Source organism: Mytilus californianus, unplaced genomic scaffold, assembly GCF_021869535.1.
Source record: "Mytilus californianus isolate M0D057914Y unplaced genomic scaffold, xbMytCali1.0.p SCAF_8, whole genome shotgun sequence".
Taxonomy (NCBI): Eukaryota; Metazoa; Mollusca; class Bivalvia; order Mytilida; family Mytilidae; genus Mytilus; species Mytilus californianus.
In genome coordinates this window covers 17,507,643-17,769,306 of record NW_026262734.1, presented here as the reverse complement: position 1 = coordinate 17,769,306, position 261,664 = coordinate 17,507,643, and the positions used below count along the sequence as shown (strand labels likewise).

General features: G+C 32.6%; 7 protein-coding genes and 2 long non-coding RNA genes across 26 annotated transcripts; 8 read left to right on the top strand and 1 right to left on the bottom strand.

Moving 5' to 3' along the window:
• Nucleotides 1-43,446: 43,446 nt before the first annotated feature.
• Nucleotides 43,447-82,082, top strand: LOC127713086 (CD320 antigen-like). 7 transcript variants are annotated; one of them, XM_052219688.1, is made up of 6 exons: nucleotides 43,447-43,601; nucleotides 70,662-70,748; nucleotides 74,416-74,526; nucleotides 76,191-77,399; nucleotides 80,316-80,409; nucleotides 81,800-82,082. In XM_052219688.1, exons 4-6 carry the CDS (start codon nucleotides 76,379-76,381, stop codon nucleotides 81,942-81,944), a joined length of 1,260 nt encoding a protein of 419 aa, XP_052075648.1. In that variant the 5' UTR covers nucleotides 43,447-43,601; nucleotides 70,662-70,748; nucleotides 74,416-74,526; nucleotides 76,191-76,378; the 3' UTR covers nucleotides 81,945-82,082. The 7 variants fall into 7 exon arrangements, with proteins under 7 accessions (XP_052075648.1, XP_052075651.1, XP_052075645.1 ...); XM_052219687.1 differs by lacking the exon at nucleotides 43,447-43,601 and adding an exon at nucleotides 45,642-45,687; XM_052219686.1 differs by lacking the exon at nucleotides 43,447-43,601 and adding an exon at nucleotides 56,583-56,751.
• LOC127713085 (uncharacterized) lies at nucleotides 56,863-69,517 on the bottom strand. Of its 3 annotated transcripts, XR_007987455.1 has the most exons (4): nucleotides 68,103-69,517; nucleotides 66,357-67,508; nucleotides 57,557-61,567; nucleotides 56,863-56,962 (listed from the first exon to the last, which is right to left on the bottom strand). XR_007987455.1 is itself a non-coding variant. In XM_052219681.1 (3 exons), the coding sequence occupies exons 2-3, from the start codon at nucleotides 67,372-67,374 to the stop codon at nucleotides 59,172-59,174; spliced, it is 3,414 nt and encodes a 1,137-aa protein (XP_052075641.1). In that variant the 5' UTR covers nucleotides 67,375-67,508; nucleotides 68,103-69,517; the 3' UTR covers nucleotides 56,969-59,171. The 3 variants fall into 3 exon arrangements, 2 of the variants coding, with proteins under 2 accessions (XP_052075641.1, XP_052075644.1); XM_052219681.1 differs by lacking the exon at nucleotides 56,863-56,962 and having other exon boundaries at nucleotides 56,969-61,567; XM_052219684.1 differs by lacking the exon at nucleotides 56,863-56,962 and having other exon boundaries at nucleotides 61,427-67,508.
• A 38,765-nt stretch (nucleotides 82,083-120,847) lies between the features above and the next one.
• On the top strand, nucleotides 120,848-125,726 carry LOC127711652 (uncharacterized). 2 transcript variants are annotated; one of them, XR_007986835.1, is made up of 5 exons: nucleotides 120,848-120,926; nucleotides 122,883-122,995; nucleotides 123,166-123,453; nucleotides 124,049-124,139; nucleotides 125,443-125,726. It is a non-coding gene; the product is annotated as an uncharacterized LOC127711652 (long non-coding RNA). The 2 variants fall into 2 exon arrangements; XR_007986834.1 differs by having other exon boundaries at nucleotides 122,878-122,995.
• A 21,326-nt stretch (nucleotides 125,727-147,052) lies between these two features.
• On the top strand, nucleotides 147,053-257,918 carry LOC127712680 (low-density lipoprotein receptor-related protein 2-like). Of its 9 annotated transcripts, none has more exons than XM_052219275.1 (6): nucleotides 147,053-147,183; nucleotides 148,955-149,046; nucleotides 151,219-151,333; nucleotides 253,162-253,473; nucleotides 255,334-255,434; nucleotides 256,095-257,918. In XM_052219275.1, exons 2-6 carry the CDS (start codon nucleotides 148,993-148,995, stop codon nucleotides 256,137-256,139), a joined length of 627 nt encoding a protein of 208 aa, XP_052075235.1. In that variant the 5' UTR covers nucleotides 147,053-147,183; nucleotides 148,955-148,992; the 3' UTR covers nucleotides 256,140-257,918. The 9 variants fall into 9 exon arrangements, 6 of the variants coding, with proteins under 6 accessions (XP_052075235.1, XP_052075234.1, XP_052075230.1 ...); XR_007987241.1 differs by having other exon boundaries at nucleotides 147,060-147,187; nucleotides 148,955-149,050; nucleotides 151,223-151,333; nucleotides 255,946-257,918; XR_007987240.1 differs by having other exon boundaries at nucleotides 147,061-147,183; nucleotides 148,955-149,050; nucleotides 151,223-151,333; nucleotides 255,946-257,918.
• LOC127712682 (uncharacterized) lies at nucleotides 153,567-156,448 on the top strand. The gene is made up of 3 exons (XR_007987243.1): nucleotides 153,567-153,586; nucleotides 155,240-155,301; nucleotides 156,130-156,448. It is a non-coding gene; the product is annotated as an uncharacterized LOC127712682 (long non-coding RNA).
• LOC127712677 (uncharacterized) lies at nucleotides 162,640-172,271 on the top strand. Its single transcript, XM_052219266.1, has 5 exons — nucleotides 162,640-162,812; nucleotides 164,164-165,198; nucleotides 166,833-166,926; nucleotides 171,555-171,619; nucleotides 171,849-172,271. The coding sequence occupies exons 1-4, from the start codon at nucleotides 162,656-162,658 to the stop codon at nucleotides 171,586-171,588; spliced, it is 1,320 nt and encodes a 439-aa protein (XP_052075226.1). The 5' UTR covers nucleotides 162,640-162,655; the 3' UTR covers nucleotides 171,589-171,619; nucleotides 171,849-172,271.
• Nucleotides 174,950-182,804, top strand: LOC127712678 (uncharacterized). Its single transcript, XM_052219267.1, has 5 exons — nucleotides 174,950-176,035; nucleotides 178,183-178,297; nucleotides 178,683-179,198; nucleotides 179,938-180,025; nucleotides 182,087-182,804. Exons 1-5 carry the CDS (start codon nucleotides 175,970-175,972, stop codon nucleotides 182,154-182,156), a joined length of 855 nt encoding a protein of 284 aa, XP_052075227.1. The 5' UTR covers nucleotides 174,950-175,969; the 3' UTR covers nucleotides 182,157-182,804.
• LOC127712681 (uncharacterized) lies at nucleotides 188,984-201,499 on the top strand. Its single transcript, XM_052219276.1, has 6 exons — nucleotides 188,984-189,097; nucleotides 192,990-193,074; nucleotides 196,899-197,013; nucleotides 198,419-198,718; nucleotides 200,076-200,136; nucleotides 201,212-201,499. The coding sequence occupies exons 2-6, from the start codon at nucleotides 193,021-193,023 to the stop codon at nucleotides 201,231-201,233; spliced, it is 552 nt and encodes a 183-aa protein (XP_052075236.1). The 5' UTR covers nucleotides 188,984-189,097; nucleotides 192,990-193,020; the 3' UTR covers nucleotides 201,234-201,499.
• Nucleotides 220,004-238,079, top strand: LOC127712679 (uncharacterized). The gene is made up of 7 exons (XM_052219268.1): nucleotides 220,004-220,145; nucleotides 222,553-222,612; nucleotides 227,476-227,596; nucleotides 228,356-228,865; nucleotides 229,466-229,538; nucleotides 230,382-230,441; nucleotides 237,583-238,079. The coding sequence occupies exons 1-7, from the start codon at nucleotides 220,143-220,145 to the stop codon at nucleotides 237,602-237,604; spliced, it is 849 nt and encodes a 282-aa protein (XP_052075228.1). The 5' UTR covers nucleotides 220,004-220,142; the 3' UTR covers nucleotides 237,605-238,079.
• Nucleotides 257,919-261,664: the final 3,746 nt, after the last annotated feature.

Below are 261,664 nucleotides of genomic sequence, written 5' to 3'. Positions count from 1 at the left end.
TATTTTCAAAAAAAGTTGGAGAGTCCCCATTTGGACTATAAATTGCCACAAGAGACATGGAGCAAGAGCTAAAATATGCCTTATACTCTCATTCATGTACCCACTGACTTTCTCTATCTTTAGTAAAATGTGCTCCTGTTAATATAATTGTATCATATTTCTTCCTATATCTTGAAAAAAAATCTCTTCTTTTAACCTTCTTTTACAGACCCCTACAGTTAAGAGCACCTATTTTCAAACTAGTCATTTATCTGAAATGTTCAATAGATGGTTTTTATGTATTTCTATCCAACAGTCAGACCTTTTCAAAAATATTTTATGATGGTTTGTTATCCTTGATTTTTTTAACAAACTAAGAAATAAATAATATCATACCTTTAGACATCTGTAAAAATATATAGAGTATATAAGATAACACTAGGCTTGGTAGCAATTCAGAATTTTTAATATTATATGTCCACCCCATTTGAATTCCCTTCCTTTTCAATCCCCCTTTTCGGGTCATACTAAATAGTTACCAAATTTGCATTTCATGAATTAGTTGTTTAAATTTTTTGAATTGTTTAGTCCTGGTCCTGATATGATGAAAAATTTTAAAACAGATCTTCAAACAAATCATTTTCACCTCATAAACTGTAGAAAACTTTAACCAAAAACTACACACAATTCCCCTGAATCCTAAATAATGTGGGGTACTACATGGCACAAAACTTTCCTTATAGTTAATGTGCAAAGTGTACAAACAACATAAGCTCCAAGGAGCCTTTGAAATACATATAACTAAAAAATGCATTGAAGATAAAATAATTCATGTAAAACATGTACATTGTAGGTTTTAAGTACTATATGGAAAATAACATTTTATCGACAAAATCTCTGTATCAAGCAACATCTGGAAATTCTATTTGTAGTACTTATCTTTTTTATTGTATAAATTTGCGTTTTATCCATAAACAACATAAGATGTAAATCTAATAGTGCAAGGGAGAGGAACCTCAGAGGAAAACATATAGCATTGTGTTGATTGGCTGATTTACAAAGAGGCACAACAGGTATTGTGAATAATCTTTGCCAGTTTAATTAATTAAATCCAGTCGCATTAAAGTAGAAACATTCCAAAAAATATAAAGGTAAAATTCTGAAATGAAAAGATTCATGTCTCTGTGTTGTATTCACAGCTTACAATAAGCGTAAGGGTAAAGTCTATACTTTTATATTTGATTGTTTTTCTTGTTTGTATGTCGAATTGAATTGTCTGTTTGTTTGAGTACAATGTGTTATATCTAGAACCCTGAATTAGTTATAAATTCAATGTTGTTGATTTATGTAATTTTTTACATAATGTACACAATTTTTAAAACAATGGGAAACCCTCTCGTTCGATTGTTATTTTTATACACCATTGTGTTCAGCATGTGCGTGTAACTTAAACTTAAGCGCATGTTAGAGCTCAATCTTTTTGCATCCTTTCTATCTTTTTAAATCCATTTCAAAACATCAACTATTGGTGCATTTATTCGAGAAAGAATGCGACGAATGTACACTTCAAGTTTATTTGGAGACTATTTACTAAGTATGTTATTCAAAAAGTCTGTGCAAGGCATTTACTTATTTACATAATGCACAGCTTTTTCGCCCTATTCCAGGTAAAAAGTCTAATGCTACGTTTCCCGGTGAGAGGAAAAACGTTCGATTTTTATGAAACGGACAGTTCAACCATATCCTTCAATGGAACGATTGCTATGGATGGAAAAACCCGTGTGTTGGTCATTTCGAGGAGGAAGAACATACGATGTTTATCAGATCATTGAGGATTTCTTTTCAGGTTAATATAGGTTTTTATTTATTATTAGACATGCATTCACACACAGGCACACACAATCACACTAACTGGAAAGGAACCACAAACTTCAAACAAATAGGTAAAAGGTGCGTCGACAGGGAACGCATCACCAGTCATCGTACTTATTCTTGTTATGTCTTGAAGCAAGTGGTTAGAACAAAGTATGTGACACAATAGGTTATGATAACATTTAGGTTTTCCTACTGTGATACTGTGTCGTTGAATTCCTAGACATAAGATAGCGTCCTCTCAGCATAACTAGTAATATACATAAAGAGCATTTGTTTCGGAATAAAAGAAATAATGAATATATTTGTAACAAGTACTATCTTTAAAAAAATATATGGGACGCATACAGGAGTGAGCATAGAGTTTAAACAAACCAGAAATCTTTATCAGGTTTTTTTTTATCATACATTAAAAAAATGCACACAATTTGACGGCAAAAGGCTGACGATTCTGAAAGTTGAGTATATGCGCTTTTCTCTAAAGAATTAAAATATATACTGCATAGTACTTAACTAAATTATATATATATAATAAGTATTTTCAGAAATAAAGAAGTACCTACAGCTCTGAAATAGACATACATATAATATATTAGTAGGTTACAATCGGTAATGAATAACAAACTTGAAGCAGTTTAGAACCACGAAGAAATATCAATTATAACTATATGTCAAGCACAACTTAGACAATTAAAGTTACAACCTATTTCGGTGTGTATAGTCGGGGACGGACGTGAATAGCCTAATAAACTCTCAATGTCTTATGGATATTTGGGTCCTTTAGTTGCTGTCTCAATGAAGAATTCTACACATTTCCTTTTTTTTAATATCTATATATTTAGGGTCGTCTTTTTCTTTACTGTTTGGGTTTTAGCCGATATTTATTAAAATAATTTTCATAAAAAAAGTTTCTAAACTAAAAACACTAAGCCATCATGTCCATGTTGTTATTAGATTGTTAACGGGGTTTTAACCCGGTTGAATATAGCTCCCATGTTTTCATATATGTGTATATTCTTGACTTTTCTGATCATTTATAGGTCTGAGAGTACGTATTAAAAGAAAATTGTGCATCGAAGGCAGACATTCGGTACTTTTTTTCAAGGAAATTATATCTACGTATCCGCTTTGCTTTTTCAGGACATCCCAATTATTGGGACAGTCATATTAACATATTATGTCGGTTTGTGTTGCTCACCACATATTGTTAATATACGGAACTATAAACAACTGTCATACAAGTGGGAAGCTTTAAGCAAGCAATACAACCAGGTTTTTACCGTATCTTTTGTAGGACATTCTGGTACTCGGTCAAGTAAGACCAAACAAATGAAGTAAAATCAAGCTTACAATCAGTGCAATTAGGTGACAAAAATTAAATGTTTTAAGATGAATTTGTCGTTTATAGAAACATAAATCAATTATTTTTCCCCAAAATTGCACCGATTGTAATATAAGTTTCATCTGTTCACAAACTGAATATAACCATTTATATACAAAAGAAAGAAAAAATAAGAAAAAATAAAAAAAAGGTCACAGCAATTTTTTATATCAAATTATCCGGATGTCTTTTAAAACCACCAAGAACCAAATGATAAAACAGCCATCAACAATGGTAAGTTGTCCGGCTCTGGCTACATTTTTTGTACTGTTTGATCTATAAGCTCTTAAATTTTTAATAAGTTTTGGATTTTCAACTTTTTTGGCCACGAGTGTTACTGAAAAGAAATGTATTCACTAAATGAGCATTTGGTTAAGAAGCAGAAAATCATCTAAACCATATCTATTCTTTTGCCGTGTTTTTTTTTTTCTATAGAATCGAAGATTTTTGAATCTGTCGCTGTAATCGACTCACCAAATTATATCTATTAATGTTTCATTTGTGTGCTTAATTTTATAAATTTCAATTGGCTTATTTACTGATTTCTGTTCACAAATTTAATTAATTTATACACTTATTTTCATTGTTTGTTACTGGGAATCTAACTCCCTCCTTGAGGTCTGAAATATGTTATTGGTATCAATCACATCGATGAAACATCTCGGTTCCCAATTTTTTGATATCAAAATGTTTATTGTATATAAATATATCAATATGATATATCATTATCATTGTGATAATTGCGTGCCTTGTAAAGATTTCATTTTTATACGAAGGAAATTTGTTGTTTTAATTTTTATATTCATCCAAAATTCATATGAATATCAATTTATATTGAAGTATAATGCACTGCCGTGAGGTTTAGATAAATGTAGAGTTTGGAGAATTTTTTTAAACCGTAAGTTCGATTCCTTGTCTTCGCTTTTTGGGTCGTACTCTTTTCTGTTTTTTTTTTTTGGTTCGAATTTAGCTCACCTAAACAACAGGACCATGCGAGCTATTGCCATCGCTTTGCGTCCGTCGTCTTCATCGTAAACCTTTTACAAAAATCTTCTACGAAACTACTGCACCAAACATAAACTGAATAATCCTTTTGGGTATCTAGTTTTAAGATTGTGCTTTTTGTTCCTGCCAATCATCCAAAATGACAGCCATTGCTAGGCACAGAGCATACGGATAAAATGAATCGATTGTCTGAAATGAACCAGTCCATTCTCAAAAAGGCACAAAAAACATGAAAAAATTGCGAAATTTTAAAAAGTGTGCATAATTATTGCTAGCAGACTTGTGATCTATAAAACAAAGTGACTTTTCCTCATACGATTATGCTGTAAGCTATACACACCTTTCAGTGCTTACATACTACCCACCACCTTGTTTGTTTTAATATTTTGATCAATTATTTACTTATTTTTATTCATTTTCCAATGTATAGTTTAAAAGTCTTAACTTGACACTTGATTATGTGCACTCGGGTAGCAATGGGGGATAATGTTCTTGATCACAAACTGAAATCAATAGGGACACCAGTACGAATCCCGTCCAAGGACGGTTGATTTATATAATATTGAATAACATAACTTATCCGTACGTTTAACTGTTGTGTTACGTTCTTTTTGGCATATGTAGAGATGATGAAAATTCTCTATAGGTTGCATTTCTGTAAATAAAGACAATTCAATTTCCCATAGGAACTCCTTTTATTATGAAGTTTCGCAAAAAACTATATCCTAGAATGGAAAGTTCATATGCACAACTATTTTTTTCAAAGGTTAAAACATAGGGCTGTACAGCATATTTTCTACATTTATATGCCTCGACCTTCTAAGAGATTAAACTTATACTACAATTATGTTCTACCCTTCCCTTCACGATGGTCTTCCTCAGAATTTAATTTGGCCGCTATTCGTGTGTATCTGTACTGGTAAAATTCTAAAGTTGATTCTCTATGCGATGAGACATGGATATCATATCTGGGAACCAGTAGGTAAACAAAACAAAATATCTACGAATATTAGGTGTCTCTCCAAAAATGGCAAAAATGCTCAGAATTGTAAGATTAATATCATTCCTGTTTGCACCAAAATTATCAGATGTCTTCTTATAGGAGTTATTGCCCTTTAATGAAAATGACTTATTTTCAAGCTTTTTCTTATTATCTCGAAAAACATAATAGACAGGTAGAAAATAAATACAGCATAAATGATCAACAAAAAAGATTACCAAAAATGCCATTATTAATATGTATCCAATTTCACCGATCACAACGCCCAACTGCAAAATTATTGGAATTGTTTTGGAATATGATAAAATACAAGTTACATTTACAAGTAATTTATTGTACCATTTTTACGAAAAGGTGGGAGGAGTGGTGATATGTTTTTTCTCTTGATTCAAGTAACAAATACTTAGCGGAGACGCTTCAACGTAAATATCAACCTTTCATGATAGCTAGCAAGATAACAAGAAACAGGACGATATATACATTTCTGTCAAGCGGCATACTGCCCGTATTTAAAAAAGAAATAATCCTAAATAATAGTCATGCACCCAAAAACCAAGCAAAATCATTGATGGACGAAAAGTCATGACCACAATAACAAAGACAAAGAGATTTACAAAAACCTACAAAACATTTAAGGACAGATTTAGGAACAAAAACAACAATGACATCAGAAACATGTTTCTTGTTCTTTTCTATTCCCTGTATAGACACATTATTTTAGTGATTATACTCAACATTTATCTTATTTTGTAGAATTCGAGAAACAGGCGAGTTCTTTTGTTTTTAGACAGTCTATGATGAAACAGTAAGACCCATAACGTTTAAAATTTACAATTGGCGTACGTTCAAGCTCATGTTTTCCTTCCCTCGAAAGTACTGGGGCATTATACTTCCTGGTCTATGCCTTAGTCAGTCCCTTCCATATACGTTAAAGTGGATAATGGTCAATAAACTTGATACTTAGTACACGTGTTTATTATAATGTGAACTTTTAAATGTGTATGCCTATAGCGGTTTCGAACCTAATAGCACGGTTCACTAAACATAGAAATGGGATATTTAAAAATAAGTACATTCTCATGTAAATTTTTTGTTAGGGTTGTTTATCACTAAGGTGTGGTCATATCAACTTGCAAAGTAGTACACATGTTCAATGTGAGGTGAAGTATTCTTTACAAATTGCAATTTTATAGTTCAACATATTTTGTATTTAGCAGGATTACAGCAGCTTCTGCATATGGAGCCTGTGTCATAAATGACCACGGTCGTAACCAAGATCCTGTCCTCTGTTCATCGATTGTAACATCACCAAAATAGCATTATCATCGATTTTGTACTTTCCATGAGCAATATGACTAGCGGTGCCGGATCTGCCCCGGTTTTTTGTGGTGTCCTTGTAGCTCAGTCTTTAATTTCAATGTGGTGTTTTGTTGACATTGATTGTCTTTTCGTCGTCGTCCGTTTTTGGTATAGCGTTGTCAGTTTCGTAAAAAATTCTGTTTCAGTCAGTAAATATAATATTGAAAAGAGAACAATAGTAAATCTAAAGAAGATAATCGGCTGTAATTTACAAACAATCAGTTTCAAATATTTTGTTCGTAATAAATACAATATTTGTCAGATATATAGCGCTTACAGTGAAAATTGTCCAGTCTTTAATTTAAACTATTCATCAATGAACAAAAAATTCTTAATTTAACTACAACCAGGAAAGTAGAATATTGTTGTACTGCTTAGGATAGTTGCTTCCTCAGTTTAGAATAATATAGTACTGCAACTGACCTCGAAAAAGACGCTTAGTTAACGAGTTTAATGTTCCGGAATAACACACGGCTAAAAAATGTTTTAAATGATAGAATTATATCTATATTTTAATTTCTGTCTGGTCGTAAAAAGTTTCTTTGGTCACATTTTTGTATTTTAGCCCTTTAATGGGGCACCACTCAATTTACGGTTTTGGGTAGTCACCTTAAAATCCAAAAACAAAAAGTTTTTGGTAAATTTCCGGCTCTTTTCGTAAATATTTTCGATGCACATATCATCAAGGATCATCGGAATGATAGAGACATAAATATAATACCATCCCCGAGTAAAACTTTCAAACTTAAAGTTAGCAGTTTTATAGATGGAAATTTAACGCATTTTTCTTTGAAAACTAGAAAACATATGATTCAAAAACAGTATTTGACATTTGAGAGGACAAAATATATTATTGCGATACTGCATGCAAATTTTGTTGGGCAAATTCCAATTAATTTTGTCAAAAACTCAAAAATAAAAACATCATTTATACCTTTTTTTATTACGGAAATTTCATATCCGTCAATCAGCTCCATCATTTATTTTTTTCTTCACAATGTATTTGATAGTTTCGATGTGATGATGTACATTTTCTTGGATAAGTTAATTAATTTGGAGTTTTTGAAGTGTGATTTGATTATATATAGTAGTTCTTTCGTGTATTTTCTGTAAATAAGTTATATTTTTGTTAATAGAATTTTGACTTTTTATAAAAGTTAACCAAATCCTTCGGATAAGATGCTTTTCCGGATAATGACTAGTTGTGGAAGTCCTTAAAAGTTTACTCATACAAGTCCCAAAAGGTGAAGGCTTGATAGTGTGTGGAAAAAATGCATTGTCAAAGTTCAACCTCAGAGCAACTAATATGCATGCAAGCGGTCTAGAACAAAAGTACTATTGAAGTTTCGCAGAGATTTGGTGTGTGACAAGGTGATGTTACAACTAACTTCTCTTGATCGTCTGCTTTCTTTGGACGAAAGAGTTGTGAATCATTAGTGATGTTATAAGACTTACACCAGAAGGCAAAATTGTAGCGTCTTCAAATTATAACAACAGAAAGCCAAATATGTGATCAATCTGATCCACATGCATGTATCCTCACAACCTGACACTTTTATACGATCTCGCGCTCAGTTTCCTCCTTGTAGTTTGGATATGAAAACATGTTTTTTTTTGTGTAAAAGCTAAACTTTTAAAAAGTACCGAAAACAACACAAAATTGAGTCGCCTGAACGTTTTGACAGTCTTTTGAGGTGTGCTTATGTGAGTAATCATATATCCATGGTAAAGATAATCGCGAGTACAGATTTATTTTCGAATGCAGTTTACCTTTCAGCATGCATTACCAAGTACTTATTGAAGTCAACACCTGTGCAAACAGGTATAACAGTTACTGAAGAATTAGAATATGAACTTGCTTTCAATTCATTGATAACGATTGTTAATGATGATATTATGTTCATCCAGAAAAAGGCCTTTCTCCTGTAGCACATCCTCGACATATACCGATTACTTTTACCCAAGAATGTCTTTGATGCTTACCCAACTGCCAAACTCCAGAACAAACTACTAAGTAACTAGTTATTATGACACCTTACAATTCAGACACAGCGGGGACAAGGAATTTCAAATATATAGTTTAGCTCTGAGCTCACTATAGGGGATGCCATATCTGCTGCAGAAAAAAATGAAGTTTATCTTAAGACTTCAAGAATTACACCAAGATGTGTCTGTAGATATCAAAGATACATTAAAAGAGGAACAATTACTTCACTCTGCCGCTAGCTCTCTAAGGAGCTCTGTCCTAGTCGGGTCCTTCCATGGAAAAGATGCCCGCATGTATGGCTATTACAAAATCAATCGTTTTTGTAGCAAAATCAACATTCGCCTCATTACATTTGGGATTGACCGTGCAGTTATATAATGAATATGGGAATATGGGTCACAAACATTGATAGAAACTTTGTCCTTTTGTGTTTCCTATGCAGAGGTAAGACTATACCTGACAAGCATTGCCATGCATGAGTTTGACCGAATCAAGACGGTATTTACGCTCTAAATGGCATTGTTTCAAAACACCAAGGGGAGTGTTTGATACCAATGGATGCTGACAATATAGGCCTCAACACGGAGTCAATTGATAGTAAGGAACGTTTCATTCCATGGCACGAGCAAACTTTCAGGTTTGTCATTCCACAATTGATTCCAGTTTGCGTCAGAAAGTGAAGAGAGGTCAAGATAACTCTTTTCAACTGACTGACAGTGCATCATCGTTGGCGACTGTTTCATTATACCAAAGGTAAGAGAGGTCCTGTTCGCGTTCCGAATGCTTTCAAAAACATTTCAAATTGTGCTGAAATAATTGAAAACACATCAGAGATTCCTTTGGAAATTTTGTGGTCCATGTCAAAATATATCGGAAATTTTCATGTTTAGTCAGAAACTTTTGACCATCAATTTATTCCATTTTAGACCGGATATAGCAAATCTTTCTGACTTCAGGGTTAGATTTTTGGCCTGGAAGACAAAACAGGATAAACCCCAACATTTTTCAAGGGACACATGACATCAGATTACTTACAAGATTATCTTTGTACTTGCAAAGTTAAATCTTTGTGCTCAAAAGCTGTGTTTGCTTTGAACAAACTCTGTCCTGCACCGAACTTGTTTGTGTCAAGAAAGGGAAGTATGTTATAATGCTAATACGCGTACTGAATCCGCATACGATGACGAAGATATTGATTCATATCCCTATTTAATGAAGACTAGAGCTATTGCATGTAGCTTTAAAAAGACAAGTTATATAAGGGTCTTGACAGATTTTAAATTACAACATTAGCAAATTGGCATTACATTGTATTTTCCATTACTTCCATAAAAAATTGATGAGTCTACACTTTTTTACCAGGATAATCCCACTAAGATGTTCATGCACCAAACCGAGTTTGTTTAACCAACCGCTAAATTAATGCAAGTCACACTTATGATTTTTTTTAAAACCTCGCATTCGCCTCGGTTGACTATGATATTTTTGGTGTTATAACTGATATGTCCGGACTTTGCAAATACACAGTATATATGTATAAATAGATACTAATTTTCCCAAATTTACACAACCTTTTAGATGCAAAATTAAAAACACTGTTTCATCGCTTGAATTTTGTTTTTTTTCAAAGATAGAAAAAATATTGAAATAATTTGATAAACTGTTGTTTTATAGTTCAGAAAATAATTCTATAATATACTGTAGTGAAAAATTATAAGCAGTAGGAAAGTTAATGGATGTGAAAAGGTCAAGGCCACTTCTACTTTTGCTATGTCAGAAATGGAAAAAAATCAGAAGGATCCAGATCAACGCCATTTTCTAATGGCAGCTCTTCAAATAAATAGTCAAATTTGTCGTTTTAACATACTTCGCAGCATATGCTTATAATTGAATCGTTTTTGTAGCATTCTAATGAATAAATATAAGAAAATTTCTCATTTTTGTCCTTGTGGTTGAAATATTGATATTTTTAGGCCTGACCTTTGACCCAAATTTCACAAAAATGTGACCACTCTGGATTTTTACGACCAAACTTTTCTTATTGTACACGTTTTCCTCTTTCCATCGATATATAATTTAGGTGTGTGTTCTTCCGGAACATTAAAGTTTTAAAAAATGAACTCTGGTTGCAGTACTAATATATTAGACAGCTTTGAAGAAATATGACGGCAATGTGCATTTAAAAAAAAAGATATTCTTGTAAGAAATTTGTTTAAAGGTAAAAGGGACGACTTTGAAATTTGTGAAATCTGTGCATTTCCAGCCAATAGCTCTTTCGTAACTGTGGGAAAGTACTCGATCCGTATACTACTACCTTTAACATTTGGTCTTTTATCTTTGGAAGTAGTTGGGTTTAAATAGTCTGTGGTTAGCTTTGTCCTGACAATAAAAGCAATTGTCTAATATCTTGAAAACTATATAGATATAGCACATCTGACCAGAGCAAAAATGCCAAGAATGTGACGATCTATCTTTTGTTTCTCACAAAATTGATGAAATAATTAAAGATTTAGAAAAAAATAATGAAAAGTATTCCAGGAAAACAAAACTTAAAACAAAAACCAAGAAATTGAAAAAAGAACATTGCATTAACAAAAATTTTCCCTTCACACACCTAGTAGTAAGTAAGAAAAGTGATACTTTTTTTATATCTTACATCTCGAATATCCACCAACATGAGTGCAACTTTCAATGAATCTTAATGTTATCTTAAAAACTGATTTTAAACAAATAATTAATGAATGTATCATTATTCATTTTGTTATCTGCTTTGCTTTTATTAAATTTTGGTTCTTTTACCAGGAAGATGGTATCAACTACATGTGTATTTCACTTCGTATTTTCAATGAGTACGTCGACCCATTGTTTTTTTTTTTTAAATTTTATTGACTATAATGTTTGCAATATTTGATAGTTTTTATTGTAGAAAGTTGATCAGGTGGTAAGTTGTTAGCTTGTAGGGAAAACCTATTTTGTAAAACTAAATGTCAACACATAATAAAACATATCAAAATAGACTTATAATAGTTAAGGACAAAGCAATAAACGAAAAAACAAATATGACACCAACCACCCTTTATTGATATCAGACTTGTTAATGTTTTTTCTGTGAATCACAGTGTATGGTAAAACTCAGTAAAGATCCGTCTACATTAAATTCATATACTAAATAAGTTCAACACTCTTTGTTACTTTGACGATAGGTCTGATCTAAATAATCACGAAAATCTCTAATTTAACTGCGAAAATATATATTACTGACATCATTCTGTATTTGTCTATCAGAAGTGGAAATACATACAGTATGTTGATACACTTTATTGCCGAAACGTGCACAAATGTTGTTCAAGAGAACTTTTATAGCTTAAATCATCTCACCACAGTTCCAGTTAGTACGTTTAGCATGTTTACCTTTTTCATTAGACCATGCAAACCTTAAATGAAATTCAGAAAATAAATCTGCAATCAGATTTTGCAAAGGACCATTTAATCAAATTAGAAAACTTCTGGAAGATACAAAAATGTAAGATTGTATAGAGCGTCGAAAAGGTTTTTTTTTTGTAAGATTTACAATCATCAAATTTACATTTTTACAGCAAATTAAGTCTTTCCGCCTTTTTGATATGAGGTCTTTTGGCAAAAAGCAGAAAGTTTAGTTCTTTATTTTGAGCTTTTCGTGATATCACAACTCCTCCGAAACCTTAAAGTTATAGACATTTCTAGTGTAGTTATCAGTTACGAATTGACGCAACGCAAATATACATTGGGGTCGAAGTGGTCTTGTGACTTCGTATGTTCTGTTATTTCGTTGTTTTCCTCTTATAGTTGATGTGTTTCCCTCGGTTTGAGTTTGTAACCCGGATTTGTTTTCTCTCAATCGATTTATGACTTTTGAACAGCGGTATACTACTGTTGCCTTTATTTATAGGATTTTCCCTAGATATGCAAAATAAGCTACTTGGTATGATAATTTTATATTTCAGACCTGGGATCTTCATATTTGAGATCCATGATCTTTGACCTTTATATTGCTGTCAAGGTCTATTAAATCTTTAAAAGAAAAAAAGATACCAAAGTGATATTTAAACTTATAAGTCGAAACGAAACTGACAACGCCATGGCAAAAAAGAAAATGACCAAAAGTAAGGGGAATAGTATTCAAAACACAACATAGAAAACTAACGACGGAAAAACACGAAACCCACCAAAAAACGGGGGTGATCGCATATGCTCCTGAAGAAAAAGCTCCGCATATGACACCCGTCGTGTAACTCCTATGTGGAGCAGGATCTGCTTACCCTTCCGGAGCACCTGAGATCACCCCAAGTTTTTGGTGGGGTTCGTGTTGCTTAGTCTATGGTTTTCTATGTTGTGTCATCTGTACTATTATTTGTCTGTTTGTATTTTTATTTTTGGCCATGGCGTTGTCAGTTTGTTTTCGATCTATGAGTTTGACTGTCCCTCTGGTATCTTTCGTCCCTCTTTTATAACCACTGGGTCGATGTCTCTGCTGATGGACATTTTGTCCCCTAGGACATCATATGCCCAGTAGCAAAATTGCATGAATTTACGAAGATCCTACAGGATACTGGCTCGGACGTCGCCCAGTATAAAAAGGTCCGAAACAGACGTCACCATGGACACGGTGTCGTCTGATAAGGCAGGTGTCCCCTCATCACCAGACATTACAAATATCACAAACATGACTCATTCAGATCACCATACTAGTGACAATAGCAATAGTACACATACACTCCCATGTTCAGTTCTCCTTAAAGACATTTTGGATTTTGATGACTCTGAACAACACTGTCTCATTTCGAAATGTGGAACTAATGGCTGCAAAACTTGTGAAATTTTAATAACAGACGCTCAATTCACTAGCAATTTAACTAAAAAGTCTTACTTTACTAGAAGTTACGACGATCTGAATTGTAAATCTATAAATGTCGTCTACGGATTAGAGTGTAACCTTTGTGGATTGGTTTACGTCGGTGAAACGAAAGGAAGGCTAAACAAACGTATGTGCGGCCATAGATCAGATATCAACCTCAATGCAAACGACATTCTGTACCAGCATTTTAATCAGCCTTATCATTCCGTCGTTTCTATGACAGTTCGTATAATCGAAAAAATATACTACAAGACTAACAATCCTCAACTTGCAACGCCTCTCCGTAGACAAAAAGAGGACTACTGGATTCGACAATTGGGAACTCCGACACCATATGGTTGCAATGACAAAATTGATGGTATAGGTATTCTTTCTAGTCCTTCCTGTAGCTCGGTGAATGTAATGAATATTTTCAACTCTACTCCTCGACGTAGACGCAGTCATGGTCATCGTCAATATACATCACCTACTTTGCATGATGTCTCTATTAATGACTTGCTGCCATTTATACAAAAGCCGTTAGGCATTCATCACATTCGCACGAAACTGTATTCATTACCCCTTTCAAAACTTCATTCTCTGTTTAATTTATGTTTAGAAACCACTGTTACAAACCCCTATTCAAACCAATACAAACTTACAGCTATCATTTCGGATATTGCAAGTCACAGACTTTTCAAACCAGTTCGCATTGGAAAAGATGAAAAAGAGAAAAGATCTTTTCTTAAACTTTCCTTTGCCATCAAAGGTCTCGATGGCGTCAACTTAGGCAATATTCTTCATCATAAATTAGTTCAGTAGAAAATACCACCTTATTTTAAAGATCAGTCTGTACCAATAATTTCTTATATCTATACCAAACCAATTGCAACTAAAATTTTCAATTACAAACATGTTTTGCAGGATCTCAACATTGACGACTTCAAGTCTAAACCTGCTGATTGCACATATAATCCGGCTGGCCACGTTATTACCGGAGACCTCAACATTGTCAATAACACTTCCCTGCGAAATTTGTTATCCAAAGGTCCGAAATACCGTGAGCCTAAATCCATCAATTGGAAATACAACTTCAAAATACTGATGGATTCAGTCGAGGATTATGCCAGGCAATGGGCTAAACGCGAGAAAGAAGACGTAGATACTCTTTCCGAATGGATTAAGGTTGTGAGCTCGTTGATACAAATCCGAATTAAGAAACTAAATGGGCATATCAATACCCACGCTACGTCAATTTTTAAAGACCCAAATGTTGCAAAACACTTGTCCTACCTCCATGACAAATATGTTGTTGTCCCCGCAGATACAGCCACAAACAACATCGTTTTTGTGTGTAAATATCATTACATAGACTGCTTGCTAAATGAATTAGGTATTGACAATTCACTTGGAAACTCAACATATACCCTCACGACACTTACCAAAGAGGAAATCCTGGATAATCATAGGTCTGTTCTATGTTCCTTTGGAATTTCAACCAAAGAAGATGAAGAACTGGATCTTCCATCACTGTATTGGATAACTAAACTACATAAGTGTCCTTACAAACAACGGTATATTGCTGGGTCTTCCAAGTGCTCCACGAAACCTCTTTCTAAATTATTAACATCTATTTTATCAGCAATCAAAGCCGGGCTCCAAAGTTATTGTGAAACTGCCTATTCTAGAGGTGGCGTGAATCAGATGTGGATACTAAAAAATTCCAAAGATCTTTTAGAGTACATACAATCTAAGACTCTCTCATCTTGCAATAGTATTAAAACATTTGACTTTTCTACACTTTACACAAGTATTCCCCATTCCAAACTAAAAGACAAATTGAAAGAGTTGGTATTACTTTGTTTCATTAAAAAGAATGGCGAACGTAGATTCAAGTATCTTGTCTTGGAGAGGGATAAATCCTACTTTGTAAAGAATAACTCTGATTCAAACAAAAAATTCTCTGAAACTGACATTATCAAGATGCTTGATTTCTTGATTGACAACATATTTGTTACGTTTGGAGGACGTGTTTTTCAACAAACTGTCGGAATTCCAATGGGAACCAATTGTGCCCCTCTTCTTGCCGACTTGTTTCTTTATAATTATGAGGCTGACTTCATACAGGAACTTCTTAGGAAGAAAGATAAGAAGTAAGCAATATCCTTTAACTCTACGTTCCGCTATATAGATGATGTTCTCTCACTAAATAATACAAAATTTGGTGACTATGTTGAACGAATCTATCCCATCGAACTAAGGATAAAGGATACTACAGATACAGTTAAGTCTGCCTCATATCTTGACTTACATCTAGAAATTGACAATGAGGGTCGGTTGAAAACAAAACTTTACAACAAAAGAGATGATTTCAGCTTCCCAATTGTGAACTTTCCATTTCTATGTAGCAACATTCAAGCAGCGCCTGCATACGGAGTATATATCTCCCAATTGATACGATATTCCCGGGCTTGTGTTTCCTATCATGATTTCCTTGATAGAGGATTGCTGCTCACAAGGAAGCTATTAAACCAAGAGTTCCAAATGGTGAAGTTGAAGACATCCCTTCGTAAATTTTACGGACGCCATCACGAGTTGGTTGACCGTTATGGAATAACCGTTTCACAGATGATATCGGATATGTTCCTTATGTTGTAACTACAATACCCTCCCTTTTCACGAATGTGACTTACCGAATTAGACTATTTACCGGATTTGTAATAACATAAGCAACACGACGGGTGCCACATGTGAAGCAGGATCTGCTTACCCTTCCGGAGCACCTGAGATCATCCCCAGTTTTTGGTGGGGTTCGTGTTGTTTAGTCTTTGGTTTTCTATGTTGTGTCATCTGTACTATTATTTGTCTGTTTGTCTTTTTATTTTTGGCCATGGCGTTGTCAGTTTGTTTTCGATCTATGAGTTTGACTGTCCCTCTGGTATCTTTCGTCCCTCTTCTATAAAAGATGTTGATACGTTATATCAAGACGATGTGATAAAGCATCACGCAATAGCGGATTTGTAATTGACTCTTTATCTAACCCTAAGACATAACCAAATTCATAAACCATCATTTATTTAAATTTTCTTACCTAGGGAAAATAACCGAGTGTTAAATTAGATATTGAAACAACAAGGATTGACAAGACTGTTACCAGTTTAAACATTATATTCATTAAAAAAAAATAGGAAACAAAAAGAACAACACTAAAGCAAAAGCAACACGAACCCCTATAAACATGTTAAAACAAAACTAGAGAACCTTTCCTCTCACTTAATACTGGTACACGATAAAGCCATAGATCTTATATGTTAGGTTGAAAGACATATAACCTTGAAAAGTTCATCCGGAATTGTCATTGTTTATACTGAAATAGCCATCTTTAATTTATTTAATGTAAAATACATCGGAACCTCACATTTTGTAGAATCAGTAATAAGTCATAAGAACGAGAATTACCATTTTTAACCGAAAATAGCAAATTAAATGAAAAGTCGTTACAAACTATACATTTTTCAAATTAGTGTAATGTAAGCTGTCATAAGACACCGGAAGTGTCATTTGTATTCCGGGTAAAGGATTTATCCCTCCCTTAGACAAGATACTTTAGGAAACAAAGCAGTACCAACTCTTTCAATTAGTTTGGAATGGGGAATACTTTTGTAAAGTGTAGAAAAGTAAAATGTCTTAATACTATTGCAAGACGAAAGAGTCTTAGATTGTATGTACTCTAAAAGATCTTTGATATTTTTTAGTATCCACATCTGATTCACGCCACCTCAAGAATAGGTGGTTTCACAATAACTTTGAAGCCCTGCTTTGATTTCTTATAAAATTGATGTTAATAATTAGAAAGAGGTTTCGTGGAGCACTTGGAAGACCCAGCAATATAACGTTTTTTTTTTGTAAGGACACTTATGTTGTTTAGGTATCCAATACAGTGATGGAAGATCCAGTTTTTCATCTTTGGTTGAAATGCCAAAGGAACATAGAATAGCCCTATGATGATCAAGGATTTCCTCTTGGGTAAGTGTCGTGGGGGTATATGTTGAGTTTCCAAGTGAATTGTCAATACCTAATTTATTTATCAAGCAGTTTATGTAATGTGATTTACACACAAAAACGATATTGTTTGGGGCTTTATAGGAGGGGACAGCAACATATTTGTCATAGAGGTAGGACAAGTGTTTTCCAACATTTGGGTCTTTAAAGCTTGATGAAGCATGGGTATTCATAGACCCACTCTGTTTTTAGTTCTGATTTGTAGCAACGACCTCACAGCCTTAATCTATTCGGAAAGAGTATCTACATCTTCTTACTCACGTTAAGCCCATTACCTGGCATAATCTTCGACTGAATTCATTAGTATTTTGAAGTTGTGTTTCCAATTGATGGATTTAGGCTCACGATATTTCGGGCCTTTGGAAAACTTTTTTTCGAAGAGAAGTGCTATTGACAATGTTTAGATGTTTAGGTCACCAGTAATAACGTGGCAAGCCGCATTATATATGAATGGGGAACTAGCACAGGAGCAATCAGGAGGTTTAGACTTGAAGTAGTCAATATTGAGAACCTGCATGACGTGTTTGTAATTGAAAATTTGTGTTGATATTGGTTTGGAATAGGTATAAGAAATGATAAGTTCAAACTGATCTTTCAAATAGGGGGTATTTTAGAGTGAACTGATTTATGATGAAGGATATTGCCCAAGTTAATGGCATCGAGACCTTTATTGGCATAGGAAAGGTAAGAAAGGATCTTTTCTCCTTTTCATCCTTTCCGCTGCAAACTGGTTTGAAAAGTCTGTGACTTGCAATATCCGATATGATAGCTGTAAGTTTGTATTGGTTTAAATAGGGGTTTGTAACAGTGGTTTCCAAACATAAGTTGTATAGAGAATGAAGTTTTTAAAGGGGAAATGAATAACGCTTCGTGCGAATGTGATGAATACCTAACGGCTTTTATATATTAGGCAGCAGGCTATTAATAGCGACATCATGGATAGTATGTGATGTATAATGACGATGACCATGACTGCGTCAACTTCGAGGAGTAGAGTTGAAAATGTTCATCACATTCACCGAGCTACAGGAAGGACTAGATAGAATGCATATACCATCAATTTTGTCATTGCAACCATATGGTGTCGGGTGCCCAATTGTCGAATCCAGTAGTCTACTTTTTGTCAATGGAGAGGTGTTGCAAGATAAGGATTTTTAGATCTGTGGTATACTTTTTCGATGATGCGAACTTGCATAGAAAGGATTGAATGATCAGGCTGGTTTTAATGCTGATAAACAATGTCGCTTGCATTGTTGTTTATGTCTGATCTATGGCCGTACATACGTTTATTTAGCTTCCCTTTCGTTTCACCGACATATAACCAGTCCGCAAAGATTTAAAAAAAACTGTGTACGTTCGACCTAAAACGAAGTATTGGCTAGGCACTTGTTGATAACACGAAGACAACAGTCTGGTGAGACACTCGACTAGTTTCTACAAGAGCTAAAAGTATTGGCAAAGGATTGTTATTTTCAACCAGTTACGACCGATAAATACAGGGAAGAATACTTAAGGGACGCCTTTATAAATGGATTATGCTCACAAATTATTCGACAGCGTTTGTTGGAAAAATACAACTCTTGATCTCAAGACAATGTTCGTTAAGGCACGGACATAAGGTCTAGCTCAACGCAGTAATGAAATGTATGTTCAGCTATAATCTGTAACAGCCGCGATTGGACAAAAACCAGACAAAATTGACTCACATAGTACAACAAATCAACAATCAGTTAAAGACAAGATTACCTTAGCTGCTGTACAACAACCCAGAAGTAAACAAAAGTGCTTCTTTTGTGGGAATAATGCTCATGCAAGACTTTTTTCCGGCAAAGGATGCCACTTGTGATTATTGTGGTAAGAAAGGATATTTTTCGAAAGTGTGTTAATCTAGTAAAACCATTACTGGAACATCTGCCTTGTGTACTACTATATAAGCCACCGTGACTGCTGCATCTCCGTAATGTATAAAGAAGGTAGTAATAAATGTGCGTGTAAATGATCGTCCGTGCAAAACCTTGATAGACACAGGTAGTTCAGAAAGTTTCATTGACAGACAATTTGCTCAATTAATGTCAGTAACTATAAATGACTCTACTGGAATTGTATCGATGGCATACAGTGCTCTCAGTAGTTCTCCGATGGACATTTCTATCCGAATATGCAGCTGCCTGTCCTGAACAAACTCTGTTGTGACATTATCTTAGGACAGGGCTTCATGAAAAGACACGATAGTATCAACATAAGTTTCGGTAGAAGCAGACCAGCCGTAGAAATTAAGGACTCAAATACTAGTGCAGTTTGTGGTCTAGCTGATTCAACTGTTGATCCCCGGAATTATTTTCCAACTTGACAAGTGAATGTCGACCTATTGCTACAAAATCAAGGAAGTAGATAGAGAATTAATAGAAAAAGAGACATTTAGATTGCTTACCGAGGGTATAACTGAGTTCGTCACCATTGAGGGCTCAAGTTTTAGTAATTTCAAATGAAAAGCACAAGAAAAGACTAGTAATCGATTATTCTCAAACTATAAACAGATATACTGAACTTGATGCTTATCCGTTTCCTAACATAAATCAGATGGTTTCATATATCACCAAATATAAGGTTTATAGTACACTTGATTTATGTAGAGCCTATCATCAAATTCCGTTACGAGAACATGAAAGAAGTAAACGGCTTTTGAAGCAAATTGTCGTTTGTAACAGTTTTGACGAGTCCCACTTGGCTTTACGAATAGAGTTGCTTGTTTTCAAAGGGTCATTGACTGTTTAGTTGCTGAAAACAAACTAGAAGCAGTATTTGTGTATATCGATAATATCACAATAGGAGGAATGGATCAAAACGAACATGATGAAAATTTACGTAGATGTCTTGATGTTCCGGACCAACAATGAGAATACACGTATATATTCGGTCGAAACAGTCGATCTACTTGGATATACCATCAGTCAAGGCGTTTTACAACCTGACCCTGATCGAATAAAGCCGCTAAGGGAACTCCCTGTTCCCCAAAGTACCAAATTGGTCAAAAGAGCCGTATGAATGTTTTTATATTATAGTCAATGGATTCCAAGATTTTCAGACAAAATCAAACTTTTGGCTAAAGCTACATCTTTTTCGTTCGCTTTTGATGATCTGAAATCCGATCTTGAAAACACAAGCATAAAAGTAATTGGTGAAGCTTTTCCTTTTGTCGTAGAAACTGATTCCTCGGATTCTGCTGTAGCCGGAAGTCTCAATCAGGGCGGAGGGCCGTTTGCTTTCTTTAAATGCTTATGAATTAGGACACTCGCCTGTAGAAAAGAATGCATGTGCGTGTGACTAACTATGATCCTCTTGTTGAGAAAGTAGATCTTTCGGAAGCCAATCCATATTATGCACATGTTAAATTGTCTGATGGACGCGAAACTACTGTATAAATCCGACATTTAGCGCCAACAGGACAACAAATAATCAATGACAATCTTGATCATTCAGTTTTGAACGATAGAACCACGGACAGCGATGAATGCGTGTATTCTGATATTGAAACTACAACACAGGAAGTTGCCACCAACATAGACAACCCTATTAAAACGTCTCCTGGTGTTAGACGGTCTACACGTGAAATTGAGAAACCATATAGATATGGATTTGACGATTAACTGAGATTTTGTCTCTAACTATTAGTTGAATTTTTGTGGGGGTGAATGCTGTATATTATGTTTAATTTGGTTTTGTGGTAGTTAGTTATTTGTAATAGACATTGTAACAGTTTCCTTCCCTTTTCTTTGTAGACTTCTGTAATCGAACATGATAGTTTCGATTTTAGTTGATGAATAAAACATTTATCTACTTATGAACTCTTTTGAATCAATATAACTACATAACAGTACAGATCTGAGAGTTGTATATCATTTATCAAATTGAATAAGAAATACGGAATTTTTTTTTAAAGCATCGACTGCTGTAAACGATGATGATTGAGACGGGTTTTGACATATCGGCGTTGCCAGATGTTACTTTGACGTTTTGACTACAGCTGCCTGTTGACGCAAATGCTGTTTAAGTTGTTGGCCATCAAGAGGTTTTGCGACATGATGTGGAGGGATGTGATGACACGTTACTGTATGCTGTCATAATCATCGACAATGCTGCGTATACATTGGCATAAACCAAACCAGACGCAATTTTTGCTGTACACATATCTTTTAACATAAACTCAGTAAAGACTTCAATCTCTGGACGTTTCAAATTAGTAGACAACGAGACTAAATCAAGTACAGTGCTTCAACAGAACAGAACACACAGTTTGGAGTTGGATTCTTTAATATAAATTAAAACAAATGATCATTTCTCGGAAAGAAGAGAATCTAACTCATTACTTGAACTGGCACAACCTAGAAAACGAGACTAAATCAAGTACATTGCTTGAACAGAACAGAACACAAAGTTTTGAGTTGGAGTTTTTAATATAAATAAAAACAATTGATCATTTCTCGGAAAGGAGAGAATCTAACTCAATTCTTTAACTGGCACAACCTAAACCTATATAAAAAAATATTTGAGTAAAATGGAAGCTAAATTTTAGAAATATGAATACAGAAAATTTTGAATTACGTCATTGATATTCTCATCAATCATACAAGAATAAATAAAAAATGAATGCCAAACGCGAGTTTCGTCAAGACTCATCAGTGAAGCATGAATCAGAAAATATAAAATGACCAAATAAAGCACGAAGAGCATTGAGGACTCACGATTCCGAAAGGTTTTGTCAAATTCAGTAATATATTTCTAGGGTAGAAAATCCCTAGTTTTTCGATGACCTTATCAATGATAATGTATGTTAACACGGAAGTGTTTCATTAAACAGCAACCAATTAACAAAAATAACCAAAATAAATCTACGTATTTCATTTACCCTTACATTTGTTTTTAAATGATCGCCACTGATGAGGCGGGTGTAAACCAAACGCTCGCCTGGATGGCCAAACATAACCTTGGTATCGTCAATGATTTTTTTCTTTCTAGAATCTTTCGGACAACGTTAATTTAAGTCTTCAAATACGTTCTATATGTGCCTGTTCCAAGTCAGGAGCCTGTAATTCTGTGATTGGCATTGGTTGCTGTCTGTTCAAAATAAAATTCTTGTTTTGTCATGAATTATGCCGTTTTGTTAGTTCTTTTGAATTATTTTTATTCACTCATGTCGTGCTTTTATTAGTTGCTTTATGGAATGAGGTTGGCTCATTGTTTAAGGCGAGACGGTGATCCCCTCCGGTGGATCAAATAGTCAACATTCAAAGTATTAATGGGCTAAGTAGTGTCCGTATTGGCGGATCTCTTTGTTTTACTTTAGATGTAACAGATGTTTTTTCCCAGATTATTCGTGTGGCTATGTTGAGTATAACATCAATGTATTTTTCTAGAAATTCAACACTTAATCGACAAATTGTATTCCAAATAACATCTGCAAATTTTGTTTTAAAAAATATACTTGTTCAAATTTGAATATATCTGCATAAACAAAACATGATGCAATTGTTCAGTACAAGAAAGAGGGGCTTTAGAGGAAAACAACCAATAAATGTTTCGATTAGCTGATATACAAAGAGGTATAAAACGGTATTTTGATTGATTAAACCCATTTTCATCCACTGCATCAGGTGTTTTTAAAGGAGAATAATTCTTAGAAATATAGGAAAATAGAAAATGAAAATTTCAGTGGTATTGTTAAGCGTTGTTGTTGTGTTGGAAGCTCACTATTATGATAAAGGTAATGTCTATAAGTTACAATACCTTATTGTCTTGTTTTATATCAAATAAATATAGCTGTTTGTAACAGAATCGACAATTGACTTTTTAATTAAAGACGGTTATTGATGCAGCTTTAAAACAAAAAATGTACCGGTACTATGGTACATCTTTTTGTTCTGATACACCATTGTCTTTACAATGATATACACAATAACATGGAATAAATAGCAAAGATATGAATATATATATATAGAATATGAATACAACATGAATTCAATTTACAAATATAACTTGAAAGATTCAGCAAGGAGAACACACACAGGAACTAATTAAAGGTGCTGCACGACTACTTCAATTTTGATATTTTATATAATTATTTATGATTACCAAATCAACAAAAAAAAAAATTCCTAATATTGAATAATAAATTTTATTCACAACAAAATGCTCAATGGGTGCATGTCCAAAATTTCTATCTGTTTGTTGATTATATGGCGCTGTGCATCTATTTCTTCCTGTTTTAACTTTCATTTGTCTTTTTTCAAAACGTTAGAAATAAACTATGGTTATATATATTTGATTTAAGAAAAAAGGTGTAATGAATGTTGATATGACATGCATTATTTTCTATACAATTTTAATAATCTATAACATGAAACTCTTTTTGTATACTATTCGTCCTGTATCAGTTAAGACGCCTAGTTGTCAGTTCCCATGTCCATGGAGAGGAAAAACCTTCGATTTGTGGGAATTTGGGAAATCAAGACCATCGATCAATGCAAAGTTTTCAAAGGATGGAAGAACAGTGAAGTGGTCATTTGGTAAAACATCGGAGTGCTATCAGATATTAGATGGATTTCTAGTGTTAAGGTAAATACTAAGGTCGTGTGCCACATAAAAGGATTAATGAAATCAAACCAAACGTTAATGTAGGAGTTTATAAAGTCTGAACGACAAACTTCATACAGATCCTCAATTTCAGGTCCTCAATTCTCTTTAACATAGATATAAACTTCTTTATTTGGCTATCTAACGTTTTTTGTTCGAGCGTCACTGATGAGTCTTTCGTCGAGGAAAAACGAGTAAACTATACGCTTGATATTTTGATAAGTGTGTTATATATAACATATGTATATAGGTACACGTTTATACGTTAATATTTCATTTTATATAAGGAAAAATAAGCGGTTAATAATCTATGCAATGAGTTTAATATGAATTACAATTTAGTTTTCCTTTTTTATCATTAGAAATGAATTTAAAAAAATGATAACCATATGAACAATGGAATTATATGACTTTAAACATATAAACGCCCTACATGTATGTATAACTGTTTATAGTTGGGAAATAGATGAATTTAAAGCTAATATTGGGAGTAAAATCTGTGGCAATGAGGTCGATTCTCCAATTTCCTTTAATATTTGTTTCTTTTTCTTTTCGTTTTGGGGTTTTTATTTTTATAAGTTTTGCACATGAATAGAACGTTTTCTTTTGTTTATTTGTTTTCAGAGGAATTTATTTCGTTTCTAAGTTTTATTTAAATATTGATTCTTAAATTACTATGATTGTAATCCGAGGTGTAACTTCAATCGTATTCCTCCAAATATATTCAGTAACATATCTATACTTGGTCATTTGTACGAATATGCATGTTTTGGTTAATAAATCAAATTACGAAAGTTGAAATACAGTAGACCAAAAGTGTTTTCAAGTACTCATTACTTTTTCTTGCCGACTTGTTTGTTTATTATTATGAGGCTGACTTCATACAGGAACTTCTTAGGAAGAAAGATAAGAAGTTAGTAATATCCTTTAACTTTACGTTCCGCTATATAGATGATGTTCTCTCACTAATTTATACAGAATTTGGTGAATATGTTGAACGAATCTATCCCATCGAACTAGAGATAAAGGATACTATAGATACAGTTAAGTCTGCCTCATATCTTGACTTACATCTAGAAATTGACAATGAGAGTCGGTTGAAAAAAAAATTTTACGACAAAAGAGATGATTTCAGCTTCCCAATTGTGAACTTTCCATTTCTATGTAGCAACATTCCAGCGGCGCCTGCATACGAAGTATATATCTCCAAACTGATACGATATTCCCGGGCTTGTATTTCCTATCATGATTTCCTTGATAGAGGATTGCTGATCACAAGGAAGCTATTAAACCAAGAGTTCCAAATGGTGAAGTTGAAATCATCCCTTCGTAAATTTTACGGACGCCATCACGAGTTGGTTGACCTTTTTGGAATAACCGTTTCACAGATGATATCGGATATGTTCCTTATGTCGTAACTACAATACCCTTCCCTTTTCACGAATGTGACCTACCAAATTAGACTATTTACCGGATTTGTAATAAGCAACACGACGGGTGCCACATGTGGAGTAGTATCTGCTTACCCTTCCGGAGCACCACCTGAGATCACCCCCAGTTTTTGGTGGGGTTCGTGTTGCTTAGTCGTTAGTTTTCTATGTTGTGTCATCTATACTATTATTTGTCTGTTTGTTTGTTTATTTTTGGTCATGGGGTTGTCAGTTTGTTTTCGATCTATGAGTTTGACTGTCCCTCTGGTATTTTTCGTCCCTCCTTTTTGTAAATATGTTTTCAGGATTTAAATCTACTACTACGTATATATAATTTTTATGAATGATTTTTGGAAGTGCCTCAATTAAGATTTAAATTGTGGTTAATTAAGTTCCCCGATAATGGTGGGCTATAATTAAAAATAGGACTGTAATCATGCGCCATTTGATTTTTAAATAAAATTCATAATGGATAAACATTGACACGTAATACAAATATCAATAGCCCTCAAGGCTCATGATATCTTTTACGAATAACGCTTATCCATTATATCTCCTTTGTTTACCAGCAATTAAGAACGTACAGTGTATGTTTCTATGTGTTTTAAACATGTTATAGTCAAGAAAACTTTTCAAATGACATCTAACGCCTACTAATATATTAGTCAATGTAAGAAAAACACATCAAAGATACCAGAAAAGCTTTGACAAACAATCTTTCTCTTAAAAAACCACTACAGCTATCAATCAGATAAAGCCCTCCAGTTTCTTCGGAAAATGCCTGTACCAAGTCAGGAATAAATAAAATGTTTTTCTTTATTTTCCCTTTCGAAATTTACGGTAGAGTTTGGTATTTTTTGTATTACTTTTTTTTGGCATACCGAATTGTCTCTAATGAATAGAGTTTTGGTTAGACTGTCATTTAAAAACGTGAAAATTCGTAATGAAAGAAATTCATAACCAATATGGCAAGTATTGTATATATTTATGGCAACCGAAACGGAGTGGAAAAGCATTGGCAACCAAAATTATATGCCAAATTTAGCTAATTAAATCTATGGCAAAGGGTAATTTTGCCCCAAAAAAAACAATCTTTTGTTAACGAAAATGACCATATCACATGTACCAGTACAGCAGTGTTGACTACTTGCCTGGTGGTACTGTCGGTCAGGATAATTTGAACGCTAAATTAAGTGAGAAATTGTGGTCGATGGAGTTAGCATTTTGTTTTTGTTACATAACATACGATTCCATCGTATGACACTAATAATCGCTATGTATAGAAATAAATAACTAGATCTAATTTCCGGTTCTGGTTCTGCTTTATATTTGGTCCTTTTAATCTTATAGGCTCTTGGACGTCTATATTAAATTTTGGATTTTCAAATATTGTAGCCTTCGTCATCACTGAGATAAAAAAAATAGCATAAAGGAAAGAAACAAATTACACAAATTACTAAAGACGAAAAGTTCAACACAAGCCTAACTTTGAGCAGTATTTTTTTATACACTGTTTTATTGTATTCCCGATATAGACCTGCAGATGTAAAAATGGTGTATCAAGTCATTATAATTAAATTTTCTCTTCCTATGTAGATTTAAAGGAGAGGACAACTGGTTTTGTACAAAGGTAATCTTTGACAAAACCAAAAGGCCAACGACGTTTAAAATTCACAATGGATGTAAGTTTAAGAACATTTGTCGCACAAAATAAATACATGTATTTCGGTAATGATTATATATACGTCAATAAGACAGCAACACAACGACAAAATATCCAAAAGATACATGTAAGAATAAAACAATATAAGTCTTAATACTGAAGATTCATGATCATTCACGCGCTACCGATTTTTCTTGGATTTCGAGAGTATAGAAATTTGAATGTTCAATGAAATACAAATGTTTTATAGGTTTGTTTGTACACTTTTGCAAACCACGAAATCACATAGTCACGAAGAACAATGATTTCTTCATCCCGGAAATTGCATCTACAGTAGACAGGTTTCTACGTTATAAGTCTTTATAATAATTGATAAAGTAACCTAAACTAAACCTCGATTCTCCAAATAACAAAAAAAAAATATTACGACTACTGACAGGGTTACTAACTTATGGAGAGGCTAAACTAGAGTTACCATGTCTAAAATAATTATAATAACTACATTGTAATCGCGACTGAACACAACCTATTTTCTCAATTGAAGTGTTTCATATTTTTCATATGACTTATAAAAATGAAACAAAAAGATTGACTTTTCATAAATTTAATGGTAAGGTATCCTTATAAGGTCTACGATAAAAATTAAGTAATATGACGATAAAGTGTCTGTATTTATTTCATTGTAGTAATAGGAGATTTTGTAGGTAAAAGGGACGCATTTAAAATTTGTGAAGTCTGTGCATATCCAGGCGATAATTTTTTCACAGCTGTAGGTAAGTACATGAATCGTGTACTTTTGAATATTGCATTATGTGGAATAGGAAGCCATGTCATGATGTTCGACAATTGGATTAGACTTTATATCTTACGATTTAAGTTATAAGATTTTAGGATCATTACTTGATATCGGAGGTCAATTTAATGTGTTTAGCTTTGAGAGCTGTTAGATTGACATGACTCTGAATCTATAATTATAATATATTATTGTCACATTAACCTATTATGTCTGTTTGGGTTGCTCACCAAAGTTCGCCAATATAACGGAACTATAGACAACTTTTTAAACCACCATTTTCTTCAGAAATTGCCTATACAAAGTCAGAATTATGACAGTTGTTGTTTACTTGTTCTGTTGATTGATAGCGTTTGATTTTGTCAGTTTTTTATGGTCTTTCCTTTTCTTAATTTGACTTGAAGTTCGGTATTTTTTGTTATAATTTTTTTTCACAACTGTCATTCACGAATGCATGTACCACATCTGAACTATGACAGTAAATCGTCCATAGTTTGCACTATTCTTTTCGCAAGAATATATAGATTATATTTTATGTCTTAAAGTATGGTGCATGTTTAATTCACTTATCCTAACACCGAAAGTTAGAACAATAAATTAAACCTCGATAAGTTATAGATGATGCATATTTTACGGTTTTTTTATCGAATAACACACCGAAGGGTGTCAGGATTTATCAAATGAAAGACTGACCATAGGGTTGATAACTGTGGTATAGAAGTGTGATCATCCGAGCCTCTCTTGTCCCGGCAGTGAAACCTATGTTAAAGGAACGTCCGTTCGTAGGAATTGCGGAATATGTAAATACGCGGCTATAACCGGTCAAACGTGGGACGTTACATTTTTCACGACGATTTGGTGAACATTTGGTACAATTTTATATGTATATGCGTGGTTAAACGATATTTGTATATCTATTTGACTTAACAGTTGTCCGATATGTTTGCGCCACATCTAAAATGAACCAGTATGCAGAATTTCGTTCGAAAATAAATACCATAACAAAAATATTAAACTGGACTTAAAGTAAATACCGATCAACCATTGGATTGATTTTTAGGATAATTTATCTTCTGAATTGTATACAAAAATTCCATATGAAATCTCTGTAGCAGAACTCATGCTCATGATTCCTGCACTACATGTATATACGATTGAGGGAAAATAAAAATATTTTTTGTATTTTCTTAGAATAACTTTGTCCTTTTGTTTTTCATTCTCTGTTTGAGGAAGTTTAAGGATTTTAATGAAATATTTGTGAATCAGCTGTCGCATTTACACATCAATGTTCAAATAAAAATGTACCATTAACAATTACGAAAGAATACATGGTAGTACACAAAACTAAGGGAATCTTATAAACTTATAGAACAAATAAAAATCAGTGAGACCGGATGCCTTGACAGGGTAAAAAAGAGACAAAAGATACCAAAGGGACATTCAAACTCAAAAGTCAAAAATAAACTGACAACGTCATGGCTAAAAAAGAAAAAGACCAAGAGACAAACAACAGTACACAAAACACAACATAGAAAACTAAAGACTGAGCAAGACAAACCCAACCAAAAAGTTGGGGCGATCTAAGGTGCTCCGGAATGGTACTCGGTAAGCGGCTTCAATAATCTATAGAAAGAATGAAGTTATTCCTAATAAATATCAATCTAAAAATGTGTTGTTATTTTTCCTTTAATTTTAACTTTCTTGGAGGAATTCATATGTATCGCGCATGAATATATCAAAGTGTAATAAACATATATTTACAAACAGTACGAAAAGTCAGCAACATCCCGAAGAGTAAACCTATGAAGAATTTTCTAACAGACCTATCATATTCATGTTTTTGTGCAAAACTAATCATATAAGAATTATTTATTGATAAACATCTGTAATATGTATATTTACAGTTTTAAATTGAACCACATGAAAATATTTTTGGATAATTCGTCAGAAATGTTTTTAATTTTTCCTTTATATAATGAGAAATGGAAATTGCAATACATTCTATCAACAAGCTAAATAGATAGATGGTCGTGCTGTCATTTGACTTTAAATTGTAAAACATAATAGTTTATGTTTCTACCATTTCTAGAACTTTTTTCCTGATTTTTATCATGAACAGTACCGGATTCATAAGACGTTATAATTATTGCCTTTTAATTAGTGATTAGAATGCTATCATCTTCCCTGAATGTTACGAAGCTTTTATCAGAAGAGATTTGAACTCGGCAATTTGTTTTTATCATTATCATAATATGCGACATTACAGAAAATTTAAATTTCAAAATCTGACTTGTTAGTCGTTTTCATACCCATCTTATATACATATATATAAAGGGAGGCTCATTCGAGGATAGTTCTACAATATAGGTTTGAGACAATGCATTTACTTAGCAATACTCTCCCGAAATTAAAAAGAAAAATTACCTTTAATTCAACTGCGATCCTTAACCCAATGTAATCCTCAAGCTAATATTCGAGAAAGCACATTTAAAGGTCAACATACGGTCATCAGCATTAAACATTAGACAATGGTCTCACACAGGAATGATAATTTGATTGGAATCAAGGCAAATAAATTTTGACTTGGATGGAGAGTTGTCTCATTGGCACTTATACCACATCTTCTTATATCTACTAAATGCTTTAATATTTTGATGTGGATAACTTTAAAAGTACTCATTTAAAAGTCAATACCTCAGATATGGAGGATATATCTCTAAGTATATCGTTTGGCTTAAAATATATTTAAAAATATATATCTATTGGTATACATTGTTACACCATGCCAAGGTTCTCCGTGTACGTTTTTAAACATTGTAATCAGTTTGATGTTGAGCACTTAATATCCGATACATGATTTTTTTGTTGTAGCTCGTGGATCACGCAGTAAGTTTCTTAATTGTAGGGAATAAGTTTTTGGTAAAAAATATTTATATGCAAATTACAAACCCCCCTGCTAAGAAAACCCAGTTAAAACATAGTAGAAAGGGAGGCTCTGGGGACCTAGAAACACTCATATGTCAAATTATATATTGTTTGGGGATCATTTTTTTGTGTTTACAGTTTTTAGATAGCTATTTCAGTTTTCGGAATAAAAGGACAAAAAATATTAACAAATCGACGATTGAATCATTCAAACTGGATTCGCTCTTGCAATTGGTAATCAACAAATACCTACATAATTTTTCATGAACTGAGAGGTTGCCACACTCGTTTTATATTCTATTTCTGTATTTTACTTGGAACCCTATGATTCATGGGTATCGCGCTTGAATATATCAAAGTAAAATGGGCATATGTTACATAAATTGTTTTAGCAACATCGTCTATAGAAGTGTAAACCTAAAAAAGAAAAAAAAACCAGCCATATCGATTTATTTGTAGATATGCAAATGATATGCGAACTGCAATACTTTAACTGATGGCCATATCTGTGAGTATATAGTTTGGCCTTAAAAAGAATGAAAGATAAATATCTATTGATATACATGTTATAATGTGATACAATCGATCATCATGACCACGCCAAGGTTCTCCATGGAAGTTTTAATATTTTATTTCATTGTGCACTTATCATCAGATATATAATTTTTGTTTTGTTTTAGGATATGGATACCTACGCCGTAAGTTGTCTAACAGTAATGGGAATACTTTTTTGGTGAACAAATAGTATTAAGCAAATTTAATTTCAACGTCTCCACTGCAAAAGAGTCAAGCCTAAAACATAGTGGAAAAAGAGGCTCTTCAGACCCGAAATAACTCAACTGTGAATATTAAATCTTGCATTGCTGGTCATTTTTGCTTTTTATAGTTTTTACAGATCTATAACTGGAATAAAAGACAAAAGATTTAAAATTAGTCACATATCTATGATTGAATGACGCATACAGATCATAGTAATGGGTACATTTCAAACCAACACTGCAATGTTCAATTGAAGTGCATATATTCAATATTATTTTCGGCAAGAATCCCTCCCATAAAAATATAAAACTATAAAATACGATATCATTTTTAATTTTAGGGAGCGTATTAGGTTGTTTTCGATAGATTGTAGTATTCAAAACGTAAACATAGAGATTCAGATTAAAACATTTCAAACACCTGGAGGAAAACCTTTTTATGCAGGAATGTTATTATTGTATTGAACAAACTAAACAAAATGAGTCATATTCAATTCAATAAAATGCAGTCATCTTGCATTCCAAGTACTAAGGTTATTGTCCAAAGTTATTGTAAAATCAATATTTGAATAAATCTATCTAACCGATTTTATTTGCGTTGAAAACATATATGATGAATCCTGGTAAACTCATAAATAGCAAAAGCTAATACCGTGCCATTGTTATATAACAGTTTTTGTCTGGTAGGATATTATTCCACATTAACTCATGTGCTGGCCACCATGTTGATTGATTGATCAGCAATTTCTCATAATTCCACACTAAAAGAACCATATAATAAACTGTTTGTCGTTGTTGGTTAAAGTTGTTTTAAGCTTGCAGAAAAGTGACTGCTGTTTGCGTAACCTGTCTCAGGAACATGGGTACAAAGTTGTACTTGAGCATTACACGAAAAAAACTGTTTTAATTGTTTAGAAAATACATCTAGTGATTTAAACAAAGTTATTTGCTTTTCAATCAAAAATGATGAATTTTGAAACGTCAATGTTAACGGCTGAAAAGGAGGTCAACAATACTATTGTTAAGGAAATGTTAAATCATGTACATTGCAGCTAATTTGAACTGACATTTTAAAATAAATATTACAAATTACTTGCTGGCTTATCCTTTTTTTTTTTGTTAATTCAAAATACTCCAAGCATTTTCAAATTCTTATTTCCGGTTATCAATAAACATATAATATTCAGGATATAGGTAAATGAAACAACAACCAAAGAAAAACAATATATGGTATTTAGGAATTTTAAGGCGTCAAACACTTACTCCAGTTTAGACAAGCGCTGAAAAATAAAATACAGGACTACCATTAACATCAACATATTTTCAAAACTTATTTTGAGTGAATGCACCGAGGCTATATTTAAAATGAAACTGAACAAGGTCTTAGGTTTGGATGGACTAAATGTCGAGTTTTATAAGAAAAAAATACGAAGAAATCAAAGATTTGATAGTACCAGTTTTAATGATTGCTTTTAAAAAGGTGAATTAACCAACTCCCGAAATGTCGGAGTTATGTTTCTTTTGTGTAAAAAAATTTATTCCCTTTCCCTTGATAACTATAGACCTATCACATTATTTAATCACAACGTTGAATTATTAGCCTGCTTTAGCACAAAGATTAAAATCAGTACTTCCCCAGATCGTTCATTCTGATCAAAATGGTTACATCAAAAATTGATGCAGTGGATTCGATCAGACAAATTCAAGACATCATTGATCACTCCTCTGAAAAATTCAATGTATAGTCGCGTCAAGTTAAATAGTACCCGGGTTTTTTTTATCAAACATAATTTAAGTATCAATCGCGTTCATTCGAGATGACGTTTTTCACATACCGGTTTATAAAACGTTTTCATAAACATATTGAATTGTTAATAGTACAGGTGCAATGCAAAGTAATGAATTTGTAAAAAATAAAAGAAAAAAAATACAGCTACGTGGCTTGAATCTCAACTGTGGACAACTACCACCTGACAATTAGTCACTCTTTTGTCTTTAAAAGGCCCAACAACCAACTTGTCTTAGTAGTTCGTACTCCGTTAAGTAGTATTTCATTGTTTTTTGTATGTCGGTAAATTTGAGTTCTATGATATTTAGTCGGCCCGTCCACTCTTTGTATCCGCAACGAATGCAAAAATTTCGATTTCATTTTAATTGAAACTCAAGACCACCTTAAGTAGCGTATTGCATTTTCATTATAAGTTATTTGATGATAGCAAATGTTGAAATTGATAAAAATGAGAAGGCGTGTTTTATCATAAGTAGTTAAATTTGGTTGTTTCGTGCACCTTTTATGATTATTTGTATCTATTTTTGAGGTCTGCAAAGCAAACCTACTAGAGGAAAGGTATGGTTGATTGTTTAAGCTATGCTATTTGGTTTTTTTTATGTTTCATTAAATCTAATTGCAGCGCCCAGGCAAACACGAAAATTTGGATGTAATGTGCCAAAAGGCTGTAAATGTTGCAGACTACCTCAGTGTGGACGATGTAGAAAATGTAAAGCCAACGGAAATATACCAATTCCTTGTTCCTAAACTTGAAGCTTCTACAACGATGAAAGCAAAGATGAAACACGTATAAGATTATAAGGAAACAATAATAAAGTTTACGTGTTTGTATTATTTATTCTTCAAAAAAAAACGTTCATGATTGGCTTGGATAAAATGTTGTAAAAAAGACTTAGGTATGGACAATGTACATGAAAAATCAACGTATACCCCCACGACACATACCCAGGTGGAAATCTCCGATAACACATTGATAATCATACATTGTAGGTCTGTTCTGTGTTTCTTTTGAATTTAAACCAAAGATAAAATACAGGATCTTTACTGTTTTGGTTACCTAAATAACAGTCCTTACAAACGAACAACTTTATATTGCTGGGTTGTCTTATTATTCCACTAAACATCTTTCTAATTTTCAATATCACTTTTAACACAATAAAAGCCGGGCTTTGTAGTTTTGTTACCTATATCCAATCTAGAGGATGTGTGAATCAGATGTAGATACTTAAAATTTCAGGAGATCTGTTTGAGTACATACAATCTAAGTATATTTCCTTTCTCAATAGTTTTAAACCATTCGAATATTTTACCCTTTACTCAAGTATTCCAGCATTCCAGATTTAAGGAAAATTGAAAGAATTGGTTGTACTTTGTTTCTTAGATAAGAATAACCAACATGGATACAAGTATATTGTTTAAGGTAGGGATAAATCGTACTTCGTAAAAAAAACCAACTTGGATTACAACAAAAAATTCACCGAAGCAGAAATTATAAAGATGCTTGATTTCTTGATCGACAACATATTTGTTACGTTTTGAGAACGTATTTTTCAACTAACTATTGACATTCCCATGTAAACCAGCTGTGCTCCTCTTCATGCTGGCTTGTTCCTTTAAACATAATAGGCTGACTTCAATCAGGAGGTTCTTAGGAAGAATGAAAGGAAGCTAGCATTACCCTTTAACTTCATGTTCCTCTATATACATGATCTCATTTCACTAAATAAGTGAAAGCTACGTTTAGTGACTATCTATGTTGAACGCGTCAATCTAAAAGATCTTGAAATAAAGGATACAATTAAAGGATTCAACAGATACAGTTAAGTCTGCATCATATCTTGAACTACAGCTGGACATGGACAATGAGGGTCTGTTCAGAAAAAGACTTACGACTAAAGAATGATTGCAGCTTCCCTATTGTGAACTTTTCATTTCTACGTAGCAACATTCCAGCAGCGCGTGCATATTGAATATATATCTTGCAGTTTATACAAAACCCCAAGAGCATGCTTTCCTAACATGTTTTCTTTGATAGAGGATTGCTGCTTCCAAAGAAGCCTTTGAACCATGAATTGTTGAAGTTGAAATCAAACTTATCGAAACTGTTATATGTGACGTCAACCATCACGAGTTAGCTGACCGTTATAGAATATCTGTTTCACAGATGACGACGAATATGTTCAAATTTTCGTAATCATAATCCCGTCTTCTTTTCCTTGAATGTGAACTACCGAATTAAAGTTATCAACGGATTTGTACTTTCATGGGCAACACAACGGGTGAAACATTTGGAGCAGTGTCTGCTTACCCTTCCTGTGTATTGTGTACTGTTGTTTGTCTTTTCGTCGTTGTATTTGTTAGTTGTTAGTCATGGTGTTGTCAGTTTGTTTTCGAATTATGAGTTTGGATGTTCCTTTGATATATTTTGCCTATCTTTTAAAACTATTCTCATGACGTAAACAATTTGACAAAGTGAAACGTATGAAGAATCAATATCAATCATTTTATAATCGGTGTATACATGAGACAGTATACAAAACACAAGATTGAAAACTAAAGACTGAACAACACGAACCCCACCAGAACATGTAATCAACTATCTATATGATTGGTATTGATTCTTCTGATACGCAACCTTTATCGTCAAGTTATATCATTCAACGGGAACATCAAGTTTTATTCCACGTTCCGATTTCCGTCGTTTCATTACATTTTGCCTCAATGGTAACTAACTACTTCAATAATCAGATGGTCTGCTGATTCTGATCATCTTTCAGCAATGTTGCTATCTCATACAAACTGGCCAGCAAAAGAAAAAAGCCGAAACAGCAACCCTCTGCCGAAATTGATACATCAAGGCGACTTTTTGGATTCAAATATTGAGTCGGCTTGAGGTATTATGTAAAAAGGTCAAAGGAGGCGTCGACATAATACACTCATTAGCTAACTTTTAATTAAGTTTCTAAGTCAAGACTCTATATGACATCCAATCACTCACTGTTCCCATAATAATTGTTTGATAATAGTTGTGTCCAAGACGTTGCTGAATGTCTAGTTTTTAATGCATATTGGTGTTTTAAATTGAACAGAGAACAAAGTGAGAAGTAAAATCAAATAAATAGGAATTTAAGGTAGCACAATACAAAGATTTTTTTACTTCCAATCTCCAACCTTTAAAATGCTGTTACTTTCTTTAGACTGCATATAAATTAATAAAAGAGGTATATATAGATAGATAAAAGATTAATCTTTTAAATGAAGGCAATATTTTTGTTATGCAATCATTATGTAATCAATTATTATGCAATTAATGGCAAAATCTTGGTCAGTTCACTTGAATGAATTTAGCTCTTTCATCTCTATAACTATACAGGAAATTTAAACGAAATCTTAATCAACACAGCAGGAGCTACAAAAGGGTGTCTCAAATTATCGCTATCATATTCCATTCTCTCATAAATCTCTAATTAGTGTAAACATCCTTACCACATAAAAGTAGATAATATTTGATTAGGTGTAAAATTTGATCTATACATTCTATCCAAAATCTGAGACACTCTTTTGTAGATAATGGCTCTAGGAACAACATATAATAAAATCAACCCTCTCGGGATAACCATGAAGAAGCTAATTTCAATTGAAAGTGGAAATTTCTTGTAAAATTTTGTATACACAGTTAACATTATAATTAATAACATAATTGTTGTATAATACTTACATTGCATTGATTTGAAAGAGTAATCTGTTAGCTATCCATAAATACCAATTTTATAAATTTTCAAGCATTATAAAGAAAGTTACAGCATTTTAAAACTGGGGAATAGGAGGTATAAAATCTTTGTATTGTGTTACCTTAAGTAGGTGATTGTCGACAAATGGTTAAAATCAGAAAAAGTATTTTTACCGCAAAGTTAAACATTATCAATACATGACATGAATCATTCTGTGTCGTAAAAAAGTAACACTTTATTCAAAAGGATGAACCCAAAAAAACTCACTACGATGTCCAAAACGTCACTGATAATGATTGTCCTTAAATTGCTGCTCAACCACATTCATATACTATCTTAAGCACCGAACTAATAACAGAAAGCGCTGACAGTTCTAAAACTATTCTGTGAATTTGGATTTGTAAATATTCGTATTTATAAACAAAAAAACAAAAAAACAAGTATTGCATTTTGCATTGGTAATACTTCGAAATATGCATTCAATATCAGCAGTTCCGGAATGATACGGTTTTATCATGTGTATCAAGTATGGTGGAACCTTTGCATTTCGTGTCCCTTGAATCCTACTTACGGTCGTCTGATATGTTCAATTAAAACACAACTTTATTGTATTGTCAGATACATGTATATACATTTGTTTTCTGCTCTTTGGTCGGGTTGTTGTCTCTTTGACACATTGCCCGTATCCATTCTCAATTTTATATTCATTGTATTTATGTTTTTGATAAGATAATTAATCCTTTGATTATAATGATAATGACTTCATATATAAATTGCAAGTAAAGTAAGGCGACAGTAGTTAACTGATATTAAAATCGCATTAATCAATGAAAAAAAAAAGACAAATCATGATACAAACAAAAACTAAGGGCATCGCATTAACCCAAAAGGTATCGACAAGGTAAAACTCATCTAAGGTAAGTGTCTCCTGCTATGCATGCATCTATCGTTATGCGAATTCATACTCGTTCAAAATATAACAAATGAGAATAGGAGACACGTGGCTAGCGATTGCATTGTGACACGAATGGCCCTTCATACTAAGAGCATGACCGAATAGCTTTGATCCTTTTAGAAAAAAGTGTCCAGTTTCGGTTCATCTGCCTTGCACTTTACCCATTTTATTGCGTAGTCATCCGCTGGAGTCATCAGTTTACTGTAGTTCTTTTCCGGGTGATTGGCTGTGGGTTCGATATGTTGGGGCCTTTTCTAAAAGCTCTCGAATTTCTTCATTGTTAACGATGCCAATGTCTTCAGTACTAACGTGACCAGAAGGACTTCATCTGCGTGATGACGAGAAACAAGAGTAATTGGGAAGTTTGGATTTTACACAATTTGGGTAAAGATATTTTATACCCTCTTGTTGTTAAAAATCTTTGCAATGGGTTTGGTGTAGTTATATAAAATAGCAGGTGTAGTCAAATTTTTTGGAGTACTGTGGATTCATTTATTTTTATGGGTACTTATTTCCGTGGATTGAGGAAAAATTGTGTTTTCGTGGATATTTTTTTTTCGTGATTTTGTGAAAATCTGCATAAAACCTTTTTATAAAATATATACATTGTTAAACTTTCAGATTCGTGATTCATGTTAACCCATGAAATCCACGAAAACTGGTATCACAGGACTGTCAAATAAAAAAATCACAGTAATCAACGATAGTTTTATGCAGATTTTGAACATATTGCTGCGCTTACTTAAGTCTTTCTGCTCCAAATCCACTTTCATATACGGGATTAAATATATTCACTCTGTCCCGTTGAACACCCTTGATGTAAAATCTTGAGCTGAAATGAATGAGAGAACACAATGATTGTGTCATTCTGGTACTGCTGACACATAAATGAAATTGCGCTCCGGTCAATACTATATCGTAAGGCAATTGCTTTGTGAAATGCGCAGGTCTCAGCGTTAGATTCAGTAATAACAGTATGTCATGGATGTAAACACAAGAATGCATATAATCACACGTAATCTGCTTTTTCATAATCGTAGAACGTGCTATCAAAAAAACAACATATATTGCATGTATACATTCGTGGTACATGTTAACCCATGAAATCCACGAAAACTGGTATCAGAGGACTGTATAATAAAAAAAATATCACAGTGAACAGCATATTTTGAACATATAGCTCATAGTGATGGCTTCTAAACCATTATTTGTGAATTCTAAAATTAAAAGAAACTACTTTGTGTACGTTTCTCGTCTTTATTAGACGTTGTTTGTGTTGTCGTCTCGGGGGATGCGCTAACTTAAGTCATTCGACTCCAAATCCACTTTCACTTTCATATATATATATACATGTAAACGTGTATATCGTTGCAATTTTGTATTAGAAATAACAAGTTATGAACATATCGTTTAAATGTTTCAATAGAGTTCAAATTGCATGTACTGCATATATTTATTTGAAAAGGATAAAAAGATTTATCATTTTTATTTCAAAGGTTTGAAAACAAAAATCCATATATTGTACAGTTTAGAATGCTGAGTTTTCTTTTAGTGAGTAAAAGCTGGTGAAAATGCCAATAATATTCGATGCCTTAAATACACAGCTTTCCACGTAGTGGAATTAATTAACAGATAAGCTGGATAAAGAAAAGTGGAAACTATGATTCCTTCAAGATGTTTTACTTTTTGTTCGCTTGGTTGCTTTCATCTTGATGTTTACCTAACACCTCCATTTACTCATACAGTCAAAACGGTCTCGATATTCAGTTTTGACAACAACAACAAAAAACAGAAAATAATTAAAAATAACATGTTTATAAAACACTCCTAACGTTAGACTTGATTGAATGTATGTTTGTTTAGAGTTCAATTGTTTACTATATCTAGTGTCGTTTATTATTAACATTTTAAGCATACCAGGATAATTTTCGAACTTGTCTTTCTATACGTATTTTATCTTCAAGGAGAATATACCAATGGCAGTTTTTCTCTGGGCAATTTCTTTTAATGTAGAAAATACCAGTGGGGGTCTTTCTCGGCGCATTTTGTATTCAAGGGAGAAAATACCAGTGGGAAATTAAAAAAAAAAACGTAGATGGAAGAGCAACAGATAACATCAGGACTAAAAAGAAAATGATCAACAGACAAATAACAGTCAGCAAAACATTGTATAAAAGATTTTATATTGAACAAACGTAAACCTTATCAAGTTCTCAGAGTGTTTCGAAGGGTTCGCAGTTCAACTGAAAGGTAGACCTTCGTTGTGTTGATTGTTTCCGTTCATAAGTCAGGGGCGGATACAGGCGGTCCCCGGGGGCTTGGCGGGCGTGCGCCTCCCCCCCCCCCTAAAATTTGCAAAGCATGGGTTTCGAAGTATAAAGTATCTAAAGAGACGACGAAAATTAAAGTCGTCGCATTCCATCCGTTTTAACATTCAAATTGTATTATAAACAGTAAGTTTAACAGAACCAACGTGAATTGATTACTCATCAACTGAACTACGGTTTATTTAAGTTCTATAGATATTATATACTTCAAAGGAATGTGTCAAACGTGGTGATGCGTTTGATGACAAGTATTAGAGGCTTTTGGCAGTTAAGTAAAAACAATTGCTAGATTGTATTTACGGTTTTTATAAACAATTTCTTTGATAATCGAAGTTTCAAAACATCCCTAACTCACTTTCCCACGAAGTAGGTGAATGTGCCCTACCTGCGGTTGGGTTGGTTATTTCATCACGGCACAGCCAAGAAAACAGTCCAGGTAAGATCCATTCTTAATGAAAGATAGAAATACTGTTTCAAGCGAAAGGTTAGTTTATTAATTTGTATCATTATTTAATATATCTGTGTCTATATATATATTTCTCACTTGCAACCTAAAATTTTGCCGAAGTATGCATAAACGACCAAGGCCCCCGACCCGTACTACCGTATTACTTGGGATCCCAAGAAAATAAACATAACTTCATAAAAGCATCTAATTCTGATTTAAGTGGTTTGCGGCGAAAATAGTATATATAAAGTCTGGCACGACCTCCGAAAATTAAAAAATTAAAAACTCATTATGAATCCCTTAGGGCGTAAGTTAGGGATGTTAGGAGATCGTTGTTGGTTTTTCCAAGTTTGTAGGATACCTTGCCATCTTACCGCAGAGGCTCTTCGCGGAAACAAGGACATTGTTTTATCTCTGTCCGTTCATTCGTCAGTCAGTCACTTGATATTTGGTCCGGAGGATCCGCTAGGAGTCCGGTATTGCATTTGCAAGCATACATATCTATTACATCATTACTTCATTTCCCCCCGAATATATTCAATTAACTAATATGAATGTTACACAAGTTTTCTCATCAACCATTGAATAACATTCACTTGATTTTTTTTTATATGGAGGATCAGCTTGTGTACTCCGGATTGTGGTCTGTCTCTATTCTACTTGTCTTACGTCCCGTTTTCTGGTAAATATATGGGGTTAGTCTCAATGAATAGAAGCTCACAGATTTCTTGTTAATTAGTTTATGGTGATTGTAGATTGTTGTCAGAGGTGGATTTAGGCGATTTTAGTTTGAAACTTTAATTTCTCGCTAATTTTACCACAAAATATTTTCGCTTGGCGAGATATTTACATTGCATACACTCTAGAAGAATATTTCGATAATTTTACCTCAAAAATTTTGGTTTGCGCCCCCCCCCCCCCCCCCCCCCCCCCCCAAACCTAAAAACATGGATCCGCCCCTCGCCCCTGTAAGTTGTATTCGTTAATGTCAGACACGAGCGATAGAGGACGTGATTGTGGCTACAACATGGTGAACATATCCTTCTTCATCTAGAAAACATATATTCAATGGTTGTCAAACGATTGTTATATATTTTGTATGCAATACCTGCACCCAAATAGTGAGTTATTTCGGAAGGGCATACCCATTTACATGTCGTTGGTAAATATTTGTCATTTGTGTTATGAAAACAAAATGTTAGTAAATGTGTTAAAACAAAGACAATGTGTATAGTTCAAAACAAAAACTGTTTGTCATGTGCAATAACACATTAAATATATCCATTAATTGCCAACATATTAATGAAAGTCACTGTGAAAAACTCCTTTATATATTTGTTGACGCAACCCTGTCTTGGTATGATCATATTAGTCATATTATCAAAAGAGCTAATTCTCCATTAGCGTTATGAAAAAAAATCAAGAAATACTTGAATCATAATGCACGAATTTTATTTTACAATGTTTATATTTTTCCACATTTGGATTACTGTTGTTCAGTGTATGAAAATTTTAATTGGCAGTTTACTAAAATTGAGAAAGATAGGGTAGTTTGAATTATTTTAAACGAACACAATATTCGTAAACCATCTATTGAACTATTTAAGGAATCTGGAATTATTCCCGTTACTAAGAGAATACTTTACCACAAGTCATTCTTAATGTATAAATCAAAACATGAACTGGCATCAACATATATATCAAACCTTAGTGTGCCTACAAATAGTAAACAATCATACAATACTCGACTTTCATCATCAGATAGTTTTATTGTTCCTAAATCAAATATGGAATTATACAAATCAAGTTTTTTCTTTTAGTTTCCATAAATGTGGAATTCACTATCCAGTAAAATTAAAAAATCAAAAACTGTATCTGCATTCAAAAACTCTTCCAAGTCATTTTATTTTTAACAAAGTTTATAAGTTTAACGACAATGTATACTATAGGTGTATTATTTTTGTTATATTTTTGTATATATACATCGATTGTTTATATGTGTGTAATAGTAGATTGATTATGTTTTATTCATGTACATTGTAGTTAATGTTTAATATTGTATGTAGAGAGCCTTATTGAAAATTGGTTTAATCCAAATGAGCTACTCTCTTTAAATATTATTATTATTATTATTATTATTATTGTGTACAACATAATCAATTTTATTAGCATTCAGTACAATGTAAAACTTGTATATGGTCTAAAGTACCGTCGACAAGGTTCTCAAAACATGTAGAACGTACGAAAGTCCCATCTTGGTCCCCATGATTCAGCAAAGTGTCAACATGTACAATTTTAAAACATATCATAATTGCAGAAACATAATAATACATTGTACACTGTTTTGACAAAGAATTTTAAATGTGTTTATACATTTCCACTTCAATTGCGCATTTAACAGGCGATTTATAAATTTTTTCTGCGACTTACAATTTTATTTTTAATTTGATAGTAGGCTGAAAACGTTATAAGAAAAAGGATACTTGCATTTTGAATTATTTTCGTAATTATAATAAGAAATCCTTAATTATATACACATGTATGTAGAGAACATTTTTATTTGATTTGGTATATGTAACAGGATATAATATGATGTCTAACGATTTCGTTGCATTTGGTTTCCCAGTAGTTAAGGTATGTGATATTTTTCCTTTTTTTCTGTTAACAAGAGTATAAATGTTATCAGTATAGATACATTGTAACGTGGTGTACTATGGCAAGCCGTTCTCGTCAAAACTATGTTTAAACCATTTTTTCGAGAAAAAAAATACACACTAAGAATTAAAAAAAATCACACTGAGATTTAAGAACCTTAAATAACACACTGAGAAATTGAAATTACACACTGAGAAATCGAAATTACACACTGAGATTTTATAATTACACACTGAGATATAAAAATATGAAAAACACACACTGAGAATTTAAAATTACACACTGAGATTTTAAAAAGACACACTGAGATGAAATAAATTGAAAAACACACACTGAGAATTGTTCATTACACAATGAGATTTCAAAAATACACACTGAGATTAATATGCAAATTACTAATGAATATTCATGAGATGAATAATTCAACAGATTAATATCTTGGTCTCCCGAACTCTTGTCATTATAATGAAATGCGGTTCCTACAACCAACATTCGTGATAAATTTCAAGACTTAACAACTTGTTTTGCTAACTCATATTCATAAGTTTGTTGCCTATAATTCGGATTACTACTAACAGTATATCTGGATTTTTTGCTTAAAACCGTTTAAGCATGGTCCCTTTTCAAAAGTCTTTCAACTGTTACCCTGATTTCGCACGAGGTAATCTTTTATATTTTTGTTACGTTTATATGCTATAATAGGCACTTGGGGAAAAAATCACTCAGTCTGCATTGTTTGTATTTTTGCAGATTGTTCATACGTTTTCTTATAATTTTAATAAAGTTTTTCACCATTTGGTTATATTTTGTAATGAGAGTAAGTGGGTATTTTTCTTGTTCTATTGGTCTTTAATAAAGTAGTTTTTCTATTAGTTGTATTTTTAATGTTTTATTTAAACATTTAGTGCCAAATTGAAGGACTAACGAGTTATGTCCCCTGGTTGTTTTAAGCTTGTAATAGATTCAGATTAAGTATGCTAATTAGATGTGTGCGCATAAAAAGTGCGCACAAATCTCAGTGTGTAATTTTAAATTCTCAGTGTGTAATTTCAAATTCTCAGTGTGTGTTTTTCAGTTCATTTCATCTCAGTGTGTCTTTTTGAAATCTCATTGTGTTATTTTCAATTATCAGTGTGTAATTTTCAATTCTCAGTGTGTGTTTTTCATTTTTTATAATCTCAGTGCGTTTTTATGAAATCTCAGTGTGTAATTTTTAATTGTCAGTGTGTGGTTTTGGGGTTTTTTAATCTCAGTGTGTTTTTTTTTAATTCTCAGTGTGTAAATTTTTCGAAAAATGGTTTAAACATACTAGTTTTGACGAGAACGGCTTGCCATAGTGTACCTTAATTTTTCTGTAATTGTCGCTGTATTTTTATTTCACCGTTATGTCATTAAAAGTAATTTAACATCCTACATATAAAATACTTTGTCCTGCTTTCATATGGAAGTAACCATAACAACATTGCGTAGACTAGACATACCTCGTCAGGGTAACGCCATCAGAGGTATACATATGTGTACTTTGTACTTTGAAATTGTTGTTAGTATCAAATTGTGTGGTGTATCGTTGAATTAATGTTTCTTGTTACTAATTGAATATAGGTGGGATAAACGTTACTGAGACATAATCCAAACAGAATACCAACCCACAAAACAAAACTATATTGTAGACTTATATGTGACTGTTTATAGCTTATTACAGATTGTTTGAGACCGTAGGCTTATTCTCCATCATGTTATTTTTAAGTAAATGTGTGAATTAAGTTTGCCCTACCACCATGTGATACCACCATGTGATAACTAAATGTGACTAATATTGAACGTTATAAACTTGAAAGCAATTCCCGATTCATTGACCTTCATATAACAAATATAAATATCCCAAGAATCGCGTTTTACTAAAACAAAATGTAGTCTAAACAATACAAATGTTACGTAATACGAATGCAGTGAAATTAATGACCCAGAGATTAAAAGATGATATTGTAAAATGTTATCTGTATAAACAACTGTCAATTAGTGCATATTATTGTGTGTATTTAAGGAATGGCTATTATAACATCAGGTAAAACACATTTTGATAAATTTACTTACTTTTCGATCTATTATCAATTACAAAATATTGAAATTGTGAAAGAATAAATATATCGTAATTTCTTAAAATTTTTACCAGTAATCATAAACAAGATTTCTGTTGTCTATTGTGTGTAATACCTGAACATAATGTCGGTAGCGGGAAACAAATTTCAAATAAATATCTCGTTACTTTTGCAAATTACTAACGAATATATAAGAGAGTACTCTTCTAATTTACACTTGAAACTGTACCGAACTTACATAGACTTAATATACAATTACATCATTTTAAATGTTGCACTGATTTCAAGTGCTTTGTAATTGACATGAATCAAGCATCACTGGAGAGACATTAATTGTTGGAATGCCCATCTTGTAGAGTACACTTGGTACAATCAATGTTATTACTACCGTTGGGTCGATACTCTGCTGGTGGGCTGATAATAAGCTAGGATATCACCTTCCAAGTAGCCAGTATTACGGTACAGGCATGAAAATACATATATTGTTCTATCAACATTTTCTGTTATAAAAATTTTGAATTATTTCAAATAAATGAAAGTGTCTTTCTCGTGAAAAGTTCCAATTTCTTGCCCGGGGCCCGGGTTAAACTTTCTGATTATGGTCCTTTGTGGTACTACAACCTCTTTACCGTGTGCACTAGTCTTTCGATTTCAAAATTGTTTGTCTTCAAGCAGCACTAAAAAATATTAAAAGAAAAGTGAAAGATAGCACGGGATACTCGTAAACTAGCTGACGAAAGATAGCACGGGATACTCGTTAACTAGCTGACGAAAGATAGCACGGGATACTCGTTAACTAGCTGACGAAAGATAGCACGGGATACTCGTAAACTAACTGACGAAAGATAGCACGGGATACTCGTAAACTAGCTGACGAAAGATAGCACGGGATACTCGTAAATTTACTAAGCAGACGAAAGATAGCACGGGATACTTGTTAACTAGCTGACGAAAGATAGCACGGGATACTCGTTAACTAGCTGACGAAATATAGCACGGGATACTCGTAAACTAGCTGACGAAATATAGCACGGGATACTCGTAAACTAACTGACAATGCCATGGCAAACAACGTAAAATGACGAAAAGACCAACAGTATAAAAAACATAGAAAACTTAAGACTGAGAAACACGAACCCAACTTAAAACCGGGGTTGATCTCAAGTGCTCCGGAAGGATAGGCAGATTCTGCTCCACATGTGGCACCTGTCGTGTTACTTATGTATATACAAGCCCAGTGATAAGTCTAATTCAGTCGTTCAGTTTCATGGAAAAGAAGACGGGATTGTGGAAACGACCATTGGAAACATATCCGTCGTCATCTGTGAAACAGATATACCTTAACGGTCAACCAACTCGTAATGGCGTCCGTAACATTTTCGAAATGATGATTTCAGCTTCACTATTTGAAACTCTTGGTTTAATAGCTTCCTTGTAAGCAGATACATACACAATATACAGGCGCAGTTCGAATGTTCCTACATGTACATAGAAATGACAAGATCACAATTGGGAAGCTGAAATCATTTGTTCGTAAAGTTGTGTTCTCAATCGATCCTCATTGCCATGTTAACGTTCTATATATAATTGTCGAAATGAGCATCTGGTGCAGATAAAATTTGTACTTAAATTGTAGCGACTATGCTTATTCAACTAGAGGCAATTTTTTTCAGTTAATACTTCTGAAATTTATATGTTTTAAGGTTATAACATTTTCTTTATCAAAGCTCATGAAAAAAGAGACACAATTTACCTTCTGTGGTAGTGTGTAATTAGAAGTGAATACTTCTTAATTATAAGAGCATATCGGTTTTTATAATATAAAAATAATGTAGCTCTGGTTGAACATAATTTTAGGCTGAATATCTTATGGTTTATTAATGAATTTCAACACATTTCGCCTTTGTTATAATGCTTTACATACATCTGGTTGTACTTGTAGTCCGTGCATGAATCAAACTACATGTAATAGAGAAGGTTATTTCGCATATGTTATTATAAGAACCGTAAACAATATCAATATCTAATGCCAACGCATCTAAATATTTATAATTATCCCATTCTTATTCCGAAACTTTGACCATCTCTTGAATGCTTACCCTAAGGAATCTCGATTTTACTCTTCATAACATTAGAAAGAAACTCTAGTAGTAAGTTTAAGGGTCATTTAAGAAAAAAATATATCGAAATTTGAAATTTCGAAATTGAATAAAAGTTACTAGATGAGCTAATCAAAACAAACAGTCGTACTTCTTAATAAACATAATAAAAAATGCAATCTTAAAAAAATCTCACAAGAATATATTAAAACAGTTATGGACAGGTGATACAATGTTTGGTCTTTGTCGATTTGATGGGTTTTGTCCTTTTCAACTGATTGTTAAATTTGTTCGTGTGTTGTGCTATTTCACCACACTCCCTGGGAAATGGGAGGGTTGAGTGCTAACACACATTCTTATCTCTGACACATTCTTTATAGTTCTGTCCCAAGTCAGAAGCGTGTTACAGCGGTTATTGTTGGTTGCTGTCTGTAATTATCGTTTTTCATTTATTGTTATTTAGCATAAACCACGTTTTTTTTTGTCTTTTGCATTGTTTCACATTTGTTTATACCGGTTTCTTTTATGGTTTCCTAAACAGTAGGGTTTTGCTCAATGTTGAGGACCATACATCATATTCCTTTAGTCTCTGGTGGTATTTGTAGTATTAGCAATGACACCACATCTCCCTGTGTTTCTATTTAAACATCAAATTTGATTATATCCATACTAAAGTAAATACCGAGATGGTGTACTTAGCTTACCTAGTAAAGAAGAGATTTTGACTAGTACATTTGTTTCTTTACTAGTCTTTCTAGTTGAAATTACCAGGCATTCTAATTAAAATTATTGGTCTTTCTAGTTATTTAACTTGATTCCAAATAAGTTTTACAAGAATGGCTAGTAATCCCAGTTAGTTTACTTATTTACCTAGTAAAGTCTACTATATATATAAGTATTTCTTTGTGACTGTGCAGTTTTGATTACTTGACAACGAGACGCATATCACAATACATGCAAAGTGGGGAAAAGTAGTTTCCATAGGAAATGTTATTCCTCTTTGAACACCTGATCTAACTCCTAGTTTGGACATAATTCGTATTTTATAAATATAGTATCAACTACTTAATGCTTATGTATGTCTTTTCTGAGTATGTTGGCAAACTTATCTTGTCACTTAAAACTTTATTCTCATATCTGTATAACATTTGTTGGATTTGAATGTATTTTAATCCTTTTTGGCAGTTTCACAGATGATATCGGATATGTTCCTTATGTCGTAACTACAATACCCTCCCTTTTCACGAATGTGACTTACCGAATTAGACTATTTACCGGATTTGTAATAACATAAGCAACACGACGGGTGCCACATGTGGAGCAGGATCTGCTTACCCGTCCGGAGCACCTGAGATCACCCCCAGTTTTTGGTGGGGTTCGTGTTGCTTAGTCTTTGGTTTTCTATGTTGTGTCATCTGTACTATTATTTGTCTGTTTGTCTTTTTATTTTTGGCCATGGCGTTGTCAGTTCGTTTTCGATCTATGAGTTTGACTGTCCCCCTGGTATCTTTCGTCCCTCTTTTATGAAGGTTTCTTCTTCCTATTACTCGTCCTAAAAATGTATGAAATATTTGCCACTGGAAGCTAAGTAACTAAAAATCAATCAATCTTCCTTTTAAAAATCATACGTGTACTTTGAGGTTTTGAAATTATGTCATTTTTCTTAACGATAAATTAGATTATTTTTCTTCTATAAATGAATCAAACTGCAATAATATAATGTTAAATCAAAACAAATTATGATTTCATATTTAAAAAAAAGAAAAAAAAAAAAAAGTTAATGTTTTTCTAGTAGCTGAATTATGTACCAAATCTCTGCTTATTTACGGTAACATACTCTGAAATATACTCTTCATAAAACAAATGTAGATTGATTTCTGTTACAAGGACAACTCTTCACAAAGTCTTCCCTTTATCTTATGTTATATGAGTACGACGTAACGTTTTTTCTGATAAAATAGTGATATGCTTTTATGAAAAACTTTTCCAATGCGATACTTTTTTTCATAGGAAAAAAAAAACATACGATAATATGGCATAATATATTCAAACAAAGTACATACGTCGACAATAATTCATGACAGGTTCGATGGTACAGGAAAAATATCACTGAAATTTCGAGTTTCTAATAGATGATTTACGTACACGATAAACCATTTATACGCTTATAAAGAAGAAGACACGATGTTAAATATCCCCTGCGTGTCAATCAATTTTGGGTTTTCAAATCAATATTGCACAGTATTTACCACCTTCCAACTCCCGCTGAAAAAAAATACCTGATTAGTGTCAGTCTAGAATGATAAAGTGTTGACACAGATATATGTATCATCTGTCATGTCTATATGTTATTTTATTAGTTAAATGCATTGTTTTTAAATTTAAATGAAAATACTTTATCATGCATTTAGTATGCAAAACATTCAAAGTCAATGAAACATGACTGAAGTTAAAGGGTCAAATAATGTCCCTGGAAATGCAATATGATAATGTTATTACAACTGCATACCATACATAATTGACCTGCTGTTAATGGTTCTCCTTAAACTGACCTAAATAAAAACTTTAACTGTTAGCGATGCAAAACTTCCGCAGTCAATGAACAATCGTTCAGGGGGCGAAGCTGTATAATCTTCATAAAGATATACCAATGATAATGCAATTGCATACCAATTCAAATATCCATTGACTCATCGTATAGTGGTCCCCCTTTTTAAAAACTTACCTTATCACAAAGTTAAAAAAAGAAAAGTTGACGCCGCCGACGCCACTGGACACAGCACCCCTCCATTACTTCGTAGCAAAGGGACAAAAAATATCTATACTAACATATTTTCGCCGTCTTATATCTGGAAAATATATATTTGATGTAATGTTTTTGAAATTTTATCGAATTATGCCTGAAGGCCACGAACTGCATTCGAAAGGTTTAAATGTGGAAAGTAAGAACATAATTTTGTAGTTGTACTAGGAAACGTCTTTCTTTACCATAACTTAAAGTAAGTTTTATTTTCCAGCGATTATCTATTTGACATGCCCGAAAACTCGTGTTTAGAATTATGATATTATCTAAACACATTTCTAAGTAAACACATTAAATGTACACACGTCTTGAATATAAACACTTTTAAATGTGTTTTGAATTAAAAGATTTTAGGACTAAAACACTACTGTCTAAGCTATATATGATCCTAAACACTTTCTTCAATCTACACATGTAACGAAATTAAACATGTTAAAAAAGTGTGCAAACAATGTACACAAATGTATTTGAAATAGCAGTACAATTTTTTATTTCAAGAACATAAACGTTTGCTATTACTTTGATATTGAGCATGTTTCATGACTTAATTTTCGTTTATATTCAAATGATCAAGAAATCTTACTTTGTTGCTCGTTTAACTGGTCCCTTTGACTTTTTTCCCTCAACACTCACCAATGTAAGTAGTTTACTTTTCTAATGATTAAATGATAAAACTGTTGCATGTCAGTATAATTCAGCTAATTTTTGTGTAGTTGTGGTAAATCATATAACTTTTTAGACAATTTCATTATATTTTTTTTATCAATTCAGGATATTTTGCTTCCTATGCGCGTCTGTTTTAATATTTCCTACTTTATATACAGTATTATAATTTGTACCTGCATCTCACAATAAAATGTATGCATGTTTGTGCAAAATTGAGATAGTTCATATGTTTATCTGAACCGTAAACATGCTTTTTTCATTCTTTATTTTTGTTTATTTTTTAAATATTTCACATTTTTAAATTTAAAAATTTGTGTTTATCAAGTTATTGTTCATTTTACTTTTTATTCATGTTATGTTCTTGTCAACCAAAATTATATCAATTACCGTTAGGTAAAAATAAATTATTCAACTGCCCCAAAACGCGTAAGCCAGAACCGACCGTGCAAGACCCTCTTTGGTAGTCAAGGTCGTTAAAAACCCCTCTTGTCGTCGTAAACATGCTTAAATGTTATATATATATAGTAATATTGTGAAATATTAACAAAATTATTTCGTTTTAACATATTGTTTACGTGTACTTGTCCCAAGCCTGCCAATTCAGTATTCAGTCCGAGCATGGAAGTATTATATAAATACTTCTATGGTCCAAGCATGTACAAAACTGAACAAGCTAAAAATCGAACCTTTATAAGAGTCGTCACTTTCTATATATACAATGAGTAAAACATATTACTTCAAAATGATCCATGTCGTTATGTTGATAATCACATACTAAACATAGGGCGAAGTTTCTGGGTTTAGATAGGTATATCAATATGATTCAAATATCTGTAGATATTGTTGAAAATATATTGAATATCAAGTTGTTTCGTTGTGTCTTATGAGAAAAGTTTAGCACTAAGATGAGATATAGAACTGTAGAGAAATAAATATGCGTGTAGATACAAATTAATATATCCATTGCGTTGAACAAGCTCAGGTTATTTTATCATCAAACAAAATCTTGAAAGGAACATAGAAAAAACAAGAAACCTGATAATCAAAGTAACTGATAAACACATTAAGTTGGTATTAAATCAAGATGTATTTTTTGTCATTTTTATACAGCGGCCTGGCGATACGTTTACATTTCATCTCAATACAAATTATAATTCTGTCAGGATTTGTTTTATAATCGTTACAATAACATTTGAGACATATTGACAAGTTTTTCCGATTATCTGCCTTAGTTTGTGACGCGACTCCTAGGCGTCGTCGTAGTACTTAGCAATCGGCATTACAACCGTGAAAAAAATATAAACTGGCAAGATATACATCTATTGCCCAAACCGCGTATAATTAAATGTAAACACAAGAATGTGAAGTCGTAATTGACCTCGGCAAAATTATAAGTGCTATAAATAATAAAGTAATTGGATAAGGATTATAAGTGTATTGCAGGCCAGGTGTCGTGTCCTTAAAATGTTATTGTATTTGATACGTTACACGTAAAACATAATAAATATACGAATACTAATCCCAGATTACATATCGATTATAATCATTTGGTAATCATAATATTGATTATTATAACGCATACATGAACAGAAATAAATAGTCTTGCCCGGTCGAATGTGATATATCAGAAAAACCAGGCGCAATTTTATCAAATCATAGAAATTGCTGTGGTCAGTCCTAAAATTTAACAATCCTCTAATCCGACGGTCCCACAGAGACGCGAGTTTTGTGCTTTTGGTTCGACTTACGTATAATGCTCAAAATTGAGTGACGTTTTCGTATTACTTTGTTTTAGAAGTGTCATTTAGTGTTTTGTCAACTCCCTTCCCAACCACCCCAAAACAGAGGTCTCATAGATTTTCATCCTTAATCTGTATTAGACTCTTATAAAAGTCCCCGATGTATATGATACCGTGAAATACAGTATTACAGTATAAAATGAGGATGTATATCGGTTAGTAACGTATAAAGAAAATAAAGTGAATATATAGTATAAGCACACAGGCCTACATATGTAGACCATTAAGACGAGGCTTATAGGGAAATGCCCTTAATAGTTAGTTTTGCTTGGATTTGTCTATGGATGCAGCTGTTTGTAAAACCTTCAAGTTTTTCAGCAAGAACTGCACCAGGAATAAAATATTTTACAAGCCTTACTTTTCGAAGTATGAAGCGCCGTCCCAAATAACCAAATATCAAACAAAGTGTTAACCTCATCAGTACAATCGAGCAACTTACAGCTGATCTGCAATATCGTAGTTGAAAATTAAATTGTGTAGTAATTCCACTAAAGTAAAGAAAACTTAGTTACATAAGTATACAATAAGGCGTCACTGTCATTCATAATATTTCTTTACCGGCTGACGTGGTTTCCCCTTTTATTTAATTTTGAACTCCTTACTCCTCTGTTAACAATATTTTTGTCTGAGTTAATGTTGTCGGAATGTCTGTCCATTTTGCAGCATAAAGCAAAAGTTCGTCTCTCCATACTGGGTTGATTTGCTTGCAATTATAACTACATGTAGCCTCGGGGTAGTTTCCATTGTTATTAGCTTCATTTATGGTTAAACTAGTCTACATTTAACCGCTTCCACTACAAATGTTGTCTAGTTTGCCCCCCCCCCCCCACTTTTTCAAAATCCTGGATCCGCTTCTGATGTGTGGATCTTCTATACAAAAGAAGAAGATGCACTGTAGTCATCGGATTAATTTTCATAGATTAATTTAAGTTTTTAACAGTCGTTTTACAACGTGTCAACATTCGTCTGCCAGTGTTATTTTACTTTCATAACAAGTTTTATTAAAAAAAAAAAGATTGTGTGCAGTGTCGCATCATCCAGAAAAAAATGTTTTGACCATAAAAAACCCTGTTTATGTATAGTTTTTTCCTGTTTATACGGCTTTGATCCACTCAAGTTTGTTGGCTCGTCAGAAAGCATAAAATGAGACGCATATGGAACTAAACGAGGGCAGTCATTCTGCAACTCGTTGTGTAATATTTCACATATTGATTTTTTCCACATTTGAAGATTTTTACGATTATTTGTACAACTATTAACTGCACAAGAAATGCCTCCACGTTTTTATAACTTTTGGAAGTATCCATAGTAAAATAAATCAGAAAATGAAAGAAATACAAATGTAAACAGAAAATCGATAATGTTTTGATCAATACACGTGCGTTATTTTTCACGGTTGTAATGGCGGATCGGTCACGTGAGAGGTAAATGGATACGCCCATATTTTCTAGGTCAATTACAGATAAAGCGGGTAATAAATATTCGAAGCAGGATATCATCTGAAATATCGCATCTAGATTTTAAAAGTCACTGGACGTTTAGTAACCAACAATCAATTAATCAATCGTTTACCGATAATAATATTATTATCAAAAATATTAAAACAAAAATGAAAACAATATAGTTTTTCATTCATAGTAATCGGTCATGTATAACATTGTTGGGCTAAATTTGAGACGAATTACATATATAATATATATAATATACATGGTGTTAGCCCTGTATAACCATGTGTTATCCGATGGACAATGTTTGTCATAAAGTTGTCACATGTTTAGACGTGAATAATAAAATCAAATTTGATGTGGCGGCATGGTAATTAACATTATCATCCTTTACGACAGACAAAATAGCTGATCTGATAGGTACACCATCTACTTGCCACTATACATCATGTACTGTGTTACAACCCTAGATAAAGCCGACGAGGAAAGGCATTACATCGACCACCGAAAGCTATATTTTTATGTAGCCTAGGTGGTTTCGCGGTCTAGGTCGCTGGACACGTGCAGGCGGTGTTGCATCAATGTCACGGCCGCAAGGGTTCGAATCCCGATGAGGGAAGAACAAAAATTTGCTAATGCAAATTTGAAGATCTTACATTGTTGGGCTAAATTTGAGACGATTTATATATATATATATATAAATGTACACCCAGTCTGATGTACTTTGTAGTATATATATATGTAATATACAAAAATATGTTCTGTAGTACATGTACATGTATTACATTGATATATGTACAGCCACATTGTTTCCATCTTTATAAACAAGTACAAAATAGAAGAGTACCGATGTCGTTGGATTGATGTTTAACGTCCAGTAGCAAATATTACATGCATATGAATACACGTTAAAGCTGAGCCGAATTTTGAACGTTCTATTTGATAATGTAACAGTCCCAAGGAAAGCATGTCACCCTTATCGGTGGATTATTTTGACTCCTAGCCGAACAGTCTTTGCTCCTACTCCTAAAGGTAGCATGTTTAGCAGAGAAGTATCATGTACCAATTTTTGAGATATATGGTTTGACACTGCAGGCGTTCGAACAAACGACTTCGCGAATTCTACGCTTGCAATGTGCAAAAGAGTGTAGATGGCAAACTTTCTTGATACAACATATTATTTTTGTACAAACAAGATTGAAAGTGTAAAATATCCGTATATCGTTATCGAGATAAAAAAAAACATCCACTCTGAACCGGTTTTAGAGCCCGTTTTCAATTTACATTGCGGCTTGAATGTTTGCTCCGTACGGGTAGTGAATGCCCCACTCTTCTAATATCTTATTAAATCTTCTAAGCAAGCATATCTGCTATCTTTTAAATTGAAAACATTTTTTGTTTGATTCTTTAGACTTTTTTTTAGACTTTCTGATCTGAAACTTTTTTGTATGTTTTTGAGTTTATCAAACTTAAGCATCGAACCTTCGCAAATGTACCTGTTAAAGGATATTTAATGTTATTCTAGAATCACGTGCCGTGCGCACCCAAATATATATCGTATTGTATTCTCCAATATAAAAGATTTGAAGTTTTGAGTAGTAATCTTGCCGCTGTTCAGTTGTATTCAACAGTAAGCATGAACATATTGAATTTAACGTAGTTTCTATTATGCGGCACTGAATCATTTTGCTACATGTAACATACTAAATGCTATTATAAACATATTTTTCCGTTGGTTTTCCTGTTTGAATGGTTTTACACTAGTCAATTTTGGGGCCCTTTATAGCTTGCTGTTCGGTGTGAGCCAAGGCTCCGTGTTGAAGGCCGTACTTTGACCTCAGACTTTGACCTATAATGGTTTACTTTTACAAATTGTGACTTGGATGGAGAGTTGTCTCATTGGCACTCATACCACATCTTCTAATATCTATATATTTGATACGTGTGTATGACGGATAACATCATGTTTTAGGTATTTTTCTTTATGCTACTCTTAACAGAAAAAAAGCTTACATTTACTATCAACGAAAAACCTCCTACGTTAAATTAATGCACTGAATCCGCGATAAACCGTATTTCGTCATTGAAGTTTACTATCCTTCAGACAAACAAAAGTCCACACGGTCTTGTACTGGACAGGTGTGCATGTTTAATATATTATGATAAATATCTGATTCATGAATGTATTTGTGGAATGATATTTGGAATAACACAACAGGTAATACACCTTACCTTATTTGAAAACGTGTCTTCCACAAATGACTGATGATGTATTTGAATCTATGAGAAATTCAATTTAAACTGAATTATGTCTTAACTTTTAAAACCTATGTGAACGAGGTTTTGGGTGCTTTCTGGGGGTAATGACAACTGAATGTAGTGATGATGTTCTTGTTTGTATGTTTGCTGATGTTCTGCTGCTTGCGAGACTGTAATGAAAACAAGCTTTTAAGAATACAACTTTATTCAGTGCTGGTTGGAATGAAACTGTTATACAATACATAATATTCAACATATAAACATACATAACATCATATATAAGCGTCTTGTCTTTAATTAACCAATCATCAGTTACCCCACTGTAACATAATAAAAACACCCCAAAACATGTTCACTTTAATCAAGAAGGGGGAAAACTAGCTCACGTAATCTATTATTAGAATAATGGTGCCTGGATGTTATGGAGTGCTTAGATAAAACATATGAGCAATGTCTCTTTTCAAAACAATTAACCAGACTTTAAAACACACAATAAATTGTAATAAAATCAATAGGGCAAACTATTTAATGACATTGCCTTGTGAAATAATTAAAATAAAAGGAACTTGCTATATACATGTTCTTTAAACTAGAATCACAAAGGGTTATCTAATGTCCCAAAGTTAATCATGTCTGAACACCCCCCTTTTCCCTTAATTTTCATTTATCACTAAATTTACACATAATAGAATATAATCATTTGATGTATGCAATTTGCCATAACATATGGACTTGAAATAATAATAGTTTTCTCTTTGTTATACCTGGAAATGCCTGATATGTGCACAATTCAACATCTTTGTTTTTGTTGCGAAGAATGCGAATTCAAATAATGGGAGATAATTCAATATGCTACAACCAAAGACCAAAAAGGTAAACATACACTATAACGTGCCATGATTCAATTAACTGAGTATAGTTATGAAACTAATACAGACAAAGAAAATAGAGTCTCGATATGTGTCGCACAGACATTACAAAAGAAAGCGTAATATATCAATTAAACAAATTAACGTATTTACATTGGTCATAACTTTAATGCGTAATACTTCTAATGAATGAGTAAAACTCTTTTCTGGAACGCGTCTATTAATTTCTCAAAATTAATAACATCTATAAAAACAATGAACGTATTTACAAAAATCAAACTAGACTGACTCGACACTTTTGAAAGTGTTTATTCACTTTGCACACCATGGACGCTTGGGAAAGTTAATTCTTTGACGATCAAAGCTAACACATAAAAATATTAACTTGGACAATGACTCTTTAAAATATATACAAAACATTTCAACTTCAAACTTAAGACCTTTTTGATTTAGAGTACAAAAATATATAGTCTGACAATGACTCGACATTTAAGTATTAAAATGTAAAAACATGTAAACTGACTAAGAATGATGAGGCTTCATCTGAGACCTAAACCAGAAAAGACATTTGAACACTTCAACGAATGGACACCAAGACTTTGTAACTTGACCAAACATTTGAATTAAACAAAGGATTAATTCAACTATAAAAATGCTCAATTAATGATTTTGAATCTAAGTAACTTTGTATTTGAATAAACTAAAATATCCTATGAAAAATACTAAAAAATATTGAACACTCACCTGTAATGAAAACAAGCTTTTAAGAATACAACTTTATTCAGTGCTGGTTGGAATGAAACTGACCAACACTGACGCTTATTAACAAAGTTTCCTGCTTAGTTTTCAGGTGAGGTTCGACAAGGTTTACTTTGAAAGCTAACAAAAGGTTTAATTAAAAAATATCCTTTAGCTGGCCCCATGTCATATAGGGGGACGCTAACAAAAATATCACCTTAACTTTTCTTGACATAAAACGGATTATTGAGATTCGTAAATAAGTAAATGACCCAAGATTACATAATATCACTTTGTCCAGATAAAACTTATTTATATCTATTGTCCTGTGTCTTTAGATAAATTGCTAAAGATTATAAAAGTTAATTTCCGTGGCTAATAGTATTAAGTAATGAGATAATATAATTTACTTTAAATTATACTGATTCATAAATATTGTATAACAGATTTTCATACTAAAAAGTTCATATATAAAACATAATAATTTGAAACAAATATACAAATTTCTTTAAATTATTAAAGTTAGAATGCAGCTGTTGAGGCATGAAGTTGCACTTAAATTTTCACTGTCACATATTTCCCACCCGGTCGAAAATTTCTTCGACCCCGAAGAAAAATAAAATTGTAGATAAATCCAAAATTAAAAATAATTATTTTCCCCTTTTTGTAAGAAAGACATTTTACACAAGCTATTTTGAGAGTTTACCATAAGTCATGAAAAATACAAAAAGGCATTGTTCTGTTGCATACAGGATTAAATAAATTATATTTCCTATTTCAATATCATAAAATGGTTGTGATGCGTGAGCAAAATATGGCAAAAGAATGGTGTGTTTAATATTTTTCGTATTTTTCTCGCAGTGTATGGGTTGATTGAAATGTATTTAGGTAGTGGGATTTCGTGTTTTGTATTGGTCCCACGAATACAAAAATCATGCCAGTCTGCATGTAACCTTGTAATGAAAAATCCAGAAATTCTCATGTTGGTAATAGTATCTGGTACCTTTATGTCCCAATCTGTAGGACAAAGTGATAACTTGACTATTGGTATGGTGATGCGTGATAATCCATTTGTGATTTCGAGAACGACTTTTGTATGATTGTTGTTTGTAGACCTTTTGTAAAAATAGACTGTAAAAATTGTTAATGTGGTTGTAGTTATTATGGATAATATAACAAAAGGCCATGGATTGCACTGAGTGTTAAAAATGTTTTCAATGGTACTTGGAGTTGTAGTTTTTGAAATTTGTTTGTAAATAAATGTTGGAATTATTGACGCAATAGAGGTACTTTGTGCCTGTGGAATCTTTTGTAAAAGAAGTACTGTGGCTGTGAGGATGCGAACTTTGTTGACAAGTGTGAAGCATACGATTGCTAAAATGGATGACAGACCCAATGCTGCAATAGCAAGAATTGTACTGAGATCAAGCCATGAATTGTCTACTGTAATTTTACCATCAAGAAGGGGTTCAGACAGTGACGTAAATACTGTACGTTCTTTTTGTGTTGCCTTTGCAATTCTTTTTAAACTGAGGTGTAAAATCTTATCCTGTGCCAAAATGTTTGAAAATGTGTGGTTAAAAATATGTATTTTCGGAATGTCTATATTTATGGGTTTAGTAAAAACAGTATCTCCTAAAATAGAATTGTATGTTTCGTGTGAAAAGAAATGTTGAATAAGTGCAAGATTCACTGGATGTAATACAGTAATAGTGTCTGTATTATTTTGACAATGTTCTATTTTTTTCGGAACAAAAATTGAGTCAGTAGATAATGAACATCTGCATGGAATGTGAATAAAGCAAAAATGACAGCCTTTCACAATGCTGTGTTTGTTTTGACACTCAAATGCGAGTGTGTTTGTTTTATAAACTAAAAGTGTGTTATCAAAAATTTGTTCGATTGAAGGTTGTATTGTGTTTAACAGAAATCTAAAATCACATTGTTTGTGAATATCTGATTTTGAGTTGAAATATAATGACGATATACAATTAGTTTTGACAGCTGATACTAGAGGTAAACTATGAGAACAATATAATGTGTTTGTTCCAGAACAAGATCTCAACTTATCAAAAGACAGTGATGCATAATATTGATTATTATGTGTAACGACAAAATATTCTGGTAAATCTAATATCTGGGTTGCATGGGTACTTGTAACATTTACAGGAACTGGATATGAAGTTATCTTGTATAAATACAGTGGAAAAGCAAAAGTAGATATAGGAAACTTTAAGGTTAAATACAAAGTTGAATGTTTTCTGGCAAACAACATGCTACATTCTGAGTAATAATATGCAGGATCTGAGTTTAGAAGATAAAAACCTTTAAACTTGTCACTAAGAATAAGTTTAATGTGCTTAATAGCATTATTAAGTATATAGGGTGAAATAAGAAAGGGGGATAATTTGCCTTTCACCATTTCATGAATTCCAATGTTCAATTCCTCTAAATATTTTGTAATTACAGAACTATCATTCATTTGATCAATAAACAGGTTGGATAACTTAAGACTAACGTCTTCAAAGTGAGCAACAAATTTTGCAGTTTCAAAAGTTACATTTTGGATGCTGTCATAATTTTTCTGAATACCACGCATCATGTTACTGAAACGACTGTCAGTATTTGTCATGAATGATGATAACTCTTCATCATGGTGTGACATTGCTTTTGCGAACTTATTGTTTCTTTCAGCCAATATATTGATATGTCTTGCTAGCTTTTGGACATCTTTTACTGTAGCTGTTCCAAATAAAGAACGAGAAATAGATCCTATAAAATCAAAAAGCCCTCTTTTGCTTCTACTCTGGGAACGGGTATCTAAGTTGAAATCTGCTTTCTTAACTAATCTATGAATAACATCTATAGTGTTATTAATATTTGCTGTGACTCCTGTTCGGACAGCTGATAGCTGTGAAATTACTTGATTGAGAATATGACAATTTTGATGCACTATATCACATCTTGGGAACTGGACTGACGATATCTTGTGTGGAAGAGGTATCTCAAAAGTGTGAAGCCAATTTTCACTACCGAAAACAATGTTTGCTTCCTTAGCAAAAGTTACTCCATAGTTGATGCGGTGCATCTGTACTTCTCCATCTGCATTTACGGCATATATGCCAACCAAGAGAATCCATGAAAAAACTGTGGCATAACTCAAAGCACCTAAAGAAAACAAAGAAAGAATGTAAAGAGATGTGTAGTGTGAGTCGGTTAAGGGAGAGCTCTTCCCTCGTAGCACTATTTACATGAGAAACCTCATAATTTTGACAAACACCACACAGAAACAAAAGATTGAAGAATATCTAGAGTAGATGAGTCTAAATTATGCCAAGTCCATGTGTAGATAATTAGGGTGCATTAGAGAAATACAATTTTACTATGGAGTATTATCATTTTATATGAATTTATCATATGCATGTATTTTGAAAATACAATCGAATTGAAAGAACTGAACAATTTTGGCTATAATGAACTCAATGGATGAGTTGACTGACCTAGAAGTCTGACTTTAACATGACTATCTAAACTGTTGGGTCCTGTAGACCAGCGTCCCTAATGGACCTTTTTCTTCTTTTACCTCCTTGAGTTTTGGTCGCCAGGAACTGACGAACTAATTGAATGGGAAGATTCTGTTCTGGTTCCCATGTTTTTTCCTTGAAACCAACCCACTTGACTAAGAACTGAGGTTCACCCTTGTACTTTCTACGTTGTAGAAGTTTTTCAATGTCATAAAATTGTTTTGAATTGTCTTCAACTGGTTCATCACTATCTTGTATATTGGTTTGACTATTTTGACTTGGATCTGGATTGGGCTCTGGTTCTTGAAAATTTGGTTGATCTGTTCTTCGGGGGTCTGGGCGGGGTTCATCTGGGGGAGGAGCGTTTTGATCTGGGCGATGATCTGGGGGAATGTATTTCTTCAATCTGTTTGAATTTATCATGCTTTTTAACAGCTTATTGTCTTCACAACGACGCAACTTGAATGTGTGGTGAGGTCCTTTTGCAACTATGTAGAAAGGACCATCGTTTTTCCTATGAAGCTTAGAAGATAGGCCAACTGGAACTTTTGGATTGTGAATAAGGACAAGGTCCTGTATTTCAAACTGTGGCAATGCAGTATTCTTGTCATAATGTGACTTTTGCCTCTCCTGTGAGTATTGAAGATTGTCAGTTGCACATCTTTTGGCTATCTTCAGACAATCAAGAATATTTTCAATGTGGAACTTCAGGTTTTTGTTTAAGTCAGTTTTTGGAAGAAGAGTAGTGTCTACTGGTAAGTTCATTTCTTTGCCAAAGAGTAAGTGATAAGGAGAAAATTCTGAGGATGCTGAAGGAGACATTCGAAAAGCCATGAGTATTCCAGGAAGAAGTTCAGCCCAATTTGACTGATTTTCATCTACGATAGTTTTCAAGCATTGAATAACTGTTTTGTTGGTGCGTTCAGCGACAGAATTTGTCTGTGGATGGTAAGAACTTGTGAAATAGTGTTTCACATTGTAAATTTGTGTAACCGCTGCCACAAGCTTACTCATGAACCCTTGACCACGATCTGAGACCAAACTAGAACAACTTCCATAACGAGAGAATATTTCTTTGTGAAGAACTTCTGCAATGTCTGCAGCAGTTTCTGACCTAACTGGAAAGGCCTCTGTCCATTTACTAAAAGCACAAACCACAATAAGGATATATTTATGACCCAATTTTGTCTCTTTGAAGGGACCAATTAGATCAATGTGCCATCGTGAAAAAGTGTCCAGAATAGGCATGGGAGTTAAAGGAACTCTTTTAGCATGAGCATGTGGCTTTGCTCTCTGACAGGAATCACAACCACGAATGAAATCTGCGACTGCTTGATACATTCCAGGAAAGAAGTACTTTTGTTTGATAGCAAGATAAGTTCTGTCAAAGCCAAAGTGTCCCAACTCATGATAAGATTTAAGAAGGTCATTTCGAAACTGACGAGGACAAGCAAGTTGTCTAACAAAGATATCTTTTTTTCTACCTCTTGTTCTTGGTTGATAGAAATGGAACAAGATACCATCTAGCAAGGCATATTGACTAGCTTCTAAGAAAACTTTTGTTGCCAACTTTTTATCTTCTGGAAGGACACCTGTTTCAAGATAAGCATAAATGTGTTTGAAATCGTGACATTCCTTTTGGGATTCACCAACATTCTCTGGTATAACTTCAGTAATTTGTTCTGGGTGTTTTTCATTAGTGCTTGGAACTGGTTGTTCTGTGCCATTGCCAGTGGTGATTTCCATGATAGTTGGGGTTGGTGAATTACAAGAATTGTACAGAAAAGTTACTTGTAAATGTTCATTTGTTTCTTGTTCAACTGAAACTAGGTTTACATCTACAGAGGGGATAGCGTCTTCAGGCTCTAAAGAGGACTGAGAAACAGAGTATTCTCTTCTAGACAGACCATCAGCATTTCCATTTTTATTGCCTTCCCGATAACAGATATCAAAACTATAACCTTGCAATAGAACTGACCATCTTGCTAAACGACCTGTTGACTGCTTGATAGAACTTAACCACTTGAGTGAATGGTGATCAGTATAGACTTTGAAATGACTGTTTGCCAAGTAAACATGATAGGTCTTGATTCCTTCAAGAACAGCAAGACATTCCAATTCACTAATTGGCCAGGCCTTTTCACCTTCAGACAAAGAACGACCTCCATATGCAATCACTCTTTCTCGACCTTCAGAGTCCAATTGACCTAATATGTAAGCAATAGCTGAGCCGCTGGCATCAGTAGTGAGAATAAATGGTCTTGACATATTAGGATAAGCCAATATAGGTGATGAGCAGAGAGATTGTTTGAGTTGGTCAAATGCCTTTTGGCACTTTTCTGACCATTCAAATGGAACATCTTTTCTGAGGAGTCTATTTAGTGGAGTTGCAATGTGACTATACCCTTTTATGAACTTCCTGTAATAGTTTGTTAGGCCAAGAAAGGACCGAACATTCTTTTCAGTTTTCGGGACAGGAAATGACTCCACAGCTTCTACTTTGGAAATATCTGCCTGAACTCCTTTTTTTGAAATCTTATGACCAAGATAGATCACCTCGGGACGAGCAAAAAGACATTTGCTGGGCTTGAGAGTAAGACCTGCAGAAATGAGCCTATCAAAAACCAACTGGAGATGTTTCAAATGTTCCTCAAAGGACTTGCTAAATATCAAAATGTCGTCTACATAAACAAGGGCAATTTTGTAGTTTAGGTTTCTTAGAACCTGAGTCAACAAGTGTTGAAAAGAGGATGGGGCTGAAGCCAAACCAAATGGTAAACGTTTCCACTGATATACTCCACTAGGGGTGACAAAGGCTGCTTTATGTGCTGTTTCAGGGTCAAGGCCACATTGCCAATATCCTGACAAGAGGTCCAGCGTACTAAAAATGTTGGCGTCTGCTTGGCCAATTGCATCAAATACATCTTCTAGCCGTGGTAACGGAAAAAATTTTGGGCGACTGATCTTATTTACGGCTCTATAGTCTACGCAGAACCTTAATTCCCCTGATTTCTTTTTACACATGACCACTGGGCTTTGCCATTCACTATCTGACTCTTCTATAATACCATACTCTAACATTTGATCAATCTGTCTATTCATATCTGCCAAAACCTGTGGTGACTGTCTATAAAAGCGCTTTTTGATTGGCAAGGCATTACCTGTATCTATGACATGGTTATACAGGTGGGTATGACCTAATTCACTTAAATCCTTGGCAAAAACTTGACGATTTCTATTGAGAAAGCATTTCAAAAGTTGCTTTTGTTCCGAACTAAGGTCAGCATTATTTAAGTCAAAGTCTAAATACTCTTCTTCACATTTCTCATTTTGTGTTGGTATTTTGGGTGGGGACTGGTTACAAGAAGTGGACATTGGTAGTACCATTTCAGGTTGCACTGCAGACACAGAAGCAACTACATAATTGGCAGGAAGATAAATTGCATCTTTAGTAGGGTTCATGACTCTAAGAATAGACTTGTTTGTTTCATATAGGGAAACACAACATTTTGCTCCTGCAAGTGACTTTTCTGGAAGAGAAGGCAAGGGTTCTAAAAGAGCAACCTGATTTCGCACATTTGAGATAGTAACAGGTATGTCAGCCTGGTGAAAAGGTGGAATTGTTGTTCCACTAACAGTTCTAGCCAGCCCTGAATTCAACTCTAGAGTATTGATTGTGTTGTTTTCTTTGTCAGGAAAGAAAACAGATCCAACTGAATTCAAAATATCTACCTTGTTGGGATGAAGAAAGTCATTGCCTAGTAATATATTCTGCTGTACATTTTCAAAAACATAAAAATCATTCCAATAAGAATTATTGCCAATGACTAAAGGAAGAGATATCACACCTAAAATAGGAAGGACATTACCACCAACTCCCATAGCATCTTTTAAGTTTGAATTTTGTAACTTATCTTTGCCTATTCCCAAGAAGTTAAGTAAGTTTTTAGAACAACAGCTTATAGCTGCCCCAGTGTCAACTAAGCAACTTATACTTTTGCCGTAAACTTCAATTTGAATTTTATTTACGTTTAAAGTTACTAATTGAAAAACTCCTGGAGTTTTCTTCTTCTTCACTCTTAAACTTGTTGACTTTTTAGGAATAGGGGAGTTGTTTGTATGTCTCTTGGCATGTCCCTTCTTTTCCCCTGAGAAATGCCTACCCAATTTCTGGATAGGCGCGTATCCCTAACCTCTGTAATTTTGTGTGTAGTTGTTGTGAGATTGTTGGTTTTGATTGTTCATATGACCTTGATTAAAGTTTGATCCTCTTTGTTGAAAGTTTTGTTGTGGTCTTCTATACCTGTTATTTTGATTTTGTTGTTTTTTTCTTTCGTTTTGCTCACACACCTCTTTGTAGTGACCTATATTATCACAACTAAAACATCTAACATTGTATGCAGGACATTGCCTTCTTGTACGACATGACTTACCGCAACCTCTGCATGGCACTTGTGAGAACTGTCTTTCTTCTCTGTTATCCCTGTTTGGAGTTAAAGCCATAACTTCTTGCCTAACAACTGTCTTCATTGAATCTATAAAAGAAGAAAGTAAAGAATTAATGTCATTAGAGCTGGAAGCAGTTGCAGGATTCTCTGTTGTTGCTGGTACCTGTGGTACATTGTTACTTTTTGTCGACGGTATGCTGTGGTTATGGCATTCTGTCACATTTATAGCTATGTCTATGGCTTGCCTTAATTCATTATATGTTTTTGGGTCACTTTGAGTCACTGATGCCTTTAAATGTGGAAGAAGTCCATTTAAGGCAAGTTCAACAATTGTGCTCTCTCCTAATTCGGTATTCATAGCAAGTCTTTGAACTCTTGTTAAGTAATCATTACCATTTTCTCCAGGTAACTGTTGTAGTTTGTATATTAATTTATTTGATTTGTTGTTTGAAAATCTAAGCAAGAATGCTGCTTTAAGTGTTGCCATATCATTTCTGACTTCTGGAGCAAGTGATTGAAGCCAAATCTTAGCTTGTCCATCAAAATTGAATGCTAGCGAAGCAAGTGCTCTATCGTCTTGTAAATTGTGGTATATTTTGAAAGATTCAAATAAATACCACCATTCTACAGGTATGTTGTTAAATTCATCATAGAATTTCGGAAGGGAAACACCTCCAGATGCCATTATATCTAAATCAGTATTTGTTTCTATATTGTTTATAAGATTTTCTGGTTCTATGTTATCGTTAACAGCTACTATTGGTTGATTATTTAGAATTTCATCCTGTTGAACATGTACTATTACATCAATATTATCTGGTGAATCTAGATTAATTAAATTTTGTTCATCGGATTCATTGCCTGAATTGCTTATCAAACCTATATGATTTGGCTCGTCTTCTGTTGGTGCTGTATCTTCACTAGTGGCTGCAAATGACCTTGTATTTGGGTAGAAGTTCAAAGGCGTTGATCCTTTCTTCTTTGAGTCTGCACTCCCTGGCATCAGTAGAGACGGGAAATTTCAGGGCTCCACCAAGCTGTGAACGAGGTTTTGGGTGCTTTCTGGGGGTAATGACAACTGAATGTAGTGATGATGTTCTTGTTTGTATGTTTGCTGATGTTCTGCTGCTTGCGAGACTGTAATGAAAACAAGCTTTTAAGAATACAACTTTATTCAGTGCTGGTTGGAATGAAACTGTTATACAATACATAATATTCAACATATAAACATACATAACATCATATATAAGCGTCTTGTCTTTAATTAACCAATCATCAGTTACCCCACTGTAACATAATAAAAACACCCCAAAACATGTTCACTTTAATCAAGAAGGGGGAAAACTAGCTCACGTAATCTATTATTAGAATAATGGTGCCTGGATGTTATGGAGTGCTTAGATAAAACATATGAGCAATGTCTCTTTTCAAAACAATTAACCAGACTTTAAAACACACAATAAATTGTAATAAAATCAATAGGGCAAACTATTTAATGACATTGCCTTGTGAAATAATTAAAATAAAAGGAACTTGCTATATACATGTTCTTTAAACTAGAATCACAAAGGGTTATCTAATGTCCCAAAGTTAATCATGTCTGAACACCCCCCTTTTCCCTTAATTTTCATTTATCACTAAATTTACACATAATAGAATATAATCATTTGATGTATGCAATTTGCCATAACATATGGACTTGAAATAATAATAGTTTTCTCTTTGTTATACCTGGAAATGCCTGATATGTGCACAATTCAACATCTTTGTTTTTGTTGCGAAGAATGCGAATTCAAATAATGGGAGATAATTCAATATGCTACAACCAAAGACCAAAAAGGTAAACATACACTATAACGTGCCATGATTCAATTAACTGAGTATAGTTATGAAACTAATACAGACAAAGAAAATAGAGTCTCGATATGTGTCGCACAGACATTACAAAAGAAAGCGTAATATATCAATTAAACAAATTAACGTATTTACATTGGTCATAACTTTAATGCGTAATACTTCTAATGAATGAGTAAAACTCTTTTCTGGAACGCGTCTATTAATTTCTCAAAATTAATAACATCTATAAAAACAATGAACGTATTTACAAAAATCAAACTAGACTGACTCGACACTTTTGAAAGTGTTTATTCACTTTGCACACCATGGACGCTTGGGAAAGTTAATTCTTTGACGATCAAAGCTAACACATAAAAATATTAACTTGGACAATGACTCTTTAAAATATATACAAAACATTTCAACTTCAAACTTAAGACCTTTTTGATTTAGAGTACAAAAATATATAGTCTGACAATGACTCGACATTTAAGTATTAAAATGTAAAAACATGTAAACTGACTAAGAATGATGAGGCTTCATCTGAGACCTAAACCAGAAAAGACATTTGAACACTTCAACGAATGGACACCAAGACTTTGTAACTTGACCAAACATTTGAATTAAACAAAGGATTAATTCAACTATAAAAATGCTCAATTAATGATTTTGAATCTAAGTAACTTTGTATTTGAATAAACTAAAATATCCTATGAAAAATACTAAAAAATATTGAACACTCACCTGTAATGAAAACAAGCTTTTAAGAATACAACTTTATTCAGTGCTGGTTGGAATGAAACTGACCAACACTGACGCTTATTAACAAAGTTTCCTGCTTAGTTTTCAGGTGAGGTTCGACAAGGTTTACTTTGAAAGCTAACAAAAGGTTTAATTAAAAAATATCCTTTAGCTGGCCCCATGTCATATAGGGGGACGCTAACAAAAATATCACCTTAACTTTTCTTGACATAAAACGGATTATTGAGATTCGTAAATAAGTAAATGACCCAAGATTACATAATATCACTTTGTCCAGATAAAACTTATTTATATCTATTGTCCTGTGTCTTTAGATAAATTGCTAAAGATTATAAAAGTTAATTTCCGTGGCTAATAGTATTAAGTAATGAGATAATATAATTTACTTTAAATTATACTGATTCATAAATATTGTATAACAGATTTTCATACTAAAAAGTTCATATATAAAACATAATAATTTGAAACAAATATACAAATTTCTTTAAATTATTAAAGTTAGAATGCAGCTGTTGAGGCATGAAGTTGCACTTAAATTTTCACTGTCACACCTAGACAAAACCTTGTATCATGTCGGATTATAAACGTGATTTAGATGTGCGTAGATTTCATTTATTCGTAAGTATCTGTTTTATAATAGTTTAATGATTACCGTAATGTATGATCACACTAAAAGGTATTTACTGTATTGTGGTAGGAAACTAATTTTTTTTTTTTTTAAATTAGTTGAAAAATTCAACCTTTTAAAAATGAACGTAAAATGCTTTTTAACTTTGTTGTTATTGAAAATTCGTGACTTGCAATGCAATTAAGTAGTTTCAATCTTATTTAATAGTTGGCAAATATATTTATTAAGTTCTATATCCTATAGTTTTTACATGTATATAGGAAACTGAAGGTAAAACAGTGAACAGTTTTGAGTGATGATGTATAAAGACATTTCACAACCACAAAAAAAAATCAAATAAATTTCTAGAACACTGGATGACGAATTGTGCAGAGGAAAAAATACATTTTTTTTATGTTCTCTGACTTTCATTGCCTTTGCTTGGCACACATGTTTATTATAATCTTATCCGCTAATTAGACGAGTTTCACTTGTACTTTCACATGTTAAATTCAGTAATAGAATTAATTATAGTTTATTTTATCTGAAATATGCATCAAATATGTTAATATGAACATGCTTCAACATTTAATGATCACAGCTCTAAATGTTTCCAGCATCTCAAAATTCAAGACGTAAAGTATTCCACTTACATCTGTACTGACCGCATTTAAATAAACATGCATTTCTTAATTCACATCGGTTATGTTGTATATACATGATATTATTATGTATGTTATTTTAAGTGGTACCATTAAGACCTTGAAATGTCAAATTCTAACCCCGATTTCAACTCTCAATTCATGTAACCAAGGTCACCAAACTATAGAGCAAAACATTTAACATTCTTCTGTCTTTCAATTCTACGAAAAATAAATGAGGTATAAGCGTTATCAAACACGTTAACGAGAATTAGATAGAACCATACATATTACCTACATGAAGAGCTGTCATGTTGCTGAGCGATTTTGATCTTGGTGATATGGATGTTTTATTCTTTTAAGATAGAATTAATATTTGAAAAAAAAAGTGTTTTTGTTATTTTCTAAAAGAAAAACCGGAGTATTGTTGAACTTTTATTTTAGGAGTTAAGACGTTAACGATCAGAGTTCATGAAGGAAAGACAGATATTCCACTTCTGTGTTTTTGTATTTACAACTACTGAATACCTAGTAAGTAAAATACATACTTTCCTCATATAGATCACTGATCTTCAAATAGAAATGCAATGTTTTTTTACAGTTGTAAGACACACAGCATTATCACGATTAAGCGTAAACGAGACAAACATGTAAAGTTATAGCTTAACATTTCAAAATAACAACGAGGATGAGATTGACCTTAACCGTAAAGCGGAAAATGCTCCTCCCCCTTTTCTATAATGTTAGCGACAAACGAAAAAAAAAAATATCACTAACAGGCATGTGGGGTTCCCGATTCCAACCGTCCATTATGTATCAATAGTTTAACAAGCATGCCGGGTACCCAATTCCCACTGTCCATTATGTATCAATAGTTTAACAGGCATGTCGGGTACCCAATTCCCACCGTCTATTCTGTATCAATAGTTTAACAGGCATGTCGGGTACCCAATTCTTACCGTCCATTATGTATCAATAGTTTAACAGGCATGTCAGATACCCTCTTAATACCGTCCATTATGTATCAGTAGTTTAAAAGGCATGTCGGGTACCCAATTCCCGCCGTCCATTATGTATCAATAGTTTAAAAGGCATATCGGGTATCCAATTCCCGCCGTCCATTATGTATCAATAGTTTAACAGGCATGTCGGGTACCCAATTCCTCCGTCCATTATGTATCAATAGTTTAACAGGCATGTCGGGTACCCAATTCTTACCGTCCATTATGTATCAATAGTTTAACAGGCATTTCGGGTACCCAATTCCTACCGTCCATTATGTATCAATAGTTTAAAAGGCATATCGGGTATCCAATTCCCGCCGTCCATTATGTATCAATAGTTTAAAAGGCATGTCGGGTACCCAATTCCCGCCGTCCATTATGTATCAATAGTTTAACAGGCATGTCGGGTACCCAATTCTTACCGTCCATTATGTATCAATAGTTTAACAGGCATGTCGGGTACCCAATTCCTACCGTCCATAATGTATCAATAGTTTAAAAGGCATGTCGGGTACTCAATTCCCCCGTCCATTATGTATCAATAGTTTAAAAGGCATGTCGGGTACCCAATTCCCGCCGTCCATTATGTATCAATAGTTACAGTTTTTGACTAATCCTTATGTTTTTGTGAATGTTTAAATAGATATAAGAAGATGTGGTATGAGTGCCAATGGGACAACTCTCCATCCAAGTCACATTGTAAAAGTAAACTATAAATGCATGAATACTCACAGTACAGTTTAATGTATAATCATTATTTGTTCTTTTTCGGTAATGACTGTTATACATGTATTATCAGTTGAAATTAACAAGCTGTTAAATACAGTGTATGTTTTGAAATACCAGATGAAACGTAGAAATAGTTACATTTGTAAATGTAAACAGGACTTTGTTCTTTTTTTTTTTTTAAAAAGTACTATTGAAAAAAATTAACATCGACAGATCTGAATATTTTAATTTGACTGCATCATGGCTTCCTTTACATGTACTAAATAAAAGAAAAAGATAGGACCACATTTCTGCTGTATTTCTTTCAATCGCAGGGTAAAAATCCGAAAGTTGTTGTTTTGATACAATATCGCAAATGTTAGATAAAAATCTAATGTAATTGCGTTAATGACAAATCATAATGCATTTTTAATTGTTGTTACCTGTTCGAAAATACTTTGATCACTTCATAGCATGCACATGAAGCTATCATACTGTAATTGAGGACTTTTTGAAAATGACCCTGGCGTGAAATAAATTCAGGAGAAATTGGCCTTACAATGTACAACTGTGTTATTGAATGTGGAGAGTTATTTAATATTACGAACTGTATGCCTTAGGTAAACACCTGTGAAAACCGACAAAAATGTTTTAATCAGAACAGTTTTATCACTTGCATTTTTTTTTTTTGCTTGAAAGGCAAACTTTTGAAACAGTATAATGATTGCATCTATGTGTATAAAAATCTCTATTTATATTTACGATAGAATGATATCTGCAGAACCATCTGGTGTCTTTAGCATGGTGTGAATTAATAGTTAGCATGGTTAATGTATATTGTTTACTGTTTAATTCAAAACTGGATGCGGTTCACTGTGGTTCATAAACAAACTTATTCTTTATTTTCCTTTATATTTTGCCGTTAGTAAACGTGAATTTTTCAGTTACTAATATTGACTGCGTGAATCAAGCCTTTTTACGCAGTTTAAGAGGAATCTTTATTTCTCTTTTCGAACAAATCCGACTTGTTAATCTTGTCTGTTGTATGAGGTCAATAGTTCAAGTGTCGCAGATTCTCGGGTCAAGTGTCGCAGATTCTCGGGTCACGTATCGCAGATTCCCACATAGCGATACAGTTTATTAGGATAACACACATAGTTGGAAGTGTTAATGCGCTTTATGTCCATACAATTTTTACGATCATATTACAACGACACAGACATGCGTTGCAGTTACTATTTGGTTCGCTTTTTGTTTCTCTTAGTCTTCCATAGGTAGATCACAAGGTAAAAGTACGCTTGCAGATATTGCACTTAGTGCGGACACATTTTTTCTGACTGGCAGCTGACCAGTCTTTGAACGTACTCTTAAAAACTACGTGCTTTCCTGAAAAATGCAAACACTTGTTTAATCTTTAGTCATGCTTGGGATTGAATCAAACACATCCCGTTTTTTTCACAACGAGTACACGTACTTAGGCTTGAATGCAGTTAAATCAGTATGGATACTATAGTATGACTAACATATTCTTAGACAACTACATTTTAAAGTTTTGTAACTATTTTCACATAAGTAAATAAGTGTATATACAAATTACCGTCTTTTGCAAAAACAAACAATTTTTCACACAAAGACATGCAAGACAAAATATTACATATTCTATCTAACTAGATGCAATTTTAAGATGATGCAACACATACGGGAACCATAACAAATATATGTTATACATGTAATTATGAAAATAAGAAGATCTGGTATGATTGCCAATGAGACAACTTTACTCTTCACTAGAGACCAAATGACGTAGAAGTTAACAGGTATAGGTCACCGTATGGCCTTCAACAAACGTGAAAAACTTTTCAAGCAGGTATCAACACAACAATTTGTTTTACCGGGATTTTTTTTGTACAAGCATTATTCAAGATATTATTTATTCATCCACTCTAAAAATGGTTTAAGTTTGAAATACATTCTCCAACACACCGTTTGTTTGATTTTCGTGTTCTAGCGCAAAACATGTTTTTTTTTTTTTCGTTTAATACACACGTGTTCATGGTCTAAACATATTATGCTGCAGAAGACTTAGTGTTTAGGTCTTTAATCGTGGTTAGATGTTACTGTCTCTTTGTACTATTCCTATCCATGTAATATATATACTTGTGGTATTCAAAGTAAAACGAATGCCTATAGAAACAGTTAAGTAAAGATTGCATTTGCTTTGTGTATACTCAAATTTGAAGAATTAACTGGATGTGCATGTCCATTGGCATCAGACACATCTATAGAGTTAACATACATATGAAATCTACCTTGTTCAAGATTATATACGTTTCTGATTTGAACAGAATACGTAAACTGGTAAGATCTAAACACATTAGAAATGTGCTCAAATTATAAAAACCATTTCTACAGTGTAAGTAAACATTTATATCTCACGCATTATCTTCAAACTAAATATTTGTTTTTGAGATTTTCTATATTGACAGTTGAATCATGTGATGCTGACCAGTTCCAGTGTACCAATGGGCAGTGTATTCCAGCCAGAGCCAGATGCGACGATAACTTTGAATGTTCGGATTATTCTGATGAACTTAACTGTAAATATATATTTTATGAATTCAATCGCCCGCCACAAAAGTCGTTCTAAATCAACAACATCTTCGAGTCTACAGATAAAATGTTTAGAATAGTTTTATAAATAGTAAATCAGATATCAGCAATATTTCCCATATGTACCACGTGTCGCCTGTGTTGTGAAGGTTACAAGAGCGCAATTATTCGTAATTCATTTTCCATAGGGTACCAGTGGTGTTCCGTATTTTATTTCTCAAAGACTACACACACCAGGAAAAAACGAGTAGCAGTTCCTGTTACTAGAAATGCCAGTGTTGCATAACAACCAAAAAAATATATATGGTCATGCGGCAAAAATTGACTTAAAATACAGTTGAAAAAAATCGTCTATTTTTTTTTCGCTTAATGAACAAGGCATATTTTTAATGGCTCCGACGTGCAGAAATGGGAGATATTTTCTATTCTTTGTAAAATGTGAATTTGATTTTCTGGATTTTTTAAACCTAATTGGATAAGCTTTCGATTAAAAGTAATTCCAATCCTGTATCATCCAATCGGAAGCCGTACAGGATTCTATTCTGAGTACCATCTTGGGGTAAAATGTAAACACATAATTGCGCTCTTCTAACCTGAATCTTTAGTGTTCATTCTTCAGCTTCCATTCAAAGTCGATGATGATTAAATGTTCATGTCACATACACGAATTGCGCTTATTATAATTATATGCTTAAAAATTTCTATCTTCTCAAATGTGTCTTCACTGGTAAGTCAAGAGTTTCATGAATAGAACAATCATTTTACTAAAACTGCTTTTTTTCTAGAAAAAAGTAGCTAATATTCATGTGCTACTATTTAATCCGATAACTATTGTAGGTAAAGAGGCATGCTATCTATACGTTAAGGAATCCTTACAACAACTCCATGAGGAATTCGTTGCAAGGCAAAATTTTATCTCGTATCCAACATATCCGCGTATTCAATGGCAGACCAAAATGTCTGCCCTTAATCTTAATTAGGAAACATTGCAGAAACTACATTTTATATAAACTGTAAATTTGTTTCATCTTTATATGCATGAAATATTTTCCACAAAAACAAACAACCAATCATGTGTTAGCACTTACAAAAGCTTACCAACGATACCAGGCTATTAATGTAGGTCGCCAGACATGTTTAGTGTGACCCATCAAAACATTTGTCAGGCCAAATCAATTACGAAATTAAAGGGCATTGAACAAAAAATTTTCAAAACAATGTTTGCCAACCCTAGCTTAAGCTATTTATGCCTTGTGACTTTCGTTAGTTTTCCAGTTTGAATTGTTTTACGCTAGTCATTTTGGGGCCCTTTATAGCTTGCTGTTCGGTGTGAGCCAATGCTCCGTGTTGAAGGCCATACTCTGACCTATAATGGTTTACTTTTACAAATTGTGACTTGGATGGAGAGTTGTCTCATTGGCACTCATACCACATCTTCTTATATCTATTAATTAAGTTGTGAAGTCATTTGGGTTTCGAGAGAACTTGATCAAGACTATTCAAAAGACACTTGTTGTTCGCACTGCAGTCCGAATTAAACGTTTATGTTATGTTTTCAATCATTCAATATGTGCAATATTTTGCATCCATCTAAAAACTACAATGTTAACAAATACATGTTAGAGTACATATTATTTCATACTAATTACAGGCGAATTTGTTCAACCTTGTCCCGAAGGACTCTATCGATGTGAAGCAGGAAAATGTGTTGATAATAAAGCTAAATGTCCTTCATCAGTGTCTGCTGTGCTGTCACGATCATCTGTTTTGGATGCTCTACTAGCTTCAACGGTCACAACATATATACCTAGTCAAATATTGAATCATCAGTCAACACAAATGCTTACATCTACCGACGTATATGAAAAACTATATTCGTCATCTTTTATATTTGAATCAATCAATTATCCATCAAGTTTGAAGCAAACAACTCAATTGACTGATTCATTTTCAACCTATATCACTACAACAATAACTAGCCATACTGCAAGTAGAATGTATTCTTATTTGGAGCTTTATGCAACACAATCCACAGCATTTACGTTACCTCCAGAATCAGATGTACGGCCCAGTAAACGTCTGACGTCATTAATATCTTTGTCAACTTTGCAACCAACAACCACTTTTAGCCAGTTATCAGATATCATATCATCAAATATAGACAAACAAACAACTATACAAACTCATATCAAGTCGAACTTTATAGCTTCTTCGATGGATATCTCTGCTAGCAAAACTGTGCATTTTGAAGCCTCTGAACTTGATATAACAACAAATAGTCACTTTCTCCTGTTTGTTAATTCCTCAACAATGTTCTCGTCTAAACCTTTGCAGTCAGTAACCTCAACGCCTGTAATGTATACATCAACAATGGTACCACCAAAATCATTTCTCCATGCTTCAGAAGATATTTCGTTGATCCCGGCAGCGGAACCAAGTTTACATACTTCATTGTATACGACATTAGCGGCAAACAAATTTTCATCAAGGGACGTAAAATCCATTTTAGTTTCCTTGACAACATTTGAACAGTACAGAACATCGACATTAAAAGATCTGTTTGAGAGTACACCAAGCAGTACAGAACATCCAACAATATCAGTTCATGCTTCAGAAGATATTTCGTGGATCCCGGCAGCGGAACCAAGTTTACATACTTTATTGTATACGACATTAGCGGCAAACAAATTTTCATCAAGGGACGTAAAATTCATTTTAGTTTCCTTGACAACATCTGAGCAGTACAGAACATCGACATTAAAAGATCTGTTTGAGAGTACATCAAGCAGTACAGAACATCCAACAATAAAAACAACCCCTTCATTTGAAATTACCATTCCGGAAGATAAAAAACATAATGGTAAGTGCATATACTTTTTAAACAAAAAGACGATACTTATCCCTTATGAGATTTTAGCTGTCTTCAGAACACAGGAAAAATAGGCAACATCAGCCCACGCAAAAATAGGCGTTGGTCTCAGGTGCTTGCCTCTTGCCTTTTTGAACTATCGTTTGCCTTGTACTTGCTCTTTTTATTAATTTTTTACGATAACTTAAGTGTGCTGAAAAAAAAATGAATACAAAAATACTGTTTACTTTTCCATAAATTGAGGAGTCATTTAGCACAATATCTGAGGATGGAAGCTGAATAATGTCTTTGATGACAGTTGCTTGGAAAAGCAACAAATACATATATAAAGACACAACTCTATTTTGATATAAATTAGGTGATTGGGTATGATTACAAATGAGACCAAAGTGTGTATGACGAATTTTAGAAATGTGATATCAAAACATTTGAGGAAAAATTGTTCGAAAACTATTGTTAAAAAGGTATCCTGAACAACTATTGATATAAAAATGAGAAGATGTGGTATGATTGCGAAAGAGACAACTAGCTATCCACCAGAGACCAAATGGCGTGGATGTAAGAAACTTTAGGTCACCGTACGACCATTAACAGTGTGCGAATATCGTACCTTATAGTAAAATATAATGGACCCCGGCATGACAAAATGTGAAACATCTAATACGAGACACCAAGGATATAATTATGAACAACAGTGATGATACCGACTTGGACCATTAACCCCCTTACCACAGAAAGTGGTACAACAGAACAACAGAAGAACACACTGTGAAATAAGCAGCAAATGTAGCTATCCTTCTACTTCAAGTGATCGATATTAAAAAGAACACGTGCTTAGTTATGTCATTTACATGTTCCTTATTCTGACCACGAATCCTAAAAACAAGGAAATTTGAAAAGAAAATTAAACATAATTGAAATGCGTATATAAATATTAAAATTTAGGACAAAAAAAAAACCGCATAAAGTCAAACAACAGTCAACACAACACTACACAGAAAAATAAAGATCTAGCAAAACAAATCTCACCAACAGTCAACACAACACTACACAGAAAAATGAAGATCTAGCAATACAAACCTCACCAACAATCAACACAACACTACACAGAAAACTAAAGATCTAGCAGAACAAACCTCACCAACAGTCAACACAACACTACACAGAAAAATAAAGATCTAGCAAAACAAACTTCACCAATAGTCAACACAACACTACACAGAAAAATAAAGATCTAGCAAAACAAATTTCACCAATAGTCAACACAACACTAAACAGAAAAAAAAAGATCTAGTTAAACAAACCTCACCAACAGTCAACACAACACTACACAGAAAAAAAAAAGATCTAGTTAAACAAACCTCATCAACAGTCAACACAACACTACACAGAAAAATAAAGATCTAGCAAAACAAACCTCCCCAACGGTCAACACAACACTACACAGAAAAATAAAGATCTAGCAAAACAAACCTCACCAACAGTCAACAAAACACTACAAAGAAAACTAAAGATCTAGCATAACGAACCTCATCAATAGTCAACACAACACTACACAGAAAACTAAAGATCTAGCAAAACAAACCTCACCAACAGTCAACCCAACACTACACAGAAAACTAAAGATCTAACAAAACAAACCTCACTAACAGTCAACACAACACTACACAGAAAAATAAAGATCTAGCAAAACAAACCTCACCAACTGTCAACACAACACTACACAGAAAAATAAAGATGTAGCAAAACTAGCCTCACCAACAGTCAACACAAGACTACACAGAAAAATAAAGATCTAGTAAAACAAACCTCACCAACAGTCAACACAACACTACACAGAAAAATAAAGATCTAGCAAAACAAACCTCACCAACAGTCAACACAACACTACACAGAAAAATAAAAATATAGCAAAACAAACCAAAACCATTGAATGCACTAAACCACCCGTTATTATTAAGTAATGATTTGATTTTGGAGCATAAAGACAAATGTTCTAATATTGACTTATAGGCACAATAAATTTTGTCCTTTGTTTACTTGTTGGTGATTAACACTACTTTCCTTTACCATGGGGATATCTAGGCGAGCAGTTTTAATTGTCCTACTCTTAGAAACTAGCGACATTCGGCAGGAAATCTTGCGATCTTTGTCGATTAAGATTTGAAAGAAACTTATCCGCTAGGTTCCAATAATATTGATATACAACATTACATCGAACAATCAAGATATGGGTTAGCTTTCATTAAACATAACGGTTACTGACGTTATACTTTTAAAGATATATCTCCAGCACTGGGTCGATACCTCTGCTGGTGGATTTTCGGTTACGAGGGTATCATCAGCTCAGTATGCTTTATAAAAAACCTTTTAAAACTGTCCGTTAATAAATTTTGAAATTATAAGAAACTAATTTCTGTGTCATTTGGTCTCTTGTGGAGAGTTGTCTCATTGGCAATCATACCACATCTTCTTTTTTATATATAAGGTTTCAACTCCCACAGGCAAAGTTGACCTTAGTTTGATTTGGCTATTTTTTTAGGTCCTTTTTGGTCATACAGCTCTTCAACTGTTCCGCTTCTTATACATCCTTTGCTTTCAAATAATCGGCTTTGAGCGTTCCTGATGAAGGTAAATCCTGGAAAGAGCTTCGGACGCAAGAAATTAATAATGTGTTGTTTGCATTTTATGAAAAGAAAATTTTATAAAACTCTTCCTTTCTGTCGGGTTTATAATTGCTTAATAAGTTTTTTTAGTCTAAATGATTAAATTCTGACTCAAACATTCAGTGTAATGTATCAAACTGGTAAAGTAAGTTTACCTAATTGATTTTAAAACTTGATTTTCATAGAAATTATTTACATTTAAGTCTACATTTTATTTCCAACAGTTTTGTTTGCATTTCAGATACAGCCTTTCCTTATTGGGTTATTGCCATCATAGTTGTCATTATTTTGATTGCCATGACGACTTTGTATATACTATATAGGCATTACGTCAGGTAAGATGCAACATTCAGATTTTATTGGTATAATCACATAATAAGTATTACATGTTAATGCGAAAGTTTTGTGACAAAATTAACAAGGTATTTTTGTACCCATACACTTGGGATCACATGTCCTTTGTTGGTTGTCATGACGTTTGTTAAACAAGTAATGGTTTTAACAATAGAAGACACTACACGTATTTATCAAAAAAAGTACGAGCCAAATGTTGGTGTATTATGCATCCTTTAAAAATTAGTTGCAGGTCATTCTCGATGACATTTAATGTACACACCCTATAGTAAGACCACGGAGTCCTTAAATAAGCGATAACGGCTACATCTTGATTAAGGATCTGTCTGTGGTTAAAGATTTTTAGTTATCAACAACTTTGTCAAAACAAATTTTAACCCTATAACGGTTCAAACGATACAAACTACACTTACCAAATTTTCTTTTTACTTTTCCGTTACGTACTAACAAATGTACTACATGTGGTTAGAACATTGACTGATTTTTAAAAAAATCAATTATTAACTGAATATTGCCAGTTAACAGAGTATATGTTTTCATACTTTATCGTATTTTACTGATAGATGTAGTAATGGGTTTTGCTTATTTTCTAAGACCGTACGGCAACCTATGCTTGTCGTATCATTTTTTCGTATCCCACTCCGTGCAGTGTGATACGAGAGTATCTCGTCATGCGGGAAATAGATAAGAGATCACAACAATAAGATAAAACTGTTAATTTTTGGCTTGAATCATACACAGTTCCCTTATGGTTGTAGCATATTATTATTTTTTTCGAATGATTTACTTGCTTTGTTATCGTGTAATACTTACAAATCATAAATACAATAAAAATGGTTTCAGTTAAATAGACCAGACCACCCCAGCAAAATCAAATGTGCATTGAATATAAATATTTAAATAATATAACATATAAATAGAATAATAATGATTAATGTTTAATTTCGATCAATGTACCAACATGATGCATGCTCTGAAAAAAAAAAAGAAAATGATATAGATTCAACAAGATGCAAACATACTCTAAATATAAACATTTGGTATGAATTACTGAAGGCTTGATATATTGAGTTGGTGTAGGTTATTTTAAACCCATGATAGAATTAATCGTAATACAATTATTGAATAGTTTTGAAAGAGATTTTATCATCACTTTTTTCGATCCATGTGTCGGCGGTTTTTTGTGAAGAAAGCATAATTGTATACTGGTAATATATTCTTCATTTGGATATATGATCAAATAAGTAAAATTAATTTTCCTTAGGTATATCAAATATGCAAATGTTTTAAATCTAATGCGATAAATAAATCATTAAACATATCAGTCCATGAACACATATTCAATGTAAAATTTATTTATTTACTTTTTAGGAAAAGAACAAGGAAAAAAGAATTTGGCAGTATAACCAGTATGGATATGGTTCACCCCGACATTGTACCAAAGAAAACAAAACCTAAATATAATGGAGGAATCATTGAAACTTCGTCTTTCAACACATTACAACATTACCATTGATCTCTATCAGCTAGTATTATAAATTATCACGTGCCAAATCATTAAATTTTGTTGACATTAAAATAAAATTCGTTACCAAATACATGTAAAATGAGCTGAACAATATTGATGTTTACACATTAAATTGTTTTACTCTTATATCAGTGGTTTCAGTTAAATATTAATAACACTTCTTTTTTTCCTTTTTCCATTTCCAGTCTGATTTTACTTCTGTAACAATAATATCATGAAAAAGTCGTACATTACACAGCTTCACAACAGTTTTACATTAACTGAGGTACTTAGGCTAATTTGAATTGTGATGTGTCGTTTTTTCGTCTGACCGAAATGAATCAGGTAGAGTTGAGTACCTAAATAATTAAGTTTAAGTTTTACTGGGTGTGAATTTGCATTGCGGGTGATCCATGCATAGCAGTAGTCGATTACTATGTCGACGCACCATGTCTCACTCATTTCTAGAATTCATGCAATTCCCTCAGTTTCTGTTTTTAACCGTATTTGTCTCTTCCTAATAGATTTACCACGATAAACTTCTGTTGCCGTAATTTATACCTCATTTTAGGGTTGATGTCAGTGTTTTCTTCCTTCAAACAATTCATGTTGACTTAGAGTTTTTTTTTTTTCTTTTCTTTTAAAAAATCTGCATTTAAGTGACCGCATCAGTCAAAAATGACAGCCCTGGCCTCAGCGACATATTTCAGTTTTGTCATTTATTTGCTGTCACTGACAGCAGAAAAGTGCAAAACTGCAAAACATGCGTCACTGATGTCAGGACAGGATTTTTATACTTATAGTAATCTTTATGTTGTACTGTTACACCACTTTCTCAGGTAAGGGGGGCGGGGGTAGTGTTTGGCGCCAGCAAACCTTTTTAATCCCGCCACATTCTGTATGTGCCTGTTTGAAGTCAGAAGCCTGTAATTCAGTGGTTGTCGTTTGTTGCTGTATATAATGTATTTTTCTCTTATTGTTTTGTACATAAAACAGGCCGTTAGTTTTCTCGTTTAAATGTATTCCTTTTTCATTTTGGGGCCTTTTATAGCTTACTGTGCTGTATGGGTTTTGCTCATTGTTGAAAGCCGTACGGTGATCTGTCATTGTTAACCTCTTTGTAATTTGGTGTCTAGTCTGATTGGCAAACATATCAGATCTTCTTATTTTTGTATTGATTCATGCCATTAATCACAGTGTGTGGCAAAGGTCAATAAAGATATGTTTTTATTTCAGTTGATAGAAAAAGATAATAAAACTTATAATTAACTTGATGTGTTTTTTTGTTTTTTTTATATAATCAAAAAATCTCTGTTTATACCTCATAAATTTACCTTATGGCACTTACTGTAACTCAATCAAATATGAAAGACTGATTGCATTTTTTTTGTATTTTTGTTTCATTTTTTGATAACTAAATGTTTACAAAATGTTATTGAAATTATTCGAAACGCTATTGTTTGTCTCACACAAGACATATATTCCCTCAGCCTAATTTGGCAGGTTTTGAGAATTATTGATATTTAGTGGTCTGAGCGTGATTTATGTTTAACTGGAAGCATATTAGTTGCGGCATTTTCTAAGAATAAACCACACTTAGCCATGATTAAATTCTAAAATATATCATAGATACTTATATATAGTTTACAAGTTTTACTATAATAGCTTTAGAAATGTCAGTATATTCTTTGTATGGTGATGTTGTATACGAGTATGTACATGTATAAAGAGCTAGAATATTAATGATAGATCAATGCATGCCTTAGCTTATTGGCATTTAAACAAAATTACTGGGAAAGATTATCAATTCAAATTATGAAGAAATCGTATAGAGCGCCACAACTGTCTTATGTGGAACTCTGATATTAAGTTATGTTGTTTTATTATTACTTGGTGATATTTTGTCTTTACATAATATGGTTTTGACATTACGTAATGATGTTCTGATATGACTCAATATGGAATAGTCATTACTTAATGATATTTCGATATTACACGATATGGTTTCGTATTGACTTGATATAGTTTTGTCATTACTTAATATGGTTTTGTCAAACTCGATGTGGTTTCGCCATTATTTAATGTGGTTATGTCATTAGGCAATGTGATTTTAACATTACTTGATGTGTATGCGACTTAACGTAATGTAGTTGTTTCATTACATGATGTGGTTTTGTCATTTCGCAATGATGATTTGCCAATTCTTTAAATGGCTTTAACATTACGTAATGATGTTTCAAAATTTGACGATTTTACACTACATGATGTGTTTGTTTCAGTATTTGATGTGGTCCTGTCATTCTTTGATGTGGTTATCACATTACTTGATGAGGTAAAACCACGTGACCAATTCGGAAAAACTAGTTCTATTTTTAAATAGATTTCTATGTTTTATGTGCCTTGGATGAGTGTGGCCATCCATCGAGTTAGAGTTCAAATTAAAGTTCGGGTTACGGTTCGAGTTAAATTTTTAGTTAGTTTTCGATTTCGAGTTAGAATTCAAGCCATTATTAGAATTAAAGTTCTAGTAAGAATTGAGTTCCGAGTTGAACTTCGAGTTTGAGTCACCTTTTGAGGTAGAGTTCGAGTTAGACTCGAATTTGAGTCTCATTTAGATTAACATTTCGAGTTATCTAATATAAGTTCGTATTAAAATTTTCTATCGCGGATCAAGGGCTTTTGCTCGGGCTTCCGAAAAGAGGGCTCAGGGGTATGCGTACAAAAGATAAACAATGTTACAGTATACAAAATACAACATAGAAATTGAAATAAAGTTAAATGTGGTGTGATTGCCAATGAGACAAATATCCACCAGAGTTTAAATGCAGTGGATGTAAACAATCATAGGCAACCGTACAGCCTTCAACACACCGTATAGTCGGCTACAAAAGGACACCACGTGAAATTGTGAAACAATTCAAACGAGAAAACTAACGGTCTAATTTATAACTAAAGAATCTACGAAAAACAAATATGACACACATGAAACAACGACGACCATTGAACTACAGGCTCCTGACTTGGGGCAGGCACATAAAGAAAGTGCACGTGGTGGAGTTTAACATGTATGTGAGCGCTAAACCCTTACCTAACCTGGGACTGTAGTGTAACAGCACAACATAAGAAAAAAATGTAAAATACAGGTACTATAAATCCATCGGGAGTGATCTCGGGTGCTCCGGAAGGGTAAACAGATTCTGCTCAACGTGTGGCACCCGTCGAGTTATTCGTGAAAGTACAAACCCAGTGATTTGGTTTTATTTGGTAGTTTACCTTCCAGGAAAAGATGACGGAATTGTGGTTACGACAACTGGAACATATCCGTCGTCACTTGTGAAACAGATATTCCAAAAAGTTTGTTTTTTCAATTAGTGCGAGGTATATCAGAGAATGCAATTTATAAAAATAAAAGATTGATAGTCGTATATGTTCAAATGATCATACACGCTAAAACAAAATCAGAGAATTCTTAATTTATAGAATTGATGCTTTGTCGCTTAGTCCGATCCCCCCATTTCCCTGTAACTTTAGTGTGAGTTGATTTAAAGTGTCTCATTTGTTGACAATAAAATACAAGTCTTTTAATTTATGTCGAGCTTGATACATTAATGTAGCGGCAGTGATTCACAGCAAACCTATATTCCGTCGTCGGTAGTGGCGTCGGCGTCTTTATCATTTAGGTCGTTAGGTTTCTCGTTTGAATTGTTTTTACATTTTTCATTTTGGGACTTTTTGAAGCTAACTATGTGGTATAGGTTTTGCTCATTGTTGAAGACCATACAGTCACATATAGATGTTAACTTCTACGTCATTTGGTATGTGGTTGAGAGTTGTCTCATTGGCAATCATACCACGTTTTCTTATTTTTATATAAGGTTTACCAATTGTGGCAGGAAGAAGTAAGACAAAAGATGAGGAGCAATATCATCAGATAGTGAAGGAGGCAGATGAAGACCTCTGTGTACCTAATACAACACCTGAGGTACCAGTGGTATGTCCTCCAAAATCTTTTCCTTGTTTTATTTGTCAACTCCCCATGAGACATCTTTATAGGCATGTAAATAGGTTTCATCTTCCTTGGTATATGGCTCCTGAATCTGCTTGTTTTTATTGTAAACAACAGTTTGCTCAAATTACAATGTTGAAAGCACCATATTAACAATGTACATCCAGATGTTGAGAGTGATGCAAAGTTTGGCCCAGACAAATATCAGATGTGGATACAGCTTCGTCATGGTCTGTTGAGGGAATTAGCCAGAATACTGGAAGTGTCATATCGAGATGGATTAATAAATTTTGTTTGAATTTCCCATTGCAATTAAATGTACGGAGCATCCGAAAATTTGAAATTTAGAACAGAGGAAATTTTGATTGCTGATATCTTCTGCCAGATTAATAACTTATCCAAATTCAACTTTTACATTTTCGACAACTTTGGCCAAACATACTTAAATTCATTACTACATTGGAAAATTCTAAAAATAATCATCAGTAAATTAACTGCAGAACAACAGGATTGGGTATAAACTTTCGAAGAACAAAAAGATTGCTTTGGGTTACCTATAGGATGCCTGTCAACCAAATTAACTGGACCACTGATGGCTGTCGATGCCAATTTTCATCTCGACCAACTCATGGTAAAAACCGGATTAACTGGTATCCATGAGTTGGATGATATGGGTACATCTGACCTCTTCAAGACCAAATTGTCGCTATTGATTGCCACCTACTGCAACCCCCAAGATTTCCAACATCATCAGAAAGATCAGAGATCAGGAAGGATCATAGGATCAGACTCTCTTTTGGAATCCACCCACGAATTGTGAATTCAAATTCTACCACAGCTTTAGACATGTTCTTCAAAAATTTACCTTCCATTTTGGCATCTTCAAAAACTGTATCAGAAGAGAATATGGCTTGGATACTACAGATAGACCAAATTCTCAAAACTTCCAGAAGCAAATTACATATTTCGAAAGGCAACTACATTTAGCAGTGCACAAACTTTCCAGTCGTTATCCACAGCAGAGGAGATAACAACCTCAATCTCTCAATTTTAACCTCCATGGTCAATAACCTACTTAAAAATCACAAAATTCATTGGCATTGTTTCACAGGGAAAGAACAAATTTTTGAATCCGCATCTTCACATTTTTTCGAACATTGTATTTGGCGTTACACCATTCATCTTTACTGACAAATATCCCTCCATCAAACAGTTCATCTGCAACAAAGGAATCAACAGAATATTTTTAGAATCTGATGCTCCATATATCCGCTACAAGGAACAACTTACCAACCCATACACTGCCATCTTTGTAGCTCATGAAATTTCAAGATTATTAATTATTACTGATACCTGTTGAAGAAGTTTTGGCCACTACTACAAAAAATGCTCAAATGTTTTATGGTTGTTAAGGGGGAGGGGTTGGCAGTAATTTTTGGCAGTAATTTTTATATTTTCTTTTCATAATTTCACAGTGATTGGTAGTTTTAAACAAAATTTGTAATGTTTGTAAATAATTTATATTTGATTAAATAGTGTCAAATTGATGCACCCCCTTATTCTCCAGCCTTTTACAGCTAACCGGATAAACTGGTTTGTAATTGGTTTAATATATTTGTATATATGTTACTACTTTTAATTGTCCAAAAATTTGCTCATGACGAACAAACCAAGATCATTTGGGTTTTCCTCTAGAACACGGGGAGGAGTGTAGTGCCGTTGGGTGATTGATACACCGCTTTAGTGGTTCTCCAATATAGGAGGAATATGATATCTGAAACCTGGAACTAGACAAGCCTAACCTCGCTCTCTATATGATGAGAAAACTGATAGAAGGAACAGACCAAAAACAAGGAACCAGCCAGGAACAAGACAGAACCTCACTTCTATTCCAAGCTTCAAACAAGACACTTCGCTTTCGTCAAAGACTGCAGAGTTGTGTTATTAAGCTTAGTTATTCTAGGCGAACTATAGATATTCAGGTAATAATTGCATTACACGCCCAACCACAATCGCTACAATATGCTTGTGAGTGACTTGGTCCAGTGTATACACCAACAAATTCATTTAAAATGCGTTTAAACCTTATAATTCTTGAAAATTGGATATAAGGAATTTGATTTCTCCATTCATAACTTCTATCACACGTAAATTATAAATATTTGCGGCATTGAATTGACCTTGCGCATGATTATATTTTTTGGTAAAAAAAATACTCTATGAAATTTGCTATCTGAAAAAATAAACTAATTAAAATGTCTTATTTTCTTTCAAATAACTGTTTTGTGTTGATTATTTAATTTGACGATGAACGCGAAATGAAATTAAATATTTTTAACGTCGAGCCGGTTTTTGTTATTATCGCCGCCATCTTGTTAACATTGGTCAACGTCGTCTATCGAAAAATAAACAACGTCAAGATCTATTACCGTAAGCCCTATCGACCAATCATATTAACGTATAACCTAATATGCAAATTATATGCAAATTATTATTCATATATATTTTCCCCTTTTCAATATATACGTATATACATATATACACACAATAATTAGAAATACAAAGGACGATCCAAGAAAAGTATGACATTTTTAGACAAGAAAGGCATAAAACATGTCGAACAAGCAAACCTTTAACAAACAATTGATGGTGAACAGTGACAACTTAAAACATGTCAAAAAATGAATACACAAACAAACGAAACAGTTTAAATTGGTAAAAACTAGATTTTCTACAATAGCATTATCAAACTAAAACGTTTTAACTTAAGTAAGAAATTAAAGCTTTATATAAAATATAATGAAGCAATAGCCTAATTGCAATCAAAATTCATGTGAATGATTAAATGCAAACAATGAATAAAGAGAGAAATTTACTAAACCTGTTACCCAATACGGTTGCTGCTAATGTTATGTATTTGTTAATGTTAGAGTTATCAACATTGCAGTTCTTTTGTTTTCAATTTTATCGTAGAAACATAATTTCAAAGAAAGAACCACTTCTTAAAGTGATAACATTTTACATTTGACCTCATAGAAATTCATTTAATCCCACCATTTTTAATCATATGCATTACGTACAATAGTTAACTAGTTAAGGATGTAAGCTTCACATTTATCATATAAAGATTTGTAGATGACATAGTTGCAAGCATTTCCGTTTGAAATAATGACAAAGGAACTTCGTAGCAGCCGTTTTCAATACCAAACCGTGAATAGGTTTAATATTAGAATTCCTTTCTTTTAAGTGATAAAAATATGAAATCATTTATCATACTCTTTTCAGTCAGATATAAATACGATTTTAATCATCCTTAAACAAACGATATCATAAGATGGGTAAACAAACATATTTTCATACAAGTGGAAAATATATCGTATTAGGCATGTGTTATTTTATATAAGTAATCTGTTTGAATAAAGTATGGTTAATATACAGACGAACAATCAAAACGAAGAAAGAAGAAGAAAATGCAAAATAAGATAAAACAAAGGACAGTATACATGACACTACACACGACACAAAAGGCTGAGCTACATGAAATAGTTGGTTGAATTTAAGGCATTTTCATAAAACATTAACAGTTAATAACATGTATAATACATCGTGTCACCAATCAGTTGCAAAGGAGAAGTTTTGGATAAGTATGGGCTTAGTTGGAATTTGAAAGAATAGGTAAGTTGGACGGGAGTATGACGATCATCTGAATCGCATAACAATGTCATCTGCATATTTATCTTTTGAACGGTCATGTGAATCAGGCTGTAGTCAGTAAAACGTTAGATCAAATGACCCTAAAACAAATTTATTTGGATTCTTAAGATATTGTCGCTATTAGGGACATCGTGATTGAAAATAAAAGCCATGGCATATCATATTGACTGGAACGTATATATTTTCGCTTGTTTACAAAAAACAAATATGACCGACATGAACCAACGACAACCATTGATCTACAGGTTCCCGACTTGGGACATGCACATAAAGAATGTGGCAGGATTAAAAAAAAAATGTTTTAAGGACGCGTATGGAACTTTGTTATCAAGAAGAATTCGTAGTTTGCTTTCGTCAAGGTTTCTAAAAAATGATGGAATGAAGTACTGATAAAAATTGATATCAGACAGTACTTACCGTTTGTTATTTCATACCCAGTAAGAGTCTGCAATCATCTCATATACCCTAGTGCTCTTTGGATAAAGAAAACAACCTTAACTTGTGGGTCTTCTTTTTAACTTGATCTTATCTTTTAATTTGACATATATGGGTGAATATAAACTAAAACATATATTACACTCTAGGATTTCACATTTTCAATTATAACCTGTATATTTCTCAGCAGTTACATGCACTTAGCCCAATCGTATGACATGTGCCAATCTCAATTGATACTTCACTCTTGTATATGTTCTCTCTGGACATATTTTATTTACGGATGCTGTTCCAACAGATATATGATGTAGAACGACCAAAATCGAGCTGCATTAGTTTTCATCGGAAACCATCACAAATATATTGACAGAAACGTTGTCTCAACTTAAAAGCGACATTTCGTCCTGGTCTTAGATCTTAATATTAAACTTTAGAAACAACACGTTATAATTCCATAAAAATAATATGTATGTTTGTACTGTTAATTTACAGATTTTGTACTGGTAATTTACATATTATGTTTTGTTCATAATTGTGAGATTCAAATGGCTAGTAAGGCATGTATATATGGCGACGCTTACTATCTCGAACAATCCAGTCGCGCTCCTTTTGGGATTATTGTACTTCTCGCGGTTTTTTTACAGGGACTTGTATTTCTTAAAAGATTGATGAGATTCAATCAGCGGAAAACTACTGGCTTGTCTGATTTACAGTAACTTACTCTTTTACCTGCTGAATCCCGTTTAAGTCCATAACAGCAATTTTAGGCTGCAAGAACCGATTTTTATTAAATCAATATTGACCTTGTAACACGATGCATAACCTTTACAAGTAGATATGTTTACCTGTAAAGCAATATTATTGCGAATTTTGTACATAAACTTTACCCGAAATGTGAAGACATTTACATATTACGTTATGTTAAGAGCTAATCTCGGTCTATTTCTGAAATTAATTCTAACATAACTTTTGATTTTTTAACCCTGTATACCAACATTCCCCATGCGAAATTATAAAATTGTTTTGAATAAACATTGAACGACAAAATTTCTTCTTATGGGACGTTTACATTTTCTGACGTCAGACACGCGAAGCAATGAATGTGGTTTTTAATATGATAGATGCTTTTGTGCTTTTTTGTAAATGATTGTTTGTTTTGATGTTGTAACACAGTGATGACTGTTGTACCCATATTTTGACTATTTTATTTATTATGTCTGTTTTGTTCACGCATCGTTGTAAATATAACGGAATTTGATGAGACTGTCGTACAAGTTAGAGGTTGAGCGCTATAAAACCAGGTTCAATCCACCATTTTCTACATAGGAAATGCCTGTACCAAGTCAGGAATATGACAGTTGTGGTCCCTTCGTTTGGTGTGTTGGAGCTCTTGACTTTGCCACTTGATTAGGATTTATATCTAGAAACTGACTGAGGGTCGGTTGAAAACAAAACTTTACGACAAAAGAGATGATTTCAGCTTCCAAATAGTGAAGCATTGGGAAGCTGAAATCATCATTTCGTAAATTTTACCGACGCCATCACGAGTTGGTTGACCGTTATGGAATATCTGTTATATAGATGATATTAGATATGCTCCTTATGTCGTAACTGTAATCCCGTTCCCTTTTCCCGAATGTGACCTACCGAATTAGACTTTTTACCTTTATTTGTGACATTTTTACCTATTGTGTATGTTTGTTTTGTTCACGCATCATTGTCAATATTATTAAATTTGATGCGACTGTCGTACAAGTGAGAGGTTTAGCGCTATAAAACCAGGTTCAATCCACCATTTTCTACATCTGAAAATGCCTGTACCAAGTCAGGAATATAACAGTTGTTGTCCATTCGTTTGATGTGTTTTGTCATTTGATTTTGCCATGTGATTAGGGACTTTCCGATTGAATTTTCCTCGAAGTTCAGTATTTTTGTATTTTTACTTTTTTTTTTCAATATGATCATATTCTTTTTTTTTTTTTTTAATTGAAATTGTTTTTTTTAAATAATGTTACTTAACTTTGCAGGAAATCCAACATATCATTGACAAAGAGTATACACACCATAATATTCACCTCATAGCAATTACTCCGGTAATTTACAAAAAGAAGCATTCAATTCTTAATTTAAAAGTGAAACCTCTGACAGAATGATTATGCATTTGAATTTATAAATAAAAATGAAGTGCAAGTTTCTATTAGACAAATAACAATAAATATTACTTTTGGTATTTATCTAATAAATAAACAGGACAATGAAGTTTATCACAATCATTCTTAAAAATGTTCATTCTGTGAACATGTCTGCTTCCCCGGTTTGTGATGGAATTGTCATCTACAGAAACCTCGCGAACATTAACGTTTTTGAAAGGAGGAACAGTTATCGAATGTAATTTCTATCATGTCCAATTATTTAAATCATAGGTAAAAACGTTGTCTTGTGTTTTGGGCGGACAGGACCCCTTCAGCCAGGTTATAGAAGGAAACTTTGATATGCAGTCATCTTGCTGATGTAGAAGTCATTAAAAAATTTAATATCCCTCGTTGGACATTTGTTAAGAAATTTTGCAGCATGCAATTCAACGGTACACCAAATATGCAGATGTGTCTTTTTATAAGCTAGAAATTCTATAACCCCATATTTTTGTTCACTGTATGATCTTATTCAATTGACTCAGTGCTAAAAAGCAACTGACCAACGTGATTATGTACGTTGAACCATAGCTTATCATTAAGCATCATAAACATCATGGAAAGTGGGCGGTACATAATGATCAATGGAGTGGATAGTAAATAATTCATGTTTTATTGAAAGGAGGAACAGTTATCGAATAAATTTGCTATGTCCAATTATTTAAATCACAGCGGTAAAAAAGTTGTTTTATGTTTTGGGCGGACAGGACCCTTTCGGCCAGGTTATAGAAGGAAACGTTGATATGCAGTCATTTTGCTGATGTAAAAGTCATTAACTAATTAAATTTCCCTCGTTTGACATTTGTAAAGAAATTTTGCAACATGCAGTTCAACGATACACCAAACATGCAGATGTGTCTTTTTATAAGTAAGAAATTCTATATCCCCATATTTTTGTTCACTGTATGATCTTATTTAATTGACTCAGTGCTAAAAAGCAACTGACCAACGTGATTATGTACGTAGACCTTTAACTAATCATTTAGCACCATAACATCAATATATATTTATAGTTCCAGGCTTTTGTGCATATCCATGCAGTATGCAGAATCGAGTTTATAATTTTGACGTGATAGGAACTTAAACTAGTTTTTACCCAACTGTATCCTCCTGGACACCTAACGCAAATTGTAACATTAGTAAATGGCACGGAGCCAAGTACTTTCAAATGTATGTACAGAAGTGGACCATTTTATGTTCTTGGATATGAAAAACTAATTGATTGAGCACGAATATACAAATTGATTGATATAGTTTTAAAGCCTACCGATTACACGTGTTGTATATTATTCGATTTTGCTAGTGATACACATTTAGGCGAGTGACATTTTTCAGAAAGACGCTTAGTAACGACTTTAATGCACCCACCTAACATACGGCTATATTGTATATCATTCGAAAGCTTATTACCTGTACTTTCTATTTTGCCCGGTCGTCAATAATTCGTACGGTGCAATTTTCAAGGTTAAAGGTCAAACATGAATATTCCAAAATTTTGCTAGAATTAAACAAAATGCCCTTTTATGGTACCTGTATGATATTTTTCATCTAAACATTGTCTGAATCTTATAAAACAAAATACCATAATTCCAAATTAAATGCAAACTAAAATGTTAATTGCGCAATATTTACATAAAATTGCATTTCTTAAAAAAACTTCCAAAAATGATAAAATTGCACTAAAAGCTAAATAATTCTTCAGGTATCAATATCTATATGTCAAAAATATAACTAATTTATTGTTTATAGGCCGAGAGAATTTTTGCATCATTTTAAACTTAATTAATATGATATAGGTCTAGATGCAGCCTTCTAATGAAACTTTGCAGTTGCCCTATAAAAACACCATCTTCAAATATGAATCATTTGGCTTTTCTTTGGCTAGATAATATAGTAAATATCGGAAGAAAATGATGAACCATATTTGAATAGGTGTAATGAAAGTGCTCTAATGAATAAACAAGGTATATATAGTAGAAATGTGTTTCCGATGTCGAAAGACGAAGTTTATTCTCGATCAATATTCAAACAAATACTGTTCGCACAATGCGCCTTTTCGATCACTTTTAAATGTTAGCTCATTATTACATATGTTATTAGTTGTTTTACTAAATATGACAGAAAATTAATATTGTGAAAGATTGATTATATTCTTACTGAGTAAATGCATTTACCACAGGTGTAATGTAGTGTTCGCACATTTCGGTATAGTGTTTTAAAGAGTGTAGTTGTTTGTCCGACTTTTTGCTTTGTTCATGTGTTATCTGTTTTTTGAAATTGAAAACCAGCTAGATCAGATATCGATGTGTATAAACCTTGCGGCCCTACGTCGGTTTTTCTTTAAAGTGCACATATGGAGATTTTACATGAAGGGATTTTTTTCATGATAAAAAAATAGTTAAATAATAAGCAAATCAAATGTACCATTACATCTCATAATCTTACCTTAACACAATCTAATTACTATATGGATCTCTGATTTCGTTATCCTCATTTGATAACATGCGAGTTGCAACAGATCTGAATTTTAAACAGATTGTTTTAACCCATGTTATTTACACTTATGCATATCACTTGGTATGTTTTGTTTCACGCCAACTAATATCACTTATTATTGATATGAAACCTATGCACGAAAAGTTATGACTATAGTTTTAGACTCCCTCATTCTTATATATGCCAATGTATAAGCAATGCATTACAGATGATCTACTAAAAAGTAAAATGACAAAAATACCGTACTTCAAGGGAAATTCATAACTGAAAGTCCTTTATAAAATGGCAAAATTAAAAGCTTAAACACATATAACGGAAATGGAAAGTAACTGCCATATTCCTTACTTGATACTACATTTTCTTTCGTATGAATTGCTGCATTAAACTTGGCTTAATAACAAGCAAAACCTATCACTTGTATGAAACGGCGCTCTTGTTTTCTGATGTCTTAAATGAGAATATTCTGTGGTACAGTTACAATTAGATTTAAATGCAAAACCATAGGCAATTGAATTCAGAATAAAATTGGTTTAAATGCATATTTATATATCAGTTTTTATTAAGAAAATTTACTTGCAACATGTAATTGTAGTAATTTACAACATCTACATCAAAACTGCTTTGTTTGATTAGAGGTTGCCTACTTTAACAAAAGGCCATTGATGATGATTGGTTGAATTTTTGTATGACACATACACAGTAATTTCGTCATTCATACTAATAAATATAATTAAAGTATGATTGACGGGGATTGTCAGCTTTCTGCTGAAGGTCTCTCAGAGCACTCCGACTTTCTCCTCCAATAATAACTGATCGCCACAAACATGTAATTATGATGAAGATACATGATGTCTGGAGTTGGCATGTCAGTAATACTGCTGTAGTCCTTTGTTAATTTGTGTATCACCGTCATTTTGCTAATTTCATCAGTTACCTATTCTGACATCGGACTCGGACTTCTTTTTAACTGATTTTACTGTGCGTATTGATGTGTGTTTGTTTAGTCTGCATTTGCGAGAGGTAAAGAGGATGGTTGAGATCTTACAAAACATGTTTAACCCCTCCGCATTTTTGCGCCTGTCCTAGGTCAGGAGCCTCTGGCCTTTGTTAATCTTAATATCTTTCACTAAACTAGTACACATTTATGTTCGGGGGCCAGCTGAAGCCTGATTCCGGGTACATGATTTTTTCGCTGTGTTGGAGACCCATTGGTGGCCTTGGTCTGTTTTCTGCTTTTTTGTCGAGTTGTTGTCTCGTTAACACATTCCCCATTTCCATTCTCAATTTGATTTAGTAGCCCGTTGTGCCGAAAGTGGAGTTAAACTACAATCATTCATCTTTACACTACAGTGTAATATGTTAACTACTAGTACTCAGGAAGTGAAAGTGTACTTATAGTGAACTGCTAGATTTTTCAAATAAAAAAATTAGATTTGCAGTATGTGTCAATTTACATGTATTTCAAGAAATTAATTAGCTTTAAAAGATTGGTACATACAAATTTTGTTAACATAGAACAGCAAAAAAGCTATCTTTTTGAAGATGATGGTATTTTGGGCAACTGCACGAGTTGTTATAATTGGCTGTTTAATTATCATTAAAGGTAATTGTAGTAATTTGATGATGTCAAAAACTTCCTAAGCACTAAATAGAATATGTTATTTGGTTCTATCGTGAATTACAAATGAATAACAGACAAAAATTTTGGTTTCAACGCAATTTTATCATTTTTGCTGGAATTTCTGGAAAACGGCGCTATTTATTAAAAATACCTAAAAATGATTGGGGTATGTTATTGATGCAAAATATCACACAATGAAACACACTATGCAATGACTATGTATATCAGAGGTGGACGTCGCAAAGAAATAAAGAAAAGTGTTAAGTTCTCAGGGTTGTAGAATAGTTCTACAAACATATTATCTGATAATTACGTAAATCCTCTGTTTTGCAGTCATTAATGCCTAGAAAAAATGTTTGTTACTCGTATCTTTACTATGTGTGCAGTTTTAATTACACAGTTTTCATCAATCAAATATTAGTTTACCTCTTCAATGTATATTACATATAAGTGAGAAAACACCATTGATATGCATGTTTGGTAGGACATAAGCATTACCTTTATTACACTTGGTTGTGATAATTCTTCACCATATCAAAGTAATGACAAATGGTGATTTATTAGTGAGACAACTATCTATAAAACAAAAGGGAATTCCGAAAAACAACCCTTAAATATACAGTATTCAGCTCTCGGCTAAAACCATCATTTATAGCCAGTGAAAAATAACCTGAGTATGACCAAATTAACATTAATTCGTATGAACAAATACACAGTGGTTCTATGCATACAAAAATGGAAAACAAAACAATGTGCAAAAGAAAACAAACAAATCATACACTGGATACTTCTAAGAAGTAAACTCACAAAAATACTGAACTCCGTTGAAAATTCAAAACGGAAAGTCCCTAATCAAATGGCAAAATCAAAAGCTCAAACACATCTAACGAATGGACAACAACTGTCATATTCCTGTACTAAGTATCTTTTTTTTGGTTTTGGGATGTACAAGTACCCGTTCAAGTCTACTTTATGTTTTTGTTAGATGTATTTCTTTTTCTATCCATCTGATTAGTTAAGCATTTTTCAACTGATTTTTATTGTGTGTTCCTATATTGTACTGTTACACCACTGTCCCAGGTTACGGGGAGGGTGAGTTCTCACAAACATGTTTTATCCCGACACATTCTTTATGTGCCTGTCCCAAGTCTGGAGCCTGTTGTTTAGTGGTTGTCGTTGATTCATGTCTGTCATATTTGTTTTTCGTAATCTGTTTTGTTATAAATTAGGCCGTGAGTTTTCTCAATTGAATTGTTTCATATTTTTCATGTCGGGGCCTTTCATAGCCGACTATACAGTATGGGATTTTCACATTGTTCTAGACCGGTCGTACGGTTGCCTTTATTTGCTTACATCTCCTTCATTTGGACTTTGGTGGATAGTTGTCGCATTGGCAATCATACCACATAGTCTTATTTATATATATATATATATATATATGCCTTCGGGTTTATATGATCCGTTTATCCTATTTCGACTCTTCAAAATTCAAGAGTCTATCCTAAATTGAGGTAAATTATATGGTCTTCCAAATACCGTTCCGATTCCTAACATCACTGAAGAGACATTAATTGTCGAAATCCGGATATGGTGTACAAATTTTTGCACCTCATGTTTACGGTATACCATCTTTTCCGCAAGTTTATTGTTTTCTGTTTAGTATTATGTTAATAATAAAGATCCATTTTGTTACATCTTGTGATCCGTTTATTTGACAATCGCCAATGGCAGTCAGCAGGGTTTAAGAACATCCGTTGTCAGACCTGTTAGTCAAATGCGTTCTGTTTAAATATACTTTTTCACTTTTTGGTCTTTTGGAAAACGTTGTTTGTGCTGTATTTAGACCCCTCTACCAAGAAATTTGTTTTGCATGCACACGTATAAAAATTGCGGTTTTTATCCAATGCAATCATAGGTTTGATCGTTGTTTTCAATTTAGACTTATTTATATTTTTTCGTTTGGGCTTGTATTACATTTGCCTTCGGGTTTATATGATCCGTTCATTCTATTTCGACTCTTCAAAATTCAAGAGTCTATCCTAAATTGAGGTAAATTATATGGTCTTCCAAATACCGTTTCGATTCCTAACATCACTGAAGAGACATTAATTGTCGAAATCCGAATATGGTGTACAAATTTTTGCATCTCATGTTGCGGTATACCATCTTTTCCGCAAGTTTATTGTTTTCTGTTTGGTATTAAATTTATAATAAAGATCCATTTTGTTACATCTTGTGATCAGTTTATTTTGGCAATCTCCAATGGCAGTGAGCAGGGTTTAAGAACATCCGTTGTTAGACCTGTTAGTCAAATGCGTTTTGTTTAAATATACTTTTTCACTTTTTTGGTCTTTTGGAAAATGTTATTTGTGCTGTATTTAGACCCCTCTACCAAGAAATTTGTTATGCATGCACACGTATAAAAATTGCTGTTTTTATCCAACGCAATCATAGGTTTGATCGTTGTTTTCAATTTAGACTTAATTATATTTTTTCGTTTGGGCTTGTATTGTATTTGCCTTCTGGTTTATATGATCCGTTCATCCTATTTCGACTCTTCAAACCTGTTGCGGTATACCATCTTTTCAGCAAGTTTATTGTTATCTGTTTGGTATTAAATTAATAATAAAGATCCATTTTGTTACATCTTGTGATCCGTTTATTTGGCAATCGCCAATGGCAGTCAGCAGGGTTTAAGAACTCCGTTGTTCTACATGTTAGTCAAATGAATCAGGTTTGGTGATCTATGTTATTAATATGGAGTTTGCTTTTGATACAATTTTTGTTTGAGCTTAAATGTCAAAATGAATGTATACGGCGAACATTACGGGAAAAGAAAAGAGCAACTAAGTAACAAACAATTTGAAAAAAGGACCTTTTTTAAAAATTTCATTTTACTCTCAGCGTCACACGCCTACCTGCCAACTATTTGTGAAGTGTGCATTGGTATTGATTATGTTAAAAAAGGAGAGTCACCTTGGAGTCGGTAATTTTTTATTCAATTCATTGCGGATTTTTATTTTTTGTGGTGCCAAATGTTGTATAAAGAAAACCTTTTTATTGAATGGATACTTGATTTTGTCAATCTGCCGAAGTTTGTTTTTAAGCTTTTATGGAATGCATATACCTCATTGAACATGTAAATTCGTAGTTCATCTTTATCATGAAAATCCACGAAATTGGTACCCACTGAATAATTATGTTTTTTTTTTGTAAATTAAAATCTATGAAACAAAATAACATTAACCTTTACAGGAAGAGAGGAAAGACAATTTCTAACCGTTCAACTCTTGAACTTCGTTAGTATATGGATCTACCTTTTTGGCTTGAGCGTCAATAATTAGCGTGGGTGCATGAATCACGCTTGTATAGATTTATTTTGAAAAGCCTTTTTAAATTTATTCAAACATTTATTGTTTTGGAGGGAGAGATTTTTTCTATTCTCGATTTTATCAGCTGCTTCATGTAGTATGTTTGTCTGATATTAGGCTTCTTTACACGTGTATTGTGATAAGGAATTATCGCAGTGAATTTACAATACATATTAGCCAATGCAACAACAACAACATGAATTTAATGTATACAACCATTATGCGTTAACTGCTGTAAATACAACGCAGCAGTTTCACTTGTGCAAACAAAGCTATATACTTATTCTCCTACAAAACGTTATCTGAAATATATTATTGTCTAGAGCAATATGAAAACGATAGAAATTATCGTTTTTTTAAATACAGAGTAAATAAAAAATGTAGTGAAAGAAGCAAATCAAATATATTCTTGTAATATTTATTGTATAAAATCATATTGTGTTTTTGTGTCGCTTAAATATTTATTTATAAGAAAAAAGTAAAATCACAAAAATACTGAACTCCGAGGAAAATTCAAAACGGAAAGTCCCTAATCAAATGGATGGCAAAATCAAAAGCTCAAACACATCAAACGAATGGACAACAACTGTCATATTCCTGACTAGGTACAGACATTTTCTTATGTAGAAAATGGTGTATTAAACCTGGATTTATAGCTAGATAAACTTCTCACTTGTATGACAGTCGAATAAAATTCAGAATAAAATAAAAAGAAAGCTGAGATAGAAACATATTATTTTTGTTTTCAGATGTAGAAAAAACTGGTAAGAATATCTGTATAAATAACAATGTTACGCATTCACATTTTTTTTATAAATTCACAAATGAAAATTCGAATTTTCTATAGTACACATTGTCAAGCAGTTTAGTTAAACAGAAATTAGATATCCAGCAACCTAATTTTGTAATGGGATTCGTAAAATAAATTATCACATGAAATCCCATGATTATTAATTTTGATTGATGCATTCAAACAAAAGAACATTGAAATATTAAGATATTCTGGTGGCAGTCTACTTTTTGGAGACAACTGAGGTCTTATAAAGGCTCTTTCATTCACTAACATGATTAATTCCATTCACATCTTGATTTCCTTTTCATAGAGATTACATGAATTATATAATCATGAACAATAAATTAATAAACTAATAACAGAAAAAAACATGATAAACTTATGAACAATACGTAATATTTACATATAAATGAAAATTCTAATATACACTATACGTTGGGTTGTCGATATATCTGTTTCTATGTCATCAATTAAATGAATAAAAAGCTCAAATGTTAATCCTTATTAAAAAAAAGTATGCGGAAAAAATCATCTTATGTTTTATATGAAAAAAAACAAACATGTTTGTCTTAATTGCAATGGAATACGTATTCTGAGACCTTGAGCAATTCTTATGGTAATAATGTTTTGACCATTTCTAATGCAAAGTTGTCAAATAAATGGTATTACGGTGTTTTCTTCGGTTGTATTCAAAATAGTGTTTTGATAGTTTTCGAACAATTGTACATGTTGTATTGGCTGTTTCATTCTGTATCATTCTTTTATTTAGGTTGCCAAATAGGTAAGTGTAAAATAAACTGTCATACTTTCTATAACCAATTTACATGTCTATGATTATATTATACAAGTATGCAGTATATAGTGTGCCAGAATAGTGGATTCTGAAAGGATAATCAACGAGTGGCGTTAGTCTGAATCTACTTCTACTTATAAATCTGTTCGTGTAAAACATTATGTATCCTATTATAATTTTACTTTCGACTGATAGTATTTGTTCATGAATGTTTGCAAAATGGGACCATCCATATCGTTCACGTTTATATTAAGGCATTCGACAGTGAGATAATATTAATGACTTTATATTATATTCATTTTGATCATTATGCTACTGTTCGTATATACAGTTAAAGTTGTTAGACACATGTACTAATATTTTACTATGATTCCGCCAATGTAATACGTTTTCAACAACGATTTGGAGTGGCATACAGTAGCTTGTTCGCTCTAACAAAAACCCAACGTGATATTTGTCGAAAATGAGCATTTAATATAGAATGATAATATCCCTCTAGAGAAAAAAATTACAAAATACAATCGAAAACAAATTGTATTAAAAACAAACAAATCGGAATTATACATTTTAACAATATGGTAAAACCTTGCATATTACTAGACAATAATTGTGATTGGCTCATCTGATATAGTTACAGCTGAAAAGCTATCTGTGAGTCCGTGTTTTGCTGATGCAACATCATCATGTATATATCATCGTCGTTTACCACAACGATATATAATTTCTGTTAAACTACAGCTTTATGCCAAACAGTAGATTTTTAGGCATCACATCTCAGTTTTTCCTTGTAGCTATTTTCAGATTGTCGTAACTGATTGTTGACGTAAAAGTGCTTTCGCAACAATATGATACTTTTTTTAGCAACGTCGCGAAAACAACGTGAAAATTGCACTGTTTTATTACCTGACCCTGCTTATGTATCGGAGACTAACGTAACTATTATTTGCGGAATTGTATTAACTACAAATAGACATTAGAACAAATCATTTTAGTCGCAGACAATTCCATCCATGTCTGCAGAATTCCCAATCTGACTTTAAATACGTTCACTTCATGAAAGGACTTTTGATATTTTTAATAAATATCGTTTCAGTTCAAGTGCCTGGTAAGAACATGTCTCACTTTATAACTAAGTTTTTTTTCTAAAACCTCTTAAACTATCATGGAGTAGGACAAAATTTAAACAGATATCGGATTACGATAAGATAAGATAATATGTGTGTAATATCAGTTTGTTTCTAGTTTGCCTAAAGAGAAAACAGCATTCGATTCGCCGCCTTAAATATAAATACGGAAATACCGTTTACGTTTTAAAATGATACATCATTAATTCGTTTAATTCTGCATTTCCATATGATAAGACATTCACATTTAAGTTTGCAATTCAATATGCAAATAATGCAGGTCAGTAATGTAAACATGACACAAAGAACAGATTCAACTTTGCATTTCATTTTCTGTGAATTCTGTTTAAATGTGTTTTATAAATTTTTGTTCATTTTAAGAATTGAAGTGTAATATACCAGCGATATGTCCAGTAACACAACCAGGACATATTCAGTGCAAGGGATGTGATTATTAAGGCGATGGACTTTGTTGTTCTTAATTATTTAAATGTGAAAAAACGAACATTACCATTGAGTAGATATCTAAGTCGTTAGATAGGTAAAGACAGAGTAAGTAATTATTTGAGAATGCGTAACAGAGCTATTTGTAAGCATTATAAAGCAAAAAGCAAAAATATAAAAAAAAATAAAGTTCTCAGTATTAGCAAGTATTTATAACATGGGGAGCGATGTGAGAAATGATATGGAAACTTACTAATTAGAACGCTATTGTTAATTTCCGTATGTGACGCATAGCAAGGGTGCCGTAAAAAAAAAACAGAGATTCTTTTTATCAATCACGGGGTTCACGAAGACGTGTTAACGCTAATGCGTGTCGGACAATGCCATTATTTATTTCACGTACTAATAAATCGTTGTAATTCATGTCAATAAAAATATATACTTCAATGAATTCACGAATGGCTGATTGATATCATGTGTCTGTTGATCAATTAACGACCGTCATATTTACTTGATCTTGGATACTAAGATACCAGAATAGTCAGCTGACATGTGAATTGACCGATGTTGTACTATTCCCGACTTGGCTCTCTTAATTTGAACGAAGGGTGATGCACGCACAACAGGAGACGTTTTACTTCGATACATTAAAAAAAGGATCAAGTGCTGTACATATGGTTAAAAGAATATTTGAAAACTCTCCAATAGAGACCAAACGACGTGAGCTGGTTCCTTTTTCACTTTTTTAAAGGGAAACAAAAACTCGGGAGGCTTTTTTCAAATCTCGACAGCTACTATTCTTATTTCATGACATGTATTAGTACAATGAAAAGATAACTAAATTTTGAATAAAACAAACAAAATGACTATTCGGAGTTCTTATTTTTAGATTGTAAATTATAATATAATTTACAATCTCAAATAAAAAAAAATGCTAATTGATACTTGTAGATATGTTTACTTAAAAAAATAGAAATTTCAAGGACGAATGTTTTTGCAAGAGTATACTATCGGCATAAAAGTTAGTCCCGGGATAAGCGTAACACATACGATGACATTCAAAGTCTTTATATGTCTCTTCACACGATTTAACATTATATGGTTTTTCTTTGATTTATTATCATTAAATATAGCTAAAGATTTGCAGTAATTTATATGCAGTTCTTTACACAAGGCTTATTAATATAGCTATTAAGATTTTTACGATTTCATAAATGTGGGAATAGATTATATCATAGATGGGTTTATACATCTATGGTTATATATTTTAAACTCTCAAGTTAATCAGTTCGGGTATTATAAGTAAACACAAGAGATATTGTACCAAATGTGATCTTCTTATGTATTTAAGATAATCATTCTGCTTTGAAAAACCTTCAAACTTCACGAAATGGTTTAGAACACAAGAAAATAGATAGATTCATTTGAGCGGAATGCATATGGTATCTTTGATGAGATTTAAAAAATTAGCATTTAAATAAATCTGTGAGTGTGTAAAAAGTTAGAATGTTTGTATAGATTAAAAAAAAAGTCAAGAGTTCAGTTATTTTGAGAATACAATCATGGATTAATTTATAATGATACAAACAAAGTAATTGTTTGAGTTATATCACATGGCACAGATATACATAAATACACACGGGGAATTTACTTTTTTTTTATTATTATTTTGCTATTTGATTGCAGCTATTCCGTGACCTTCACTCATCTTTTTGATATCAAGCAAATACAATATACATGTAGACTCTTTATAAAAAACAAGATATCAACTATTTTAATGTATGTATGTACTTAGTGTCTAACACACTCTATCAAGTGAGTTCGATTTGAGAATATTAGTCAAAAGAAAAAAATGAACTATTCAGTAGAACAGAGACTGACATACTGGAATTTGGTAGAAGCTAGAAAGTTCATACTACACGACGTGTTTCTCGTTTTATATTTCATACTGCGATTGGTAGGGAATTTAATAGTGTTGATTGTGTATAAATTAAGACTGAAAAAAACTGAAGGCAAGTACTTTATACCAGTTTTAGCATTTTTTTATATGTTTGTCTGCATTTTAAAAGCACCATTAGACCTATGGAAAAATGTACTGCCTGTTAAATTTACATATACTATTACCTGTCACATTATGATGTTTGGGTTTTCGTCAATATTTCTTCTGGCAGTCATAACCCTGCAGCGGTATCTGAAAATATGTCGACCATTTGCATCTCAACTTGCTCTGAAATGGAGACGTATATCACTGCTTTTTATATTTGTTTTGTCAGTTACCGTGTCTGCTCCGTTTATTATCTGGAGCGACCAATTGCGCATTCCAAACATTCCATTGAATGTGACAGGACATATTTGTGGCATCAACACAATGAAAGTTGATCAGAACTCCGATCAAACTTATATATTTTATCCATCTTTTATCATCGTTGGTGTTATGCTGGAGCTAATCATTTTAAATTTGTTGATTGGGAGAAAAATGATAATTGCAAGTAAAATATTCACTGTGGTGAATAATGTTATGAGGATGAGAACCACAAACGCACAATTGTCGGCATCAAGAAACAACTTGGGCACAAGTTTCGGCAACATCAATTCTGTGAGTATGTCATTAGCTGAAACTGACCTGGAAATTACTAACAATGAAAATATGTCTACTAATTGTGACGTCACTGAACGACAGATTAATACGTCCATATCTGATAAACGTATTTCTGCAGCTGAACGCTTTTCATTGATGATTATAGTTATTAACGTAGTATTCATTCTTTGTTATATTCCTCGGTTAGTTTTACTCTTCTCGCTTTTCTTTATCGCAATTTCTGGATCCAAAGAACGGAGGATGAGGTGATTATGTTTACGTTTATTGAACAAATGATCATTGTAAACAACATTGTAAATCCTTTTGTGTATGGAATGTTTGACAGAAAATTTAGAGCTGAGGCGAAAACTTTGATATGCACATGTTGTAAATTTAGAAATAACTGAATTTTCAGCATTGATTAAAAATGCAATTACATGACCTTTCATTGAAAACAATAATCTTCATATTTTAAGTGGAATCAGAAACGTAAGGAAAATCGTTCACAATTATACATGTATTCCAAATGATTTCGCAGTGTCACAAAAAAAAATAAGGAGGTTGTGTAAAACATGTTTTAATGAACTAGGCTACTTCTCTTTGAGATTTTCCCACATATAGAAATTAAAGTGTGTGATCTGGATTTATTTCAGTTCATTCGATTTATGACTATTGAACAGCGGTATACTGCTATTGCCTTTCTTTACGGACGCCACAAGTTATTTATCTGTTATTGAATACCTATTTTACAGATGACAACGGTAATGTTCCAATTGTAGTAACCACTATACCATCTTTTTTCCCTCGAATGGGACATACCAACTGTTTGAAAAATGGACCAGAATATCGTCCGCTATCTGAAATAGATTTGAAAAAGTGTCGTCTGGTCATTCGCTATATCGTCGTATTGTAAAAATTGGTGTAGAAAGGAAAATCTTACTTGAATAAATGTATATATGTTGTAGATATTCGAATATAACATTATGAAAATGATTTAGAAATAAATAAAATAATATAAAATAGTACACACTACGCTTATTTCTAGAATAATAAACAAGCTATGAGTACTTGCAAAGCGATTTGTGTTTGTAACGGCCGATCAAGCAGCCATTAACGTGGTTGTATGATGTAAATACTACGCGGAATTTCTTAAGAATGGAATTTTAAATTCTTCCACATTCAGGTCAGTAAGCTCCACAGAGTGTCAAATAGTAAACAGTCATATCATAACTACATTATTGCTTAATTAGATATAAGAAGATGTGGTATGAGTGCCAATGAGACAACTCTCCATCCAAATTACAATTTGTAATTGTAAACACTTATAGGTAGGTCAAAGAACGGTCTTCAACACGGACCCTTGACTAACATCGAACAGCAAGCTCATAAATCGACTGGTGTAAAACGATTTAAACGGGAATTCCAACGGTTTAATCTATCTGAAAATCAAGAAACGAGAAATATTTATGAACCAAATCGACAAACGACAACCACTTAACATCATGTTCCGGACAGGTGCAAACAAATGCAGAGGGTTTAAACGTTTTAATAGGTACCAACTTTTCTAGATTAGCATCTTATCTTCGAAATCAATAAGAAAGACAAACAAAAGTAAACAACGGAAATTGAGGTCATAGCATCAACTCAAAACGAAGCGAGACCGAATGCGTCGACGTGGAAATTCCAATTTAAAACAGTTTTAGTATATATATTTGTTTACTTTTTATATTGCTTCTGAGTGTAAATCCAGGAAATTGGTTCGGATGCCAACATTTTAAGAAAGCGTTCTCATTATCTTTAAGCACTGATTACACCTGTTCAATAAAGATAGCTTATACCCTACCTAAGTATTCAAATGAAGTTATATGGTTATCTTGGTGGATTTCCCAAATTGTTTCAACTATTATTCGTGTCATATTTATGCAGTGATAGTAGTTATAGCTCACCTGAGACAAAATACAATTTTAATCTTCGAAAAGGTAAGATTTTTCTGTTTAATAAAGTATGAGTATTGCTATGCATAGCGACAATATTATTTATAGTTGGTTTCGATTTATGACAGGCGCTAGCTAATGCATACACATATAACCTTTGTCTTATTTATTTTAATTTATTACGCGTTTTGTGCAATAAAATAAGATAATAAAACGGCACTTTCCCCATTCTTTTATATATTTTGTACAAGAGAATTTTCGCTTGTTGGGTTTACACAACTTACAAAGTATATTGCATTAAAAGTGTACGATATGATCCATTGTGTTATTTATAAAATAGGAGAAAAATACAAAGTTCTTCAATCCGTTCTTAATTATTCTAAACGTGTTGATAAATAAAATAATGATATTATTTCAACACTTTACTAACGATATGTGAAATGACGTGTCATTGTTATGTGAAAACTTTATAGAGCTGGTAAGTGTAGTCTGTATTATCCAAAAACCTAAAATTTCATAGTTAACATTAAAGTTCTATGCAGCGAATTCTGCCATTTACTGGGAATCTATTTATGATGCTCAAAGTTCAAATAAAAGTCACTTTTCTCAACAGCAAACAAGTTAACATCATCAGTCACATCTGTATTACCACTGTCACCGACAAAAACCTGAAAAATAAATACAAAAGAACAGTATCTCGTACAAAAAAAGGAGTGGGAGGGCGGGTTTTCAATTTTACCGCTACCGAAATTTAAACAGCTTGCTTGCTGCGATGAAATTCTGTAAAGGACTAAATTACGTCACAGAATATAACGTCACTCATGTTAGGTAAATCTAAAACATGAAACACAATCCGTCAGTGGCCCCAGCGATAACTGAATTTAAGTCTATTTACTTAAATTCCATTATCTCAGATGGTGCCATTAAAACAAAATACATATATGGTTTGGCGATATCTGGCCACAGCTTTTATTCATAATATAGATTCATATGATATATATATATATATATAGATAGATAGATAGATGTATATGTATATGTAGATAGATATATGGTTGGTTACCCGAAGATAATATGGCAACCTTGCAGATAGATAGATAGATATATATGAAAATGTAAAGATGCACCGTGGGATACACTGGTGCTTTAAATTTAGAAAACACCGTGGGATACACAAGTGTAGTCTGTATTATCCAAAAACCTAAAATTTCATAGTTAACATTAAGATTCTATGCAGCGAATTCTGCCACATTGACGGAGGAAAACAGAGACTCTGTCAACCGCCATAAAAAGGGCGGTTCGCTGCAAAGCTGTGAACCAGATAACTATAGATAGATAGATAGATATTTTATTTGAAGTACAACTTGGTACATATATATGTTAAATAATCAATATGGTGTTTTGTGAACAACTGTTTAAAAACATATTTACCTACACAGATAAAAATACTAACCAAAACTACACCAAACCATAAGATAGTTGATTGTATTTGTATATCATAAAATATAGTATATTATAGTATATCATCAAATAAATATTCAAGATGTTTAACAATTCATTTCATAAGCATGTTGGTTAAGGGTGACAAGTGAGAACCATCAAGTTGAAAAATTTCAGATCTGATCGAAAATCATGATATTGTAAGTAGCAACCCTGGCAGCTAATTATAAAGGCAATAATATAGTTGTATACTGTAAATTCAGAAATTATTGCGTGCATTTATTATTGCGATTTTGTTATTTTAGACTAAAATGCGATTTTAGTTTTTTGCGATACTGAGAACAATCCTGTTTAATTCATATAAAAAATTTCAAAATGCGAGTTTAAATGATTGCGATTATTACCCTGTCGCATTTTTCGCAATAATAAAAACATCGCAATAGTTTCTGAATTTACAGTATTCTAGATCTATAGCAACACAAGTCCATGCTTTGCAATAACCTGGTCAAATTTGAGACCATACTACTTAAGAATTGATGAACCGCATAATCCATCTGATCATGTTCTTCATCCCATTGTGCAAAAATCCAACTCTAGAACTACCTGTGTCATTACCTGCTACATGTATTATTAAGAAATATGGTGGATCCTCATAGTTTCATTGTTCTGAGTTAACTTTTAACATGCTTGACAATCATGCCACCACAAAGATTCATTTCAATGCCTAGACCTAAGTCAACCCCATCTGGAGGATGTCGGTCTGCTACAAAAACATACTTACTATTGAGGATTCTACTATCCAAACATTATAGCTATATAGGATCTCCTACAATTCTTGTACGGTAATTAGCTACATGGCAGTATATGTACATATGTAATACCAATACAATTTAAAGCATAATTAATCGAGAAAAATAATAATTCTTCTGTAACCCCTGTATTAAGTTGTCAGCATTGGATCTCCGACCCTTTAATAATCCTCAAACACAATTGAAAAGACAGCTTCAAACAAACTGCATTCATACCAAGTTTAACCAACACAAGATAAGGAAATATTTTCTAGACTTCAGCATGACTCTGGTTAAGGTAAATGTAAATCATTGTCCTTAGCCCTGGAGTGTTTAATACCTCCTTAAAAACTGTCGAACCTCAAATTTTTTTTTGACACATCTGTTAAATTTTCCTAAAAAATATCCAAAGCTAGTAAATTAGTAATGTCACAATTTTATTGAGAGAGATACAAAATGTACAAGTAAGCAATACCTCAACAATTCATAGAGAGAGTAAGGAAATGTATTCATTAAAACAATTACAGATCTGAACTCATGAAAAAAAAATCTATATGTACTAGGTGCTATGGAACTTACAATTAAACGGTTACTAAAGGTCTGAACTAACAGTAATAAATTCCCGTGGGGTTATTGCAGGAAAAACATCTGCAGTTGGGACCAAGCATCTGAAGCGATCCACCTAAAAACCAGAAATGGCTTCAGCCATAAGAAAAATTTGTACCAGATCAGTGATAATGAATGTCATACTAAACTCCGAAATATATGAACTAAAATAAAAACTCATACAAGGCTAACAAAGGCCAGAGGCTCCAGACTTGGAACAGGCACTAAAATGCAGAGGGGTTAAATTAAACAAGCTTTTTAAAATCTCAACCCAATGAAGAATAAACAAACACACAGCAATACACACAGTAAAAATCACACAGAAGTCCGAGTCCAATAACAGAAAAGGTAACAAAACAAACAAAACAAAAATTGAAAATGACAATATTGCATAAACAACAAAGGACTACAAACAGTTACTGACATGCCAGCTCCAAACCTTATTTTAACTGTTCGAAAGATTATGTCTTCATTATATGAAATATCTAGCACCATCCCTCCATTGGGGGTTTAGAATCATACCATCATAAAATATATGAGAGGAACATAACCCGTATCATACCAGCAACTGGTTTAAGAATGAATGAGTTTATGTCCGATGCAAAGACTGTGCAAGTTAATCAATATTAAAGCCAAAAATGCCAATTTTTTTTTTTTTTTTTTTTTTTTTTTTTGCAGGCAACAGTTTTCCTTCTTCATAAGTTTGCTTTAATGTTTAGTTAGCTTTTGAGGTAAACCTGACATTTTGTGCATTGTAAAGAATATTACCATAAAAGATTGGATGGGAAATACCTGAATGTGTAAGATGTCTATGTTGAAGTGAATTTCTTATAATGTAATAAACTGCCCATAAAACAAGACAAGAATAACTGGATCAACTCAGGCAAATGCAATTTTTAAAGAATGACTATGAGGACCTGTATACTAGAGTCTAAATCCATGTAAGAAGAAACAAACATTTAGTATAACAGCAGCAACCACTCTCTGTCTCGTCTTGGGTTTGAACTAGGTTGCCCAAATGAAAACTTATTTCCATTTGAGGTCTAGGTGACCTGAAACTTGGATTATCATAAGAAGGCCTAGATTATGCAAAGTAAACATGGTAAATGCTCCTGTTAGGACAACCGACAAGTTATAATAGGATGACCTGCATCACACAAAAATACAACAACAAAAAAAACCAAAAAAAAACAACAACAAAAAACAAACAAGCTGCTTAACAACATCTAGGTACCCACGTAATTAAAAGCATAACATTTCAAATTAGTCCCAGTGTTCATGTTAACTGAAGTTCAACCTGTACTATAATTTTCATTAATAAATTTCAACCATAATTTGGAATCAACTGTAGCCTAGGAACCAGTAGGGCCAATGGTTTTATGTAAATGAAATTGCTCGTCATAATGCTTCCAGCCTAAATTAACAAAGCTTGGCACCTAAACGTACAGCGTATGATACTCATATGCTTGAGCAACTCCTAGAATCTTCCAGGATGAAGATTACAATAAATTCTAGTATATATATTAATTAAAGCTGTTGTCGACACCTAAATACTAAAGATTCTTAACTGGTTTTGAGCAGACTGCAAGACAACCTGTAAATAATTACTTAATTTGTACTAGTTTTGCTAATATTACATGTACATAGATATAGGAAGATGTGGTATGAGTGCCAATGAGACAACTCTCCATCCAATAACAATTTATAAAAGTAAACCATTATAGGTCAAGGTACGGCCTTCAACGCGGAGCCGTGGCTCACACCGAACAACAAACTATATAGGGCCCCAAAATTACTAGTGTAAAACCATTCAAACCATACATACATGTATATATCCTCGCTTACTGCGTCTGACACAATTTACACAAAACTCTCTAATAGTCTCATTTTAAAAGTTGTTTACAAGATAAAACCATTTTGGCCCCTATTTTCCCTTAAATATATAAAAAAATTAAAATAAAAAATAATAAAAATTTCCCACACAGCTGAGACTGGTTGATAGGGTTTGGGCAAACAGAAATATTTGCAGTCTGTTCTAAAATAGTGATCAATAAGTATTTACTTCTATAAATTTGTCCTTTATATTTTTGGTACTTTATTGCAATATCTGTATTCATGCAGTACATGCATATCTGATTTGGAATATTCAGATTATTATCAAGATAAATAATATTATATTAGTAAATAGTGTTCTGCATTACAAATCATATGATAATATACAAAACAACATTTAAAAGTTTCACATGTAATATATTTATATATATATAATTATAATAACAATATATAATTGTAACCTTATAATTAAGAATTGTTTCTTATTTCTAACGAATGATGCGGCATCCCATATAAAAATAACACATTCAGGAATATTTTGTGGATTTAAGTTTAGAAACTGAGAAATAATCATTACACAAATCTACATCTAAACCATAAGATTGGAAAAAAGTTGCCTTATATCTTTATACATATGTTTGTTATTTGTTAGAATCACATGTACACATAGGGGTTTAACTTAAAAGTAATATTCTGTTTTTGTAAATCTGACGATTACCTGGTAAAATATCAATAGGTACATACTGATGCAGAGCTCTGGGGGTTTGCATAAATGACGTCTGATGATGATCCGATGTACAAATGTATGTGACCTAAAGGAGTTGAGTTAGTGGCGTGATGAGTCGTGAATCCCGTCCAGTCTGGTGACCCATCTGTAAAAACTGTGCACGTCATTGTCTGATTGTTGTCTATGTCTCTGGTCCAATTGTTACAACCCTTGTGGTGTTCTGTAGCCAAGCAAGGTCGCACTTTTTGCTTTCTAACTGATCTTCCCAACATGTGCTACAACTCAACAAAAGGTAAATATTAGTTCCACCATGCTACATATCATTGACATAACAAAATCAAATGACTGTACAAAGAAACAATAACAATAAAAATATTATGTATACTCATAGTTGTGTCTTATGATAGTTACAATAATTTAAAAAAAAATAATTTAAAATTAGTATATATTATTATGAATTCTTAAATCCACAGTCAGTTGATAGTGACATAGTGTAATATTTGTATATAATTATGTTATTACAATAATTCAAGCTGTGGCCTGTTGATGACATTATGTCTAAATTTGTGATTTATCTGAACTACTCATACCAATCGACCTAGTCTAGGCTAGAGAGTAGTAGCAACTATACATGTCACTGTGATGAGTGATGTTGACAGACTCGACACTGACAGTTTTCAGTAACAAGTGTGTAGGTACACGCAAAATTTATAGCAGGATATCTACATATAATGATATATGTATGCTTAACTCCACCAGCAAGCTAACATTTAGACATGACGATTTTTGGCTACTGCTTGTAACTCCGTGCAGGGTCTCTGTGCAAGATTTCCAAGTTTTTGTTTATTTGTATCGAAAGTTAAACTTCCGGTTACGAACCTGGGTCCTTTCGTCCCAAAGGGTACGTCCCTTTGCACCTTTGTACGTCCATATCCTTTCATGGAATATTTGCTGTATATCAATATGTGCTATGAAAGATCTAGGTACACATTCCCGATTTATACCCTTTTAAGGAAAATTTAATGATAATTCGGGAGTTCATCAGATAACGCCTGCCCCATAACACATAAACACTATATATATACTGGATGGTCTGTTAGTGTTACAGCGCAAATACAGTTTGTTAAGCTAAACCATAGGCACTAGACGATCTGTCAATATACTCAATTTCAATAGTAATAAGATATGGACAAAAAGCAATATTAAAAAAAAAATATTAAACTCGTCGTCATATATATATATGAGTTTCCATTGTTTTGTGAAAGCCTTTGATTAAACCTACAAAAAGATCCAAATTGTAGATCACTGTGTGAACATTTCAGATTTACATAGATGCCAAATTTATATTTTCAAAAGATTCATACGACAAGTCAAACATATAATTTATATGACAGACTTACATGTAAGTCATAAGAAAATCGGGTGCTTTCTATTCTATTCTTCATATGGTGTTTAATTACTTATTATAATAACTAACGCACCTTCTCATTTTTTTAAGTAAAATATAATTCATTTTAATCGAGAGAGGAAATTAAAATAAAATTGATCTGGTATATGTCGCTACAATCACATAATTTCTTTTTAAAATAAAAACGAAATATGCCTAGTTTGTTTCCACAATTACATATAGTAAACACAAATTACTTATACTATGCACAACTAAAATCAAACAGCTAATAAATCCTAGACAGTACACACACTTTATAAAACAAATGCGTATATTTCTCCTTCCAGATAAACGGAGAATGCAATAATCCCTAGATTTGTGACGACAGAAAACATCTGTATCTGCTTTAGCAATACTTATTTCACATTGTACATCAGTAATTTATACTAAATGACTAATATAACAAAGAAGTTGAAGTTTCAAAAATTATTTATCATTATTGTTTCTGTGTTACCGAACAGTTAATTGAAATCGCTCATATATCTATTATTTCAATTTCCACATGTTTTTAGTAAAAAATCCATAAAATAATTAAAACAGGTGAATGCAATGCACGTTGAAATCAGAATAAAGATGGAATATACGAGTGTATTGAGAATGTACAGATATTCAAATCGTATGCGGTTAAACACATATATTTGGCCTTTTTAGATCTTTTGATTCCGGTGTCTTTGATGAATCTTTTGTAGATGAAACTCGCTTCTGGCGTGAACTATGTTAAGGATGTACACCTCTGAGAAGCCAAAAATTTCTAGAATTAAACTTTTTTCTTAATCTGATTTTTGGGTTTAAATGACTGTAAAAAAAACTGGTGAAGAAAAAATCAATTGGTGGTGCACTTCTTTTTTGCTACGGCCCTTTGAAAGTACTCAATTTTGATGATTTTCCCATTTTTCCTCAATTTGTACCCATTTTTGGGCTATTTCGTGAAAAAAAATCACAGTTCCACAATTGAACTTTTTTTCATACTTTCAATAAAGATGAAGTGGACCAATCTGAATAAATTTAGATTAAAAGGTAAGTGTTAATATAAGAAAGATTAATCATATTTTGACGCTTTTTCATGTCAAATTTACTATGCTGTCAATTTTGTCAATTTTTGATTTTTCTCTATTTTAAGAACAAAATGCATATTATTTCAACTTCTTTGTTATAAATGATTGAAAAAATATATATCAAAGAAATTGGAAAAGAAAAAAAGTTATATGGGAGGTACATGTACATGTTTTTGGTAAAATATTTCTTGTACCCCTCATCCATTTTCTAAAAACTTTTGCTAAAATGACTGACTTGATTGTTAATAAAATTTGAAAAAAAATTATTACTCAAAAACTACTTATTGTAAATACACAATTTTTTCACAGAGTTAACTTTGATTATAACATTTTTAAAATTAATTGATATTTTCCATGTATATCACATGTTTTGGAAATAATTCAAGAACGAGATTTCAACGACACTGAAACGTCAGAAGAATACATCCTTAAGATAGGTATTTATTATATGTTTATTGACAACAACTGGGTAGATGCAAAGGTGCTCCGGAAGGGTAAGCAGATCCTGCTCCACATCTGGCACCCGTCTTGTTGCTCATGTTATTACAAACCCGGTAAAAAGTCTAATTCGGTAGGTCATATTCGTGAAAAGAGAGCAGCAACCCTCTATCAACGAAATCATGATAGGAAATACAAGCCTGGGAATATTGTATCAATTGAAAGATATATACTCCGTATGAAGGCGCTGCTGGAATGTTGCTACATAGAAATGGAAAGTTCACAATTGGGAAGCTGAAATCATCTCTTTTGCTGTAAAGTTTTGTTTTCAACCGACCTTCATTGTCAATTTCTAGATGTTAGTCAAGATATAAGGCAGATTTAGCTGTATCTGTTGTATTCTTTATATCTAGTTCGTTGAGATAGATGCGTTCAACAAAGTCACCAAATTTTAAATTATTTAGTGAGAGAAAATCATCTTTATAGCGACAATAAAGTTAAAGGATATTGCTAACTTCTTATCTTTCTACCTAAGAAGTTCCTGTATGAAGTCAGCCTCATAATAATAAAGGAACAAGTCTGCTAAAGTGGGGTACAATTGGTTCCAAATGGATTGCCAACATATAATTACAGAAATATTCTCTTAGTCTTGTTTCTATTATATCTAAATACCAAAATATCATTACTCCTGAAACTTTATACTAGACACCTTATTTTATGTATATTTCACATTACTAATTATCCTCCGCACCTTTCAACACTCAGTGATTTAGTTAAATGAATTTTTGCTGTCATCAAATTTATATCTATATTGTTGTTGATTCTAGTTTTTCGAAGATAAGTATTTGCGAACTTTAATTTCACTTGAAAAACAGATTTGATCCATTTTGTTTTCTGTTATATAATTATACGCTTATGCCACAACTATCTACAAGAGACCAAATGTCACAGAAACTAACAATAATAGGTCACGGCCTTCAACAATTAGCAAAGTCAATACCGCATAGACAGATATAAACGACCCTGAACGACAAATGAATAATAATTTAAACGAGAAAACTAACAGCCTGATTTATGAACAAAATAATAAACGAATAATCAAATAAGTTACAGAGCAACACATGATAACGACTGCATTACTGACAATGAATAAGCATCTACATAACGTGGTAGGGTTAAACTCGTTTGAAGTCGCCAGCCCTCACCCTAATAGATGGGGGATACTTATTCATCCCCAAATCAAAAAGACACTTACGATGCTGAGTGTACTCGTAGTTACTGATTGCTAGTTAAAGGCCAATAATAACAAATGAAAAAATCATGTATCTAAGACTATGCATTTTATTGTTGTTTTTTTTCCCCGACCATTGCAAGAAATTGGGTCTACAGTTACTGCCAAAAAACCTTTTCGAAGTATTGTCACCGATATAATGTATTTGACGTGATAGTTTCATATCTTGTTTGTTATATGAATTGAGATTATATATTACAATGGTATAAGATCTAGTTTTACTTTTTCGTTGTTTTCTTTTCAGTTTATCGTAATTTAAAAAGTTTTGCTATATCGTAATGTAAAAGATATACACTGTTCATGTACAAATGTTCTATCATGCAACATCGCATGTTTGGAATTAAACTAAATAAGTTTAACCACTATATACAAGTTTGTGCCTATGTCAAGTCGAATAAGGACCTCCACTGGTGGTTTTCTTTTATATATATATATATATATATTATGATTGTAAAGATAATTGCTACTGTTTAAACTCTCCTATATCATGTATATTTATTGTGTATTCAAACGAATGACGAATTTCAGAAAGTATATTTTAAATATGACATGTCTACTTTTATCTTATATTTTTTGGTTAAATACCTGTAGGGAAAGTCCATTTTAAAAATATATATAGATATGTGTTATAATGTTGTGTGTTTCTTAATTAAGAATACAATATATTTGCTTTCGTACAGCGAGTTGCGAAGATATCCTTTACAAGTTTCATTTTGAGAAATTCACCCACAATTGTAAGTAGTTTGTTTCAATTTCACTGATACCTTTCTTTAAGATAACCATAGTAAATTCAAATACGTAAAGAAACTTTAAAATGACTGCATCAAAATCCGTTGAGTCGATTTTTCAAATTTCTATGTTATTGAAATTTACATCAGCGTGCTAAGAATAATTAGTTTAAGTCAGATGTATGTAGTGTTTATTCATGTGTTTATTGTAAGAAAATTATTGGAATTAGAATGATCATGTGTCTAATGCTTTTATCGTTTTGAACAGTAAACACGAATACGGGATTTGTTTTACTTCGATGCTCCTAGTTATTTTATCATACGAGTTGGGTCCAATGGACAATTTATGGGAATATGAATGGAGATATTTATTTTGAACGCCCAGCGGCAAAAATAAAATGCATATCAGAACGATTTAATGGAACACTTCTCCTTACTTAACGCTAAGATGGTTTATTCACTTGATTGTTCACTTGAATATTAATAAGGTAATACACTACGAGAAGAAAGTCAACCTGAGAGATCAACATATTAACTAAAACAGACAAGACAAAATAATAACGACCAGCATATACTTTTACCCCTAAATGCCACTGATTTGAACGAGAAACAGAATACATAAATGGTAAAGTCGTTGATTAAACACAAATAGATTAATCAAACCTACGACCGGCTCAGCTCGTGCAAGCACCGAGTACTTGTACAGAATATGAGCATTTTTTTATGTGTGAAATAGATTATCTGAAACACACTTGTGTGATTTTCGTAACGTGTAAACAAAAGAAAGTATATTGATTTTAATTTGCCTAGCAACTCTGGTATTATCTTTTATTTCCTGAAGAACCTATTTTAAACATTTTTTTCGTGCATAGGACATACCCATTGGTTAATGTTACAGAGAATTCCTGTCTAATTGACATTTTTTGAAAAGTACTTTAATGGTCTTTTTTGACACTACTTTATTAATAGATTCGACATACGTTTTTCCTAACAAGGTTAAGCGGTGTTGTATAAAATTAATAGGAACAAAGCATTTTTGATTATATCTAAACTAAATGTTTAAAAGTTCAGGTAAAGTCATGTGTTTAACTGTAAATGTATTGTGATAAACAACTATTCATTATTGTTGAAAATATTATTTATTAATAGAAGATGTAATATTCATAAAATATGAAAATCAGGAGCCTGTTATGCATTCGTTGTCATGTGTTGTCATGTGTTGTCATGTGTTGCTGTATATCACAGTTTTCATGTTTGAACAATTAATATCACCAGCCCAGTAGTCACATCGGTGTTGACATGAATATCAATTATACGGTCATTTACTGTTTGCAAAAGTATGAAATATTCGAAATACTAAGGATGTTATTATCCCATGCATAGATAACCTTAGCCGTATTTGGCACAACTTTTTGGAATTTTTGGTCATCAATGCTCTTCATATTTGTACTTGTTTGGTTTTCTAACTTCTTTGATCTGCGCGTCACTGATTGAGTCTTATGAAGACGAAGCGCGCGTCTGACGTATTAAATTATAAGCCTGGTACCTTTGATAACTAATTATAATTTTTCTTTTATGTCTTTTAAACTTTAATATGCAGTTTTGGTTTTACTTATCACTAAATCCGTACGGTGATCTGAAGTTGTTTAATCTCTGCATCATTTGCTCTCTGGCAGAGAATTGTTTCATTGGCAATCATACCACATCTTTTTTTTCATTTTTAAACACAAGTGGATAACAGGAATTGACAAAATTATCACACAATACAATAGACCACACCAATAACTAACACACGACTCCTCGGATAGTTTTATATTTATTGTGCATTTACGAATTTGTTTGAACTTGAATTTATACATTTTAAAAAATAGGAAATGTGATGTCTATGCGGAGTTTACTACTTACTTTTAAACACTTGTACAACATTGTATAATAACGTAACTTAAAACATTCAAAATAACAACCAACCAAGAAGATCCTTTATTGTTGATTTTAAAGAAAATGAAATCAAAACTTTTTTTAATTTCTAATCAATATTTTGAAGATGAAATGAACAACTTTCACCCTTTTATAAACATAAAAACATATTCGTGTATAAATAATCAACCACGTGCAGTCATAATTTCGTAAATGAAAAAAAAAAAACTTGAGTAAACGGAACAAATAGATACAGACTTTGGTAAATTAAGGAAATAGCAGTATACCGCTGGTCCATAGTCATAATTCGATTTAACTGAAACTAATCCGGGTTACAAACCAATGCAAAACTGAGAGAAACACATCAACTATAAGAGGAAACAAAACTGGAAAACAGAAACACTGAATCGCTACAAAATCAAATGCCAACATACATAGAAACGGACTTTGCGATAACAACTGCCATATTCCTGACTTGGTACATGACTTTTTAAGAAAAAACAGTGAATTGAACCTTGTTTTATAGCTAGCCAAAACACTCGCTTATATGGCAATCTTAAACATACCACTAAAATGACAACATTACGTGACAGGAATACAGTACAAATAAATTCAAGAACACTCAGGACAGAGGAATAGATAAATAAATAATAGGATAGTACATTTCAACATGTGAACCTAAGAATAACAACGAACACCTAAAATTAGTTTACAAGAGATCACAAATACAGCACTATGGAATTATGAACTGTTCGTTACACGAATGTATCAACGCCAAAAAAAGTGACATCACAGATTATATTCTAAACATAGAATATAATAGAGTGTTTTTACTTTATCGTGTTAATTACTTTTAAAGTTCAGAGTGTTAATATTGCTTACTGACTTAAGACTTTGTATCCAATTTATTTTCTACATTTGTTTTTAATTTAGGTGAATTGTATGAGAAGTTTCAATACTAGTTTAGTATGGCGTTCATTATCACTGAACTAGTATATATATTTGTTTAGGGGCCAGCTGAAGGACGCCTCCGGGTGCGGAAATTTCTCGCTGCATTGAAGACCTGTTGGTGACCTTCTGCTGTTGTCTGTTCTATGGTCGGGTTGTTGTCTCTTTGACACATTCCCCATTTCCATTCTCAATTTTATAGTATATAAAACAAAGAGATGAAGAAAATTATAATAATGAAGGTGGCATTCTTTTTCATCTTTAATATACATGTAAGTACATAAAGTATATTAAAAGACGAAATAAGCAACAAATTATAGATTCTTAATACACTCCTGTGTCAAAACTGTCCATAGTCAGTGACCGAATTAGAGGTTGTCACTGTTTTACTTGTCAACAATATTTCATTTTTTTTTAATTTGAATACAATTTCAACAAATGCACCGAAGTGTTAAATATCAACATACCTTTTTTGTATCTCATTTTAGATATTTGCTACAGTAATTTCTCTCCCAAATACAGTTAAAAAGAAGGGAGAATGGTTAGCTCGTGACATCTGATATGAGAATCCTTTACGATGTTGTCTTGCTTTTATCCATTTCTATTTTTACTTGATTTTATGTTTGATCAGCAGTCTGCTCATTGTACACGGAAAACGTTCGTCGATCTTTTCCTTACATCTATTGAAGCGAATAATTTTATTTTTGGATTGAGGATTGCGCATTTTGAGTTGTTGTGTGCTAGCATCTTTATAGATCTGCCGTGTAGCAACTTCCTGTTTGCCGAATGTTTGAAATTTTATTCCACTCGTTATACAAGGATAACTTAATCATCCCCAGTTTTTGGTGGGGTTTGTGTTGCTTAGTCTTTAGTTTTCTATGTTGTGTCATCTGTACTATTATTTGTCTGTTTGTCTTTTTATTTTTGGCCGTGGCGTTGTCAGTTTGTTTTCGATCGGTGAGTTTGACTGTCCCTCTGGTATCTTTCGTCCCTCTTTTAGATGTGTTAATACCTGAAAATACAATCACAAAAAATGCTCTATACTTTTTTTTTAATTTAGGATTTTTTTTGCCTGCCATAGTAACAACTACAATACACAATGTACTCAACCTTTACTAATAACAACTACAATTAAGCATACGGTCTTCAATAATAAGCAAATTTAATACAGCATAGTGCTATTAAAGGCACAGAATACAAAATAGAGAGATAACATAAGAGCAAACTATAAAAAATACTGTTGGAAATGGCATTATATACAATATCGACAAACACATATAAAGATGAGAAAACGAAAACGACACAACTTACCCATAAAATAGCTGCAAATACATCTATCAAATGTCCATTCTAAACGATGTGTGGACGGATTTTTTCATGCACTCCTGACAAGGGTGGGTGTTTTTTTAGCCTCATTTTTGATTTTTATCCATCTTTTTATTATAAAAATTTAATCTACTGACAATAATGTATTCGGGTATATTTTTTTCAAAATCCTAACAAATTAGGGATCTGTCCATTCATCTTTTGGCTTTAAGTTCTAATTGACAATGAAACGAGTATGCTGTTGTTGTTCATACGCCTTTATTTGGATAACAATTGTTGGTGTACTAATAATTTCAAACAAGAACAAATAGTTTCTTTCATTTTTCTGCAGTGTCATCGTTATTTTAGGAAACAAAAAAAGTAACCCCTTTTGTAATGGTTTTGCTTTTACGTGTTCTGCTATGAAGTATATCAGTATTACTGATGCAGAGATGAGATAAGGTTTCTTCCTGGAATCATTTTATTGCACTTTCCTTTATGTGCCGTTCGGTATTACACTAATCCAGATTGAAATTGGGAGGTTTAACATCTTCAAACCAATTTTAACCTGCCATTTATTCATGAAATTAAAACATATGATAGGCAACTTTATCAGTGGCTGTTTTATTTTACATTGCATTTGATTGTTCTTCCTGACATGGTAAATAATTGGTTGTTAAAATTATATCGACTCTGCTATATGTGTGCATGCACGATGTGTTTATACGGAGGGCGATTTAAAGCACAACATGGCTTTTGTTTTATTGTGTCATTTGGTTTTGGTTTCCTTTACTGTTACCCTCTTATTTCATTAATACTAATAAATAAATGTGAAAACAAAATAACTATCAGGTTCGTTTATTAGCTGTTTGTTTACGTAGTAAAACTTGCATATATATCTCTTGTTTTTGTCCGAAGTATAGAGTAGAATCATGTGCTACAGACCAGTTTCAATGTGAAAATGGGGAATGTATTCCTAGTGCGAAAAGATGCGACGATAATTTTGATTGTGGAGACCGGTCTGATGAAAAAAACTGTAAGTACAATGAATCTAACTAGTATGTGTGATATGCTGCAATTACGGTCTTACATATTAATATATTATTCAAGGAACATACCAAAATTCAACCCTTTAACACAATTATTGCATTCAGTGATCTTTATTATACACAAAAAATATCTTGACTGTTTAAATGAACATTTTAGGTTCTGAGGTAAACCAGTGTCCGGAAGGCTTGCACAAATGTTTTAACGGACAATGTGTTGTCGACTTGAACCTATGTCCAACATCAACTTTAATTCAAACTTAAATATCATCCACACATACATCTCCGTTACAATCATCTTCCTTGTTTACGTCAACATCATTTGGCATTGTGGCTACAACATTGTTGTCTGAAAGTTCAGTTATAGAAACAACCAGAGCATCGGTGGAATCTATTACTCCTATAACTGAAGATCACATTCCTGACACAGAAAATGGTTATAATTTAAGTAAGTTTGTACATACAGTTTTTAGTTTATGTCAAATTGAGGTCATCTATCTTCTGTTTATTTTTTTTTTCTATTTTTCTGTTAGTTAACCCTTTTGAGAGGTTTTGGATGTGGGTCCGTCATTTCTGTAATCTTTAATTTTATTTCCGTAATTTTTTAGGTTCTCTTTATATTTTTTGTGAATCATTCTCTATTTACTTTAATTTGGAATCCCATTATTCTCGTTCTCTCTTGTTTTGCCTAGTTTTGTTAAACATATTACAAACAAATATTTGATGCGTTTCCCTCAGTTTTAGTTTGTAACCCGGATTTGTTTTTTTCTCAATCGATTTATGAATTTTGAACAGCGGTATACTACTGTTGCCTTTATAAATAAAATTAAGTCTGCAGCACTCTTAGATAAGTGCATTGTTTATTAACTTTTTACAACTGCATTGAGAACAGTGTTGATAATACAATCTTTTGATGAGACCATTAGATATGATGGTCGTTTTTGTCCTTATAGATTGTGACACGTTCAGGAAGAAAACGATACATTATCTCTCAAAACCCAACAACCCGCAAACATACGTTTACTTCAACATATTTTTTTCAGATTATTTATGGCTTCTTCTATTGGTGCCAGTTATTGGCATCATCATCGGTGGTATTGTGTACTGGTATAGAAACCGGGAACGACGAATGAGGTAATCAATGCTATTCAAATTCATAAAAGTGACCAAATTTTAAGTTTAAAATAAAAAAAAAAATGTGCTCAAAACAAAAAAGATTAAACACAAGAAAAACATACTGGTAAAGACTTCTCCACAATAAAATGTACTACAAATTGAATGTGAGAATGCAATATATGACAATAAAACATAAATACTACTGAGCTATACTGCAAAAAGGAAAGGGGGCGAAGAAAGAGCAACAGAGATTAGAATGATGATGATAATGATGATGATGTTCGTTTTACTGTTGTTGATTTTATACTACGAGGAATCGTTTTGATCTCTTTAAAAAAAAATTATAAATTGTTCAACAATTTGCAAATTTTGATCATAGGGAAGATTTTTCTTTTCCACAAACCAATAGTAAGTCCAAATTGCAGCCTTCGGGATGCCAACTGAGACTATAAAACAGAATAGCCCTTTAATTTACATAGAAAGGAAAATCAGAGAAACAAATTGTGCATTTTCTCTATATTCAAACCACATGTACATGTCGGATAAAATATAATATTGGCTCTAAGCAAGTCACAATCCAATAAGAATGCCAAACATCTCAATTGAGTTCAGGTAACATTAAACTTTCTATGACTATAAAAGTAATGTTGAGATTGATTCTCATTTCGAATGTCGTGGTTTTTTATTTCTACATTGAGTTTTGAAAATGAGTCTACATTTTGAACTGAGTATTCCAAAGTTTAACTGTGGAGGTGATAAATGGTTGGAAAGTCAGTGTCAGCCTGCAAAATGGTAAAATAGAATATTGTTTATTTCGCGAGGGATATTGTGTTATATCTTGAATTTTAGGTAACACAAGGCTACATAAATATTGAGCTGCATTTTTATTATGAATTTTATAAAACAATTGTAGTTTTCTTCTTTTTCTTAGTTCCACTAAAATTTCACAACCAACTTCTTTATTGACAGTCTTAGAATGTGTGACAACAAGTAACATGTTACAATTCGTGAAGCTATAATTTAAAGATGATCTCATTTAGTTGCTTACCGTTTTCCGCAATGAAACATTTTCTAACTTAGCTATACCACAAAAGTATGATTATAGAAAAAAAGTTATAGCAAAGGTTTAATTGGGTAATATATTTCGGCATTTCTTATTTCCAAAAGTTTTTTTTTTTTTTTTATTTTATTCGTAGGGTCGTGTACATCTAATTTTAATCATCAATACCAAATAATATTAATGAACATCACATGCGCAATATATCTGATTTGTCTTGACAAACAGTTGTTTTCACTTTAAAATCATCCTTTCATTTTACAGAAAACGAAAAGATAAATACAAAGTCAAACAAAAAGTATAAAAAAGCAGGAAATGCAGCAGGAATACAATGATTGAATATGAAACTTTGAACTCTACTGTATCAGATTAATTACCTTAGTCGAATACATCGTTTCTTCCAGGTGAAATTCAGGATTGACATATAAGGAGGAAAATGTAGACACTATAGACACTATACACTCTAGGTTTTATCCTGAAAGTTGTATGCTAGGTCAGGATCTGTTATCAAAATTGTTCTTTGATCAATTGAATCAAGTTTCTATGAATATAAATAAAAAACAAATATTTCTTCCAAAAGGTTTATTAAAATTTTACTTGACTCATCATCTTCCATATCTTTCGAAATTTCGAAATTTAGCTGAAAACCTTTTGTTCTCATAATACATTGTATATAATATATATTATATAAAAGACGATGGCGTATGATGGCAATGAGACAGCTTTCCACAAAAGACCAAATGACTAAAAAATTATCATGTATAGGTCATCGTACGGCCTTCAACAATGAGCAAATCCCATCCTGCATAGTCAACTATTAAACAACTATTAAAGGCCCGAAATGACAAATGTTTAACAATTCAAACGAAAAAACTAAGAGCCTAATTGGTGTACAATTAATAAAGGAAAAACAAGTATGTAACATAGCAACAGACGACAACACCGAATTACAGGCTCATGACTTGAAACAGGAGCATACATAATGTGGCGGTGTAAAACATGTTAGTGGACGCCCAACCCTCCCCTTATCCTGTGACAGTGGTGCAAAAGAACAGAACAAGAACTGTACAAAAAGACGCATTTGATCAACAGCAACCTCTGAATTATATGCTCCTGACTTAGGACAGGCACATATAGAATGTGGCAGGGTTAAACATGTTAGCGGGTGCCCAACCCCTCTCCTAACCATGGACTGCGGTGTAACAGTACACATAAGAACAAACTATAAAAACCAGTAGAAAAAGGCTGAACTCATCAGATAAATACAATTACAAGTATATCTAACAGAGTGGACTCGGGTGGGTACTTGTACAACCCACCAACAAAAAGACTCTGAGTACAGATGAAAGTTAAATTAACAATAGGGAACAAAACATCGTCTGAGCGTACTCGCAGTTGCTGACAGCTAGTTCAATAACAGATTATTAAAAATCATGCATCTCAGACTACAGTATCAATCAGTACACATCCAACATCCAATAGATTTAGTGTAAAGACGCCATAAATAGTCAGAGAAAAACAAGTCCTTGTGCAATGCCAAGATACAGTTATCTACAGATTGTATATTCATGAATGTGCATATGTATATAACAAAAATATTAAGTGTGCTTTTAATTTACTGATAACAATATCAATATTAGTACCAATAAAAAAAAAAGTTAAAAATCTAATTACAGTGTTGAATTGGTAACCTTTTCGAATTAGTTTATTTAAAGGTTCGATAAGTTTACCCCGATCGTTTCTAAATTTTCGGCCTCGGTAAACAACATCTCCGTTAATGAGGATGTGCAGTCCCGTTTAGAATAAGTGTTCGACAAAACTTCAAAACCATATCTTTATATCGATGAAAGATTTAAAAAAAAGGTTTAAAGTAATTTGGGGTACGTAATTCCTGACTTTATTATTTACCAGTAATACATAGCTTAAGTTTAGTAAACTCCAAAAAGTCACAACAGATACGGGCATAGTGAACGAGTTGTGATATATAAAAACTGAAAGATGGTGCCAACGGAACATCCTCTTGCAAAAAAGGAAATATTGAACCAGATCCGCCTTTCGACAACCAAAGTCTCTTTCGTGATAATACTTTTAAAGTTGAAGATCTGGTCAAACTAAAATGACTAAAAAGGAAATAAGAAATTCCTGGACAAAAATTGAGGTATTGATAGGAAGACACATTCATTGTTTAAATAGAAAAATTTTGGACGCATATTTTTGTATTTCGTTTTCATGTATTTCTATTTTGATTCTTTTGATTCACCGTGTATCTGAAAAACATCATACACTTGTGTGTGAATTTTATTTTATGTAAAAGTATGTGCACCTTTCGGCTTTTTTTACTAGAAGGTAATTGCTACGTTTAAACCGTTCGATATTGATTTTTGATTCATGCTTTGTTTTCCTTGAAGTAAGTTTTGAATAGCAGTGATCTATATTTATTTTATAGTTAAATGCAAGTTGGGAAATTCCAGTTGTAAGTTAGTATACTACAAAATTTAAGTTATTTTGCGTGTTTCGCATATTTTATTCAACAACTTTCCTTTCGAGAAGTTTTGCCAAAAGAAACAAGTATTTTGTTTCAGTTTTTCTGCTCATGTTTCCAAAGGTTAGCAGAGTAATTTCAAATAATAATTATACATACAACAGCGTTTTAATTTTTCTAATTAGTTCAGAAATTATATAAACTTAGATGACGTAATGTAACATTTTATATTTATGACACCTGTTTACGTAAACTTTATTTGCAGTGTTAATTGATTATCATAGTGAATGGAAACGAAAGAATTCAGTGGTCATGTATCGATCTTCAAGGGTTTTATATCACTTGATAGAATGCAAATGTTGTTGACGTTGTTACCAGCCACAAGATAAAAGTAGTCTTAGCATGAAAAATTTTTTGTAAGTAAATTTTTTATTTTTTTGAATTGACAATGCTTGTTTGGAATAGCTCTCTTTTTGGTTTGAAATTGCTTAGATGCATATGCAGAAATAGAACCGAATGTATTGATTGAGATGTTATACATAACACTTAAAATTGTTAATGGAAATTAATTTGAGTAACTAGTGACAGTAAATGCTGCTGCTAAAAAATAAAACTGTATAAACATCTATTCATTAGATTACTCCATTAATACTGAGAAAGATAGTTTGTGTATACCTGTATATAGAAAGAAGTCGTTACTCAGTGGGATAAAACAACTTTTGTCTAAACTATTTGTCTTTTTGAACGATATGATATGTTTTAACTCAATGAATGATGTTACATAATTTGATTAAAGTTGTGCTTTTTGTGCGTCTTCTCCGAAAAGAATATCCTACAGGGTTGAGTCGTCTGAGTAATATAATAAATACGAATAAATGGTTTGGTTTTGAACGTCCAACGCCAAACATAACATGCATAGCAGGCGAGTAAAATAATAATGTGATATACATATGAACATTAAATCTTACTTACGCGACAAGCTACGTTAGATCACTGGTATTTACTTGACTTTCAGCTGTCAAGGCAAAGCCTCGAGGAGGTACTTGTAAAGGATATAAGCGTTCTCAATGAGTGTAAACTGAACGATCTTATACACAACTGGTTAGAGTGTTCTTGATATACTTTAAATAGCATAGCAACTGTGCTGTAAGCTATAATTTTATTAAGGTAAATAAAGGCAACAGTAGTATACCGCTGTTCGAAATTCATAAATCGATTGAGAAAAAAAAAAACAAATCCGGGTTACAATCTATATATAGCTAAAACTGAGGGAAACACATCAAATATAAGAGGAGAACTACGACACAACAGAAACACAACATTAAAATGTAACACACACAGAAACGAACTATAATATAACAATGGCCATTTTCCTGACTTGGTACAGAACATTTTAAGAACAAAATGGTGGGTTGAACCTGATTTTGTGGCAAGCCAAACCTCCCGCTTTTATGGCAATGTTAAATATAACATTAAAATGACAACATTACATGAAAGGACTACAATACAAATAAATGGGAGAACATATAGGACAGAGAAACATACAAATAATCGCTAACAAAAGGTACCAGGTTTAAAATTAAATACGCAAGACGCGCGTTTCGTCCACACAAGACTAACCAGTGACGCTCAGATCAAAAGAGTTTGAAAGCCAAAACAAGTACAAAGCTGAAGAGCATTGAGGACCAAAACTTCCAAAAAGTTGCGCCTAACACGGCCAGGGTTTTCTGCCTGGGACAAGAACATCCTTATTATTTAGAATAATTCATACTTTTGCAAACAGTGAATTTATAAAAAAATGACTATATAATAGATATACATGATAACACCGAAGTGGTGACTAACTACAGAATAAAAACGGATACATAAAACAACATAAACCAGCACATAAAAATTCACAGCCGAGTAAGCCAAAGAGATCAACGCAAAATAAAAAGGTGACGTCACATTTGAATTTCTGAAATTTCCCCAAAATAGGATAGAATCAGGATAGAATTTAAGATTTGGTTTAAAACACTCATATAACATTTATTAATAACAATGAAAATTACAATACTAATTAATATAAAATGTGGTAGTAATTAGATAATTAATAGTATTATCTAGCTATGTCGGTGTTTCTTCTAAATCAAACTGTAAACCAGATATTTGGTATAAATTTAGTTGACCCAAACTAAAATCTAATTAATGAACTGGGTGATTAATTATCTTTACCATAACACACGAATACAACAGAAAAAAATAAGATTTACAACTACAAACGATAAGACATTTGACAAAATCCGATGAGAATAACAAATATAACATCAAAACTAAATACATGAATTTTGGATAGAAAAGTACCGTGACACATCTCATAGCAATGCGAATTCACACTCAGCAAAACAGTCACAATCGGGGATAAGTCACGTTCGGTAATTAAAAGATCAGACGACGTTATGTCAAACCACAATCTAACACGTGGTAAAAATGTCCTTAGTTAGTTTGGACAAAGACACATCATATGGATCGACCAATTCGTGATGGTGTCCGTAAAATTTACGGAGTGTCATTTTTAATCTGTCCTCCTCATAACTTTGTTGGAGCAGTTTCTGCGTTAGGAGCACACTCCTGTATATGAAGTCCGTATAGTGTGAACATGCACGAGCATACCGTATCAACTGAGATATGTAAACACCATACGAAGGGGCAGAGGGTATGTTACTGCTGAGAAATGGGAAATTGATAATTGGGAAGTTGAAATCGTCCCGTTTATCATAGATTTTCGTGTGAAGTCATCCATCTGTGTCAATATTGAGGAAAAGATCAAGGTATGAAACAGTCCTTCTAATACATACCAAGTGAATATCTTAACAGAGATAAGATGTACATATTAGTACATGAGTAAACTCTTCGAAAAACAAGATAGAGGTTTTTTTATTATTTATTGTTTGGTAATTCAGCTAAACGTTTTCATTAAACAAATTTAAGGTATAAGGTTAAAAGAGAAAGGTAACAAGGTAAAAAGGTATCAGGAATTTCATCACAACGAAACCATTAAAGGTGAAGTTTATATCATGTGTTTCTTGTTTACCTGTAAATGTATTGCTATTTTAAAATAGTCAGGTTTGTTAGAAATAATCAACTATCATAAAAAAAATATAAATACAAAAGCTTGTATCTAAGTAATAGTACTTTGTTGATGTGTACCATGTTTGTGTTTCGTTTATTATTTCAGATTATGGATTCTGTCGTTACGATTTCTTGTTTGAACTGTTTTACATTTATTTTTCGGGACCTTTTATAGCTACCTATGCGGTATGTGTTTTGCTCATGGAAGTCCATACGATGACCTGTAGTTGTTTAACTTCTATATCATTTGCTCCCTGGCGGAGAGCTGTCTTATTGGCGATCAATTCACATCTTATTTATTTTCATTTCAAAGAAGATAACACGAATCGAGAAACTATCACACAATACAACAGAACACACCAACCCCAAACAAACGAATCCTCGTATTGTTTTATATACTAGTCAACAAAAGTAACGAATCGCAGGTTTGAACTCCAATTTATCATGAAATATGATAAATAGGAAAAACTGTTAATAATTAAACGCATCATAGATACCAGGATTGAAATTTTATAAATTATCGAGTTAAAAAATATTGTTTACAAAGCAAATGTGTATGATTAAAAGAATTTGACCAAATTGGAAAGGGAGAAAATATCGTGATATTGAACAAAAATCGGCATAAAATTTCGGAAATAGGAATGAAGTATTCAAATATCTTTTATAGTATTCTTTTATTTATCTTTATTAATATTACTTTTACTGTTAAGTCTGTTTTTTTTTAGATATCCATTTGACGTGACTCTGTGCTTATGTATCCCGTCATATTTTGAGCGACAAAATTATTTACTTTTACTGTTGAGTCTGTTTTTTGTGATATACATTTGACCTGACTGTGTACTTATGTATATCGTCATACTTTGTACCACATATTTATTTTATTTTATTTATTAATATTACTTTTACTGTTAAGTCTGTTTTTTGTTATATCCATTTTACGTGACTCTGTATTTATGTATCCCCTCATACTTTGAACGACAAAATTATTTTATGTCTACCTGTACGAATTTCAAACGCGCAATTTTACGTTGTCAATATAATGGAATTTGATGCGACTGTCATACAAGTGAGAGGTTTAGCTAGCTATAAAACCAGGTTCAATCCACCATTTTCTACATAAGAAAATGCCTGTACCAAGTCAGGAATATGACAGTTGTTATCTATTCGTTTAATGTGTTTGTTTTTTTTTTATTTTGCCATTTGATTGGGGACTTTCCTTTTTGAATTTTCCTCGGAGTTCAGTATTTTTGTGATTTTACTTTTTATCTGCAAAGGCATCCAAAATTTATCAAACCATGTTTAAGTTTTACGTATTAAGTTCTCATATCGACTTCTGAATTTTTGGGTGCAAACGCGATTTTTTAGAAAACAAAATTTCAAAACAAAAATTGGCATAATTGCCTTAAATCAATGGTTTTGATAAGAAAATAACTCTCTGTAAATATTAAAACAATTGGGCAACTATTTATCTAAGGTGTATCCAATTTCATTTCATATTGAGAATTCATTGCCTTCTTTTTTTTCTTTTGTTGACTAGTAAATCTATTTTGCTTTTACGAATTGGTTTGTAATGGTATTCAAATAGATGCTAATGTTTGTCCAGCCGGAGTTTACTCCCGATTTTTAAACACATGTATAGAATGCATCAGTTATGTACCTATACATACCGAATTTTAACAAACATTCAAAATAGCAACCCAGCAAGAAGGACCTTTATATTATAAGTTAACGATAAATGAAATTAGACCATTTTTCTAATCAATATTTGAACTGTAAAAGAAAAGAAAATATGTGCGCCTTTTACCTTTATATATATATATATATATACAATATATTCTGTATCAACCTTAAAACATGCTATTATTGTTTAAGAAATGAAAACATCGATACTTTCGTGGTGTCGATCTAGTTGTGTGACCGACAATGCGTTGTTCTGTTCTGCTGTTTTTATGTTCTGCCCTAAATTGTTTTACGTGTTTGTTTTTATTCGGTGGTTAGTCAGCACTTCGGTGTTGACATGAATATCAATTATATGGTCATTTTTATAAATTTACTGTTTGCAAAAGTATGAATTATTCTAAATACTAAGGATTTTCTTATCTCAAGCAAAGATAACCTTAGCCGTTTTTAGCACAACTTTTTGGAATTTTGGGTCATCAATGCTCTTTAATTTTATACTTGTTTGGCTTTCTGACTATTTTGATGTGAGCTTCACTGATGAGTTTTATATAGATGAAACGCGCGTCTGGCGTATTAAAATATAAGCCTGGTACCTTTGATAATTATTAGCATGTCGAAATGTACTATTGTATTGTTTATTTGTGTATTTCTCTGTCCTGAATGTTCTTGCATTTATTTGTACTGTAGTTCTGCCATGTAATGTTGTCATTTTAATGTTATATTTAGCATTGCCATAAAAGCGCAAGGTTTGGCTAGCCACAAAAACAAGATTCAACCCACCATTTTTTTCTGTACCAAGTCAGGAAAATGGCAGTTGGTATCTTATAGTTCGTGTCTGCGTGTTACATTGGCATTTGCTTTTTTGTTGCACTTTGGTGTTTCTGTTGTATTATTGTTTTCCTCTTATAGTTGATGTGTTCCCTCGGTTTTAGTTTGTAACCCGGATTTGCTTTCTCTCAAATCATTTATGAATTTCGAACAGCAGTATACTACTGTTGCCTTTTTTAAAAATTGTTAACAGACTTAAGACTTGGTAGCCAATTCGAAGTCTCGGTGGCCGAGTGGTCTAAGTAGTTACTACTGTAATCCTGTAACCACTAGCCAGCTGTCAACACTGAGGTTGTGAGTTCGAATCCCCCTCGTACGGATGCACTCAACTCCAATCTTAATTGACTAGGATTGTCAGTTTTCCTATCGAAGGTCGATAGTTTTCTCCAGGCACTGCGGCTTCCTCCACCAATAAAAACTGACCGCCACGAAATAACCTAAATGCGGAGCTTAACAATGGCGTTAAAACACCAAAAATCAAATCAAATCAAATAGTAGCCAATTCATGGGCTACTAGTAAACAAAATGTAGAATATTCAATTTCAGTATTGCTTATTTTTACTTTTTTGAATTTTAGGAGAATTATATAAGAGGGTTCAGTAAACAAAAGAGTAATGAAGAAGACTGTTATAATTTCATTTACATTCTTAGTCATCTTTGATATACGTGTAAATACACGAGGTGCATTAAGATAAAGTTAGTAACCAAATTTTAATTATAGACTCTCAAAACACCCTTTTGTCAAAACCTTATTATCTAAAAGAGGGGCGAAAGATACTAGAAGGACAGCCAAACTAAATATACCTAAAGATCTAATCAGAGGTTGTTATTCTTTTACTTGACCACAATTTAAGTTTTGCTAATTCGAATAATATTTATCAAAATGGACTTCCGTGTTTGATATAAACATACATTTTGTTTCTCGTTTTTTTTATAGATTCTCTTTCAAATGAGTAAATTTAAAAAATGACAATTAACAATGAACTAGACATCTCATATTAACCATTTTCCATCCTTAAATATCCCATATTGAACCCTTTATGATAGGTCTAGAAGGCTCTTTCATGATGTTGTCTTGCTTGTATCTATTTTCAATTTTTCCTGATTTTATGTTTCGTCTGCAGTTTAATCATGTTGAGCTGTAGTGTGTTGCTATGGTTTATATCTGCCATGCAACCACATCCTATATGCTAATACATGTTCTGTAACAACACTCATTGTAAACAGGAAATGGTGGTCAACCTGTTTTTTTGCGTCTAAGGAAACGAATACTTTTCTATTTGATCTGTATATTTTTTCATTGTTCTATGATACTGTTTGTATTGTTGTCTTTCATTTTTGCTAAATTGTGCTTTGTCTATATGCATTTTTGTGTTTCGTTGATACATATGACGTGGCTCTGTATTTATACATTCCGTCATTATGTAATTGTGCTATTGTAAAATTTTGTATTGTTGTCTTTCATTTTTGCTAATGTGCTTCTTAGTTACACATTCATTTGGTTTTATAATGATTAAGATTATAACACAATGTTGACTGCTTTACCGCTATTTTTTGACATTTTTACCTATTATGTCTGTTTGTTTTGTTCACACATCGTTGTCAATATAATTGAATTTTATGCGACCGTCATACAAATGTGAGGTTTAGCTAGCTATAAAACCTGGTTTAATCCACCTTTTTCTGCATATGAAAATGCCTGTACCAAGTCAGGAAAATGACAGTTGTTATCCGTTCGTTTGATGTGTTTGAGCTTTTGATTTTGTCATTTGATTAGGGACTTTTCGTTTTGAATTTTCCTCGGAGTTTAGTATTTTTGTGATTTTACTTTTTGCGAATGAAGAGTGGTTGTGTGTTATCAGCTTCATAGTTCCCTGTGAAGCCAATTAGTGTTTGCCAATAGACTATTTTCCTATTACCGACTTTTGACTCCAGAGTTTATCTTTTTGGACAGGTAAACCTCACTCTAGTTAGACACCATGGTACTCGGTCAACAAAGAGCAACGTAAAGAGGTAAAATCAAGCTCTTAATCCGAATTTTTTGGAGGAAATAAACTTTTTTATGTTTTTATCATACGATAAAATAATCGAAAAACAGTAAACCCCCACACCCTCCCCCCACCCCCCACCCAACCCATTCCCCCTCTCCCCCGAAGTTCACAGATTTTATGATTGGTTTTACTTCTTTTGGTTACTCTTACTTGACAGAGTACCAGGATGTCTAACCACAGATAAAGTTGAAAATGTCAAAACATTTTATAATCTGGAGTCAAAAGTTGGTATTATGAAAACAGATTATTGCTATAGTTTTACAACACTCATTGTACAAGGACAATTTGAATGTGTTCATAGCTTAGCATAACATCTCTGCTTGATACTTCACTTCTATTTATAAATATTTATAAAATTAAGAATATTGGAAAGGGCTTGACATATCATATTGCAAGAAATTACAAAAATAGTAAGCAAAAAGAAAACGACGCAACTTACCTATAAATTAAAAACAAAATTGTTCAGAGAACAATTGTAGGTCTTTCCACCCGTATAGATCTATTTTGATATGAAAATAGTAAAATTCGGTTTAAAATGTCATTTTTAGCGTCAAATGATAGCTTATTGTACGCTGATTCCCAAAATATATGGTTTCTATACACATTTTTTTAAATAAGGGAGATAATTTGTAAATTTAACGGACGCCATCACGAGTTGGTTGACCGTTATGGAATAACCGTTTCACAGATGATATCGGATATGTTCCTTATGTCGTAACTATAATACCCTTCCCTTTTCACGAATGTGACCTTCCGAATTAGACTACTTACCGGATTTGTAATGACATAAGCAACACGACGGGTGCCACATATGGAGCAGGATCGGCTTACCCTTCCGAAGCACCTGAGATCACCCCCAGTTTTTTGTGGGGTTCGTGTTGCTTAGTCTTTAGTTTTCTATGTTGTGTCATCTGTACTATTATTTGTCTGTTTGTCTTTTTATTTTTGGCCATGGCGTTGTCAGTTTGTTTTCGATCTTTGAGTTTGACTGTCCCTCTGGTATCTTTCGTCCCTCTTTATTGTCTAATAAATGACATAAATTAGCCAACCTGAAGTTAACATATATGATAAGTTTACAATTATTTCAAAAAGCAAGACAATTATTTTTTCAAATAATTTCTTTTCAGAAGATTCACTCTATCCTTTATAGAGATAAAAACATTTTTCATTATGATAAGAATTTTAGTCAATAACTTATTTTTTTTTCATTTCTACTCTAAGATTATTTTACGAAGCAAAAAATTAAAGTCTCTTCAGTTATTCTTCATGCACAACTCCTGTTTTGAGATTTGAAAACATTTTTGGTAAACAAAACTATTTTTTCCTAAACCATTTAATGATATTTGTAGTTTTCCTGAATAATAATAGATTGTACAACTTTGTTATCAAAATTTATTGTAAAAAGATTGATATTGATCATTTTATTTTGTTAAGAAACAGGCTTGTTAAACTACTTGCTTCGTGGTTCCTTTACACACATCATTTGCATGATTATAAGTTAAACTTAATAAAAACTATTTCATATTTGAAACAAACAATTCAATACAATGCACATCATGTACAATAACTTTTTTATTATTTCTTAGATAAATAATTATTGAAGGATTCTCTGTTTTGTTTTCAAATGCTAGTCAATAACTTATCTTTGATTTTTTTTTTCATTTCTTCTCAAGATTATTACCAAGACGAAATTAAAAGAATAAGAAACAAATTACATATAAAAAAACAGATTAAAAAATGATAAAAAACAAATAAAAAATATGATGAGTCTTATGTAGATGAAACGCGCGTCTGGCGTATTAAAATATAAGCCTGGTACCTTTGATAATTATTAGCATGTCGAAATGTACTATTGTATTGTTTATTTGTGTATTTCTCTGTCCTGAATGTTCTTGCATTTATTTGTACTGTAGTTCTGCCATGTAATGTTGTCATTTTAATGTTATATTTAACATTGCCATAAAAGCGCAAGGTTTGGCTAGCCACAAAAACAAGATTCAACCCACCATTTTTTTCTGTACCAAGTCAGGAAAATGGCAGTTGGTATCTTATAGTTCGTGTCTGCGTGTTACATTAGCATTTGCTTTTTTGTTGCACTTTGGTGTTTCTGTTGTTTTATTGTTTTCCTCTTATAGTTGATGTGTTCCCTCGGTTTTGGTCTGTAACCCGGATTTGCTTTCTCTCAAATCATTTATGAATTTCGAACAGCAGTATACTACTGTTGCCTTTTTTAAAAATTGTTAACAGACTTAAGACTTGGTAGCCAATTCGAAGTCTCGGTGGCCGAGTGGTCTAAGTAGTTACTACTGTAATCTGTAATCACTAGCCAGCTGTCAACACTGAGGTTGTGAGTTCGAATCCCGCTCGTACGGATGCACTCGACTCCAATCTTAATTGACTAGGATTGTCAGTTTTCCTATCGAAGGTCGGTAGTTTTCTCCAGGCACTGCGGCTTCCTCCACCAATAAAAACTGACCGCCACGAAATAACCTAAATGCGGAGCTTAACAATGGCGTTAAAACACCAAAAATCAAATCAAATCAAATAGTAGCCAATTCATGGGCTACTAGTAAACAAAATGTAGAATATTCAATTTCAGTATGCTTATTTTTACTTTTTTGAATTTTAGGAGAATTATATAAGAGGGTTCAGTAAACAAAAGAGTAATGAAGAAGACTGTTATAATTTCATTTACATTCTTAGTCATCTTTGATATACGTGTAAATACACAAGGTGCATTAAGATAAAGTTAGTAACCAAATTTTAATTATAGACTCTCAAAACACCCTTTTGTCAAAACCTTATTATCTAAAAGAGGGGCGAAAGATACTAGAAGGACAGCCAAACTAAATATACCTAAAGATCTAATCAGAGGTTGTTATTCTTTTACTTGACCATAATTTAAGTTTTGCTTATTCGAATAATATTTATCAAAATGGACTTCCGTGTTTGATATAAACATACATTTTGTTTCTCGTTTTTTTTATAGATTCTCTTTCAAATGAGTAAATTTAAAAAATGACAATTAACAATGAACTAGACATCTCATATTCACCATTTTCCATCCTTAAATATCCCATATTGAACCCTTTATGATAGGTCTAGAAGGCTCTTTCATGATGTTGTCTTGCTTGTATCTATTTTCAATTTTTCCTGATTTTATGTTTCGTCTGCAGTTTAATCATGTTGAGCTGTAGTGTGTTGCAATGGTTTACATCTGCCATGCAACCACATCCTATATGCTAATACATGTTCTGTAACAACACTCATTGTAAACAGGAAATGGTGGTCAACCTGTTTTTTGCGTCTAAGGAAACGAATACTTTTCTATTTGATCTGTATATTTTTTCATTGTTCTATGATACTGTTTGTATTGTTGTCTTTCATTTTTGCTAAATTGTGCTTTGTCTATATGCATTTTTGTGTTTCGTTGATACATATGACGTGGCTCTGTATTTATACATTCCGTCATTATGTAATTGTGCTATTGTAAAATTTTGTATTGTTGTCTTTCATTTTTGCTAATGTGCTTCTTAGTTACACATTCATTTGGTTTTATAATGATTAAGATTATAACACAATGTTGACTGCTTTACCGCTATTTTTTGACATTTTTACCTATTATGTCTGTTTGTTTTGTTCACACATCGTTGTCAATATAATTGAATTTTATGCGACCGTCATACAAATGTGAGGTTTAGCTAGCTATAAAACCTGGTTTAATCCACCTTTTTTCTGCATATGAAAATGCCTGTACCAAGTCAGGAAAATGACAGTTGTTATCCGTTCGTTTGATGTGTTTGAGCTTTTGATTTTGTCATTTGATTAGGGACTTTTCGTTTTGAATTTTCCTCGGAGTTTAGTATTTTTGTGATTTTACTTTTTGCGAATGAAGAGTGGTTGTGTGTTATCAGCTTCATAGTTCCCTGTGAAGCCAATTAGTGTTTGCCAATAGACTATTTTCCTATTACCGACTTTTGACTCCGGAGTTTATCTTTTTGGACAGGTAATCCTCACTCTAGTTAGACACCATGGTACTCGGTCAACAAAGAGCAACGTAAAGAGGTAAAATCAAGCTCTTAATCCGAATTTTTTGGAGGAAATAAACTTTTTTATGTTTTTATCATACGATAAAATAATCGAAAAACAGTAAACCCCCACACCCTCCCCCCACCCCCCACCCAACCTATTCCCCCTCTCCCCCGAAGTTCACAGATTTTATGATTGATTTTACTTCTTTTGGTTACTCTTACTTGACAGAGTACCAGGATGTCTAACCACAGATAAAGTTGAAAATGTCAAAACATTTTATAATCTGGAGTCAAAAGTTGGTATTATGAAAACAGATTATTACTATAGTTTTACAACACTCATTGTACAAGGACAATTTGAATGTGTTCATAGCTTAGCATAACATCTCTGCTTGATACTTCACTTCTATTTATAAATATTTATAAAATTAAGAATATTGGAAAGGGCTTGACATATCATATTGCAAGAAATTACAAAAATAGTAAGCAAAAAGAAAACGACGCAACTTACCTATAAATTAAAAACAAAATTGTTCAGAGAACAATTGTAGGTCTTTCCACCCGTATAGATCTATTTTGATATGAAAATAGTAAAATTCGGTTTAAAATGTCATTTCTAGCGTCAAATGATAGCTTATTGTACGCTGATTCCCAAAATATATGGTTTCTATACACATTTTTTTAAATAAGGGAGATAATTTGTAAATTTAACGGACGCCATCACGAGTTGGTTGACCGTTATGGAATAACCGTTTCACAGATGATATCGGATATGTTCCTTATGTCGTAACTACAATACCCTTCCCTTTTCACGAATGTGACCTTCCGAATTAGACTACTTACCGGATTTGTAATAACATAAGCAACACGACGGGTGCCACATATGGAGCAGGATCGGCTTACCCTTCCGAAGCACCTGAGATCACCCCCAGTTTTTTGTGGGGTTCGTGTTGCTTAGTCTTTAGTTTTCTATGTTGTGTCATCTGTACTATTATTTGTCTGTTCGTCTTTTTATTTTTGGCCATGGCGTTGTCAGTTTGTTTTCGATCTTTGAGTTTGACTGTCCCTCTGGTATCTTTCGTCCCTCTTTATTGTCTAATAAATGACATAAATTAGCCAACCTGAAGTTAACATATATGATAAGTTTACAATTATTTCAAAAAGCAAGACAATTATTTTTTCAAATAATTTCTTTTCAGAAGATTCACTCTATCCTTTATAGAGATAAAAACATTTTTCATTATGATAAGAATTTTAGTCAATAACTTATTTTTTTTTCATTTCTACTCTAAGATTATTTTACGAAGCAAAAAATTAAAGTCTCTTCAGTTATTCTTCATGCACAACTCCTGTTTTGAGATTTGAAAACATTTTTGGTAAACAAAACTATTTTTTCCTAAACCATTTAATGATATTTGTAGTTTTCCTGAATAATAATAGATTGTACAACTTTGTTATCAAAATTTATTGTAAAAAGATTGATATTGATCATTTTATTTTGTTAAGAAACAGGCTTGTTAAACTACTTGCTTCGTGGTTCCTTTACACACATCATTTGCATGATTATAAGTTAAACTTAATAAAAACTATTTCATATTTGAAACAAACAATTCAATACAATGTACATCATGTACAATAACTTTTTTATTATTTCTTAGATAAATAATTATTTAAGGATTCTCTGTTTTGTTTTCAAATGCTAGTCAATAACTTATCTTTGATTTTTTTTTCATTTCTTCTCAAGATTATTACCAAGACGAAATTAAAAGAATAAGAAACAAATTACATATAAAAAAAACAGATTAAAAAATGATAAAAAACAAATAAAAAATAAAAGCATTGTAATAGATAAAAATAGATTTAATTTAAAGTCAGAAAAATGAAAAAATAATATATATTAACAAAGAATAAAACAACATTTTATTCTACATTTAAAAAAAAGTGAAATGTCAATTTTAAAAGAAACCTGAGTTACCTGTACAGGTAAATTTTTATGAAACATACAAGCTGAAACTTCAACCCTGATTGATTTCAACAGGTAACATAATTAGATAAAACATCAACCTATGTTTTATGACCTAAATAAATGGCCAACATCTCAACATTGAATATCCCAATAAATGGCCACCATTTGATGTTGACCATACAAGAGGGTGGCCATAACTAAAAGGAAGTCTCAGGGTGTACTGTAGCTCATAACGTGTCAACGTATTTTAACATTTCTATTTTTTTAAATGGTTCTTAGTATAAATAACATTGTCTTTTGTAAAACAAATAAATAAACACATCCAGACAGATGAAATATACAAAATACATAGGATAAAAATAAACTGACAGAGCCATGGGGAAAGAACGACCCAAAGACAAACAAAAGTACACAAAACGCAACGTAGAAAACTAAATACTAAGCAACAGAAACCCCACAAAAACCGGCATTACAATGGATTGGAATTTTAAAATAAGAACAAAAAGAAATCGAAAGTTCAAGTCAATATATATTTGCTTAAAACTTTGATTTTTCACTATTACTCTTGGTTTATATGCTGATGTATAAGGTCGTTGTTTTAAATCCACGTCTGTTATATTTTCCGAAAGAATGTTTATCGCATGCATATTCAGGACGAACCGAGTTATAAAAAGCTAAGCTCCACATGCATACTTCCATTTTATGGTTCTTCTTATATCATTGTACAATTACTTGCAACTTGTTGATGTTTTTAGTGTAAATTTTAGGTTCAGATCCGAATCAGTGTCCGGAAGGCTTATGCAGAAGTTATAACGGGCAATGTGTTACCAACTTGAACCAATGTCCAACACCAACTTTAACTCACACTGCAACTGAAGTTTCTTCATTAAGTACATCTCAGTTACAAGCATCTGTGTATATGTCAACTACACCATCGTTGTACATGTCAAAAAGTTCAGTTATAGAAACGACGACAACGTCAGTGGAATATGTAACTCCTACAAATGAAGATTACACTCCTGATGCGGAAAATAGTGATCTTCTATGTACGTTTGGTCAAACAGATGATTGATTTTATGTTAAATCGAGGTTTATAATATCTTTCTCATACATTGGGGAAAAATAGCATCGGTGCGAAATAAAGATATAATTAAATACATAAGACAGCCACAGACGTTGTTCAAGATTTGAAACACATTGAAAGTACATGCACCGAATTGAGACCTCATCCCAGCCAATCTTAGTAGTCTGTAGTTGTGTTAAAACTAGTTATGTGGTTCTCTAACCATATTTGCGTCTCGCTTTTTTTTTTTTTTATTTTTGAGGTGATGAGATTGGTAATTTTTTCTTACATATGATATGATCACATGGCCCAGAGTCTATAAATTAGTATGTGCAATACTTGTGACTTTGTCCTACATGGAAATATTCGTGCATTGAATTGAACGAAGTAAGAACTTCTGGTTGAAAATGATATATGCCTCATCAGACTTGATTGTATTTAAGGTACATATAGGGTGAAGTAGTGCTTACATCTCACCTCAAATATACAGAGTTGAAACACAACTAGCCAGTAAATAACGCATTAATTAAAAGTACAGACTTCTTGTAAAATCTGCAAGCATTCAACGTTTGTTTTTTTATTTCCTCGCTTCCTTTTATTATCATATGATAAGGTAATTTTTGTTATTTATAAACTGCTTCTTCTGTTATATATTTGACTAATCCATAAGAAGTTTAGTTGTCGGGTCGGTTTTTCATAGATCAGCAAAAACTAAATGGGAATGGTTCAGTGCACCAAATTTTAATTTACTAAACATTAGTTTGCCTACACGTTTAAACATATTATAATTACGTAAACAGGTGCATATATTGATGTTTGGTTTTTTTCTTTGAGGGAATATGATGTTGATGGTCTTTGATAATCTCTGTTCTTTCTTGGTATGTCTTTTGCTCTTTTGTTTGATGTACTTTAGTCATAGTGGCCATCAAACTTGTACAACTTTACTTCTTGTTCTACATACTCTGATAGCCTTATATATTTACTAGTACACGATTTAGAATTATTTCAAGAAAATTAGAAAATATTGTGTGTTTCGTTGTATTTTATATTGTTTTATTTGCAGACTTGCTGTTCCTTTTGTTGTTTATTCCGATTGGTTTAGCAGTATGTATTGTATACAACAGTTTATATTGCACTGATAATTACTCATAATATTTCCAATATTATAATAACTACAGAGCTATAGAAATTTTAGAACAGACAGTATAAGAAAAAAACACTTTCAAAAAAAGTAAATGGAAAAATATTTACATGTAACGTTTCAATTAGAGTTATACATGATGATCAATTTAACAGAAAAAAATAAAGAATATGCGGTATCCATCCATGGTACAATATTAGTATCTACAGAAAAATAAACACACACAAAACAAAAGAACAGCGCCTGTACTGCTGTGACACGGATACGGAGCAAACAAAAATCCTCTCATCTCACTGCTGTTCTTCATCTCAAAGTCACGGAAAGACCTTTGAAAAGGAGCAAACAAAAATCCCTTCATCTCACTGCAAGTTTAAAACGGTCACTAGCATTGGTATGAGCGGAATTCCTTGCACAATGATTTGGATAGACCTTGTAAGATGTAATCCCACCAAACGGGACCCGATAAAAACAACTTAATAGAAATTAGTACATATTTTAAACAAAACAGTTGTAAATGTAAAACTATGTAGAATATGTGTTAGTAGTTAAGGTATCAAATGAAAAGTGAACCACTGGTGATCTTTGCAAAACATATATTGAACCTATTATTTTGAATAGTACAAAAATGTATAAATGAATACGTTATTCATTGTTGTTAGATTTTGTTGAAATTTTTGGTATATATAGCTTTGTTAAATTTGTACTGTAGGTTCAACTTATCCTTTATCGTGTAGAGGAGAACAAGTAACCATTGATGGTCACTCAATTTTCTGCTTGGTCAGAAGAATCGGACTGCCCGTTAGATTAAGTCACTCTCTCAAATATACACAGATTCAACAGAAAAAATAAATTTGTCGGGACTCATTTCCATAAAAAAAAGTACAAAACTATCTTTCACCGTCGAAAATGAATTGGAAGCAGAGGTCGTCAGGGTATTTATTATGTTCTTTTTATTGTGAAAATTGGTGTAATCGAAGAAATCTGTCAAAAACATCTATTCAGATAAATGTCTGAAGGTTGTTGACATTTGCACATGTTGCATATAACTTTTCAAAAATAATTTAGAAATAAATAAAAGAAAAGTTTATATGCCCATTTCAAGGATTAAAAACTAGATTTGAATATTCGCAAAGTTTTTTTGTGTTCGTACCGGCCGATATCATAACCAACACTGGTGGTAGTCGTATGACGACAATACTTCAAGGAAGTCCTTAAGAATGAAATAATAAATTCAACTGGATTTAAGGTCGTGCACAGCACAGAGAGAGTCAAGTAGTAAGCAATCATGTCACTGTAACAGCTCAACTTTTAAGTCTTCGTGACTCTTTTCATCCACCCCCTCGTGTGTAAACGGAAGTTTAAGTTTCAATGCTAGGTCGTCTTCTGTATTTTGTTCTCATTTTGAAAACAAAACTCGATGGTAATCACCATTTCAGTTGGCTGTCAGATTTTTCCAAATTTTTATACTACATTAATGCACGTAATTTTTAAACGAACATTTAATCCAAGTTTATAAAAACCAACCGGTAAAGATCTTTGAGATCTCAATTTCCTCTAATTTATATTCTGCAGAGGATATGCCTTTAACAACTATAGATATAGACTATATTCTTTTCATACTTTAAACGACACAATTATTTTACATCTCCAGCTGTGTGACGTTTACATTCTGACTTCAAACGTGCGATTCTACGTCAGAGTTAATTTTTATCTAACCATTCGGTCCCAGTACTTAAAATATGTCAATCCTTTATGGGTGGATTCAACATATATAAATAAAATATTCTTTGTTAAATATTTGTTTGTTTTTATTGTGATTAAGATTATAACACAACGTTGACTGCTGTGCCCCTATTTTTAACATTTTTACTTATTATGTCTGTTTGTTTTGTTCACGCATCGATTTCATTATAATGGAATTTGATGCAAGATGTTTAGTTAGCTATAAAACCAGGTTCGATCCACCATTTTCTACATAAGAAAATGCCTGTACCAAGTCAGGAATATGACAGTTGTTATCTTTTCGTTTGATGTGTTTGAGATTTTGATTTTATCATTTGATTAGGGACTTTTCCTCGGAGTTCTGTATGTTTGTGATTTTACTTTTTACCCTTAAATTTTATAAAAACTTATTCTTAAACGTTGTTTTGGTCCTTCCAGAAAATCTAACGAGTAAAATTATTTCCAGCTGAGTTTTTCATTTTTCTCTTATGTTATTTTGTTACATCACTAACACAGGTTTTCAGGTTGTTTGAGCACTCTCAAAAATATGTTATCCCGTTGCATTTTTTTTATATGCCTGTCCCCTACTATTTAGAAGTCTGTTATTAAATAGTTGTCTTTTCTCTTGCTGTCATATTTGTTTGATTTTTTTTTCTTCATAGTTTTGCCATAAATTAAACCAAGTGTTTTTCTCATTTAAAATATTTTGAATTTAGCTTCTGTCTTTTCTAATTACTTCAATATGACAACTAAAGTCAGGCTAATCTGAAAAAGAAAAAACAAGAATACTAAAAACATCGAAAGGGGCGCCTTTTATTCATCTTAAAAATGTTGTTAAGTTTTAAGGAAATCAATCTGGGCTTACTGGAGTAAGAGTATATATTGATATATAGGGATATATAAAAATTGTCTAAATTATTACGGAAAAAATGAAAAATCGAAATGATGCTACCAACTGAAATGCAATATTTTCACAAATTCAATCCACGCACAGCGGAGTAGCAGTCTTTGGATTGTGTAAACTTCCCTCTAACACCATACACCATTACACCATTCACCATACACCATTACACCATACACCCTGTGCCATTACACCATACACGTTACACCTCTGCACCATACACCTTACACATTACACAATAATGCAATTCAATTTCAAAGAAAGTTATATACAATATACAAAATTATTTATTCATTTAAAAAATCGAATTTTGATCACAATATTGTAAATTAATGTATAAAATTAAAAATAAGTTCTTGTCAATAATTTGCATAGTTTTAAATTTCGTACACCAATCAGTCACGCCATTCCCGATCGCACGTTACATCATTACACCATTCTCTTACACCATACACCATAGCACCATACGCCTTCTACCATTGCACCATATGCCATACACCATTACACCATACAATTTTTTTGGGGAGGTTAACACCATCCAAGGGCTGTAGGTGTCCCAGAAGTGAAATATTGTCTTTATTCAAATAGTTAAAATTTCGTAACTCTGGAATAACACAGAAAGCAATTGTCAATATCAAAATGGAGGCTTTTTTCCGTTGCTTTTAAATACTTGATAATTGGTTGAAGCAAGGTAACGTTATCGAAATGAGAGTTAACGAACGGATGGACGGACGGACGGACGGACTTTGCAATTGGTTTATCACAAAATTTTACGGCCGTATAAGTTCGAGTTCAGTCTTACTGTCAAAGTCTGGCATTTTTATTTTCTTTTAAAATCAATATTCCTTAAAGGAAATATTTAATAGATAAAATACTAATTTTAATCTTTTAGTTAAATTATATAAGCATGGGAAAGTCCAGATATTTTATTGCGTATTTCTTTTCCGTACTATAATATAGTTCCCGTCGAGTATAGGTTTGCAACGAAATCTTTAACAACAGTCACTTTGAGAAAGTTCGACCAAAGTTGTAAGTATGTTGTTTCAATCTAATTGATAACACTTTTGGAAATTATCAGAATGAACGCATATACATGTACCTTAATATACGTTAAATCCCGTCTTGTTCGTTAATTAGTTTAGGAATTATACACACTAAGATAATCAAACTTTCCCTTTATTATTTATAATATATGTTTATGTTTACTTTAAGTATACCTCTACTTCAATCAAGTGTTTATACATCTTTTCGTAATACGTCATGCATGTAATGGTGTAGCTACAACTGTATCTGGAAGAATTCAGTGGTCTATCGAATGTCTACTAACGGTCCTAATATGTTTCATCTCAGTATTTTAAATGCATTGTTTAAAAAATAATTACATGAAACCTATGTTCGAAGACGTAGACATTTTGTTCCTATATGATAATATTTCATTTGAATAGACAATGCATGTTTTAGATACCACTCTTTCCTGCTTTTTATTTTGCAATGTACATTAAGAAAGAGAGTACAAGCCTAACTCGCTGATAAGTATGCTATACGTTAGCATACAAATAAATAATGTGACGGTGGGTGCTACTACCAACAAATCAAAGCTGCTGTCAGTACAATGTCATACGCTTAGCTTATATTGAAAATGACAGGGAGGACCTTCCCCTTATTTGGGACAGTCATACTTTTGAGTATTCAGGTTGTAATTTGTCTTGAAACAAACTAGCTAATCGAATTCACGACCTTCTACACTCGAAACAAGCACCAATGCGGTTCTTCTAAAGAATATAAGCATTTCATCAAATGTGAAACACATATATATAATTGTCCTTACATATAAACATGAGGAAGTATAACTGAAATTCATTGGTGAATAGGACTTGCGTTTTAACACGCAGATATTAAAAGAGGGAAGTTTAGTATCACTACACAGGTAATATCATTTGTTACTCGTGTTACACTGTACCTGTATTGAGATATTGTAATAATGCAATTTTGTCGAACATATTTCTGTCATAAAATATGTTTCATTCATAGTGCACCTTACAACAGACTGCAACTAACATAACCAATCGACCTCTCGGATAGTTTTATAGATAGAAGATGAGGTATGAGTGCCAATGAGACAACTTTCTCATCCAAGTCACAATTTGTAATAGTAAACCATTATAGGTCAAAGTACAATCTTCAACACGGAGCCTTGGCTCACACCGAATAGCAAGCTATAAAGGGCCCCAAAAATGGCATGTGTAAAACAATTCAAACGGGAAAACCAACAGTCTAATCTATATAAAAAACGAAAAACGAGAAACACTTTTGAACCACATCAACAAACGACAACTACTGAACATATGAATTTGTTGCATTTATGCATCGGAATATACTTTGATTTAATAAGATGGAAACATGAAGTCCCGTTTGGTCTTTCATTTTTTGCGTCTTGATTTTTTAAGTCAGTTATGTTGTATGTGTGTGACAATGTTGACACCGTTTTGGCTGCTAGATCTAAATTATTGTCATGTTAACCAAATATGTTTGAAAACCAGGTTTATCCCAATCATTTTCTTAAGAAAACGCCTGAACCAAGTAGGAAATATGGACTTCCCATATTTTTTAATTGCCTTGGAGTTTGGTAGTTTTGTGAATATTTTTTTACGAAATTTATTCAGCATTTATTCTTGAAAATACTTTCAAAGTTGGCAATGGGAATATTTTAACGGACTTAACGGTATCACATTAATGTGTCTATAAGTATAGATAATATAGAAGATTGTATCATAATTTGACCATTTTTTTTTAATTAAAGGTGACTTTATATGAGGAATTTTAGTATACCAGAAAGTAATGAAGAAGACTGCCATAATCACATTAACAATCGTTGTCGTCTTTTATATATGTGTAAGTACAAACATGAAGTATAAGATCAAGTAAATGAGACAGTTGTCAAATTGGGTTTCGAAATACAGTACTTTTTATATCAAATCACTGTCGTGTTTATTATTGGCATATATTTGTTTATAAGTTCATTGTCTATAGTTTGACGATTTTCCCTTCAGAAATGCACAAGTAAATGATCGATTCCAATATTTATTAATTAAAATAGGATTTTGAGCTTTCCTGTCGATATTCGGTGGTTCTTTCGGGGCATTCCGTATCCCTTTACCAATAAACACTGACTGCCACGAAATACACGATGTTTTCTCGTTCGTGTCTAGTTCAATGTTTTCTGATTTTATGTTAAGTCAGTCTGCCTCATATCTTGACTTACAACTAGAAATTGACAATGACGGTCGGTTGAAAACAAAACTTTACGACAAAAGAGATGATTTCAGATTCCCAATTGTGACCTTTCCATTTTTAGTTCCAAATGGTGAAGTTGAAATCATCACTTCGCAAATTTACGGACGCCATCACGAGTAGGTTGACCGTTATGGAATATCCGTTTCACAGATCATATCGGATATGTTCCTTATGTCGTAACTAAAATCCCGTTCCCTTTTCACAAATGTGACCTACCGAATTAGACTATTAACCAGCTTTGGCTAGCTTTAAAACCTGGTTTAATCCACCATTTTCTACATAAGAAAATGCCTGTACCAAGTCAGGAATATGACAGTTGTTATCCCTTCGTTTGATGTGTTTGAGCATTTGATTTTGCCTTGGAGTTCAGTATTTTTGTGATTTTACTTTTTTTGATAAAGTTGAACATTTTTCCTCAATCTTTTCTTGGTTTCTATGGAAACGATTTATTCTACCAGTAGGTTGATAAAGTTCAGTTGTAGCGTATACGCAATCTATACATATGTCACACTGCTACTTGATGTTTGCCTGTAGTTTATAATTTTACAGCAAACATTGTACATAAAATAATTTGAACACTTTTATCTATAATGATTACATCAATAAAATTAATTCATTTCAATCCAATTGGTCATAGTTTTCAAAATCATTTGTATCAGTTATCTGTCATATTACAAATATTTGTAGCACCGGAGATCAGGGCCAGTTATTGGTCTTGTATATCATAGATTATAAAAAAAAACAAGCTTGGTCTTTTTCTTGGTGCTCTATAGTCTATGTTCATTGACAGATATGCATGTTTATTTATGAAAATTAGATGAGTATGTATGCTTCCCAACTAAACAACTACACAACTACTGACCAATGAATGTGGATGTTATCAATTATAGCTCACCCTACGATATGCAATAATAAGCAAAACCCTTCAAGTACTAGTGTAGCAACATGTAAAAGGCACTGGCCTTATAAAATGTAAAACAATTTGAAAACGGTCTGCTTAATACTTAAGCAATAAACAAGTAACATAAACATGTATGACAGACGAAAAATAAGACAACAGAAAACACAAAAACAACTAAAAAATTGTTAGCGGCACAACCTACCAATATATTAATATCTTCTAGAATATTCATCAGATTCCCATCTAAAAGAAGGGTTCATCGTGCACACGATCTCACGTGTATACTGGTGTTTTGCACCCTGAAATTATATTTCATCATTGTATTTTTATTGTTAAACAACTCTGTAATTCACAAAAAATAAATCAAACAAAAAGCTAAAACGTTAAAAAATTATCTGTAACATATTTTGACTTTGAATAGACAAAACGGAAAATGAGTAATACTATGTTGTTGTTGTTCAAACATTATTATTTGGATTACAGTTGTCCTTTCGTTATATTTTGAAACAAGAATATATAGTTGCTTTCATTTGTCTGTTTGTCATTTTATATAGGAAAGGCACCCAATTTATAATTGTTTTTTTTATCATATGTGTTTCGTTATTTTCTATATCAGCATAACAGTGCTAGAGATATTGACTTTTCCTGCATTGATTTTAATTGTCCGTTCCTATCTTTTAAAAGTTCTTGTTTTTAAGCGCTGTGAAATATTTGATGACAAAGGTAAATCAAAATTAAATTGAATTCGGTTACGTTGACGTAATATCAACATATGTTGTCTATTTTATAAGTGTGCAACATAAAAACAACTATAAAGTCAGATTATAATCAGCTGTTCGTTTACGTCATTTTGTGTTTTTCCCAAACAGGCAGTCGAACCATGTGATACAAACCAGTTTCAATGTTATAATGGACAATGTATTCCTAATGAAAATAGGTGCGACAATGATTTCAATTGTGGAGATCGCTCTGATGAACTAAACTGTAAGTAAAGTTTCTGTATCTAATTTATTTTGCATTTTCTACAGAACAATAATCAGACAATAGACATCAAACGCGAAAATAAATATCGCTACTAACATGTCAGGATATTTTAACATTCCTACTTTAGGTAAACTCGTTACAGATACCAGGATTGAAATTGTGTATTTGCACCAGACGCACATTTATCTACAAAAGACTCATCAGTGACGGTCGAATCAAAAGAAGTTAAAACAAATTCTTATCAAAACAAAATTTTATTTAGAAAATAAATAAATAAAACTTACAGCTACACAATGTAAGGATCGAAAAACAACTAACACGTCCCTTATACAAATCATCTCCTCCTCCTAAGCGTTCCTTAAACCAAGTAAAGCATATCGAAGGAACAAAATTAATGAAGGTTCATTTTCATTTACAATCCATTGTTTATTGTCAATATAATGGAATTTGATCCGACTTACATACAAGTGAGAGGTTGAGCTTGCTATAAAACCAGGTTCAATCCACCATTTTCTACATAAAAAAATGCCTGTACCAAGTTAGGAATATGAAATTTGTCATTCATTCGTTTGATGTGTTTTATCTTTTGATTTTGCCATTTGATTATGGACTTTCCGTTTTGAATTTTCCTCGGAGTTCAGTATTTTTGTGATTTTATTTTTCATTGCAAAACCCTGCAAAACCCTGCGATGTATCTATTATTTTGTATATACTCCATATACAGACGTTGTTGGATTGTTACTAGATGTATTTCACTAGATTGATAAGTATTCAGAATCGTAAAACAGCATCAGTGAACTCGTGGTAGTGTGTTTGCCTCGAGTGCGAAAGTTCAAGTGTTCGAACTCCGGACGGGTAAAATCAAATACTTTTAAATTTGGTATTTGCTGCATCTACCATACTGCATACGCAAGCGAAATTAAGAAGTTAGAGCAAAGAATGTTCAGCTCGGGTCATAATAATGTTTCTTAGCAGTTGAAGTGTAAAATGTTTTCCTGTGGACGGTTACCTTTTGAATTAGCACTTTGATAATTCGATTCGGCATCTCGGTCTTGTACAAAGCAGGATAAATTTTTGTTGTACATTAACATGTTCATCATTCATAAAATGCATTAAATAACTTGTCAGTGGACTGCATGTGCTAAATTAAAAGATAAATGGGGTCGATATTTGGTATACTTACCTTTGGCATACATACTGAACTATTTTCGTTTCAAAAGATAAACACATGTGGAGATTTGTGAAAATATGTGAAATATATTCTCTACAAAAGTATATTATTAATACTTGTAACAATTCTTATGAAAATGATTAATTTTTTTAAAACGTGTCATGAATTTAATACACAAAACTGATAGTTGTACATTCATTTAGTTTTTAACAAAGCATCGGTGATTTCTACATACGAATTGAAATAGATAATCTTCATACTGTATCAAGTAAAATAGCAATTTAAAAAAAGGGTCCATGTACTCGTCTTCAAGCTTAGGATTAAACTCACTCTAAAATGCATCTTTTCCCGATAAGTCGCAGTTTGATATCGCGAAAAAAACATGTCATGTAAGCAACGTCATTAACTTTCCATTGATTGAATCGTATGGCATTATGCAACTAAACATCATCCGAATCGTAAAACAAGAACAAAACGAGTAGCTAACATAGACTATAATAACGTTATCTAACATTGAACTTTTCAATATTACTTTTCACTAATTAGCCAATTTTGTACAACAGTGTTATTTCTAACTGCGACATTTTGGAAATAAAGATGTGTTTAGTTTTATCATAGAACATTTAAAATATTCTACAGGTTAATAAATAGTTGGTTTACTAAAGGTTCATTCTTCAATATCGCATCCTCATGACTAACGTACGTGAGAAAATGAGCTCCTACAATGTTGTTTGCAGTTTTATATGAAAATTTTGATCGTGTCATCTCATTGTATTTTTACTCCCCCTTGTTCACGATCTTAATGTTTTTTTAGGTTCAAATGCGTACGAGTGTCATGAAGGCTTACACAGATGTTATAACGGACAATGTGTTTCCGAGTTGAACATATGCCCATCACCAATTTTATTTCGAATTGAAATATCACCCACACGTACATCTCAGCTACAGTCATCTTCTGTGTATATATCAACTTCGGTTGGCATTGCAGCTACATCGTCATTGTACATAGCTCCAAGTTCAGTTATAGAAACGACGACAACATCAGTGTATTCTGCTTCTATTCAACAATAGTAATCTTCTATGTAAGTTTGGTGAAATTGAGTTCATTCAAATATAAATATAAGAAGATGTGGTATGAGTTGCCAATGAGACAACTCTATATCCAAGTCATAATTTGTAAAGGTAAACCACAATAGATCAAAGTACGGAGCCTTGGCTCACAACGAACAGCAAGCTATAAAGTGACCGAAAAATAACTAGTATAAAACCATTTAAACAGGAAAATCAACGGTCTAATATATGTATGTATTGGAACAAAAAATGGAAAGGCATCGGTGCGTTAAACATAAACCATGATATAAGACAGCCACCGACGAAGGTCATGACTTGAGATAGGTACCTTTACAATTCCCTTTTTAATGTCAATAAATCCACAATTAATGTAAAATTCATATAAAGTGATATACGAAATCAAAAGAAAACAACAATGTAATGCAAAATAACGGTAAAAAAGACAACATATACACAAATCTGAAAACAAATAAGTCACATAGAATAAAAGAACGCGGGCAATTGTTAACCCTCAAAATTCAATCTAATTTTAAGTTTTGTGGTTGATTATGAAAGGATGATAGTAAATCGATCTTGCATAGCGGTAGGTTTCTTGCTTAACAGGGAGACTTACAGTAATTGAATTAAGGTTATGTGTACCTGTCGCATAAAAATTGGTTTCGGACTATCAGATATACTGTTCTTATTAATACATCTCACCAAAATATCAGCATAAGCTAGTTGTTAGAAAAAGTACAGCCATCGTATTATGGATAAGCATGGCTTGGTATTATTAAAACAGCTATTTTAAGTACCTTTAGACTTCCTCTCGAATCTAAGAGCATTCATTGATGATCTCTAGATGACCATTGTAAGTTGTTTTATTTATTTCCTCACCTCCTTTGAATTATATCCGACAGGATACTGTTTGTTATTGTTTATTACATAAAGACAATAGTAGTATACCGGTGTTCAAAAAGCATAAATCGACTTTTTAGCTGTTTCTTCTAATTCGACTGATCTGCATCTTTAGTGAAAGAGACAATGTGTTTTAAAATCTAAGCATTCGGTCAAAATATATAATGGGGATGGTTGAGTGCAAAATATCATGTTCGTCTGCTTTTACCACCAGGGCATTTATAATCATGTCAGCAGTTGCGTATTGGTTTTTACTTAATGTTGTTTTGATTTTATTGAGGGAATTTGACGTTGACGATCCATGACAGTCCCTCTTATTTCATTCACTACTTGTCTAAATGGCTTTTGCTCTTAATTGTAGTTGAATGACCGACTCGTTGTCTTTTGTTTTGATAGAAAGACAATACACAATATCTATTTTTTTCGTATATACTCAAGATTTGCGAGTATGGTCTTGAGGAAACGATGATAGTCCGTCGGAAGGGGACGATAAATGGCTGACCCGTGTTAAGAGAGAGAGTCATATATCTTGCACGTAACAGACATCCTTGTAGATTTCGAAAAAGAGCAGGCTAACTCCGCTACAAGGCAGCACTCGCACCTGCAAAGTGGGAAGGGATTAATATAAGTTGCAATAACTTGGTTCCCAATCCACTATAAATAAATATGTTTAAACTAAGATTTATACAGGATATGGTTGCGTTTAATTAATGTGTAAAAAAGTGTCAATGATTCTGTGACCCTTTATGTACTTTTTTTATTTGCAGATTTGCTGTTCCTTTTGTTGCTGATTCTGATTAGTTGACCAATTTTTTTGTATACTTAACAGGTAATATTTTATTGATGCTGAAACATAACAATGTATTACAGTTACCTGACCCTAAAAGTAAATTTTTGCTAAAAAATTTACAATTCTAGTAATTCCTGTTGCTCAATCTTTACTTTTCTTTGCAATGTTTTGTTATTTATTTTTTTTCTTTCCGTCGTTTTTTTTTTATCTTTGTGTCCACAAGTTTTTTTTTTATTAGACTTGAAGTGTCATCGTGGTATCTTTTCACTCCATTTTAAACAATTCAACAAACAAAATAAACCCACGAAAAAAAGGATTAAAGTTGTTGTAAAAAACATTTTTCCTATTTTTCCAAATTATCAAACGACTAGACATTGGAAAATCAAATATGATAATATACACAAAAGACGATAGCGCGGAATATGTTTCACACCATCCGATGAAACTCGAAGTACCGAAAACGGACTTCCACTGAACGTATGGCCAAATTTTTATGACGATAATACAACTTTCATGAAAACAAAAACATTTACTGTATATACCTAAACAAGTGTCGTGTCATTATTGAAACCGATCTGAGAACCTCAACCGCTCAAAGTAAAGGAACTACTGTATCATCACAATGCGAATATCTGCAATAGCTGGTGGCTAATATATAAATGAGTATGACTTCTTATGCACAGCTTCATTGATGATTAATACATTGAACGATATTGTACAAAAACATTCCCCACTAATCGAGTTTTACAAATCTTTAGCTGACCTTTCTATATGCTAGTTGATGACTTGATAAATGCATGTTACACTGTAGTCACCATATTACTAATATATTATGTTTATTTGTTGAGAAATTCTATCTATTTGCAGATGTAATAAAAGAAATGTTTAAATAAAGCCGTGAATACTTCAGAAGGAACAATGACACATTTTATTTGAAATTTTTTTAATGAATGCGAAGTAACTCCTAACATGTGCTACCTACGACCAGACATAAATAACACAACACATATCTGGCAATCGTTCAAAGTTGAAAACATGTTCATGGTATGTAAACAGAACCTCATTATGATCAATGCAAAAACGAATGCTAATGAGGCTGTTTGACCACCATAACTATCATACTTTTGTAATATTATCTTTTATTTCATTTGTAAACAGAGGTAGATAAAATATTGTGTACATGCGACCTTTTTATATATAGTGCATTTATTCGTGTGTTCTGTTTTTTTTTATAGATTGCGAATATCTCTTACATTCACTTACATTCAAAATATGCAGTGTCAACCTCAGACCGATAAGTGTACAAGAGGACATACTTTATATATATAAACACATGTGTATAATTGATACATTTTCACAAAACATTATAATCATGATAATGAATGAATGGTGAAATACAGCAACATGTAATTTTTAAATTGCCATAACAATCAACAAAGATAGCATATATATGTAAGCATTTTAGAAATATTGCTATGTTTTTCTAAACTTCAACGTGATTAAATATAAAAAGTCGTTTTAATTTGTATCTACCGACCGAGCGAGGGCTTAATTGCCAGTCAAGGTCGCTAAAAAAAACCATCATTGTATCTAGGATGTGCTGTACAATATTGTGGTATATGTATATTTCTAAGATTATCAATTCCTGTTTTGACATTTGAATAGATAATGAAATGATTTTGTTTGCACATTTTTATCTCAAACTGTTCTCGTAATTTGATGTTATTTACAGACTGATAACGTTGCTCTTTTTATACGATTTTATAAAACTGTTGCATCATATTGACAGTGGATAAAATGTTAAATTAGGACAATTAAATTATTATTGAATGTCCAACCGTTACTCTTTTTTTGTAAAGAAAATAATGTGTTACAAGTCATGGTCATACAGTGTTTCGGATTGATCATTTAATTATTTTATTTATTTATTATTTATTTTAGTTTAGCGTGGCATCTTTTCTAAACTATTACTCATTTTTGTTTAGGGATTAGCTAAAACCCGCTTTCGGGCGCGGGATTTGCTCGCTGTGACCCTTTTGAATGAACTTCAGAAGCTTGGGATGTTTTCTGCTGTTTGAACTGGTTTTTGTCTCATTCACACATTCTTAGTGTTCATCCGCCTATCTTTTTAGTAGAATCAACCTTCCATATTTAGTCCTTCTAGCAAATATATACAAATTACGCATAGAAATAATTTGTCCAAAACTATGTCCCTTGTAGGAAAAATACCAAGGAGTCCGAACATCTGACAAAAATTCCCAAACCTGACCTATGTACATCCTGTGACAACATTTTGCATTTTTACCTCATATATTTTCATTTAATCCCATCATTTTGTCATCATATGCATTACATCCAGTAGTTAACTTTGTTAATGATGTAGCCTTCAAATTCATTTCATGATTTTATGAAAGGATTTGTATGTGATATAGTTTCAGGCATTTGCGATTGTAATAATGACAAAGGAATTCCTCAGAAGCCGTTGTCAACGAAAAACAATGAAAAAGTCTAATATTTGAATTCCTCTCTTTTAAGTGATCTAAATATGTAATCATTTATCATACGCTCTTTAGTCAGATGTAAATACGAATTTTTAATCATCCTTCAACAGACGATATCATATCAAATATTAAACAAACATATCTTCATACAGATGGAAAAGATATCGTATTAGGTAGGTGTTATTTTATATATGTAATCCGTTTTTTAATGAAATATGGAAAATATACCGAGAAAAAACGAAAAAACGACAAAACAAAACAAACAGAGGAGAGTAAACAGGACACTACACAGACAACAAAAGGTTGAGCTACATCAAATTTGTAGAAGGATTAAATGCCTCCTGATAAATTAAAACGTTTATAATACACAGTGCATCCAGTCTTGTTACAAAAGACACGTTTTATACGATCGAACATTTGGACGGTAGTATGACGACAACATGAGACACATAACCGTGTCACCTGCGAGGTATATTCCCAAAACGATAATCTAAATCATGGTGGAGTTAGTTAAACGTTAGAACAGATGACCCCCAACTTTTGTTCATTTAGAATTCTTAGAAATATAGATTCTTTCTAAGAATCAACATTTTATTAGGGACATGAAAATATAAAAGCCATGTCATATCATATTGACTGAAACATATATAATTTCAAATTTAAGTCTTGGTGCAGTGTTGCTACATAAAACACTTGAAGCTGAAAATTGCAGCTCAGTAGTAGGTACGTCGGTACTGTATTATACCAAACTTTTTCTTTTATTGTTCGCTTAATACTTAGAAATGAAATTATCATTAAGGTCCTTTTTGTTCATAAAGCTCTCTTCAACTGTTTCGGTTCTTTTACATCTTTGGATTTCAAATATTCTGCTTTGAGCGTTCCTGTTGAAAGTAAATCCAGAAAAAACGCTATGGACCATATTTTTATAATATATAAATCATTTGTTTTGTCGTAAAGAGTTGATGTCCATATAGCCACGATTGGTCCATCGTCAATGTGTCAATCAAGCTTTTAAACAGAACTGTCGGAATAGGAATATATGTTTTTTTTTTCAAATTAAATGACATAGATGCAATCAACAGAGTGATCTTACCATGCATTAAGCAATGGAAAGACATCCTCTATAAAGTGGAATGTGTAAAGTTAAAGGATAATATTAGCTTCTTTAATTTTGTCTTGAGAAGGTCCTTCCTGATGATTGATTAATTGATGTTTGTTTAAAGTCTAGAGGAAATTATTGCATTCATATTCAGGATAAGAATGAATTAAATACAAATACGGGGATTACCACGAGTCTTTTCTCTGATCATCTCTTTGTGTGTAAGCTGGATGAATATTTTATTAGAATATGATACAAGAAAGTTTGCGAGAATTAGACCACATTTTGTTCCTTTATTTATACCAATTGTCTATGTTTGATGACACACCAAATTTACGTTACATAACAGGTACACGATATTTTTTATAAAGCCTTTTTTCAACAAATAAGAATGATTTTCAAATCAAAAACTATATATTTGTATCTATACTTTTTTTTAGTTTAAAAACTATTTTTGTCAGTTTTTCCTGAGTTGATAGAGTTGAAAGACTAAAACTCGTGAAGATAGATAAGATAACTGTAATTATAACTTCATATATACGACAGGAGAAGAATGTATTAACTCTGATAGATCTTTGGAATTTGTTTATTGTCTTACTCTAAAACACACCCCATCAGAGAAGAAAGGTTCACATAATTCTGAGGACCTTTTCTCTGCTAGTAAAACAGTAGTTGATAATCATGAAAATAGTTATAGATTTATATAATAGTTATTGAAGAGCTGGTTATTATCGTGATATATGGACTGCCCACAGGATAGTAGCATTGACTGCGACAGCGATAATGACCTCGCCTAAGACTCAGTCATTATCGCTGTCTTAGTCAATACCACTGTCATGTGGGCAGTCCATATATCACGATAATGACCAGTTCTTCAATAACTGTCATGATTATTTCATTGAGGAACCATATTTTAATAATTCTCATAAATTCAAATTGTTCAAAGCAAACTCGAGTTATTGTACGATTTCTATAGGAAAGAGTGAAGACCAGTCATAGTGATAATTATAAGTCACTGCCATTCATTTAAGTGCAATTTTTCAGTTTATGAATACAAAATAAAGTTTTCTATTATCTTATAATTCTTGTTGCTGCGTAGTTTGTCTCTATCAGCTTCGGCTCTACGATCATTTGAGTTGTCTGTAGCAGACGTGCCTTCCAGTTTAGCAATGGTCCAAACGTCTGAATCGCGATTGCGTTTTATTAAAGAGACATCACTCTAAACAGAGAAACCATGACCCACTGGTCATTAACATGTTAAAGTCCGTGAACGACCGGTTTTCTGGTTCTGTTAAAGACCGATGGATTATTTTTCTAAAGAATAAAGAATGTCATGTGCCACTTGATATCCAATAAGAGAAGCTAATTCTTAACCGATATGAAATAAATATCTATAACCTATAAAAGTTGCTTTAAGGATAACTATGAAACCTTGGTATCAAGAAGAGTTAGGATTTTCTTTTTCTCATCTTTTATATGTCAAACGATACTAATAATTTACTATTTTATACTCATATTTCAGTGCGTGCTTGCATCTCATATATTATCCCAGTGAACTTGAGATAAAGGATACTACCAAAACTAATGAGTTTGCTTCAATTTCTTGATCGTTTCTTTTAAATGGACACAGATGGACTAATACAAACTAGAACGTATATCAAACGTGATGTTTTCACCTTTACAATTGTCACTGTACATTTCTTAACAGTTACATACCCTTAGTCTTCTCGTATGACGTTTACCAATCTCAATTAATATTGTCCGTTCGTGTATTTGCTCACTTGAGAGATTTCATTAAGTGGTGGTGCTCCAACAGATTTATAATGAAGAACGATTGAAAACGCACTAGGGTATATTTTACGGTCACCATCACGTATTACTTGACAAATACGCTATCTGAATCTCAACCCAATAACGACATGTTTTCCTGGTCTTAAACATATGTTTATATCAGATACCAAAACATTTTAAATTAAACAACACTTTATCAATTCCGTGCGTAGAATTTGAATGTTTGATCTTTAATATTTACAAATTATGTCCAATTCCCGATTGCGAAATTTTTACTGAGTGTGGATTCCCGTGGCTAGGTTGCCTTCGGCTGTTTTCTGCTCTTTGGTCGGGTTGTTGTCTCTTTGACACATTCCCCATTTCCATTCTCAATTTTATGTATAGCTGGCGATGCTTACCCTGTAGCCCATCCCGGTCTCGCTCTCTTTGGGGAAAATGTACTTCCCTCAAATTTTGTTTTTTATTTTTATTTGTATTTCGTAATAGATAAATAAGATTCGATCACCAGGAAACTACTAACGCCTCTTATTTACAGTTCTTTGATCCCATTATAGTTATAAAGTATTCACTTAGCTATAAATAGAATAGTTACATTTATTCGAAATGTCAAGGCATAAACATGTTACATACTTTTAAGAGTTAAATTAAGTATTAAGATATTCTTTTCAGATATTCAAAATGATATTTTAAATACTGTTACTACACTATGCATCCAGTAAATCTAATATATCAATTTCAGTAGCATTCACCTAATTGCAATTACTCCGGTACTTGCATGATTTTGATGCTCCGAGTGTTTCGCATATTTTTATAAATATAGTGCGCCTGTTGAAAAATATTTTAGAACACGTTTCATCCTCCATGAACTTAGTATCATACCATACGTTTACGTAATTTTAATAAAGATGATGGTATTAGCCAGTTCCCGACAGTACTCTCTGCTCAGTGACCAGTGCTCAATAACTAATTTCAGATGTAACAGTGCTTGTAAATGTTCAGTTAATAAACATTTTCAATCAGCCGAAAAGATTGTTTTACTTCCCTCATGATCAGTCAAACTACATGTACAATTTTCAAAGTGTTTGCCTACTCTAGTCTATCCAGTCTAGCCCTTCTGTTAAATTTATTCCTCATTGTAAAATATTGGCTTCCTTGTCTTATGGTAAGAGTCTATCAATTTATTTTAAACTAGAAATACATGTTATGTGCACTGATGCCATTATATTACGTCTTTTTCAATGCAATTCTCTTTATCTAAGTGTTTGATTTTGACCTAACTTTTGATTCGATCGTTACCGATGAGTCGTATGCAGACAAAACACGCGTCTGATGTAACAAAATATAAGCCTGGTATCTTTGATGAGTTTTTACACCCACTGGATCGAATCCACTGCTGGTAGACGTTTTATCCCCGAGGAGATCACCAGCCCAGTAATCAGCACTGAAATATCATAACTATGGTGTTTTTCATAAATTTTCTGTTGATAAAATTTTTGATTGCTCGACACACTTAAGTTTTCTATTGCCATGCACAGATGGTCTTAGTCGTATTTTGCACAACTTTTTGGAATTTTTGCTTGCAGTGCTCTTCAACTTCGATGAGTTTTTATTGTTTCATACAGAAAATGAACTATCTGCTGATATACTGACGCGCAATATGTTAACTCATAATGCTAAAAACATACATAAAAACTGAACAAGAATATTCCTAAAGTATATTTACGTGCGGCGGTGAAAACTATGCAGAGCAAACATTTTGAAAGGTATGAAAATAATGTTATCAATAGTTCACCTCAATTGTAAGAAACCTTATCTTTTTGTATGAAGTATTCGAAACAGAAAAAAATAAGGAATTTAATGTCAAGCTAATACATGAAAACATGTAAAGGCAGAGCAACATTTGAAGTGTACTGTTTATAGAAATATGATTTGAAGATTTTTTATCATTAGTACATGTAACAAATTACATTATTTTCTTTCAGGTTATCTATTTTTAGTTCACATGAAAAGGTACAACTCCTTTTCGTTGCTTTTGTATATATTAGCAGTAGAATCCTGTAATGATGATCAATTTCAGTGTACAAGTGGACAATGTGTTTCCTTAACATTGATATGCAATAACGATTTTGATTGTGAAGACAGATCTGATGAAGTGAATTGTAAGTTCATGTATCAGATGTTATAACACAGCATATTTATTAATATATACTAATTTGTAAACAATGTGTAGATATTTCGTTAGATATTGAACAATGTAAGATGGTCCAAGGGGATCCGCAAGTTATTGGACAGAAAATTATCATAGGTGCAGTGTATGTTGCTTTAAATAACCGATAACAACCTCAAATAATATTAAGAGATTTAATATTCCAGAAGGCAGTAACTAAGGACCAATCATATTTATTTTTTGTATTCTCTGGAACATGAAGCGTTAACGGGATAGACAACATTAAGATGCAATATATTCAAAAATGAATAAGTAACAGGTTATCAAGCAGAATCTTGTTATAAATGCACCATTCCATCGTCATTGTCTAGTACAAGTAGTCGATTTCCGAGTAAGGAACATGTTAAAGCGACCTCCAAAAAGTTTATTTAACACGAAGAAATCATATGTTATGTTCTATTACAGTTCATCCAAATAAAAATGTAAAATCGACAAGAAAAAAATAAAAAGACCAATGAACACGAGAAGTGAGTTTTAAAAAACAAATTTCGTGAAGGGTGTTGTAACCTAATTGTTTTGGAAACCCAAAACATAACAAAATTGATAATTTCAAAATCATATAGGAAACAAAGACAAACAGTGTTCTGGTGTGCTGTTGTGGATTCATGGGAGGTGTCCGTTGTTATTCTGTGGTTAACATGTTGTAATGTACTATTATATTATTTATTTATGTGTTTCTCTGTCCTGAGTGTTCTTGCGTTTATTTGTACTGTATTCCTGTCACGTAATGTTGTCATTTTAACGGTATTTTTAACATTGCCATATAAGCGGGAGGTTTGGCTAGCCATAAAACCAGGTTCAACCCACCATTTTTTTCTTAAAATGTCATGTACCAAGTCAGGAATATGGCAGTTGTTATCAAGTAATCCGTGTCTATGTATGTTGGCGTTTGTTTTTGTTGCAGTTCAGTGTTTCTGTTGTTCCGTTGTTTTCATCTTATAGTTGATGTGTTTCCCTCGGTTTTAGTTTGTGACCCGGATTTGTTTTCGCTTAATCGATTTATGAATATTGAAAAGCGGTATACTACAGTTGCCTTTATTTACAGTGTCAAAAGCGAGCCTTTCACAATGAGGTTGTTGTAAAATAATTTGTTTGGCATTACAATATTTAATTGCTTAATTGTATGTCAACTATAAATCAAAACTCTCTGTCGTCTACTTTTATTGCCGCATAAACTGAAACTAAAAGCTTATTTGGCCTTTTTCTATCAATATAGCTAAATCAATTCGGTTTTAATGCATTTAAATGACTCCAGGCTTAAACATGAATCTTCTTTATAACAGGCACAATTACTGCACCATGTCCGGAGGGGTTGGTGAAATGCAAGGCAGGAAACTGCGCTCCCAAATATAGTGACTGTTATACACCTCAATCCGAAGTTCAGTTATCATCAAGAAATATTCAAACATATTTTACGACTGCAGAACACGCTAGTCAAGACAAGTTATTGTTAAATATAAAGCCAACGTCAAGCGACAACCTAATACATTCATATACACTGTCAAAGGAAACGCAAATTTCCAGTACAATTGATAATATAATCTTAACATACGCAAAGTCAACTGCATCAGATATTATAGAAGAAACTATATCTACATCTGTAATACAAATTAACGACACAACTGTAAATGGAGTAGCAATAATCCATTCCACAAAGATAGTGAAACCGTTTAGTAAAGAAACCCCTTCCACCATAATGTTTTTGAATTCGACAGCTTCAGAATTCAACATGCCTTCGTCAAGTTCTCAAATGAAAACTTCATACAGTCAATCTATTTTAAAACTTGAAAGAGAAAAATCTGTGAACTATAGCACGAAGCTTCAGTCTTCACTGAAGACAACATCTAGGTCGTATATAATGGGACTTTCATACGATCGATCACATTTCCATTCAAGTATGGATGATAAAACCAAAAGTTTTAAACAATCTGAATTGTCTTACTCTGCCCTGTATCTGGTTTATTCGTTTCTGAATGTGAAACGATCAAAGAACCCCATGACCACATTGTTATCAGTGAAAACAAAAACTTCACATCGATTCTTTCAAAATGTGTATACGTATCACACAGCAGTTTTAAAGTCAGAACAAATCAAATCGCCCAGTACAGTACTGCAACCTTCATACCAGATAGCAATAACAGAGACTATTTCAGAAACAACGTCAAAATACATGACCAGAGACATAACGGAGTCAAATATCGAACGCACTATATCGAAATCAACTTTGTTCCCTTCAACGCTGAAGACGCCAACGCCGGTAACATTATCAACAGAAACACCAACAATAATGGGATATTTTCCTGATGAAAATTATTACAGTAGGTATAATTAACATCCATTTCAGAGGGAACAAAACACGTTTTTGAAAATGTCTTTGCCAACAATTACCATAGCATTTAAAGGGAAATCGACAGGTCAGCTTGTAGTGTTGACAAAATAGTTTGCATTATGAAAAATTTCACCCTGTGCACCTATTAAATATATTTATATAGAAATAGGAAGATGCGGTAAAATTTCCAATAAGACAACTTTCCACCAGATACTTATTGACATAATCACAGCTTTTTTTCTAATGAACAAAAACCAAATCACAGTGCACATTGTGATGTCGATTGGTATCGATATTCTGTAGAATGCTGTATATGGTCTCACGTACACATATCTACCTTTACATGCATTAGTTTAATACGCTTGCCATGCACATATCTTTTGATTAATTGTAATGTAAACAAATTACTGATATTTGTACCCTTAGGAGTTTTACCAACACATATATCTATGTATATCTCCCATGTAACTCTGATTGTGAATTGCATTACTTACCACACCAGATATTTTCACACAAGAGAGGCAAAAGATACTAAAGGGACATTGAAACTCATAAGTCGAAAACAAACTGACAACGCCATGTCAAAACAAAAAGACTAAAAGACAAACAACAGTATACAAAACACAACATAGAACACTAAAGACTGAGCAACACGAACCTCACCACACACCGGGGATATTCATAGGAGCTCCAGAAGGGTCAGCAAATCCTGTCCAACATGTGGCAGCCGTCGTGCTGCTCATGAAAGTGCAAACCCGGTCATATGTCTAATTCGGTATATCACATTCGGGAAAATGATGATGGATTGTGGTTACGACAATTGGAACATATCCATCGTGAAACAGATATTCTATTACAGAATAAAAGCGGTGTTAACACCAAAATAAAAATATTTCTTCACCAATTCATATTTAAATTGACAAAGCCGATTTTCTAGAGCTAGTGGGTTACAGAAGAAGCCTTACCTATAATGGTTTATTTTTACAAATTGTGACTTGGATGGAGAGTTGTCTCATTAGCACTCATACCACATCTTCTTATACATGTATCTATTAACAACTAATTTTTATTTTTAATATACGTTTTGCAGTCATATATTTGTATATGTATCAATACCACGAATTTGGTCGAGCAGTTAGTGAGTCTGCTGTGATTCACATGACAGCAACAAATCAAACGGAGGTGCATATATAATTATTAAATCATTATTCGTAGTATACACTATACACTGCGTACTAGTAAATACAAAATAGACATCATTCAAATACGGATAGTTTTGTCTTTTAAATGGACGAAACTTCTATGTTTTGTGTACTTTTAAATGGATGGAACTTGGATGTTTTGTGTACTGTTTTTCTTTTTTAGCCATGGCGTTGTCAGTTTATTTTCGACTTATGAGTTTGAATGCCCCGTTGGTATCTTTTGCCTCTTTTTTCTAGATATTTATTGTATTTGGAATTTGGCTTAGCAATGTGCCCGACGTAACATATGATGATTCTATATCAAAATGTATATTTACCTTGTAGTCCTGTCCATTTAAGAATGTAATAAAAAAATTAGCAGACCAAATATTCCCGATAGTGACAAAAATGTATGTTATATGCTTAAATGATTTATTTACAGAAGTTATAATTTGGTGCACAGGCATTTTACTCATGTATTTCCTGACTGCCGTTTGGGGAAAGATATTTGTAGAAAATTGCAGAAAATATAGGAGGTGAAGTATAACTGAATTTAAGACAATATCAGTTCACTAATGTCCAAACTCGTAAACATAACACCAATACACAAGTCACGATGAACCATCTTGGTCATCGCATGAATTGTTAACGGATTGCAAGCGACTGCATCGATTTTTTAAACTTCGCCTGCAACCATAAATTAGACTTAGATGATGTTTTGTTATTTTCCTAGTTTAAAGTTAATCCCTAAAATGTGTATACTATAGGACGTTCAGTTTTAACAGTAAATAGTTAACGGTAAAGTATTTTTAAGCCAATCTGTCTTGTCATATGTTCGTTGTAATGATTCAATTAATCAATTCTCTACAAGAACAATCTGATATTCGAATATCAGGAACAAACCAATCAAAAGTTCTCGAAATCTTATAACAGACCCATGATTATTTGACTGTCAAACAGTAATTGATTTAGCTTATTTTTAATTTTTCTATTGTCTAATTTTGCATGAATGTGTATGTTTTCCTTATATAATTTGGGGTTGTTTCTCCTCTATCAACATCCTTATGTTAAAAGGGTCATGCTTCGCAGATGTGTGTACATTTGTCCTTACACATTTGTTTATTTTATAATTGGACACATTAATTTTCCATATTTGATGGTGATGTTCCATTGCCTAAATCATATAGATTTCAGCAGCTTAGTGACATAATCATTTTAAAGTTGTTTTGAGTTACTTCAAGCAGTTTCATATGAAATCACGTACCTCTGCTTTACGTGAACTTTTGTTTTTGTTGTCTTTAACACTGGATTGAAGAGTTTAGTGCTTTAATAAACTTTTATTGCACATCCTTGTGTCTACACACAGTCGCCAAATATTTATATGTCTGGCACGTGTTATTACTATATCTTGTCGATTATCAGATCTTAATATTTTGTCGTTCAAGGAATTGAGTCTGATGGCCAATCATTTAATTCATAATTTTTGTTTTAAGCGGTTCAATGTTTGTATAAAGTTTGTGATTTTCATAGAAGAAGAAACCAAGGGGACATACAGTGGAGATCACTTCTAACCTCTCATTAGAACTGTCAGAATAATCTGTCATAGAACTGTTCTAAACTGTCCTAGAACAGTTATACCTAGAACAGTTCTACCCTTGAACTGTTCTAAGTAGAACTGTCAGGATCAGTTCTAGGGTAGAACTGTCTAAAACTGTTCTAGGTAGAACTGTCCAAATCAGTTCTAGTCGTAGAACTGTCAACAGAACTGACCAAATCAGTTATAACCGTAGAACTGTCAGCAGAACTGACTTAATCAGTTCTAACCGTAGAACTGTTAACAGAACTGTCTAAAACTGTTCTAGCCGTAGAACTGACCAAACCTGTCAGGATTGTAGAACAGTTCTAAATGACGTCATTGAATGTTAAAACAGAGCTGTGATGAGACTTTTTTAATATATATTATATTCTTTTGACTTATTTATATTTAAGACAAAGAGTTCTTAAAACTGTTTATGGATAGAACTGACTAAATCAATTCTAGCCGTAGAACTGACCAAATCAGTTCTAATCGTAGAACTGTTCTAGCCGTAGAACTGTTCTAGTCGTAGAACTGACCAAAGATTTGGTCAGTTCTAGGTAGAACTGTCTAAAACTGTTCTAGTGTAGAACTGTCAGGATCAGTTCTAGGTAGAACTGACCAAATCAGTTCTAGGTAAGAACTGTTCTAGCTAGAACTGTCTAAAAGGTGTCAGGATGACAGTTCTACATACTGCCCTAGAACAGTTCTCCTGAGAGATTCTGACAGATTTGATGAGAGGTTATAAGTGATCGCCACTGTATGTGTGATTGTGGAAACGCGGTGTCATAAAATAAGTACCGTTGCTATAACGGTATTTTGTAAAATCATTCCGTATCAATATTTTAATAGATTCGGGAGGTTTGGTGCTTGACCTATGGTAAACTTATGCTGATCTCTATGTGCGTTTTTTTATTGTCGTAGGATAAATATCTACATGACGTCCCTCCTACGTCTTCTTTCTTTCTAAAAAAAATAACAGTGCAGCATCTAATATTCTATAGTGCGGTTTAGGATTTTTGTATTATAAATGTGATGAAATTGAGATGTAATAAAACAAATGGCATATACGTTGTTACTTTGAGGTTGTACGATTTTTTTAAAAACATGTTTAGTCTTAGGCCAATTTTGGCGATAAGGCCATTGTTACGAAGCTCTTAAATCGCTGTATTACATTAGAGTATTAATGTGCTGTCTCAAAATCGCCATTAGTAGTGTTCAAGACCTATCATTCAATTCTATGAAAAAAATAACATATAAATAGGGATCGCTATTTTTTTTTAACGAATTGGTCTGATTTCTTTCAAAATTCGTAAAGTGTGGCTTAGTGGTCAATACCGATGGTTACAGTGCTTATGATCCTATGTCGGAACTTGAATTGGTTCTTGGGGACCTCGGATGGTTTGGGTGGCCCGAATTTGACGAAGAGATCAATCTACAGACATTTCTTCGGTTCATCTGTTCTCATCTGGCAAACCTGGTGGTTTTCAACGAGTATTTCAGCTTCTTCCACCATACAAACAGACTTCTTGGTATTTGTCTAACCCCTTAGTAGATGGCTGTACATAAGTTCTAATGGTTTGTTCCAATAAATTAAACGGTACCAATTGTACTGTACCAGATGCGCATTTCGACAATTACTGTCTGTACAGTGATGCCCGAGGCAAAATAGTTGAAAATCGAAAACCCAATACAAACGTGAAGGGGTTGAAAACATTGTAGTAACCACATTTCCGCACTCTTTTCCTTACTTGTGACATAACTGCATGATACTTCCTCTCTTACGCGATTGTAACATCACGAAATGAAACTTTCACCTAGTATTTACTTATCATAAACAAAATGACAGGTGCCACAAGTAACTTTCTAGATACGTGATATCACCCAAAATTTTGGTAGGGTTCTTATTGATCAGTCTTGCTTTTTTATGTGCTGTTTTGTTGGATTTCTTGTCTTTTCGTTGTCTTTCGGGTTATGGCTGTATGAGTTTCTTTTTGATTTTTGAAAGAGTTTTGAATGTCTCTATCTGTGACTTCAAGAAGATGGGAAAAAAACCAACCGTCTCCATTTTTAAATGCCAATACGTACTACATTCACATTTGCTATGACTGAAAAGTCAATAACTCAATATCTTAAACTTTAGGTTGTACTGCTTTACCTTTTTTTAGAAAGAATTTTTTCCAACTGATTTTTATTGATGTGGTAAGTATGCAGATTTTTGGACCCAGAACATCTATACTACTAAAGGAAGAGACCGATTTCATTGAGCCGCAACTCCTCTGAAACCATACAAAGTCGGAAATATTTGTGATATGACGTATAAATGTAATGTTTTGTACTTCCTAAATTTGTCTTTGAAACAATCTTTTTTCCACAGAAAACGCCAATTTTTGAGAAAATATCCCAATTCGGACACGGTTATCGATCCGTGAACGCTTTCGTGCATGCTCAGTCGACGTACTGCCCGACAATTCGGCCCACGGCCAATTCGCACCACTCAAACACTCTCACTAATTATTACAACTTGCATCACTTTATCAAACTCGCACCACTCAAAAAAAAAAAAAGAAATATAACAAACTCAAAGAAATGTGTTTAATCATTAGATTGTTTTCTTCTTCTCTTAGTAAATTCCCCCTTTCTCGGAGCACCCGTTTCACACAGAGACAGAACTCGCACAACAAGAAAAAAAAAGCTACAAACTCGCACCACTGAAGAAATGTTTTAAATCATCAGAGAGTTCTAGATTGTGTTCTTCTTCCCTGAGTTATTTCCTCCGTTTTAGGAGCACCCGTTTCACACAGAGACAGAACTTGACTCGCACCTTTCGAAAAAAAAAAGAAATACTACAAACCAGCACCACTGAGAAATGTTTTAATCATCAGTGTTCTAGGTTGTCTTCTTCTTCTCTGAGTAATTTCCTCAGTTCTAGGAGCACCTGAGTAACACCGATACAGAAGCTACTAATTAGACATTCAAACTCCTATGGAAGAAGAACTGACAAACTAATAAAAACAATCAACATAATGCATCAGTGCATAAAACAGTTTGAGAAACACGAACACAAGCTGTGTATTACCATAAACATTTCAAGTAGTCTTCAAGCCGCGCTCGCGCGTGTTTTTTTTTTAGTATTGACAAAAACAACAACTGTATATTATCGTCTAGAAATTGAAATAAGTTTGAAATGTTAATACGTTCAATAAAAGAGGGATAGGACACAAAAAGGAACAAAATATGACTATCGAAAATATTTTATGGAGAAGTTAGGAAGGACAATATATAAGGTCTATTGATAGGGACGTCATGTCCATACCTTTCTAGCAATTTCAAAAGTATATGCATACAGCTAAGCAATCACTATGCATTTTACTCATCCAATCTTATTACTTTCTTACAAACCCGGGACTAGGAAATTCCATCTAACCACATTTTGACGTTCTTGGGTGCATTTTATATTAAAACTACTAGTCGCTGGCGGCATATCTTTCTGTGTTATTTGATCTGAAATCATTTCAAATTCTCTAGCTCATTGTTTTGTGTACTGATGCTTATGCATAAAGAAATTTTTTATTATTATTATTTTAGGCGAGAAGTACAAGATTATCAAATAAACTACTGATAAATTATTGGTTACAACTTCTGTCATTAAGGTATGTTTATCCTTGAATTGTAGGTTTTGATCAAAATTTACAAATAACGTTATAAATGAATCGAAAAATTAATGCATTGGTACTTTCAAGTATTTTTTTTAAATTTTCAGTTACATGTATCTATCTTTAAAATCATCATAAACTAAGATTACACAAATAGAACTAAATAATCATCTTTTACAAAGAAAACACATTTTTTATAAATAACAAAAATGTTTCACTCTTTCAGAAGAACAGATCATGTATGCAAGAATAATTGATTCAAAGGAAGGCATGAACAATCTTTGGAAACATTATTTGACCCTCGTGTAATACGATAGACACAACAGATTAACAACATCATGTTGTGGTACTGTAGAGCAAACCAGACCGTCCCACACGATATTAATAAATGTAAATGAACATTAACAATCTAAATCTTTCGTACGTATAGCAAGGATCGTCGTACATTTTGTTGACAAAGCTGGATAATATGTTTTCACCTTAATGCATACTCTACAATCGTTTAAAAAAATAATTAAAGGTGTTCAGATGAAAGAATTGCGGTTTCTTTTTCTAAAAGCTTCAAATATAGGAAATTTGGGTTTTGCAGCGATATCAAAGTCATAATACTGTCGGTCATTTGTTTAGATATACATGTGTCCATGCCACTACTAGAGGTTGGGGGTACAACCCACTTGCTACGTTTTTAATAATGATATTATTATGATATTGTTTATTTCATTTGTAATTTACAATGAGTGTTATTCAGATTTCGGGAAAACCCTTCAAAGACAACAAATAAAATACATTCAACTTTTGATTGATGATCAATTGATTTAACAACTGCTTGTAGGCTCTTTTAATACTTACATTATATTACTTGTCTGTTGATGAGTATGTAGCTGAGACTTTTTCCACTCCTCTTCATGTGGACCTGATTTATTAGTATCATTATAATCATTATCATTATGCCTTGAAAATAATCATGAAAGCTCTTTGAATGAAGCAAACTAAATAATTTATGTGTCATACATCGAAATGTAATATTGTTTTAGATATTTGTAATAAAGATATATGAATATATTTGTTCATCGAAAAATGCAATTATGACAGGGAAAGTTTAACATTATATGAACAGTAAATTTCAACCTATTATCAAATAAATGCACCATATATTCACGGTTCAGGTTTAAAAACCGTGTTGATCCATATAAGCAATCAAATAAGCAAAAGCGAAACAATATGTTGAGCTCTGCAAGAAGCTTGGTTATTTGTGTCGTTGGGTACTGCTTCATTGACGTATAGCAAACAGCTCAAACCAATTATGACGTGATCAACAACTAAAATAATATTAATTGAACATTGGCATATGCCTATATCTTTGATTGTTCCATTGACAAAAGAAATTTATTCCGAAATAACAGGCAGTATGTGAATTAAAATAACTCAATAAATTTGTTGAGTAACCTTAGAAATTGAAAAGTGTTTGCTGGGTTGTGCCTGAAAATATGCAATCAGCAATATTACACAGTCGGAAGTGAACTTGTGTCCGCAGATTTTAAGAAAATTTTATAAAGTAAGCAGAAGGAACACAGCATACCTGTACTATGTAACATACTGATGATAGATCAGTATCCCGTTAATCCAGGTAAAATAAACACACTAAACATGGAATTTTATTTATTTTTAATAGACATTTGTCGTTTGTTTATGTGTTACATATTTGTTTTTCGTTCATTTTTTGTACATATATTAGGCCGTTAGTTTTCCCGTTTGAATTGTTATACATTGTCATTTCGGGGTCTTTATAGCTGACTGTGCGGTATGGGCTTTGCTCATTGTTGAAGGCCGTACGGAGACCTATAGTTGTTAATTTCTGTGTCATTTGGTCTCTTGTGGAGTTGTCTCATTGGCAATCATACCACATCTTTTTTTTATATTTGAATGAATAAATGAGATATCAAGTAACAACAAAAGTTCTTCCATATTCACATGCAATGAATTGAGGGTTTCTATGGTTACTATGAACTGTACATAGAGCAGTAAAAAGGTTGATTTTTCATCTCACTTTACTGTGTCCAAACTACTCCGACAAAAAAGATCCACGCGAAAATATCTAAAAAACAGTACGGTAATGGACCACCAACAAAAGACCATTAAAGGGTAAATACTTATGTGTTATATGCATCAAATTGTAGAACGTATTGTATTTTCGCCTGTGAAATGTACAATATTTCACGACTATAGTAACAGTAAATCAATTGAGTAATAAGTGAAAACGCATTGCAAAACGATTGTTAGTGACCACACATCGCGCAGTTTGCTTAATTTCGTTAAACTGCGCATTGTAAGGAACTAAACGCACGAAAGGAACGACAATTGAATGGAGATGGTTATAATAGTCTCTCTTTGCGCCAAAATTTTTGTATAACTGTGCAAGGAAGGCAAGTAATACGTCATGTCAAAATGGAAGGACCCCGTTTTTCATCTTGTTTACAACATCATTACCCGGTTTAACCATGTATTATAGAGAATTGGTTTAAATCGTCTTTAAGACACACATTTGAAAGTTAACGGAGTTTAACAATTTTCGTGGAAAGAAAATGTGGTTAAGGTCAGTTTAATTCTCCAAGAAGAATATGAACACATGCAACCATTTTATACACAAAGTACAGTTAATATAATAAATCATAGTATTCAATAAATGGACCTTGACTAGAAAAATTAGCATTGTTCGCTGTTCAAAATCAGGTCGACCCTGTCTGACGTACATTTACACCGTGTATTTATATTTATATATAAAGTCGATCAGCTAACGATAAGAGTTGTTTTTCTAGGCTTCCCAATCATCTATCCTACGAACTTTATAAGATAGAATAGAAATTTACAAGAAACAAATTTTAAATGAATGCATTAAACGAAAATACAGAACTCCTAGGTAAATTCAATCAGGTGAAGTCCATAACAACTATCAAACCAAACGGTCGACTATATCAACCAATGGAAGGCCTGGAAAAACAATTGTCACATGTTTTCGTCTGGTACCGGCATTTTCTGGGGAAAAAAGAGAAAAACAATGCCCATATAACTATTTTGGGCTTTGAAATGTAAACTATACCTAAAATATTCCAGATGAACAATTGTTCAATATTGTTTTAATCTCCGAAATCAATTAGGAAGACAAATCAAGATAAAATAAAACAGAAGCTGAGGGAATTGCATCAACTCCAAACGAAGCGAGACCGAAATCGTCGACACAAAAATTCCTATGTAAACAGTTATAGTTTTTCTATGTAGCTTTTCAGGTAATCAAGTATTTTTTTTTCTTATTTATTTTTTTAATTTGAGCGTAGAGGGTAAATCACAACTGTTGAATAGATATTGTCTAATAACCTACCTAATTATTTACATGAAATAATGTGGTTATCTTGGGGGTTTCCCAATCTGTTTAAACAATTATTAGTTTCATATTGATGCATTGATAGTAGTTATAGATCACCTGAGACGAAATACAATTTTAACCTCCATAAAGGTAAGTTATTTTTTTTTTTTAACATATTTTATTTGTACAATTTTGCAGACAATCCTGTATCACTTTCAATACAATCGAGTCATTCCTTAGCAAAATTTATCATTCTTTAATCATATTGAGACATATAAAAGCTGGTTTACGCATTATTAGAGTGGCATTTAGTCTATTGAGAAACAAGATAAACGTATATGAACAAAAAAACATAATTCATATTTTATATAAGAAGATCTACACTTGTTGGATGTACACAATTATATTGCATGATATGATATGATCCATTGTGTTGCTCATAAAAAATGTAAAAGCCTTTGATTCATATATTTATACCTTGAAAAGATCCAAATAGGAGACCATTTTTTATGGACATTTCAGATTTGCATTGATGCCATATTTTTTAATTATATAAGATTCATACGACAAGTCAAACATATATCTATATCTGACAGACTTACATAAAAGTCATTAGAAAATTTGGTGGATTCTATTCTATATATGTCTTTTAATTTCTAACTTAATAGAACAAACAAATTGCCTTATCGTACCTTCTCATTTTTTACGAAAAAATACAATTAATTTCAATCGAGAGGGGAAACTAAACAAAATGGATCTGGTACATGTCGTTACAATTAAATATCTTTTCAAAATAAAAATACAATATGCCTCTATTTAACAAAACGTCAGTTTGTTTCGCCAATTAGTCAACATAAACTAGTTATAGCATGCACAACTAAGATCTCACGGTTTATAAGTCATAGTCCTAGACAATACACACACTTTATAAAACAAATGCATATAAGTCTTCTTTTAGATAAAAGAAGAATGCACAAATTACTAGAATGATGAAGACACAAAACGTATTTTCTGTATCTGCTTTGGCAATACTTATATCACATTGTACAACAGTAAGTCATACTTAATGACCAATATACGCGTTAGAAAGGTAGTAGGATTTAAAGCTCCAATAACAATTTATTAAAATAGACTGTTTATTTGTTACCGATAAGATAACTGAAATCGCTCATGTATCTGCTGCTTCAATTTGCACATGTTTTAGTGAAACATTCATGAAAAATTAGTGAAACATTCATGAAAAATAAAAAAAACATGAGTGCAATGCACATTGAACTCAGAATAAGGATGGAATATCCAGGTGTATTCAACATGTACAAACATTCAAATCGTATGCGGTTCAACACAGACAATATATTTGGCCTTTTTAGCTCTTTTAATTCGGGCATCACTGATGAATCGTTTATAGATAAAACGCGCTTTCGACGTGCAATATGTTAAGCCTGGTATCTATAATGAGTTTATTAACAACCACTTGGTCGATGCCACTGCTAGTGGATGTTTCCTCCCCGATGGTATCACAAGCCCATTAGCCATCACTTCTGTGTTGACATGAACTATCCTTGGCATGGTCTTAATTATAAATTACTGTTTGAAAATGTTTGCATTTGTCAAAATACTAAGGATTTCTACCCCAAGAATAGATTTCCTTACCTATATTTCGTAAAACCTTTCGAGAATTCGGTCCCCAATGCGCTTTAACTTCGTATATTATTTGTTCTTTTTAATTTTTTGATTCGGGTGTCACTGACAAATATTTCGTAGACGAAACGCGCGTCTGGCCCACAAAATGTTAAGCTTGGTATCTTGATAAGTTTATTGACAACCATTGGGTCGATTGTACTGCTGGTTGATGTTTTCTCCCGGAGGTCATCTCCATCGCAGTAGTCATCACTTCCGTGTTCTCATTAGTTATCATTGACATGGTCATATCAATAAATTAACTGTTTACAAATGTTTGAATTTTTCGAAATACTAAAGAGTATCTAATTAAGGAATAGATTGCACACGCTGTATTTTGCAAAGCCTTTCAGAATTTTGGGTTTCAATGCTCGTTAACTCCGTACTTTATTTGGCCGTTTTGACTTGTTTTGATACGGACGTGATTGTAGAATCCGGAATCCTCCTAGAAAATATCTGAATTCCAATAAGTAATAGTGAAATTGAAAAGTCCAGATTGTACTAGGAAGATCCTGAATTATATTAGATGATTAATAAAAGACAGAATAAAAGAAATATTGTTTTTTCTTCTTTGTAACGAAATAAACTTATATAATCAAACTAATGTATTCAGCAGCAGAGCCTTTTTCTAAAAGTCCTTCAACCTTTATTTAATTTAACAGTATCAAACATTGATCAAATATTACATACTTATATATGGGAAAACACCTGCAAATTGGTACATTGTGTGTGAGTAATTATGAGGACATTCTTAACCAACATCAAAATTGTGTGGGAAGTATTTTAAAGATTGTCTGTCTAGCACATAAATATTATTTCGTTTATGTTAATGGTGTCTGTTGATACAAATTTATCAAAATAAAAAAAAATATATTTTCAATAATGTCTCAGAATTAATATCTAGAAGACAATCTTGTTAATCTACGCAAAATCTGTTACTTAACTTTGTCATTTTGTAAAGTCAAAATTGTTTCTTTATAAAATACCAAAAACAAAAGTGTTATCATAAATTAAAAACATTACGAATGTTTTTGTATTTTACCATATGTTGTTTATAATAAAGTATTGAAAGTGGCATTATATTATCATTTATTTTGTCTTACTGCTTATGAAGTGCTTAAGCATGTTGCGTAAATCAAATAAATGATTAAAAAAATCCAGTAGAAACCAGCTTCATACTTATCATTATTTAAGTAATTTATTGGATCCTACTAGAAATTAAGTACAATCCATAACCCTCCTAGTACAAATTTGGATGTCCCAATTTGTACTAGTAAATAATAGAATTGCAATCTGTAATAGCAGGATTATTGATCCTGGTGACCTCCACTTTGTACTGTTACATGCACATGACATGGTGTTGTTGTATATGCATACATATTGGTATATAAAACTTTCTAGGTCTTCAGAAATATGTAAGTTTAGTGTTACTTTCTAAACAAATTTCTTCTATTTTCGTTTATGTATTTTCTTTGAAATTCAGCATGCCTACTCGTATTCTTCTGTTTTATTTATATAGATAATAGAATCATGCAATGAAGGTCAATTTCAATGTGCAAATGGACAATGTGTTTCAAGTATAAATAAGTGTGATTTGTCCTTTGAATGTGCAGACAAGTCTGATGAAATCAATTGTAAGTAAATAAAAGTTTTTTTTTTATAGTAAGATTTTGTCTGAATTTGATTTTTCTTTGAAAATACTATTTGACAATTGATAATATGGTTAAACATTGGATAAACGATGCTAATTACAAAATGTAGATAGCACGAGCGCGAAGAGGCAAAGTACATCTAGCATAATAGTATGATTAGCCTTTTTCCTATTTTTTATAATTATAACCTATATCGTTCTCTATGTACTCGAGGTATCATTTGCATAACAATGAGAGTTTTTACCTTTTCGAATATATTCCCGAATCTGACAGGTAGTTTTGATAATTGACATTCTGTTACTAAAATATGGTGCGTATAACACAAATTTACATTGTTTTGATATATTTACTTAATAATTTATTTAAGGTGACGCCGCACTTAATTGTCCAGAAGGTGGGTATAGGTGTCAAACTGGAATGTGTGTTGCCAACAAGAATATGTGTCCTGTGCAAACATCTGAAGTTCAGATATCGCCATCAAGAGAAGTAAACTTTTATGTTTCATCTACATCAGCTTTAACATCCACCGTTCGTTATACTCAACTGTATTCTTCATTAACGTCTGATTTAGAAATATCTGGATCGCCAACTATTACTAAACACATGCCTTCAAAATATTATTCGGCACAGACCCTTGGCATCTTATCACCGCATAATAAACCGACACTGTCATCAGTATTCAACTTATCCTCAGTGTCAATACTGTTTTCAAAAAGCACAATTCATTGGCAGACGTCTTCATATATGAAATTCGACAATCGAGGAAATAATACCACATATCATACTATCACAAGTTCTGTCACAAAACCAACGGAATCATCAATACTAGTAACAACACCCAATCATGGAGGTCATGTTCCAAATAATACTGAAAATACCTATAGTAAGTATATTTGGCATTATTTTATTATTTCTTTAAATTTCTTTTTAATATTTATGATGTGAAAATTCTATGCAAACTTTAAATTAAATTCACGACTAATTAAATATTTTAATATCTGAATGTAATATTATGTAGTCCTTTTTGGTATTTTTGTTAAACATGTAAAAAGAAATTGGTATGCATTATGAAACACGAGTTGGCTGACCGGTATGGATTATCTGTTTGACGACAAATATGTTGCAATTGTCATAACTACAATCCCGTCCTCTTTCTTTGAATGTGACATCACGAAACTAGATTTATCACCGAATCTGTACTTCCATGGGAAACACGGCGGGGTCCCATATGCAGCAGGATCTGCTTAACCTTCTAAACACTCGATTTTTGTGGGGTTCGTGTGCCTAAATCTTTAGCTTTCTATGTTGTGGTGTGTAGATTGTTTCCTCTTTGGTCGTTTATCGGTTTTCTGCCAAGGTGTTGTCAGTTTGCCCTCGACTTATGAGTTTGAATAATCCTTTGGTATAATCCGCATCTCTCTTGAAGTTAAAACAATATTCCATACACATACATTTTTACAACACCAGTGATGACATTCAGATACAATCTTCATATGAGACCATCATCTATAAATTGAGGGCAATTTTTCTCTTTGATAATTTTCACCCGTTCAAGAAGAAAAACAATATTGGGCTTATCGAAACCTTACCTGTAAATAAGTATTACTTTCTATATTTTTCAGAATTTTTATGGTTCCTTGCGTTGTTGCCAGTTATAGTTTTTAGCATCGGAGTAGTCTACTTGACCAAGTACAGGAAACGACGAATGAGGTAAATAATGTGAAGAACCGCATCGGTCTGATTCATTTTTAGTTCACCTGGCACAAAGGGCCAAGTGAGCTTTCCTCATTACTTGGCCTCCATCGTCCGTCGTCGTTAAGTTTTACAAGAATCTTATCCTCTTAAACTACTGGGCCAAATTTAACCAAACTTAGCCGCTATCATCATTGCGGTATATATTTTAAAAATTGTGTCCGATGACTCCGCCTGCCAACCAAGATGGCCGACATGGCTAAAAATAGAACATAGGGTTAAAATGCAAGTTTTATCCATTATTTAAAAACAGTTATAAATAGAGAAAATCTGACAGTGGCCGAAATGTTCAGAATGTTGAGCTCTACCAATTGTTTATATACGTTAAAACTATCAGACGACTTCTTATAGGAGTTAGTGTCCTTAAATGACAAATTTTACCACTTTTTTTCATTTTTGGCTATTATTTTGAAAACTATAATAGACAGAGAGAAACTTTAAAATGCAAAAATGATCAGCAAGACAAGTTCTACATATAAGTCTAACATAGTCGAAATCGTCAGTCGACTCCTTATAAGAGTAAGTGGCCTTTGATGACGATTTTTACCAATTTTTTGCGTTTTTGCCTCATATCTTAAAAATTATAATGGATAGATAGAAACTTAAATAAGCAAAAATGATCAGCAAGACACGATATACAATTAAGGCAAATGAAGGAAATCATCCAACGACTCCTTCTTGGAGTTATTGCCCATTAATGATGAATTTAACCAATTATTTTGCGTTTTGCCTTATATGATAAAAATTAATATTGACGAATAGAAACTTGAATTAGCAAAAATGATTTGCAACGCAAGAACTACAAACAAGTCAAATTCTGCCGATATAGTGAGTAGACTGTCACTCTTTATAGGAGTGATTGCCCTTAAAGGAGGAATTTTTTTTAACCTCTTTTGTGTTTTGAGCAAAACTAAAGAAGATAGAGGGAAACTTAACAGAAAAAAAGGATCAGCAATACAAGATCAACAAAAAAGAGATTTTTGTCATGAATTATATTCTCGTCTACAATGTTGGAGAGTGTCCTTTGTTGAATATGCACATAGACCTAGGTGAGCGACACAGGCACTTTAGAGCCTCTAGTTTTTATAGGTAAACAACAAATAAATGAATACTATATAAACGACATTTTAGACAATGAATTATCAAAGGCGTATCCAAAATACAAAATACCGTTAGTTTATATAGTACAAAATTTCTCAATGCATTTCAAAATTGCAGAACCAACATTGCTTGTCCATTCCAACAAAGTATTCAGTTAAGGTCTCTCTGGTCTTCCCCTAACCAATTTTTTTAGCGTTGTCCTTAACTGCATATACTTGTTACCTGAAGATCTATTTATAGTTTATTGGTTAGGGAATTCTACATCTAAGGCCTTTGGTTAGTAACTATGAGACTCTTAGTTTTTCATTATTTACGATGTTAATGTTTCCGGATATAACATGGCTTACAGTACTATATCTGTACCGGGTGAAGAACACAAGCAATCAATATAAAGGTTTGGTTTTTACATTTTTAAGAGCAAAGGTTTAATTGTGATTGTTAATCCTGAATAAAATGAGTTGCATTATGTAGGTGTAGGTATAATAAATGTTAAGTTCATTTTTATTCTTATACATGTAATAATCAAGTACAGTTATGTTGCCTGTAAAGATCTCTTTGTTGAAAATATTGATTATATTGGTACAATTGTAGCTTAGTTATTTTCCAAATTGTTTTTAGAAACCCTTAATATGTAAAGACAGGTATTGTAAAGCGCACTTTCGGTTAGATTATACAAGATTATGGTAATTTATGAAAAATGTAAGTTAAAATCATGACACATCGTAAAAAATATTTGACGAATCTTTGAGTAATAAAAGAAGATACCAAAAGGATTCAAAGATTGTAAACAAAACATTACAAAGAAACTTTCAAATTATGAATAACCAAATGTACTTACCTGAGATGTATTGTATGTTGGAGTCTATTTACGAACGATCATTTTCTTTCAATAACTTATCCTATCTTTTTTCTTAACAGGAAACGAAAGGATAAATACATAGTCAAAAAAAAAAAAGAAAAGAAAATGCAGGAAATGCAGCAACAATAAAATAATTGAAATTATAAATGGACTTTAATGTATCAGATAAGTTACGTTCGTTGAATAAATCATATATTCCTGATGAAATTTATGTTTAGTATACAAAGAGGAAGAATACATACACTATAGTTTTTTTTCTGTATTATTGTATGCTAGTTCAAGATGTGTTTTCCCAATTGTCCTCTTATGTACAGAACAATTCTTCCTCTAAAAACGTTTTACTAGACACGTTTTTTATTCATCTTTTACATTGTTAATTATTTTCCATCCCTTTCAAAACTCAGTCATTTTAGTTTAATGACTTTTTGCTGTCATAATACATTTTATATGTTTACTGTTGTTGTGATATTTAGTCAGTTTTCTTAAAGATAAGTACTCAAAAGTTCAAATTACACTTAGAAAGAAAACTTGATCGACTTTATTTGGTTTTTCTGTCATGCATTATTTGCTGTATTGTCTGAATATTGCAAGACGTCGGTTCTACAGTTACTGACTGAAATCTTCTTGAAGTATTGCCACCAATATTAGAGCGTCGGACGGCATAATTTCATATCTAGCTTGTTTTTATGAACTGTGAGCATTCTTTGATATGGTATAATATTATCAGTATAGTTTTGTTTTTATCTGTGTTTTCTTATCTGTTATTCCGTTATTAAAAAGATGTAAACTGTTCATGTAATGATTGTTATTAAATGTTCAATCATGCAACATCCTATGTTTGAAATTATATAAAATAAACTCCGATATCCAAGTGTGTGCCTATTTCAAGTCGGGAAATGAACCTCGTCAGCGGTTATGTTGTGTTGTATATTATGATTGTTTAGATACTTTGCGATAGATAATCTGTTTACTCGGTTGAGGTTGTGATGACGTTAATACAAATCAAAATAAGAACTCATGTATCATTATAGACTCATTTTTTTATGAACATCTCTCCTACCTCCTTGACAAAAAATGATGTTGTCCCTGCAGTACAAGCTATATCTGTATTGTCCTTGTTTTATCTGTTTTGTGTTCCTTTTGAATTAAAACCAACAATGAAGAACTGGATCTTTGTTCACTGTACTGGGTATTCAATTTTCGTATGCGTTATTACAGGCAATGTTGCATTATAGATAAACCAAATGCGCCATGACATTTCTATTTAAAACAGACATTGAGGAATATCAAAAAGTATAACAGAAAACAAACCAAAGCAACCCTAACGCCCGTAACTTTAGAAGTGAACTTAATTGCTTCTGAAGGGTATGCAGTTCCTATTCCTTTCCGGAAATATGGCATGCTAAGCAGAAATTGATAACTAAAACAAATTGAAGATATCCGTGGACGCTTGGCTCATGCATTGCAGGAGATGGTTACCTTCCGACGAGTTTGATCTCTTTTTTTAATAGTCTTCTGATTGTTCTATTATTTTATATTCTTTCGTATTTCTCTAAATAGAAAGTACAACCGTCACGCATGCAATCATCGTTTTTTTTTAATTTACATGTATTCTTGTGTTCATAGAGTGTTACTATAAATACATTTGGTAAAAACCCGTTTAATACAAATATTTTAAATGAAATCACATATACCTTTAGTTTACCATTGCAGTAGTAAAAATAATGGAATACGGGGAAATGTTTTCCCTATATGTCTGATTTAAAGGCATACATAGTTTGATAAACTCGATTCTTTGTAGTCTACTTATAGCATACCATGTACACAGAATTAAAAATAACTTTGGGAAAACCAGTATAACAGCTGTTTGATGTTAACAACAAAATTGAAAAAATTAACATACTCTATATCAACAAGACATAGTTTGTTCATTTTCATAACCAATCTTACGGTTATCGTTTTATATACAACAACATATAATATTTTGGACATCAATCTTGTACTTCTCATTAAATTTGTTTCATCAATCATTTTTACTCTACATTTGATCTTAAACATTTTTCTTTTCAAAGTTTTTTTTGTTTTTTTTTTAGTTATGGTATATACTAAAATAAGACACACAGATAATAAAAAAAAACCAATAAAAATTAATATATTTACATAGTAATAATCTTTTATATTGTTGGAGGTACATAAACATATTTTGAACTCTGTTTTTGAGCTGAGGCATTATCATTGTTTATATTTTTTAAAGTATTTTTAGTGTGATAAAAAATGTGATATTTTAAAAGACTTTAAGATTGTTATGATGTTAAACACACTTGATTACTATTTTGCTTTTGCTTTCTTTGGTCCATGACTGTCACTTGTTCTATCATGAAGTGCCTCTGGTGGTGTTGGAGGTGTATATGACAATGAGTCCTAGAACCAAGACTTCTCTGATTGTTTGGAGTTCTCATGAATTTGTCAAGAGATTGCTGTGACCTTACAGCATTATCGTCATTTGTTTTCAATCCACTTTTTTTAGAGCCCAATTTTCCTGTGTTATGCTTCTCTTTAGTTTTACTTTGTTTTTCTGTTACAGGTTCATCTTCATTGACCTCTGTGTGTTCATCATCTTTGCTGTTTTCGTTTAAAACTTGTTCTGTATTTGTCTCTTCATGTTTATCATTGACTTCTTGTTCCATGCCATTATGAGTCTGTAGTTCTGTTGGACAGTCTATCATTTTGTGTCCACTTATGTTACATATCCTACAAACCCAATCATTTGGACAATTGTACATTACATGACCTGGTTTGAGACATTTGTGACACTTTTTGACACCTTCGTAGCTCACTAAATTTGCTCTTCCCTGAAACTCGGGTTGACCTGAATGAAAAATTCTTGCTAAGTACTTCCCAATCTGAAGATTTCTTGGAATGGGTTTTTCAAGTAATTTACTGATCACTAACCTATCTCCTGTTTCACAATTTGTTACTTTTCCATCAATCCTGAGCCTTTCTCGAGAAAATGCCTGAATATTACACCCCTGTAAAGTTAAGGCACGATGAATCTGTCCATCATCCGCTGAGAGAAGAACGTTTTTCACTTTTATGCGTATCGTATCAGGTTGTAATAAGTTAGATGGATTATGAGGGTTTTGTGAATGCAAGGGGACCTGCCTACCACGAAGGTTTATACCTTGCACTAACAGCGACAGTTTGTCTTCCTCATTATCCATGTAGATACGCCACATTTCTCTAATGCGTTGGATGCCTTTAATACATTCCGCGGGGACCTTTTCTCCGACAGCTATATAAATTTCGACATTGGTTATCCACATAGACAGCTCCGGTTTCATAGAACCATGCACGTCACTATCTTTTAGAAATATGGGTTTTACAAAATTACTTGAAGTTGAAGCTGAAGTTGAGTTGGGTTGACTATCATTTGTATTGATTACGTTGTCATTGTTTTGTTCTGTGTTTTTATTTTTTCCGGACAGTGCTTCACTATAGGACGCCATTTTTTCTTTGTTTTGATTTTGAGTTTTAAGTTCACTGCTATATTCTGCGTCTACACCACGTAGGCCCTCAATCAACCTCTTAATTCTATCATTTGTCATTTTTCTAGACAATGCTTCTACATCATTAGCCATTTTCAGTTATGTTTACCTTTAATTAACGATTTTTCTGGAGAGCTATCTTAGTTAGTCTTAACATACCATGAACGGCAACTCATCTTCTCCGGTTGGGGTGTTGATCATTTCCTTTTTTGCACTTTTACTTGTTAGTATTTGGTTTTGTTTATACCTGGTTTGATTAAAAGAACACCTGGATAATACCTAAATTGTGTACATCATAGACTCTCCTATTAATGTCAGGTATATAAATACACAGATGTTTCGTCAATAGGTTTGAATTTTTTTGTATGTGCTCTCAAAACTAAATCCCAAAATGTTACCTAGTTTGTCTTCTAACTAACATAGTTTATCTTTAAAAGTTCAGAAATTGGCCCAATGCTTGTAGATTATCAATTTATTTTATTTTTCATTTTATTATTTTTTTGAGATACCGTGATAAAGAATACGTAAGTTAAAAAAGTGCACAAAAAGAAATGTGTAATTTAGTCTGAACTGCAAATATATAAAAATTAAACAGCTGAGCAAAGAGCGCATGACACGCCTAAAATTGTGCAGATTGACATTGTTTCAAAACTAAATGGGTTATTTCGAAGCCATGTAATCCGAGACAAATTAAATGGCTCTGTAGAAAAACATGCGTGAGGATACATATAAGGCCACACCAAATAAAATTTCTTGTTCTTCGGAAACTTTCCTTTGAAAAAGGGTAGCGAGAGAGCGAAAATTTTTAATTTTTTTTTTCGAAATTTGATTTTTGGCAGGCGAAATAATTTTTTACTAGCGAGCGATAATATTTTTGAAATATTTTTTTTTTTAAATCTATGAAAAGAATTTTAAGCAAGCAAGCGATTAGAAATTTACATAGTTTTGGTGCTTGATATTTTATATATCTCATATCCTAGTTCTTATATTATCCTACTTTGCTTCTCAATTTGTTCTCTGACACCTTGTTTAATCTTTTCACAAAATTTCCAAGTATAAAATGGTCAACTTGTAGCAAAACCTACAACTTTGTGTAGTCTTATCAAAAAAATATGATCCTACTGAACATGAAAAAGTGAAACAGCTTTGAACAGGCATGCATCCATGTTTAATGTAAGTATAATTGATGCATAGTATGTTGTTTTAAATGAACGTATGCAAATCATAAATGCATGTATAAAGCTTTTATATACAACCATAACTATTTGTGTATACAACAAGATGACAATTAATAAAGGACTGTCCTTCAAAAACCCCACACCAATTTATACCATTCAAATGAACCAGTCAGATGCTATATACTTACTAAACAAAAGGAACATTTCAATACATTCCACTTAAGTCATTGCTTTCCTGTAGAATTCAATGACATTCACATTTATATATCTATGCATGTGGATATTGCTCTGTGCTGAAGGTCATACCGTTAACTAGTTGCAAACCTCAACAAATTTGGTCTCTGGTGGAAGGTTGTCTCATTGACAATCATACAAATCTTATTTTATTTTTGTAAATTGTAAAGATGGATTAATGTGTTAAATTCAATTACCACATTAAAATTATTGTCAAATTCCATGCTTTTAACTAGTATACATAATTGTTGAGGGGTCAGCTGAAGCCAGCCTCTGGGTGTGGGATTTTCTTGTTGTGTTTAAGACCCATTGGTGGCCTTGAGCTGTTTTCTGCTATTTGGTTGGGTTGCTGTCTCTTTAACACATTCCCCATTTCCATTCTCAGTTTTATCTTAATATAACTTTGTAATGATACTAGCAAATATAAATAGAAATTCAAGGAAAACCTTTATTCTAAAACAGATAAAAAAAAAGTAAACAATATAATAGTTTCATTTGCGGCGCCATTTCATGTACCATCAGCTTTGGGATTCTCTTTCATTCTTATGCATGTTATATTGTCATAATTTAAATCTTTCAATTCGGTGGCGTCGTTGCTTTGTCATTTGATCTTGATAAGTATACGGTGAATCATTCAAGGATATTACTACACTGCACGTGAGTCAAGTAACTCACTTAAGTGGGACTCCCCTTACAATATCACTGAAAGTTTTAGCTGGTTCTTCTGCTGTTTGAATCTTGGTGAAAATATCCGGTAGTAGTAGGTTCCAATCTTTAATTGTGCTTGGTATGAAGCAGAATTTTAATGAGTCTGGTTTTGTTTGCAGTCTCAGGAAATGTTGACCGTAATGCATGTTCTTGGTTGTCCTAGATGTTTTTTTTTTCAGTTGATCAGATGGTAAATTGGCTTCACCGTGTATGAATCTGCAGAGGAGGATATTATTTGTTTTTGGTTTGACGAACTTTGAGGGATGGTAAATGCAGCTGGTCTAAAAATTGCTGTCATATTTCCTTTTCATACTAAATTTGGCAATAATATTGTAACAACAACGTTGTAAATGTTAGATCTAGATCGTTTTTAATGTCAATTTCCGTGTCTGTATGGTGTTACTTTCAAACGCACAACTGATTAAAATTTTTGTTTCATAAATTTAGAGACGGATGCGCGCGGCTCCATACTAGACGCGGGTTTTTAAAAAAAAGTACTTTTTTCTGGTTGACCTTTCACAGCACGCGGGGAATCCGACGAACGAGGTAATAATTGGGCGTGGCCTAAGTATTTAAATTAGGACAGCTTAAGGTTTGTAGTAATTCAACCCAAGCATACTTTAGCTACATATACTACATGACATTCACGAAATGCCCTGCATTTTATCTGAAGGTCAAAGTCCAATAACTCTTGAATGAACAAAAGGAAATATTTTACAATTGAATGGTGTTTTATGTTCACCAATTCCAACAATTGCATTTAGTCGTCAGCAAACCATTCCATGCAAACTCAAGTTATGGTATAACATGTGACTAAAGTCAGGCAACTCTGGAAGAGAAAAAAAAAAGAAAACCGAAAAGATGGCACGAAAGCTTCCTTTTATCAATTCCAACAGTACTGTTAAGTTTTAAGGAAATCAATCCAGGCATACTAGAGTTACAGTTTGAAGTGTGCGATATGTCAATCCTAATGTTGTTAACACCATGTTAAGTTATCGTACGAAGTGTTGATTGACAGACGATCGGACGAACATATGTATATCACAAAACGTCCGGTCTTCGACGAGCGTATAAATGTATAATTACTATGTCAGTCTGACTAACTGTCAATGTCTCGCAATACAACGATATCATTTAAATATTTTGGTATAGATTTATTTATGCCAGAAATATAAAAGATAAGATTAATGACAGTGTTATTTTCGTTTACGTTTAATGTTTTCCGAAAGGACATTTTAATAGATAAAAGTCTATTTTTAATCTTTTAGTTCAATACGTACCTTTGGGAAAATCCAGTTATATTATTGCGTATTTCTTTATCAGTAATATAATATTTTTTTCTTTCAAGTATAGTTTTGCGAGGAATTCTTAAACAACATTCATTTTGAGAAATTTCGGCTAAGTTGTAAGTATTTTGTTTCAATTTAACAAATAACTTTTTTTGGAAATGAGCAGAGTAAATTCAAATACATGTACCTAAAATAAACCTCGTCTTATTTTTTTCAATTAGTTTAGAAATTGTACACACTAAGATAACCAAACTTTACATTTAGTATTAATAATATTTGTTTACGTTTACTTTTAAGTATACATATATTTCATTCAAGTGTTTATACTTTTTTTATAATACTTCCTGCATGTTATGGTGAAAAGATCTGGAGGCGTTCAGTGATCTTGTAACGTTCTTCAAGGGTTTTTATCTCACTTTTTAAAATACACTTTGGGATACCAAACGCATGAAAACGAACTCTCAGCTGCAGACATTTTTATTTCTTTGATGTTGTATCATTTGTATTGACAATGCATGTTTGGAATACCACTCTTTTCTATCTTAAATTGCGCTGAGATGTACATTAAAAAAGAAAAACAAACCGAATTCGCCGATAAGTATGTTACACTTTAGTTTTACAAGTGTGACGGCTGGTGCTACTACCAAATAATCAAAGCTGTGTTTGGTACAGTATCCCAAACTTAGCTTATATTGAATATAAATTTACATGTTACAGGATCTGTAACTGTAGCAATGTAATCCTATCTTTATCGTAGTGGCATCAACTCGACTACGGGGTGTCATTGGTACGATCACCGGTCGAGACAATCCAAAGTCTTGCAAAATGTGGCTTAGGGTATCAGTCATGTACACAGAACGGTTCATATTCGTAACTTATTAACATGTTCCAAGCGGCTTCTGTCATGAGACACATTTTATTGTATTACAAATGACCAAAATTTCTATACACATGCTCACCTCTTTTAGGCTATTACAAGACATGTATGCAATGTATGGCATGTATACTAAGCCCATAACGGGAGGGATTGTGGATGAAGAAGACAAATTTTTCGATCAGTTTAATTGAGGTCTGGAGCTGGCATAACAGAAACGGCCAGTAGTCCTTTGTTAATTTATGTTGATCATTTTCATTTTGCTTAGTTTCTTCTGTTACCTATTCTAACATCGGACTCGGGACTTCTTTTGTACTGAATTGTACTGTGCATATTGCTATGTGTTTGTTTATTCCATATTTGCTTGAGGTAAAGGGGGAGATATAGATCTCAAAAAACATGTTTAACCCCGCCGCATGTTAGCGCCTTTTCCAAGTCATAATCCTCTGGCCTTTAGTTTGTATTGTGGGCTTTTTATATGTTTGTTCATTTGTATATTTCGGAGTTTAGTGTGGCGTCAATTCCGATGAACTAGTATACAGTATTGTTAAGGGGTCAGATGAAACCCGCCTTCGGATGCGGGATTTTCTCGCTGCGTTTAAGACCCATTGGTGCATGCCTTTGGCTATTTTCTGCTCTTTGGTCGGGTTATTGTCTCATAGACACATCTTCCGTTTCCAAAGGACAACGTTATTTTCCTTTGAATTTCTTTTACTCACAGGGACAAAATCTATAACTTGTTAAAATCTACTGGAATTTAGATATTAAAGAGTCTTAATAATATACATTAAAGATTTTAAAACATCCAGAAAATGAAAATTTAATTTGGCGCCAGACATTGTCGATGAAGTTATGACAAAATATCGCAATGTTATAAAAATTCTTTCATGTCATGCTCTATGCTCATTTAAACATGGGTAGGCACTATATTTGTCACCTTCTTTACACCGAACGTTAGCGAATGACAATCACTGAATTACAGGTCCGTGCCTTAGGACAGGCGCATACAGAATGCAAGGTGTTTAAAATTTCAGCTAGCACTCAACCCTTCCCTTACCTGGGTCAGTAGTGTAACAAAATTCATCAGCGATACCAGGATTCTAATGTTGTACGCCATACGTGCGTTTCGTAATAGATCAACATAAGTACAAACTATAAAAATCAACTGAAAAAGGCTCGCATTTCTTATTGAGTAGTCCGGGTATACTTTTTAACGTTATGTTATTTACCTAAACATTTTTTGGCTATTCCCTTGATGAAGAGCGCATGCACATTAAAAGTGTCTGCTAACATGAAGAGCTTAATGTGATAGTATCACATCAGTAACTATGAGACTGATGTATTTTAAATTTGATGCAAAACATTCAACTTTCTTATTGTTCACCGGCTTATCATTTCCTAGCTTGACTACTCAATTGCACATCGATGTGTTTGTTTCTATATGTTTTCCTATATGAGATGCACTCGATTTGTTATAATTGCTGGATAAGAACTTTACATCTTCAAGCTGAAAAAAACATAATTTGTTTATGTCAGATGTATGTAGTGTTTATTCGTGTATATATCATGTATGTGTGTATTGGAGAAAACGTATCTTAGTTCGAAAAACACTTGCTGGGCTATTCGTCTCAGAAATTATGTGTCCGATTAGGTTGACATGTCTTCCTGTGAGATGTTATCTTGTGAACAAGCATGTTAATATTCGGCTTAGCGTGTCCGATAATTTAGGAGCAGTGTTCATATTTACAATGTATATCACATTAACATTAACACGTCCTGATATGCATGTAATATGTGCCACTGGACGTTTAACACCAAAGCTTCCTAGCATATTGATTTCTTTTTATTGGTCATTGGACGCAACCAATATGATTTTCTTTTTGGATTAAAAACCAAAAAAGCATAACAGTTAATCAAATCCCGTATCATCATTCACTATGTTTAAACATAGTTTATTGTTCAAAAAGACAAATGGATCAGGCACATTATAAAATAAGGAGAACAATGAGAAAAACCATACCGTATAATCGGCTAGAAAGGGCCCGATATAAAAAAATATGAAACAATCCAATTAAGACAAAAAAAAGCCTAATTTATAACAAAACAATTTACGAAAAAGAAATATAACAGACATGAACCAACGACAACCACTGCAATACAGAGTCCTGACTTGGGACAGGCACATAAAGAATATGGCGGCGTTAAACATATTTAAAGGCGCTTAAACCCTCCCCCCCCTTACATGGACAGTGTTGAAACGGCACCACACAAGAAAAAACTATCCAAAACAATAAAAGAAAACCAAATATGAGAAAAAACAACAACAACAAAAAAAAACAAAAACCACTGAAATACATGTCTCCTTGTACATTGGACAAGCTAATCTAGAATGTGGCTGGGTTAACATGTTTGCTGGCGCCAAACCATCCCCTTAACATGGGACAGTGATGTAACGGTACACCATAAGAACACATTATACAAATCTGTTGAAAAGGGTTTAACTTGCAGATCGATAAAAAGCAGCAAAACATCTAACAAAAAACAGACCGGATGTGGCAACAAAAAAGACACAAGGTACAGATCTGAGAGTACTCGCAGATACTGATCGACAGCTAGTTTAAAGCCAATAACAACTAATTAGAAATCATGTATCGAAGACTAAAATATCAATCAGTACACATCTAACATACAATGGACTTTGTGTTAGGACGTCATGAACAGTCAGTGGAAAACACGACCTTGTGAAATGCCAAAATATAGGTATCGACATATTGTAGAACCGTGAATGTGCATATGTGTATTTCAATAATATAAGTGTGGTCTTACCGTACTGAAAACAAAATCAATATTTATACCAATAAAAACATTATTCCAAGATCTAACTACATTGTTGAATTAATAACATTTTAGAATAAGTTTATTTAAAGGTTTGATAAGTTTACCCGGATCGTTTCTACATCTCCGGGGTCGGTAAACAACGTTTAGATCACCGTAAACATTAAGATGTTCTCACCATTCTACTCAGTTACTTTTAAGGTTGACAGACTTGGTATCTAATTCATGTTTCTACTGGTACACGTAAAAATAATATTGAACATTTAATTTTACCGTTGCACATTTGTTTTTAATTTTAGGCGAATTAAATGAAAATACAAAAAAAAAGTAATGAAGACTACTGCCATAAGTTGCTTCACATTCTTTGTCATCTTTCATTTATATGTAAGTATATGAAGTACAAGACCTAGTAAGGTACAAATTCCTGTTTCTAAATACTACTTTCACTCTTCAACTCTTCACCATGCACATATCCCTGTACGAAGTCAAACGTTGTTATTGTTTTACTTCGAAACACAATTTCACTTTATTTAATTTGAATAACATTTATCTAAATTTTCAAAACGGAAATAAACGACATCATAAAATTAAATGCGATCAGAAATATTGAAACCGGAAAAATGTTATTAAAGACATAAACATATCGTGTCTTGTAATTGATATATGTCCTGTAGTGCGTACGTATGTTTGACAAATCAACGCATGCTACTTTCCGTGTATAAATAATAGACCACGAGGTGCCAAAAATGCATCGCTGAAAAAATGACCTTTTGATTTGCAATTTACATAATCATATACACTTCCCTTTATATTTATTTCCATTAGCATTGTCAAACAATTAAGTTTGAAAAATAAATCCTTCAAATTATAAAAGAATAATTAAATTCCAGTTACACATACGGTGTAGAACCGTTATTTTTTCAGATTTGTAAGCAGACATAAAAATCGTCTGAATCAATTTATATTTATGTTTATTTATATTATGTATTATGTATTATGTTAAAGTGTATAATACTAGCATATAAACAAGTCTAAATTGAAAACAACGTTCAAACCTATGATTTAGATGGATAAAAACCGCAATTTTTATACGTGTGCATGCAAAACAAATTTCTTGGTAGAGGGGTCTAAATACAGCACAAACAATATTTTCCAAAAGACCAAATGAGTGAAAAAGTATATTTTAACAAAATGCATTTGACTAGCAGGTCGAACAACTGATGTTCTTAAACCCTGCTGACTGCAATTGGCGATTGCCAAATAAACGGATCACAAGATGTAACAAAATAGATCTTATTATTAATTTATTACCAAACAGAAAACAATAAACTTGCGGAAAAGATGGTATACCGCAAACATGAGGTGCAAAATTTTGTACACCATATCCGGATTTCGACAATTAATGTCTCTTCAGTGATGTTAGGAATCGAAACGGTATTTGGAAGGTCATATAATTTACCTCAATTAAGGATAGACTCTTGAATTTTGGAAGAGTCTAAATAGGATGAATAGATCATATAAACCCGAAGGCAAATATGATACAAGCCCAAACGAAAAAATATAAACAAGTCTAAATTGAAAACTACGTTCAAAACTATGATTGCGTTGGATAAAAACCGCAATTTTTATACGTGTTCATGCAAAACAAATTTCTTGGCTGAGGGGTCTAAATACAGCACAAACAACATTTTCCAAAAGACCAAATGAGTCAAAAAATATATTTTAACAAAACGCATTTGACTAGCAGGTCGAACAACTGATGTTCTTAAACCCTGCTGACTGCCATTGGCGATTACCAAATAAACGGATCGCCAGATGTAACAAAATAGATCTTATTATTAATTTATTACCAAACAGAAAACAATAAACTTACATATATATATATAAATATATTATTAGATATTCTCCCTGGATATCTAATAAATAATACACAAGGAAACTTAGCCCAATGATGTAAGCTAAGTAAATTGTTAAACATCATATAGTGCAATAAATATGATTTAATTGTGTTAAATTTCAACTTTTTTTTTCTAAACATTTATCTAAATGTACTTCCATATTTGATATTGATATACATTTGTTTCTCCGTTTATACCATTTGTTACAGTTTGAAGTTTTCTCCTCCAGAAGAATACATTGAAAAGGTCTCGAAACGAGTTAGAGTTTAACATCTGACATGGACTCTTGTCCATCATTAAATGTCACATATTGAAATCAATCTTTTCTAGACTTCTATTGAAGCAAATATTTTTATATTTGGTCTGGAGCTTGATAATGTTGAGTTGTAGCGTGTAAGCAATTCATAAATATCTGTAGTCATTTTCTGTTTGCCAATACATTAAAAGTTTGCCACACTCATTTTACAAAGACATTTTAATAAATAAGGTCTTTATTCAATTCCAATTGAACTTAGTTTTGGAAGTCCTCTTTATCAGTTATCCTTTAGTGCATATTCTACCTCAATCATATGAAGGCAACGACGCAGATTAGGATCTGGTATTTGTCTCGTTTAATATATGCAATCGCCAATGGCAGTCAGCAGGGTTAAGAACATCCGTTGTTCGACCTGTTAGTCAAATGCGTTTTGTTAAAATTTACTTTTTCACTATTTTGGTCTTTTGGAAAATGTTGTTTGTGCTGTATTTAGACCCCTCTACCAAGAAATTTGTTTTACATGCACACGTATAAAAATTGCGGTTTTTATCCAACGCAATCATAGGTTTGAACGTTGTTTTCAATTTTGACTTGTGTATATATTAAATATATATATGGATTTATGATTAAAAAATAACAAGTCTTAAGGAACTGCCCTTTGTATTTTGTTTTTATCAAAATATGATTATAGGATTATTAAGGAAAAAATAAGCTTGATCATTTGTATTGAATCATGGTCTTAGCTAAGGTATTCATGTTTTTTTTTATTTAAATAAAAAGACGGTTTATGTTTTTCAGAGACGATTACAAAACAAAATGCACCTATTACTGACCAAAGATTGTTGATGTAAACAATTATAGGTCATCGTCGATTTACAATAATGAGCAAAACCTTTACAGTATAGTTAGCTTCTAAGCGTGATAAAAAAACACAAAACAAAAAACAAAAAACAAAAAACAACGGCCAAAACAATAAAAAAGAAACAAATATGACAGACGACAATCCATAACAAACTAGTAATTAAATTGCATGTATGCTTCATTATAATACGTTGTTTTGATTGGCTAACAGCAATTCACGTCATTATGAAATTAACCTTCTTTTCACAATGAAATGTAAAATTCACGATGACACGAGCTTCCACAATAAAGTTCTCAGGTAAATAAAATAAAAACTTGATAGAAATCGCGTTTTTATGATCCTAGCAAAAAAATGTAATAATAAGTATTGAATGCTTCTTTTCGTAATTTTATAGGGTTGTAAAAGCGTTGGTCGTGCGCACATTTTTAGAATGCAGCGCTTCGCGCTTCATACAAAATGTACTTCGTCCAACGTTTTTACACCCCAATAAATTTACAAAAAGAAGCATTCAATTCTTAAATAAATTGCAGTTTCCTGAATAAGGACAGGCACATAGCAAGTAATGCGGCGTAACAACTATTCGATAATTTATAGTTTGACGTAAGACAAAAAAGTTTCTTTCATTTGTCTGCACTCCAATCGTCATTGTCGAAAATCAACCACGTTTATAATGTTTTTGCTTGAATACGTGTAAAGTAACATATTGTATCAGCACAACAGAACTAGAGGTAAGGTTTTCTCTTTAATGATTTGTATTGCACTTTCATTTGTGTATATGTACCGTTCGTTATGACACAAATCCACTTTAAAATTGGAAGAGTTCAGACCTCAATGCCTTGTTTAACCCCGCCACATGTTCATAAGCTTGTACCAAGTGCAAAGCAACTTAGTCAGTGGCTGTTTATATTACATCGTATTTATTTTTTTAGTTCTGTGGATAATTTGAAGGAAAGGGTAAGTCGACTCTGTCTTAGGTATTTATTCCCCATGTGTTTAGACTGAGGGCGATTTAAAGCTAAAGATATCTTTAGCTTTATTGTGTCGTTTGGTTTTGGTCCCATTGACGTATTACTCACATCTTTTATTTATGTCATTAGTGTGTAACATAAACACAACTATAAAGCTCGTTTATTTGCTGTTCGTTTACGTACACCTCGCCTTAGTATTTTATTTTTTGTTTTGTCCCATAAAGACAGTAGATTCATGTACTTCAAGCCAGTTTCAATGTTCAAATGGAGAATGTGTTTCTAGTGAGAAAAGGTGCGACGATAACTTCGATTGTGGAGATCGTTCTGATGAAGTGAACTGTAAGTAAAGTGACTATAACCAGATAAGTTTTTCAAAGTTTGTGATATACTGCACTTAATCTTATTTTTGTGACAGTCCCTCCAAAAACAACCAAACAAATGAATCAAAACGCAGCAAACGGTGATCGTTTTAATTTTGCAATAAGATTGACTTCCCCTATATGGCATTGGCGGAAAATAGAAAATACAAGTATCTGTATATAACTTAGTAGCTCCCCTTCTATTATAAGCCACACCAATAAACCTTTTGACGACATTATTTCATCTTATTTATAGAAAATTGTTTTCTGAATGCCTGATTACACTTTTGGAATTAGCTGCTAAAGAACAACAGCTTCCCTTTTAATGACGAACACTATCTGCAGAAAGACGGCACAAAAATGGCCCTATCATATGCCAACATATTTATAGAACGCTTGAAAAGGGCCTCCTAGCTAGTGCTCTGTTTCATACATTGATTTCAGTTTATTCATTTAAATGCTAAGTATATTTTACTGTGGTATTGACATGATTTATAACTTACATTTCGAAAATTAACAAACTATCTAGAAAATAAGGTTCAAACTGCCTGATGCAAAGTTGAACTTTCATGATTTTTTCTATTATTTTCTTCTCTTTCGGCAAGATAGCTCCTAACGTGTCAATGTATTTTAACAATCCTATTTTTTCAAATGTTCAGGTTTGAGCATATAAACAATATGTTTTTTTAGAAAAACAAATAAATAAACACGTACAGATAGTCGAAAGATACCATAAGGACTTAAAAACTCATAAGTCAAAAATAAACTGACAACGCCATGGCAAAAAAGAAAAACACCAAAATACAAACAACAGTACACAAAACACAACATAGAAAACTAAAGACTGAGCAACACGAACCCAATACAAGCAACGGGGCAATACAATGCAAGGATTGAAATCGTGAAACAAGAACAAAAAGAAACCGAAAATTCAAGTCAACATTGATTATACTAAACACTTTGAAATTGTTATTTCAAAAGACTTAGTACTAACTTTTCAGTATTACTCTTGGTTAATTAGCCGATGTATTAGACCGTTATTTTAAACCTACGGCTATTATATTTTCAGAAATAAAGTTCTGTATACGCCTATTATTAGTATTAGCAAATGTAAAGCAATTTTGTTATACGAGAGTGTCCATTTTTAACTGCGACATTTTGGAAATTTGAATTTGTTTAATATAATATCTCAAAAAGTTTGAATTCTTCAAACTACAGATTAAAGATTGCTTGGTTGATAAGATGTTCAGTGGCAAATATATATCGTATGCATATTCAGGAAGTACGGAGATATTTAAAGCTAAGCTCCTACAAGCAAACTTTCAGTTTTTTAGGTTTTGTATAGGAATCCTGTTCTTCTCATCTCATTTTAGTGTACATTTTAGGTACAGATCCAAACCAGTGTCCGGAAGGCTTACACAGATGTTATAACGGGCAATGTGTTACCGACTTGAACCTATGTCCAACACCAACTTTAATTTACACTGCAACTGGAGTATCTTCCATAAGTACATCTCAGTTTCAAACATCTTCTTTGTATAAGTCAACTTCGGTTGGCATTGGGGCTACATCATTGTTGTACTTGTCTAAAAGTTCAGTTATAGAAATGACGACAGCATCAGTGGAATCGGTAACTCCCACAACTGAAGATCACACTCCTGACACCGACAATAGTAATCTTCTATGTAAGTTTAGTCCAACAGTTTTTTGATTTTATGTCAACTCGAGGTCAATTATCTCTTGTTTATAAATTGGAACAAAGAATGGAATAGCATCGGTGCGTGAAAATGATACCATGACATAAGACAGCCACTGACGAAAGTCATGACTTGAGACAGGTACCTGCACCTAATTGAGGCATCATCCCTACCAAATATTAATTTTACTTTCGATTAGTCTATTTGAAAATATACATTTAACTACCTACCATTTAAATAAATGCAGAAAAATTTAAAGTATTTTATGTAAAATATCTATAGAATAGATAACAAAAACACAAAGCATATGCACTCATTCCAAATAAGTCAAATATCGGGTGTTGGACTAAATAGTACCCAATGACACATCTAAGAACCGTAACAAAGTTGAAAAGAATTTCAATGTAGAAAAGAAAATAATTAAATGGATCATTGTAGTCTAATCAATTATTTATTGTGTCAGCCTTTTTAGTCAGCCTTATTCATTTTAAAAGCCCTGTGTTGTTGGACTGTAACGGCTTGATCGTATGTGTTTGCGAGAGTTTCACAGTATAACAATTTAAAAAGCAAATACAAAATTAGAACAGATATATTTCTTGAAAAACATCTTTTCCTTTATCTGTATAGTTTTTTTGTAATTGTGTTTAACTTATTATGTGGTTGTTCAATCATGAATGAGTCTCGTTTTTAAGGGAATAAAATTAGTATTTTTGCAGTGCTTTTTTAAAAGAGTTAGTGAAGATATTGCTTAGCCTAATTGTCTGTTATATGATATGCTCAAATTGGCCTAAATTCTATAAATCAGTATTTGCTAAACTAATGACGTTGTCCTGCTAATACGGAAACAGCCATATTCGTGCATTGGTATGTACGGAGTAATTACTTCTGGCTGCAAATGTTATGTGCCTCAACCAGACTTGGTTGTATTTAGGGTACAGATAGTATGTTTTTATCCTTACATCTCGCCTCGAATATATACCAGAAGTGACACACAAACAGCCAGTTAACACTTCATTTACAAATCATTATAGGTCAAGGTACGGCCTTCAACACGGAGCCTTGGCTCACACCGAACAGCAAGCTATAAAGGGCCCCAAAAATTACTAGTGTAAAACCATTCAAACAGGAAAACCAACGGTCTAATCTGTATAAAAACGAGAAACTTGAAACACTTATGAACCACATCAACAAACGACAACCACTGAACATCAGGTTTCTGACTTAGGACAGGGGCAAACAAATGCAGCGGGTTATGGTCATATATATTTACACAATTAAGAATAATTAAGAGGAAATTAGAAATTAATTGTGTGTTTCGTTGTATTTTATATTGTTTTATTTGCAGACTTGCTGTTCCTTTTGTTGTTGATTCCGATTAGTTTGGCAGCATGTATTATATACTGCAGGTAATACTGCACTCATGCATACACATAATATTTCCAATATTATAATTTCAAGAGAACAAGAGAATGTAAGAAACGGCAGTATAAGACAAATTAAAAAAAACTTTCAAAAAAAGTAAATGAAAAATATGTAACATTGCAATTGGATTGATTCGTGCTGATCAATCTTTAATAGAAAAAAAAACAAAAGATATGAGGTATCCATCCATGACTCAATATCACTATCTACATATCAGTATCTACAGAGAAAATAAATACACAAAAAAAACAAAGGAACAGCGCTTGTATTGCTATTCTTCATCTCAAAGTCACAATGAGACCTTCAACACGGAGCAAAATAAATCCTCTCACTTCACTGCAATTTTTAGACGGCCACTAGCATCAGTTTGAGCGGAATTCTTTGCAAAATGATTCGGATAGATGTTTTAAGATGTAATACCACCAAATTGGCCCGGTCAAAACAACATACTGGAAATTAGAACATATTTAAAACAAAATAGTTCCAGGTGTAAATATAAAACTATGTAGCATATATGTTAGTAATTTAGGTATCAAATGAAAGGTGAACCACCGAACATATATTGACTGATTATTTGGAATAATACAAAAAAGTATGAATGAATTATAAAATTGAGGGCATATATTGCCTGTTTCTCAGATATGAAGTACCTGGTTTGGCTAGCAAAATGACAGGAAATCTACATTACTGAAGATGGACTTCCACAAAACGTATAGTCGAATTACTATGTCAATAAACCACTCATAGTAATAACACTACTGTAGCACAGGTATGAAGTTATCTTGGTGGTTAATATCCACATGATTATGACTTCTAATGCATGTATCAGAGCTTTCAAAATAGTTAATACATTCAAAAATATTTTACAAAAACAAACTCCCCACTTATCAAGCCTTACGAATTGCGAATAATTAGCTGTCTTTTCTACACTGTATGTAAGGCGTTCTATCTAATGACAAAGATAAACATCTGATTAAGCAGAACTACATAATTAACTGTCATCACCATATTCACAATATTTTACGTTTCTTGGATAAAATCAATGTTATCTTTTTACAGGAGTGATAAAAGATACTTCTAAATAATGCCAAGATTAGACCAGAAGGAACATTGATATTCAATTTGCATTTTTTTTTTTAATTAATAAAACGTGTGTCAACTTTTACCAGATATATACAATAGAACACACGCCATGCAATTGTTGAATGTTGAAAACGTGTCTATGATATATTAACAAAACCTCATTTTGTTAAATACGAATACAAATTCAAATTTATTCTTGATAAACAAAAAAATAACCCATATATAATTGTGTAATTTTATCTTTTATTCAAATTGTAAAACGGAGATATTATATTATGTGCATTCAAACTTACATTATGACTTATTTCCGACATTTCGCCATTCATTATTTTACACGAAGGCACCGCATATTGATCAATAACTCATTTGTTCTGTTTTGGTGGACGTTGTAAAAACTACTCTAACGTTCAAAATAGTTCATGTCTGAGTTAAATACATAGACTGCTTTACTTGCACATTTGTATGCCAAACTATCCTTGTAATTAGGTATAAGGTACCTACTAAAAACGGTATTCATAGTTGTAAGATTTTGTAAAATTGTTGGTAAATTTAGCTATGATAAATTTGTACTGAAGGTCCAATTAATCCTCTAAAGTGATGGTCATTCAGTTTTCGGCTGGGTCAGAAAAATCAGACTGCCTATTAGATGAAGTCACTATCTCAAATATATACAGATTCAGCACGGAAATAAATGTGTCCGAACTAAGTACTATTGTTGTTCACTTACATAACGTCAACATTATTTACAGAAGCAAAAGTCCTTTTTTCCATATTCTCACGTATGCGATCTTTTAATACCAGAATTTTCGTTTGAATTGTAGTTTATAGATTGTGATATTTAGACTGAGTGTGAATTTCACATGACGGGTGATGCAAGCATAGCAGGAGACGAAATGACTGTCGACGCATCGGTCTCGCAATTTTTGTAGTTCATGCGATTCCCTCAATTTTGTACCATGATTTGTAATCGTAATGGATTTGTAAGATTTGAACATCGATAAACTACTGTTGCTTAATTTTATAGTAAATTAAGTTCTACGTCATTTTGGACTATGGTGAGGAGTTATCTCATTGCCAATCGTACCACATATGTTCATCTTTATATGCAGTAAAAAAAAAACTAACATTTTAAACAAGAACATGTCTAGTGAAATAACATTTGATTTGGTTTCCGATAGGTAAAATTTCTTTGCTTAATAATGGCGTTCGTCTGGTTAATTCTGACAAGTCAATCATATAAACGGTGTATAAAAGAGAGGCTAAAGATTCCAAAGAGATATTTAAACTGAATGTTAAAAAAAAACGGACACTGCCTTGGCAAATAAACTCGTTAAATTGATGAAAAAGAACAAGTCTTTTATCAAAACATTTTCAGAAAAAAGCGTTTGTGATCTCCTGGTCTATTTGAATGTTTGAAAAGCTTAGGAGGATAGCAAGTTCGAATAATATTAGTTTATTCGAAAAGAGGACTGTTTGTTTTTATAATCTGATAAATGAAATTTAACTGTGCATAATGCATAATGCATGGGAGTGAATTTTCCTTAAAAAAAGGACCAAAATATCGTCAACCGTCGAGACAATAAATAGGAAAGAGTGTGGTCAGGATATTTAATTTTCGCGTTCATCCTATTGTTAAAATTTGTATAATCGGGAGAAATCTGTCAAAAAGCCGCTTGAATCCTATTTAAATAAATATCTTAATGTTGTTGACATTCACATATCACATTTTGAAAACAATTTAGAAATAAATAAAAGAGAAGGTAATACGCCATTTCTAAGATTTAAAAACAAAATTCAAGTATTCGCAAAGCTTTTTCTGATAAAGCAGCCGACACTGTGGAAGTCCTTTAAAATGAACTAATACATTCAACTACATTCAAGGTCATGCGCACCACAGCGAGTCAAATAGTAAATATATAGTTCACTACTACAGCTCAATTTTTAAAAACTCATGACTCTTTACATCATGCTCTTGTGTTTAAACGGCAGTTTTAATTTTAGTCGTCTTTTTATCTTTTAATATAGTTTTTTTTTGTTCTGATTTTGAAAATAAAACTTGACGGTAATCCCTATTACATATTTTTTTACTACATTAATGTATGTAATTTTAAACATGCATTCTAACAAAAGTTTATAAATCCAATCACCATCTGCAAATGAGAGACGAAATATACCAGAGGGACATTCAAACTCATAAGACGAAAAATAAGCTGACAACGCCATGGCTTAAAAAGAAAAAGATCAACTGACAAACAATAGTACACAAAATACAGCATAGAAAACTAAATGCTGAGCAACACGAAACCCACCAAAAACTTAGGGTGATCTCAGGTGATCCGGAAGGGTAAGCAGATCCTGCTCCACATGTGGACACAACTTATTACCGGGAAAGAACATATATATGATCTCATTTACCCTTTGTATGAACTTATTCTTAAAGGTTGTTTTTGGTCCTTCGTGAAAATCTAATGAGTAAAGCCATTTCCAGCTGATTTTACATGTTTCTCTTATGTTGTTCTGTTACACTACTGTCACACGTTATCGGTAGGTTGAGCACTCACAAAAATGTTTTACTCCGTCACATCCTTGATATGCCTTTTTCCTACTATTTGGGAGCCAGTTATTTACTGGTTGTTTTTTTTTCTATTGCTGTCTGTCATATTTTTTTTCCTTCATATTCTTTGCCATGAATTAAACCATGTTTTCACTAATTTTAAATATTTCACATTTTGTATATAGCTTCTTACGTTTCTGTATATTTATACATACTTGTCTTTCTAATGTTTCGGTTTAAGCGTTCCATTTGAAGGTTGATAGATTCGGATGAGCATGTGTTATTTTCATTATAACGTTAAAGCTTTGTATAACTGACTATATATATATACGGTATGAGTTTTGCTAGTTGTAAAAAGCTGCACGGTCACCTATAGTTTCCTATATCCTCTTCATTTGGTCTCTGGTGGATAGTTGTCTCATAAGCATTCTTACCACATCTCCTTTTTTGTTTGATATAATATCATTGCGCAAAAAAACCTTCATAGCTGATCTTAGTTTAGGGTTAATTATTAGCACATTTACGTAATTCCTTAACAAAAATGTACTTGCAAAATGTTCTATTTAAATCCAGGGTTACTGTCACTTTTTAAAATTTATTTGAATATTATGTGTAAATAAAAAACTGTAATGTTTTATATTATTGATTCATAAAATCATCTACACTTCCATTATTTCGAGCAAAAGTATTCAAAGAGAAACACAACTTAGTTCATATTTGCACAATGAAAGAATAAAGATAAACCACATGTTTTGCTAACTTATAAATATCTCATAATCAAATCCCTTTCCTTCTTTGCCGTTTATCATCCAAGCAGACATTGTGAATAACTTGCGTTGTCTTTTTTATTTATAAAAGAAATATTCATCAACAACAAATTTAAATATTGTCCCATAAAGTACCGGCATGCTCTTTAACATAATGTCTAACATTCCGCGTTTGAAACTGGGTCTGTAGTAAATTATGCATGAGGATACGCTTATACTTAAAAGTATTTTAATTAGGAAAGTTCCATATCTTTAAAATGAAAATTTTCATAACCAAAAGAGTACATTTGCATAACACACAACAGTTCAAAGTTTGTAGTAATTCTGTCTAATCATACTTTAGCTACGTATACTGCATGACATTTAAAAATGTCTGGTATTTTATCTGAAGGTTAAAGTCAAACAACTCGGTAAAGATTTATGGGACTTATTTTTGAATTGAATGGTGTTTTATGTTCACAAATTCCATCGATTATATACAGTTGTCAGTAAATCAATCCAAGAAAACGCAAGCTATGGTACACCATCTGAAAAATTTTCTTAAGGCCAAACCAAATTAATACCTCTTTCGTCGGATCCCCCGCGTGTTGTGAAAGGTCGACGAGAAAAAAGTACTTTTTTTGAAAACCCGCGTCCAGTACGGAGCCGCGCGCGTCCGTCTCTAAATGTATGTAACCAAAATTTTAATCGGTTGTGCGTTTGAAAGTAACGCCTTACAGGCACGTTTACATAAAAAAAAAAAACGATCTAGATCCAACATTCACAACGTTATTATAGCCAAATATAGTGATATATTTCTAAACGTAAGACATGAGTGGAATACTTGTAGTTATAGTGGTAAAGCAGGCAAAGACCTTTCTGCCAAACACAGCAGTGGACTGTGATTTGGACAATTCTTTTCCCGATTTGTTTGAAGTGCTCTGTGCAAGACCACAAAGCACCAACGCCAGCGAATCGAAAGATTCAAATGATGGCAACATAACATGCATAAGAATAAAAGAGAATCCCGAAGATGATGGTACATGCATTATAATGGCACCGCAATGAAACTTATATTTTTACTTTTAGAATAAAAGGGTTTTTTTCCTTGAATCTTTTATATTTGCAAGTATCATTACAAAGTTATAATTAAAAACATGACAAGAAAGTGTCTGTGGTAATTGAATATAACACATCAACTTTACAATTTACAAAATCTTCTAAAAATAAGAATTTGTATGATTGTCAATGAGACAAACTTCCACCGGAGACCAAATTTGTTGAGGTTTGCAACCAGTACAGTTCACGGTATGGCCTTCAACACAGACTAAAATTCCTATATAAATAAAAATTTTATTGCTTTTAAATTCTTCAGCAGAGCAATGACTAAATGGAATGTATTAGAATGTTGCTTTTGTTTAATTAGTATATATCATCTGGTGTGATGCATTTTAATGCTAAGTAGTATAAATTGGTGGGTGCGAGACCACTCGGCCCGGAGACAACACGGACCATCTACTACAAAGACAACTCGGACGGACTGTCTATGAAGACAACTCGGACCATCAATAGGTCAACTAGGACCGTCTATAAAGTCAATTTGGACCATATATAAGTCAACTAAATATGCCTAGTCAAACAATTTATAAAATTAGAGTTTTATCGCACCTGGTCAAATCGGCACCTATGTAAAGTCATTTCGGCATTTGGATATTCAACTGGCACCTAATTGGTTATCACTTTAAAAACTTATAAACTTATATCAATTATGATATAATCCAGTAGAAGGTCTATATGCATTAAGACATGGTTTTAGTTTTGAACTGAACTAAAACCATGTCTTAATGCATATAGACCTTCTACTGGATGCTAGGGCAAGAACAGAAGGTACTAAATGACCAAATGTACAGTTTTTGAATGATCCAGTTATCTATTTTTATATAGTACTAGACGATTCTATCTATGAAACATTCAGCACTCGAATTCTGGTGGTTTTACAACAGCAGCTGTGGACAATATTGACAACAACAAGAACGGCTAAAGAATCGTTAAATAGTACGACACTTTTAATATATCAGTAATTTCTTAATCTAATTGGCAAATTCGTCATAACCTTATGCTTTGAAATATATGCATTTCCCTCATAATCTCTGGTACTTCAACAAATATATTATGCGTTCGTATTATTGCTATAACTTATTATACATATTACTATAAAATAAGATATATCCTTAATACTAACCAAAAATAACCATCCGTTTCATACTTACATCTCATAATTAATGTTTTATGGACATGCACTCTGTCAATTGTCTAACCTGAAATACATGTATGCCATCGGTATAATTAGTTAATTGTGCAACTGTATCCTTACATGGTATAAATAAGTTAATAAAATGATAACACAGATGGTTTGAAGTAGATGATAATGAAAACATTAAATATGTTTGGACAGCATTCCATGCATGCAGAGCCAAGACAAATGGTCATTCACCTTTATATATCAGTCCGCATCGACCAATGTTTCAAGAAGAGATCAAACCTGTCACAACGATTCGACATTCCATGAATACAATCCAACAATGTGTTAATTTTTTCCGAGACATGGATCAATAATCACTTGTGATCACTCTTTTTTTTTTTTGCTTTTCAAAATAGGAACAGTGGAACTGGGCATACATGTTTCTAGCAGAACCAAGAATAGTTTTGTTTCAGGTCTTCATATAGAAATAGTGTCGTTGAGAAACGTATGTGATTGGTTAGAAAACACTGGTTGAACAAGTGTTAAATCAAGGAAACATAGTTCTTCATGAACAGTAGTTCTTTTTTAGAAACTCTCATGCCTCATGAACAAGACATTCCATGAGATTACAGTAAGTGTACTTATCACTCTTATGCAAAGATCCTGACATACATTTTACTGAGAAACGAGACCCTAGTAAGAACTATGTAACATTCAAAGAATGGAGTAATAAGAGGGAAATTGAAAGTCCACTTAACCACAACTGGTCTGTAACATTAAAGATTGAACTGGACATGTTGATGTGAGATCATTAAGGGAATGGTCCTTCTGGGTGTATAAAGACTCCATTATACTGCTTAATCAATGGTCCGTTACATTTTTCCATCCAAATTATGGCTTTCAGTACCCATGCAAGATATTATGCGATTTATCTATACAGATTATGTGTTGCAAAAAGGAATATGAAAATGGTAAATGTAGATCAATCCAATGAGTACAATTACACACAGAGGAGAAGGTGGGTCAATCAGATTGACCATCAATATCACAAAACTACATAATTTAATTGTTTTGTCTTTTTTCTAGAAATGGCCATGGTATTATACAAGTTTCAATCCACCTTTGAAATAATATAACGTGATCAGATGAACCACACGATGTTCAATATCAGGAACGGTTTAAAGGCAAACGTACAACATTCAAAATGTAACATTCATGTAAAAGCTTTAGGGGGATGTTTCGGCCTTTAACTAGAGTGCTACTTCGAGTGAATGTGGATGGCATATACTCTATTGGACATTTATCACAAAGGTATCAGCAGTTTGTAATGAGCTAATAAAATGTAGTTGACAGATATAAAACAGATGCAAATGCGCAAGGAAAATGCTGTTATGTACGGTGCTGTTTAAAATGTAGCGGGGATTGGGACAAAGACCTAATGGGCTGTCCTTGATAATTATTTTAAAAACTGTTTTGGAAATATGTTGTTGTTTAGATGATAGAAAAGATGGAGAAGATACTTAGGCACTCAACAATCATTAGTAAAGCAAAACCAGATAAGAAAGTGGATAAACAACGCAAAAGCGAGTAACAGCAGTCAAGAAATCTCTAAACAAAAATCTAAATATTAAGCAACACCAACCCCACTTAAAACCGGGGATGATTGCAGGTGCTCAAGAAGGGTCAGCAGTTCCTGTTCAACAGGTAACACTTGCCTAGGTGCTCTTGTGTAAATAGATTGATGAGTCATATCCAGTAAGTAAGCATATATCATATACTAGTAATAGTGGATTTATAAATCTCTCTTTTTAACCCTTAGAATAACAAAATTTAAAACACGTAAAAACCATTGGTACATGTAAATTATCTAAAACTTGACCGAATGTCAACGTTTGAATTGAAATAAGGTTTAAACTCCTGTAAGATGGATACACAAGACGTTCACTGGTTGATAACACAGACATTGAAAAAAAAGAGCAAATAACAACATCGAAAGCATTAACAACACGAGTCCATTTTCATTAAAACTAGAGGTCAACGCAGGTGTTCCGGAAGGGTGCGTAGTTTCTGGCCAATTGGTAGCAGTCGTTATGTTACTCATTGCAAGTAGAAATTCTGTGATTAGTCGTTTTTATTGATCATTTGATGTTACCACAATCGTGGAAAAAGAAAGGATTATGTCAAGGAGAAGTAGAACATATCTATTATCATGTGTGACATAGATAATACTTAACGATCAAACGAATCCTGATGGCGTCTTGAAAACGTTCGAATGTTTTCACTTATGGGATCGTTGTTTAGATTGTCTTGCAAGCAATCCCTAGAATATTGTACGAACTGCAAAATGCGATTCGATAGAAGTAATGTCAGCAAATCCTTGTCTTAGTTTTGTTCATTTTCATATGTTTTTGGCGACCATTTTGAAATTTCCGCCATTTTGAAAAAAAAAATGAAAAGTCAAATATAACGTCATGACTTACTAGAAACGTTGGATTACATTTTATAAAAAAAAGATTTGAATATTATTTGCTTTAAATTAAACATGGTGGTGAAATTGGACTGATTTGCAGACATCTTGACAATGGCCGCCATATTGGATATTTTTTAGTGGGTCCATAGCCTAAATTGACTACCAAATATATATCTACAATTGTGCAAAGTTTCATGCTTTTATCATCAAACCCAGAATTCTTCTAAAAATATGAATGAATCAGCCGGACTAATACTTACATTACTTCAATCGGACACAGCAAGTAATTTTCAAAAGACAAATGGTGCGAAATCATGGGGTCGAAAGCTATCAGGATTTTTCCCCATTCTAATCTTTACAAATGAGCTACTCCTGAAATCGATTTAAGTCATCAATATCTTATGTTTGCGTAACCATTAAAGAATAATTATCAGATATTTCATTTGGTTATTGCTATTTCCATACAAATATTTTAACAGTTTATCAATTTATAAAAATGAATCGCATGTTAACAAAAACGTGTATCTAGTCCAGTTTTCCATTATGTCTCTTTATAATTATCTTTTTATCTATAATTGTTCATTAATTTATTGTTTTTAATTTCGATTCCTCTGATTATCAAAGGGAAGCAATCCTCATATTATTTTGATACACTGAAAAGTACTGGACAACGATTCTATCGATGAACTGACGTGTACTAAAATGTACTTAACACTACTGGATTTAGTGTAAGGCGTTTTTTCTTAATAACCTGAACCAGTACTGACTTGTACTTAATCGCTCGCAATAGCTAGTGTACTGAACATGTGCTGAACAACTGAAAAAGATCTTGACATTTTTCCTTGCGGTAAATTCAGGCATTTAAGAGTTGTTCAGTTTAAAATAACCGTTTCAGTAGTAAAAACAGTTACTAGTGAAATGTATCATGTAAAATTAATATTGATGAATTTTATATTTCTTATTAGGACAGGTGAGCAATCTATGCCATGAAGGTGGACCTAGATGGGATACAAGAGTTTGAGATTCAAACCAATGAAAACAAAACTATCAGAAATGTAAATTGCAACATCCGCGGTAGAATTTAAAACTTCAGCTTTATTTCTGAAACAAACGTTGACATCAACAGTAAAATATATTCAATTTCACTTGCAAATTATAAATTATAAGTTTGAGAAATTCGTCTTTTCAGATTTTCTACCAAACAACTGCTTGAATGTGTTGAATTACAATTTACAATTAACATGGTTAACTCATGAAAAATGTTTTCGTCAATTATATATTCATTATTTTTAAAGTGGACAAATGAAACAAATTCAAAACATCTTCGAAGTAATCTCAGGAAACAATTCGTATTGACACTGAGAATCGATTTCCATTTCAACAGGGATTTGACATTTGCTTCAGTATAATTCTAGTCAAACCCTGGTCAACTGACGTCTGTCATCATAAAAAAGAACTCACAATTGGTCTTTTGTTTCCTTTATATTTACAAGCAGTAATATTCTGCCAGTGTAGTTTCCTAGCTACTATACATTTCCCCAATCTTTGAATTATTTGATAAAATTTCCCCACTCTTATAAACTATCGGAACTTTAACTTCTTCAACACATTTTGTAATCCATATAAACGTTTAACAAAACCCTTAACAACGTTTTTAAAGTTGAATGCATCGAGCAATCATGCAGTATGAGATTTACACAAAATGTTTACTCTACGATAACACATAGTTGATGATATAATGAAAGCACTATTCATTGCACACATAAGCATAAACAAGCATAAACAATCAGGCGCAACCATTTGACAAACAAACCAAATTTCTAAGCGGACAATTATCACTGAATTATTGGCATTGTAGAAACTGAAAAGTGACCATGGAACATTGTGGAACATGTACAAACATAAAAAACAAAAAATGAACATATATAATATGACCGTTAATACCAACGTTGGAAACTAAAGCTCGTTCACTGTGAACTAAACATGTACATGAAATAGCGAAAGCTGGGTAATTTATTTCTAGTTTAATATACTTGTGCATGTAAATAAGAAAAGAAAAAGACAGTCTCTTATTCTTAATTACTTGTTTCAACCCCCCCCCCCCCCCCCCACCGGTTAATTATTCATTTTTATAGCCAACAAGTGGCTCATTTGGCTTTAAGACATTATTTATCAAATAAACGTATCGTAGATACCGGGATTACAATTTTTGTATGCCAGACGTGCGTTTCGTCTACAAATGACTCAGCAGTGACGCTCGAATTAAAAAAGTTAAAAAGACCAAATAATGTACGAAGTTGAAGAGCATTGATGATTTTACTTTTGTCAATAAATTAATGTTGCATGTCGTCCTCTGATTTTCTTAAAGAATCTCAACAATAATAGTCCCTGATGACGATGAACAGGTAGAACACTTTTTTTTTAAATCATTGACAATGATGTTTATAGTTGTGTACCTTCAGTCTAATAATTATTCATTTAAAAAATGGTTGCACAACTGTATGTCGTGCGATTCGACATTTTGACAGTTACAGCAAACTCATCAACATTTTAAAGCTGTCGCTTTGCTTATTCATTAATTTACTATTGTATCTTACTCGATCAATGGTAGAATAAAATGTTTGGAGTAAAGATATGTCATTAACTGTTAAAATAATCAATCAGTATTTCATTGGCGCTTTTTCACTCTTGATACGTCAGCCCTGTTTTTCCGAAAATGTATTTGTTTCTATCATTCTGTCTGTTTAACTGAATGATACATTTAATTTAACCTTAATGCAAAATATTATCCAATTTTGTCAATTTATCGGAACTAAACAACGGTCATACAAGTGGGAGGTTCAGCTAGCTGTAATATCTGGTTTAACTCACCATTTACTTCAAAAAAAGAAATGCCTGTACCAAACCAGGAAAATGACAGGTTATTTTTTCACTCGTTCCGTTGGTTGGTTTTGTCGGTTTTTATGGACTTCTCCTTTTTGAGTTTACTTTATAAATTTTGTATTTTTTTTTTTTATATACTATTTAACTTAGTTTTGAATGTGTTCGCCTACATCACAAGTTTAATTCATTTATAAATATTTAGCAAACCAATGCGGATTAAAAGAGAGGCGAAAGATACCAAAGAGACATTCAAACTCAAAAGTCGAAAACAAACTGACAGCGCCATGTATAAAAATGAAAAAGACCAACAGACAAACAAAAGTTCACAAAAAACAACTTAGAAAACTAAAGAATGAGCAACACGAACTCACCAATAACTGGGGGTGATCTCAAGTGCTCCGGAAGGGTAAGCTGATTCTGCTCCACATGTTGCACCCGTCGTGTTGCTCATGTTAGTAAAACCCGAGTAATAAGTCTAATTCGGTAGGTCACATTCGGAAAAATGGGGCGAGATTGTAGTTACGACATTTGGAACTTATCCGCTATTATCTGTGAAAAGGATATTCAAAATCGGTCAACCAACTGTGATGGCGTCCGTAAAATTTACGAAGGGATGATTTGAACTTCACCACTTGGAACTCTCAGTTTAATAGCTTCCTTGTGAGCAGCAACCCTCTATCAAGGAAATCAAGATAAGAAATACAAACCCTGGAATATCGTATCAACTGGGAGATATATACTCCGTACACAGGCGCTGCTGTAATGTTGCAATAGCAATAGCATAGCAATGAAAAGCTCACAACTGGGAAGCTGAAATCATCTTTTTTGTCGTGAAGTTTTGCTTTCAACCGACCCTCATTTTCAATTTCTAGATGTTAGTCAAGATATGAGGCATACTTAACTGTTTCTGTTGTATCCTTTATCTCAAGTTCAATGGGATAGATGCGTTCAACATAGTCACCAAATTTTGAATTATTTAGTGAGAGAACATCGTCTATATAGCGGAAAATAAAGTTAAAGGTTACTGCTAACTTCTTTTCTTTTTCCCTAAGAAGTTCCTGTTTGAAGTCAGCCTCATATGAAGAAAGGAATAAGTCGGCAAGACGAGGGACACAGTTGGTTCCCATAGGAATGTCGATTGTTTGTTGAAAAACATGTCTCCAAACGTAACAAATATGTCGTCAATCAAGAAATCAAGTATCTTGATAATGTCACTTTCAGAGAATTTTTTGTTTGAATTAGAGTGATTTTTTACAAAATAGGATTTATCCCTCCCTAAGACAAGATACTTGTATCTACGTTTGCCATTCTTTTTCATGAAACAAAGTAAGACCAACTCTTTCAATGTGTCTTTTAGTTTGGAATAGGGAATACATGTGTAAAATGTAGAAAAGTTAAATGTTTTAATACTATTGCAAGATGTACTCTAAAAGATCTTTGGATTTTTTTAGTATCCACATCTGATTCACGCCACCTCTAGAATAGGTAGATTCACAATAACTTTGAAGTTTGGCTTTCCTTGCTAAAAAAAATTGATGTTAATAATTTAGAAAGAGGTTTCGTGGAGCACTTGGAAGACCCAGTAATATATAACGTCGTTTGTAAGGACACTTATGTAGTTTAGGTATCCAATACAGTAATGGGAGATCAAGTTTTTCATCTTTGGTTGAAATTCCAAAGGAACATTGAACAGACCTATGATTATCCAGGATTTCCTCTTTGGTAAGTGCCGTGGGGTATATGTTGAGTTTCCAAGTGAATTGTCAGTACCTAATTCATTTATCAAGCAGTTTATGTTATGCTATTTACACACAAAAACGATATTGTTTGGGGTTTTATCTGCGGTGACAACAACATATTTGTCATGGAAATAGGACAAGTGTTTTGCAACATTTGGGTCTATAAAGATTGATGTAGCATGGTTATCCACAGACCCATTCAGTTTCTTAATTCTGATTTGTATCAACGACCTCACAGCCTTGATCCATTCGGAAAGAGTATATACGTCTTCTTTCTCGCGTTTAACCAATTGCCTGTCGTAATCATCGACTGAATCCATCAGTATTTTGAAGTTGTGTTTCTAATTGATGGATTTAGGCTTACGATATTTCGGGTCTTTGGATAACACATTTCGCAGAGAAGTGTTATTGACAAATGTTTAGGTCACCAGTAATAGCGTGGCCAGCCGGATTATTATTAATGGGGAACTAGCACAGGTGCAATCAGGAGGTTTAGACTTGAATGAGATCCTGCATCACGTGTTTGTAATTGAAAATTTTAGTTACAATTGGTTGGCTTTAGGTATAAAAAATGATAGGTGCAGACTGATCTTTAAAATAGGGAGGTATTTTGAGTGAACTGATTTATGATGAAGAATATTGCCTAAGCTGATGGCATCGAGACCTTTGTTGGCAAAGGAAAGTTTAAGAAAGTACCTTTTCTCCTTTTCATCTTTTCCAATGCGAATTGGTTTGAAACGTCTGTGACCTGCAATATCCGAAATGATAGCTGTAAGTTTGTATTGGTTTGAATGAGGGTTTGTAACAGTGGTTTCCAAACATAAGTGGTACAGAGAATGAAGTTTTGAAAGGGGTAACGAAAAAAGCTTGGTGCGAATGTGATGAATAACTAACGGCTTGTGTATAAATGGCAGCAGGTCATTAATAGAGACATCATGGAGGGTAGGTGATGTAAAATGACGATGACCATGACTGCGTCTACGTCGAGGAGTAGAGTTGAAAATGTTCATCATATTCACCGAGCTACAGAAAGGACTAGATCGAATACCTATACCATCAATTTTGTCATTGCAACCATATGGTGTCGCAGTTCCCAATTGTAGAATCCAGTAGTAGTCTTTATGTCTATGGAGAGGTGTTGCAAGATGAGGATTGTTAGTCCTGTGGTATATTTGTTTCGATGATGCGAACTTGCATAGAAATATTGAATGATCAGGCTGGTTAAAATGCTGGTAACCAATGTCGTCATCGTTGTTGTTGATGTCTGATCTATGACTGCACATACGTTTATTTAGCCTTCCTTTTGTTTCACCGACATATACCAATCCGCAAAGGTTACACTCTAATTCGTAGACGACTTTTGTTGATTTACAATTCAGATCATCGTAGATTCTGGTAAAATAAGACTTTATAGCTAAATTGCTAGTGAATTGAGCAGCTGTTATTAAAATTTTACAGGTTTTGCAGTTTTTGGTTTTACATTTCGTAATGAGACAGTGTTGTTCAGAGCCATTAAAATTCAAAATGTCTTGTAGAATAATTGAACACGGTTGCGTACGTAGATTATTGCTGTTGTCATTAGTATGATGATCTGAATGTGTCATGTTAGGGATATTTGTCATGTCTGGTGACGAGGGGACACCTGCCATATCAGACGACACCGTGTCCATCGTGACGTCTGTTTCGGACCTTTTTATACTGGGCGACGTCCCAGCCTGTATTCTGTTTGATCTTCGTACATTAATGCATATTATGCTACTGGGCGGATAATGTCCTCGGGGACAAAATGTCCACCAGCAGATATATCGACCCAGTGGTTCTAAAAGAGAGGCGAAAGATACCAAAGGGACATTTAAATTCATAAGTCGAAAATAAACTGACAATGTCATAGCTAAAAAAAGAAAAAGACCAACAGACAAACAACAGTACACAAAACACAACATAGAAAACTAAAGACTGAGCAACACGAACCCCACTATACATGTATGTTGACACCTGTTGCAGGCAAAGACAGTTTCAGTTCTGGCGAATTTAGTACACTTAAACAAAAACGACACAAAAACATCAGTTAAACCAATTAAAATATTCCCATGAGAAAACAATTGTAATTCATTATTTAAATATCAAGTTCTTAACAAATGTGCAATGTATTTTTTTTTTCTCCGTATGATTTAAGAAAGATACATCAAAGTGATTAAACCATGATCAGGATATACATGTATGTTGTGAATATGTTTTTCTCTGAAGTTTAATTAGTTTTTACAAATATTTTGACCTTATTTGGCGTAATAATTAATTGAATTCTTTAGATTTATATATAAAACCGTTCCGTTGTTGAGAGACTGTAAAAAAGATTTGTTATGTATTATATTGTGCATGAAGGACGTCTTTTCAGTTTGCATAATTCAATAATACATTGTGATAACATTAAGTAAACCAAATATGCATATGTATAATGAAATACTTCATCATTTACTAAAAAAATATCAAAATGAAATAATACAAATTTAACTGACTAACTATGAAATATCCAATTATTTGTTGATGTTTATCGTGACATCTTTATTTTTGTGTCCTAGATTTAGAAACAATTTCGATATTAAACAAATGGTGTTATTAAGATACTGTTTTCATTGACAGGTTCTCAATACATAAATATTACAATTAAAATTTTAAATGTCCCCTAGGTATCGTTCGCCTCTTTTTGTAATAAATCAAACAAAGTTACACAAACCAAAATGTTTTTTACTGCAAAACATCAAGCCATTACAAACAAGATGTGAGGTACTATTCATTGATATACCCCCACCCTCATGTTTGAGTGAAAGAAAATTTTATATCAATTAACATCATTAATTAGGAAAAAGAAAACACATATATATGTCCTTAGTGTAACTAACCAATATTAAACACAATCAAATATCAAGAAGTTATGATTTGTTATTACTGATAAAAATGCACCATGTTTTATGCATAAAATTAAAGAATATTCAAGTATGCAGTCACCCAGAAGTAGATTTAATGACATATACAAGAATAAGTCGAACGGTTAAGCTTATCGATGTAAATAAATGATTGATACCAGATACCAAAAATCTTTGATTTGTGGTTGCTGTGAAAAATATTAAAAGTAGTAAACGATTGAGGGAGGTCGAAAGTAGATTAGAGACGCACCTGAAAATTTGCCGCACGGTAAAGCTTACAAATATGAAACGTTACTACTAAAATAAAGAAGTTCTTATTTAAATTTTGAGGAAAAAATGCAGCAAAAGTGTGATACTAACGGGCGATCAAAGGTAAACCAGTATACGTCCTACTTTGAAGTTGTCAGACTTAAACACAGCAGGAGTCTGTTAATTAAATGATTAATGAAGTGTCTCTTTGAACGGAAGCTCACTATTATTCACAAAAGGAGCAAGCATATATTAAACTCCAATAAAACCTGAACATTTGCTGTAGAATGTATCCTATTAGATGGTTTAATATTTAATGCAATAATTATTCTCTGTTTAAAACAGTAGTTTTCTTTGAATTTTCTTTGAATTTTCTTTGTATATCTATTATCTATTTATTATTTACTTTTTACATTTTCGCAGCTATTATGTTTGTCCGAAAATGTTATCTTCCATAATGAAACCATTGTTTGCAGCAAATTAAAGTTAAATTTGTCAATCATTTACGGACAATAAGAGCTTTTAAAAATGAAAGGACAATCGAAATAGACAAAGCTGTTCCCAGCCTTTTTGGCCGAAAAGCAATTTAGTATTTAGGTACTTATTGATATCACATAGACAGGATTACAGACACCAAACAAATTCGTTCAACTCAGGCAATATACGTATACAGAAATATAAACAACAACACAACGATCAAATGATTGTCCAGATTACCTGAGCTTGTACAGGCACCTACTTGTGTTGGGTTAAATCATTTTACATGCCATAATTAAAGACCCTTAGTGAGCGCGGTCACATACCCCACGTCCCCACATTGTCATTGGAGAAATAAAATAAGTGTAAGAAAAAAAAATTGTATCAGAAAAAAAAATTGAATCATAATTTCCTGTCAATATGCACATCTACATAGTATGTCCTTATTATCTACACAGTTTCAGGAAATTCTGTTGTGTGGTTTGAGAGGAGTTGCGATCACAAAAGGTTGCAGTAGCATATTGGGCAAATAAGTTCAAAGGGGCGTAACTCCTGGAAAAAAAATTGAATCGTTATTTCCTGTCGATATGCACATCTACGTAGTATGTCCTTATTATCTGAAAAGGTTTCATGAAATTCCGTTGTGTGGTTTGAGAGGAGTTGCGATGACAAAAGGTTGCAGTAGTATATTGGGCAAATAAGTTCGAAGGGGCGTAACTCCTGGAAAAAAAATTGAATCGTAATTTCCTGTCGATATACACGTCTACGTAGTATGTCCTTATTATCTGAAAAGGTTTCATGAAATTCTGTTGTGTGGTTTGAGAGGAGTTGCGATGACAATCTGTTGCAGTAGTACATTAAAGTATATAAGTTCAAAGGGGCGTAACTCCTAGAAAAAAAATTGAATCGTAATTTCCTGTCGATATGCACAACTACATAGTATGTCCTTATTATCTAAAAAGATTTCGTGAAATTCTGTTGTGTGGTTTGAGAGGAGTTGCGATGACAAGAAATAGGACTGACGGACTGACGGACGGACGGACGGACGGACGGACGGACAGACGGACGGACAGACGGACGGACGGGTCAAAAACATTATACCCTCCGCAACTCGTTGCGTGGGGTATAATAACATAACCTCTATCTAGACCGTATCTTAAAAGTAAAAAAAATAAACAGACAAAGCAATCGTGCAACTATTAGAACAAAAACCCATGTAAATTTGTTTGAATTATGCATATGCCAAAGATACTGTATTTTGTACTGTACTGTAACTACCGAACAACAAGGTAACTTCAAGATTCATTGTAGCCCTTATATTTTCAATCAACTCAATATTGCCTTTCAGTACATGTAGTAATTAACCGTAGAAATATTTTTACAATATGTATACTGTCGCATATACATCTTAGGTTATCCTTTACTTTATATTTTAAACTAAACAATAAAAAATAGTCACGTATAAGTTTTCATATTTTACTCAAGCACAATATTTTGCACTGCTTAATGGGTAAATTAAGTAAATAAATATAATTCATCAGGGACCGCCCATTTGGGGAGAGCTTTCTGTTTAACACTGAAGTCCTGTGCTCTTCTGATTGGTAGATAATGTTTGTAAAAAACATTTTTTGATAGATGGATCAAAACTATAGAGTTAAAGAAAATTAAAAAATTAATGCTGAATTCACTTAATTTTTTTACTACAGGGTAGAAAGGTATTGGGGTCAGTATAGGAATCTACAGTGTTTCTAAACAAGGCCATGTGAATGCCCAAAAATGCCGCATGGCCCTATGTTTATATTATTGCAAAAGATGGGGCTACATTTATACTTTAATGAATGATATATGAAAACTTCTGATTTCTAAAGGTAAATCATGTATAAATTTAATTCAAGACATTGATTTGCATTAAAGTCAATGGGAGATTTTTTACTAAATTTACCCCTTAACAAACCCGCATTTACTGTACAATTATAGTGCATGTGATTTACTGTTTGAAATACTGTCAATGATAAGTTCAAAAGCGAAAGAGAAGGCAGATGAATAATGATTAAGATTAATGAGCAAAACACATGAAAAGCCTCAAATTGCTTTCAGAATAAAAATCTTCAAACTTCGTTCAGACGATAGTAATAATATACCATGTATACATGAATCACCAAATGTTCAATATATAATTTATGTTATGATGACCTATTGAAGTAGAAATACGATGAACTTATTTTCTAAAAGTTTGTATTGTTCAGAACTAATTAACAGAAATTAAACGGTAATCATGAATCATTGATTTGTGATAACAATATATAGGTAGACATATACAAATCGTTTACATCATGTACATACAGTAGAAACTTGTTTATTCTTATCTTGAACACAAATTTCTGAAAAGTTATTTATTCTTCTATTAGATATTGTTAGATAATAATCTACTAGTAGCGTTAAATTTATTTATAACTAATTATCAGGGTTAAATTTACAACGCTTATCCAGTATGTTTAAATGTAGATCATTATGAAATAACAAGACTGTATTCAAAGAGGAAGTAAATATCGAGGAACTTCTTTGTTCTGCTAACAGAGAAAAATATTTTGTTGACAAAGTAAGTCTGCGCAACCATATAGGTATGGTAAGTATCTACGTCATCTTTCAAGTTAGATAAATGTATTGTATGTGTGAAATAGTTCAATTAAATTTGGAATTCCAATCCGTCTACAACAATATTAGATTGGTCGAATCAATATTCTGAAAACGAAACTACCAGACACTTAACATTTTTTTCTCGAATAAACTTTCATTTCTTAATGTGTCCTTTATATCAATAATAACTAATGAGAACATTTAGATTATTATACATGTTATAACAGTAGAGTTAGATTTCTCTTTTTCATTATTTTGAAAAATTCATAACAATTTTGTATATGCTAATGGAAATATATTTAATTTAAAATATCAACAAACTTCAAAAGCGGTTCTGTTTTTATCATATAAAAACCAAAAGTATCACGCACGCACGGACGGACAGATGGACGGACATACATGATATTTCCTATATACCCTCGACTCTGTCAACCGTAGTACAAAAACAAATATTTGTATATCTTATTTATATTATATAGGCGGATACCCAACACTGTTCCCGAGTGATGTAATTTGAAGCTCATAAATACGAGCTGACTTCTAGTATCGTCCACCTTTGTGTTACGACTTCCCATCGTCTCTTTTACCACCTCGATCTTTTGCAACCGTCGGGATTCGTTCCCTTATTTCTTTTTGTTATTGATTTACGGTAAACACTCTTTGACATATTTCCGACATTTGGAAAAAGGGTTGTTTATTTTATTCCAATGTAGATGGCTTTCTTTACAATTTAGATTCATTAACTTCAGATGTATATTTTATTCACAAAATAATGTAATGTTACTTTTATGGACTGAAAAACCTAACCATTTAAGTCATTGTGGGAAAAACACGGTATTTTCTTTTCCTTTTACTTAAAGTTGTTTCTGATGAAAACATAGCAGAAAAATAATAACCAATATCGGTTCAAGTAATCGAAAGTCCTTTATTTGATATCAGTTTTGAGAAACGCGAACGAAGACATTTGTAGAGATAAGTAAGCCTGAAATGGATCATATTTCCAAACAAACCAGAACAAAATTCGGATTTGTTTTATAGCATACATATCCTAAATGTTCCTTATCGTCTCCTAGTGACTAAGTGGTTTAATTACACTGAAATACAAGTCAAATTACATCATACGAGTTTCTATGTTACTTTGCTTTTGTCTGAAAACTGCAGTATATTATGTTGGGGTATTTTTTGTTACGCACTGCCCTGTCATTTAATACTGACATTACACCGCGTTATTTCGGTGTTTATATAACAGAGGCCAAATTAAATGGATGTAATGCACTCCTACATTTTATAACATATTTTTGTACAACATAGTTATACATCACGACATGCATGAACAGGTTGGCTTTTAATTTAAAAATAAGGAGATGTGGTATGATTGCCTATGAGACAACTCTCCACCAAAGTTCAAATGAAGTGGATGTAAGCAATTATAAGCAACATTACGGCCTTCAACATGGAGAAAAACACATTCCATATAGTCGGCTATGAAAAAAAAATAAAACAATTTAATTCAGAAAAATAACGGCCTTATTTATAACAAAACAATTTACAAAAAACAAATAAGACAGACATGAACCAACGACAACCATTGAACTACTGGCTCCTGACTTGGGACAGGCACATAAAGAATGTGGCGGGGTTACGCATGTTTGAAGGCGCAAATCCTCCCCTTGCATGGGACAGTAGTGTAACAGTACAACATAAGAAAAAACTATAAAAATCAGTTGGTAAGGGCTTAACTCATCAGACCGATACAAAGCAGAAAAAACATATAACAAAAACACAGACCGGACCTGGCAGGGTATTTATACATCCCTCACAACGACAAAGACACAAAGAACAGATATGAGAGTACTCTCAGTTACTGACAGCTAGTTCAAAGCCAATAACAACTAATAAAAAATATCATGTATCTAAGACAAAAATAGCAATCACTGCACACAAACATCAAATGGATTAAGTGTAAATACATCATTAATGTTTGTTATATAATTAAGTTTTCTGTATCCATGTTTGTATTATTTCTAGATTCCAAGAACGAAAATTATAGTTATGATAGATCATCAAGTAATTATATGTTTGGTTTTTGCGAGTTGAAGCTAACGTATGCGGATTTTTTTTAGATTATAATTTCAAACCTTTACGAAACATCTTGATGCATTTCTTTGTCAATCGTTTCAGCTACCGTGATTGACGGTAGATGGAATGAAATCTTCAGTACGCTACCGGCAATATCAGGTAAACGGAGATATATTGGGATTATATTTATACCACGGTTTAAGTTATTTAAAGTTATACTGGTTTCGATTCCGATGTCTAACACATATGCTCAGGAGTTTCATTTTACTCAAATATCAATCATATTTCAGATAAATGTTATTTAAATTTTTTTCCAGATGAAGAACTGTGTTGGATTCCTTTTATTTGTTTTCGTCTTCACAGCAAATAATAAAAAAGTAAGTATATGCATACAACTAAAAATTACAACGGTTTCAATGAATTTTAGAAAACACTTACAGAAGCTTATCCGTAATCAGGAAATATAATCTAGACTACAATTCCTATTTTCTTTTGTTCATTTTACGTAGAGTATTAATTAATTAACTTAGATAGGTTTTTTTATACGACCGCACAATTTTGCGGCCGTATAATGGTATGGCGATGTCGTCGTCGTAGGAAGACATTTGGTTTCCAGACAATAACTTGAGATTAAGTGTATTAAACTCTAGCATTTTTCTTGTTCCAGGACAACAGCTTGTGTATAAGTGTATGCATCTCTATGAAATTGTACCACAAGGTTCCATATCACAACAGGAAGGTTGGGATTGACATTGGGGGTTATTGTTCTAACTGTTTAGGAATTAGGGGCAAAAAAGGGGCAAAAAAAAAACAAGCAGTTTTCTTGTTCCAGGACAACAACTTGTGTATAAGTGTATGCATCTCTATGAAATTGTACCACAAAGTTCCATATCTCAAAGGGAAGGTTGGGATTGATTTTAGGAGTTATGGCTTAAACCGTTTAGATATTAAGGCAAGAAAGGGACCAAAAAACTAGGATTTTCTGGTTTCTGGACAATAACTTGAGTGTAAGTCTATGGATCTTTGTGAAATTGTACCACAAGGATCCACACAAAAAAAAGGGTAGGTTTTAATTGATTTTGGGCTAACGGCACTAACTGTTTAGGAATTTGGGCCAAAAAAGGGGTCAAAACAATACTTTTCTAATACTTTGTATAAATTACGTATTTCTTGCCCAATTTCAATGGGGTTTTATTCAGAGTCTTGAATTCTTGGGGTTCTTCAATAAACCGAATCTACGTGTTTTTAAATTTTAGATTTTGGGCCCCGTTTTCAAATTGATCCAAATTAATGTCCAAATGTCCAAAATTAAACCTTTTTTCTATTTCGAAACAAATTAAATTCTTGATGTTCTTTGACATGCGGAATCGAACCGTGTATTTAGATTTTTGATTTTGGGCCCGGTTTTCAAATTGCCACATTAAGGTCCAAAGGGTCCAAAATTAAACTTAGGGTTCTTAGATATGCTGCATCTAAACATGTATCTAGATTTTTGATTTTGGTACCAGATTTCAAGCTGGTGCAAATCGGGGTCCAGATCTAAACTTTATTTGATTTCAACAAATATTGAATATATAGGGTTCTTTGATAAGCTGAATCTAACCGTGTATTTAGATTTTTGATTTTGGGTCCTGTTATCAAATTGGTTCACATTGATGTCCAAAGGGTCCAAAATTAAAATTTATTGATTTCATCAAAAAATGATTTCTTTTGGTTCTTTGATATGCTGAATCTAACCATGTATTTAGATTTTGGATATTGGACCATAAAAGGTAAATGTCCGATTTCAAATTTGTAATTTCTTATAAATTTAAGAAGATGTGGTATGATCGCCAATGAGACAACCCTCCACAAGAGACCAAATGATATAGAAGTTAACAACTATAGGTCACCGTACGGCCTTCAACAATGAGTACAACCCATACCGCATAGTCAGCTTTAAAAGGCCTCTAAATGACAAATGTAAAACAATTCAAACGAGAAAACTAACGGCCTGATTCATGTACATACTAATGAACGAAATACAAATATGATATACAGCAACAAACGAAACCACTGAATTACAGGCTGCTGACTTGGGACAGGCACATTCAGAATGTTGCGGGGTTAAACTAGTTTGAAGGCGCCAACCCCCACCTAACCATGGACAGTGGTGTAACAGTACAACATAAGAATAAACTATAGAAATTAATTGAAAAGAGATTAACTCATCAGATGGATACAAAGCAGAAATACATCTAACAAAAACACAGAGTGGACGTTTAATGGTACTTATACATCCCCACAACAAAAAGACACTAATTGCAGATCTGAGAGTACTCGCAGTTACTGACAGCTAGTTCAAACCCAATAACAATTAATAAAAAACATCATGCATCTAAGACTAAAATATCAATCAGTACACATCCAAAATCCAATGGATTAAGTGTAAAGACGTCATTAACATTCAGAGAAAAACATGACCTTGTGCAATAACCACATTCATTCTGTGTCAAAATCTTATGCTTTGTCAAATATTTAATCACAATCCAAATTCAGAAATTGTTTCAAGCTTGAATGTTGTGTCCATCCTTGCCCAACTGTTCAGGGTTCGACCTCTGTGGTCGTATCAAGTTGTGGCCATTTTATTTATCATTTTTTTTGTTCAAAATATATGTTCAGTTTTTTTACGGATTTTATATTTTAATGACTTGGTCAAGTCTTTTTGGAAGTATACGAAACTTGGACATATGCTTCTTCAAAGCACCTCGAACAACATTTTTATTATTTTTTTTTTTTTGTATTTTACTGATTAAATGCCTAAATTTTTAGCAGTCAGCATGAAACCCCGACATTGAAAGCCGCAATTATTGGAGCAACATGGCATTACAATAGATCATTTTCATTTTTGGTGAAGTTTTTTATCAGCTTTAGTTTTCAAGTTAATAGCAAAAAGAAAAGAAACAACAATGAACATTTGATATTCCAGATTTCATTGAAAATTTTAGTCTTGCTGACTTAATTGCACATCATGTATTGCTGTTTTTATGCCGTCTATCTATTATAGTTTACCAAATGATGAAAAAGTCCTTAAGTTTAAAAAGAAATATATGAAAAAGGGAGAAAATGTCATAAAATGGCAATATAACATCTATTTAGAATCGATTGGCGATTTTTTATCAATCGAAATTGATAGTAATAAAAAAAAAATAATCATGACATGCCAATTGTTTGAGGCGACGTTTTTTCTTCATTTGTTATAACTTTGAACTAAAAATATGGTTTGATCCTATATTATATTTTCTGCCCATGTTGTCTTCTACCTGTAAGCATATGCGACATATCTATTTTTAACTAGAAACTATTAAGATTAGGTTTGTCTAGTTATGCCCTTTTTTTTTAATTTTTTTTATTTACGATGATGGACTAACAAGGGTGCAAAATGATGACGAATGCCAAAAAAACTTTGGTAAATAGCTGGTTCCAAAGAACTTATATTTGTTCATGAAGAAATACTTACATCGATATATTTTTTAATTTACTAGTAGTTAAATTCGTTTGGAATTTTTTTTTAAATACTGAGTTTCAAATGTGTGTGTAATGATGCTCCACGTTGAACTGTCATGCGTCTAATGTATGGGACTGTCAGATTGATGTCTTATGCCGCTGGCTAGCAAGATTTTTTAAAGCCAAAAATTGTAAGCCATTACAACGCATCTGCATTATTACCAAGGCTCCAGAGTATCCTTCTTTCGGTAGCACGGGGACACTGATGTTTAAATAATCAGGCGAATTTCCATTTTGGATCACGGATCAGCGAGGGCCCATGGATGGAATGTGGGCTCATCGGTGTTTGAACATGCGCTATCACTCATTTACCTTGTCTCATTTCTTTGTAAATAACCGATAAGATAGGGATGGCTGCCTATCTAGGAAAGATCTTAAAAGAAAACTTGGTATATCGTAGCTAATAATCGGGGAAGACAGTTTATCATTAGAAAGAGATACAATCGATGAGCCTTCGAAATTACGGGTTCAGCACATCACCAACTTCATGTATCTCGTCTCACACAAAACTAGTTACGGAAACAAGAACACCAAACTTTTCCTTGCTCTGTGTACCATTTTGCATAGAAAGAATAAGTAAGAAGGAAAGAAAATTGATTCTTTCAATGCATTATTGGATTATCTTCGGTTTCATATTATTGTTAAATAAAATGTAACGAAATTGAAGCGATTTATTGTTCATTTCTGGTTTATATAAGATTTAAGAGCAGACGAAAACAATACCAGTATGCTTCCTCTTGATAAATATCAACTCATATACGGCCTGCTAATTTAGAAACAGAAAGGAACAAGCGACAGTCTACTTTAAACTTGTTGGACATCTCGTAATAACCTTCGTGTGTTCCTACCTCTATTTAAGGGATTTTGCTATGAAATTACTTATTTATCACCATAAATGTATATATATTTAAGACTAAATTCATAATTCTCATCTTTAATTCTTATAATGTTAAAGACAATTGTCAATTTGACACTGGGCTAGTTAGTTCGTTTAACGGCCTACACAGCAACGTAATTCTCTACATTGGATAGATATAAATATTGAAAAATAAATGAGAACAACACGTTATTAATTTCATGCGTCCGAAGCGCTTTTCTGGATTTGAACTATTTCATATGAAAAGACGAGCCCACCGCAGGAGGTGTTAGGTTATTTCATTTTATGTCGACTATACATTGAAATTTATGTATTGTCACATTGATGTTAACTGTTTATAAATATCAACTGAAGCGATTATCTGTTGTGTATAACTATAGCGTAAAACAAATAGTAATCTGAATATTAGACTAACTTTCAAAAAGTATTATAAAATAATCGTGCATGAATTGAACACTCATACTTTTAGAGCAACTATTGTACCTATCACTTCGATTTTATTTTGCTATTCTATTACACGTATCTTCCAGAACACACAATATGTACTTTTAATTCTTTACAAACAGTTAGAATTATTATCTGCTTTTGTTCCATACATTATTAGTGGCGCTATAAACCAACAGTCAACGATATTCTTTCCACATGATTATTCAATCGTTGGTTGTTTTGTGAAAAATAAGTACTTAAAAGTGTAATTCAAATTAATTTGTTAGTATTAATATTCCACAAGCAAGATAAGTTAATTATAAATTTATAGTCTCATGAAACCTAAACTTTTCTCAATGTGATTTGTATCAATTATTTTTTTCTGATCTAGATTGTAAATGCTTGCACAATAGACGAGTTCGAATGCATTGATGGAAAATGTATCAATTTAACAAAAACATGCGATAACGAATTTGACTGTGACCTTCCAGATCACTCCGATGAGATTAATTGTGAGTATATTGTACATGCAAAGGTAACAATTATAGGCAACAACAGTTTACTGATGTTTAAATCTCATAAATTTTCAATAACTCAAAACGGATTAAAACCGTGTGTGTCGACAGGGTAAGAGTCCCTTGCGATAATGATTGTCTTCTTAAATTTCATTATTTCTGTACAAATGCTTTTCTAAATGAATTTCACGTCTTGAAATTGCAAACAAAAAATGAATTTGTCATCTATACAAGGAGATGTGGAAATATATGAATGAATCTCTGTTCACTGTTTATTTGTTTGTTTTTTTTCTAGATTTTTGATAAAAAAAAGTTTGTGTTGACTTTGCTTGTTTAGTGCAACCATAAGGATATATACAACATTGTAGAGAAGGGAACAGCGTAATTAAGAGCATCATGAATGTCATCCATTTTTGCGGAGTTGGTGTTGCTCAATCTGAAGTATTCTGTATATGATTTTGTGGACTGTTATTTATCGTTTCATCGTTTTCGGTTTTTTTTTGGGTTTTTTTTCGACTAAGGGTTTTCCTTGCTCATCTAGAACGAACATATATTCCCTCTCTGTTTAAAAAAATACCGCCTGTAATCTCTCATCTGACTAGTGTGGTATAACATTGAGATGATATGTACCAAACAATTGATCCCATATTAAACAAGATTTTTATTTATCAATGCCATCTGTCGACAAACAAGGACACAGTCTTACAATGTTGTTTTTTTCACGTTTATTATTATTAATTACATTATTTTATATAGGTACATATATTCAACCATGCCCTGAAGGTAATCATAAATGTGAGACAGGCGAATGTGTTAACAATCAAACAGAATGTCCAATAGTGACATCAATATTATCGTTATCTTCTTCCATTGCTATCGATATTCAATCTTCTTTTGTACTACCAACTACAAGTTCAAAGTTGATATCAGCCACCAGTCATTCCAATTCGTATACATTGATGAAGTCATCCCAATACAATCTATTAGAGACATGGTCGGATGCTAGTTTATCGTCAACGGTAATACAATTGTCATCAATCTCCACTTTACCCGAAAGACTTTCCACTGCTGTTTTTTCTTCAGACACTCAAAATACGTTCCATTTACAGTCATCGTCAGCTTTTATGTCATCATCAGATTCAATAAAACCAATAACAACGCATCTTCCATATCAGACCTCAGTTATAGACACAACACCAACATATCCTGTAACGACTCCTCCAACAGAAGATCACAAACCCGATGAGGGAAGTAATACGTTATTATGTTAGTTCCATTTTAATCTTGATAACAATCAGCAATATCTAATTTCATATAAATTGAAATAAGGAGGCTTAAAGAATTACCTCAAAAATTTAACTATCGCAAATTTCAGAATAAAGCAAAGATTCATTCTAAAAAGCATTAATCATTGATATTTCATGTTAATTGTCTGTAATTGTAATTGATAGTTTCTTTTAAAAAAGTGATTTATATTAAAACTTGAAGCCTTATTTGGTGTTTTAAGGATGTTATATAATGTATATCAAATTCTATTTTCTAAAACAAAATTGCCACATCCACGGCGTCAGAATTTTAAGATTGTAATCACTAATCATACAATTCTGACTCCAGAGAAATATTCACTGATACTTCGTTATCAAGTGTTCGTAAAAAGTCCGATGTTGTGTGTTTAAAGTTATTATGTTTATAGAGTATGTATCGGTGAGCAACCAAATCGTAAAGTAGGATGTCTCCACCAAAGATACAAAATATTTAATGTGAGGCGTAAAATTCTAGGTAAGGTCCTTTTATACATTGTTCACAAGCAAAATATCATATTTAAGATTATTTTCTTCTTTTATTTTAAAAATTTCACTTTTTCAGATTTATTATTTCTCTTAGTTTTATTGATTCCACTGACCATATTTGTCGCAAGGAGATACAGAAGGAAAATGAGGTAAATAAAATTAATATCATTATAAAAGATTTCCTCCTGATTTCTCCAGAATATTGATGACAGTAGTACATGTAATGGATTTATTCGTATATATTGTTTTTGAAAGGAAAGAGATTCAACAAACCAAGAAGGTCAGTACCGTTAATTGTCGAACCTAAATGACATAAAAGCCATGATATTTTAGACAAAAAACACAAAAAGAGGGGTATATACCAAAAGATAATCATATAATATTATGTGGTTATCTTCGTAACATATATTTTTGCAAAAAGTAATAGATGTACATCATAAAAAAATGCTTAAAATTGACACAGCTATTGTTGTGAGTTATAATTCGTCAAATTTTGTTATATTGATTATTGTGAAGTACAAATGAAGTATGTGGTGGTATTCAACTCCCAACGACGGTTAGAAATGTAGGAAAACACATTTTAACAGAAAACCTGTTTGAATTGTATATTATCGATCAAAATACAACTTTTGAATTGCATTTTCGAAAACACAAACCTTTTGTTCTGTTGCTACTTCTAACTATCATCCCTTGTGTATATGGGGTTTATGAATATATATTGTTTTCATATTTACATATAGCAGATTCTTTAATCTCGAAATATTGGGACCTTAGAGTCCCCAGTCAGATCATCCATCGTTGTCCAGAGCATCACCTCGTATTTTGTATATGTTAAGTTTTGAAATGTACTTTCGCATATAATGATAAGTGTCAATTAAAACAAAAATAACAAATAACAAAACACAAAATTTATAATAAATAGAGATGTTTGGTATAAGAATTGATATGATTTCACAATTTCATTCATCTTCTTTTCTTGTTTTTATATCTAGAAGCTTCGTTTACGTAGTAACAGGGAAGACAAATAAAAAATATGATGCAGCGAGGAATAGGTATGCAATATGTCTCATTCTCTTGTCTATAACTAAGATCATTAAAATATCTTTTATTCACGTTCTGAACAAATGTAAAAAAGAAAGCCTCCAGGGAACATATATGTGATGTATATCCCAAGTGATAAGAGTTTTTTTATGCGACAGCAAAATTTTTTGCGTCCGTCTTATGTTATGGCGATGTCTGCGTCGGCGTCCGACGACATTTTGGTTTGCAGACAATAACTTGACTATAAGCGTATAGATTCCTATGAATTTTAGCACAAGGTTCCACACGACAATAGGAAGATTTGGATTAGTTTTGAGGGTTATTGTCATAGCTGTTTAGGAATAAGGGACCAAAAAGGTCCTAACAAAAACAATTATTTGTCTGGTTCACAGACAATAACTTGAGTATAAGTGTATGAATCTATTAGATTTTAGCACAAGGTTTCATACCAAAATAGGAAGGTTGGGATTTATTTTGATGGTTATTGTCGTTGCTGTTTAGTAAAAAGGGGCCAAAAACAAGCATTTTTCATGGTTCAGGACAATAATTTGTGTATGAGTATATATTTCTATGAAATTTTACCATAAGGTTCCATCCTTCAAATGGAAAGTTGGGATTGTTTTTGGGGTCATGTCCAAAACCGTTTAATAATTAGGGGTCGAAAGGGGCCAAACACAACTATCTTTCTGGTTTGCAGGCAATAACTTAAGTATAAGTGTATGGATCTCTATTAAATTTTAGCACAAGGTTTCATACTACAATAGGAAGGTTAGGGTTTATTTGTTGGGTTTTTAAAGTAGCTGTTTAGGAATTAGGGGCAAAAAAGGGGCTAACAAAAACAATTATTTTTCTGACAATAACTTGAGTATAAGTGAATGGATCTCTATTAAATTTTAGTTCAAGGTTCCTTACCACATTAGGAAGGTTGGATTTTTTTTGGGGGGGGGGTTGGATGGTTGTCGTCGCTGTTTAGTAATTCGGGGCCGAAAAGGGGCAAACAAACTAGGATTTTCTGGTTTCTGGACAATAACTTGAGTATAAGTCTATTTATTGCTATTTAATTGTGCCACAAGGTGTTATACCATAAAATAAAGTTTGGGATTGATTTTAGGGGTTATGACCGTAACGGTTTAGGTAAAAGGGGCCAACAATAATTCTTTTGTAATACTTTGTATAAATTACGTATTTTTTTTTAGCAATTTCAATGGGGTTTAATTCAAAATTTCTTAGGGTTCTTTAATATGCTGAATCTAATTGGGTTTTTATTATTTGGATTTTGGGTCTGTTTTTGAATTGATCCATATTAAGATTCAAAGGGTCCAAAAAAACGTTGTTTGATTTCTAAAAAATTAAATTATTGGTGTTCTTTGATATGTTGAAGCTAATCATGTATTTAGATTTTTAATTTTGGAGCCTGTTTACAAATTGGTCCACATTAACTAACTAAGGACATTTTTACCACGTGTTAGAATGTGGTTTGACATTACGTCGTCTGATCTTTTAATTACCGAACGTGACTTATTCCCGATTGTGACTGTTTTGCTGAGTGTGAATTCGCATTGCTATAAGACGTGTCACGTTACCTTTCTATCCAAAATTCATGTATTTAGTTTTGATGTTATATTTGTTATTCTCATCGGATTTTGTCAAATGTCTTCTCGTTTGTAGTTGTAAATCTTATTTTTTTCTGTTGTATTCGTGTGTTATGGTAAAGATTATTAATCACCATGTTTGTTAATTAGATTTTAATTTGGGTCAACTAAATGTATACGATATATTTGGTTTACAGTTTGATTTAGAAGAAACACCGACATAGCTAGATAATACTATTTATTATCTTATTACTACCACATTTTATATTAATTAGTATTGTAATTTTCATTGTTATTGATAAATGTTATATGAGTATTATAAACCAAATATTGAATTCTATCCTAATTCTATCCTATTTTGGGGAAATTTCAGAAATTCAAATGTGACGTCACCCTTTTTTTTAGCGTTGATCTCTTTTGCTAAATCGGCTGTGAATTTTTATGTGCTGGTTTATGTTGTTTTATGTATCCGTTTTTATTCTGTAGTTAGTCACTACTTCGGTGTTATCATGTATATCTATTATGTAGTCATTTTTATAAATTTACTGTTTACATAAGTATGAATTATTCTAAATACTAAGGATTTTCTTATCCCAGACATATAACCTTAGCCGTATTTGGCACAACTTTTTGGAAATTTTGTTCCTCAATGCTCTTCAACTTTGTACTTGTTTTGGCTTTCGTACGTTTTTGATCTGAGCGTCACTGGTTAGTCTTGTGTGGACGAAACGCGCGTCTTGCGTATTAAATTTTGAACCTGGTACCTTTTGTTAGCTATTATTCGTATGTTTCTCTGTCCTATATGTTCTCCCATTTATTTGTATTGTAGTCCTGTCATGTAATGTTGTCATTTTAATGTTATATTTAACATTGCCATAAAAGCGGAAGGTTTTGCTAGCCACAAAACCAGGTTCAACCCACCATTTTTTTTTAAATGTCCTGTACCAAGTCAGGAAAATGGCCATTGTTATATTATAGTTCGTTTCTATGTGTGTTACATTTTAATGTTGTGTTTCTGTTGTGTCGTAGTTCTCCTCTTATATTTGATGTGTTTCCCTCAGTTTTAGTTTGTAACCCGGATTTGTTTTTTTCTAAATCGATTTATGAATTTCGAATAGCAGTATACTACTGTTGCCTTTATTTAAGGTCCAAAGGGTCCAAAATTAAACTTTGATATGCTGAATCTAAGCGTGTATATAGATTTTAAATTTTGGGCACAGTTTTCAAGTTGGTCCAAATTTGGGTCCAAAATTGAACTATGTTTGATTTCATGAAAGATTTCATTATTGGCGTTATTTGATATGCCCATTCCAACAGTGTTTTAGATTTTTGATTTTGGGCTTGGTTTTCAAAGTTGGTCCAAAATGGGATCCAAAACTAAACTTTGTTTGAATTCACCAAAAAATTGATTATTGGTGTTCTTTAATGTGTGCAATCTAAGTGTTTTTAAATTTTTGATTTTGGGCCCGTTTTTCAAAGTGGTCCACCTAAAAGTCAAAAGTATCCAAAATTAAACTTAGTTTGATTTTAACAAAAAAAGTTCTTGGGATTCTGTGATATGTTGATTGTAAGCATATAATTAAATTTTGATTTTGGGCACAGTTTTCAAGTTGGTTGAAATTGGGGTCCAAAATTAAACTTCGTTTGATTTTAACAAAAAGTGATTATTTGGGGTTCTTTGATATGCTGAATTTAAGTGCGCATGTAGATTTTTGATTTTTATACTACCGCAAATGTTGTGCATTCGTATTATGTTATGGCTATGTCTGCGTCGGCGTCCGAAGACATTTTGGTTCACAGACAATAACTTGGGTATAAGTGTAAGGATCTCCATTGAAATTTTAGCACAAAGTTTCATTCCACAATAGGGAGGTTGGGATTGATTTTGGGGGTATTGTCGTAGCCGTTTTGTAATTAGGGTCCAAAAAGGGTCAATATACAAGCATTTTTAATGGTTCATAGACAATAAATTGGTTTCCAGATAATAACTTGAGTATAAGTATACTGGATTTGTATGAAATTTTAGCAAAATGTTCTATACCACAATAGGAGGGTTGGGATTGACTTTTTATCGTCGTAGCTGTTTTGTAATTAGGGGTTAAAAAGGGGAAAAACAATGACTTTTCTGGTTTGCAGACAATAACTTGAGTAGAAGTGTATGGATCTCTATTTAATTTTAGCACAAGGTTCCATACTACAATAGAAAGGTTGGGATTCATTTTTGTGGTAATTTTCTTAGCTGTTAAGTAATTAAGGGCTAAAAAGGGGCCAACAAAAACAATCATTTGTCAGGTTCACAGACAATAACTTAAGTATTAGTTTATGGATCTCTATTAAATTTTAGCACAAGGTTCCATACCACAATAGGAAGGTTGGGATTGATTTTGGGGACTATTGTATTAGCTGTTTAGTAATGAGGGGCAGAAAAGAGGCCAAAAAACAAGCATTTGTCATGTTTCAGGACAATAATTTGTTTATAAGAGTATGGATTTCTTTGAATTTTAACCACAAAGGGGCAAAAAAACAATACTTTTGTAATACTCTGAAAAAATTTCATTATTAGCAATGTCAATAGGGTTTAATTCAAAGTGTTGAATTCTTGGGGTTCTTTAATATGCTGAATCTAATTGGGTATTTAGAATTTGGATTTTGGGCCCTGTTTTTGAATTAATTCATATTAAGGTCCAAAGGGTCCAAAATTAAACTTTGTTTGATCTCTTCAAAAATTAAATTATTGGTGTTCTTTCATATGCTGAATCTAATTGTGTATTTAGCTTTTTGATTGTGGGCACATTGGTCCAATTTGGGGTCCAAAATTAAACTTTGTTCGATTTCATCAAAAATTTAATTATTGGTGTTCTTTGATATGCCCAATCCAACAGTGTTTTATGTTTTTGATTTTGGGCTTGGTTTTCAAAGTTCGTTCAAATTTAGGTCCAAAATTAAACTTTGTTTGATTTAATTATTGGTGTTCTGTGATGTGCACAATCTAACAGTGTTTTAATTTTTTATTATTTTGGGCCCGTTTTTCAAACTGGTCCACATAAAGGTCCAAAGTATCTAAAATTAAACTTCGTTTGATTTTAACAAAAATTGAATTCTTATGGTTGTTTGATATGCTGAATCTTTTTTGTCATTTTTTTTTTTTAGATTTCAAGTTGTTTGAAATTGGGGTCCAAAATTTAACTTTGTTTGATTTAAACAAAAATTGAATATATAGGGGTTCTTTGATATGCTGAATATAGGTGTGTATTTAGATTTTTGATTTTGGGTCCTGTTATCAAATTGATTCACATTGAGGTCGAAAGGGTCAAAATTAAACTTGGTTGGATTTGTCAAAAAATGAATTCTCGGGGTTCTTTGATATGTTGATTCCAACCATTAATTTAGAATTTGGATATTGGACAATAATTGGTAAATGTCCATTTGTAAAAGCATTTAAGTACTTAGACCACATTCATTCTGCTTCAGAAACTATGCTTTATTGAATATTTAATCAGAATTTAAATTCAGAGAAGTATTGCACAATTAATAGAAATTGTAAGTTGAGTCATAGTTAAAAATAGATAAAGCATTATATTCTAATTTAAGAAGTTATGTTTAAAAATTGTTTGAAATTAACTATTCATTATTAGATATTTTGAAAAGAGGTAAGTTTTATAGATTTTTTAAAGACATTGTATGAAAGATGAATGACATTTTAGAAATTGTTTTTTTTTTTAAAGAACTTCGTGGTAGGTTGTTATTCTGTATAAATTAATTTTCAAAATGCTATATATATATATTTATGTCCCCGTCCATATGTAGTTTCCGTACGTCCGTACGTTCTAAAACTGGCTTCCGTTCTCTAACTTTAGTTTTCCTTGACCAAATGATATGAAACTTATACACAAAGCTTATTACCACAAAACACAGATCAAGTTCGAATTTGGTTGGCATCACTTTTACCATTCCTGAGTTATGCCCCTTTATAAATGGAAAAAAAATTGAATCGTTCCGTTCTCTGACTTTAGTTTGCCTCAACCAATTGTTATGAAACTTATACACAATACTTATTACCATTAAACACAGATCAAGTACGAATTTGGGTGGTGTCACTTTTACAGTTCTCTTGTTATATCCCTTTATAATGTTTTTTGCGAGCGGGGGCATCATTTGTGTCCCATGGATACATTCTCCATTTATTTTTAATGAAGCGAACCCTTTAAAAACTTAGATGATATTGTCCATTAATGAATAAATAAATTAAATTCCTGGTGTACTTGGATATTATGGTCCATAAAAAGATTAAATTCTTGGTATACTTGTATATGCCGAATCTAACCGTGTATCTAGATTTTGGATATTTCAGTTCTTTGACCACATTCATTCTGTGGCAGAAACCTATTCCGTGTCAAATATTTAATCACAATCCAAATTCAGAGCTGTATCAAGCTTGAATCTCATAAACATGCTTAACCCCGCCGCATTTTTGCGCCTGTCCCAAGTCAGGAGCCTCTAGCCTTTGTTAGTCTTGTATTATATTTAATTTTAGTTTCTTGTGTACAATTTGGAGTTTAGTATGGCGTTCATTATCACTGAACTAGTATATATATTTGTTTAGGGGCAAGCTGAAGGACGCCTTCGGGTGCGGGAATTTCTCGCTGCATTGAAGACCTGTTGGTGGCCTTCTGCTGTTGTCTGTTCTGTGGTCGGGTTGTTGTCTCTTTGACACATTCCCCATTTCCATTCTCAATTTTATTGAATGTAGTGTCCATACTTGCCCCAACTGTTCAGGGTTTGACCTCTGTGGTCGTATCTAACTGCGCCCCGCGGAGCATTTTATTGTGGTATCCATACGTAAAACTGTAAAATTGCAAATGGAGAATATCTGTCACATCTTTATAGAGCCCTTATTATCATCTGCCTTTTTCATCCAATGACATCCAACATTGTACCACCTTTTCAGTCCTTCAATACAGGCAAAGACTGAATCGTGGCTTTTTAGATATCTTTTTTTAATTAGCTTGGCTTAACCTTATTTTAAATGTTTACTTACTTGAATCATGATTTACTATTAAATGGCTGAAATAGTATTACAGTATTGGTTGCCATCAGATGTGACATAGATATTTCATAAGATCAAACAATTCTTGATGGCGTCCGTAAAACATTAGACAAATGACTTCGACTTTACCACCAAAAAAAAACCTGGGTTCATTGGCTTCCTAGCAAGCAGCAACCCTCTATCATGGAAACCATAATAAGGAACGCAAGCTCTGGATTCCCATATAAACTTGGGGAAATATATTCCATATGCAGGCACTGCTGAAATGTTTCTACAAAGAAAAGGAAAGTTCACAATTGGGAAGCTGAAATCATCTCTTTTGTCGTGAAATTTGTTACGTTTTCTAACAGTTTGTAAGAAAAATATTTCTAGTCGATAAAATATAATAAACTACGTATTTATGATATCGAAGAGTATTATCATTAATACCGAAACTTTTTTTTCGATAACTTATTTAAATTGACGTCCTTGACGTATGTTCTTGTAAATTTTCATTGATTTTTTTCTTTGCAGTGAGATGGAACAAATAAGATGAAATGAGAAAAAATCATTTCACTGAATCCTCAATCGTCGAACAGATCAGACAAAAATCTACTTGCAATTGTCCCTTTAAGAATATTTTAACCTCTGTAAAGTATTTACTTCAAAGACGCCTATTTATGCATATATACATATATTTTATTTTTATATTTTTTATACTATGTCGAATTAAAATAAGTTTGCTATATCTATATCTGTTATTTTCACAAATCTAAAATACTGTTTTTGTTAACAATATAACACACTTTGATAGTCTTTGGTGTTGCCCTTTAGATGTCTTTATGTTACTAACTTCATCGGAATGCAGCCTCCGTGATATATCAAACATCTGCTATATTCATAAGAAGATATATAAACAACAACTTAAGCTACGTTTAATTTGACCAAACTTTAGTTTAGATTTTTTACATAACAACAAAACTTCACTATCATGACTATTAATTTCTGAATAAAAAATTATATAGCCCTTATATTGTGTGATTTATCTGTATTACTCCTCAGATTTGAATCCATTTTAGCTTTAGATATTTTAAAATCTATTTTTTTAAATGGGGTCTGCTTACCCTTCCTGAGAACCCGAAACTATCCACGATAGCTTTAGATATTTTAAAATATATTTTTGAAATGGGATCTCTGTTTACCCTACTTGAGCACCTGAAACTATCCACGATGGGATTCGTGTTGCTCAGTCTTGTAGTGATTTGTAGATTGGTGTTTGTCTCTTTTGCAATGATTTTGTCAGTCTCTCTACGACTTATTGGTTTAGATTTCTCCAATGGTATCTTCTGCCTTTTTCATAACAACATTTGAAACGGTGATTTTTAACCGATGAACTTAATACTTGAAAAGCAGCAATTTTCACACAGGAATGTTCTTCAGACATAACATCAGGTTTGTTAATTTTAGCGTATCTATTGAAGATCTTCTGTTGGAATAAACATCTGTTGTGTTGTTAATAGTGTCATCTATTTGAACAATCAACTAGGGTCATAATATGTTACATGAATGAAACAATTTAACGAACTTTTTTTTTAAATTCTCGGTTGATTAATTAAGAAATTATTAAAAAAAAACACTAAGGTTCCAGGTCGTTCAGGCAAAGCTGACTTCAGATGAATGTTGTTTTTTGTTTATGTGCCTGTTGGTCATACAGCTGTTCGCGTATTTAGGTCGAATGCATGTACAACTTGGCCTGACAATGTTTTGGTTTGAGCGTTCCTAATAAATATGAAAACAAAATATGCCCATCTTAAGGATGTTCGCTCCTCTTGTTTTTGAAGTTTTGCCAGATTTTCGGAATCCTCTTGTTTTATCCATGTTTGGCCATTAAATAATTTTGTCCACTAACCCCTACTTTTCTTTTCATAATTTTATTACATTTAGTTTAAAAAACCATATTTGAAAATCTTATAAAATTCTTATTATTTTTTCATTGTTTCTGAAAGAAAAAAGGTGCCAATGTTAAATGTATGAAAAATCTAGAAAGAATCATTTCCCGCCAAATTTTCTAAGGCTTATTTCTCGAAAACAAGCACACGGACCCTTCATTTTTTTCTGCTATTTTAGTTCCTTCATTCATATACTATCAATTTATAACAGTCTTTTGAAAAGCTTGTTATTCTGAAACAGAGTAGCGAACATCCTTAAGCACGCAATTAATAAAGTGTTATTTTCAATTGGTATCCATTAGAGTGGTCCTTTTATTAAACGTTATCTAATTCTGAAATTAAAAACGACATAATTTAAGTTCGACAAAGATAAGGATTGGTTGATATTTTAATTAGGCCATGTATATACGCCTCAGAGGGTTGCTGCTAGGGTTCTTAAATGTGCAAAAAGTGTGGAGGTCACTCTACACAAATCATCGGATTAAACGTCTCCATTCCGACCGGACATGGCTGTGTATTTGTATCAAACAGATGCCTCATTTGGTCAAGAATTTCATTTTCGAACGGGAAGGGTTGAAGGTTAACCATTTTTCTAGACAACAGTCTATCCATGAAGAGCTTTAAAAAATAACCCCCCCCCCCCCCCTTAAAAAAAAATAAGTAAAAAAACATAAAGACATTTCAATACAGAAAAAAATAACAGAACAATTAACATAACACACTAATATTTAGGATGATAACAATAATAGCATAACATCAATACCAATATAAATGATTTTGTAGGTATAGCATATGTATTTGTAGGTATAGCATATACATTTGTAATATACATCTTACAAAAGAAAATAAGAAGCAGTACTTTAGTAATATACCTCAGTTAAAGTGAATATTAAGGTCATGGCGTATCTACTATATGTACATATATTTTCCGTTAGGATCATACATGTATTATGAATGAGCTGTTTCTTTAAACATTGGCTGCATCGTTGGTTGCTGTCTGCCATTTTGATTCCGTTTGAAAACATTGAAGTATAATTCAGGCCATTGGTTTTCTCCTTTTGAAGGTTTCACACTTTGTCATCACATGCCCTTTTATAGCTTACTATACGGTATGCGTTAAGCTCATTGTTGACGCCGGACGGTGATTTTTAATTGTTCAAATCTTTGGCAATCATACCACATCTCTTTATTTTCAAAATCATTATACGCCAACAACAATAAAAAATATTGATTTTTTAATTTTAGTGTGTAACCTAAGTGTTCTTTAATAGAAAGAGACATAATTTAAATAACTTCTCAATTATTTCATTTATTTTCTATGTAAGAATAGATTTTCCAAAATTGTAGTTTAAAATAAATTCTGTATACTTTTTAATTGTTCTCGTTACAAGTTTAAAAGCTTTACTGCGTTTTGATTATTTTACGAAATTGGAAATTGAGATTTGTCCTATATTGGTGTTATGTGGGCAAGATAAATATAAGTCATTTAATAACGAAATATCAGCTAGAAAGTGTGTAGAGTAGTACTTCACTCATGGAAGGATCACAGAAGAGAGATTGTATTTATTAAAATGAGATAATGTACCGTACAGGTAATGTTATTGATATTATTTCATTGCATTGTAATGATTTTATTATCTTCTGAAAATTTAGTTTTGCCATGAGAAACAATGGACAATTTAAATGTTTAGTTCCCATTTTTCATTTTCAAGTCATGGATTTTTGCTTGTATCAAACTAAAAAACATACGAATACTATCGACGGTAGGTTGAAACTTTTGAGATATCCGATATATGAACAAAACATTTTAAATAAAGGCTAAGAAGATCTGAATACCTGTCAAAAGGTTAGGTTTAAGACACTGAACCACAATTTTTGAAACAATGAATTCCAGGAATTTTTCAACTGTTTGCAGAGGGCAGCACCATTTAAATCCATTAAACTCTTATGCAACTGTTGTCATAACGTACATTTACAAGCGAAACAATAACCGCAGGACTTTTAGTAATAGTTTAAAACAAGTATATTACAACTGACCCAGGTAGTTGTGTATACTAAGCGAAACATTATTTATACAACGACGAAGGCATTACAAAAATTCAACCTTCTCATCAGGTCGATACTGAACATATTTAACAGAATCATAGTCTTTCCATACATACAGTTACATGTCTCAGTCTGAGCAACAAAAGCAAGAAAACAAATGCCAAAAGAACATTTAAATTTATCTCACAGTTAATAATGTAAAGTATTTACTAGGACAATTTGGATCAGTTCTTACCTCTCTTAAATTCAGTCACGCACTTCGGGAGAACTGGACGAGATCAGGTAAATCTACTGGCCTCTTACGAACAAATTCTTACAAGAGCGGCTATACCAAAAAAATGGTTTTTGACAATTCTTTCATAGAAAATGTTTTGACCGTTCTATTCTAGAACAGTTTTGGACAGTTCAAATTTAGTATAGATTACGACAGTTCTAATTTAGATAACGACAGTCCCTCCCTAAAGTACTTTTGGACGGTTCTGTTTGAGAACAGTTTGAACAGTTCTATTCCCTCGTTCCGTTGGTTGATACAGTTTGATTTTGTCTTTTTATCATGAACTTCCCCATTTTGAATTTACCTTGGATTTCGGTATTTTTTGTGACATTTTTTCCTAGAACACAGTTCTCTCCTAGAAAACTTTTAGACAGTTCTCCCCTAGAACAGTTTTGGGCAGTTCTATTTTTATCTTTTTTCTTTTGTGACGATAATGTTTGTCCTTTCTCGACGTTATTTTTTTTATTCAATCCTTGAGGGGGGTCGGAGGGTCCTGATCCCGAAATGTTTAAAAGCATGAAATCCCGAGGTCCCGAATTTAAAGAAATTTAAATCCCGACATCCCGAAATTCGAAAAAAGAATTCCCGGATCCTGAAAGGATCAATCCCGAAATCCCGAGCTTAAAATCACCCGATCCCGGAGTCCCGATAAAGGTCCGAACTCCCCCACCCCCCTTCCCCCCACCCCCATCCTTGGTAGATTTTCCATTTGTCGTCTTACTTTAGTTTACAGTATATGAGTTTCTTAGCTGTTATGGACATATTAACTCCGTCATAGGTCTTATATCTCCAATATGATAAATCTAACACTGCAACTGGATGATGAATGAATAGCACTATTATCCGTTTTGTCAGCTTATGTTCCTAGACACAGATAACAACGAGAAAACCTTGTATAAATGACCTTGATCAAAGAGTCTGCGCTATGTTTGCTGTTAATAAAACACAAGTTGAGTAAAATGTCATTTATTCAGAAATTAATTTAAAATGCAACTTACATCTTAACAATTATAATAGTACTGCATAAATGACAATGACTTGAATAAGGAAAGGTGGGGTTGAAAAAGTGCCACAAATCCCCAGAGGGATCCCCATCCGAGGACTCTGTATTCAACTTAAGGAACTCCAGAACTAGACAAATTGAGCAAGCCATGTTGACCTCAACAAAAAACACCCAAAATGGAATAAAATATACACCTTTTAACTTTTGTATTCCAATCAAAAGTGTAGAGCAAACCATGTTGACCTCTACAAAAATAAAAACAAAGATTAAAAACAAAACAAAAAAATATATATACAATATAATGAAACATGTAAATGAAAGGTAAAGCAAGCCATGTTGACCTCTACCGACCAAATAAATACCATTACATATAATAAATGACTGAAAGCAAAAACTTAAATTTGCAAAGCAAACCATGTTGACTTCTACAGTAGTAAATAATTCTAACATATAACAGTCTTGTTACTCCTTGCAAAAAATGAATCACAATAAGGTAAAGCAAGCCATGTTGACCTCTACCAAAGCATTTAGTAAGCGACTGTGATTATATTTAAGCTAAGTGTGAAAATTATCAAGTCGAATATAATGTTGAAAAGCGTTTGACTTCCATCTACCCATGTTTTGGATCAAGTCTAAAGGCACACCTCTGGCAGCTGCAGATGTTGCAGCTCCAATTCTGAAACTGTGACCTTTATAAAAATTTGTGTCTAAACCTACGAAATTAAGCAAACTTTTAAATGAAGAATTGAAATAAAAACCCGAAACAGGTTTTCCATATTTAAATCGAAATAAAGGACCATGTGGACAATTATGTAACCTTAGATATTCCTCAATAGCTTTAACAGGACATAGATAATTTTCAGGACGTCCAGCTATTGATAATGTCTTACTTTGCAGATTACTATGTTTGTAGAACTTCATAGTAATTGTCATATTGCTCACGTGACCATTTACTCTTTCAAACTTTATATCTTCCCTTTGAATTACTCTATAGAATTCCGACTAAGTTTTAACTGCAATTTCTCCAATACGTAAGAAACAAAAATAAACTGTAGACATCATAGCCTTTAACAAAACTTGATTATAAATGCCAACTATTACTTTTGGTAAAGCCTTAACTAATTTTACAAGAATATCATAGGTTATTGGCAACCGTATATCAACATAATGTCTCAACTGTTTTGTACCTTTCAACATCTTTTTAATAAAAAATGTGTCTGTTGGATCCTGTAAGAACTTAATTTTGAATAAACAAAATTAATGTGAAATAAAATGAGCAAAAATGATATGAGTAGATGGAAGTACAATAACTCCTGGAAAAAATTTCTGACAAAAGTTTGAATACACACTTAACATTCTATTATATGATGACACAGTAGCATCAGATAATGATGCACTTACAAGCTTATCAGTCATAGATGCAAAAATTGAGGTGGAATGGCCACAGGAGTTGGACTTAACCAAGGAGCAATCTGATGAGCTTCCTGAAATGAAAAACGAGACAACAAGTCACAAATAACGTTTGTTTTTCCAGGAATATGTTTGGCTCGAAAATAGATATTGTACTTTAATGCAGTTAGCTCTAATCTTCGAATCAATTTCATAATATTCTTTTCCCGATATGATGTTTTATTTATAATTTCAACAACAGCTGAATTATCTGTTAAAACAGTATTTTCTGATTTGCCAATAGAGGGCCATTCCCATGAAAACCATTTGCTGCCAAAAACTGCAGTAAAAGCAACGTATGTACCTGCAGCATCAGAAAAGAGTTTCAAAAATCTGATGAAACCCTTTCTTTGAATAAAAACAAAATTTACCATTGTAACTTTCAATAAAATTGTACCATAACTTCAGATCTAATCTTGCATCAGAATTAAGTTTGATGCTATAATGAGGAGATGTATGGCCTATAGTCAGGTCAAAAAGCTTACTTAAAAAGGCTCTTTCAGGTATGATAACTCCGCATGCAAAATTTAAAAGACCCAATAAGGATTGCAATTCTCTAAGTGAGATACTGCGTTTACATTTGTATTTACTCAATAATTGCAATTTTTTTCAATTTTTTCCATAGATAAACTGGCTACCATCTGAGTAGATTCAGTTTCAATACCGTAGATAATAATGCAAGTAGTAGGGAGTTGTGTTTTGTCTGATTTGATGGGTACCCCCAATTTATCGCCAAGACAAAGAAAAGTTTGTAATGCACTATAGCATTCATTTTAGCCAGCTTTTCCGACAGAGAAAAAATCATCTAACAGGTGTGATACCCCATATATTTGAAATTTAGCATTTAAAATCCAGTGAAAAGCTGTAGAAAAAAGTAAAATCACAAAAATACTAAACTCCGAGGAAAATTCAAAAAGGAAAGTCCCTAATCAAATGGCAAAATCAAACGCTCAAACTCATCAAACGAATGGATAACAACTGTCATATTCCTGACTTGGTACAGGCATTTTCTTATGTAGAAAATGGTGGATTAAACCTGGTTTTAAAGCTAGCTAAACCTCTCACTTGTATGACAGTCGCATCAAATTTCATTATATTGACAACGATGTGTGAACAAAACAAACAGACACAATAGGTAAAAATGTCACAAATAGGGGTACAACAGCAACACGTAACAACAAAACTTCACTATCATGACTATTAATTTCTGAATAAAAAATTATATAGCCCTTATATTGTGTGATTTATCTGTATTACTCCTCAGATTTGAATCCATTTTAGCTTTAGATATTTTAAAATCTATTTTTTTAAATGGGGTCTGCTTACCCTTCCTGAGAACCCGAAACTATCCACGATAGCTTTAGATATTTTAAAATATATTTTTGAAATGGGATCTCTGCTTACCCTACTTGAGCACCTGAAACTATCCACGATGGGATTCGTGTTGCTCAGTCTTGTAGTGATTTATAGATTGGTGTTTGTCTCTTTTGCAATGATTTTGTCAGTCTCTCTACGACTTATTGGTTTGGATTCCTCCAATGGTATCTTCTGCCGTATTTATTATAACATTTGAAACGGTGATTTGGACTCGAAAGCCAGCAATGTTCACACAGGAATGTTCTTCAGACATAACATCAGGTTTCTTAATTTTAGCGTAACTATCGAAGATCTTCTGTTGGAATAAACATCTGTTGTGTTGTTAATAGCGTCATCTATTTGAACAATCAACTAGGGTCATAATATGTTACATGAATGAAACAATTTAACGAACTTTCTTTTTTTAAATTCTCGGTTGATTAATTAAGAAATTATTAAAAAAAAGACTAAGGTTCCAGGTCGTTCAGGCAAAGCTGACTTCAGATGAATGTTGTTTTTTGTTTATGTGCCTGTTGGTCATACAGCTGTTCGCGTATTTAGGTCGAATGCATGTACAACTTGGCCTGACAATGTTTTGGTTTGAGCGTTCCTAATAAATATGAAAACAAAATACTGTAAACCAACTAATTTTCGCGAACGATTTATTTTCGCGATATTTGCGAATAGAAAAATAACTCGAATATAAATCGTCGCGAATGCGTAAAACTTGGATCTTTCCATATTTAACTACGTCAAGTTAATTTAAAAATCGCGAAATTAAATCGCCGCAAAATTGGCTAAAAAGGGCTAAACCCGAAAAAAAGTATCCGCGAAAATAAGTTGGTTTACAGTATGCTCATCTAAAGCACGCAATTAATAAAGCGTTATGTTCAATTGGTATCCATTAGAGTGGTACATTTATTAAACGTTATCTAATTCTGAAATTAAAGACGACATAATTTAAGTTCGACAAAGATTACGATTATTTGATATTTTAATTAGGCCATGTATGTACGCCTCAGAGGGTTGCTGCAAGGGTTCTTAAATGCATAAAGCGTGGTGCTCTCTCTACACAAATCATTGGATTAGACGTCTCCATTCCGACCGGACATGGCTGTGTATTTGTATCAAACAGATGCCTCATTTGGTCAAAAATTCCATTTTCGAACGGGAAGGGTTCAGGGTTGACCATTTTTCTAGACAACAGTCTATCGACAAAGAGCTAAAAAAAAATACCTCCCCCCCCCCCCTTTAAAGAAAATAAGTAAAAAACCAAAAAGATATTACAATACAGAAAAAAATAACTGAACAATTAACATATCACACCAAAAGTTATGATGATAACAATAACCGCATAACATCCATACCAATATTAATGATTTCGTAGGCATAGCATATGCATTTGTAATATACATCTTACAAAATAAAATAAGACGCACTACTTTAGTAATATACCTCAGTTAAAGCGAACATTAAGGTCATGGCTATATGTACATATGTTTTCCGTTAGGATCATACTTGTATTATAAATGAGCTGTTTCATTAAACATTGGCTGTATCATTGGTTGCTGTCTGCCATTTTGGTTTCGTTTGAAAGTATTGAAGTATAATTCAGGCCGTTGATTTTCTCCTTTAAATGGTTTCACATTTTGTCATCACATGCCCTTTCATAGCTTACTATACGGTATGCGTTAAGCTCATTGTTGACGCCGGACGGTAATTTTTAATTGTTAAAATCTTTTGGCAATCATACCACATCTCTTTATTTTCAAAATCATTATATGCCAACAACAACAAAAAATATTGTTTTTTTTTAATTTTAGTGTGTAACCTAAGTGTTCTTTAATAGAAAGAGACATAATTTATAGAACTTGCCAATTAGTTCATTTATTTTCTATGTAAGAATAGATTTTCCAAAATTGTATGTTTAAAATAATTCTGTTTGTTTTTTAATCGTTCTCGTTATAAGTTTAAAAGCTTTTCTGCGTTTTGATCATTTTACGAAATTGAAAATGATTTGTCCTATATTGGTGTTATGTGGGCAAGATAAATATAAGTCATTTAATAACGAAATATCAGCTAGAAAGTGTGTAGTGTAGTACTTAACTCATGAAAGGGTCACAGAAGGGAGATAATATTTATTGAAATGAGATAATGTACCGACCAGGTAATGTTATTGATATTATTGCATTGCAGTGTAATGATTTCATTATCTTCTGAGAATTTAGTTTTGCCATGAAAAACAATTTACAAATTAAATTTTTAGTTCACATTTTTCATTTTCAAGTCATGGATTTTTGCTAGTATCAAACTAAAAACATACGAATACTATCGAAGGTAGGTTGAAACTTTTGAGATATCCGATATATGAACAAAACATTTTAAATAAAGGCTAGGAAGATCTGAGTACCTGTCAAAACATGTTTTGCAAAAGGTTACTAGGTTTAAGGCACTGAACATCAATTTTTTAAACGATGAATTCCAGGAAATTTTCAACTTTTTGCAGAAGGCAGCACCATTTAAATCCATTAAACTCTTATGCGACTGTTGTCATAACGTACATTTATAGGCGAAACAATAACCGCAGGACTTTTGGTAATAGTTTAAAACAAGTATATTACAACTGACCCTGATAGTTGTGTATACTAAGCGAAACATAATTTATACAACGACGAAGGCATTACATAAATTCAACCTTCTCATCAGGTCGATACTGAACATATTTAAGAGAATCATAGTCTTTCCATACATACAGATAAATGTCCCAGTCTGAGCAACAAAAGCAAGAAAACAAATGCTAAAAGAAAATTTTAATTTATCTTTTCGAAAGATGTCAAAGTTAATAATGTACTAGGACACTTGGGATCAGTTCTTACCTCTCTTATTAAATTCAGTCACGCACTGCGGGAGAACTGATCGTGATCAGGTAGATCTACTGGCCTCTTTAGAACAACTTCTTACAAGAGTGGTTATACCATAAAATGGTTTTTGACAATTCTCCCATTGACAAATTTTGGACCGTTCTATTCTAGAACAGTTTTGGACAGTTCAAATTTAGTATAGATTACGACAGTTCTAACTTAGAAAATATCATGACAGTTTCAGTTTAAAACAGATAACGTCAGTCCCTCTTTAGAATAGTTTTGGACGGTTCTGTTATAGAACAGTTTGAACAGTTTTATTCCCTCGTTCCGTTGATTGATAAAGTTTGATTTTGTCATATTTTATGAACTTCCCCATTTCGAATTTACCTTGGAGTTCGGTATTTTTGTTACACCTTTTCTTAGACCACAGTTCTCTCCTAGAAAAGTTTTAGACAGTTCTTTCATAGAACATGTAGAACAGTTTTGGGCAGTTCTATTTTTATCTTTTTTCTTGTGTGACGATAATGTTTGTCCTTTTTCGACGTTAGTTATTTTTATTCCATCCTTGGTAGATGTCGTCTTACTTTTTGTTTACAGTGTATGAGTTTCTTAGCTGTTATGGACATATTAACTCCGTCATAAGTCTTATATTTCCAATATGACAAATCTAACACTACAACTAGATGATGAATGCATTGCACTATTATCCTTTATTAATGAATACAAGAAGATGTGTGTGTATACGTCAATGACCAAGCAGCCCGACGACAAACACACACAAATACTATCTATCATTATGTATATCAGCCTCATTTAGACTTTAAAAACAGTTGTCTCCTTTGCAATCATACCTAATCTTATTATTTTTATATATAAATATATCTAAAGACCAACAAACAGTCTTCAATTTTAGTTTGACAGAAGACTGAACAATGCGCCAAGCACTAAACCGCTCCGAGTCTATTAGTTGTAATTAAATTGAATAGAAAATATCAAAAAGATCTGTCATAAACACCAATTTCTCAAAATTTCAAAACAAATATAAAGATATGACATACAACAACAAATGAAATATTCCAGATAACGTACAAACACATGAATATATTATTGTATTGTGCTACCTTAAACTGGTAAAGTGAGCTTTGAACCTAAACCCGTATAGGTATTGAATTTAAATGGTGACAGACAACTAACTGTGTATACAATATTTAACATTATAATTTAATTATTCTATTTACAAACAAAGCAGAACATTCTAGCTATGAATACTTTACGTTGGATTTTCCTATTTTGATTATATCTGTGTTGGTTTAAAATATTGATTTGGATAGAATGTACCGACCTACATTTTGGGTAATTTCGTGTTTAGAAATGACATGAACAAACGTACCTTGTTGTGAAATAGAAGGAAATATAAACGCATTATTATAATCAGGTTGAGTTATTTATGATAACTACGTAAAAGTATGTAAAAGTATATCTTATATATTTAGACCTTTAACTTACTCTTTGGTACAATCGACGATTGGATTCGATTGTAATTCAATAAATACTTTAGTTTTTTGTTTCCGCTTTTAAACCCAGATTTTGTTGAAAGAAAAGAACCGTCAAAGGTTGAAAAAAGTTGTGTTTACGTTTCCTATTAACAGTGATTAATACTTAAGAATACGCGAGAAGTTAAATGCTTTACAGGTCTTTCATTTGTACGATATTACAATGTATTGAATATAAGGAAACAAATACACAATATATGACTACGATAAATGATACCTGTTTGATAGACTATTGTTGTAGTTGTTGTTGTTATTTTTAGGTGAAACTTTGTATCATTATATGTGAATGTCTATATAAGACCACAGAGATCACAATGAAAACATTAATATCCAAGTGCACATTGTTTGTGATAGCTACAGTTCATCTATCTGTAAGTACTACATGTAGAAATACTTAAGTATGTAAGAATGACACACATTCGCGTAATTTTACATTCATGTCCAGTGTACAAAGTAGTACCGATATTGTCGACATCGCAAAGTAGGCAATGTCGACACAATATTGTACAACGTTGTCGATATCGTTTCATACTCTAATCTACATCGTTGACATTGACGATATCGCGAAGTAGACAATGTCGACACGATATTGTACAACGTTGTCGATATCGTTTCATACTCTTGTCTACATCGTTGACATTGCCGATATCGCGTGTTTACATTGTTAATTTTGAATACATCGATGTCGACATTGTGTTGTACTACTTTGTCGATATCCTTTCATCATCTTGTCTCTGCATGGTTGGCATTGCCGACATTGCGAAAAAGACAATGTCAAATCAACGTAATCTATAATGTCAACATCGCAAAGATGTTGAGGAGGAGGAGGAGAAGGAGGAGGATAGAGATTTGCAAACATTAAAAAAAACTGTCCAAATAAGTTCTACTATTAAGAACATCGACACAGGCGTAATATAAATACATTATTTGAAATTGAAATTGATAAACTAAACACTTCTTTATTTAAAAAAAAAACGATGTAGGCGATGTCAACGATGTAGACAGGAAGGGGGACGATGTCGTCACGATGTTGTTAACATCGCGATATCGGCGATGTCAACGATGTAGGCAGGAAAGGGGGACGATGTAGACGATTTCGTCACGATGTTGTCAACATCACGATGTCGGCGATGTCAACGATGTAGACAGGAAAGGGGGACGGTGTAGACGATGTCGTCACGATGTTGTCATTATCACGATGTTGACAATGTCAACGATGTAGACAGGAAAGGGGACGGTGTAGACAGCAAGAAGAACGATGTCGACGATATCAACGATGTAGACAACAAGTAAGACAACAAGTAAGACAACAAGTAAAAAAACTGTCCAAATAGGTTCTACTATTAAGAACATCGACACAGGCGTAATATAAATACATTATTTGAAATTGAAATTGATAAACTAAACACTTCTTTATTTAAAAAAAACGATGTAGGCGATGTCAACGATGTAGACAGGAAGGGGGACGATGTCGTCACGATGTTGTTAACATCGCGATATCGGCGATGTCAACGATGTAGACAGGAAAGGGGGACGATGTAGACAATTTCGTCACGATGTTGTCAACATCACGATGTCGGCGATGTCAACGATGTAGACAGGAAAGGGGGACGGTGTAGACGATGTCGTCACGATGTTGTCAACATCATGGTGTCGACAATTGTCAACGATGTAGACAGGAAAGGGGACGGTGTAGACAGCAAGAAAAACGATGTCGGCGATATCAACGATGTAGACAACAAGTAAGACAACAAGTAAGACAAGAAGTAAAAATACTGTCCAAATAAGTTCTACTATCAAGAACATCGACACAGGCGTAATATAAATACATTATTTGAATTTGAAATTGATAAACTAAACACTTCTTTATTTAAAAAAACGATGTAGGCGATGTCAACGATGTAGACAGGAAAGGGGGACGATGTAGACGATGTCGTCACGATTTAGTTAACATCGCGATATCGGCGATGTCAACGATGTAGACAGGAAAGGGGGACGATGTAGACGATGTTGTCACGATGTTGTCAACATCAAGATGTCGGCGATGTCAACGATGTAGACAGGAAAGGGAGACGATGTAGACGATGTCGTCACGATGTTGTCAACATCACGATGTTGACAATGTCAACGATGTAGACAGGAAAGGGGACGATGTAGACAGCAAGAAGAACGATGTCGGCGATATCAACGATGTAGACAACAAGTAAGACAACAAGTAAGACAATGTTGCGAGCAGGTGTAAATCATGAACGAAGTTGACAATATCGGCGATATCGCCACTACATTGTGCACTGGACATACCTCTAATTTTAAGCTTAAACATAAACGGTTAGAAAAATCTAATCATACATGTATTCTATTAAGAGCAAATATTTCATATAAAGACATAATCTGGAGACATATAGCTTCAATAAATTGAATCAAAACGTTGGTCAACACAGTGGTTCATAATTGATAAACAGGGTTACCAAAGCATACACATATGGTTTGGCTGCTGCCTTTTAAGTGGTTTGTTTCATTTATACAATTGGATATGAAATGATACAAGTACACACGACTGCATACCTACTGAGGAAGTGTTCGGATGGATGAGCTTATCGAAAAGGTGATGTTTAATGTAAAACTAATCATGTATTATATTTATAATAATAACCTTATTTGTTTTGTTTTTTTTCTTAACAAATTTGATAGATTAAAAAGACACAATAATAATTGCTTATTCAGAAATAAAATATATCTAAAATAATACACCTTATCGCTATTTGGAATTCTGTTCCGGGTGACCTGAGAATATGTCCCGCTTCAACCGTTGACGTCATACAACAATCACTTTTCCATTGTGGCGTCAGATATTTTGTATTATGACGTCAAAATTTTATGGGAACCTTTGTGATGTCCAGTAATGGCGGACAAATAGCAATAAAGTGTATTGAAATATCTACAAGAATATCATTTTGAAAACAATGAATTCCTAGTAATATTTTCTTGCTTTGATTTTTTCGTAGACAGTTGAAGCATGCAATACAACCGAGTTTGAATGTACAAACGGGGAATGTATTTCTAAACAAGGTAGATGTGACAATGCCTTTGATTGCCAAGATAAATCTGATGAATTTAACTGTAAGTTAACTGAAGATTGCGATAGTTATTTTTCCTGTGTTTAGATATGGTAGTAGTTTGGATTTTAATTTGTTCATTTGTTATTGGAGGTTATGGATGAATGTAAACAATGAAAACACGATTCCATTTTTAATTGGAAAATTGACGACAGGCTTTAAACCTATAGGATACAATAATTTGTATAATTGTGTCTCTTAAAAAAGTTATATAATTTTGTCTGTGTTATAATGGAACAATTCGATTTATTTTTGTTTTATGTCTGATGTTTTGTGGGGTTTATACTGTGCAAGTTTTTCTATAGTGTTTTGTGGATTCTTATTTGTTCCATTATTTGTTGTTTAGTTTTTGAGCAATGTGATTTGTTTGTTTGATCAATTATGATTATTTCATCCTTATATCTTTCTAAATGCGTTTTACTTCTGTTTATATTTTGAATGAATGTGTCGTCTTATTTTTATTTATTTATTCTATTACAATTTAGTAATCGTTTACATTTTAGGTACAGTTGTACAACCATGTCCTGAAGGGAGGCATAAATGCGATAATGGAGAATGTGTTACAGACATAAATCTATGCCCAACAACTATGATACAATTATCGACATCTATTGTAGAACCATCATCACAGAGCAGCCTCATATCTCCAACAAACACATTTCAGATACAGTCGTCTTATCCATCTACAACATCCACATATGATATTCAACCTACATCATCATATAACATGCCTGATAATTCAGTTCTATATACGACGACTCCATTAGTGCGATCTGTCAAACCTCTAACTCCTAATAGTAAATTTAAACCTATATGTAAGTTGTCTTACTGATATTTGAGGGGTAAAGTATTTGCAACTTTTGATCTTTTTTTGGAATTCATTTATTTTTCATTACTTACGGAATTCTGTACCCGTAAGTATATCCAATCTTTACGGGAAATTCGTAACAAAACAATATGTTTTTAAGTATCAATTATTGTTTTAATATCATGATGTGTTAATATGTTCTAATGTATCATATTATACTAATATATGTGAATGCAATTCAGAGCGTTGATGACGGCAAGATGATTCGTTTCTCATACCGTTTACGACGTCTTTACACTATATCCGTTGGATGTGATTGTCTGAAAAAAATTATTGACTTCTAAGTTGTAATTGGCTCTTATCTAGCAATCAGTTACTACAATAACATGTTCTCTGATATAGGTGCTTTAAGTTTATTGTTCGTTTGTTTTTTGTTTTTTTTTTTTTTTATTTTTTTATTATTTTGTGCTACGTACCGTTCTATGAAATGAAATCACTTGAGACTGATTTGTATAGTTTGTACTTCTGTTACGCTGTTACCATATGGTTCCAAGTTAGAGAAAGTTGAGCGCTCATAAACATGGTTAAACCTGCCACATTCCGTTTGTGTCTGTCCAAAGTCAGGATAGTTGTTGTTGCCGTTGGTACATGTCTGTCATATGTTTTTCTTGAAATTGTATTAATTATGATGATTTTATGATATTGTTATAAATTTGTCAGTTCATTCTCTCAATTGTTTTACATTTTTCATGTCGGGGCTTTTTACAGCTAATTAAACGGTATTTAACAATATGGTTTGTCTCAATTTTGAAGGCGTATGGTGATCGATAATTGCTAATATCAACGTCATGTGAATTGTAATATATAGCAATCTCCCTGGCAATCAAAAAACATATCGTTTACAGAGGCGTCTTAAGTGGACAATATGGGCCATTTCTAAATAGAAATAAACTTACTGAAGGGTATTAAATAGTTGATGCTGTTGCTTGTAATGTTTATACAATTTGTTTTGATATTTAGGAACCCCCATAACTCGTTTATTCCTTTCATATGCTTGTTTTTAAGTTTGATATCGGTAAAGAATTGATATAAACTGTTATAATTTATTTACAACTTTTATACATCCTTGAATTTCAAATTTTCGGCTTTGGGTGTTCCGGATGTAGGTAAATCAAGAAAAGCGCTTCGGATGCTTGTAATTTATAACATGTTGTTTTCATATTTTACAGCAATAGGTCGATACCTCTCCTGGTGGACTACTAGTCCCTGAGGGTATCATCATCTCAGTAGTCAGTAATTCGGTACTGACATGATTATAACAAACCTCTCTAAAATTGTCTGTTTATAAATTTTAAAAATGTTAGATACTTAACCTTTTTGGTTATATAGCTCTTCAACTGTTTAAGTTCTTATACATCCTTGGCTTTCAAATATTCGGCTTTGAGCGTTCCTGATGAAGGAATTCAGAAAAGCGCATCGGACGCATTAACTTTAAAACGTGCTGTTTTCATTTTTCCGAATAGAATTGAGTGCGATAGAGCTTGTTTTATAGCATTGGCGTTTTACTTAAACTAATATCGTACACCGGGATCACTCGATTTCTTCACTTGACTTATTGTGTTGTTGATACACTTTCATGTCCCGTCGCTCTGTTCATTACAGTAGTTTAATTGTTACTGGAAAGAACATTAATGACCATATTAATATCTTAACGGAAAGGAAACTGATAGCATACAAGTGTTAATGAACACAATGAAACCGTTGGTGGTAATATCCAACGTAATACAAGTCTGACGTAGTAGTGTTATGCTTTAATATTTGTATACATTAGGATGTTGTGCTATCAACCTTGCTTTTACCTTTTCAGACTTTACATTATTAGTTTTACTGATTCCAATTGGTATTACGGTATATTTTATATGTCGAGATATCAGGAAAAGTCATGATAAAATACAAGCACCCGACAAGGTATTTACTTTTATTCTGCGAATTATTTTGATATTAGCTGAAACACATCCAAGATTGCTTGTTATACGAATCAATCGAGAAATAGAATTAAAGGCCGAAACGGAATGCATTTTTTTTTAAATCTAATGAAAACAAATTCTATGGTAAAAGTAAAAGAACGTTTCATGTCATTTGTCAGCCTTGTACAATCTTTCGCTTTATATATTTTTGTTTTCCTTATTTTTTTTTTCATTTCAATTTTTTTTTCTATGACATCACTATTTCATTTATTTATCTGGAGAACAGTTTACTAGAAGCTTTATAACACTACACTTTCCAAATTGGAGAGCTTATACTATTAGATTTATTATATTAACTTTTTGCCTAACATAACATAATAAACGGAAATATAAATAACGTCAATTTTTATTTGTAAAATAAAACAGAAATAAATGTCATTTTCTTTATTAACTTAACCGTTCTATATAACACAACAAGTTTTATTATCTACCCTTTGTTCTTCTTTTTTTAGTTTCAGATGGGAAACATGACGTAAGGAAAATGATTCTATGTTTATTTATCATGCTTCAAACTCTGGAAAACAACATTTGTTTATTATACATGTATTGCCTATCGACGTTCAAATTTACATCTTCTAGGCTTTCCTTTATATATTTTTAGTTATTTGCAGTCAGACTACATTTTAGAAGTATATATATGGAATGAATGTTATGAAAACTTATCCTGAATTCAAATACTAGTAAGAACAATGTACTGAAGAACATTATGCACATACTATAGTGTAATAATTAATAATAGCACATGAACAATTCTTATTAGCAATCTAGATTAGTACTTACATATTCATTATAGTATCACATAATAGCAGCATTAATAACAACTGTCCAAAAGCTAAACTTGAAAATGTATGACTAATTCATACATGGATTACAATTTAAATAAGTAAATGTAGCACTGCACAAACTTTCAAGATACACAAAATACATGACATAAACTAATCTGCTTGTTCAAGTCATAACTCCATGTTACATCATTACCTTTTTTGATAATTGTCTTATATTTGCTACTGGCTTTACTGTGTTTCATTTTTCATTGTACAAATATTCAAATATCCAGAAAAAATGTTTGAAACCAAAATTATATCCTACGTGATAGTACATTTTAAAAGAGAACATTCAAAGGGCACTATTGCATAATTACTGTTACATTTTAACCTCTTGGACACATATGTGTTCACGAACATAAAGAAGTTATTAGGGTTCTTTGTGTGTAAAATTCTTAATTGTGAAACACGTTTGGACTTGTTGGTTGCTGTTTAAACCAAAGCATACGTATGTGCTAAAATATTTTGTATTATTTTGTAAACAGAAAAAAAAATCCGAAAGGGATTGAAACAGATGGTTTAGCTCAAATCAAATGAATTGAGAGTGGTATATTACACGACACAATGATGTTACAGTATTATCATACTTCTGTTAGGGAAATAAAAGAGATGTGGAAGAAAACAAATAGGACGATCAAACTCACACAGCGAAATGGCAAAAACGAAAAACGACGAAAACACAAACAACAGTACACACATCGCATTGAAATCATTTGTTCTATTCTTAAATTTTTACAAAGAATTAATGGTTTAGAAAAGGATCATTTGTTAAAACAAGCCATATTCACAAGTATTGACACTCACAAATGTAATAAGTCATCTTGGTATTCTAATATTTTATATATTTTAAGATGTATTGATGTTTATATGGAAAGTTTTGACATTGAAAAGGTTAAAAATATTTTGATATAGGATTTACTGGAAAAATACTATAGAAGATAATGCAAATGTTAAAAAAGGAAAATTGCGTACTTATTTTAAATTTAAAAACATCTTCAAATGGGAAGCATATTTATGTCAAGTTAATAAATTTCAGTATCGAAAAAGCTTAACTCAATTTAGAATCAGTGCTCATCAGTTAGCTATTGAGAAAGGTAGATATAAAAAAAAAATCGATAAAGATAAAAGATTTTGTGGGCAGTGTAAAAATATACGAGTTTCATTTTTTAATGGAATGCACTGCATATGAAAAGGAACGGAATTTTATTCTTAATGAATCATGCATTTAATGTAAAAACTTCCCTTATATTTCAAAGTATGAACAATTTATTTGGATAATGTCGTGTGAGTCTGAAAATGTTAATATGTCAATGTCAAGATTTATAAGTACTTGTTTTGAAATAAGAGAAAATTTGCATTCCAGTAACTAACTAAATATACATGTAGTAGTGATGTAGTTTATTTATTTTTATGTATTGGAGAGGGTTGATATTCTATTTTATTTATTTTCAAACACCAACTGGTATGGAGTATAGTTATTCAATCATTTATTTTTAATGTAATATATCTTAAAAAATACTGTATACATAATACTATATATATTTATGTATATGCTCGAAAACGGGCCCTTCAATTGGATTCAATAAATAATCTTATTCTTATTCTTATTCATCACAACATAGAAAACTAAAGACTGAACAACACGAACCCTACCAAAAAAAAACGGGGTTGATCAGAGGCGCTCGGGAAAGAATCAACAGATCGTGCTCCACATGTGAGGCCCGTCGTGCAGTTCATGTAAGTACCCAACCGGTGATACGTTTAATCCGGTGGGTCACATTCGAAAACACAAGAATGGGATTAGGGTTATAACAATTGGAACATATCCGTCGTCATCTTTGAAACAGATGTTCTATGACACCAGTCGAACAATGTCACATATCAGCGTTTATGTTATTTGATATATCACGAGATCTATCACATTTTTATTTAATAAGACATTGCACATTGTGCTGAAATATCGTCTTTTATTAGATATAAACATACATTTGTAAACATTAAGACAATAATAACGAAAAATGTTGAACGTGGTTTTATGGCTAGCCAAACCTCCCGCTTATATGGTAATGTTAAAAAATATCGCTAAAATGACAACACTGTGTGACAGAAATACAGCCCAAACAAACGCAAGAACACTCACATCACAGAGAAACGCACAAATAAATAATATAATAGTCGTTACAACATGTTAACCGCAGAATAACAAGGACCATCTTCCATTAACGACAAATCAAATCATATCTTGTACAAAACTACCCATTACAATAAAAAGGTTGACATCAGTTGGTGTTGATTGATGATACATGTATATTTGTTACCTTTGGTGGACGTGTTTTCAACAGACAGTCGGCATTCTTTTTGAAACCAGCTGTGTTTAGCATTTATAGGCGGATGTCATTTATAGTCTTATAAAGAACAACGAAACACGGTTATAATTATCTGTTCAACTTTATGTTGCGCTATCTGCATGATCTACATGAAGATGATGTGTTCTCACTGAATGATTGCGTCTTCCCAATTAAACGTGAATAAAGACACCTTAAATGATTACCTAGTCGTAGTAACGACTAAAATATGTTGCTATTAGCAACATGTGGGTACAGCAAGTGGAATCAGAACTGTGTTTAAAACGGGAAAGCCTACATTCTGTGCTTTATTTTTGTGATTTTAGTTTCCAATTATCAGCGTAGGATTTCTGGTTATGTCATTGTCTTGTCTACTGCACGATTGAGACACTGTGTGTTTTCATAGTTTCACCTTTTCACAATTGAATACGCTCGAGTTAGAACACTTACAGGTTCCGGTGTTCAAAGGTTTTAAAAATACCGTACACTTAGTGCAAGACGAAAGACATTTGCTTATCTACAATGAAATTAGGCCTTATTAACGATAGTCAATAATTCGATTTCAAATTGGCAATCATCTGCTTTTATTGATGAATTAGTGACCGATTCTTCCTAGAAAATATGAGTTTAACCTCGATGTCTGGTAGAGTAATGTTCATACTTTTTTGTTTCATTATCTGTAATTTTGTTGTTTTCTATCTGTATTCGACTCGTAGGTTTTTATCCCCTCATGACATAAACCTTTACAAGTGGTCAGCGTCCAGAAACATTTATATTAAAGACATTATTGTTAATGAACAGAATCTTGGTATAAATAGTATACAGTTTTGATTTCTAAATCCGAAACTCTTTTTACAAGAATATAAAAAAGAGTATAGAAATTCCGATAAAATAGACACGTAATGGTTCTAATAAAAATGAATATACGTTATGTGTCATAACAAAAACAAAAGTGTATTACTTCAAATTACTTTCCTTTGTACGGTTTAGATAACAACAAATGCATAAAAAAGGCAGAAGGGAAAGCTACAAATTCTGATCAAAATTACATACACTTAAGTTCAATCAGAAAAAAAGCAGGGAGTATTGCTTGCAAACGAACAAGACTTCCCGGTGTATTACTTGGTATAAATCCATATTTGTCCCAGGGACTTAATATATACATGGACTTTTTGGTCATGTGTCAATTCATTGTTACAGCAATGAATGTTCCAAAATAATTAAAATCTTGTTATGAAATATTGAATAGGATATATTTTTACAAGTTACAAAAAGACTCAAATAAAAAAAAAGTGATCCATGATATGTGTAAACGTTATTTGGATTTAAATATTTAATACATTGTTTAAATATCTAGAAGGAATTTTACACCCTTATTGCGTATAAATTATTTTAATAAAAGTTTTATATAGTATAAATTCTAATAAAGTGACCGGGATCTTGACATAAATAATATCATTTCACTTTTATTAAATGTTATACTATATGTGGATTTACATGAACTATGCGATAACGATCGATAGAAAATGATTCATTTATTTAGGTTTTCTACTTGCAATTAATAATATTTGAATTTATCAAAATGATGATCGCTTGCATATCTAACATTCTGCATTGTACCAACAACCAATTATACAGACACAATGAAAGAAAGATTACATTCTGAAGTCGTCGTGAGAGATTAATATTACAATCGCATTTTGTTACATTTCAATCTCTGGGACAGATGTGCGTTGATATACATGATGTTGTTAGGATTCTTTCGGCTCGCATAACTTGTTTTATGTATTAACATACTTCTGAAAGCATTTATATATCAAAAGCAAATGTTAATAAGGCATTGTCTTAAACAAAATATATGCGCGTAAATATAAATGTTAAACTTTATGTAATCTTTAAACAGTATGTTTGAATTGAAAATTGTATGTCATATTAGTACTAAAGTAATCGGACAATATTATCATTTTTATTTACCCGTAATTCATATTCAGAAAGGATAAAAGAATTATACTATGTCTTGCAACATTTCAGGGGCTAAATAAATTATATTAGGATCCTTGGTCCATTAAAACTAGAAAACTGAATTACAGGTTCATAGCTTGTGATAGTCACATAAATAATGTGGTAGTGTTAAACATGGTTGTAGGCTTTTAAGGCTTCCTTAACATAGCTCAGTGAAGTACCAACACAATATAATAGCTAACCGTAAAAATCAGTTGAAAAGAGTTTGCCCCACCCGATAAGTATCAAGCAAAAACAGAATTTCTCTGTTGAATGAAAAGTGACAGACACCAACCAATGACAATCAAAGGATTACACATTCCAGGAAAGGGAAAGTCTTTTAAAGAGTGTGACGGGGTAAAACATGGTTGTAAACGCTGCACCCTCCTTGAACATTGACAGTTGAGTAACAACATTACATAATAACAAACTGTAAGCATAAGTTAGAAAGGGATTGAATCATCAGGTTGCAGGAACTGTGAACATTTTCAGTTGGGCTATAATAGTTTTCTTATTTTGTTTGAATATGTTGTTTTTTTTTAATCTGTTGTGTTGTTACTATAGAGTAAATTTGTGTTTACTAAATCTTATTTTTTTCTTCTATGGATCTTTTGTTAATCCACTGATAAAGGTAAACAGGGGCGTTACAACTATGAATAACAGTAGCGAAGCTTGTGAAAGTTTATTGTCGTACCTTCATATTTTTGTTGATTTTTTTTCTAAATTTGGAGAAATTCACCACAAATGGAGAAGTTGGTGTTGGTGATAGATCTTTAATAGTCTCTATTGAATGCCTTAACAACAATCTGTGTTCGGATATAAGCGATTTAGATTGATATTGATTTGACATTGTATATACTCTTTGACAATGTTCACGACTGTTTGCTGATTTGTAGATGTCCTTTGAATTTTTGTGCATCATTAAATTTCTGTCTTTTTGACGTTTACCACACATCTCTTTTAATTCATTTTAAATCTCAAAGTTCGATTTATTTAATTTT

What these genes read in the sequence shown, in the direction of transcription:
- LOC127712681 (XM_052219276.1), top strand. Translation starts at nt 193,021, where the DNA reads ATGAAGACTACTGCCATAAGTTGCTTCACATTCTTTGTCATCTTTCAT. An exon ending in TTGTCATCTTTCATTTATAT is followed by an intron (nt 193,075 to 196,898) that starts GTAAGTATATGA and finishes TGTCCCATAAAG; the next exon opens with ACAGTAGATTCATGTACTTC. An exon ending in GCATGTATTATATACTGCAG is followed by an intron (nt 200,137 to 201,211) that starts GTAATACTGCAC and finishes ATCTTTTTACAG; the next exon opens with GAGTGATAAAAGATACTTCT.
- LOC127712677 (XM_052219266.1), top strand. Translation starts at nt 162,656, where the DNA reads ATGAAAAGGTACAACTCCTTTTCGTTGCTTTTGTATATATTAGCAGTA. An exon ending in TCCTGATGAAAATTATTACA is followed by an intron (nt 165,199 to 166,832) that starts GTAGGTATAATT and finishes ATTTATTTACAG; the next exon opens with AAGTTATAATTTGGTGCACA. An exon ending in AATTGCAGAAAATATAGGAG is followed by an intron (nt 166,927 to 171,554) that starts GTGAAGTATAAC and finishes TTATTATTTTAG; the next exon opens with GCGAGAAGTACAAGATTATC.
- LOC127712680 (XM_052219270.1), top strand. Translation starts at nt 249,322, where the DNA reads ATGTACCGACCTACATTTTGG. An exon ending in TAGTAAATTTAAACCTATAT is followed by an intron (nt 253,474 to 255,333) that starts GTAAGTTGTCTT and finishes TTACCTTTTCAG; the next exon opens with ACTTTACATTATTAGTTTTA. An exon ending in AAATACAAGCACCCGACAAG is followed by an intron (nt 255,435 to 256,094) that starts GTATTTACTTTT and finishes ATATATTTTTAG; the next exon opens with TTATTTGCAGTCAGACTACA.
- LOC127713086 (XM_052219685.1), top strand. An exon ending in TTATTCTGATGAACTTAACT is followed by an intron (nt 74,527 to 76,190) that starts GTAAATATATAT and finishes TACTAATTACAG; the next exon opens with GCGAATTTGTTCAACCTTGT. An exon ending in CTATATAGGCATTACGTCAG is followed by an intron (nt 80,410 to 81,799) that starts GTAAGATGCAAC and finishes TTTACTTTTTAG; the next exon opens with GAAAAGAACAAGGAAAAAAG.
- LOC127712678 (XM_052219267.1), top strand. Translation starts at nt 175,970, where the DNA reads ATGATGAAGACACAAAACGTATTTTCTGTATCTGCTTTGGCAATACTT. An exon ending in TAATACTGAAAATACCTATA is followed by an intron (nt 179,199 to 179,937) that starts GTAAGTATATTT and finishes TATATTTTTCAG; the next exon opens with AATTTTTATGGTTCCTTGCG. An exon ending in TACAGGAAACGACGAATGAG is followed by an intron (nt 180,026 to 182,086) that starts GTAAATAATGTG and finishes TTTTCTTAACAG; the next exon opens with GAAACGAAAGGATAAATACA.
- LOC127713085 (XM_052219681.1), bottom strand. Translation starts at nt 67,374, where the DNA reads ATGCCAGGGAGTGCAGACTCAAAGAAGAAAGGATCAACGCCTTTGAAC. An exon ending in AGTGCCATGCAGAGGTTGCG is followed by an intron (nt 61,568 to 66,356) that starts GTAAGTCATGTC and finishes TGTTTTCTTTAG; the next exon opens with GTGCTTTGAGTTATGCCACA.
- LOC127712679 (XM_052219268.1), top strand. An exon ending in TCACAGCAAATAATAAAAAA is followed by an intron (nt 222,613 to 227,475) that starts GTAAGTATATGC and finishes TTTCTGATCTAG; the next exon opens with ATTGTAAATGCTTGCACAAT. An exon ending in GGGAAGTAATACGTTATTAT is followed by an intron (nt 228,866 to 229,465) that starts GTTAGTTCCATT and finishes TCACTTTTTCAG; the next exon opens with ATTTATTATTTCTCTTAGTT.